Here is a 249,211-nt window from a genome sequence, read left to right on the forward strand (position 1 = left end):
TATTATCATTTATTATATACCTTCATTATGTATCCTTTATTGTATATTACCCCTTGTTTTGAATGTAACAGGAACCTAGGAAATGCATATTGGATGAATGTGTCAATGTTCAATTTCCACTGAATCTTTAGTGCTTATATATTAAATGGTGTTTTTTACTCCAAAAATAATTTTTTTTTGTTGGTTCTAACTCCATAGAATCTCTGGTATCCATCCCCTTCTCATCACTCACATAACTACCATCCCAATCCAGGCCTTCATTGCCTCTCTGATTGCAATCCATTCTCTACACAGTTGCCAAAGTGATTTTCTTTAAACGTAGGTCTAACCATTTCACTTCCCTGATCAAGAAAACTCTGGCGGATTCCTGTATCAGATATAAATGCCTGTGTTAAGCATTTAAAGTTTTTCGCTGTCTGGCTCCCCACCTACTTCTCCAGATTTGTTGAACATGACTCTCTTTATGTCTGTTCCTCATGGGTGACACTCCCTTTACAATTTCTGTGTCTCTCAGTCAATGTCCCCAGTGTATGGAATGTACTCCCTCCCTTCTTACCTCTCATGCCTCTTAGAATCTGTAGTTGTCCTTCTGGGCTTCATTCAAGCTTCATTCAAACACTGCCTTCCACATGAAGAAAGCTTTAGGTACAGGAAAAATAAAAGGCACCAGCTCCTGGTGCCTTTCCCATAAAACTGTTTTGTATCTATTTTTAATACACTTATGTATGTACACGTTGTTCCCCCTGCCCCCAAGGTAGATTGTAAGCTTCTTGAGGGCAGGAACTGTTTTTGGTTTTGTGTATCTAATGCCTAACAGTAACTGGTGCATAGAAGGTGCTTAATAAATGATGATGTAAGGATGATTTCAGAAAGGCCTGGAAAGACTTGTATGAACTGAGGTATAGTGAAGTGAGTAGAACCAAGAGAATATTGTGCACAGAGACAGCAATATTGTTCGATGAAGAATTGTGAATGACTTAACTATTCTCAACAATATAATGATCCAAGATAATCCCAAAGGACTATTGACTAAACATACTACCCACCTCCAAAGAAAGAACTGATATTGATGGAATGGAGACTGAAGGATACTATTTTTCACTTTCTTTTTTTCCCCCTTTTATTCAAGTTTTCTTGTACAAAATGACTAATATGGTAATGTTTTACATGATTGTACATGTATAACCCATATCTGCTTGCTGCCTCAGTGAGAAGGGAGAGGAGGGAGTGAAGGAGGAATAAAAATTGGAACTCAAGACTATAAATAAAAATGTTTATTACTTTAAATAAATAAATAGATGCTGTTGTATTGATAGCACACTCTAGTGGATAGAGAGCTGGCCTTAATCAGGAAGATCTGAGTTCATCTGCCACCTCTAACATACAGATTCTATGAACCTGGGAAATTACTTAACCTCTCTCTACTCCCAAGACTAAAAGTTGAAGAATTGCTTCCCATCTGCCTTGGTAGATGGAGTTCTCTCACTGGGAGCTCCTCATACCTATGGATCAAAAAATTGCATATGTACAATACAAGGTAGAATCTGATAGAGGCAAAGCACTGTTCAAGGTCCTCCAATTTCAAGTCTACTGTTCATTATATCCCAGGACCTTGATGTTACATGGACTAATCTTATCTCCCTAACTAGTTTTTAAGTTCTTTGAGGACAGGCATTGAAACTGATTGCTCTATAATCCCCCATAATACTTATCATAGGTTCTCACACATATTAGGTCCTCAAAAATCCTGTGGAGAGAAAGAAAATGTAAGATTCTAAACAATAATTGTCTTTCAGAAAATGATCCCAATACAGGCAGAGAGAGACATCCTGTAACTAATTACCTCCATATTTGATGAATGGGGAGTAGGGAAAGAATCCACTTGACTGGGAAGTTATTAGTCAGTTAGCTCCTGGCTCCCTTGAGAGAGGCAGCTAAGGGGATAGAGAACTGGGACTGGAGACAGGGAGCTTGTTGTTGTTGAGTCATTTTTCCATCATGGCTGACTCTTCCTGACTTCTTGGCAAAGATCCTCAAGTGTTTTGCCATTTCCTTCTCCAGCTCATTTTAGAGATGAGTAACAGAGGCAAACAGGGTTAAGTGACTTGTCCAGGATCACCCAGCTTTTAAGTACTTAAGGCCAGATTTGAACTCAGGAAGATCCAGAACTCTATCCACTGTACCAACTAGTTGCCCCAGGGTCAGAAAGACCCAAGTTCAAACCTGGCCTCAGACACTTAGTAGCTGGGTGACACTAAGCAAGCCACTTAATCTATTTGCCTCAGTTTCCTCAACTGTGAAGTGGGGATAGTAATAGCACCTACCTCCCAGGATTGTGGTGAAGATCAAGTGAGATTATAGTTGTATAGGGTTTAGCACAGTGCCTGGTGCTTAGCAAATGCTTATTTCCTTCCTTCATGAGACAAGAGAAAACCTCATTTCCTTCTGAGCCAGCCAGTTCCTCTTTAGGGCATCTCTAATTATTAAGAAGTTTTTCCTGATATCAAACCTAAATCTCCATCCATCTCTGCAACTTCCACAAATTAAACCTAGTTCTACTCTCTGGAGCCAAAGAGAATAGATCTAACCCTTCTTCAACTATTTGATAACAGCTATCATGCCCCACCTCCACTCCCAATCTACACCCCACCATCGTGTCTTTTATTCAGGCTTTTGCCTGGTATTGCCTGGAACCAGGCCCCTACATCCGCCGTTTTCAAGCCATGCCACAATGTGTACCCCTCTCCAGCTTCTTCCCTTGCCAGCTCCCCTTTATACATTCTTCTCCCATTAGAATATAAATTCCTTGAAGGTAGAAACTGCCTTGCTTGCATGTATTTCTATTCCCAGAACTCATCACTGATCCTGACACATACTAAGAACTTAATAAATGCTCTACCTATCCATTCCTGTCTATCCACACTCCCAGTTCTTTAAGCCATCCTTGTACAGCCTCTCACTATCTTGATCACCCCTCTTCTGGATGTGCTCCAGTTCATTCGTGTTTCCTAAAACATAGCCTCCAGAACTGAACAGAGTTCTCCAGATGTTATCTGACCTTCCTCATCCTGTACTCTGTTTTCTTTTTCTTTTTCTTTTTTTTTAGTGAGGCAATTGGGGTTAAGTGACTTGCCCAGGGTCACACAGCTAGTAAGTGTCAAGTGTTTGAAGCCAGATTTGAACTCAGGTCCTCCTGAATCCAGGGCCAGTGCTTTATCCACTGTGCCACCTAGCTGCCCCAAGAATATTTATGTTTAAAAATGTAGGGCTTTATTATGCCTACGATCACTGAAAGGACTGAACAATTTCCCAAGTGCAATCTAGCCTACTGTCCTTCTAGTCCTGCTTCCAACTGCAGCACTTATCCCAGAGATATATACTAATGTACTAACTCAATAGGCTTACCCTCTAAATGCATGGCAGAGTTTGGACACTGGACAGTTTTTTTCATTCTTTTAGCTTTTCCTATCTGGATTGTTAGGTTAATTTCTTTTGGGGTTATCATAGATCTTATTGAAGAGGCCCTGTAATATTTTTAGACATAATAAACAACTCAATCTATGGAAGAGCATCTGCCAACATGGACATCTGGGAGGATATAATCAAGTATACAAAATTCCCTTCATTTGCTGCCTGTGTAGGAAGTCCTCCATGAAAATGGTGAACACAATTGATAAGTATGTATTCTCATCTTTTTTTTTTTGTTTGATATTTTTGGCAAAAGAAGAAAAGGAGGAAGAAAAATTCAACTTTTGCTGACTATTTTCTCTTTTTAAATTAAATTTTATTTCTTTTAATTATCAAACATTTATTTTTTCCCCTTCTACTTGCCAAGCCCCACTTACAAAGAAAAATCTTTTTTAACCCCTTGCCTGTGCAGTAACAATACTTTTGGTTTCGGTTTCCTTTTCTGTAAATTGAGTTAGATTTAGATAGTGTGTTCATGCGTACTTCTTACCCTGATATTCTAGGAAACCAAGATCATTTGCTCCACAAATGCCCATTGGACTGTTTTGGTTTTTCAGAGCCTTAGAGATTTTTACATCTAGGGGGAAACATCACAAAATGTTGATGGGAAACTCTGAGAGCTTCCTCTTTTAAGTAATCGTGTTCTCACACTGAGTGCTGAGATTGGTTATTCTACATTACCAAAGAACTCTAGCTTGGGAGTCAGAGGACCTGGGTTCAACAACCCCCCCCACTCCCCCACACCCCCACCCCCTCCTCTGACGACATGTGTGACATTTGGAAAGTCACTTGGCTTCTCTGAGCCTCAGTTTTTCCATTGGTAAAGCAATAAGCATTCATTAAGTACTTGCTGTAGACCAGACATACAAGCAAAAAGAAAAACAGTTTGCCTTTAAGAAGCTATTATTTTAATGCGGGAAGACAGTACAAAAAAAAAAGGAGTTAAAATCAAACATAGGCATGGAAAGAAGGAAATAAGTATTTATTGAGCCCCTACCAGGTGATAAGAAATGTATTAAGTGCTTTATAAATATTATCTCATTTGATCTTCACAACCTTTGTAAGTAGGTAGTTGTTTCTATTTTTAATTGAGGAAGTTATGGCAGACAGAAGTTAAAGTAATATGCCTTAGGTCACACAGCTAGCATCTGAAACCAGATCTTCCTGACTTCCTGTCTGGGAGTCTATCCACTGCACCACCCTGCTTCTAGATGCATAATAGAACCAGGAGGGAAATGGAGGCTTTTCCCAACGGGAGAAGGGAGGCTAAAGCTGAGGCATGGTTTCAAAGTATGATAAATCAGAATTGTGTGGAAGGGGAGGGGGTACATTAGATTCAGTGACCTCTGACATCCTTCTGGCTCTATATCTATGATCCCATGATCCTGTGGTTCCAAGGGTTGTCAGTGCTCTCTAAATTCCCAAGCTCTGGAGCAAAGCCATAGTTACTGCTTGATTTCTGGTAGATTCAGAGCTGAGTATCCCTGATGCCTTCTTTACCTGAGCAGATATAATATTCCTTTAAAACTACATGGGCGGCACAGTGGATAGAGCATCGGCCCTGGAATCAGGAGTACCTGAGTTCAAATCCAGCCTCAGACACTTAACACTTACTAGCTGTGTGACCCTGGGCAAGTCACTTAACCCCAATTGCCTCACTAAAAAAACAACAACAACAAAAAAAACCTACATGGACGGGGGCAGCTAGGTGGCACAGTGGATAGAGCACTGGCCCTGGATTCATGAGGACCTGAGTTCAAATCCTGCCTCAGTCACTAGACACTGACTAGCTGTGTGACCCTGGACAAATCACTTAACCCTCATTGCCCCACCCCACCCCTCAAAAAAACCTACATAGGGGGATACTACTGCCCTCTGTCTTTCCCCAAAGAATGGGGCCTAATAGTATAGAATGCCTATGTAAAAATCCTATACAACTTCTTTTCAAGAAACAAGGGCTTTAGCTGATATTCTGGCTTCAAATATAATCAGCTTTAGAAGTGAAGAAATCCTGGCTTTGAATCCTGTCTTAGACATGACTTGTGTGACCCTGGACAAATCATTTAACCTCCCTGGGCCTCGGTTTCCTCATCTGTAAAACGAAGTTATACTAGTCTAAAGTCTCTTCCAGTTCTAAATCTATGTTTGCCAAGTAAAGAAAGAAAAATAGGGCAGCACTCCCTCTGTGGCTAGGCTGAGTAAACTCTGCTTGTAAATCACTTCCAAGGCCCTCATTAGTTCCTTCCTGTCAGATCATAGGCTTGAATCCACAGGCAGAGGAATGTTAATATCCTTCTGCAAGTGGCCAGGTGAGCCAGTGCCAAGCCTCACCAAAATTCTCCAGCAATATTTTCTAAACTAATCAATCAGCAGGCATTTATCAAATGACTTGTATGCGTCAGACTCTGTATTAGTTGCTGGGGATTACAAAGACAAATACAAAATAACCCCGTGTCCCCAAGAAGCTTATATTCTATTTGGGAGATAAAATGTACATATGTAAGTATAATAGAATAGTTTTTCTTGGAGGGGTCAATAGCATTAGAGGGAAAGGGTGCTAAGAAGAGATTGAAAATAGAATCCAATTTATCTTTGCTGGGAAAAGATTCAACATGATGAAGGAGTAGAGAAAAGGCCGAGGAAAAGCATCTCCTGGCCAAACTGGTGAATCAGGGAAGACAGGATTGGAAGTTGATCTGTCCAATAAAGGGGCTACCCAGGGGGAGCCCCAAAGTCCCTTCCAGCTCTTAAACCCTGCGATAGGAATTATCATTTTCTTTGCATTGTCAGTCCCGCAGTGCCCTGCATAAGCCCTCTTTCTGTGGCCTGAAGAAATGGTGGCGTTTTCTTTCCCTCCGTTTGTTTCTAAAAGCTGAATTGTGCCTTTGAGGCCGACTCTATTTTCTTCCAAAGTTACCATGAAGAAAAAAGTATAAATCTCACTTTTTACTGGGGCCTGGCACTCCGGGCCGGCAGCCTGGGCAGGCACGCTCACTCACTCGCTCACACGCACTCACACACACACAAAGACCAGAGGCGACCAGGCCATAATGTAAAATAGTTAAAAGCTTATTAGAGCCCTCCAGAGCAGGACGATTTCCACTTTGTTTCAGAACACCCCGAGCCCGGCCTTTCAAGCTATTGTGCTCCCTGCAATTCAAATCTCCCTTTGTCAGTGTGAATGGGTCCTCTGAGAGCTCCTTTATGCGCGCATATTCCCCACAGGCATATATCCCTTAGCTCCATTACTGATCCACCCAAGTATTCAGCCCGCACCTTCTGCCTTCCCTTTTCACTCCCCAAAGTTCCGAGTGACGTGAACGACTCTCTCTGGCTCCCTGAAAAGTGCACCCCAGCCACTGGGGAGGGGGAAGGGGGGAAGGGGGAGCAGAGAGGCGGGGTCAGTCCTAGTCCCAGCTGGGGGAGAGCCAGGCTCACACTTTGCTGTCGCTGCTGCCCCGGTGCCGGACATGAGGGGACGTGGGACTGACTGCAGATGATTGCTTTTTTTTTTTCTCCCACTCTTTCCTGGACTGAGGCTTGTGTGAGCATGTGGACGAACGAGTGGCACGATCCCCATCACCCCCAAATCAACACATTCCCTTCACTCCCTCTTTCCTTACACCAAGAGAAAGAGTCCTCTCCTTACTCTAATGAGGACACTTTAAGGGGGGAAAGCCCCCAAACGAGGCTGCCCTCTCTCCATTGCTCTGCGGCGTGTTTGCAGAGACGTTCACATCTGTTTGCACTTTGGAAAACACCAGGGAAGGCTTTCAAGAGAAAGAATTCAGCGATTGGGAAAGAGGGGTGCGATTCGCTCCTTGTTACCTCTTTCCAACGCTTCTTTAAGCATGGCCCCCCTCTCCTCACCTTGCATAGAAACATGAGGGTGACTGTCCCTGAACTGAGGTATAAGGGTCACAGATCCAAAGGCGTCTCTTCCAATCTAAATTTAAACAATTGCTGTTAACAATACAATTTTAGGCAGAAAATCTTCTAACTAGATTAAATCCAGAGGCCACTGAAACAGGAAAAAAAACACACCCACACACACATGCATCATTGAAAGTAAACGTGAGGCCTCCTAACAGGATAGAGAGTGTGAAATCCATGCAGAGGAGAGAGAATAGCCCGTGCAGTCGCCCATTCTTTCCTTCCCACACGGCCTTGACCGTTTGACTCCCGGGCCATTGAGTTGATCAGCTGGAGTCTTTTGGGCTGTGAATGGGGATCCAGTGGAAAGACACAAGTCTAAGAGCTAACGCTTCCATTTTAAGCAGCCTGAGTTGGGGGGCTGCGATACCAGTAAACATCGCAATCAGGGTTCACTCCTTCTAAAGGCAATTCCATATCTTCTGTCACCCCACTCCACACCCCAAAATGAAGCGAGAGAAGCTTTCAGCAGACCCGAAAGGGTTGGTTTTGTTTGTGTTTGTTTTAAGGGAGAAAATTCAAAGCAAGCTTTTTGCAAACTTCCTTTGAGAGATACTTGGGAAAGGCCCTTGAAGCAAAGCCCCTTTGAAAATAACAGTGCTACCCTCAACCCCACCCGGGTCTTTAAATCACAGCCCCAGGACCCAAGGGAAAAAATATATATTAAAAGTGGTTTCCAGTTGTTGAAGATTTTGGGTGACTGGAGGAAGAGAAAGAAAGGGAATGGCTCAGGTTGCCTGCAGAAGAGAGAAGAGCAAGAGCAAAGAGTTTTCCACTTTCCGATCAATCTGCCTTGCAAGTAGTAGGTCTTAATAAATCTTTGAATTGAATTGAATGTGTTGAATTCCAACCAAAGAGGGTGACAGGAGATTTCATCTTCAGATGGATCCTCCTGGGATTTTTCATTCTTAACTCGTTGGATTTCCAGCTAGCTTCTAGGGGAAAGCTTGATTAGTATTGTGAATTTGAAACTCAACTCTCTTTCTGACATTAATAAAAAAAATACAAACTCCATTACCCAAACCCTGAGTTAGGCATGGATCTATGCTTTGTTACTCAGCTTTGAGTATTTTATGGGGCAGTACCTTATCAAAACATAAAAGGATTTGGAGTTAGAGACATAGAGATCAACTAGTCTAATCTAACTTTATTTTTAAAATCTTTTTAATATAAAATTAACAAATAGCAACAAATATGAACATTTCAATATTCAGTGCAACATAAAAGGGAATTTTATGTCCAACTCTGAACTTTATGTAGAATTTTTTTTTATTCCATTATAGGAGGCTTGGTTTTTTCTTTAATAATTCAAATACGATATAGTAGTTCCAGCATTTCCCTGCTTGCCTATTAATTTTTAAGTGATTCATTGGTTCCCCTTTTTCTTCCCCCCCCTTAATATCATTACTGGCCATTCCCCTAAACCGCCCTACCCTCATAAAATGAAATAAATACAAAAGCCACTCTTGTAATAAATAACAAATTCATATGTCGGCATTTTCTGAAAACCTATGTCATTTTGTAGACCTAAATTCACCACCTCTTTTCTAAGAGACATGGACCTCTAAGGAATCAGGTTGGTCATTTGTTCCTATAGGTTTTGATGTTTGCATTATTTTTCAATGAAATTTGATTGTATGCATAGATGGGTATGTTTTCCAGCCCTAATATGGTAAATTTTTTTTTACAAGTGCACTGTGCATTATAGTAAGCCTATATCCTTTGGAATATTGTATTCCAAACCCCCTACTTCTTCATAGTGGAAGCTGTTAAATCATATGTGAGCCTCACTGAGGCTCCTTCAATAGTTGAATTATTTCTTTCTGGATGCTTGCAGCATTTTTTCTTTGACCTGGAAGCTCTGGGTGGTGGCTGTAATGTTCCTGAGAGTTTTAATTGTGAATTTTTTCAGTGTGACCAGCAGATTCTTTCTATTTCCAATTTACTATCTGGTGCTAAAAAAATCTGGACAGTTTGCTTTATGATTTCTTGCAATGTGATGCCCAGGTTTTAATTTAATTTGCTGTGACTTTCAAGTGGTCCATAGATTTTTTTTTTGGAGGGGGGCAATGAGGGTTAAGTGACTTGCCCAGGGTCACACAGCTAGTAAGTCTCCAGTGTCTGAAGTCGGATTTGAACTCAGGTCCTCCTGAATCTAGGGTCAGTGCTTTATCCACTGTGCCACCTAGCTGCCCCCTAGTCCATTGATCCTTAAACAACCTCTCTTTGTTTTCCACATCAGTTGTTTTTGCTGTGAGATACCTTGCATTTTCTTCTATTCTTTTTCAGCCATTTGACTTTAAAGAACATTCCTGGTTGTCTCAGAGTCATTAGCTTCAATTTGGTCCATTCTAATTTTGAAGGAACCTGCTGCTTAGGTGACATTTTGTATTTCTTGTACCAGGCTATTAATTCCCTTTCCAATTATATATTCTCCATTTTTCCCCCTTAGTGCCCTCATTTCATTTATTTGAAAAAAAAAACATGCACATATTTTAAAGTTCATGCTTTATCTCTTCCAGGAATTCTAATTGTTGTGTTTAAGCTATGTTTATGTTTGAAGCTTTATTTATAGATGTTTTGCATTCTCTTCTGGGTTTATATCTTGAGTTTCCCTGTCAAAATAGTGTTTTATGGCAGGATTCTTTTTGTTTGTTTGTTTGTTTGCTCATTTTTCCAATTTACTTTCTGTCTTTAGACTTTATATTAGAGCTGGGCCCAGTGGACTTCTGGAAGGAATATTTGGGATGAGATTCTGTCCTCTAGCATTTTGCTACTACTTTCTTGGATTACTGAATATTTTGTTATTCCAAAATCTCATCTATAATTTAGGATGGGGATCTGCAAGCTTTCAGTGATTCTAAAGGGATTTGATCCAAGGAAAAGTCTTATAAATGCCATCTCCAAACCCTGTCTGATCTCTGAAAATTCCTTACCTGGATTTGGTTCTGAGCAACACACCTGTGAGCTTGCCCTTGTTTGGAATTCCAGCAAATTGTTGATGGACTTGACTACCATCTACCAGCTAGAACATTCTGCTGGTTCAGTGACAGAATTGTAGGCTTCCCTATTGTCTGGAGTACATGCCGTGGTTATTCCACTACAGATTTCACGCTATGTTATGGAATGAAACAGACACTGTCCATCCTCTCTCACTTCTTATCAACTCTTCCCCATCCATTCCTAAGGTCAGACCCACACAGCTTCTGTTTGCATCTGAACTGGTTCCTGGCTCAGTCTATAATTTAGGGTCTAAAATCATTCTTCATCCTAGAATACCATTCCTAGGTAAACGGCCCTTCCTTAATCTGCTCTGGATCTGTGTTCTAGAACTGGGTAGTGAGCAACAGAGCTTCCAGTTGGCTGTTGTTGTTGTCCATCCTTTATTTTTGTTTTCAGTTTTGAACCTTTAATGAGGAAAAAAAATGTAACAGCAATCATACCATCCCCCAGGGCCCTGTGTGGTCTGGGCACCGGAAGTAGATGGGCTGGATGATGGGGGTGGCGGGTGGGAAGCTCCAAGGCCTAGGATGTGGCCTCTTCATCACTCAGCAGCATGTTGGGGATCCCTCATTTGATGGGGAACAGGCGTCCGGATTCTGGGCACTGCAGGGTGCCCTCGACCATCTCCACCTCTAACAAGACATGGTGCACCTTCCTCAGAAAACTCTTCATCCTTCTCATAGTCATCCGCCAGCTGCCGGGGCAGCTCAGACAGGTGTCCCAGGCTCTTGGCGGCTTCCACCAGCACCGTCCACTCCCTCTTGGGGATCATGCGCGTCACGAAGTCCGGGTTGAAGTCCAGGGGCTCACGCGGATCTCGGTGGCCTGGATTCGCAGCGAGAAGCCCGGGGCCCCACCCCACGCACATGGGTGCTCAGCAAGTTGTGGGTCAGCACCTTCATCCTGGTCTGCAAGGGGGCGCACCTGCACCCACACCCAAACCGGAAACCCATCCTTTATTTTCAAGGAGGACCAATGCCCTCACAAGATGGTCCTGACTTGCACATGCTTTGGATTTAAGGGAGGCAGAGTTGCACAAAATCACCAACCTCACTCTCTCCCAGTCATTGAAGTCCAGTGGCAAGACTAAAGTCAGGACAACTGGCGATTGCCTGGGATGCAGTGGATGATGTTGGCATCTCTGATATCTAACCAAGCTTTAAGTGCTCCACAGCACCTGTTTCAGTCATTTCCTTAGCCATTAGAACAAATTGGTCTTATCTGCCCATTCCACCAGGAAAAGTCTTCACATGCTTGTGGTAGACATTCTCCAAATTTACTAACAGGTTTGAGGACTGTCAGTTACCTTCAATGTACTTCTGGTGTGAGGGCTTGACAAACTATTTTCAGGGCTGCTAGTCCTCTCTGAACCTTTAGTGTCCACCTGTCCTTCAACTCTCACCTGTAGTTTCAAGAAGCTGTAGAAATCAATAAACCCTTAGTAAGCCCCTTATATATGATATGGTGGGAAATGGGGTATGGGTTGGGGTTCTTGGGAATTCCTCTTTAAAGAATTACACCCTCTTGCACACAAAACGTAGTTAGAATAAGGTGATAGTTTATTTAGGAGCAAGGGAAGGGAAGGGTGGGGGGAGGGAAACCATGAAAGAAATCCTTAGACTTTTCATGGGGAGATTTGGCATTAAGCACATGGCTCAGAGGTACCAAATCTCCTCGAACAGGAGACCGGAAGGTACTTTTATAGAGGACTGATGGGGGTGGACCATCTTCCTGTGGAAAGTTCCTTTAGTGAGGGAGGACCATCCCCCACTGGTAGTAGCTGGGGGAATTGGGTGAGCAGTGGAGGACCATCCCCCACTGGTAGTGACTAAAGGAATTGGGTGAGGGGTGGCTACAGATCCCTCTTCAGAACACAAAGGCCGAAGCCACACCCAAACTTATCTCCCCAGGATAAGGGAGACCAGAATGAAGGGTAGGAATCCCAAGCTAGCTCAGTCCGATTTGGTTCCTCTAGGCGTTATGTGTCCTCTGGTTTAGTTTCTCAAGGAGAAGATTCCTCGGTGTGCCCCAGAGAAATTCTGGGGTGCTCTGCACCCCATGATATATACATATATATCTACACGCATACACACATATATACATATATGTATATGTATATATACACATGTATATGTATGTATATGTGTGTGTATATATGTATATATATGTATATATATATATATATATATATATACTAAGAGAGAGAAAGTGAAGTGTAGGACATTGAGAGTTGTCTTGAAACAAAGAAGAACCAGTGAAATCCTTTCCATTAATTATTCAACCTCTCAGTGCTCTGGGTAACTTTACTCTAAGACTATTTAAGCTACAGGAAAAGTGTCCATTTGCATCTGGTGGAGGATCTTTCTTCATTTAATGGTTCCTTTCACGAATACAATCTAATCCCTATCCCAGCTTCACAGTCGTTAGTACAGTAGATACAAACATGAAAATTAAACTCTCCTTGCCCTCAAGGAACTTGCATTCCAGGGTGGGGGGAAGGGTGGGAGAAGTAGATGCATTTTGCCCAATATCAACCTCAGTGTTTATTATGAGGATTATTTATTTGATTCACTTCCTTCTATCAACCTAAGCACCACGTGAAGTCTTCCTCAAACACCTGCCTCCAGCAGGGTGAGGATAACAACAGGTGCTAATATTTATAAACCTCCCTCAGGATGTCAAATACACTAGCAAATGTTATTTTTCAAATTTTATAAAAGGAGCTAGGAAAAAGGAACTTAAACTGGGAAGTGAATAAATAAAGCCAATAATAAGGAGATATTGAGAGATGACAACAAAGTCTGATGAAAGATGGTGAGAAAAAAAAATCCTTATTCCCCCCCACCCCATACCTATCACACCACCTTTATACAATACCAAACATTTGTCCTCTCAACCAGATACTCCCTTGACTTCCCAGTTTCCATTAATGGCACAAGCTTCCTTCTGTTTACTCAGGCTCATCTTTAACCCTTTGTCTGTGATTCTTCAGTCCATTACACCCCCTCTCTGCCCACTAATACTTCCCTTTAGAACATAAACTCTTTTAGGGAAGGGACTGTTTTTGCTTTTACTTTCTATCCCTAGGAGTTAGCAGTAAGCACTTAATAAATGCTGGATAAAAGATCCATTGATCTTAAATCCAATCTTACATCTAATCAGCTAATAAATAAGTCCTTTTCATTGTTCCTTTTCTAGGGCTCATCATCTGGCAGGTCAGCTACAAGTTTGGGTAAATTTTGTTGAATTTAAATTGTTTTGTTTTAATGTATTTGAAAATGTAAAAATCATTCTTAGCTTCTGGGGGCACACATAAACAAGAGCAGCCTTTAAGACACGGTTTGCCTACTTCTCCATAATTCTGAGATAATCCCTAACTATTTTCCCCCTTTAGTCTCTCTCTGCTTTTCCTCACTGCATCCTGGACTTTGATCCAAGTTATGTAGGCTGCTAGTTTAATATTTATAAAAATTCAATTCTAAAATTATCTCCTTGATCAAAAACTAATCCAAAAAAAATTTTTTTTTGAATGCTGTAAAAAGGTAGATTCTTTGTACTGCATCTGGAACCTCATTTTGCCCTGATACAGGGTTTCGGACTGTGTGTGGGAGTGGGGGGGGGGTGGAGAAGGGAAATAACTATGTTGGGGGTTTTTGCTTGTTTGTTGCATTTTCTGAACAGTGCTTGGTCTGGTGAGTTTTCTAGATCTGTGTGAAGAAGAACACTTGTTCCTGTTACTCTACCATCTTGCTTTCATGAACTTCTAAAATTTTTTTCATTGATATCTTTTGTTTTTTACAACATCCTAGTTTCCCCCAGTATGCTTTCCTCCTCTACATCCCAGAGAGCCATCCCATATAACAAATAGTGTTTTTAAAGAAAAAGAAGAGGAAAAAAAAGCCAATTAATCAGTACATTGAAAAAGTCTGAAAGCATATGCAATGTGCAACATCTGTTGGCTTCCTAGGGCTCGGTTGGAAGTGTCTTCTTTATCTCTTCTTCCAATTTGTGCTTGATCTGTATATTTCTGCAAAATTTACTTTTGATGTGTGTGTGTGTGTGTGTGTGTGTGTGTGTGTGTGTGTGTAGTTTCTCTTTCTTTCATTTACATGCTTGCAGTTTATTGGCTTTGTTTACTTCATCCTGCATCAGTTCATGCCTCACAGCCTATTGGACAAGTATATTTTTTCTTTATCATCTTTACTAATCTGATAAGTATGAAGTATGAGCCTCAGAATTTTTTTTAGTTTTCATTTTAGTACTAGTGATTTAGAGAATTTTGTTTTAATTTGACTGTTGTTGGCCTGCTTTTCTTCTTTTGAGAACTGTCAGTATTCCTTGCCTGTTTACCTATCGGAGAATAGCAGATGTTTATTTACCCACTCATTCATTCATTCATTTATTTGTTTATACCACAACAAGCATTTGTTAAACACCTACTATGTGCCAGGAATAATAGGCAGCTAGATGACTCCCTGGATAGAGCACAGGACTTGGAGTCAGTAAGGCCTCGATTCAAATCTGATCTCAGACACTTACTAGCTGTGTAACCCCGAGCAAGTCACTTCACCTGTTTGCCTTAATCCATTGGAGAAGAAAATGGCAAATCACTTTAGTATCTTTGCCAAGAAAACCCCTTATAGGATCACAAAAATTCTGGAATGACTAAACAACATGCTGAGTGCTGAGGATACAAAGAAAAACAAAAAAACAATCTCAGCTCTCAAGGAACTTTCACTGTAAAGAGGGAGGTAACATGCAAACAACTATGCACAAACAAGATGTATACCAGAAAATCTGGAGATAATTGCAGAGGGAAAATACCAGTATTAAGAGGCATCGGGAAAGATGCTCATAGAAGGTGGGATTTTAGCTGAGACTTGAAAAGTTATCATTGACTGATAACTTTAAATTAAGTTGATTAAGGACCAGAAGCAAATGTACACAGTAATCTAGTGCTTGATAACCCAAGGACTTGAAATACTGGAAGATATATTATTCAACAAAATATCCTGATAAAGATGGAAAGCCAGGGAGTTTTTCCCTTCCCTGAAGGAAATCAGGGAAGCTAGGAAATGAAGATGAGGAGGGACAGAATTCCAGGCATGAGAGACTTTGATTAAAAATGCCCAGAGTCAGGAGACAGAGTATCTTGTGTGAGGAATAGCAAAGTACCCAATGCCATTGGATCCCAGATTATGTGGTTGAAGGGGTGTGTGTGGGGGGACTGTGACAAAAGTCTAAGAAGACTGGGAAGATAGGGAAGAACCAGGTTTATAAAAGGCTTTAAAAGTTAAACAAGGGGAAGCTAGGTGGTACAGTAGATAAAGCACCAGTCCTGGATTCAGGAGGACCTGAGTTCAAATCCAGCCTCAGACACGTGACACTTACTAGCTGTGTGACCCTGGGCAAGTCACTCAACCCTCACTGCCCTGCCCCCCCCCCCCAAAAAAAAAGCTAAACAGAGGATTTTATATTTGATCCTGGAAGTGATAGGGATCCACTGTAGTTTACTGCATAGTCAGACCTGCATGCAGGGAGAAAGATTTGTGGTAGGCTGAATCACCAGTAAGGTGCTGCAATAGTCTAGGTGTCAGTTGTTGACATCCTGTATTGCACCAGGATGGTGGCAATGTCAGAGGAAAGGAGGGGACGTTGACTAGAATTGTTGTGAAGATAGAATTGACTGGACTGGGCAAATGTTTTTATATGGGAGATATGAAGGTTGAGAAAATGAGGAGTTAAAGATAACATTTAGGTTTTGAGCATTGAGTGACCCAGAATGTGATAGTACCCTTCACAACAATAAGAAAGTTAGGATGAAGGAAAAGCTTAGAGGCAAAGATAATGATTTTACTTCTGGACATGTTTACATTTCCAGAGATGTATATGGAAAGCTGAAGATGTCTAAGGCATATTGAGTTCAAGATCTTTACCAGGCAGTTGCAGATGTGAGACAGAATTGAGATTAGAGCTGGATAAGTAGATCTGAGAATCATCAACATAGAGATCATAACTGAATTTATGGGAGCTGATGAAATCATAAAGTGAAATAGTATAAAGGGAGAACAGAAGAGAAGCTAGGACAGAACCTTGGGGACATTGATATATTTGTATCACTTTCATAGATAGATGGATGGATGGATAGATTGATGGGTGGGTGGGTGGATGGATGGGTAGGTGGGTGGATGGATGGATGGATGGGTGGATGGATGGATGGATGGATGGATGGATGGATGGTCAGGCTGACCTATACACACACATATAGCTATATACAGTTATCCCTTCCACATCATAGTGGTTAGAGGTGCAGTGCTCCCTGAGATCTGGAAAATCCACGTAAGAATTTTCAGCTCTCCCTTCGTACCAGAGAAGTCTGAATTATTATGGTAATAAAAGATAAAATATGTTGATATTATACAATACTATACATATATTTTATGCATTTCTGAGTTTCTAAACTTTTCCTGTGTTGTCTGCTGGCCTTCGAGTGCTGTCTGAGGCTTCTGCCAAACTCCCTCAAAATTCCTACTTAATTTCTTAGGCTTTCCTGCATATTGAAAGTATACTGAAAGTCCTAATGTGGAATGTAATGTGTGTGTATATCTATGTATCTATCTTTGTATATATAACTGTGTACGTATGTATATGTGTGTGTATATATATATATATATGTTATGAAGCCTTTTCTGGCACCCCCAAAATGCCAGTGTACTTCTTCTGAAATTGTTTTTATTCTTCTTATATTCTGTATATACCTACATATGTACTTGTTGTCTCTCAAACATTAAGTGCCTTGTGAATGGCTTCATTCATTATATTTGTATCCCTGGTAACTAATAAAGTGCTTGGTACATAGTAGGATCTTAATAAATACTTGATGATTGATTCAGTGAAAGCAGAGCCTCAATGAATAGCATCCCAGGAGTAATTTTTAAACCTTGCCTCCAGTACACAGCCCTGTCTCAGCCCTAGATTTAAGTTATTTTACTAAAAGCAAACCTCTCTTCCAACCTACAGTGTAGTAGGAAAGGGAGAAAGAGGGTGAAGTGAACCCTTTCAGAACAGAGAAAGCCAAGCCACACAGATGGCTGGAGAAAGGGAGGGATGCCTCTCAGTTCAGGAGAATGAATGGCAGTCTAACAAGCCAACAAAATGCACACTAATTTTTCATCATTACATTTAAGACTACCTTGGAGATGAATCTGTTATGAAACCAAAACCTTGTCTGTTTTGTTGATAAGCTTATACTTAGAATTTTAAAAAATCGTTTAGATCTGGACTAGAAAGAATATCATCACTTTACAACCATTCGTGTATATCACAGAAATAATCTGGAAGCCCAGATTCTAGAATCCAGCTTTCAGATTTGCCACAATATTAGAGATGACAAGAATGGCATTGAAATTCCACTTTCTCATAATTTCATATTCATATTTATACTTTTAGTTTTATACCGCATTCATTTCTACATATATCACCACGCTCAACCCCCCCAACCCAAGCAGTTTTCCATTGTAGCATAAATTTAAAAAGAGGAAAAGAAAAACAATTTAATCAAATGGAATAGGGGAAAGAGCACTCCAGATTTCATATTTTAAGGACCTGGGTTCAAATCTGATACTGGGCAAATCACTTCATTTCTCTGGGTTTCAGTTTCCTTATGTATAAAATGAGAGGGCTGGGCAAGGTGACCTCTAAGGTCCTTTCTAGCTCTAAATCTATGAACCTATGAACACCAATCTATTCCACACCATAACCTCTGCAATGAAAGGAGGAGGTGCATTTTTCTCAACTCTTCTCTGGGGGCCACGCTTGGTCACGATAATGACTATGTTCACTTTTGTTTTGTTGTTCTTTCCATTGACATCGTTGCGGCCATTGTGCGTACTGTTTTCCTGGTTCTGCTCACTTAAGTGTGCAGTAGTTCATGTCTTACAGCTTTTCTAAAGTCTTCATAGTCATCATTTCTTATGGCTCAGTAACATTCCGTTACATTCGTGTATCACTCCTTGAGAGATGTGGAACCCCTTCGTTTGCAGGTTAAAGTTCCATTTTCAATTTTTTTCTCTTTTATTATGAAGTTAGAAATCAATAAACACAAATATATATTTTAAAATGAACAAAAAAGAAGTTGCATATAAAACTATGAACTTTTCTTCTGCAGTTTACTTTTTACAGTATACTGAACAAAACCGCCTTATTTTGTGTACCCTCTTGAATTTTTTTCTTCTGTTTATTGTAAAATTTTGGATGTTTTTTTCTTTCATTAAAAAAAAAATCTACCTTTACCCAGCCCCTAGCCCCCTCTTATAACAAATATAGTCAAGCAAACAAATTAACAGACATTTATTTCTGTTTATTTTCAAAATGAGTGCCCTGCTGCCTTTGCTGCTGCCACTAACCTCCCTCCCCCAACCCTTTTGGAGAAAGGTTTGGATTTTTTCTCTCCTTGGCCCTTTCCATCCTGTGTTCTTTGAGAACCCCCTCATGTTTGTGTTCCTCTTTCTTTCCAATACAATGGTGCTCTCCATTTCCTAGGACTCCAGTCAGACAACCCTTAGATCTTTACTGAATGAAGTTGCCGTGGCCTAAGGTCAGCTGGGGGCGCAGGGAACAGAGGCATTCCCTTCAGCTGCTAATCTAAGCCATGGTAAGAGAGTTCTGAAAGCCCATCCACTTGAGACTATCCGCAAAACACTCACACCTCATGGAGGGCTCAGAATGGTGACTGCCCTGTCACTTGATCCAGCCTCCTTCTCTAAGCCCCCAAGGTATGGGAAGCTTAGAGACATTCATTCAGAGAAATCAATCCCCTCTCTCCCATTCTCTCAGTGAAGGCAAATACCTCTCCTTTCCTCCTCACCAACCCCCAAACACAGTAAAGCAAAATGCGGGGACTGCTGCCCTCTCTACCCTATGACTGAAAATAGTTTCATTCCGTAAAGAGCTCAAGATTTATGGAGCATCTTGCTAGGCTAGAGAGCTCGGACAATTAGTCCCATCAAACAAACATCTTCTACCCTGACAGCCATCTAAGAGAGGGCCTCAGGCAGCCTGAGGAGTTTTGATTTTCCAAAAGCTTTTAAGTGGCCTTCCTAATTTCCTGCCTTCCCCTCCCCTCCAGAGTTAAACCCGACTTCATCCACTCCTCATCCCTCCTCAAGGATGACCAAGGCAGATGTGGTAAGTAAAGGAGGCAGTGACTCTCTGAAACCTTTGGTGGTTTTGTGTGTGTGTGTGTGTGTGTGTGTGTGTGTGTGCATGCTTGAGCATACGTGTGCATTCGGGTATTCCTCTGATTCCCCAAAGAACAAAATGTCCAAAGCCAAAGCTATTCCATACATTCCATTAGCAGCTGGAGCAAGAAACAGGGCAATTATTTAGGCTAGAATAGCCGTGACAGCTTCTGCACATTTTATCATATCTATTTTTTTAGTACCCTCCTGGATAATGGAGGCTTTAGATCAACAGTGCCAATCAAAGCCTCTCCATTTCAATGGGGTTTTGTGTAATGTCCTTATCAGAGCTTCATAATACACAATGTGGACCATTCTTAATATGCCCTTACATCGCACACTGTAGTAGTTCCTTTCAGCTCGAAGGGGTTAGCAAATATTGAGATGACACAAACCCGCCTCATGTTCACTTGGCACAGGCTCCCAGACAGGGTCAATGAGAATTATGAATAATGTACCAACCCCACCAAACAGGGGTAAGCTTTCCCTAGGTTACAGGCAAGCTAGGCAGTAGGAACTTTGTTCCAGAGCCTTGAAGGGCCCCCCTATGCCCCAGGCATCACTTAAGATCTAGTGGCTTTGGGTTCAAACTGTGCCCCTTTCTGGAGTTGTGCCACTGAAGGACAATAGTTTATATTGGGAAGGCTGGGAACCATAGCAGATCAGAGGTGACTGGGGCTTAGAGAACCCTGGAGGTCAAATCTTCCAAATAGGCACCTGTTGTGTTCACAACTATCTTCAAAGGAAATAATTAAAAAAAAAAAGATTCCACAGAATCCACCCCAGCCAGGGATGCATGCATGTATGCACACATGTGTGTATGCACAAATATATATGTACACGCACATATGTGCACACATACATTGTGTCTATTCATATGTATGCACACGCTATATATGCATGTGTGTGTTTATTTATGTGTGTGTAAACATATGAATGCAGAGTCAGTTCCTGGTTCTGAGGAGCTGCATTCCAGCCTAGCTCATCCATTTTACCACCAGCGTGAGTTTGGATATGTGAGTTCTCTTTTGTGTGCCTCAAATGATTCATCCTCAAAACAGGGCTTAGGACTGGGTCATTAAGATTCCTTCCAGGGGGCAGCTAGGTGGCGCAGTGGATAAAGCACTGGCCCTGGATTCAGGAGTACCTGAGTTCAAATCTGGCCTCAGACACTTGACACTTACTAGCTGTGTGACCCTGGGCAAGTCAGTCACTTAACCCTCATTGCCCCGCCCCCCCAAAATAAAAATAAATTTAATCCAGTGATTGGCTAACCTATTTACCTCCTGAACTCCCTGATTGTGCCTATAAGTAATTAAGCACATCAGGATCCAAAAATTCTTAAGACTGTTAGGACTGGAAGGGATAGTAACAGAATTTCTAATCTAAACCTTCATTTTACAGGGCAGGAAACGGAGACCCAAAGAGTGAAAGGGATTTGCCTAAGGTCACACAATTGGCAGAATCAAGTCTACGACTGTTAGGACTGGAAGGGATAGTAACAGAATTTCTAATCTAAACCTTCATTTTACAGGGCAGGAAACGGAGACCCAAAGAGTGAAAGGGATTTGCCTAAGGTCACACAATTGGCAGAATCAAGTCTACAACTCAGGCTTCCTCACTTCCACTCCAACAACTAATTATTGAATTGCGACAAGGTACCCAGTGCCATGCCAGAGTCCTCTAAAGTGAAGGTGTTATACCTAATGTGGGGCACTGATGATGCTCCTTTGGGGATGAGGGCTTAACCCCTCTTAACCTTGTGATCTCTGAGCCTCCCCCATGCCCCACCAACTGGTTCTCTGAGGAGGCCAATGAAGTAAGCACAAACACTGACCGCAAGAGACAGGCCACCTAGGAGAAGCAATGAAAGCAGCTCTCAGGCTCAGTCATGGGGAAAATGAGACCCTCTCTCAGTAGATCCCAAGCTCTCCCTCTAGGGAATCAGCCGGAGGAATGAGTTGGGGGGCACACACCCAGAGGAATCTTTCTGCAGTAAAAGAGCTCATTCGTTTCCAAACAGTCATACTTAGTCATACCTCCACCAATGAAAGGAAGGCAACTGAATTTGAGAATACACCACAACTTATTGAAATTCCTCTAAGCCTATGACCAGAGCAAGGGTTCCTTTAAGGTAAAACAAGGTTTCAAGGGTACTCTTCTAGAGAAAACCCACTTTAAATACAAATGGATCAAATGATATGCTAAGAACAAATTCTTCTTTGATGCAGGTCCTGGAAGTGTGACCCAGTTGGGAAAAACAAACAAACAAATTCTGTTTTTGGAGTCTGAAGAAGATGAGTCACTTAACTGCTCTGGGCCTCAAATTAGGGAGTTGGAATATATGGCCTCTGAGGTGCCTTCCAGCTCTGGAACTATGATCCCAAGGAGCTCTACTTCACCACAGGTTTGCGAGCTTCCTTGGAGTTGCTGGCAACTGAAAGAACAATTATGGTTTAAAAATATATTTTTTAAACTCCTACACCAAAATACTTTTTTTTTTGCAGGGCAATGGGGGTTAAGTGACTTGCCCAGGGTCACACAGCTAGTAAGTGTCAAGTGTCTGAGGCCAGATTTGAACTCAGGTACTCCTGAATCCAGGGCCGGTGCTTTATCCACTGACACCAAAATCTTCTGATGCTCAGCAAGCCAGAGTTCTCCGAGGCTGCAACAGTGTGTTCAAACTCTGGCAGGTCCTGAGGCTCCAAAGGTGTTGGGTAGAGGCACAGCAATAGGCTCCCAGGATCAGTCCAGCTAAGAGCAGAGAGGTCCATCCTTGGAATTTATTCAGTCACAGAAACTTATAAAACTTTGTACCAAACCACACATAGGTTTAGTACATCAGCAGAAGGGGGTACCCATACCACTGAAGTCGTGAAGCCTCATAGTAATATGTCTTAAAGAGACTTTTCATTAATTAATATATAATATATCTTAATATATCTTGACCACCCAATTACAGTAGTGACTAATACTTCTCTTATCTAGCAATTTTGAGTAAGCACCTGAAAGAAGTCCTGAGTTTATACAATTAAAAGTATCATAATAATTAATATCTAGCATTCATATAGTACTTTTAAGATTTACCAAAAAAATTACAAACGTTACCTTATTTGACCCTTATAACAACTGGGAAGTGGATGCTATTATTATCCTCATTTTACAGATGAGGAAACTGAGGCAGATTGAGGTTAAGTTACTTGTCCAGGATTACTCAGTGTCTGAAGCTGAATTTGAACCCAGGTCTTCCTGGTTGTGGGTCCACCACTCTATCCACTGTGTCACATAGCTATCCAATTTCCTTTTTTTATACTTGATGAAACTAGGCCGAGGGAGGTTAACTGATCAGGACAGTATTTAAGTCCAGCTCCTTTGATTCTTGATTCAGAACTCTTCCCTCTATAAGACTTTCTTCATGGTACAGGTTTCAGGCAGGTTCAGGCAGAACCTAATTCACCCTTTTTTAAGTTAAATATTTTGAAAATTTCAACAACATGCAAAATCAAATAAACACACAATATACAGAATAAAACATGTAAAATGTGACAAAACCCTAAGAAAGGAGATTCCCTTTGGGATTACCTCATTCCCATTAATTTCCCCATTGAATTCATTCTCCTTCAGTTTGTTTATCTTGAAATAATCTTCTAGAACATGTAAATTTTGAAGTTTTTTGTTCATTTTTGTTAGCAACTGTATCATCTGAAACTGAGAAGTAAAATCAAACTAACATATAACAAAAAGATTTCTCTTATGAAATATGAAATTCCATTTCCCCATACAATTTCTTTTAGCCATGACAATTAAGGAGAAATAGTAGTGCACTGGAAAAAACATTGACTTCAGAGTTTAAAGACACAGGCTCAAATCCCACTTCTGTTACTTAACAGGTATGTAACCTTGGGCTTAAGTCATTTATCCTCCTCACTGGTCCTCATCTTCTCCTATGAAATGAATGGGTTGAAAAAAATAGCCTCTAAGGTCTCTTCCAACACTAATAGCTAAATTATATCTCCTTTGGATTGTTTTCCTTCCTAAAGGTCAGCAAACAGTGATCATTGTCTGTGGGAAGGGCTATGAAGCTGGTGTTGTATGTATGTATACATACAAATAAATGAATGATTGTGGTGTCAGTGTGTGGTCTTTAGGATCTACTCATTGTGCATTACTTTGTATAAATCTTTACTTATTTTCTTGTGTGCTTCATATTTATTTCTTTATGACTCTATATTATCTTACATTCATATACTTTGGTATATGAATTCTATGGCAATTAGTTGGAGATATAGTTAATATTCAGTTTTTTATCACAAACAAAGCAAACATGAATATTTTTGTATGAATGGATCTGTTCTTGCTTTTCATGATATATTGAGCATAAGAGACCTTACAGTGAAAGTGCTAGGTCAAAAGGTTGGAGCAGTTTTGTGACATCCCATATTGCCATATGCTACCTCGGACAAGAAACCTCATATCCCAATCCCAGGGATTTTCACATACCTAGAATTCTTTCCCTCATCATCACCATCTCTTGGCTTCCCTGGCTTCTGTCAAGTACTGTCTAAAATTCCACCTTCTATCTGGTACTGGCTAAGAAAGAGAGTGGAGGATCAATGGAATAGGCTTGGCACAGGAGACACAGTAGTAAATGACACTAGTAATGTAGTGTTTGATAAACCCAAAGACTCCAGCTTCTGGGATAGGAATTCAGTATTTGACAAAAACTGCTGGGAAAACTGGAAGAGAGTATGGCAGAAACTAGGCATAGACCAACATCTTACACCTTATACTATAATAAGGTCAAAATGGGTACATGATTTAGACCTAAAAGGTGATACCATAGGTAAATTAGGAGAGCAAGGAATAGTTTACCTCTCAGATCTTTGGAAAGGAGAACAGTTTGTGACCAAACAAGAGAAAGAGAATAGTATGAAATGCAAAATGGATGATTTTGATTACATTAAATTAAAAAGGTTTTGTACAAACAGAAGCAATGCATCCAAAATTAAAAGAAAGACAAAAAACTGGGAAACAATTTTTATAGCCAGTATTTCTCTCTTTTTTTTCTGGGCAATGGGGGTTAAGTGACTTGCCCAGGGTCACACAGCTAGTAAGTCAAGTGTCTGAGGCCGGATTTGAACTCAGGTACTCCTAAATCCAAGGCCGGTGCTTTATCCACTGCGCCACCTAGCCGACCCAATATAGCCAGTATTTCTGATAAAGGCCTCATTTCTAAAATATATCGGGAACTAAAATTTATAAGAATCCAAGTCATTCCCCAACTGAGAATAGGTCAAAGGACATGAACAGGCAGTTTTCTGATGAAGAAATCAAAGCTATCTATTGCCATATGAAAAAATTCTCTAAATCACTATTGATTAGAGAGATGCAAATTAAAACAACTCTAAGGTACCACCTGACACCTATCAGATTGGCTAATATGACAAAAAAGGAAAATAATAAATGTTGGAGAAGCTGTGGAAAAATTGGAACACTAATACATTGTTGGTGGAGCTGTGAACTGATCCAACCATTCTGGAGAGCAGTTTGGAACTATGCCCAAAGGGCTACAAAGCTTGGCATACTCTTTGACCCAGCAATACCACTATTAGGACTTTTCCCCAGAGATCATAAAAAAGTGAAAAGGACCCACATGTACAAAAATATTTATAGCTGCTCTTTTTGTGGTGGCAAGGAATTGGAAATTGAATGGCTGAACAAGTTGTAGCATATGAATGTAATGGAATACTATTGTGCTGTAAGAAACGATAAGCAGGTGGATTTCAGAGAAACCTGGAAGGATTTACATGAACTTATGCTGAGTGAGATGAGCAGAACCAGAATATTGTACACAGTATCAACAACATTGTGTGTTGATCAACTGTGATAGACTTGATTCTTCTCAGCAATACACTGGTCCAAGATAGTTCCAAAGGACTCATGATGGAAAATGCTCTCCAAATCCAGAAAAAAAAAAAAAAAGAATTGTAGAATCTGCATACAGATCAAACCATACTATTTCTATTGTTTTTGTTGTTGTTGTTTTTCTTTTTTGAAGTTTTTCCTTTTTGCTCTGGTTCTTCTCTCATTACATGACTAATGCAGAAATATGTTTAATGTGATTTGCCCAGGGTCACACAGCCAGTAAGTGTCAAGTGTCTGAGGTTGGATTTGAACTCAGGTACTACTGAATCCAGGGCTGGTGCTTTATCCATTGTGCCACCTAGCTACCCCATATATATTGACTCTTAAAACTAAAGTACCCCTGACCATCTGTGGTTTGCCTCATTGATAATGTAAACTCCTTGCGGACAGGACTGTCTTTGGTTTTGTATTGGTTTTTCCTAACACTTAATAACTAAATGCTTTTTCATTCATTAAATAGCAAAGTTAGGTTCTTTTTACACTCTCTGTTTCTTTAAACAGCTTCTCCTCTCCCTCCCCTCCCCCAATCTGATCTCACAGAGAAATCACTTAAAATAGGTTTGGTTCAAGTCTAGAGTCTACCCAAAAGGGAGCTCTATGGTGCCTTCTAGGAAAGTACTCACTAAATAAGGTGTATCAGGTATATGACAGCTATTGATTTCATTTACTCCTCTGCTTAAAACACAAAAGAGTCAAATTTGCATTGACAACAACTTATGACATGATACAGGAAACCATCATTCCTAGGACATCATACTTAGAACATTAAACTTTCTATGAAAGACGGTGTGATCTGGGGGCAGCTAGGTGGTGCAGTGGATAAAACACCAGCCCTGCATTCAGGAGGGTCTGAGTTCAAATCCGGAACTTGACACTAGCTGCATGACCCTGGGCAAGTCACTTAACCCTCACTGTCCTGCAGAAAGAAAGAGAGAAAGAAAGGAAGGAAGGAAGGAAGGAAGGAAGAAAGAGTAATCACTGAATGACCGTTTTACCTTCACCTCAGCTGTGCACTGTCTGAGTAATTCCTTCAATGTCCCATCTTGTTTCAAACCAGGGCACGACATGGGCTTAAACTGCTGTGGGTGGCCAACTTCCTCCAAGAAATTTGCAGAAAGCTTCTTTGACTGCCAGCCAGCACCAAATGGAAAACAGCCAGAAGCTTTTGACTTCTTCAACTGCTACCAAGTCAATGCAAGTCAACCAGCTTGTAACCAGGCACTACTAAGTACTGAGGACACAAAGAAAGGATCGGGGGAAGCCCCTTCTTTCAAGGAGCCCCACAATCTAATGAGGAGACATGCACACAACTATGTAGAAACAAGATAATAGCTAGCATTTATATAGCATCTATGTGCCAGACACTGTGCTACGTGCTTAACAAATATGATATCATTTTTAAAGTACTACAAAAACCTTTGGAGGTGTTATTATTATCATTATTATATAGTTGAGGAAACTGAAGCAAACATTAATTAAGTGACTCTTACCCAAGGTCACACAACTAGTAAGCATCAGAGTCCAGATTTTAACTTACTTCAGGCCCCACACTACCTACTGCTCCACCTAGCCCCCTATCTATAGGATAGGTTGAACATCAGAGGGAAAGCACTAGCAAGCAGCAAGAGGTACTAGGATAGTCTTCTTGTAGAAGGAAAGATTTTAGTTGAGACTTGAAGGAAGCCAAGAGATGGGGATGAGGAGGGGGAAAATTCCAGGCAAGGGTGAAACTAGGGAAAATGCCAAGAATCAGGAGATAGAGGGGTCTTGTTTAAAGAAGATCAAAGAGGCCCGTGTCACTGGATCTTAGAGTAAGTGAAAAGGAGTTAGATATAAGACTAGAAAGGTTAGGAATGGTTAGGAATGCCCATTGCAGTTTGCTCATCCACACTCAAAGAAAAGAGACACAAAACAGAAGAGGTGGACAGAAACTAGCCTAGACCAATCAATATACTCTACATACTATGTAGAAATACTATTTCTTCCAAACTGGAAGAGGGTGCCTAGGGCCTGAACTGGGGCCCACCCTACAAGGGACCCTCAACCTTCTCTCACAGAGAGGAGTCCCAGTGAAAAAAGAGAGATAGTTCACAATTCTGGAGTGAGAGGGGAAGCTGTTTCTCCCTTTAAAATCATTCAGCCCTCTCTCCCATTCTCAGGACATGAACTGAGGTGCATTTAACACATTTTTCTGGAACACTAATTCTGGAAAGGTCATTGGGCTCTTGGGGAAATTTATACACTGTTTTTTTTTGTTTTGTTTAGTTTTTGTTTTTGTTTGTTTGTTTGTTTTTGCAGGGCAATGAGGGTTAAGTGACTTGCCCAGGATCACACAGCTAGTGTCAAGTGTCTGAGGCCAGATTTGAACTCAGGTCCTCCTGAATCCAGGGCCCCTCCATACGCTGTTCTTTTAAGGGTGTCCCCCAGTAGTTTGCACTAAAAATCTCAACAAAATCTATGTGGCAGAGTTCTTAATGGTCTTCTAAATCTCATATGAAAAATCCCAGGCAGTCCATTCAGCATAGTTCTTAGACAATCTTGAAATTAATCACCTTTAGGAAGAGCATAAACTGTTAATAGCTACCAGGCTTGGCTATTACCATCACTCTCAAATACAAAGTTATGAGAATTCAAAACACGAAATTTTGCAGTGTTTATTGTCTCTAAGGCACAATCCTCAAAGATTCAGAAAACATTTTGGTAAATCTCAATTAATTTGGCATGTTTCTTCAGTTCTTTAGTTAATCTAAGTGATTTTGGGGCATATTTTTCCAATCTATATTATCTACAATTCTATTTTTCACTGCTGTGAGTTTGACACTGGTAGTTTGTATTGATTTGTAAATTTTTTTCTATTATCTTCTCCATGTTAGTATTTTTTTTCTTTTTTAGCCTCTTTTAATCCTGGTCTGAATTCTCCCATGATTTTTGTTTTGTTTTCTATAAGCTCTTCTTTTATTTGGTTTTCTGGTTTTCTTATCCGTATAAATTCTTGCTTGATTTCTTTAAATGTGTCATTTTAAAAATTTTATTTCAGAATGATTCCAGAGGCATCTTGGTATAATGAAGCACTGGACTTGGAATCAGGAAGATCTGGGTTTGAATCCTGCCTAGGACACTTACTAGCAGTGTGACAAGTCACTTGACTTTTCTGGACCTCAATTTCTTCATATGTGAAATGAAGAAGTGGAACTTAATGACCTCGAAAATACTTTCAAGCTCTTAGTCTATGATCCTACAATTCATTACCATAGGATTTTTATTTTAGGCTTTACTTTTTGCAACTTTTTGTATCCATCTTCATGGATACAAATAAAGACACTGATTCTATTTGGCAACATTTTTTAGAGGTATTGACCAATATAAAATAATCACTCCAACAAGAAGACCAAAAAAGCCCAGAAATTACCTTAGCCAAGAAACCCTTGGCCCACTTGCCAAGTGGAGAAAAATTCCAGCAAAGTGCAACACTGGTATAAAACACAAGCTCATTTAAAAATCATCAATAGGAGGGACAGCTAGACGGTGCAGTGGATAAAGCACTGGTCCTGGATTCAGGAGAACCTGAGTTCAAATGTGACCTCAGACACTTGATACTTACTAGTTGTGTGACCCTGGGCAAGTCACTTAACCCTCATTGCCTGGCCAAAAAAAAAATCATCAATAGGGATGATAGAAGATAATAAAATGTGGCATCACAAAATAGTGAAAAGCAGAGGGAGGGTCAACAAATCTGCAGAAAGCTTGGTATAAACTACAGCTCAACCAGAGCAGTCCTAAGCAACATTCATTTATAGATGAAAGTGGAAGGAGAAAAAAAGAATAGATGTAAGACTGAATAGATCCATCAGCATTTCTACAACAATTGAATTTTATCACTAATAGAGAAGAACCACCATTTAGACTTTATGGTATGTGAAGAAATGAAAATGGTGTTCAAGAAAATGAAGTCAGGAAGACAGGTTGGACCAGATCAAACACATATAGAATAAATCCATGCTTCAGGTGGCCTAATTTTTTTTAAGTGAGGCAATTGGGGTTAAGTGACTTGCCCAGGGTCACACAGCTAGTAAGTGTTAAGTGTCTGAGGCCAGATTTGAACTCAGGTACTCCTGACTCCAGGGCCGGTGCTCTATCCACTGCGCCACCTAGCTGCCCCAAGGTGCCATAATTTTAAAGATACACAAGGCTATGTTTTCAAGGTGTCTCAAAACGGGGTGTTGTAGATGGGGCTTGATTGAAGCCTGTCTGGTGCCTCAGGTTTGGAATTTGAATAAAATTATTCATTTGTAGACCTTCTAACAGTTAACAAAAGGAAGTTTACTTATCTAGATCAGAGAAAGGATACTCAGCAAGGATACAGCATCGATTCAGTTGGATGTGGCTTCCCTATCTTTGTATTGGCCATACTGGCATTCTGGTCAGAGACTTGATCAAGAGCTCCTGACTCCTCATGGTCTTCCTTTTCTACCAAGAAACTACATTAATGACCCAAGCCCAAGTCCTCTGAGCCAATTAAGTTGAGGAGAGTTTCAATATCTTTTAAAAGCTAGCCTATCATGTATGGTGTGGGGTACTAGGAAAATTTTGCCTAGCCTATGAGCAGTTCCCTAGGACCTAGCTTCTTAAACTGTGGTTCAAGACTCCAGATGGAGTCGAGTAACTGAATGTGGGGGTCACAAAAAAAAATTGGCAACAGTAAAAGCTTATATACACCTATTTTCTATATCTATATATCTGGGGTCATGTAAAAAATTTCTCAGGTGAAAAGGGGTTCCGAATGGAAAAAGTTTAAGAAGCCCTGCCCTAGGAGATAGTGTTCTTACTACAAGGGGGAAAATGCAAAAGAACGGGATAAATCTCAGTTGGGATTACCAGTAAAATAGGGAAACCAAGAAGATAATAGTCAAGTACCAATCTATAGACACGTTTTCTCATCTCATTGTAAAATCTTTACGATAATGACTCTTTGCATACTTTGCATCCTTGATGAATATGAGAAGGGAGCAGGCAAACTTTCACAATTGAGTTACTAGAGTAAATCTCATTGGCAAGATTACACAAATGACTGCCAGGTGTCAAAAAATACATTCTCCTTCTATGTTTACTGATTACAAAAAGCATTTGACTTGATAGGAAAAAAAATAGATGCATTTAAGTTTTCCTCCAAAAAGGTGTCTTCCATGCAGTGTGGTACACTCTGGCATAGTCCCCTACAACTAGCCCTCTGGATTTTAGGGTACCCTGAGGGGTGGGGAGGAGAGGTTCTATCCATTTTCTCTGGAATCCCAGCAGTTAAAAGTATCCCTTTGTTAGGTGCCAGTGAATAGTACCTCTTAATAGTGGTTAACTTTTACAAAAGGATATTTACCTTGAAGATGTAGCAAAAACAAAACACATTTCCCCCAGTATTTAGGGGGGGTTACTTTTCTCTACACTGGGGGAAAGAGGCTTAACATTTAGTCTAGATCCTATATAATATTGATCCCACTAGATTCATATCCAGATAACTTTTGGATGAGTACTTGTTTCAGTTTCTGCTAGCCAGGTCATTCCCAAAGGTCATTCCTTGCTCTTCTGGCATTGATGGTGCATTGGCTCTTGAACCCAGATTCTGGCACATCAGGACACCAGAGTGTCCTCCTGATCTTTTGAATTCACTAGGTCAGAGGCTCCAAACTCTTTAACCTAAAAGGGAAAAGATCAAACAGAGGCCAAGGACTGTAACTGTTTCTCAGCCCCTGTGGTCTGAGAGGGGAGAAAACCCCAAGGCCTTTCCCGGTGCAGCAAGGTCTCTTGAAGCAAACAAGTCACCAGATGAAGCAGAGAGAGGTGGCTAAAGTTGACTTAGGAGCTTTTGAAGCCTCCCTCAGTTCTGGCTACACAGCTAATCAAAAAAGGCTTCTCTGAATCATGTGGTCAACAGACCCAAACCAATGACAAAATGTTTCCACATGATCTTGAAATGCAAAATCGAAAATAAACTGGGGCCACTAAACTGATTGACTTAGGCAGCCTTCTTTTAACATTCTCTATATTCTGTTGTGTTTTTATTTTTGTTGACTATTTCCCAATCACATTTTTTCTTTTTTCTTTTCTTTTCTTTTTTTTCTTTTCTTTTTTTTTTTTTTGCAGGGCAATGAGGGTTAAGTGACTTGCCCAGGGTCATACAGCTCGTAAGTGTCAAGTGTCTGAGGCTGGATTTGAACTCAGGTCCTCCTGAATCCAGAGCTGGTGCTTTATCCACTGCACCACCTAGCTGGCCCCTCCCAATCACATTTTAATCGGCTTTGGGCAGATTGTACTTGAGAGTGTTGCTGATGTATCCAGTTCAGCCTTAACTAGTTTTCCATAACTGTCAATCATGACTGTCCTGAAATAAGATCATCCCAGCTTCTCCAGTGTGGGGAAGCTGCATCAGCTGAGTAAACTGATGGCACTATTGCATATGCCGGATCTCAGATAAACACATATCACCATCCTTGATTTATGTCGTCTGTGGTTGGAGAGAATATTCACAATCTACAGAACAATAGATTTAACCACAGAAACTACTTTGTTCAATGATTTTCTGTTTATCAATATCAACTCAAAGTTAGTCCTTTCCCATAAATATTAGATTCCATCACTTTCTAGTTTTGGGGGGCAGTCATGCGCTGATCTTGGAGTGAGAAGAGCTATGAGGAAGTTAGGTGGTACAATGGATAGAGTGGTGGACTTGGAGTTGGGAAGACCCAAGTTCAAATCCTGCAGCACACATCCTGGCTGTGTGATCCTGGGAACCTCTCCTAGCCTCAGTTTCTTCATCTGTAAAATAGGAATAAGAAGAAAACCTTCACAAGGTTGTAAGAATCACATGAGGTGATATGTATAGAATGCTTTGTAAACTTTAAAACACTATATAAATATCACCTGTTGTTGTTTGTCCTTTTTTACTCTGAGAGTCCCATAACATTGGGGTGATGTCATCACTTGCAGTGAATTGGCTTTAAGTGAGGGAGGGCTTTGCAAGGTCACCAACTTCACTCTCTCATCCCTCCAGAGTCATTTGTGTTCAGTGGCATGATATATATCAAGACAATCAGAGATGGCCCTGAATGTTTAAGGCAATTGCGGTTAAGTGACTTGCCCAGAGTCACACAGCTAGTAAGTGTCTGAGGTGAAATTTGAACTTAGGTCCTCCTAACTTTAGGGCCAGTGCTCTATCCACTGCACCACCTAGCTACCATTAAATATCACCTATTATTCAACCCCCAGCCCTACTATTTCCTAGCTCTGTAGAATTTATTTTTAAAAAATAGATGGGTCAAGTGGGATGTGAAGATATTGGTGAATTTGTTTTGGACAAACACAATATGGAAGAAATTACAGATTCATTGTTGTGTCAAAGTAATTTTGCCACATATGTGATTGTAACAGATAAATGTCTCCAGGGTATATTTTCTTCTATTTACTTTCCCACTTCAAAACTAATCAATAAATACTTACCAAATGCCTTCTGGGTATAGTGCCTAGCATTAGCTGCTGTAGGGATACATAAGGAGGTGGGTAGAGACCCTGTCTCTGCCTTCAAAGAAATGACAAGTAGGTTGGGAAATAGACATTAGCACTTGAAAAAAAAATATTATTAACTACTGACTTGGCACTGAACTAAGAATACAGGGCAGGAAATTACAAAAGAATGAATATTTCCGTCTTCTTATTGTACCTATTAGGGGATGGAATGGCCCCTCCAAAGTCTTGAAGAAGGTGAAATCTGAGCTTTCTTTCTAAGGGGTTATAGAATCAGAGAATATCAGAGTTAAAGGCACCAATTTGCTTACTTAACAGGAAGGAGAAAGAACTTGGTCATCCTACAGGTCATTGGTGAAACTAGTGCTAGAGCCTGGGTTACCCAGTTTTGAGCCCAATGTACAACAAACAACACCTTTCTCACAGACTACACTGGATCAGAAGACCTGTTTATCATATCTGGGATCTGCCTTGAACAACCTGTGTGACCTTGGGCAAGTCCCTTTACCCCCTCTGGACCTCCGTTTATTTATCTATGAAATGAGGAGGTTGGACTGGATGACCTCTAAGGACCCCTCCAGCTCTAAATCTATGATCCTCTAATCCTACTTAAAGGCTAGGGGAAAGGGCTGGGTGGGAACTCCAGAACTATGAGAAGGCAACAGCTGTAAAATTCAGGTCACTGACTCCTGGCACCAGTGACCTCTTGCTGTTACCTTTGTTTACTCCAAGGGTAGCTAGGGATCTAAGCACTGAGGAAGGATGCAGAAATTGTTGCCTTGGGGAAAAGAAAAGCTTTAACATCTAACCACAGATCTGAAAGGGAAATAATAGGATTTTGTGGGATTCACATTGATCTCCATATGAGAGCAGCCTCTGTTTGCCCTTTTTTTTTTTTCAACCCATGGAAGCCGCCTTTTCAGCCCCAAGCCTGAGCTGTCCTTTCTGAACTAATTATTATCACAGGGCTTATCGAGAGGAAAGAGTAACTTACTCTCTGGCTTGGCAGAATGTTTTCAGCCACCAAGGGAGTCGTGGCAAAATTCTTGGTCATAAGAATTGCATCATCGCAAACAAATTATCTAGTCATACCACTGACTACTATTTTATACCTGCAAAAGTTGTGCTTATTTCTGCCCCAAAAGGACATTTAATTCCCTATAAAAGTGTTTCTCAAACTGTAATATAAAGAATATAGAAATGTCTCGAGTTTTTGTTAGTGAGTCATATCATTTGTTAATAGACATTCAAAACAATTATTTTAGAGGATTTTACTACAAGGGTTCTGCCAAAATTTTGTTTAAACTGAAGAGTTTTACCACTGTGAGAAAGGTGGAAAACCACTTCCCTATGACAAGAAACCAGAAAAAAAGAGTTCGACAAGGTCCTTTGGTCCACTATTCTCATTTTATACATTATAAATTTAAGGCTAAAAGGGACCTTAGATATAAAGGAAACTGAGGCTTATGGAAGTGAAGGGCCCCAGATCATAAAAAGGACAAAGGTAGAAATTGAACCCATGTCCCTTGGCTCTAAAACTAGTGACCTTTCTTTCCACTGAGCTCCATTGCCTCTCATGACAAAGAGAGAGTAAAGCTACCTAACTGAAGTTATGCTGTCAATAGCTTATTTATTTATTTATTATCAGTCTGTCTATCTATCTATCTATCTATCTATCTATCTATCTATCTATCTATCTATCTATCTATCTATCTATCTATCTATCTATCTATCTATCTATCAGCAATCAGGGTTGCTCATGGTCACACAGCTAGTACTCGTTTGAGGTTGGATTTGAAATCAGGTCCTCCTGACTTCAGGGCCAGTGCTCTTATCCTCTAGTCACCCCTGTATATAGTTCAAATATATATTTTTAATCAATACCTCTTATTTCTAAATCTTTCTCCCAGAATATATCCCTCCCCTGTATGCTCCATAAAGACCATTTCTCATAACAAAGACCAAATATACAAGAGAAAAATACTAATGAAAATGAATACAACTTTGAGATATCTCATACCTATCAGATTGTCTAAAGTGGTAGAAGAGGAAAGTGACAAATGCTGGAAGGGATGTGGAAAATTGGGACACATTGATTGTTGGTGGAACTGTGAATGATTCAACCATTTTGGAAAGCAATCTTGAATTGGGCCCAAAGAGTGATCAAACTGTATATGTCCTTTGACCCAGCAATACCACAACTACCTCTATTTCCCAAGGCGATTAGGGGAAAAGGAAAAGAACTTATGTATTCTAAAATATTCAGAGCATCTCTCTTTGTGGTAGCAAAGAACTGGAAACTATGGGAATGCTCATCAATCATGAAATGGCTAAACAAGTTGTGGTATATGATGGTGATGTAATACTACTATGCTATATGAAATGATGACCTGGTTGATTTTAGAAAAACATGGAAAGACTCGTGTGAAATATAAAGAGTGGGGAGTGGCTAGGTGGCGCAGTGGATAAAGCACAGGCCCTGGATTCAGGAGTACCTGAGTTCAAATCTGACCTCAGACACTTTACACTTACTAGCTGTGTGACCTTGGGCAAATCACTTAACCCCCATTGCCAGGAAAAACAAAATTAAAAAGAAATATAAAGAGTGAAAAGAGCAGAAACAAGAGAATGCTGTATAAACTAACAACAATATTGTTCAAAGAACAAATGTCATTTTGATTATTATAAATCCTTAAATAAGCTACAAAGGACCTATGAGGGAAGATGCTATCCACCTCCAGAGGAAAAAAGTGGCAAATGGAAGTATGTATAGTATAGTTTTACATATATAAATATGTATACATGCATATCTGTCTAATGGTGACCTTCTCTAGTGGGGGGGAGGGAGGAAAAAAATTAAAAGTGCATAGCAGATTAAAAAACTTAGAAGGAAGAACAGAAAAGCAGGGTAGCTTTGAAAGTGATGTGTAGTAGTGTTTTTTAAAAAATAAACAGTGTGAAATGGAGATTCATGGTTTCGTATTGAATCCTCTTTTTGTGTTGTACTGAGTAAATGGAAATGGGATTTTCTTTGTATTTTTTGCATTGAAATTCAAAATGAATAAAAAATTAAAACTCTGTCTCTTATTAAAAAAGATAAAAAAGCAGCTATATTAAACACAAGCTTTAATGATTACAATGCAATAACAATTTAATTCAATTATGTGATTGAAAAAATTATTAAAATTATTTTGAGACTAAATGATGGAAAAATTGGTGTATGAAAGAACAAGTCATTGAACAAATTAATAATTTCATCAAAAATAATGAATGGATAGAGTGTCAGGCTTAGAGTCTGGAAGACTCATCTTCCTGAGTTCAAATCTGGCCTCAGACACTTACAAGCTGTATGATCTTGGGCAAGTCACTTAACCCTGTTTGCCTCAGTTACTTGTCTGTAAAATGAGTTGGAGAAGAAAATGGCCAACTACTTAAGTAACTTTGCCAAGTAAACACCATATCAGGTCACGAAGAGTTGTACACAACTGAAAACAGTGAGCAACACCAAAAAACAGAGAGAGCCAAAAGAGAAAGACTACAGATCAATCTCCCTAATGAACATTGAGCTAAGTAATTTAAACAAACAAATTAAATAAACAAAGGATTTATACCAGGAATATAAAGTTAGTTTCATAATAGGAAAACTGTGAATATAATTGGCAATATTTTTAAGAACAAAAATCATCATAGGATTATATTCATAAATGTTTTAAAAAAGTTTTTACATAATACAGCACCAGTTTTTATTTAAAACTAGTAGAAAAAATAGGAACATGGTAAATAGTAAATATCCCAAAACAACCAACATTATACCTAATAGCAATAAAATAGAATACTTTCAAATATAATCAGGAGTAAAGCTGCATGACCATTGTCACCAGTATTGTCTGATATAGTGCTAGATATGATAGCTATAGTAGCAAGTCTATAATACATAATAATTATATTATATGATAATACCTATAGCAAAAAATTGAGAAAATAAGCTTAGACAAAGAAGAAACAAAATTATTGCTTTTTTTGCAGATAATGTGATAACATTTTAAAACTTCAGACAATCAACTAAAATAATTAATTGAAATAATTTCAGTAAAGTGACAGGACATGAAATAAATCCCCATAAGTTACCAGTATTTCTTCATATTACCAATAAAAGAAAGTAGGAAAGGATAGAAACAGAAATTTAAAGTAATTTAAGAATGTATAGGGGGCAGCTAGATAGCGCAGTGGTAAAGCACCGGCCCTGGATTCAGGAGTACCTGAGTTCAAATCCGGCCTCAGACACTTGACACTTACTAGCTGTGTGACCCTGGGCAAGTCACTTAACCCTCATTGCCCTACAAAAAAACAAAAACAAAAAAAAAGAATGTATAAAATACAGGCATGTCTTGTTTTATTGCACTTTGCTTTATTGAACTTCATGGATATTGTGTTTTTATATAAATTGAAGATTTGTGGCAACCCTGCACAGAGCAAGTCTGTTATTTTTTTCAACAGTATGTGCTTATATCATGTCTCTGTATCACATTTTGGTAATTCATGAAATATTTGAAACTTTTTTATTATTATTATAACTGTTATGATGACCTATGATTAATGATCTTTGGTGGTACTGTTATAATTGTTTTGAGGGCACCAAGATCCACACCCATCTAAGACAGCAAACTTAATAAATGTCATATGTGTTCTTACTGTTCCACCAATGGGCTGTTCCCCCATCTCTCTTCCTTTCCTCAGGTGTCCCTATTCTGTGAAACACAATAATATTAAATTAAGCCACTTAACAATCCTACAATGGCCTCTAAATGTCCAAATGAAGGGAAGAGTCAATTGATGTAGAAAACTTCATTGTAGTCTTCTTTTAAGAAATTGCCACAGCCACCTTAACCTCTGACAACTACCACTCTGCTCACTCAGCAGCCATCAACACCGAGGCAAGACCCTCTACCAGCAAAGGGATTACACTCACTGAAGGCTCGCTCAGGTGATGGTTAGCATTTTTAGCAATAAAGTATCTTTAATTAAGGCATGTACATTTTTTTAGTCTTAATACTACTGCACACTTAATAGACTACAATATAATGCAAACATAACTTTTATATGCACTGGTAAATAAAATTCATGTGACTTCCTTTATTGCAATATTCACTTTATTGAGGTGGTAAGGAACTGAACCCATAATATCTCAAATGTATGTCTGTAGTCAAGAGTCTAATAACTATAGGAAATACATAAATACAACTATAAAACTGTTATAAGGACAAACCTAAATAGTTGGAGAAATAGTAATTGCTCATGTGTTAGCCAAACCAATATAATTTTAAGGTATTATGGAAATTAATTTACTTATTTAGTGCTATTAAGCTACCAGAAGATTTTTTTATAGACCTAGAAAGATATAATAAAATTAATGTGGAGAAACTTTAAGGTCAAGAAACTCAAGGGAAATAATGGGGGTGGGGGGAGTAGGAAGAAAATAGATCCAGAAGTATAGATCTTAAACTATATTACAATGCAGAAATCATCAAAACAATTTGGTACTGATTAAAAAATAAAAGGGGCAATGAGTGAAACAGATCAGACATATAATATTCATAAACAAATGAACCAAAGAGCCTAGTATTTATTAAATACAAACACAACAAATAAAAAGCACAAAAAATCTTTGCTACTACAATAGACTTATTATTTGACAAAATCTGCTGAGAAAATTGGACGGTAATTTGGTAGTAGTTAGGTTTAGACCAACAGCTCACATTTACTAAGATAAACGTCAAATGGATACTTGATGTAGATATAAAAGATCACATAATAAATAAGAGGAACAAGGAAGAAATTGCCTTTCAGATCTATAACTAGGGAAAGTGTATGACTAATACAGGATATAAATCATCACAGAAGATAAAATTGACAATTTTTATTACATAAAACTGTAATGGTATTGCATAAACAAATTTAATGCAGCTAAGAATAGAGATGAAACAGTTAAATTCTCACATAGTAGAAAGAGTAGGAATTTTCTCCAATAAATACCTAATTTTCAAAATATTATAAAGAATTGATTCAGATAAGGATAACAGCTATTTCTTTTTCTTTCTTTCTTTCTTTTCTTTTTTCTTTTTTTTGGCGGGGCAATGAGGGTTAAGTGACTTGCCCAGGGTCACATAGCTAGTAAGTCTCAAGTGTCTGGGGTAGGATTTGAAGTCAGTTCCTGCTGAATCCAAAGCCAGTGTTTTATCCACGGAGCCACCTAGCTGCCCCAAGTGCTATTTCTAATTTCACAAATGGTCTAAGGATATGAACAGAAATTCAAGGGAAGAATTCTAAGCTATCAATAGGCACTTGTAAAAAATACCCCCAAATCACTAATAATTAGATATGCTAATTAAAACAAGTCTGAGGTAACCCCTTGCCAATCAATTTGATAAAACTGACCTAATAAGGATGATGACAAATATTGGAAAGGCTTTGGGAAAAGAGGTACATTGACACATTGCTGGTAAAGGATGAATTGGTCCAGCCATTCTGAAAAGCAATATGCAACAACAAATACTCTTTGACCCATCAGTATCATTACTGGGTCTATACCAATGGAAGAGGGAAAAGTAGCTGTGTGACCCTGGGCAAGTCACTTAACCCCAATTGCCTCACTTAAAAAAAAAAAAACTTCAATAGGCACTAAGGACAGATAATTAGATTGGTTCAAAATTCAGTAGAAAAAGGAAAACAGGGCAGCTAGGTGGCCCAGTGGGTAAAGCACTGGACCTGGATTCAGGAGGACCTGAGTTCAAATTTGGACTCAGGCACTTAATACTTACTAGCTGTGTGACCCTGAGCAAGTCAGTTAACCCCAATTGCCTCACCAAAAAAAAAAAAAAAAAAAAAAAAAGGAAAGCAGTCTGGATTGCCTCTGAGAAATTTTGCAGTACCTTTAATGACTCCAAGCTTCTCCCTTAAATAAAGGCCAATCTTTTACACCTCAGTATTCCTCTAATGATGGTAATACAGCACTATTTCCTTAATAATTTACATGGCTACTTTCTTAGAGTGTAATGGAGAGGCCCATGGTGGGTGTAAATATATTGCTATATATTCCCAATGAAGAACTGCACAGGGAAAGAGGCATGGAGGGCATTATGAGAGAGTTTATGAGTAGGAAAGGAGATGAACAGGTCATGTGGCCAGTAACAAATAATCAACCAATAGTCAGCTTCCATCTTCTACTGGTATCTTTCCAATATCAAAAGTTCTATTTGAAGACCCCCAGCACATTGGGTGGGTTCCAATTGGAAGGATTCAGAGGAGGTTATGGAAAGGAGTTTCAGAGGATGAGAAGGCCTGGATGGGTGAAACCTGTACTGTGAGATGGAAGTACCTACTTAGATGAGAACACAGATCCATTAAAGTATGGAAGCAAATAAATATATAAATATGTATGTGTGTGTGTGTATGTATAAAATCTCATTTTGGTTTTGCTTTATTAACTTAATCACATCTTTTCATATTTCTTTCTTTTCTTTTTTTTTTTGCAGGGCAATGAGGGTTAAGTGACTTGCCCAGGATCACACAGCTAGTAAGTGTGAAGTTTCTGAGGTCAGATTTGAACTCAGGTATTCCTGAATCCAGGCCCAGTGCTCTATCCACTGTGCCACCTAGCTGCCCCCTACTTGCTCTTTCTTATATTGCAATAATACCCCCTGGCATGCTTCTACCATAGTTTACTCAACTATTCTCTCAAATGTTGGGCACAAATTTTGTTTCCAACTTTTTGCTATTACAAATAATGCTTCTGAGAATATCGTATCTGTGTAGGTCTTTTTGTTCCTTGTTGTAATCTTCTTAAGGGATAAACCTTCTAGTAGGATCATTTAGTTGAAAGATATGAATGATTTGATTTTTTAAAAAGTTTTTATCATTTAATCCATATTGTTATCCACAGGTTAGTCTTCTTATTTTCTTTTTTGTAAGTTTTCTTTTTTATTTACTTTGCTTTTTTACAACACGCTCAGTTCTTACTGAAGCTCTCATAAATAGAACCTTATCTTATAACAAAGGAAAAGATAAGCAAAACACACTGCCATACCACTTGTGATTGACCTATGCAATAACACATTCTCATAGTGCACTATATATATATATATATATATACATATACATATTAGATTGGTTCAAAATTCATATATATATATATATATATATATATATATATTTAGTGAGGCAATTGGGGTTAAGTGACTTGCCCAGGGTCACACAGCTAGTAAGTATTAAGTGTCTGAGGCCAGATTTGAACTCAGGTACTCCTGAGTCCAGGGCCTGTGCTCTATCCACTGTGCCACCTAGCTGCCCCGCACTTTATCTTTATCAAGAGGAGGAAAATGGATTTTTAAATAAATTCTATGGAACCAAGATTAGGAAGTTTATGCAATCTGAATTTTGAAGTATTTTTAATGTTTTTATTTTTATTTGTGAAGTCATTCTGTATGGTGTTCTTCACTCCAAAAAAATATACAGTCAACCCAAACAAATTATTACTGGATGAGTCTGACAATATACTCATGATTCTGTACCTGTAGAAGTGGTAAGTACTATAAAGTGGGAAAGATAGTTTACTGATGACCTTCTGAAGTCAAGATTCCCATGATTCTCTCAACTTCTCATATATTAATACTTTCTTGGCCTGGTAGCACTCCATTGTACCCATATGGAGGGCTGTACTAGCAAATATTTAATAATCATCTCACTGGGGAAAAGAACATATGCAATACATTTTAAGTACAATCTGTATGACTAACATTTTTCTATATCTTTCTTAAGCCTCATAGACTTAAAGCAATCAACACGAGACTAAAACATTTACCAGTTTCTGATGTCTAAATGCTCACAATGAAAATTTAACACATTCTCATGAAATGGTTCAAGCTGGCTATAATACACCCCTGCCATATTCTACAATATATTCACCTGTTACTCAATTGACGGGCACCTACTTTAATTCTAGGTTTTTGCTACTAGAAAAAAAATGTGGTTACAAATATTTTGGCACATATATATTGTCTTTTCATCATCTACTACTGTATGAATATTTCAAATTAATTTCCCTAAAAGTTGGACCTATTCATAGTTCCAACAACAGCATCTTTCCACAGTTCCTCCAACACAGGCTATTTCTATCTTTGACTAACTTTAGTGTGCCTATGTTTCAATAATGCTGCTAACATTTATCTTTTCCATTTTTACCATCTCTTCCAGTTTTCTCCTCTGTACAAAGAGTGGGTCAACCTAGATGAGCCCCACTGGCAATCTGTGAGACTGACCAAGGGAGAAATCATTGTACTGTGATTAATCCCCTACTCACTTTGGGGAATTGGTCATAGGGTAGACCTACCTGTCACAGAACTTTGTATACTTTGGGTATCCAATAAATACTTAATTGAATGAATGGCTTCTGAATGGTGATTACATAGTCTCCACAGCAGCTCTGCAGTTCTGTTTTACTAAATGGATTCTGTTCCAAGAGCAAAAGCTATTGCTGAACCAAAGACCTCAAGAGTATTCCCCAAACCACCAGCAGAAAGTAGGAATACTCGTTGTCCATTTGTACACCTGCAAACCTCTTCCTGAGCAGGAGAGTTCTCAGGGACTCACTTCACTACTTTTCAGACTGTTCTAAGAATCTCACAGTAGTTCCACAACAGCCCTGGACGAAGGCAGTATCCTCTATGTAATTTCTGATTCCTTGTAACAAAGCACTATGGTTGACCCCGAAATATTAGGGAAGCAGCTGTTATTCCTGGAGAAAGGCAAGAAGCATTAAGAACGTAATGATAGAAATGTCTGTTTTCAAAAGAGCTAACCTCTCATTTTAAATGATTGACTGCAAGCCTTTGAATTTCTACAACCTGATTTGAAAGACCACATATTCCTCTTGATTTTTCCATGACCTGCTATTATTTTTATGTACTATGCTTCCAGAAATATACCAGAAATATGTCATCTTGGAAGCAACGAGTTAATATTTCTTCCAAATCAATGAACTATATTGCACACTGTTTTTTGTTTGGTTTGGTTTTTTTAAATAACAAACTAGTTACAAAATGAGCCTTTCAAAACATTTAACTAAAGGTTCTTGCTCAACCCAAACCAAATTATTATTATTACTATACTTCCCCCATTTCTCTCGTCTTCCCCTGCACATGGAATAATAGTGTTTACTGCGATCGCCTTTACTTTCATACTTTCACACAAAAGCACTTGAGATTGGCAGAGAAGGCAGTGTATATGCCTTTAAAAGTTGAGCAGTGGCCTTGAGAAGACTTGCCAATCAGTGGTAGCACAGGGAGGAAGTTGGCTGGACTGAGGGAAGGGTATGTAGCTCAGACCAAAACCCCTCATGTAAGTATTAGGAGCTCCTAACTTCCTTGCCTCCCTGGACTATAGCCTGCTTCTGCCTAGGTAAGAGCTATTCTCTCTCTTGCCCTGTCTTTCTGTCTGTCTGTTTGTCTGTCTGTCTGTATCTCTTGATTTTTTGTTAAAGTCAGCAGGACTGGGAAAGATGGGGATAATAATACCTATCTTACAAGGGGATTATGGGGATCAAACGAAATAATATATGTAATCTTTTGCAAATTTAACAGTGCCATGTAAATGTTAGTTATTATTAATGATCATTTCTTATTCTCTTCCTAACTTCTCCTCTGTTCCCCTTGATCACGGGGTATAATGGAAGGGGGCCTTAACTTGTAGATAAGAGATGTGAAGGAGTAGAGTTCTAATCCTGGCTGTAACTCAGAAACCTTAAAGTGATATAGAAGAAATGTGAATTCTTATTCCTGAGTCCTTACCTAATTGGAAATCCAAGCTGGACTAATTCATCATTTCAAAGAAACTGGGAGGAACCTCAGAGGTCATTTTATCCAAGTGCCTCATTTCAAACAGCTGGGATAACTGAGGCTTGCAGGGTTTTAGTGACCAGGCAGGGACTGTTTCATTATTTTCACACAATGCCTTTCACATAGTAGATGCTTCATAAATACTTATTGATTGATTTGCTCAAGATTACACAAGCATATATGTGTAGGCACACACACACACACACACACATAGAAAGAAGCATCGTCTGACCAGAAGTATTGAGATTCTTTAAATATGGGCTCTTGAACTCAGTCACTGGCCCCTTTGCAGGGCTCCGGAGGCATCTGTTGCCCTTAGCACTGGCTCCCTGGGGCCAGCCCTGCATTTAGAACTGATTTCTTTTTGGAAAAAGTTTGGGAGGAAGAAAGAAGGAGGCAGCAGGGACCAAGGGAAAGTGCCCGGCTGGAGCCCTGGCAGGATGCCAAGTGTAGGGGACAGAAAGAGTAGGTAGAAGGGGCAAAGGCTCGAGGAAGGCTGGAGGGATTTCAGGATGCACTGAAATTTATACTGGACACAATGAAATTATTTAATATCAACTGGACTTTTTACCTACTTTCTCATATATTTATTTAATGAATGCATCAAGCATTTATTAAGTGTTTACCATATTCCAGGTACTGTGGTGGGGATATAAAGACCAAAATGAAATAGCTCTTGTCTTTAAGGAGATTATGTTCTATTTTGGAAAGACAACATGTACAAAGAAGAATAAATACATAATCTATGCAGTGTCATTACTGAGGTCTTTGCTTCTTTTAGCCTGTTGACCATCCTTTCCTAAATGCTCTTTCCTCTCTAGGTCTTCAGGACAGTGTTGTTTCTCGGTTCTCCACCTAGCTCTTTCTCCATCTCAGTTCCTTATGTTGAATTATCATCCATGTCATATATTTAACTCTAGGTAACCTCAAAAGTCTCTCATGGACCTTTTCTTACTACATTCTTTCACTTTTTATCTCATTGTATCCCATGGGTTTGATGATCATCTTTATGTAGATGATTTTCAGATCTATATATCCAACCACAGACTCTCTAAGGTTCTAGTCTTCCATCGCCAACTGCCTATCAGATTATTTCAAACTGGATGTCTTGTAGGCATTGCAAACTCGAAATCTCTAAAAACAGAAATCTTTCCCCACAAACACGCCCCTCTTCCAAACTTCCCTATTTCTGTTGAGGGTACCACCATCTTTTCAGTTACCCAGACTCAAAATCTCAATTTTATTCTCTTTTCCTCAGTCTTATTCATTCCACACGGCCAAATAATTTTCAGATCTTGCTACTTCTACCTCCATATCTTTTGTAGACATCCCTTTGTTGACACTCATGTAGCTACAACTATATTTCATGCCTTCATTAACTCTCACCTGGTCAACTGAAATATCTTTCTTTCTTAGACTCCCCACCAGGTGTTTCCCCTCTCTAATCAATTTTCCATACCATCACAAAAGCAATTTTTCTAAAGCTCATGTGGTAACTTTCACCATTACAGGAATTCCTGGGTAAGAATAATGACGATGAAGAAAATCCCATATATTCTTAAAGCAATAAGATTTACAAAGTACTTCCTTCACCATAGTCTGACAAGGTGGATTAAATATTTTACAGATGAAGAAACTGAGTCTCAGAACAATTAAGCTATTTTCCCAATGTAACATAGATAATAAGTGTTGGTACCAGAATTTATACTCGTTTCCTATCACCAGGTCCAGTGCAATTTTCAGTATGGCACATTTTTTTTTTTTGGTGGGATGATCTAGGAAAATTCGTATCTTAAAACAGCTGACACCCTTTTAGGAACTGGTAGGGAAGAGTAGTTTCCAAAGTTTGAGGCGAAAACCTGGATACGGACTTCTTTGTCTCAGTTTAAACCCAGGACCCCTTCCCTTTAGGTCTTTGGTTTTGTCCTTTTGTTTCTCTAAATCCAAATATGACTTTACTTGAAAATTTCATGGAAGTAAATTGGGTCAAGTGACACAATGGTGGAAAGCCCAGGGATGGGGACAAAGGTTTTGTGAGGCACCATCAAGTCTCAAACAGGGAGGAAAAATTCCAACTGCAGTCAAATACTCTGCCAAGCCTGACCCTGTGGATTCAGACAATTCTACTTTGTCAAAGGAGCTGGAATAATAGAGGAGGGAGGGAGGCAAGGAGAGAGAGGCCAGGCTTATCTTCCTCCTGCCCAGGCCAACTTGCCTCTTGGTCAAACAAAGGTTATGTTCTCCTGTTCCTTTACAGGGGGTTGACTGTTTTTGTGTAAATGAAGAACAAATGGCTATAATGCTGAGCTGAATCTCAAATCATGTAATCCATGTTGGGGTGAGAGAAAGAGGGTGCTGTTTCAGAAGAAAACTTTGACAGAGCTGGAGCAGAGAGAAAAGCCTCTGCCTGTGTTAGGGACTAAACACGTGTTGTCATGTAGTTTCTCTGGTTTTAAGAACATGTGATGGGGCTTACAGTATAGCTCATTGCATTACAAGAAGATGCTGGCCCTAAGAATCTGTTACAATTAGCCAAATAAAAATTAACCCTCTTATTTATGTGATTTATTTATTATTTATATTTTATTTATTACACACACCAGAAATTTATAAAATATCCATTTATCCATAGTCTGTCATTAATTAATTGCATGGCACTGGACAAATGAGTTCTTTCAGAACCTCATTGTCTTCCTCCATAAAAAGAAGTGAATGGACCAAGATGATCTTTAGCATTCTCTGCTTCTTTCATCTGCTGTGAACAGGTCAAAGTATTCTGGAGGTTTGAACCAAATCTGAGTTTGAAGCCAGAGCCAGGGAATTTAGGCAAATGACAGAATGAAAGAATTTTAGAGATGATAGGGATGTGGCTAGGTAGCTCATTCCTGTAAAAGAAATCCCCACTATAACATACCTGACAAATGCCCACACAGCCTGTCTTTGAAGAGCCTGGAGGAGGGGAAATCTATTGCCTGCAGAGATAGCTTATTCTACTTTGGGACACCCCTAATTATTAGGAAGCTTTTTCTTAACATCAAATTTAAGTCTGCCTCTTTGCAATTTTCTCCCATTTCTCCTGGCTCTGTTTTCTGGGGTCAAATAGAATCAATCAATCAGAAAGTACTTAAATGCCAATTATATCCCAGGCACTGTGGAAGGTCCTAAGGTATACAAGAATGAAACATCCCCTACCCTCAGGGAGGTGAAGTGGAAACAACATGTAAATGTAAGACTGTTCAAAATACAGTTTTATGTCTGGAGGAGAAACTAGCAGTTAGGGAGATCTAGGGAGGATTCATCTGAGAGGTAACATTGGAGTTTAGCATTGAAGGGAACAAGGGATTCCAAGAGGTGGAGATGGGGAAGAAATATGTTCCAAACGTGGAGGAAGCAAAAGCATGAAGATGGGAGCTATTTCAGGTGATAAGAATAGCAAAAAGGCCATAGAATGTATGAAAAGGAGTAATGTATAATAAGTGTGGAAAAGTAATTAAAACCATGTTATAGGGGGCGGCTAGGTGGCACAGTAGATAAAGCACCGGCCCTGGATTCAGGAGTACCCGAGTTCAAATCCAGCCTCAGACACTTGAAACTTACTAGCTGTGTGACCCTGGGCAAGTCACTTAACCCCCATTGCCCTGCAAAAAAAACCAAAAACAAACCCAAAACAAAACCAGGTTATAAAGGGCTCTAAATACCAAACAGGAGTGTTTGTATTTGAACCTAGAAATAATAGGGAGCTATTGATTTTTATTGAGCAGGGGAGTAAGATAGTTAGACTTGTGCCTTGGAAATCTTTTTGGCAGCTATGTGAGGTTGGATTGAAACAGGGAGAGATGAAGCAGGAAGACCAATTAGAAAGCTATTGCAGTAGATCAGGTGAGAATTATGAAGGCCTGAACTAGCAGAAGAGAAGACAACCAAAAAGAGAAGGAAACCAATGAGAGAAATATGTAGGTGGAATTACAGACTGACTGTTTAGTATGAGGTCAGTGAGAATCAGAGATGACTCAGAGGTTTCTGAGTGACCAGAAGTATTGATGTTGTCTTCAACACAAATAGGGGAGCAAAACAATGAATTCTGTTTGAGGTGTCCATGGGACATTCAATTGGTTGTCAGTGATGTGGCTTGCATCTAGGAGTATTCTGGAAAGAGATGGTGACTGAATCCATGGGAGCTGATGAGGACACCAAGAGAGATTGTAGAGAAGAGAGAAGATGGACCAAGACAGAATCCTAGGGAACAACCATAATTGGGGTATGGCATGATATAGATGATGATCCAGCAAAGGAGGAGACAAAGGGGTTAGACAATTTGGAGGGGAAACAAGAAGAGTCACAACAACCCAAAAAAGAGAAATACAGGGAAATGTGGCTAACAGTGTTACCTGCTACAGAGAGATCAGGAAGCTTGAGGCTTAAGGAAAATGATATTGGTAATAGATAATTGGTAATAATTTTGGAGTATAAAGTTTTCCTTGAGAGATGAAGTCAGATTACAAGGAGCAACAAGTCTAATCCCTTTTACACATGACAGACTTATAGAGGCTGGTCAAATGTCAGCACTCTTTCAGGTCAGGTTTGGCTTTAGGATGAAATGAGGACCTTGCAAGTCACTGAAGAGTTAACAAAGGCTTGCTTGGCTCTCATATAACAAAAATATGCAACAAGTTTACAGTGACACTTATCTATCTCTCCCCCTTATGGAAGCCCATCTGGTCAGCAGGGCAGGGTATGGTGACTTAATTAGTCTTAGGAACCTACCAAATCTGAGAGGTCCAGATCTCATATGTCTTATACCTTAGGTGACCAGGAAACTAAGGAGCCTTTGTCCAATCCCGTGCTTTACAAACTCCAGACCATTTGTCTAGGTATATGGCCAGTACTAAGGAATTTACATTACCCAGTGTAAACAAATATCTTCTCTGCCTCATCTCTAAAAGCTCTTTCACATGCCATGAAACCTGGGGCTCAACCCATTGGAAGGGCTTGCTAGGATCTCTATTCCCTAGTGTTTCCCACATTACTGGAATAGTTGCTGCCAAAGTCTACCTGCATTTGCCTGTCTTGTAGCCCATGGAGCCAGATCTCAGTAGGTGTTTGCCCATTGGACTAGGGGAGGAGGTAAGGTTCCACAGCCTCAGTCTCTGGCATAGTCAACATCTATTTGTGAAGGGCACTAATACTGGAGGGCCCCAGATAAGTATGATTTTTAATGTGCCATTTCCATTTCGCAATAAAATCTTCCTGTGTTCCACCCATTTTGTTATAGGGATTCTCTTGTTTATTCGATTCCTAATAATCAACAACTATAGACAAAAAGGGATTATGTCATCTGTTCAGTAATAACTAGGGTCCAATAAGAGTCAGCAACTGCTTTTCAAAAATGGCCTAATGAATAGCTCTTTGGGAGAAATTGGAACTCCAGCAGCCTGACAATCACTTATTTTTTCTACCTCTTTTGTTGTTGTTGTTGTGGGTTTTTTTGTTTTTTGGGTTGTTTTTTTTTTTTTTTGCAGGGCAATGAGGGTTAAGTGACTTGCCCAGGATCACACAGCTAAGTGTCAAGTGTTTGAGGCTGGATTTGAACTCAGATACTCCTGAATCCAGGGCTGGTGCTTTATCCACTGCACCACCCAGCTGCCCCCTTTGTCTACCTCTTAATGCACCAAAGGATCCACTCAGCCTGGTCTTCTTGTACAGAGACCTTCAAAACATGGGCCTTTGAAGGGTCATGAAGGCCCAAGGAAAGAGACTGCTGGACAGTCTGCTTTATATTTTCCAGGGCTGTAGCCTCTTCTGGTTCCTATTTGGAAGACACAGACTTGGGGGTGACTTGGCAAAGGAGGAAGGTGGGTTCTCCAGTAGTTTATTCTGGACTATGTCTTGAATCCTCTAGGGTTTGCCCACCCACCATACTCTGCAAACCTTAATTGAGTGAGCTAAACCCTGGGTTGATTTCTTACCCCTTGTCCTTCATATGAGTCACCATTTGATCTAGAGACTCTGCCATCTGGGCTAGTCAATATTATGTTGTCCATTCCCTTAGAAAGGGAAACCTCTTTCATGTCACTAAGAAAACTACAAAACAATCTGGCAGAAACCAGGTCCAGACCACTATCCTACACTTGATACCAAATTAAATTCAAAATGGACATATGATTTGAATATCAAAGCTCATACTATTAAAAATTGTAAAAGAAGGACATCATACATATTTCACAGTAATGACCAGGGGAGAGATTCCTAGCCAAACAAGGAAGGGAGGCAACCACAAAAAGACAACATAGATAACTTCATCTACATAAGATTGAAAAGATTCTGCATGAACAGAATCAATGTAATCAGAATAAGAAAGAAAACTCTTAAAATATCAATCAAATATATCTCTAAGGATTTGGTATCCAAGATATGCAACCAACCAACACAAATATAGAACCAAAAGCCATTTCCCAACTGACAAGTGGCCAAAAGATGTGAATAAATAGCTCTTTAAAGAATTTTGAACTTTCAACATCACTAGCAAGAGAAATAGTAATCAAAACTCTGAGATTTTACCTCATACCCAACAAATTGGGAAAGATGATAAAAAATGGGAATAGTTGGTATTGATAAGACTGAGGAAAGACATCCCACCAAAACATTAAAAAATTGTCTTTTAAAAAATATCACCACAGTCCCCCCATATCCTTCCTCTTTCGCTTCCCAGAGACGCATTCCATATAACACATATGATTTTTAAAGAGAAAAACAAGAAAAAAAAGAGGAAAAATAGCCCAATTGACCAAAACTTAGAAAAAGTCTGAAAACCTATACAATGTATCTTCTACCTTTGCAAAGGTAAGGGCGTAAGAATGTCTTCTCATATCTCTTCTTCCTAGGTACAATTATTCTTTTTTTTTTTTTTTTTTTTTTTTTTTTTTTTTAGTGAGGCAATTGGGGTTAAGTGATTTGCCCAGGGTCACACAGCTAGTAAGTGTTAAGTGTCTGAGGCTGGATTTGAACTCAGGTACTCCTGAATCCAGGGCCAGTGCTCTATCCACTGTGCCACCTAGCTGCCCCTACATTTATTCTTTATAATTTTTTTTTGTTCTTTCCATTTCCATGGTTGTAGTCATTGTAAATATTGTTCTATTGGGTTTTCTTACTTCACTCAGCATTAGTGTATGTAGATTTTTTCATGCTTCTCTATATTTATCACATTTATCATTTTTGAGAGCATATTAATGTTTCAATACATTCATGTACCACAGATTGTTTAGTCATTTCCAATCAACTACTTTATTTCCTATTCTCTACATATTTTGGTTTATATGAAGACTATATCAGTGGCTTTCTTGGGATATAAACATGGTAATGGAATCTTAAAATCAAAGGGTACTGACATTTTAGTTACATTATTTGCATAATTCATAATTGCCTCACAGAACGGCTGTCTTTATTCACAGTTCCACCAAACAATGCCTATCTTTCCATAACACTTCCAACATTGACTATTCCCATCTTTTGTCACCTTTGTCAATTTATAGTGTGTGACAACCAATGCATTGTTGGTAGAACTGTGAACCAGTCCAGCAATTCTGGAAAGCAACTGTAAGTGGCTAAAATTAGCCTCGGTGCCCCAAACAGGCTGCCCCTCCCCCAGCACAACTGCTATCTCCGGAACCGCTCCAGGCACGTAAGCCTTGAACATAGGGCATGCCCTGCTCAGCAGGGATGTGTGTGCACGAAGGGCCTCAGGCACGCCCCAGCTTCCTTTACCCAGCCCCCAGCTCCGGGGTGCCTGGCAGGAAGGCTTATTGCCCAGGCCAGCCTTGAGCCTGGCCCTGGGGTGCCAACGAATTAGCTTGGGGGCATGGGCATCGGATGGTCCGTAGTTCCTGAGAGATAAGTGTTTTATATTCAGGAGCGGGGATAGTGAAAGAAGGACGTAGTGAAGATGCAGGAAAAGGAGTTGGTCAGTTGTAGGAGATGCAGGGGGATGCTCTGGAGAAAGGGGGCGGCTGACAGTGAAAAGGAAGGACTGAGAAAGAGGGGGAGGCTGACAGTGAGAGATAGTGAAGAAGTTAGTGGGCATAGCTGACAGTTGCAGAGAACTGAGAACTGAGAGTTAGTGGAGGAAGAGTGAAAGGAGCGGAAAAAGAATGGTGACCATGACAGGACTTATAAGCCAGTTATAATTTTTCAGATAGGCAGCTAATAGCCAGTCATAGCTTTACCAGCTAATAGCTTTCAGATGCTGAGCCAGCTAAGGCAGTTATAGAAATTTTAAACAACCTGGAACCATGCAAAAAACAATCAACCCAAACATTGATACCTCTTGACTCAAAAAGATTGTCTTGCTAAGGCATATACCCCAAGAAGGTTAACAACAAAAAGCTTTATATATTTCAAATACTCATTGCAGCACTTTCTATAGTCACAAAGAACTGGAAACAAAGGATTGGAATGATGCCACCTGCTGGAGACTTACTGTAGCAAAGCTCCACCATGAGGAGAAGGCATCTGAGGGCAAGCCATCGGGCTCTTTGGCGTCAGGAAGTGACGTCTGCTTGTGGGAGGAAGAGGGGGCAAGGCTGACACTCTCGCGCTTTTTTTGTTAGGACTCTGGTAAGGGGCTAAAATTCTAGCTATACTGTCTAAAATAACTAATGAGTGGTTGCCAATAAACTATAGGCTTTAGCAAGAGTTAGAATTTTAAGCATTTATTAAGGAGAATAAGAATTTGGTAAAGAGAGAGAGAAAGGCCTAGATTCATCTATCTATTAAAGGGAGAGAGCATTTCTCACTCCACTCTCAACCAGAGTCCTGACAAAAAAAGCGCGAGAGTGCCAGCCTTGCCCCCTCTTCCTCCCACAAGCAGATGTCACTTCCTGATACCAAAGAGCCGGATGTCTTGCCCTCAGACACCTTCTCCTCATGGCGGAGCTTTGCTACAGTAAGTCTACAGCAGGTGGCGTCATTCCAATCATTACAAAAGTATATGCCCATCTATTGGGGGATGGCCAAAAAAAAAAATGAGATACATAAACACAATGGGACACCAATTGTGCTGCAAGAAATCATGAATACAAAAAAAAAAAAGAAAAAAGAAAGAAATCATGAATACAGTGAACACAAACATGAGAAGGCTTCTTTGTAGAAGTGGGGTCCTACATGTGTGGAATACTGAATATAATGTAAAACCCTCTTGATATGTTGGATAGTCCTATGAATTATTCCCACCCACTTTTAAAAAATTCTTTATTAAAAGAAATTGCTCTTTGAGGGGGCTGGGGCAAGACATACATTAAGAAACATAGGGGCAACTAGGTGGCGCAGTGGATAAAGCACCGGCCCTGGATTCAGGAGGACCTGAGTTCAAATCCAGCCTCAGACACTTGACACGCACTAGCTGTGTGACCCTAGGCAAGTCACTTGACCCTCATTGCCCTGCAAAAAAAAAAAAAAAGAAAAGAAACCTGGGTGATATGAAAATCATCACTGACATTTTATTTCAATATTTTATTTTTAATTGCATGTAAAACCAATTTTAAATATTTTTTTAAATTTGTATTCCAAATTCTCCTCTTCTCTTTCCTCCAACCTACCTGAAATGGAAAGCAATTTGCTACAGGTTATGCACTTGAAATCATGCAAAACATATTTTTATATTGGTCATAATGTAAAATAAAACACAGACCAAAAAATCCTCAACCCCAAAATAAACAAATAAAAAATAAAGTGAAAAATAGTATATTTCAATCTGCATTCAGACCCCATCAGTTCTTTCTTTGGAGGTGGATAGCATTTTCACCATGAGTCCTTTGGAATTGTCTTGGATCATTGTATTGCTGAGAATAGCTAAGTCATAGCTGTTCATCACACAATACTGCTATTCTGTGTATAATGTTCTCCTGGTTCTGCTCATTTCATGCAAGTCTTTCCAGGTTTTTCTGAAATCAGTTCATTTAAGTCTGTCTAGGTTTTTCTGAAATCAACCCTCTCATCATTTCTTTTAGACCATTGTATTCCATTACAATCGTGTTACAACTTATTCAACCATTCCTCAATTAATGGATAGTCCCTAAATTTGCAATTCTTTGCCACCACAAAAAGAACTACTATAAATATTTGTGTTCAGATAAGTCCCTTTCCTTTTTTTTTTAATCTCCTTGGGATACTGACCTAGTAGTGGTATTGCTGGGCCAAAGGGTATGCACAGTTTTATAGCCCTTTGGGCATAGTTCCAAATTTTCTCCAGAATGGTTGGATCAGTTCACAACTCTACCAATAGTACATTAATGTCCTAATTTTTCTACATCCCCTCTAACATGTGTTATTTTCCTTTTCTGTCCTATTAGCCAATCTGAAAAGTATGACATGGTACCTGAATTGTTTTAATGTGCAATTCTCTAATCAATAATGAATTAGATAATTTTTTCATGTTAGTATAGATAGGTTTGATTTCTTCATCTGAAAATGGCCTATTCACATCCTTTTGATCACTTATCATTTGGAGAATGACTTGTAGTCTTATAAATTTGACTCAGTTATCTATATATTTGGGAAATTAAGCCTTTATCAGAAACATATGCTTTCAAAAAATTTCCCCAGATTTCTGCTTTCCTTTTAATCTTAGCTGCATGTTTTTTGTGCAAAAAACTTATGTGTATATATATATATATATATATATAAATACAAACACATATATAATAAAAATTATCCATTTTATATCTCTTAATGCTCTGTCTCTTGTTTGGTCATAAATTCTTCCCTTACCCATAGATCTGACATGTAAACTATTCCATGCTCTGCTAAATTTCTTATGGCATCACCCTTCAAATTTACATCACGTACCCATCTTGAGCTTATCTTGGTATACAGATATTGGTCTCTACCTAGTTTCTGCCAAACTGCTTTCCAGTTTTCACAGGAGTTTTTGTCAAATAGCAAGGTTTTATCCCCAAAGCTTAGATCTTTGGGTTTATCAAACACTAGATTACCGTGGTCATTTACTACTGTGTATTGTATACCTAATCTATTCCACTGATCCACAACTCTATTTCTTAGACAGTACCAGATTGTTTTGATGATTACCACTTTATAATACGGTTTGAGGTCTGGTATGGCTAATAATATTCTTTAAAATGTAATCATTGCTTCACATTTTCCATTTATCTCTTCTTCCTCAGTGTTTGTACTGGGAGAAAATGAGTGATTCTATTTCAAATTATAGCCTTGCACTGTAAGATTTTTCTTCTATATATAAGTGTTTCACTGAGGTAGCAAAAGAATCAAGTGTGTCAAGTTGCCCATGATGGTACATTAGCTAAATGATAGCGTGGCTAGAGCTTTTTTTATCATCAATTGGAGTTCTCAACCTCATGGCTGTTCTCTTCCTGTTTCATGGGGCTTGTCTCAGTAGCAACTGAAACTTCTGGGTCAGAGACCATATGGGTCCTGGTAGGGCCCATAAGTCTCCACTCCCATCAGGAGAGATCCCTTTACTTGGCCCCTAGCTCCATTAGCTGCCCCTCCTCTTTCATTATGCCTTTCCTGAGAGCCAAGGATTCCATCTCTATTCGCTAAATACTCTGGTCCAGTTCACTGTCAGTCTCATTATTCTGGCAGTCCAGTTTATGAGAACAACCAACATCAACAAAGGAATGTCAAACTACTCTCTCAGGAACCCCTCCCCAGCACTCACTGAGCTAAATTATACAGACCTTCAAATACTTGAACCCAGTTAACGTGCACCCCTGAATTTTCTTTTCTCCAGGTTAACCATCCATGGTTACTTCAACCTATCCTAAAATGACAAGAACTTAAGATCTTTCACCATCTTCGTTACTATCCTTTAACTCCTCCAATTTATCAATGCCATTTAAAAAATGTATTGTTTTAAAGGGTGAGTGAGATTCCCCCCCCCCGCCCAGTCCTTATATAAGTGATTTAACTATAGTAATAATCAGTATATAGACTAAATGATTCTGACTACAGATATTACGGTATTCTTCAGTAACTTAATCAAATAATAATGGAGAAAGTAAGACGGATACTAGTAGAGCAAATTCCAATGCCATATATCCATCAAGTCTAGAAACCATCTCACTGACATTCATCTATTCCTCTAGCCATCATCTGGTTCCACCTCAGTGGTCAGCAACTAAGTGGCCAGCAACCCAAGTTGGCAAATTTGAGCCACTAAGGAGGCATTTGTTTAAGTGGAAAAGGGGAAATTCAAGGGGCTAGCAAGTTCTGATGGTAAACTTATGTACATGTGCCACTTGGGGTGTATTCCATTGTTGGAGGAGTTTGTCTATAAATAGTATGGAATAATGCTCTTAAGCCTTGTATTGGTATAAAAACCTCTGGAGTTCGAAGTTTGGGGTCTTTGGGTCCTAGATCTGAGACCAGCTTTATTTTTTTTTGTTTTGGGTGAGGCAATTGGAGTTAAGTGACTTTCCCAGGGTCACACAGCTAGTAAGTGTTAAGTGTCTGATTTTGGATTTGAACTCAGGTCCTCCTGACTCCAGAGCCAGTGCTCTATCCACTGCACCACCTAGCTGCTCCTGAGACCAGCTTTATTGTGAGACAGGTACCCTCTCTCAACAAACCTATTTCCCTACAACTTGGAGTCTTCGCTGTCTCTTTCTTTCTTTCTTTCTTTTTTTGTCAGACTTAGAAATTTTCTTGACAAAAGTGAACACAATACTCCCCATGTACTGGGCAGAGTAATACAGCATTATCATCTCCTTATTCCTGAAACCTATGCCTCTCAAAGTAGCCCAAGTTTACATTAGCTTTTGGGGGCTACCACATCATCACTGCTGCAGTCCATTAAAGCCCTCACATCTTTTTCAAATTGCTGTCTAACCATGCTTGGAGGGCATTGGCCTTGCCTTGACTCTAGTGGGGAGGGATTTCCTATTGCTGAGGCATGTGGTTTAGTCCCAAGGTATAGCCCTCCTTGGGGAAGGGAGAGAGCTCTGCTCATGAAGGTGTGGCAAAGAATTTAGTCAATCCTTGGTCAATACTCATTGGTTTAGAGGGGAAGAGGAGTTCCCTTTTGTTCAAGGTTGAGGAATTGAAGTTTAAGTCCAAGTTAAGAACCTACATGACTGGAAGATGGTAATGCCCTCAACAAAATAGGGAAGCGTGAAGAAGGGAAAGGTTTTAGAGAGATGCAAGATTATGAGTTCTATATTGGATGTGTTGAATTGAAGATATCCATCATGTGTTGACTGGCTTCTTGCCTTCAGGGGATCGGAGAGACACTATTCCATTGCAGGTCAGTCTCCTAGGCTAGTCTCTTTCTGCCTCTTTCTTCAGGGAACAGAGAGTTGCTGTTTTCCTTCCTGTTCTCTCTGCCTAGTCTGCCTTCAGAGAAAGAAGAGGAATGTCATTCTATCAGCTATCTCCACTGGTCCCCTTATGTGTACCACTTAGCCCCAAGAGAATACTTCACCTTGAGGACAGACTCTTGATGCTATTAATAACTCACCTGAATTCATTTGTCGATGATAAACAAATTCTCACCCAGCTTATGCCCTCTCCATCCCAATGATTCAAAATTCTCTGCTTTCATTATTCAAACCCTGTTCTCCATCTTCCACTGCCTGCTCCCTTATTCCCAACCCCCTCAACCCAGCCTGCCTAGTATTCTACTGTAAAGCTGTCCACTCTTTCCACTATGATCTCTGGAATGCTTTCTCCATAGGTAACAAATTTGTTTTCATCTTAAATCTTTTCCCTTTCCCACTCTTTTTATCTTCTGCCTCTCCCTGAGACCTAACTCCATCTTGATGACACAGCCTCTCTAGCCACCTACTCCTATACTGGTTGCACTTTTACTCATTCCTCCCAGCTCACTGGTTGAGGTGGAGAAATAGGAATACTCCTTCCTACACAGTACCACTTCTAAGCTCTCCCTCTATCACTATTTCTCAATAATCTCTTCTTAGAGATTTAGCCTGCCTGGGACTGGATCTGTGTCAGTATGACCTTGTGACTGCCCCAGTACAGGGGTCCCCTCCTGCCAAACTTCTAATCCGATTTTTGCTGGAAAATGATCTCAGCCCATTCTTTTGTGGGTTCTGCTTCTCCAGGAATTGTCCTAGGCATTATTTGGAAGTTTTTTGGAGTGATCGTGTTGTGAGTTCTGAGAGTTTACTGCCTTTCCTCCGAATATGCATGTAAGAGCAAAGAAGGCAGAAGGTCACCCCAGGATTAGGATTTGTCAAGGTTTGAGTAACAACAGAAAAAAGGGAATGAGGGTTTTGAGAGTATAGTTGAACTGGGTAACTTTAGGCTCAAGATTGTGAAGAAAGAATAATGAGGCCAAGGTAGGAATGATGGAATGGGAAGGGGGAGAGATGTAGTGATTGGAGGTCACTGTAAGGATGAAGAATAGGTTTAGGAGGATTGAGACACAGGGAGAAAGGAAATGATTGGCAGTTGTAGTCAGATGTATTTTAGAGATCTGAATTATCGTCTTTATGTGTGACTAAGGTATAGTAAAGATCAAAGACTATGGGAATTGAGTAGGTTAGTGAATTTGGTGGCCAGAGTAGTTGAGGGGGCTTCCACATGAATTTTGAGATTTACTTTATATGAGGGCCAAATTGGGGTGGAGAGGAAAAATAGCATTCCTTGAGGAAGGAGGAAAAATGACCTAGGTACTAACTGATAACTGCTGCCAAGATCTAGATAGGGTGATTTACATGAATGGAGTAAACCTCTAGGAGGAGATAGATGGTGTTCCATGATAATAACGAGGGATGGTCTGGAAGTCTGCAACAAGGAGTATGCTGACTTCTCCTATAGAATCATATCAGCACATGAACAGTGCAAAGTGTAGTTTGGGTTTTGTTCCTATGGTAAAATAAAAGGAGTTGGACAAATTATTTACCTTTCACAAAATCAAGCCAATATTTTCCACTGAGCATAAATTAGGTGTGTAGCATAATAGAGTAAATTGTGTTATGATTCCACTAAAAAAGATGCTAGGTATTGTCCATTATTTAACCAGTAATTTTCAGGATGAATAGGAATTCTAGTCATAAACCTGTTACTAGCTCATTGTGTGGACTTAGGCAGATAAATTGCTTTGCTTTCCTGAGCCCCAGTTTCCCATCTTTAAAGTGAAAAAGTTGACATAGATAATGGTCCTTTTAACTCTAACATTTCATTGTCTAAGAAAGGAACTTTTCAGTTCTAATACCCTGTCATTACAACAGTAATCATTACAGAGTTCTTTACATTTACAAAGTGTTTTGTAACTTCTATATATTGTAACTTGTAAATTTTTATAAGTTGATATGATCCTAGCCACAGATCGCATTGGTCAATTCAGTTGACTTCCATCTAATTATAACAATAATGATAGCTAACATTTCTATAGCATACTTTTTTGGGGGGGGTGGGGCAATGAGGATCAAGTGACTTGCCCAAGGTCACACAGCTAGTAAGTATCAAGTGTCTAAGGTCAGATTTGAACTCAGGTCCTCCTGAATCCAGAGCCCGTGCTTTATCTACTGTGCCACCTAGCTGCCCCCTCTATAGCATATTTCTAAGCACTTGGTCCTCATTTGATCTCACAACAACCCCAGGAGATGGGTGCTATTATTATTTCCATTTTACAATTGACAAAACTGAGGCAGATAGAGGTTAAGTAACTTGCCCAGGATCACTCAGATGGTAATTGCCTGAGGCTAGATTTGAACTCAGGTCTTCCCATTTCCAGGGCTGGTGCTCTATCCACTGCACCACCTAGCGGCCTCCAAGTTTACAACAGTTACTGCTTTAAATAAAAACTTGTTGAGGCTTTTGTACAAAATGCTTTAAATACCTGATCTTAATTGATCCTCACAACAACTCTCTGTCATAGAAACAGCACAACATTGTCGGTGGAAAACTGATCTTGGAGCTAGAAGGACCTGAGTTCCAGTTTTGCCTCTAAGTGATACAGGCTGTGTGACTGGGAAGATTAATTAACTTCTCGGTGTCCCTTGCAGTTCTCTAAGACTATAAATGACAGAGAAGGTGAATTTATCACGTGAATTTCCTCATCAGGCAATTCAATCAATATTACAGTGAAATCACAGCTTTAGTCCCTATCTCAGACAACCCCATGAGGAGATGTTATTACTAATCCTGTTTTTACAGATGAGGAAACTGAGTTTTATAGAAGTTCAGTTACTTCCTTGCCTATATAGAATCTGGAAACTATTGTCAGAGCTGGTAATTACTACTTTTAGAAGGTCTTCAAATTCAAAGTATATCCAGTTGGGAAAGACACACTAATGGAATCATTAAGGTAAAGTCAATGACCTGGAATTATCAATCAATTAATCAAGTCAGTCTATTATTAAGTGCCTACTATGTGCCAGGCACTATGCTAACTTCTATTGATACAAAGAAAGACCAAAATGGCAGGGGTGAAACACCTAAATTCTGCCTCAGCACTAGCAAAGACCCCTGTAATCTCCTCTTGATCAAACCGCTCACCAGATTGTGAGCTTAGTTCCAGAAGATGCTGGCACTACAGCTGATTCAGAGGTTCTGGGGGGGGGGGTCTCTTTCTCCAGAGAGGCCTGCCTGGGACTGGATCTGTGTCAGTGTGACCTTGTGACTACCCCAGCATAGGGGTCCCCTCCTGCCAACCCTCTAAGCCATCTTTGGCTGGAAAATAATTTCAGCCTGTTCTTTTGTGGGTTCTGCTGCTCCAGAAATTGTCCTATGGCATTATTTGGAAGTTTTTCGGAGTGATCATGTCATGAGTTCTGAGAGCTCACTGCCTTTCCTCCACCATCTTGGCTCTACCCTGGAAATCAAGAAAGACCAAAACAGACAGTTCCTGATCTTAAAGAGTTTACAATCTAATGGGGAAGACAGCAGGCAAACAAAATTATATACAGGATAAATTTGAGATAATTTACAAAGGGAAGGCACTAGGATTAAGGAGATGGGGAAAGGCTTCTTGTAGAAAGTGAGATTTTAACTGTGACTTGAAGGAAGCCAAAGAAACCCTAAGAAAGATATGAGGAAAAATTCCAGGCATGTGGGATGGTCTGTGAAAATGCCTGGAGTTAGAAGAGGGAGTATCTGATTTAAGAACAGCAAAGAGGCCAGAATATAGGGATTGAAGGGGGTGGGTTGGTGAGTAAGGTGTAAGAAGACTGGAAAGGTAGAAAGGGCTTTGAATGCCAAACAGATGATTTTATAGTTGATCCTGGAGGTAATAGAAAACTGCCGGAATTTATTGAATAAGGTATGACAGGCTCAGATTTACACTTTAGGAGGATTAATTTGATATCTGAGTGGAGGGTGCACTGGAATAGAGAGAGTTTTGGGCAAGGACACTATTGAAATAATTCATTTCAGGGGTGAGGTGATGACGGTTTGCACCAGGATGGTGGCATTGTCAAAGAAGAGAAGGGGGCATATATGAGAGATGTTACAAGAGTATAATCTACCAGATCTGGTAGCAGATTAGAGAAGAGTGATGACTGAGAATGAATTGTTATGGATGACTGACAGCTACGTTGAGTGTCCAAGGGACTGGGAGGATGGTGGTGCTTTCTTCAGTAATAGGAAAGTTAGGAAGAGGGGTGGTCTTGGTGCAAAGATAATGGGTTCAATTTTGGACATGCTGAGTTTAAAATCTATAAGATATCCATAGATGTGTTTCAGATGTCCAGTTGGAGACAGGAGACTGGAAGTTAGTAGAGAGGTTGGGAAATCAATAAGTAGATCTAGGAATCATCAGTATAGAGATGAGAATTGAATTTTGGGGAATTCAAGGATTGCATGAAGCAAACCATTTGCACCAAGCAAAATAATATGGAGGAAGAAGAGGGCCAAGGCCTTAGGTTTCACAGACACTTGCATTTATCAAGGGTGACTTGGATGAAGATCCATCAAAGGAATTGGTCAGAAAGATAGAAGGGAGAACCATGATAAGATAGTGTCATGAAAACCTAGAGAGAAGAAAGTATTAAGGAGAAGAGGTTGGCTGACAGTGTCAAAAGCTGCAAAGAAATCAAGAAAGGTGAGAACTGAGAAAAGGCTAGTAGATTTGGTAATTAAGAGATCATTAGTAACTTTGGAAAGAGCAGTTTCTGTTGAATGGTCAGAAGCTAGAATGGAGTTAAGAGAGTGAGAGGAGAGGAAACAGAAGCAATGATTGTAGATGGTCTTCTCAGGGAATTTAGCCATGAAAGGGAAGAGAGAAAGGAGATAATAGCCATCAAAGATAGATGGACCCTGTGAAGGTTTTCATTAAAATGTCTATCATATTCCAGGCACTGGGCTAGATACTAGGAATACAAATACCCTTAGCCTACCCCCAAATGAAGCAGCCTGTGTCTTTAAGGAACTTTCACTCACACACACACAAATGTAAAAGCATATATAAAACAAATACCAAAAAAAGTGCTGGATTTTACAGGACAGATGATGGACAAATGTCACAAGTCTTGTATATAAAAAGAGTTGGTCATTATATGTTAATAGTCTAAAAGGTGATATGATATAGTCTAAAACCAAAGTTGGTGATCAATCCTCAGGAAAAGGAAACTTTCCTTCTCAGATCTGTTTTTTCCATGACAAACACACAGTCTATCCTTGGGTCTGAACCTGAAACCTTTCCCTCTTTGTAGCCCCTGCCAGAGGTTGTGTTTTGTTGGCATAGCCTCTGCAAGCCAGAGTTTAACTCCAGGAAATGATGTGGCATTAAAGGCCTTTTTCTTCCAACTTTCCCCCCAAAGTTACATTGCTTCCACAAAAGGGTACATGCTGATAAAGGACAAATAGACTACATAAGTGCTGAGAGGACACTGCATATTTTGATATAGAATGTAAGCTTTTATATAGATTGTAAGCTAAAATTAGTAAAATTGAGGGTAAGGGACTGTGATGTTTTTCATCTTTGTATTTTTAGTGGGAGGGGGACAGTGGTAGATCCTAGATCCCTTCCCGTGTAGACATTCCCTCTTCTAATACAGATCAATCAATCAACAAGTATTTATTAATGGGGTACTATGTGCCAAGCATTGTGCTAGTGCAAAGAATGAAACAGTCTACTCAAAAGGAACAAAGTCTGTGATGTGTAGTCTTAGAAGGCTGCCTGGGATGGAGAGATTAAGTGATTTTTGAAGGCTCCTACAGCTAGTATGGAAATTGGGCTTGAACTCAGGACTCCTGACTTGGAGGCCAGCTTTCTATCCACTGTGGTACCCCCTGCCAGGTTAGTCTCCTAAAAATAATAATTTTTCATCTGAACTATTCTTGTGCTAAAAACCTTTGATGTGTCTAAGACCAGCCTTCCATTCATTATGCCGCACTCCCTCTCTGCCTTAGGCATAGCTGGCACTTAATAAATGGTTTTTAATCGATTGGATTACTTCTTTATTCAGGAAAGGCATGGAATAGAGGTGCCTTCTGAGTTTTATTACCTGGGGGGAAAAGGAGCAGCTTCCTTCTCTGTCCCTGTCTTGTCACCCATCCTTCTTTCCCTTTCTCTACCCTCTGCCTCTGAAAAGCTCCTGGGGCAGATGTGGTTCAGGGAAGTTAATCAATGAGAGCTCAAATAGCAGTGCCCCCCACCCCAAGAGGCATTTATGACCAAAAAAAAAAAAGTTAGAAAAAAGAAAAGAAAAAGAAAGAAGAAAAAAGAAAAGAAGAAGAAAAAAAAGTAGTAACACCTGGAGAAAAAAAAAGTTGTCTTTTCGACAGCATGTCTGCAAAATCCTGGGAGCTGGGGGCCCTTCCTCCGCAAATTATCCCATCTGCCTGTTAGCTTCCAACTTTGTTTCTGGGCTGTGGTGCTCCCCTCCTTGCTTTATCTGGCCTCCAGTCCATGTGTAAAAGTAGCAGGAGGCTTTTATTAAAGCCGAGCCCCCTCCGCCCGACTTTCCAGCCAAACTGTTCTTGTATTACTTTTTGATGAGTTTTGAATTTAGGTCTAGCAGACAGGGGAAAGGAGGGGACTGGAGGGCGAGGGAGGGGGGAGGGAGAGTGTGCAAGCAAACTAAACGCAACAGATGGGGCCAATTGTGCTCCCTAGGCAAATTAAGGAAGACATCTGTAGCCCCCAAATACTGGTGGTCTAAAAAGCAATTAGGCCCTTGTGAAAGGGGCCCTTACACAGTCCCCCTCAGCCAATCCCCTCTGAGGCACTGCTCACGTTACAATGGCCTTGACCACAATTCACCCAGCCAAAAAAAAAAAAAGAGGCGGGGGTGGGGTGGGGGGGGTTGGGGAGGGGGTGTTGAAGAGATTAAACCAGGAGTTGCTGCAAGGCTAGGTTGAGAGTTGCTGGATTTAAAAGGAAAGGTTACTTAAGTTTCTGCTTTCTCGTCTCCCTGATCCCCCTCACCCCTTTCCTTGTATACCCAGGTTGTGCGCTGTATTGAGGAGAACTGGGGAGAGGATTTGGGGGTTGGGTCCTTGCTTGGCCTTGCCTTGTTTGGGTCGACATACATGTGAGAATGTGTGCAGACCCACATTGTAAGTGGTCGGTAATCTGCAAATTGCTCTGAGACCTCAATTTTCCACTGACTTGTTTGGAAAATAATGAATGAGGACAAGCCCCTGTGGTTGGAAGGAGCCCCCACCTCCTCCTGCCCAAGAAGAAGAAGAATAAAAAAAAGCTGTTATATGATAAGACCCCTTCTGTAAGTGATAATTATAATGATTGTTATGATGTGGGGGAGTCTCCTGACAATTGGAAATAGGAACTCTGGCTGGGCTAAGCCTGCTGTGGTGGCAGCCTCCTAATGTCATTCTCACCTAGCCATGGGGAGCCAGAATGAGAAATTCAGAGAGGATTTTTTTAGCCCCATTGGTTATGAACCCCACTGCCTCCTTTATTCATGCATATTTATGACTAGAGGATGGGGGAAAAAGGGGGGGGAAGCCCTAACAATTGAAAGAGCTGTTCCTGGGAGGTCACGGTACCTTTACATTACCCATCTCGCCTTTGTTTCCCCTCTACACACTGATGTCCAATGTGCCGGAGAGAGAAGAGAAGCTATCTGTGCCAGGCCAGACCACAATAGGCCCCAGGATGGAGATGAAAATAAAGCCAACATTGATTTGATCTCTTATTGGATTTCTGTTAACTTTCTCGTGCTATATCCTATTACTCTGGCCAACAATGGTAGGCACCCTTAGAGATCTGCCCCACACTTCCACCAGCATCCTCATTTTCATTTCCCTGCCCCACATTTATTCCAAAGGGAATGAAGCCATGAGCTCCTGGGGATGGGTGCTTTCCCTAGGCAGCAAATAAACAGCCTCTTGTCCCAAGAAAAGGAAATCTAAAGGGATGAAAGGCTGGCTCAGATCAGGTTAGGTCAGGTCTGGAGAAATGTAGCTCAGCATATTCAGAAAACATACAAATTTGGTTTGATTTGGGAGTTAGTTCACTGTAGTTCTTAAAATTTTGTGTTATTTTATTTTGATGAAGCCAGCTTGGTTCATGGTTTGGTTAAACAAGAACATATATGTAGGTTCAGTAGAATCACAAATCAGCACTTTTATTTATTTCTAATTTGGGGTTCAGAGTTCAGTACAGGGCTCTGTCCAATACCTGACAGGCAGCAAAGGCACACTGTTCCAAACCTCTATTCAAAGACATCCAATGAGCTTTCCAGTGTAACTGGAAAGGATTCTAACAATCTCTTTGCTTTTGTGGATTTGCTAATGTTTGAAATGTACAGCATAAACAACCTTTCCTTTCACATGTATCTTGTCTTCTCAGCAAATCCCTTATCATCTCCTAAAAAGAACCCAAGATTTGCTGGAATCCTCTAACAGTTCCATCTCTGTTTTTTTTTTTGTTTGTTTGTTTTTGTTTGTTTGTTTGTTTGTTTTGTTTTTAGTGAGGCAATGGGGGTTAAGTGACTTGCCCAGGGTCACACAGCTAGTAAGTGTTAAGTGTCTGAGGCCGGATTTGAACTCAGGTCCTCCTGAATCCAGGGCCAATGCTTTAACCACTGCGCCATCTAGCTGCCCCCGTGTTCCATCTCTGTTAATGTCATCATCACCATCATACTCCATGTTCCTCAAGTTTGTAACCTTAGAGGCATCGTTGCCTCTCCTCTGTCCCTCACTATATACATCCACTCAGTTGCCGTTGAATTTGGCCATAAAAATCTCTTTGGTTCTCTGTTCCTTCTTTGAAGAGAGCAGTTGCAGTTGGATGTTGAGGTTAGATTCAAGACCATACAGAGAATTAAGAAGAAATTGGTGGTTAAAGCACTGGCCCTGGATTTAGGAGGACCTGAGTTCAAATCCAGCCTCAGACATTTGACACTTACTAGCTGTGTGACCCTGGGCAAGTCGCTTAACCTTCATTGCCCCACAAAAAAAGAAGAAAAAAAAAAGAAGAGATTGGGGCAGCTAGGTGGCCAGGTCTGAAACCAGGAAGACTCATCTTTCACAGTTCAAATCTGGCCTCGGACACTTACTAGCTGTATGATCCTGGGCAAGTCACTTAACCTTGTTTGCCTCGGTTTCCTCATCTGCAAAATGAGCTGGAGAATGAAATGGCAAACCACTCTAGTAACTTTGTAAAGAAAACCCCAAATGGGGTCATGAAGAGTCAGACGTTACTGAAAAATGGTTGAACACCAAGAAGAAAAGATAGAAAGGGGGGCAGCTAGATGGCGCAGTGGATAGAGCACCGGCCCTGGGTTCAGGAGGACCTGAGTTCAAATCTGGCCTCAGACACTTAACACTTACTAGCTGTGTGACCCTGGGCAAGTCACTTAACCCCAATTGCCTTACTAAAAAAAAAAAAAAGAAAAGAAAAGATGGAAAGGAAAGGAAGCAGAGTCAGTGATTATAAATGGCCTTCTCAAGACGTTTAGCCATGAAAGCAAGGAGATATGTGGAACAATAGCTAGTGTGAGAGAAAAATAGGAATCACAATCATTTCTCAATGTCTTGACAGACTAACAAGGTAGAAATCCTTTAATTACATGGTGGCCTAGTAGTGGAAAGAAAAGAGAATTAATATATAACAAACTATGTAAAATGAATAGTCTCACCCTCCATTGTAACAACTTCTGTTTTTTGTTTTTGGATAAGAGACACCTACAGTTTTGTGTAAATGGTTACCTCAACCATACAGTGGTTGAGGACTTATTTCACAATTTTAAAAACATTTGGTCACTTTCCCCTTCTCTTGCCCTTGAAGGACAATGTCTTTTCATTCCAATAATCCAGACTGCTAGCTAAATGTCAATGATTGTAGAAGTTCCTGTTTTCTCCCTTGAATTACTGCCCTTCTCTCCATCTCTCACTCTTCTGTGAAATGCTTTCCTTATTTCTCCTCTACACTGAGTTGCCCCGGAAACCTGTAGATTGGCCATGTAGTCTGAGTGGGACTAAGAAATTATACAATCTAGATGTTTACCTTAGAAAGGTGAAGCTGTTATTTGTACTTTCCTTAAGTAGGCTAATATGTTGCTTTACTTTCAGTTTGGCCTCCTTTTGTTGACAGTCAGCAAAAAATCTCTGCTGGTGAGTTTGCTTCTCCCCAAAGGTCCCATTCATCTTGGTCCAGAGAATTCCTCAACACTATTGGTAAGGGATAGTTTGATCAAGAAATTTTTTTTTAAAGATCGGGGAGACATAGATGGGTTTGTAAAATAGGGGAGAAGTAACCAGTTTAAGGGGGAGAATGAAGACGGGTGATAGAGCAAGGATGACAGAAAACACCATCTACTAGAGAAGATGAGATGGAATGGGATTGGTTGTATATATAAAAGGGTTTGCTATGGTAAGAAAGGCCACCTCTTCTTGCGAGATAGGGGAGATGGAGAAGATAGTGGGAAAAGGCATTTAAATGATGTGAGATGATGAGGGGAGAAGAGGGAGCTCCCAGGGAGTAGCCTCAGTTTTTCGAGAAATATGAGGGCAAGGAAGGCTTGAGGAAGGATCAGAGGGTTTGGAAAAGACACTTTGGTGAGTGAGGTAGCGCATCAAGGAAGGATTGCCTTGCTTCAAAGATCCAGTTAAGATTGTGTAACTAAGTGTGTAGTGTACCCGGTCGTCATGGTTTCATGATTTTCTCCAGCTTTGTTCAGCAGCCTGTGAGTAGAAGTGAAGGCAAAGAATGGTCCAGGGCTGAGACTTCACAGGGAAAGAAATTCAATAGGAAAAAGTGGCAAGGGACTCAAGAGAACGGTAAAGAATTGAACTGGTTCACCAAGGGCCAATATGGAGAAGGGAGGTCAATATGGAGAAGGGAGCAAAGTGTAAGGAGTGAAGGGGTCATAGCCTGAGAAAGAACTGAAGGATGGTCAGATTGAAGGTTATGATGATGATGAACAGGGTTTGGGGTTGCAAGGCAGAGGGAGAGGAGAGGCAGAATGACAACAGATTGTGATCAGTTAAAGGGATTTCAGAGTTCCTGAACGTGGAAGTGGTGCATTTGTAGTTGATGGTCAGATCAAGGGTATGACTGTGTGTAGCTTAAGTGGAGTGGAGGATTGTTGTTGTTTATCTTTCATTTTCTAAGAGGCTCAAGATATCAGGTTGATGTCATGACTTGGAATGAATTGGATTTAAGTGAGGCAGGGCTCTACAAGGTCACCATCTCTTGGGATTTGTTTAAGTTGAGGAACTGGGAGATTTGGGTATTTAAGAGAGTCTCTCTCTCCCTCCCTCCTCTCCTCTTCCTCCTCCTCCTTCTTGTTCTTCTCTCTCTCTCTCTCTCTCTCTCTCTCTCTCTCTCTCTCTCTCTCTCTCTCTCTCTCTCTCTCTCTCTCCCCCTCCCTCCCTCCCTCTTTCTGTGTCTGTCTCTCTGTTTCTCTCTGTGTCTGTCTCTCTGTGTATATATATATACAGAGAGAGAGAGTGTGTATGTGTGTGTGTGTGTTGAGGTCCCCTAGAATGAGGACAAGAGTGGAGAAGGAGAGAAAGACTGATAGCTAGGCACTGAACTAATTAAGGAATATGTTTTTATGAGAAGTACCTGTTCAGGGGCAGGCTCAGGTGAGTAGAATTGCACGTGCTTCCTTCCCTGGTGGGCTCTAGTAGGCAACTGGCTAGAGCAAAGCTTCTTAAATTGTGGGTCTTGACCCCTTGTGGGTTTGGCAACAGTAAAAGATTATGTATAGCTGTTTTATATCCCTATATACCTGGGGTCATGTAAAGATTTTTTGGGCAGAAAGGGGGTTTTGAGCTGAAAAAGTTTAAGAAGTCCTGGGCTAGATGGTCTTTCCTTTTTTTCCCCTGCAGGCCAGGCAGGCAGCTAGTGATCTTTCTCTCCAAAAATTTATTGTGATCCTTTGTCTGGACCTCTCCTTACCAAACTCTCTCTGAATTTTGCCATCTGTAAAATGAGGGCATTGGGCAAGTCTTTCAAGTCCTTTCCAGCTCTGAGGTTAAATCTAGAATGCTGGCATAATTAAGATTTGATGTGATTTAATCAAGGTAAAGTAAATCTCTTGCATTTGGGTTCTAAAAAGTTACCTTCACAAGGGCAAAGTGGGGAAGGTCTTTGAGGGCAGGAACTGCCTTTTGTCTCCTTTTGAATCCCCATTGCTTAGCACAGTGCCTAAGCACATAGTAGGTGCTTTTAAAATGTTGTTGATTGATTGACTGACCTAGGCTTCATTTTATCTGTAAAGATCTAGGGGTGGGGAGAGGTTCAGTGGGCTATAAACTCTATATAAGTCAACAGTGTTTATAGCCACTATTTTAGACTGCATTATAGGGAGGTATAGCATCTAGGAACTAGGAAGCGAGGGACAACAATGTGCACCTTTCAGGTCGGATCTCATCTGGAGTACTGTTCTCCCTTCTGGCCAGCTCAGTTTAGGAAAGACAATGACAAGCACTTTCAGAGGAAAGTAATCAGAATGATGAAGACCTTTAAGTTCATATTGTACAAAGATGGGTTGAAGAAAGTAAAGATGTTTAGCCTGCCTGGAGAAGAAATAGGAGTGACAATGCTGTGGTCTAGAAAAGGATTTTGTTCTGTTTAGCTTTGGAAGGGAGAATGAAGTGGACGTTTCAAAGAGACCAATTGGGATGTGGTCAGAGAAGAAAAAAGAAGAAAAAACCTTCCTGACAATTAGGGCTACCCTAAAGTGGAATGGGCTACCTCAGGGTGCTTCCTCCTCCCTGGAGCCCTTCAAGCAAAGGTTGGGTAACTACTTGTTGAGGAAGCTTTAAAATTGCCTAGAACATCACACTTAATGGAAGAGTTCAGACTTGAACTCAGGTCTTCTGACCCCCAGACTAGCACTTTATCCATTGCTACACACACACACATACACACACAGCACGGGACTACATGACCTTGGGCAAATCAACTCTGATTATTGTCAAATTTTTTCCCTTACTTCTCCTGTTTGTCTAAGACTGGGCTCCTACAATTAGGCAGATACTGTTCCCACGACACCATCTCTTCCACATCGGTAGTTACAACCTAGAGTTCCATGGCTGGCATATCATACTTCCAGTTCTTGTTGTAAACATACAGATACTGTTCCTTCTTACTCACCAGCCTTCTGCTCCAAATAAGCAGATGATAACAGGTGTGGTCATTAACATTCCACATTCATCTATGACACCTTAGAAAGGACACCTTGGTATCCACTTTAGGATCCATCCTACTATGAGTCTCAGCTCCACCATTAACTATGTGATTGAACACAAATCAGTTTGTAGCTCTGAGCCTTCATTTCCCTCTCTGTAACTAGGAATGATAATATTAACACTAGACTTCAGAGATGTTGTGGGGAAAATGCTTTATGAACTACAAACTCCTACATAAATTTATCAGGTGTAACAAACATTTCAAAAACATGTTTAGCCATTTATTGTTATTATGAACTTAAACATTAATAAACACAAACATTTCAATATTAAAAACAAAAACAAAAAAAGAGAATTGTTCATGAAATTGTAAGCCTTTGCAATGTAAGGTTTTTTTTAAAAAAAAATTCCAATTTAACCTGGTAGTTCCAACACTCTCCTCCTTACCTCTATCCCCTGAAGAATTTCATTTTGCTTTCTTCTGTTTAATTTTTAAATGATTCAATGATATTTGGAATTTGGAATTTAGAAAGGAATTTCTTCCCTTTTTACATATCGCTTGTGGAAATTTGTTTTGATATGGGGACCCTGCCTTTGGGCTGAGATTAAAGGGCCTTAGGCCCTCAGAGTTTTTTCTGTGTGAGGGGCTGGTGCCCCTCCCCCTCCACTTCAGCTGAGCCAAAAAAGCCCCGTGGGCTTTTCAGGATGCCAGGTCAGATGGCTGGGGGGGGGGGAGAAGCCCCAGCTCCCTATGCCCTGAGGGGAGCTGCCCCCGAGATCCCAGGCTTATCCTGCCAGGCCCTAGCATAGCCCTCGGAAGGTCCCAGGCTCACAGCAGGGGGCACAGCCCCTCCAGCCCCACTGGGCACAGCCCTAGCGCAGCCGGCGGATTAGCTTGGCGTGTGTAGGGGGCGCAGAGAGCCCGAGGTTTGAGGGGAGAGAAGGAACATATATACAGAGCTAGCGAGACAGTGAAGGAGGCAGACATACGGAGGTTGGGAGAGGCTGGAAGATTAAGAAGACAGTAAGGGGGGCAGCTAGGTGGTTCAGTGGATAGAGCACCGGCCCTGGATTCAGAAGGACCTGAGTTCAAATGTGGCCTTAGACACTTAACACTAGCTGTGTGATCCTGGGCAAGTCATTTAACCCCAATTGCCTCACGAAGAAGAAGAAGAAGAAGAAGATGATGATGATGATGATGATGATGACAACAGTAAAGGAGGAACGGCAGTTTTGAGAGAGAGAGACGCAGGGGTTCAGCATGGCAGTACAGAGAGGAAAGTTAGACGGTAAGGGGGGGTCGACAAAGTGAAAGGGGCTTAGAGTTAGAAGAAAGCAGCTGAGAAGTGAAAGTGCAGGGAAGCTGGAGTGAAGGAGAAAAAGAGTGAAAGTTGGAGAAAGCTGGAGCATACCCTAAGGCAAGAGGCAGCAAAGGCCCTTATTGTATTAAAAGCAGACAGGTTGTATAATTTGCATTTCTTAACCCTTATCTCTTACATTTATTTTTATAAATAAATTCTGTTTTGATTATTTAATTAAGAGGCTTCTTAATTGTTTGCTTATCAATTTTGGGAGTGGAGGAGTGGGGGAAATTTTATAAAAGGCCCATAAGAAATTAATAGCAGTCAGATAGCCAGCCAGTCAAAAATCCCCAGATTAGTCCTCCAGTAAGATTAGCCCCCCCCCCCAGTCAGATTAGGCCCTAGTTAGCTAAAATATTCTTACATTTGAATAGTGACAATTGCAGGATTTATGGCCAAATTATAATTTTTCTAAAGCTATAATTTTTCATATAAGCACAGTTATAATTTTAGATTAGATTAAATTAAATTATTAATTTATTTTACACACTATAACTTCCATCCCTTTTCCCATAAATGAAAAATAAAAGTCCTCCCTTGCAACAAGTTAGCATAATTACACAAAACAAATTCACATATTGGCCAAGGCTGAAAATGCATGTTTCATTCTGTACCTCTAAACCAACATCTCTTTGACAACAAATGGGAAACATGATGGATTCATCAGTGGTTTTCTGGAGTCAGTTATTTATTCAACAAATATTTATTAAGGGCTTACTGTGTGCCAGATATTGTGCTGGCATACAAATGAAGACAAAAACATGTTCCTTGCTCTCAAGGAGCTTGGGTTTAAATAAGGGAGACAACATTAAAAAATTTGTACACAATAGATATCTACAGTACACAAATAGAAGGTAATCTGAGAAGGAAAGAAAGCACTAGCAGTGGAATGGTTAAGGAAAGACCTTTTGCAGCAATTGAGATTTGAGCTTAGCCTTTTTTAAAAAAAAATATTATTGATATTTAACATTAAAATATTTTAAAATTCCAAATTCTCTACAGCCTCTTCTCAACTCATTGAGGAGGCAAGCAATATAATATCAATTATACAAGTCATGCAAAACATACATCCATATTAATCATATTGAAAAAAAGGCAAGAAAAATTAAGTGAAAAAATTGTACTTTAATTTGCTTTCAGAGTTCATCAGTTCCTCTCTCTCTGAAGGGAGATAGCATTTTTCATAATGAATTCTTTGGAATTGTCTTGGACCATTGTATTGATCAGAGTAGCTAAGTCTTTCACGGTTGGTCAGTATTACAATATTGCTGTTACTATGTGTAATGTTTTTCTGGTTCTGGCCACTTCATTCTGTATCAGTTCATATAAGCATTCACAGATTTTTTCTGAAAACATCCTGGTCTTCATTTCTTCTAACTCAATAGTACTCTAGTACAATCATATACCATAACTTCTTCAGCTATTTCTCAATTGATAGGTATCCCCTTGATTTTTAAATCTTTGCCACCACAAAAACATCTGCTTTAAATAATCTTTGTAAAAATTGATCTTTTTCCTTTTTAAAAAATCTCTAGTAGTGATATTGCTGGGTCAAAGTGTTTTATAGCCCTTTGGTCATGGTTCCAAATTGTTTTCTAGAATGGTTGGATTAGTTCACAACTCCACCAACAGTATATTAATCTTCCTATTTTCCCCCATCCCTCCAGCCTTTGTCATTTTTCTTTTGTGTGACAATAGCCAATATTATAGGTGTGAGCTGGTACCTCAGAGTTGTTTTTAATTTGCATTTCCTTAATTAGTAGTTCTTTAGAGCATCTTCATGTGACTTTATAGCTTAAATGTCTTCTGAAAACTGCCTGTTCATGTCCTTTAACCACTTGTCAATTAGAGAATGGCTCTTATTTTTACAAATTTGACCCAGTTACCTATGTATTTGAGAAACAAGGCCTCTATCAGAGAAACTTGCTATAAAAATTTCCTTCCACTTACCTGCTTTTCTTCCAATTTTGGCTGCATTTGTTTTCTTTGTTTCTTTAAGAATTTAGATGCTCTGCAATTTGGTATATACATATATATGTATATATGTTTAGTTTTGATATTATTTCATTGTCTATGGTACCTTTTAGCAAAATATAATTTCCCTGATTGTCTCTTTTAATCAGATCTATTTTTGCTTTTGCTTTGTCTGCAATCGTTTTTGTTACCCCTGTCTTTTTTTTTTATCTCAATTGAAGCATAATAGATTTTGATCCAGCCCCTTATTTTAACTCTGGGTGTCTTTGTGTTTTGAGTGTGCTCCTTCTAAACAACATTATTGGCTTCTGCTTCCATTTTATGGGTGAATTAATCTCATTTATATTTACAGTTATAATTATTAACTGCATATTTTCCTCTCTCCTATTATCTTCTGTTTGTACTTATGTTGAAGGGAGCCAGACAAAGCAGGAGGTAGAGATGAGAAGGGAGAGCTTTTCAGGCATGGAGGACAGTCAATGAAGACACAGAGCTGGTAGATGTTGTGTGTTAATAACAGCAAGAAAACTACTGTCATTGAATCATGGAGACATTCAAGAGGGTAAAGTATAAGGAAGATTGTAAAGGTAGAAAGGGGCCAGGTTGTAAAAGACCTTAAGAGAAAAATAGAGAATAAGCATTTACATAGTGACTCCCATTTGCCAGGCACTGTGCTAAACACTTTACAAATATCTCATTTGATCCTCACAATGAGCCTGGGAAGTGGGTGCTATTATTATCTCTATTTTATGGATGAGGAAATTGAGGCAAGCAGGTTAAGTGATTTGTCCAAGGTCATATAGCTAATAAGTGTTTGAGGCTAGATTTGAACTCTGATCTTCGTGACTCCAGGCCCTACGCTCTATCCATTGTGCCACCTAGTCACCTTAAAAGTCAAACAGAGGATTTTTATCTTGGAGGTAATAGGAAGCCATTAGAATTTGAGTTTGGATTGGTAGGGAGAGGAAGGGACATGATCCTGTCACAGACTTATGTTTTAGGAAGTCTATTTTGGCAACTGAGTAAAGGATAGATTGGAATGAGGCAAAACTTAAAGCAAGGAGACCGACCAAGCAAAGGACCCCAACCAATGCCCCCCAAATCTTTACTGTCTTGACTTAATGACAGTGACACAGGACAAGATTTGAGAAGTATTGCCTCTTTAAAGAGACAGGAGGCACCATTCTTTAGCATGAGCTGGGACAGGGCGTGGAAAAGTCCCACAGGAGAGAGAAGGTGTGTATCATCATTCTTGAGAAACACAAATTTGGAGAACACAAGTCACAGAAATAAAAACCTAAGCAAGATGAGAACTGGGAAATTTGATACTGAAGATAGTGAGGCACTGACATTGGCTTGATCACCATCTGAGGAGTCCTCTCAGCCCCAAATACAGTTTACAATCAGACTTGGTAAGTGAGACTATATGTGCATCATTATTCCCAGTTTTATGAATGGTTCATTCACACAAGTGATTGCCTTTTTAACATAGATGGACCTTTGATAGGTGAGAGTCCCTTTATACGTAGCCTCTCACTCTTATGTGAAATTAAATAATGCATATTAAACAACACTGCATTACATTCAATAGTCACAGTGACATCTTGTAATCACCATACCTTTCCATCCATTGGGTGATTGTGAAGATGTATGCTATAACATAAGACTTGTGAAAGCCTGTTTATTCCCTTCTCAAATCTGCATCCAGGATGCCATGGATGTGTCCATAAGTTACTTTCATAAAGATGCTGTAAAGATGAAAAAAAATAGAAATTGACATATCACTGAAGACACAAAATGGACATTTGATGTCAAAAGTAGTTACTGACATTTTCTTGTTTGCCCTTTTTCGGTAAAAAAAAGTATATATAATGTTTTATTTTTTATAAGTATGTGGTATCCTCCCCCTCTTTCAAGTTATCTTGAAAAGCAGTCCTTCGCCAGTCTAAAAATTTCATCACTTCGAGCAAAGACCTGCTTTTATGTGTATTTGAATAAAGTCTACCTTTTTTTTAGTGTCATTTCTATTCTCTCATGAAGCACAACAAGGACTAGTATTTAGTTCTTGGTCAGTCATTTTCAATTCTTCCTGACCCCATTTGGGGTTTGTTTTGGCAAAGATACTGGAATGGTTAGCCATTTCCATCTCCAGCTCATTTTACAGATGAGGAAAGCAGGGCAAACAAGGGGTAAGTGGCTTGCCCAAGGTGATACAGCTAACAAGTGTCTGAGGACAGATTTGAACTCAGGAAGATGAGTCTTCCTGATTCCAAACCCAGAGCTCTAGCCACTGTGCCACTTAGCTGCCTCAGGGACTGGGATATCAGAATGCAAATGATAGGGTTCTACTGTCATTGATGTTGCCTATTTGAAGGCAGAATAGACATGGTTCTCACATTTGCACATTGTACAAAACAAAGAGGCATGGCTAACCACAAAAGATACTCAGGGTGCCAAAGGATCCTCAAAGCTGGAGAACTGAGTGAAAACTAAGAAGGTGATAAATTGATAAATCAAAGTCTTATGCTTGAATTTTTAAAAAACTTCACCAGAACAGGACGGACAACAGATTGCCTGAAAAAGATCTGGGCATTTTATTGGACCACAAGTTCAGCATGAGGCAATGATATAATATAGCAGGCAAAAATAAAATGCAACATTAGATTACATATATTAGTAACGATATAATTTCACTATCTTGCATTGGTCAGACCAAAAATAGGCTATTTATGTTCACTTTGGGGCACAAACACTGATATAATGGAAGACATCCAGAGGAAGGAGACTAGAATGGTCAGAATCGGTTAAAGGCATTTCACACGTTTAACCTAGAAAAGAGAATACTTTAGGGGACAACATAGCTGTGTTAAAGGACTGTCTTGTTACAGAGATTAGATTTGTTCTGCTTGACCTCAAAAGGAAGGACTAAAAGGAATTAGTAAAAGAGACCAATTTAGGCTTGTTACACATGAGGAAAAACTTCCCAACAATTAGAAGGTTCCCAATGTGGAAAGAGGAGCCTTAGGAGGTAGTGGGCTCAACCTAACCTGAGGTCTTCAAAGTAAACATTGATGATTCCAAGGACCATATTTTCATGAGTTCAGTTCCTGATCATATTTTCTATTCCTGGCTTCATACTAGGGGATTTCAACATACATGGTGATTCTCCCTCAAATATCCTAATTTCCCAGTTCCTCGGTCTTTTACATTCCCTTCTGCTCTACTAAGAGTAGATAGATGATCATACCCTTGACTTTGCTTTCATTCACAAGTGTTCCACTTTCTTGTACAAGAACCCTGGAATTCTTTTATACAATCATTTTGTTTTTCCATTTCTTCCTCTGCCATCTCCTCTTAAACCTATTCTTTGTCCTTACCATAACTTCCAATCCCTCTATTTCTCAGTACTTTCCCAAACCATCACCTCTGCTCTGGCTATACTTGCCTCCCTTCCCAATCTTGAACCCTTGGTGAAACCAGTTCAGTTCTACTTGAGCCTCTACTCTAAAATCCCTCAGTTTATTGCTAATCACTCTTTGCCAAACCCCAATTCTAAATTAGTCTGCCATATTTCTTATTCACTCTTAGTCATGTGATACTGAATGGAATGGGTTGAAATCATCATCTGCTATCTAATCTCAATGGGGCCCTCAATGAAGCAAGGCAATCTTTCTGACACTACTTAATCAATTCTTTATCTCACTACACTGGCTATTGGAAACTTTCTAATTTCTCCTCAAACACCCATGCTACCCCCTGCCCCCACCTTTTCAGCTTAGGGCTTTGTCTCATACTTCACACACAAAAAAACTGAGGTTATTTGTTGTGTTCCCTTTTCTCCCCTTCTTATCTCACATCTCTCTGATGCGATTTTCTATTTCCTCCTTTGATCTCTGAAGAGGTGTCCCTTCTCCCTGACAAGGCCAATCCTTCTAAATGTACCACTGATATGAACCTCCTTTCACTCTTCCTGAACAGATTGCCCCAACTATCTCCCCACTATCTCTCTCTCTGATCTCCAATCTCTCCCTAATTGTTCCTTCTATGCTACCCAGTAAGAGGTCCAATTCTTTCCAATCTTTTTTTTTGATCAGTCATAATTCATTTTTTATTCATGCAAAAATATTTATGTGCTAGGCACAGCAGCTTCCTGAGTTCTTTGGACAGACATTCAATTATGAGTCTTTACAAGATAATTGGTGAATCCAACATGACTAATGCAGAAATATGTTTAATGTGATTGTACATATGTAACCTATGTCAGATCACTTGCTGTCTTGGGGAGGGGGGAGGGAAGGAAGGGAGGGAAGGAGAAAAGTTTGGAACTAGAAATCTTATAAAAACAAATGTTGAAAACTATCTCTAAATGTAACTAGAAAATAATTAAAATATTTTTATGATTAAAAAAAAGATAATTGGTGAATCATGTATAATTGGTGTCATTTTGCCTGCATTCTCAATGCAAGGGAGAGGGGCTGGAGGGAAAGAGAATTTGGAACTCAAAAATTTTCCAACTGAATGTTAGAAGAATTAAAAATAATTTCTAAAAAGAAAAAAAGATTCTTGGTGCATTCCTGATAGAGAGCTTTAGTGAACACAATATCCTTCTTTAAGTCAAGCTCTAGGTGACTATAAAGTTTGGAGGTGGCAGCAAAGGTAGTTTTTAGGAAGGTTGCTCAGAGTATCAGTCTATCCCCTGGAAGAAGTATATCAGTCATCAGTTCTATCCACCATCAGTAGCTTCTTAGGCTAGCAGCTAAGGTAGTGCCAAGTACCTCTAAGGGCAGAGATCAGGTATGCCATGATTGATGCACAATTCCCAGTGACCTTGTAAGGCATTCTTTGGGGTTTGGCAGTCTTCCCCTGGAGCCACAGCTCACAGGAATGATGGTCAGCTTGGCTGGGGTTATAGTACTGTGAATAGCTGTAGCCACTTCCTTGCAACACTTGCCATCCAGACTAACATTGTGATTGTTGCCAATGGTCACAAAAGCCCTTAACCTCATATGCTTACCAGCTTTTAATCTGTTTCTGAATAGAAATGATATTCAAAACCTCATTTTCCATGAGAACCTTAGGAAGAAGTCTATGATCTCAGACTCCTTAATAGGAAGGGAGAAAAGATACCTCTCCTCCAAGGACTTGGTCTTCATGCCCTTGACTGTATGACCCAGCTTGGTGACAAAAACTCCCTATTTGTCTTCTGCCTTTATCACCTTGATCCTGACCTCAGCCCCAGCTGAAGAAGCCAACTTGGACTATGGATCCACAGTCCTGAGGTAGTGTTGTCTGCAATTTAGTGGAGATATACAATGGCAAAAACCAAATAGTTCCTGCCCTCAAAGAACTTATATTAAATTGGGATAATTCACATATTGGTATATCTATTTATGTATCTATGTGTCTATGTATCCATCCATCCATTCATCCATATGTCTATCCATATATCTATCTATCCTGTGCATACAATCAAGACTGGGTGGGAATTCAATTTTCATGTTAGCTTCCCCCCCACACGCCCCTTAGAGGCCATGTGGTAGGATAGATAGATTATGAGATTTGGAGTTAGATGCCAAGGTTTAAATTCTACATCCTACCTTTCCAAGCTATGTGATCATAGAGTCATTCAATCTCTCAGTTTTAGTTTCTTTATCTATAAAATGATACCTCTAGTACCTATCTCACAGGGACGTTGGAAAATTAAAATGAAATAATGTCTACAAAGTATTTTAAAACACAATTTAAATGGCAATTGTTATTATTTAAAGGCAGTTAGGCATATTGCCTAGAATTCTAGACCTGAAGTCAGAAGGCCTGGGTTCAAATCCTGATTTAGACACAGAATAGCTGTGTGGCCTGGACAACACATTTAGCCCCTCAGCCTCAGTGTATAGTGTATGTAAAATAGAGACAATATTAGCACCTACTCAAAAGGTCGTTGTAAGGCTCAAATGAAATAATGTATAGGTATGTACACCTTGAAATCTCTATCTAATGTTGGTTATTATAGAGGATTCATACCTAGCTAAGAATCATTGCACCGGTGCTTCCGGAGACAGAACATTTGCTTTACCAAAGAGTTGGCTCCATTCAAACACTAGACCTAAAAAGGTGAATAATAGAATCATACATAGAACTCAGAACATGAGAGAGAGCTGGAAAGGCCTTTGGACACCATTTAGTTCCGCTCCTTTATTTTCCAGAGGGTTTACCTGAAGCCAAGAAGGGAAAGGGGTTTGTCTAAGCTCTCACAGGGAGTTAGTGCTAATCATGAGATTTGGATCTGGGTGGGGAATGCGACATAATCTAGTTCAGTTTCCCCGTTTTCCTCAGAGAAGGAAAATGATCTGTCCAAGGTCACACACTCTAGGTTTTAGTGCTAGCAAAGGTCTTAGAGATCATGTGGTCCATTGGCCATTTTACAGATGGGAAAATAGATGCCTGGAGAGAAGGGAATTGTCCAAATTTACAGAGTGAATTGGTGTCGATCATGGGAGTTAGAACTGGAAGCTTTGGAGCTTTAAATATCTTCTAGTCCAGCCCCTTCACGCAACAGATGAAAAGGTGTACTTTGTGTTTTGTAATTTCAAAATACCCGTTTACATAATGTTTATAAAGTGCCTTACACTCAGCATTTCTTTTTCTTTTTTCAAATTTATTTTATCCTTAATTCATGGAACAAAACAAGCACTTGTACAACAAAAAAGATGATTGCACATGAAACCACAAATCCACCATGCACGACTTACTATTCTTTTAAAATATATAATAAAGTTTCATGTAAATTTGTTATTATTTTGTATATATATTTTTTTCTGTTCTAGCCCTAGAAATGGCTATCCTTAGGCACAAATAAATATATACAGGGTGGGCGAAAAATCACAGAGTTTCAATATTTAATAACTCCTTTATATTTTGTTTTTAATTTACAATACCATAGCATCATATACAGCATATATAGGAAATGAATTTACATTATGTGTGAAAAATAAAATCTCATAAATGGTGAAAAATAAAGAAAATATAATTTTTTATAATAAACATTTTTATTTATAGTTTTAAGTTCCAAATTTCATCCCTCCTTCCCTCACTCCCTTCCCCCCCTCCCCGAGGTGGTAAGCAATCAGAAATGGGTTATATGTGTGCAATTATGTAAAACATTACCATATTTGTTTTTTTTTAAATAATCTCCCAAAAGTTATTAAAACATTGTGACTTTTGGTCCACCCTGTATATGTAAAAATATTCTATTTATCAGTTCTTTCTCCAGATGGAGATAGTGTCTTTCTTCATACATCCTTTATCAGTTAATTTGGGTATTTATAATAGTTAAATTGACTTATTCCCTCCAAGTCTTTCTTAAAATAATATTGCTGTTACGCGCAGTATTTCATTTGATCCTGACAGCTCCCTCAGAGTAGGCAGTGCTGGCCTAATTATCCCCACCTTATAGATAGTCTGTCAGCAAGCATTTAAGCCCTCAACTCCGTGCCAAGCAACGTACTTGTAGTATATGAGACTGAATTGTAGATAAGGGAAGCCACTTGCCCCAAATTCCTAGCAATACAAGGCAAAGGCAGGGCTGTGTGAGGCAGGCAGGCATCCAGGGCTGGGGCAGGGGCAGGGGCAGGGGGCAACGTTTTTTCCTTTTGTTTACTCTGCAGCATTAATAGGACTTCCCTGCTGGGGATTGGAGGAACAGAGATAGTTGAGGTTACCCAGGAGACTGGGACAGCCTGTGTTAGCAAGTCTTGACCTAACCCATGCCTTCTGAGCAAATTTCCCCTCTGTGCGGGGACCATAGGTGTAAATTTAGGCCAAGATACACAAGTAAGGCATACCTCACTTGGCCTCCTTTGCTTCTTAACAAACATCCCTCGTACACAGGCAGAGAAGTAGCTCAAGCTGGGATAGGCCAGTCTTTTCCAATGGGAAAGAATTTCAAGGGTATAGTTTTAAAGGGGAGAGATGACATCAGCGTTCAGCCTTTGTCATTTAAATTTCATGAAAATCCACTATAGAGGGTGTGTAATGGAGCGCAGACCGGAGCCCAGAATATAAGCTGAAATAATGGAAGTCCTTTAATCAGGTTATATATGAAGAAAAGAAGTCAAAAGAGACGCAGCATCTCCGTGTAGAGGAGTTAACTATTGGATGAAAGGAAGGAAAGGAAGATGGAAGGATGAGAGGACAAGGAAAGAGACAGATTGGAGCAGAAGCCCCATTGGGATAGTTATGCTAGAGACAGCGTTGTGAAATGGGCCAGAGAAGGGAATTCAGGAGGGGGCTGATGAAGATCATCATCTGGCCAAATTGGACTCCTGAGAAAGGCTCTTTTACAACTAGAAACCAGCCCACAGTCCACAACCTCAGCATAACCCAAGGAACAGAGGGAGCACAGGCTGGAGGCACAAGATGGAATGGTTTCTCACTACTCAAATGGATCGGTGCTTTCATCCATTTGGGTGTTCCCCACAGGGATGTAGATTGTAACCCAGCTCTGCCTGCCCATCCGGTATGACTCCATGTCCTCTCATAAAGGGGGCCCATATACACAGAGAAGGCCTACCTCGATTTCTCCTGACATCAAGAGTATTCTAGTAGAAAAGTCATGTTGCACATCTGTCATCCTTCACCCTTGCAAGGTGAAGATTTAGCTTAAAGAAAAACAGCCTAGTCCCAACCCCCAACACACACACACACACACACACACACACACACACACCACTCTTCCTTGGAGCAACTTCTTTTATATCTAATCTTACCCAATCCCACCTGGTATTCTGGAGGCTGTGTCATATAAGTACTGGGGCACACATATTGGTGAAAGGGACTATAACAGCAAACTGGTCTAGTCTTGGGAGACTTTGGATTAGTGTGAGAGGAAGCACAGTACAGTGGAAAAGACACTGGCTTTGTGGTCAAAGGATCTGTGTTCAAATCCTGATTCTTGCTTCTAGGGTCCCTTCCAGTGCCTAATCTATGATCATAGGAATTATTCTGGCCTAGATAGCTGGGCAGTGATTAAGGGAGGCAGCAGATGAGGGGAGTCCTGAAAATAACACCAGTATTTCTAAAGGTCTGTGATTTCTTTGGAGTGGGTTCTTCCACTGGCACAAAATCTCTCTGTGTGTGTCTCTTTCTTTGTCCATCTCTCTCTCTGTCCCTGTCTGTCTCTTTCCATTTCTCTCTCTCTCCTTCCTTCCATCCATCCCTCCCACACACACACTCACTCACTCCTCAGAAAATAATCTCATTAATTTGTTTGGCCAAAAAGAAAAAAATACATCATCTTCTGGTTGATAAACTCCCCTGAGATTGGCCAGGATGTTCCTTGGAAGACAGTGATAACTGGGTTTTTCATCTTGATGAAAAATTTTTCCTTCCATTTCTACCCTCTCTCAAATTACCTAGGGTTTACTTTCTGTATATCATGCCAGTGCCTAGCCCAGTCCCTGGAATATAGTTGGCATTTAATAGCTATTTGTTAATTGATTGGGTGGGGGCATTCTATCTGCCAGATATTTGATGCTGCTTTTCAATAGAATTTGTAATAAGAATTATGATATGAGCTCTCAGTTACATAACAGGACACTTTACAAAGTATTTCTCCTACAGTTAGGGACCTAAGTTCTTTTTTGATCCCTCCATAATTCCCCACCCCAGTAAAAAGTCCATATCTCTATGCTACCCTTCAGAGTGTACTTTGGGGATTTATTTTGCTACTGCTACAACTGATAATAATAACTGTCATTTACACAGAGCTTTAAGATTTGCAGAACACTTTTAACTTACATTATATGATTCAAGCCTCACCACACCAACCCTGTGAGTTGGCATGGAAGGGATTATTTAACAGATGAGAAGGGCACAGTAGATAAAGCACTGACCCTGGATTCAGGAGGACCTGAGTTCAGGTCCGGCCTCAGACACTTGACACTTACTAGCTATGTGACCCTGGACAAGTCACTTAATCCTCATTGCCCAACAACAACAACAACAAAAAAAACCAGATGAGGAAACAGAGGAACAAAGAATTTGTCTTGATCATGGTCTCACAGCTAGCAGTGGAAGTAAGATTCTAACCTGGATCTTCTTGCCTAAAAGCCTTAATCCACAACTTCACAACAGCTCTTCGTCTTCATGAGACTCTTCTGAGTTGAAATCATGTAGTACTACTTCCTGGGGACAAAGCAGGGAAAGAAAACATCATAATAATTATATTATTCAAAATGATAATATTTAGTGCTCTAAGATGTGAAAAATGCTGCTTTCAATCAGTCCCATGAGGACAAGATGACCTCTCAAATCCCGTCAAGTTCAAATACTCTACATTCCATGGTTCCTTCCAACTTTGTTGATGATAATTGCCATAGGTATAGTGCTTTGAGCTTGTGAAACACTTTAGATAAATTGTCGAACACTTTATGTAGGCGGTCATTTAGGTGTCATGACACCCCAAGGTGGTGGATGCAACAAGTCCTATTAGTCCCATTTTATGGCTGAGGAAACTAAGGCTATGAGAATTGAAGCAGTTTTCCCATCATCACTCAGCTAAAGAGTAGCTGAGATAGTGACTTAAACCCAAGTTTTTCTGAGTCAGAATCCCAAACCGGCACTCTATCTCCTATGTCATACTGTCCCATTACGGACCCAGTCTATGGCATTACTCTGAAGTTCTTAAATGTCTTGGTAGGGCAACCTTAATACAATTTTCCCCAAATTTCATCTAGCTCCCTTGTCCTATTCTACTATGAAGCAATGAGGCTGAGCACGAGAGGTTAGGCACAGGCTTCGAGGCATCTAGAGTAATTCTAGCACTTATTGCTGTGTGTCCATATCAGAGCACACAGCTCTCTGGATGGTAGGATATGAGAAGTGCCCAGAGAGAAGAAACATGACCCTCCTGGAGAAGCTTCTTTTTTTGTTTTTTTTTTTTTGGGGGGGGAGTTGGGTTTTTTTGTGGGGCAATGGGGGTTAAGTGACTTGCCCAGGGTCACACAGCTAGTAAGTGTTAAGTGTCTGAGGTCGGATTTTAACCCAGGTACTCCTGAATCCAGGGCCTGTGCTTTATCCACTGCACCACCTAGCTGCCCCCCCTCCCTCCCCGAGAAGCTTCTTAATTTCTCTTGGTAAAGGCTCCGGAGGGGAGGACAAAGGTGACCTGTGGAGTTAGGGAGAGAGGCTACTATGTCTCGTGATGACGATTACCTATTATTGTGGACTGTAGCTGAGAAGGCAAAGCCATGTAACTTTTAGTCTACTGTTTTCTCTTCCAAAGAGGAGGACCTTTTAATTGGAAAGGACAGAACAAAATGACTACTGGTAACTGGTGGGGGAGAGGGGGGAAATTTAAGTGACTTGCCTAAGGTCACATAAATCCAAGCATCAATCAATCAATAAATTAAGCACTTACTATTTTCCAGACCTTGTGCTAAGTGTTGAGGATCTAAAGAAAAATTACAAGTAACCCCTGCCCTCTAGTGGCTTACAATCTTTGGGGGGGAGATAATATGTACATATGAAATAGAGTGGCCTTGGAGGGGAAGGAAGTAGCAGCAGCTAGGGGGCCCTGAAAAAGCCAACTGCTGAAAATGGCATTGAGGCAACTGTACCATGTTGGTGAAGGACGAAACTTGTCCCAATTTTCCAAACAGGGGATAGAACAGAGTTTGCAAATTTATAGCATCATATTAAAGGGATGGTTAGTGAAAGTCTAAAAAATGTAGTGTTGTTTAGTCATGTCTAAATCTTCATGAACCCGTTTGGATTTTTTGGGTTTTCCATTTCCTTCTTCAACTCGTTTTACAGATAAGGAAACTGAGGCAAACAGGGTTGAGTGACTTGCCCAGGATAACACAGCTAGTAAGTGTGAATTCAGGAAAATGAGTCTTCCTGACTTCAGGCCTGGTGCTCAATCCACTGCACCACCCAGCCACCCCTCAAGAACAGATTATGCTTGAGTAACTTCAATTTCTTTTCAGACAAATTACTCAGGGGAATTCCGGAGTTATGGTTTACTTAAATTTTCACAAAGCATTTGACAAAGACTCTGGTGTGATTTTTGTGGACTAGAAGGAAGAAGATGGGCAGAATTAGATGTATTCAAAAGAAGCTGAATGGGGCAGCTAGGTGGCACAAGTGGATAGAGCACTGGCCCTGGATTCAGGAGGACCTGAGTTCAAATCCAGCCTCAGACACTTAACATTTACTAGCTGTGTGACTCTGGGCAAGTCACTTAACCCCAATTGCCTCACAAAGAAAAAAAAAGGAGGCTGAATGGCCAGAGCCAAAAAGTAGACATTATAGGTTTAATAACAAGTTTGGGTCAAGTTCCCAGTGGACGGCCCTAAGTTTAATATCATGTGCTGCTTAACATTCCTACCAATGACTTGGATGAAAGCAATAGTGCTGTGGTATTCAGGCTTCCAAATAACACAAAGCTGGGAAGGAGAAAATCCATTGGTCAAGAAGGAGGATCCATAAAGGTCTTTGCTGAATCTACTAAGATGAAATGTGATAGTGATAAATGTAAGCTCTTAGAATTGGGTTTTAAAAAATCAACTTCACTAGTACAAGATTGGGAGGGAGAGAGATATAGTCAGATAGTCATTCATCTGAAAATGATCTGGGTGTTCCAGTGGATTGCAAGCTCAATAAAATGTGATATGGCAATGAAAAAAGCCAAAGTGATGTTTGACTACACTGGTGTCTAGAAACAAGGAGATGCTCTGACCATATCAGTGTATTCTTTTGAATTCCGGGCAACCCATTTGAGGAAGAACATTGACAGACCAGAGCACTTTCCTAAGAGGGTGAGCCGAATGGCCAAAGGTCATGACATATGATCCATATAAGACCTGGTTGAAAGAATTAAGGATATTAACTTAGAGAAAACTTACAGGGAACAGGGAAGTTATCTTCAAATATTTGAAAGGCTGGCTCTTGGGAGAGAGATTAGACTTATTCTGCTTGGCCCCAGAGTGAAGAACTATGAACAAGGGGTAGAAGTTGCAATGAGGCCAATTTGGCCTTGGGGTAAAGAAGAACTTTATAATTAGAACTATTTAAAGCACCATGAGCTGGCACATTGGGTTTTTCTTCTCTGAGAGTCTGAAGCCAGGGCTGGTGACCATTTGTTGGGCTTGTTCAGGTATGGATTGGTCTATCTTATCTCTGAGGTTTCTTCCAGATATGAGATTTTGTGTAATGACTTATAAAAAGAAGGGTATTGGGCCCCATGATCTAGAAGTTCCTTTCTAGCTATAAAGATTTAATTTACTTGTCTGGACTTGTAATTTCTTTTCTTTTCCTTTTTATATTTTTGCGGGGCAATGAGGGTTAAGTGACTTGCCCAGGGTCACACAGCTAGTAAGTGTCAAGTGTCTGAGGCTGGACGTGAACTCAGGTCCTCCTGAATCCAGGGCTGGTGCTTTATCCACTGTCACCTAGCTGCCCCTGGTCTTGTAATTTCACCAGTGTAGTATAGAAATTTCTACATGTTTAGAAACTTAACACAGGCATAGAGTGCTGGCTAGGCATGTTTCAGAAATAGGACTCGAACCCAGTCCTTCCTGACTTTAAGGTCAGCCCCACACTGTCTCTCAGAATTACCTACTTCAGGGAAACCCTGAGGGTAGGTTTTCAAAGTCCGCCTCTCTCCCAAGGCAGAATATTACCCTCATTTCTGTAAATTGCAGGAGTCCTGGTTGAAACTTTCTCTACACCAACAGGGTTCCCTCAAACCTGGAACTGAGAGATGCAGCAAACCCAGTCTGGACCCTGTGGACACCTTCAGGGAGCCCAAACATCTCACAGGAGAGGTTACTTTAATTGGACCAGCTGCATCACCCTCCACCCCAATTTTGCAAGTGGAGCTCCCTAAGCAAGGACAGAGCGCCACCTGCTGGTATGATCTCAGATACACAGGAGCAAGTGGAGGAAGGAGCAGGGTTACTACCTCTCTAGTTTGCCTTATCAAAAGCTGTAGAATGATTAATCATTCCACCATTACATACTAACCCAAATTTATTATCGTGACCAGGGATGAACAATTCCACAGAAGCCTGTGTATATGTTTTCTTTGTGTGTTGAGCCCTTTTCTGAGATAGAGGGAAGATAAACTATTTTCTACAGTAATAATACCTAAAAGAATCTTTCCCTCCCATGTGATACTCTTCTCTTTCTGCAGTTTTTATATTTTTGTCTATACCTACATAATTTTCTTCTGTTTTAAAATGACTTCTTTTCTAATCAAAAGGAGGACTCGAAAAGAGATACACATGTCTTTCAGATAGAGCTTTGGATAGATAAACATAGATGTCCAGTTGGAGAGGTTGCATGGAGAATGGATAGTCAGCCACCGCAGAGTGAGTAAAACCTAGCTTCATGTTCTGCCTTAGACACAAATAGCTAAATGAACCAGGGAAGTCAATCAACCAATCAGTGCCCTCAACCAGCACTCCAAAACTGCGAATTCCCGAACATTTGCCAATCTGAATTGGTAGAAGGAATCTCTTCAATGGGAATTTCTTATACCAATGAAATTAAAAGTCTAGTGAAATTTTATACACACATATAAAGCTTGCATATGGGTAAGCTATTATTTTATTATTATTTCATCTTATTAGGATATAATAAAAATAAAAGGCTTGTTTAAATTCCCCACTTAACACGCAAAGGGAAGTAATTCTCCAGGCATTTAAAACAAAGCATAAAATCAAATAAATGAAAGCATATAAATGGGGATGGACCCCAGGTCATGGCAGGAAACAGCAAGATCTAAGCATTCAACTTACTAGGGGCCACAGCTGTTTTAGTGTACTCCTCTCACTACCAGTAAAAATCAGTGAGATCTCCTCATTCACTGCAAAACTTGCCCCTTTCTATTCAGAAAGGTGACCAATTGGACATCTGTTAAACCTATCAAGGACTGTGCTATTGGGGGGGGGGTTAGACATCTCTTTATTTGATTGTTTATTTGTTTAGGCCTCTGATTTGGGCACAGAGGCTTCCAGAAGGTCATTTACATGTGTCTGATGAGCAATTGAACCCAGGTCTTTTTGACTCTGAGGATGGCCCTCAATCTACTACACCTTGCAGCCTCCATGTGCAAGGTGCAGTGCCAGATTTTAGTGAGGGAGGTGGTCATACAAAGATTAAAAACCATACAGTTCTGGAGGCAGCCAGGTGGCACAGTGGATAAAGCACCGGCCCTGGATTCAGGACCTGAGTTCAGGTCCAGCCTCAGACACTTCACACTTACTAGCTGTGTGACCCTGGGCAAGTCACTTAACCCTCATTGCCTGGCCAAAAAAACCAAACCAAAACAACAAAACAAACCATACAGTTCTTGTCCCTGGGTGATTAGGAAAATAAGATATATGCACATGTAAGTATAACACAGGGTAGAGTGCTATGGGGGCAAAAGAGAGAGCTGGATAAAAGGCACTTGGGACATTTGAGGGTGGCAAAGGTGGCAGCTGAGCTAAGCATTAGAGGGGAAGAATTTTTGTGGGTAGAGGTGAGGAATTTATGGTAGGCAGGGTGTGTGGGGTCGGGGAAGGGATGGTGGGAAACAACCTGTGTGAAGTCACTAGAACAAGAGTAAAGGAAGGAGAGCGATATGGAATAAGGCTGAAAATGTCAAAGCCAGGGGGTATAGCGATAGAGGGGGTGAAGGAACAGAGGCAGGATACCACGAAAGGCTGGCATGTCCCATGAGTGCAGGGAGAAATGCCCTACTGCAGTGGCATCAAACTCAAATAGAAACTAGAGACCACCAAACTCTACATAAGGATCTCTGCAGGGGCATATTGGCTTAGAAAATCACATATTAACATGATCTGTCTTATTTTATTTTTACTTATTCTGTTAAATATTTTTCAATTTTATTTTCATGTTTCCAGTGAGTGTTGGCCCAACGTCCCTCCAATACAGGAAATAATGTGAGAGGCTGTGGGAAGGTTGCCTGCCTAGAAATGACTACTATATTGATGTCCAATAGAAAGATCCAGAAAGGATAACCATCTGGAGATCTCAATGCCAAACTTCAGAGATCTTGCAGTTTTGCTAAGGATCAGTGCTATAGGGTATCATAGGATCTAAAATCACTTAAAAGTAAGTGAAATAATACATCTGGAGTAGAAAGAGTACTGGCCTTAGAGTAAAGAAAACTGGCTTCTAGGCTTCTAGTCCTAGCTCTTCCATGAATTAATTGTGTGACTCTGAGCATTGTCTCACCCTAGACCCACTTGCTTCTCTGTAACGTGAAAGATTAAGATTAGATAAATTTTAAGGTCCTTTCCTAATCTGCTCATTTATATGATCTTTAAAAAGTTGAATTGTTAAGATCATCCTGTGTGAGCATCCATAATTCCGTATCTGGTGTCTTGATGATGGAAACTCTCTGTTACTGAGTTGGCCCAAATCTCTTGAGTTTGGAGTAAAACCTATGAATATGCTGGATGCGAACATGTAAGAATTCAATAAATAGAAATGCTCAATATAAATAAACTAAAGACACTGATGGCTTCCCTCCCCTGTACAGTGCCAGAATGAGTACAACTGTCCTGGCTGTCCATAGAGCCATCCTAGACCAGCAAGAATCCTCCCTAATAATAACTAGTGGTGTCTAACTCAAATAGAAATGATCTTGAAGGCTGTATATTGACTTAGAAAACTACAAATTGACATTTCTCCATTTCATTTCACTCTGGTGCAAGCTGTGCTTCAGAGTTTTGTTTTGTTTTGTTTTGTTTTGTTTTGCTTTGTTTTGCTTTGTTTTGCAGGGCTATGGGGGTTAAGTGACTTGCCCAGGGTCGCACAGCTAGTAAGTGTCAAGTGTCTGAGGCCGGATTTGAACTCAGGTACTCCTGAATCCAGGGCCAGTGCTCTATCCACTGTGCCACCTAGCTGCCCCCTGCTTCAGAGTTTTGTAAGCCACATGCAGCCTGTGGGTTTTGAGTTTGACATCTCTGATATAGACGATGCTACCAGGGTGACTAGCCTGCTGGAAGTGGCCAGGTTGAATGCCATTAATAATACTGATTTTTTCCTTCTCCCCTTTCCTGGGTCTTATAAATCTATGAACTTATACTGCCACAAGACTACAAAATGATTCAATCCCTACATATCCAAAGACCTAGAAAACAGTTTCCTCAATGGAAACTTGATGGTACCACATATATCTGTGACACTTGGAGCTTTTACCACTCTTCCAAACAAATTATATAGGATGGAGTTCTAATGGAATGCTAACCTGGGAATATGAAGAATCAGTGGAGACTATACAGATCTTGCCCCACATCAAGGCAAGCTGAAGAAACAACTTCCCAATTCTCTTAATCTCCTAAATTCAGAGGTATAATTAGTAAATGTGGTACCTGGGGCAATTAGAATTAAGTGTAAAAGTGAGGAGGGGGAAGGGAGGAGGGGGAAGAAATGAAGGAAAGAAAAAAGGAAGGAAGGAAGGAGAAAGAGGAAGAAAGAAAGAGAGAAAGAAAGAAAGGAAGGAAGAAAGAAAAAAGAAAAAGAGAGATAGGAAGGAGAGAGGGAGAGAGAGAGGAGGGAGGGAGGGAGGGAGGAAGGAAGGAAGGAACGAACGAACGAAGGAACGAAGGAAGGAAGGAAGGAACAAACGAAGGAAGGAAGGAAGGAAGGAAGGAAGGAAAGAAAAGAAAGACTTATTAAGCACTTACTATGTACTAAACCCTGTGCTAAGTTCTGGGAATACAAATAGAGAATAAAGGCAACATTTATGCTCCAAGGAGCTTACATCCTAATTGAAGAAGACAGCGCAGATAAGAGGGTTCACCTACATGACAGATAGCAAAGGCCAAGATCTTATGGGTGATGTTGCAGGTCAGATGGTATGGACCAGTGGTCCACCGTCTTACTGGAAGCATTATCCACTTCAGTCAGGGACTATCTGTTGTTGTTTATCCTTTGTTTTCAAAGAGGACCAATGACATCATAATGTTGGGGTCAGGGTTCTGAACAGTCTAATAGGAGTTCTGAAGGCTTTACCACAAGTTGGGCACAAATAGTCCATTAGAACATTTGGAATGAAGATGCCTCTGGATTTGCACAGCTCCCATTACCTTTGTGCCACTGCATTTATGCTTTGCTCATAGAGCACAGCACCTTCTTTAATGTAGGCACAACATGCTGCGTGGTCCTGTGCTAGCATCTCCCATGTCTGACAATTGATACTAAAGTTCTTCAGAGAGACCTTGAGAGTGTCCTTGTACTGCTTCTTCTGACCTCTGTGGGAGTGTTTGCCTCGTTCAAGTTCCCTGTAAAATAATCTTTTAAGTTATTGTGTATTTGGCATTTAGGCTATGTGGGCAACCCATTGGAGTTGTGCTCTCTGCAGTAGAGTTTGAATGCTTAGCAGTTTAGCCTGAGAGAAGACTCCAATGTCTTTCACCTCATCTTGCCAGGTGATCTTCAGAATCTTCCTAACATAATTCAAGTGGAGCAGTTCATTTTTCTGTCATGGTGCTGATAGTCTATTCAAGTTTCACAGCCATATGACAGTTAAGTCAGCACAACAGCTGTGTAGACCTTCAGTTTGGTATGCCACCTAATACTTCTGTCTTACACTTTCATTCAGAACCTCCCAAATGCATGACTAGCTCTGGCAATGCGTACATCAACCTCATCATCAATGTGGACATCCTTGGAGAGTATCCTGCCAAGGTAAGTGAACTTATCCACAGCATTCAAAGTTTCTCCACTGATTCCACATATGGGTAGTGTGGTGCTGGCTGAGGGAGGATCTCTGTTTTCTTGATTTTGATTGTCAGGCCAAAATTACTACAAGCAGCTGAGAATTGATCCATACTCTATTGTATCTCAGCCTCAGGGGCTGCATTGAGTGCACAGTCATCCGTGAACAAAAGGCCATGCCCCAACTCTCCCTCAGCTTTGCTCTTGGCTTGTAGCCTTTTCAAGTTAAATAGTTTACCATCAGTGTGATAACTGACCTTGATTGTGTTTTCATCCTCGTTGAAGGTGTCTGGCAGTATTGAAGAAAATATCATGCTAAAAAGGATGGAAACAAGCATATAGCCCTGCTTCAGTCCATTAGTAACTGGGAAAGCATGAAAGCACTGTCTTTCATCAAGAACCCATGTGGGGGCAGCTAGGTGGTGCAGTGGATAGAGCACCGGCCTTGGATTCAGGAGGACCTGAGTTCAAATTCGGCCTCAGACACTTAACACTTACTAGTTGTGTGACCCTAGGCAAGTCACTTAACCCCAATTGCCTCACCAAAAAAAAAAAAAAAAAAAAAAAGAACCCATGTGAGCATGCCACCATGAAACTGGCATTCAATATTGATGAACTTCTCCAACCAAAATTTCCCCATGATTTTCCACAAGCCCTCACAAATGACAGTACCAAAGGCCCTGGTCAGGTCAATGAACATTATATGCAAATCTCTGTTCTGTTCCTGACATTTCTCCTAGAGTTGTTGGGTAGGAAATACCATGTTGACCATTCCTCAGACCTTTTTGAAGCCACAATAGCTCTCATGCAGATGACCATCTTCCAAGTGAAGGATCAGTTGGGTAAAGAGGACTATGGCAAGATTCTTGCCAGCAATGACTAAGAGAGAGATCACCCTGTGATTGTCACAAGAAAACCTGTTTCCTTCCCTTTATAGAGATGAACAGTGGAGGAATCCTAGAACCCTTGGGGGATAATTTTCTCTTGCCATATAATCTGTAATTTTCAGTCATGACCTCTTAATAGATTTTGTAGGTCTCTCGTGGGATGGAATCAGCACCAGGTGCTTTGCCTGATGGGATTCACTACCTCTTGTTCAGTTGGAGGTTTGTCTGATGATTTGGGCTTTTCTTGGTCCTAATGCGACACCATCTTCTCACAATCCTGCTTAGCTAAATTTTAGCAAAAATCTTTTTTTGGGAGGAGGGCAGGGCAATGAGGTTGAAGTGACTTGCCCAGGGTCATACAGCTAGTAAGTGTCAAGTGTTTGAGGCCGGATTTGAACTCAGGTCCTCCTGACTCTAGGGCTGGTGCTTTATCCACTGTGCCGCCCAGCTGCCCCTTAGCAAAGATCTTGATAAAGCATATCATACTATTCTTGTGGAAAATATAGACAATAATGCAATTGATAGCTTTAGAACTGATTGTCTGTCTGGCCTAAACAAGCAGTTGTTAATGATTTGATGCCAGTGTGGGATGGGGCTTTCTGTGAAGTATTCCAGAGATTGTTTTGCTTAGCCTTGAGCTCTTTAACATTTTTATTGATAACTTCAAAAAGAGGCATAGATAGTATGTCATCAAATTTGCAAATAACACAAATCTGTGAGGGAAAGCTAACATAGCAGATTACAGGTAGGACTCAAAAGCATCTTGACATACCAGAGCATGGACTGAATCAAATGAAATGAAACTTGGTAGAGATAAATCTAAATGTTTATTCTTAGGTACACACAAAAAAAAGAATAACTTCAGAAATATAAGATGGAGGAGACATTATTAGACAGTAGTTCTTCTTAAAAAGACCTGGGAGTTTTAATGGAGTACAACTTTAATAAGAGTCAACAGTGTGTACTAGCTGTGTGACCCTGGGCAAGTCACTTAAGCCTCTTTGCCCAGCAAAAAAAAAAAAAAAAAGTCAGCAGTGTGATATGACAGTAAAAAAGCTAATGTAATCTTTTTCTACATTAAGAGAACATACCTTTGCTGATTAGAGAAATGCAAATTAAAACATGACTGAGGTATCATGCCATACCTATCAGATTGGGCAACGTGACAGAAAAGAAAAATGACAAATATTGGAGGGGATATGGAAAAAAAATTGGAACATTAGTGCCTTGTTGGTAGAGTTGTAAACTGGTCCAGCAGATTGAGAAAGCAGATCAAAACCATGTCCAAAAGGCTATAAAACTGTGCATACCCTTAGACTTATCAATACCACCTACTATGTCTCTCTCTACCCCAAAGAGATCAAAGAAAAGGAAAAGGACCTATGTATACAAAAATGTTTATAGCGACTCTTTTTGTGGTGGCAAAGAGTTGGAAAGTGAGGGGATGTCCATCAATTGGGGAATGGCTGAACACTTTGTGGTATATGATTGTGATAGAATACTATTTTGCTATAAGAAATGACGAGCAATGTGCTTGCAGAAAAACCTGGGAAGCCTTACATAAACTGATGCAAAGTAAAATGAGCAAAACCCAGAGAACGTTGTACACAGAACAGCAATATTGATCATTATCAGCTTGGAATGACTTAGCTATTCTCATCAATACAATGGTCCAATACAATTCTGAAGGATTTATGTTGAAAAATGCTATCCCCCTCCAGAGAAAGAACTGATAAAGTCTGAATGCCAATTAAAGCATAATTTTTTACATTTAAAATTATTTTTTTATTTTGGGGTCTGTGTTTTCTTTTGCGGTATGGCTAATATGGAAATGTTTTGCATGACTACATGAGTATAATCTATATCAAATTGCTTGCCTTCTCAATGAGGGGGTAAGGGAAAGTGGGAGTGAGAGAATTTGGAACTCAAAATCTTAAAAAAAGACAAATATTAATGGGGCAGCTAGGTGGCACAGGAGATAGAGCACTGGCCCTTGATTCAAGAGGACCTGAGTTTGGGGCAGCTAGGTGGCACAGTGGATAGAGCACCGGCCCTGGAGTCAGGAGTACCTGAGTTCAAATCCGGCCTCAGACACTTAACAATTACTAGCTGTGTGACCCTGGGCAAGTCACTTAACCCCAATTACCTCACCAAAAAAAAAAAAGAGGACCTGAGTTCAAATCTGGCCTCAAATACTTGACACTTACTAGCTGTGTGACCTTGGGCAAGTCAATTAACCCTCATTGCCCCCCCCCAAAAAAACCCCACAAATGTTAACATTTGCATTTACATATAATTGAGAAAAAATAAAATGAAAATGAAATTTTTTAAAAATTTAAGAGAACATACTTTCCAAGAATTACAAGTTAATTTTGTTAAATGTTCAAAGAACAATTAATTCTAATATTATGTGAGTTCTTTGCAAAAATAGGAAAAAAGTATACTATCAAATTCTTTTGATAATTCAAATGTGATCTTTATAAAACTTAACCAGAGAGAGATAATTCAGAGAAAGAAAAGGAGACCAATATCTCTAATGGATATCAAGACAAAAATAATTAATAAAATGTTAGCCAAAAAAGTTCAAAGTATTTAAAAAGATTAACTGCTATGACATTAAGAATGTATGGGAGGGGCAGCTAGATGGCGAAGTGGATAGAGCACCAGCCCTGGAGTCAGGAGTACCTGAGTTCAAATCCGGCCTCAGACACTTAACACTTACTAGCTGTGTGACCCTGGGCAAGTCACTTAACCCCAATTGCCTCACTAAAAAACAAAACAAAAATGTATGGGAGGGGCAGCTAGGTGGTGCAGTGGGTAGAGTACCAGCCCTGGAGTCAGGAGTACCTGAGTTCAAATCTGGCCTCAGATACTTAACACTTACTAGCTGTGTGACCCTGGGCAAGTCACTTAACCCCAATTGCCTCACTTTTAAAAAAAAGAATGTATGATTGGCTGAATACAAGAAAAAAAATAAACATAAATGACCATATAAATAAGAGAAATAATTAAAAATCACATGATTATGTTAATATGTGCGGAAAAAAGTTTTGAAGCAACACAACACATTTCTGCTAAAAGTCCTAAAACATGTAGGAATAAATTAATCTTTTCATAATATTGTAAATGGTAATTATTTTAAAACAAAAGACATTATAGGCAAGGAGAAATATTAGAGGCCTTTGCAGTAAGAGCAAAGATAAAACAAGGATGTCCATTATCACCATTATTACTTGGCAACATGCTAGAAATGCTGGCTGTAGGAATAAAACAGGAATAGAGCAATTAGCATATGTAAAGAATAAACTGTCCCTCTTTGCAGACAATATGATGGTTTTATAGCGAACCCTAAGATTTCAACTGAAAGATCAATTGAATGAATGACTTCAGCAATGTAGTAAAATATAAAATAAACCCTCAAAATCATAATCTTTTCTGTCTGATACCAAAAAAAGCCAGATGCAGATGCAGATGCAGAGTGACATAAACAGAAGCGGGAGAATAGTTTGTATAGCAATTACAACATTGAAAAGGAAAACTACTTTATAAGACTTAACATTGATCAATGCAGTGTCAAGTTGATACTCCAGAGGACCAATAATAAAGCATGTTATCCAGAGGCCACTAGGTGGCACCGTGGACAGAGCTCTGGGCCTGGAGTCAGGAAGATAGCTTAAATATAGCTTCAGACACTAGTTGTGTGACCCTGGGCAAGTCAATAACCTTTGTTTGCCTCAGTTTCCTTAATTTTAAAATGGGGATAGTACCAGCACCGTCCTCACCGAAGATCAAATTAGATATGTGTAAAGCACAATGTCTGGCACATATAGTAGGTACTATATAAATACTGATTCCCTTCCACTTCCCTATCTCCCCCAACTCCTGACAGAGAAGTGATATGCCAGCCTCAAAATGAGATATACATTTTTAGATGTGGCCAGTGTGTGAGTATTTGACACAAAGGAAGGTTTATTTTATTTTTTAATTTTGGGGGAAAATTCAATAGGGAGAGGAGAGTTGGATAATATTGGTGTTTGTCAAATACAGAATAACAAAATAAAAACCATTTTAAAAATTAAAAAAATATGAGGGGGTAAACTAGATGATCTAAGGTCACATCCAACACTAAATATATGATTTTATAATTTCCTATCTGTTCGCTTATATTTATCTCATTCCTTGTGTCTGGAACAGATTCCCCTTTAAGTTTGCTGAAGTTCCCCTTTTCTTTCAAGATCCATCTCCTCCAGGAAGCCCTCATCCTTCCTCTCCTTCCCTCCCCCAACTAAAAGAGCAACCTGACTTATCAAATTTCTCCTATCACTTTTCCTGGATCCTTTTATTTTTTTTATGACATGTTAGTCTCTTTTGTATGATAGTTTTTTGCATACTTGTCTCTACCTCATTTCCATCTTTATGGACTGAAATCAAATTAATGCTACCATTGCCTCTGAAATGGCCCTGTCAGTGAATTGCTCTGTTGTTCCACCCACCATCTTTTTCTTTTTTCTTTTCTAGGCCTTAACTGTCTCTATGACCATCATTCCCCTATATGTATTGTCTCTTACATTATAATGTAAGCTTCCTGAGGTCAGGAACTCTCGATTTTGTGTTTGTCTTTCCAGGGCTTAGCATAGTGCTTTGGCATATGGTTAAGTGCCTCAATTCCTTCATACAGCACAAGATTCTTGAGATCAGGGACTTTGTTGTATCTTTCCTTATATCCTTGGTGCCTACCACTAGGGAGCACCTAATAAATGTTTATTGTGCTGAAGTAGTTTTTTTTTTTTTTACTTCATCTTGAATTATGAGATTCTGAAGCATTTTTGTCTTTGTTGTCTCCTCCACTAAACTCTTCCTCATAACAGCAAAAAGAGTTGCACCAAGTTGACCCATGCAGCAGATGTTTCTGACAGTGTATCTTAACATTCCACATCTCTGGTTACCCCAATACTCTACTTAGAAGAGGGAGATGGTGTTTCATCATTTATTCTGGAACACAGACTAGTCACTACTCTAGCCTTAAGGAACCACTATTTGATTCAGTGAACTTTGGCACTGAACCTGCTTCCATTTCCACCAAGGAGCCCCTCTACTCTGAGGCACAGAGAAGTCAAGGGACTTTCCCACAGTCACAGAGCTAATAAGTATCTAAAGAAGGATTTGAATTCAGGTCTTCCTCACTCTAGGTCCATCACAATCTACTGTGCCGCCTAGATGTCTCTAAAAAGAAGAGGACAAAGGGAAATTTAAAGGAGGGTATGTTAAGAGAAGACTTTAGTCCCAAGCAAAACAAACTCTAAGGATGCACAAAGATACTAAGTACTCTTTTTGAGGTAGCAAAGAATGAGAATCCAATGTGATACTCATCAATTGAGGGATGACTGAACAAGGAGGTGCAGAAATGCGAAGGAATACTAATATGCTTTTTATAATAAGAAACAGTGAAGGGAGGGGAAGCTAGGTGGCACAGTGGATAGAGCATCGGTCCTGGACTCAGGAGGACCTGAGTTCAAATATGGCCTCAGACCCTTGACACTTATTAGCTGTGTGACCCTGGGCAAGTCACTTAATCCCAATTGCCTCACCAAAAAAAAAAAATAGCGAAGGGGATGGTATCGAAGAAACCTAGGGAGGGTTGAATGAATTCATGTAACATGTGAAGTAAGCAGAAACAGAACAATTTATACATTGAAACAATATTTTTAAAATGTGTGACTTTAAAAGAATTAGGAACGCCAATATGCATAATGATTAATAATGATTCCAGAGGACTAGTGATGAAACTTGCTACCTACCTCTTGCCAGAGAAATAAAAGACTTAGAGCATAGAATGAGAAATATAATATAGTGTATAATATGTAATAGATATAGTCTTTTTGACGTGGTCTATGCAGAAATTTGTTTTGTTTGATGAGGAAACTTGCTTTGCTAGACAATTAAATAAAAAAAGAAAAAGAGAGCCAATAACCAGAGACAGACTATCTTGGTCCTGAACCTATATAAACATCTTGGTTGTGTATTGCATTCACATAAATTATTACTGGAGTCATGGTGATTTATTGTTCAATCAATCAATAAGAATTCATTAAGCACCTACGATGAACTAGGTGCTAGAGATAAAAAAATAAAAAGAAAAGTCTGTGCCCTACAGAAGTGAACATTTTATCAGCAGGTCCTATCACAGAATGGCTGAAAACAGTAATGCCTCCTCTATATATCTTCCAAGTCCCCCTTTCCTCACCTCATCCAATCATAGGGACTGAAAAGAAGGCAAAGCAGTATCAGGTCACACTGATGCAAATGCCTAGAAATCATTGTGCATTTCTCCCATCGGGTCTTATTGATATGATAAATCACCATTACCTAAAGCCCATCTCACCCGGTGGAGAGAATGAACTACTGGTTCTATTCTTCAACTCGCTCCTGACTCAGTGACTTAATACTCCCTAACCCTGTGTGGGAGCATGGGATAGAGATTATTATCCTCACTTAGGCCAAGAGAAATTGTCACGATATCATGAGTTTAAAGGGTTAAAAATCCATTTAAGCAATTACTAGAAAGGATATAAAGAGAGATAAGTACCTTGTGTCTCTGGAGTCAGAAGAATTGGGTTCAAATTCCATCTCTAACAATTTCCTACCATTTTGGGGAAGCCACTTGACATCCCTGGACCATTTGTAAAAAGAGAGGGTTGGACCAGATGGCCTCTGAGGTCATTTCCTATGATTCTGTGATCCATTTTTTTTCTAGTGAAGATTGTGTATGATTGTTAGGAAAAGACTACATTTCCCAGACTACTGTGGGCCCAAGGTACAAGTCAGAAAGGACCAAGTAGGAGTATCAGATTTAAAAAAAAATTATAATGAAAGAAGAAATACATGTTCTGTGAAAATGAAGAGCCTATATTAATGCAGAAATACATTTAATGTGATTGTACATATATAACCTATATCAGATTGTTTTCTGTCTTGGGGAGGGAGATGGGGAGGGAGAAAAATTTGGAACTAAACATCTTATGAAAATAAATGTTGAAAATGAAGAGCAAAGGCAGGATCTGCAGCAACCGGGCTGTAACAATGACAGCAGCAGTGGCATTGATAGCCAGTAATGCCTGAGGCTTTCTGATCTGAGGCAGGATCTACAGCAATTGTGGTGACCTGACTGGCCTGTTCAGATGAATGGGGGTTGACAGACACTGGACTAGGTGTATGGAAGAAGTCCCACTTTCACGCACATTTCACAGGCTTTTCTACTGACATTAGGGGTTTGTTCCTCGCTTCTGGACTTGAGTCCAGGTGTCATCTAACTTAACTGTTTTTATAAGAAATCTATTGTGCTTACAATGCTAATTGGTTGTCTTGCTTGTTACTATATAAGCTGATTCTAAAGATAAGGTTAGTTCAGAGTAGTGAGAGGGAGCTGGAGGTCTTTCTGTGGGGGTATGCTAGATAAAAGAAAAATTATTATCGATGTCTCATAGATTGAATCTGATTTGTCTGGGAAGGTGAGAAGGGCACATATTCACAATGAAACAGAATGGCACATTGCTTTGTGCTATTTTGGCATTCAAGACTTACCAATGTGACTTACCAGGGTTGCAGGTCTTTCAGTTTTACTTTTTGAAAAAATAGGATGGCTTATGACTCCAAGAAATTTGAAAGGCAGAGAAAGAAAATTGAAAACTGCCTCAGTAGTCCAAATGAGAAGAGGGGTGCAGTTATCCAATCAAACTGAAATCACTACAGCCTCATACATTTACTTCTGTCTGAAAGACAAGACTGTTTATAACAAACAATCCCATACCAGCTCCCATGCATGTCTGCATTTTGCAAACAGGCAGAAGTTAATAACCTGCCCAGAGTGACATGCCAGACAGTTACACTAGAGACATGATGAGGAATTTTCTTTATCTTCGTAAGAGACCCCTGATCCAAGCATCGTTCCCTCTATGTTTCCAAGTAACAACTCTACCAAACACAGTTAATGATTTATACTACATTAGGTTACATTGTCCTAAGGAGATTCTGGAAAACTACTTGGGAGATATATAGGCCAGTGATTTTTCATGTTCTCATCACATTTTGATGGTTTTGATATATTCTCCCTCCGGGGCTGAGAGGAGGAAAACACTGTTTAGATTATATTGGGGCCCATATGGAAAAGACATATTTCCCAATATATTTTGTTCAGAGTGATTGTGCACATTTGTAAAGCACATGTGAAAAATGCCGAGTACAATGGATGTGAAATCTTGGTGGTTGTGAGAACAGACGTATAATATATCACAGAGCAAGGGAGGGGCTTGCCAAAACTGAGCCTGCTAGACCTATAACACTTCTTTCACTCTGGACCAGAACTGGAGCATTGAAAATGAGTCCAGAAGCTTGGACTGGGCTTAGAAAGGCCCCTAGTCCATATCAATCCTCTTGCCCTCAAGCAGTACCACACCCGACCTGTCCCAAAGAAATTTTTAAAAAACATTATGAGCCTGTCATAGGATCATATATCTAGACCAGAAAGGGACCCTTGAGACCACCTAATCCAAACCACTCATTTTACAGATGAGGTAACTGAGACCTGGGAACGTTCAAGTCTGGGGTCTTGGGTCATATTAGAAGCATGATTTGAACCCAGGTCCTGACTCTAGAGCCAGTGCTTTCCTGAAAGATCATTAAGTCTGGTCTCCTCATTTACTGAGCTCCTAAATTGAAACGACTTGCCCTAAATCAAGCCCAGGTCATCCCCCTTCTTTTCCTACTGTGCTCTTTCTGCACACAAGGTAGAATATAATATGTACTTAGAACAGGTCTCAACAGAGAAGGGTGAGAATTGCCAGGAAAACTGCAGCACCTTATAGCTGAGTGAATCATGTAAGACCACATAGAGGAGGAGGCACCTGAGTAGGTTCTTAAAGAAAGGAAAATATTTCAACAGACTTGGTGTGTTCCAGACAGGAGGATGACCTGCTCTCCTGAGTAGTGAGTCCCTGGCTAGGGCCACCATTTCCTGAGGAGCCCCAGTCATGCTCACTCCTAAGATCAACTCACTTTCCTGACATCTCTGCCTCTTTACAAGAAGCCTCATCCCCTCTCTTCTTCCTCTTCCTCTCCTCCTCCTCCTCCTCATTCTTCTCACTCTCATTCTCCTCTTCCTTTTCCCTTTTCCAACTCCCCTTTATGTTTTATCTCCCTATATCAGAATGTAAGCCCCTTAAGAGTAGAGACTACATTGTTTTCTTATATTTGCATTCCCAGTGTTTAACACAGTTCCTGGTTCCTCATAAGCAATCATCTATCCATTTAGCTTTCTCTATCCATCTATCTACCCATCTCGATTTCTATCTCTACTCTCTACTTCTATCTTTATATTTTACCCATCTATCTATTTCTCTAACTGCAGGGAGGTGGGAGAGGGTGGAAGCTGTTAAAGTTATAATAGGGAGCCACTGGAGTTTACTGAGAAATAGAGTAACGTGGTCAAATCTGTGCTCTAGGAAAATCACTTTGGCAGCCATATGGAAAAATTGGCAAGGGAAATTAATAGGAAATTATTACAGTAGTCTAGATGAGAGGCAGTATATTCATTCATCCATCCACCAGTTCTTTCACAACATTTACAATATAGGCTTTAATCTACAGATTGGTTCCTTTCTCTGTAAAATCAGCAGTTGAAATATAAGGAGGGATTCTCATTTTTATGCCATGGACCCCATTTGGCAGTGGTTGAAGTCTATGGACCCCATCTCAGAATAAGGTTGTAAATGGACAAAATAAATACATAGGATTACAAAGGAAACCAACTCCATTGAAATAGCTGTCAAAATATTAAAAGTTCCAATTCTCTGAAGCCCCTGAAATACATCTACAGACCCAAAGGGTTCATGGAGAACCCCAGACCTAGATAACTTATAAGGTTCTTTCAGCTAGAACCTAAGTCCCACAGAGGTTAAGTGATTTGCCCAAAGTCACCCAGATACTAATTTGTAGAAACAGAATTTGAACCCACATCTTCTGAATCCAAATCTAGCACTCTTCTAACCATATCATGGCACCTCTTGAATTTATATTTGTGCTAGTTGCAGTTAAGTGCGACAGGCCAGAAGCAGGAATATAAATGCGGGTTCCAATAGGGCCCTTATTTTATCCATTATTGAGGAATTTTAGGCAGAAGAAGAAATGGGCCAGATTCAGGCATGGTTTCAAGGCACCTGATTGCCTCTCCTGTGCCTAGGGAGGACTAAAGTAGAGACCAAGGAGTGTTTTGGAGTCTGTGCACTCTGCACAGCACTGTTACAACCTATTGCAAAAAGGGCAAGATTGGATCAATCTTGGCAATCAGAAAATAATGGGAAAGAAGAGAACCTAAAAGGAAGAAGATTTATGTCTATCTGGTCTATGAAATTTGCTATATATCTATACATAAACACTGAAATGCATTCCTAGTTAATAGTTCACTTCAGACTAAGCACATCTCCAGGAAAGGGATTTGCTATAGGTGATGAAGTGGGCATAGGAGCCAAAAATAAAGTATAAGTATGATCGACAAATGCTATGGTTATTATTCTGGAAAAGTCTAATTGTTCCATTATATTTCCCTCTGGGGCATTTCCCACTCCGGAATCGGGGCAATTTCTTCTCAAGCTAACTCCACCAGTCAACAAGCATATATTCCTGGAATTGTGCTAAGCACTGGGAATACAAAGAAAGGCTAAAAACCAATCAAACAAGCAAAAAAAAAGTTCCTCTTCTAAAGGAGCTCACAGATTGGTTTTGAAGCTCCCAATTTATATTGGAAAACAGTAAGAAAGAATTAACAATAGACAATTTAACATTGTAAAATGTAGCTACAGAAACTATTAGATGGATTTTCTTCGGTTTCAGCAAAATCAATCCAGATTGCAATGCCCACTGTGCCACTGTGATTAATACTGTTTGAAGCCTCCTTTGGGATGCACGTGCATGTGCGTGCGCGCGCGCGCGCGCGCACACACACACGCACACAAGCCCGGTTGTTGTTTCTGGCACAGAGAGTCTGGTGATTTAGCAGCCTTCGTGACAAAAGTGAAAGTTCTCTTGCTATGTGCACAGTGACATCTATTCCAGATGTGCAAGACGCTCAGGATGCCCAGTTGTTTCATATACCTCGGCCTTAGGGCACTTTGGCTCCAAGCAACATTACCTGGAGTGAGTGACAGTAGAACTACTGATAAAGGAAAGACTCAGAGTATGCCCTGGCTTCTGGTGACAACAAAGAGAAAATCTTATTCTAACAGGGAAATGACTCAACTTTGGGGGAGGGGGAGTTGGGATGGAATTTGTCTTCTAGGCAAAGAGTTTTCAATTGGGCACAAATTAGAATTTCCTTTCTCCAATCTCTCTGCTCAGCTGGTTTTGGAGTACCATATTATCTACTTATGAGATCACATGCTCTTATAATTTTTGTGTGTGTGTGTGAGGCAATTGGGGTTAAGTAACTTGCCCAGGGTCACACAGCTAGTAAGTGTCAAGGGTCTGAGGTCAGATTTGAACTCAGGTCCTCCTGAATTCAGGGCCGGTGCTCTATCCACTGCACCACTTAGCTGCCCCTCTTTTAATTTTTAATTGTTTTTTCATTTAAATTTTTTCTCCCTTTCCCCTCAGACCCCATTGAGAAAACTATTTAAAAAAATGAAACCCTCATAGTAAATGTACATTTCTATACTGACCCTATTCAAAAATATATGTCTCTGGGGGCAGCTAGGTGGAGCAGTAGATAAAGCACTGGCCATGGATTCAGGAGGACCTGAGTTCAAATGTGACCTCAAACACTTGACACTAGCTGTGTTACTCTGGGCAAATCATTTAACCCTCGTTGCCCCACAACCCCCCCCCCCCCAAACAAACATTATATGTATGTATATGTATATATGTGTATATATATATGTATGTATGTGTATACATATATATATATATATACACATATACATATGTCTCATTCTACATCCATCACTTCTCCATCAGAGAGTGGGTAACATATTTCAATCACTGGTCCTCTGGAGGCTTTCAAAAGCGGTTTGTTTTTATTACTGTTGTTACTATATAAATTATTCTCCTGGTTCTGCTCACTTCGCTCTGTACCATTTCATTCAAGTCTTCCAAGGTTTCTGTGAAACCATCCCCTTCATCACTGTTTATGGCACAATAGTATTCCATTACATTCATATGCCATAATTTGTTCATCCATTACCCAATTGATGGGTGTCCCATTAGTTTTCATTTCTTTGCTACTACAAAAGAGCTGCTATAAATATTGTTGTTCATTTGGGTTCTTTGCCTCTTTCTTTGATATCTTTGGGGTGGAGGCTTAGCAATGGTATTGCCAAACCAAAGGGTATGCAGAGTTTAGTGACTTTGGGGGCATAACTACAAATTGCTTTCCAGAATGGTTGGACCAGTTCACAACTCTAACCAATAGTGCATTAATGTATCTGTTTTCCCACAACCCCTCTAACACTTGTCATTTTCCCGTTTTGCCTGCTTTGCTAATCTGATGGCTATGAATAGAACCTCAAAGTTGCTTTAGTTTGCATTTCTCCAGTTTGGAGCATTTTTTAGAGATTATTGTTGGTTTGGTTTTCTTTCTTTCAAAATTGTTTGGGGCAGCTTCGTGGCGCAGTGGATAGAACACTGGCCCTGAATTCAGGAGGGCCTGATTTCAAATCCAGCCTCAGACCCTTGACACTTACTAGCTGTGTGATCCTGGGCAAGTCACTTAACCCCACTTGTCTCACCAAAAAAAAACAAAAACAAAAAAACCTCCAAAATTGTTCATATTCTTTGAACATTTATCAATTGGTGAATGAATCTAATTCTTACAGATTAGAATCAGTTCCGTATGTCTTAGAAATGAAAGCCTTATAAAAGAAACTTGCTGCAATTTTTTTTCTTAGTTATTTGTTTCCTTTTGGGTTTGTCTACATTGGTTGTTCTATGTGTAAAAACTTTTCAAATTTTTTGTGAACAGAATTGTACATTTTATCTTCTGGGATTTTCTCTATCCTTTTTTGGTCATGAACTCTTCCCTTATTCATATATTTGAAAAATTATTTTCTTCCTTGCTCCTCTAATTTGTTTATAATATCGCCTTTAATGTCTTGGTCATCTAGCCATCTGGAGTTTATCTTGATATACAGTGTGAAATGTTTCTATACCTTGTTTCTTCCAGACTTTTCCAATTTTTCTTAGCAGCTTCTGTTAAAACAAAACAAAAAACGAACAAAAAAACCCACAAATAATTCCTTTCCCAGAAACTGGGGTCTTTGGATTTATCAGACACTAGACTACCATGTTCATTTGCTTCTGTGTGTTGGTACCTAATCTATTCCACTGGCGGACCTCTCTGATTTTTAGTTAGTATTAAATCATTTTGTAGAATTTAAGATCAGATACTTCTAGGACTTCCTTCTGATCTACTTTTTTCATTACTTCTCTTAAGATTCTTGGCCTTTTGTTCCTCTGGATTAATTTCATGATGATTTTTTTCTAGTTCTATAAAATGATGCTTTGGTAGTTTGATTGGGATAGGTTAGTTAATTTAGGAAGTATTGCCATTTTATTATATTGACTTGGCCTGCCCATGGGCAATTAATATTTCTCCAATCATGTAGATCTTTATTATGTAAAAGAGTGTTTTATAGAAGTATTCTAATAGTTCCTGTGTGTCCCAAGTGTTTTATACATCCTATAGTTATTTTAAATAATAACTTTAAAAAGAACCCACAGTGACCTCCACAATACTAAGAGATGTTAGAATTGGAATTTATTGGAAATAGTTTTACTTAGAATTAAATAGAAGGGGGATAATGGACTTGATTACCTTGAAGAAATTTGTAAGGAAATTTCTAAATTTCTAATTCCTCTAATGACCCCAAGCTTCTCCAGGAAATAAAGACTCATATTTTAGTATTAATATTTATTTAGAAAATATAGCAAGAAAATGAGTTCCAACATTTCCCTCTAATGCCTAGGAGGTGCACTCTTCCCTGTGCCACCTCAGTCCCTGATCAGAGAAGCCTCAACCTTAAAGCATTTGCTATAATGCATTTGCCCTAACATGTTCACTCCTGGGTGCTTCAGCACCCAGGACAATCTCTCCCTTACTTGTAGAACTCAGCATCTTGACTGTCTGAAAACTCCAGCACGGACTGCTGTTCACTAACATTTAGCACCTTTTGGTGCTCTCAAGGTTTCAGCCTAGTTTATTCCATTTCCAATCCTCCTTCACCTAAGACAGGAAAAAATAGAAACAACAATGAAAGAAGTTACAGCAGGGCCACAGGCTCATGACTTCATATCAACCCAAGTGGGGAGAGTTATTCTCTCCTTGGAGGCTTACAATAGTCCTTGCCTCCTCAGGCAAACATAATCAGGCAGGCAAATGAGAGGAATCCCTTTGGCTGGTTAGTGCCTTTGGAACGCACATCCATTTCTGGACCTGCTATGTTTTCACCATGCAGTAGACATATAGGAAACAGGCACAGAATAATTATGCGTGCTCTGAAATGGAGAACAAGGACCTCCATTATATGTTATTATGCAATTACAGAAGCAAATTAGTTAAGCTTCTTCATGTGGTTCGACAGCAGACACAGTACTCTTTATGTACGAGGTTTCCCTTGGTTGGGTCCCTATTATATCTATACACATATACATAAATATGGAGGTAAAAATACGTATGCATATATATACATGTTTCCATATATACATACATATATATGTATTATAGTTTGTAAAACACTTTCACACCTATTATATCATTCGATCTTCAAAACAGCTCCATGAAGGAGGCTGGGGCAGATATTAAAAACCCCATTTTATGAAGGAATACACTGAAGTTCAAAGAGGTTGCAACTTTCCCATACAACCAGAGTCCCTATCAGAGTTGGACAGGATCTCAGAAACAATCCAGTCCAACTCCAACCTGAACAAGTATTCCCCTTAGAGTAGCTCTCACAAGTGGTCATTCATACTCCGCTAGGAGCCTTCTGATGAGGGGGTGCCCACTGCACTCTAACAGTTAGGAAGTTTTTCCTTAAAATAAACCTAAATCTGTGGCAGCTAGGTGGCGCTGTGGATAAAGCACCGGCCCTGGATTCAGGAGGACCTGAGTTCAAACTCGGCCTTGGACACTTGACACTTACTAGCTGTGTGACCCTGGGCAAGTCACTTAACCCTCATTGCCCCACAAAAAAATTCTTTAAATGAACTCAAATCAATGTTTCTGCAACTTTCCCTCAGAACTCCTGGTTCCACCCTCTGGGGCCAGAGCAAATACAGTCTTTCTTCAATCCAACACCTGTTCAAATAGTCAAGGACCACTACTCAGTTTCCCCTCAATCTTTTCTTCTCCAGGTTAAACATTCACTAGTTCTCATTTTATCATTCTGGATAGCCTCTGGACCAGGACTGTTGTGGGCCACATGTTTGGCACCTCCACTCTGGCCTCTCTCAGAGCTGAGACTAGATCACAAATCTCTTCTTTCCCCTTGACCAAAGTTTCCCTGCTTCCCTGGATAGGGAGGGGAGAGGGAGGTGGAAACCAAGGCCAGGATAGGTCTGCTATAGGGAAGGATATGATGCTATGCCTCTGGATAAGGACACAGTCCATCTGTCAGTGGGATTGTGGTCCAAACTTAAGTATCCTCACCTAGTCCTGTGTGGACTGTGACATAGTTAAAGGGACCAGAATAACTCATCTTATCCTTATCCCACTAGCCTATAAATTTGAGTAGAGCATGGATCCTGTCTGACCTTTGCACAGGCTTCTTAATCATCAATTCCCATAGGTGATGTCACCTATTGTCCTATGAAAAAGGTGAGACAAACATACCCAGGACCTGGACCAGGAGGGAACCATCTGCCACCTCCACCAGTCATTGTCTGAGTCTTTCAGTTAATTTATAAAGAGCAGTAACCCCCTGGGGATTCGAAATTCAAAAAGGCACCTTGCTATTCAACCTGTTAGGTTATTCTATAAGCCTAATTCTGTCCCTTGAGTTCACTGGTTCACAGTAACACAGCCTTTCAAGCTCATAGGTTACCTTATCTAAACCTCTCATTTTGCAAATGAGAAAACTGAAACCCATCAAGGCAAAGTGATTTGACAAAGGTGACACAAGAAGAAAATAGGTAGTCAGGATTTGGACTCAAGTCCTGTGACTGCATATCCAGTGTTTTATCATTATACCACAAACATAATTATGGACTGGCATCCCCCTCACAATAACAATAATAATGACAACAATAGTGTCATTAAAACAAATAATAAAAATGATAATGCGGGGGCACCTAGGTGGCAAAGTGGATAAAGCACCAGCCCTGGATTCAGGAGGATCTGAGTTCAAATCTGGCCTCAGACACTTGACACTTACTAACTGTGTGACCCTGGGCAAGTCACTTAAACCCAATTGTCCGGCAAAAAAAAACAACCAAACAAACAAAAAACGATAATGCTATTATTCATATCAATATCAATAGATTGGATTTCTTTAGCACTTTAAGGTTTACAAAGGGCTTTTAGCACAATAACCCAACAAAGTAGGTAATGCAAGTTCATTTTATTAAGGAGGAAATAGAGGCTCTGATTGGCTAAATGTCAAAGCCAGCATTTGAACCCAGGTCTTCTGTCTCTAACTCCAGGCTTCTTCCTAGTAAAATATTTACCTCCCAACACCAAGATTTTTCATAGAGTCATATTTGATGAGAATTTCAGAGCTAGAAGGGATCTTAAATATCATTACCCTTATATTATTGATAGGGAAACTGAAGGCCACAGAAGGGCAGTGATTTGCCCAAAATGGCTCAGCAAATGAGACACTAATTAGACCCTGTAAGATAGTATTGAGGGGAACACTGATATAGTAAGGGTCCATAAATCCTTGTGCATACTATGATGCCTATCTTTTCATGGAATATTTTCTTAATGGTTACTAATAGTATAAATACTATCATGTGGGGGATCCCAAAATTGACATTAAAAACAAGTCCTTTTGCTCGGGAAAGTTTGGGGACTGCTCTAATTTATCCATTTGATAAACTTGCTTTTGTTTATTAAATGTTCTTGCAGTGAGGCCTACATGTATGTTGGCATCGTCGACTCTCCCTGTTCTACCATGCCCTTGCCTGGTTAGGGCTCTTGGTGGCACTTCAGCCTTACTCCCTGAGCTAATGGTGATAAGGCAGGAGCCGTAGTGCAGGGTGGGAAGAGAGGATATCATCTCTCTGCCTCATCCTGCCCCATTCCCAAAAACTGGCTTAGGGAATGATTCTTGTTTTGAGAAGCCAAGAGGTCAGAAAGCTCTGCTAATTACCAGGCTTAATGTCATTTGCTTATTTTGGTCTAGCCATACTGCCCACTAAAGGTACCAAGGAATGTGGGCTTTGAAAATTCCCAGCCCCCTCTCTTGCATCTCTCCAGGACCAAATCCCTTCTTTCCTGTGATTGGTCAGGAATCCTGGGCATTATGAGATTTGCAGTTAAGCAAAAGTGACAAATAGATGTTAGGAATTTAAATAGTAATCAAGTTAGGCTTAGCTATAAATACAAGAAGATTAAAAAGGCAACATTTGATTGTTTTATAAAGTCCTTGGATTTTAAGGCAGAAAAAGACCTAGAGAGGTCATTTAAGGCATCCATCTACCTCTGGGTAGGATTGTCCCATAAAGCATTCCAGTAGATGTGTATTTTTAAATATTGCAAGGATATGTAATACATCCAGGCATACCTATTATTGTAATTACTTCTAAATTTCAAGTGGTAAGATGCAGAACTTTTTTTCCATTATGATTGACAATCAACATCCAATCCTTTCATTGTACAGAGGAAAGTGGGGATCATGGTAATATCAGTTAATGGTAGAGCCCAAGTGTCCAGTCCTGTGTGCTCTGACTGACTTCCACTATATTGATTATTTTTGAATAATAATTTATTTTTCCCAATTACATGTAAAAACAATTTTTACCATTAATTTTTAAAATATTGAGTTACAAATTCTCTCCCTTCCCCTCATCTTCCCCCTCAAGCAATTTTATATAGATTATACATATGCAGTCATGCAAAATATCTCTCCATATTAGTCATTTTGTGAAAGAAGACACAGACCAAAATCACACAACATTTTTTTAAAAAGTTAATAGTATAAGGGGCAGCTAGGTGGCGCAGTGGATAAATCACTGGCCCTGGATTCAGGAGTACCTGAGTTCAAATCTGGCCTCAGACACTTGACACTTACTAGCTGTGTGACCCTGGGCAAGTCACTTAACCCCCATTGCCCCGCAAAAAAAAAAAAAAAAAAAAAAAAGTTAATAGTATGCTTTGATCTGCATTCAGACTCCATCAGTTCTTTCTCTGAAAGCAGATGGCCTTTTTCATCCTAAGCCCTTCATAATTGATTTGGATCATTGTATTTCTAAGAAGAGCTAAGTAGATCATTATAAAATATTGCTGTTCTTTGTACAATGTTCTCCTAGTTCTGTCATTTCACTTTATATCTGTTGATGTAAATATTCTCAAATTTTTCTGAAAGGATCCTGCTCTTCATTTCTTTTAGTAAGCACAATAGTACTTCATCACAATCATACACCACAACTTGTTCAGCCATTCCCCAATTGATGGGCATCCCATCAATTTCCAGGCCTTTGCCACAACAACAATAAAAAACTGCTATAAATATTGTGTACAAATAGGTCCTTTTTTCTTTTAAAAAAAATCTCTTTGGGATACAGAGACCTAAAGGGTATGCACAGTTTAATAGTCCTTTGGGCATAGTTCCAAATTGCTCTCCAGAATGGTTGGATCAGTTCACAGCTCCACCAACAGTGTACTGCATTGATTGTTACAATTATGTCTGCAGTCTCAACTTATGCCCTATGATTGATTTTCACTGAGTTGTAATGTAGATAATATAGAATTTAAAACTGGAAGGAACTTTATAATGCATATGCAGTTGGGAAAACTATGGTCCAGAGAGGGTAAAGGACTTTCCCAAGGTCACAAAAGTTGTAAGTAGAAGAACTGGCATTTTATTCCATGTCCACCAACTCCAAATCCAGCATTCTTCCCACTATATCACCGCTCCCTATGGGTACTTACTAGGCAATGAGGATTTAAACACTGGCCATTTCCCAAACTCTAGTTAAATGTGAGCATCTTTTTAGGCACAATAAGTCAAGATGGGGCAAACATCACATCTGTGATACCAAAGATCCTAAGCATGAGTCCTAAAAAGATAGTGTAAGCCCAGCTGAAAGACTTAATGATGCCTTGCCAAGGCAAGACTATCTCAAGTCAACAACTTATGACTGTCCAGGTAAAAATGCCAGAGGCAAGAAAAAGCCTGAAGATTATTTGAAGCAAACATTTCAATAGGGATATAATGCTTTACTTAGGGATTTTGTCCATCTCCAATGCCTAGGCATTTAGCACAATTGCTGTCCTCTCAATCAAAGGGATTTGATCCCTTTGGAATCCCTGAGGCCTAGAACGCTTCCTCCTTCCACACTGCCCTCTCTCCCAGACTCCCCCAAAGCCCCAGCTTTGCCAGAGCACCCATGCTGATCCTGCTGGCCTGTCCATTCTTAGATATGACCTGTGGGCTCTCTTGACTTTCTACCAAGCAGGTTTTTAGTCTGGGCAATTCTTGAACACCTGGACAATGGACCTAGAGCATGAAGAAGGATAATAAATGCTCATCCCATCTCCCCTGGAAGACCTCCCAAGCTAGTCCATTCCACACTGGGACAGCTCTAGTGATTAGGCTGTTTTTCCTTAGATTGAACAGAAATCCATCCCTCTCTAACTTTCACTAAATGCTCCAAGTTCTTCCCTCTAGATGTAAATAAAACAAGCCCAATAACTGTTCCACCTGCCCAAAGATTGGAAGACATGTATCATGAAACCCCCAAGTATGTTGTTCAAATACACTCTGGTCCTTCAGCTGACTCTTTGTTGGCATGGGAGCTGACCTTCTCACCATCCTGCTAGCCTTCCTTGGAATGTGTCAGTTTTCTTAATGTCCTTCTTCATCTGTATTTAGAACCGAGCACTACACTAGATGTGTTCTGACAAAGGCAAGGTAAAGCAGAACTAATCCCTCTTGACACTTTTATTTGATAGAAAGTAAGCTTCTTGAGGGCAAGGACTATTGTTTTTTCTGACTTTTTATCCCCATCATCTAGCACAGTGGCTGGCACATAGTTGATGCACCCGAATGTTGCTTTTGGGAGTAGGCCACCATCTTAAGGATAGAAAACAAACCAGAGGGGCAGCTAGATGGTGCAGTGGATAGAGCACCGGCCCTGGATTCAGGAGTACCTGAGTTCAAATCCAGCCTCAGACACTTAACACTTACTAGCTGTGTGACCCGGGGCAAGTCACTTAACCCCAATTGTCTCACTAAAAAAAAGATAAAAAGAAAAAGAAAACAAACCAGAGATGATTTTCTTGCTTTGCTTTTTTCAACCAGTCCAGTTCAGTGGGCAATGGGACCTTATAGTTTCTCTTGACATAGGATTATGTCTAGCTAGGTAAATGCCACAAACTTGCTGTTCAAATCATTTCTCTTCATGGGGGTAGCTAGGTGGCACAGTGAATAAAGCACCAGCCCTGGATTCAGGAGGCCCTGAGTTCAAATCTGACCTCAGACACTTGACACTTACTCGTTGTGTGACCCTGGGCAAGTCACTTAGCCCTTATCCCCCTCCCCCCAGGAAAAAAAAAAGCAAATCATTTCCCTTCTTTGGGCCTCAGTTTCTCTAGTTCTTTTCTTTTTTTCCTCTAGTTCTAAAATGAAGGTGCTAAACTAGATGATTTCCAAGGACCTTCTCAGCTCAGTGATCCTAAAGAAAGCTCTGGCAAAACTCTTGAGCAAGGAGTGCACCCTATTTGCTACCTATAGAGAAACTCCATTTTCTCCTGTTGGCTCTGAAAACTATACCATTCTCGTAGATCCACTTTCTTTGTTTTGCCGCTTCACTTTTTAACATTTCTGACTACTGAAGATTTTTTCTTTGTGTCAACCCCAAATTAACCTTATTATAAACTTTCTTTCATTCTCTTGACCTTAGTTCGCTCAATTCCCAGCTCAAGCAAATCTCCTCTCCTGATGTCTCCCTCCCCCAAACTTTCTTTATATTTACTTTGTATTTCATAACTAGCTACATCTACCCAGTTTGTTTCCCTGAGCAGAATATAAACTTGAGGTTAGGGACTATTGTGTTGGTTTTTTTCTTCGTATCACCAATGCTCAGCATGATTTGTCCTTAACAAATGCTGATTGATTGGACAACAGCTAATATTTATGGAGCATTTTAATGTTTATAAAGTGCTTTATGTAATTATCCCATTTGATCCTGACAACAAACCCGTGTGGAAGGTACCTCAGGTATTATTATCCTCAGGTATTATTAACCAAAGCTCAGAAAAGACAAGTGATGACCTTAGTCACCTAGCTAGTGTCAGTGGCAAGATTTTAACCCCATTTTTCACATCTCTAAGTCCAGTACTCTATCCACAGAAGTCTGACTCTTAGAAAAAGTACATCAGTCAGACCCAGGGCTCCTAGGTAGAGTTTAATCCGTGGTAGGAGCACAGAGGCTCTTGAGTTTCTTGGGGAAAAAGAGAAAAACAGCTCCAGTTCACCTGTCTTTTGTATAGTGAACAGGAGCAGCTTAAAGTTCTACTCCAGTTTCCCATGATTCATTGCCCCCAGGGCACGGTGGTCAGGAGCAGACCCAAATTTATAACCAGCTTGTGATCCAACCTCCCATGTAGAGTCGATATTGCCCTGTACAGGAAGCAGACCTGGAGAAACACATTTTCCAAGAACTGAATAATAAAATTGAAGAGAAAAAAAAAAAGCAAGTATAGTTTATGGAATGAGGGAGTTGGGATTAATCTCTTTGAAATAGAAATTCCCCCAATGGATGGAAGCTCTTCCCCTCCTGAATCCCCTCAAAGAGGACAGGCCTCAGCGAGATGAGTGGGCAGGGGAGAACCGGAGCACTGTGGGGCTTCTCCAGCATGTCAAGGCTGCCAATTTTGTGTCATCGCCTCAGCAGGCAAAACCTCAACAACTGCTGGTCATGCCATAAATTGTGGCAGAAAAGTAAACACACAGACACTGGAGAGCAGAGGAATGGAGAGGAGGCAAGGAGGGTGCAAAGCTGCCAGTGCTAGGCCAAGGGAGCCTGCTCTATGATTTGCTGCTGCCTCATGGGCCTGTCGCTGGACAGATCCATCACCTACCCTCATGGGCTCAGCGTTCTTCTCTCTGTTAGCAAACCTGGATGTAATAACTCAATACATGTTTCCTGGGCTCCCTTGTTGCTGTTGGAGAAAATCTCAGCCTGGGTTCCTGGAGAGCCCAGAGAGAATTTCGCCCATAGGTAGATCCTCTGACTAGGGCTCAAATAATTTGAATAGCCAAATTAAAAAGAAAAAGTTTTATTAGCACACTAAGAAAGACAACTCCCCAATGGTAGTTTCAGCTTTCTGATTTGGTTTTTATAATTTTTTGTTGTTGTTGTTGTTGGTGGTGGTGGTGAGGCAATTGGGGTTAAGTGACTTGCCCAAGGTCACACAGCTAGTAAGTGTTAAGTGTCTGAGGCCGGATTTGAACTCAGGTACTCCTGAATCCAGGGCCGGTGCTTTATCCACTGCGTCATCTAGCTGCTCCAGTTTTTATAATTTTTAAGGCCCTCTTATAGCACACATCCAATCCGCAGCATTCTGCTGCAATTTAGGATGGATAAGTCCTCCTTTCACAGGACCAGCTAGGTGGTGCAGACCATAGTGTGCCAGGCCTGGAGTCAGGAAGACCCATCTTCCTCAAGTCAAATATGACCTCAGATACTTCCTAGTTGTGTGGCCTTGGGCAAGTCATTTAACCTTATGTGCCTCAGTTTCCTCATCTCTAAAATGAGCTGGAAAAGGAAATGGCAAACCATTCCAGTATCTTTGCCAAGAAAAGCCCAAATGGGGTCATGAAGACAACTGAAAATGACTGAACAACAAATTTCCTAAAAGAGGGAGGGGTAGAAAAAAGGGCAATGAGTCAAGGGGAGTTTCTGGGGGAATGTTTGCCACGTGGCTTGCAAAAATATTTATTGGGATGAGAAAACATTCCCTGTTCAAGGACAGGAAAGAAATGAGCAAATACTTTTACAATTGTTAAAGACTCTGTTGACCTTTTGGATGGTCTCCTGCCTGTATTATTGTGGTGATGCTCTTTCATAATCGTCCTCCTACTTGTTTGACTAATACTTTTGGGTCTCCTTTGCTAGACTGTCAACCATATGCAGCTACCTTCATCTGGATGTACCACAGACCTCTGTGTTGGGCCTTCTCTTATTTCTTTCCACCCTTTCTCTTGGTGATCTCATCAGCTCCCATAAATTCAGCTATCATCTCTATGCAGATAACCCCCAAATCTACATATTCTCCTCAACTCTCTCTCTTGTGCTCATACAACAACCACCCCAGGTCATCAACTTTCACCTAGATTGCTGGTCTTGCTTCATCTAGTCTTTCTCTTCTCCAATCCATCTTTCCAAAGTAATATTCTTAAATCAAATAGAAACCCTTCCACTTGCTTCATTTAAAGTCCTTCACAATCTGGCTCCAGCCCATCTTCCAAGATGATCACACATTATTTGTCCTCATAATACCCCATGCTATAGCCACACAGGAAATCACAGGTCAGGTCCAGTTCAAAAAAGGGGGGGGGGGCTGGAAAGGTAAATTGGCTCCAGGTTGTGGACTTAAATTAGAGATATTAGAGATTAGAGATAGTAGGGAGCCACTAGGGCAGCTAGGTGGTACAGTAGATAGGGCACTGGGCCTAGAATCAGGAACACCTGGGTTCAAATTCAGCCTCAGATTCTTATGAGCTGTGTGACCCTGGGCAAGTCATTTCATTGGGTGTGCCTCAGTTTCCTCATCTGTAAAATGAGCCGGGGAAGGAAATGGCAAATCACTCTAGTATCTCTGCCAAGAAAACTCCAAATGGGATCACAATGAATCAGACATGACTAAAATGACTAAACAACAACAATAAGGGAGCCACTGGAGCTTATTGGCCACTGAGGCTCTTTCTATTTCCTAAAAGCATGAAAATATCTGTAAATAAAGAAGTGCCCATACTGATGTAAATTACCTTTTAAGATGCAGTTCTGTTGGTTTTCTAAGCATTACTTGCTAGCCTGAGATGGGGGTGGGGAGGGGTAGTAAGAGTTGACAAGGGAAAACAATTCTTGTGTCAGAGAAGCTCAGAAATAGTTCCTCATTCCTCCCTCGTTAAGAAAAGAGACACATTTTGCTTTTTCCCCTGGCAGGGCATTCATTCTTTTGCTGGGCTTTCCTTGTATAAAAGCAAAAGTCCCTATAATATAAATGGGATTGTGGGACCCTTGGATTTTGTAATGCTTCCACCTGGTGGAGACTAGAGTTATTGACACAGGCCCACAGGTCCAGTCGGATGGGAAGGAATGGAAGGCTGGGCTAAGCCTTTCCTCTGAGGGACAGCTCTGCCCCTTTATTATTTTAACATTCAGTAGATCAAAGCTCTAGGGCTGACTGGGACCTTAGAGGCCAGTTAGTCTATCCCAAACCCCTCATTTTACATATAAAGAAGCTGAGATCCAAGGACTTGCCTGAGTTTTAATGGGGTCTTTTGTTCTGACATCATAGTTATTTCTGAATGTGTGATCCCCATTCTTACCACCACCAAACACACACACACACACACACACACACACACAGAGTCAATCTCTTCTTCTTTAAAAAAAAAGGGGGGAATGGGGCGGGGGGGGGGGGGCGGGGAGGAAAGGGGGAAAAAACCAACATTTAAAACCATGGAACACCTTGGTCTCACCTCACATCACAAACAGCGTTACACATACCTAGTCCCCCACTTTTCCAACAAAAGGAAAAAGAAAAAGTTACATTCCTCATTTCTTCTAAGCATCAAGAGTGGTCATTAGAATTACTCAGAACTCAGTTTAGTTACATCACTTTTGCCCTTTGTTTTAATAGGAAAGAGGCAGCATGGATTAGTTGATAGACAACTAGCTTTAGTTGGGAAGACCTGAGTCTAGTAAGTCCTACCTTAGCCATGTGCTAGCCATCTGAGACATTATTATTAATTACCAATATCATGGGGAACTTTAGATTTCCCCTTTTTTACTAAATGCTGTAATTCAGATTCCCTGTCCTTCTCAAGACCACACCCAGATAGAAGCAAGCTTGCTGACTCAGTCTGGGCGGGGCCATATTCTTTGAATTGATTACCTTATATAGAGATATTGTCCCAAATCAAAAAGGTTCTTAGTGCTTTACCCTGATAAAATACACATTTAATTTCCTGAACTAATTAGATTTGATTGCTGCATAATAATCTACTTCTTATCAAAAAGGGATTAAAAACCTGAAAAAGTCAGGGGCCTCTTTGGACTGACAGAGGTTAAGGAGCCACTTTGTCAATCACTTACTGGTGGAGATTGACAAATTGATAATAGCTTACCCCAAAATGTGTCTCCTGTAATTATTTTAAACGTCACAGCCATATGACCCTAGGAAAATCATTTAATGTCACAAAACCTCCCCCTCCCCGTTCCCAACCAGTTAACTCTCAAATATTGCAGAAAAATCGCTGATGTGGTTTCCTAAAGGAAGTTGATTGGTAACATCAGTGGAAACAACAGGTCTATGACAAAAATATTAATGGCAGCCCTTTTTTCAGACCATCAACCTCCTTTGAATAAGTTGTAACCCATGTTTGGAACCCTGGTTGTCTTCTTACCTCAAATATTTAATCCATTAACTAGTTCTATTAGTTCTACTTCCACACTACCTCTTGAGTCTCACCACCCTAATATAGGTCCTCCTCACTACCATGGCACTATTGTTCTAACAAGTCTTCTTGTCTTTATTCTTTGTCATCTTCACACTGGCCTTCTTGTCATGCTGGATGCATTTCTATCATTCTAGATCTGGCCATGGAACTCTTTCACTCAAATCCTGGGCACTATCTAAGCTCTTCACTCAGTGCTGTATAGTGGGAAAAGTAAGAGACCTAGAGTCAGAGGACCTGGGTTCATATATTGGCTTGACACTTACTACTTGTGTGATCTCAAGTAAGTCATTGTCTATTTCCCAAACTTCCCCCCTCTGGGTTTCAGTTTCCCTGTCTGTGAAATGAAGGGACTTCTAAGATCACTTCCGACTCTAAATCTATTATCCTGTGAGTTCATGTCATTTTCCAACCTGCACCCTCTGCATTCCCTGGATGACAAGCTCTATAAGCTTTGATTAACTACTCCCCATCCCCTAGGAGTCCTCCTCATTTTCCTATCCTTTCTAATGTCCTCTCAACTCCCCAATGCTTGACTCCTTGCCAATCCTTTTAAGCCTTACTCAAATGTCACCTCCTCTGATCTTCCCTTCCCAATTAATCATGATCTTTCCTCTTGGATCTCACAGAATAATTGGTTTTCATCTCTCATACAGAGATAAGAGGAGGGACTGGACCTGGGATTTCATTAGAAAAAAAAAAAAGGAATTCCTAGATGAGGAAACCCCCTGAGTCATTGTAAGTCTTCACTTCTTAATTTATAGGTTTAGAATTTTTCCCTGAGCACCGAGAGGTTAGGTCACACAGCTGGGGTCACACACTACTGCCTGTATGTGTCAGAGGCAAGACTGCAGCCTAGGCATTCCTGGCTTCAAAGCTGGTTCTTATCCACTAAACCACACAGCCTCTTGTACACTTTCTGTGTAGGATTGAGTACTATAGTTTTTATTGTGGTATATCCTCCAGTAAGAATAAGTTTTATGAGGGCCACAGCTTATAGGGACTTTAACTCACCTAGCTCAGCACTTGCCACTGTATTACACACACCGCATATTGAATACTCTTCTCTCTCTCTCTCTCTCTCTCTCTCTCTCTCTCTCTCTCTCTCTCTCTCTCTCTCTCTCTCTCCTCCCTCCCTCCCTCTCCTCCCTCCCTCTCTCACTTCTTCCCTCCCTCCCTTTCTTTCTCCCTCCCTCTCTTTCCTTCCTGCCTCCCTTCCCCCTCCCTGTGTCTCTCCCTCTCTCTCCCTCCCCCTTTTTCTTTTCCTCTCCCTATCCTCTTTCCCCTCTCTCTCCTCTCTTTTGTCTCTATCTCTCTCTTCACTCTCTCAATGCAAGGCCAGTTATATCACCCCCTCACAGTCCTTGGGGGATTGGGTTGTCTGTTGCTATTGGCATGAAACTGCATTCTGGGCCTGTCTTCCCCCTCCCCCTCCCCCTCCCCAATTAACATAAATTAGGTTTTACAAAAGGATATTTCAGGGGCAGCTCGGTCCTGGAGTCAGGAGGACCTGAGTTCAAATCCGACCTCAGACACTTAACACTTATTAGCTGTGTGACCCTAAGCAAGTCATTTAACCCCCATTGCCCCACCAAAAAAAAGGGGGGGATACCAAGACCCACAAACACACAGGGGAGAAACCAGTGGAAGCAAAAGGGAACAATGGGACAGCAGATGAAAGGGTGTGCTAAAGCCAGCTGGCACAGGCTCAAAAGAGCCAATTGTTAAATTTTCAGTGTAAGCATTTATACCTCAGAAATCACCAGATTCTACAAATAGTTCAGAGCTTTATTTATTGTTTATTTATTGTTTTGTTGATTTCTAGATTTAATAATGCAGATTGACCTTAAAGAAGATGCTATCTGCATCCAGAGAAAGAATGGTTAAGTAGAAGTAGTTATAGAATAAATTTTACATATATATGAGTCAAATACTGGCCATCTCTGGGTGGGGGGAGGGGGGAAGAAAAGAAAAGAGACATTTACATGATAACTTTGTTGTATGTTTAAAAAGAATAGCAAGTTGTACATAGTAGATCTGCAGTTTCATGTGCGATTATCTTTTTTTATTCTACTATGTTATGGAAACGCTTGTCTTATTCCATAAATTAAAAATAAAACAAAAATTTTAAAATAGTAAGTAGCAGAGCCAACATTTGAATCCAAGTTCGCAGTCTATAAGTCTGGCACTTTTTCTCTGCTGCCACCAAACTGGGACATGAATCAAGGGTTTGGGGGCTAGAAGGATGGATCTGGTGTGCAGTTAGGGAGAGATATAGTATCGAAGATGAGATAAGCAACTTTCTTCCACAACAAGATTTTTGACTCAGATGGGAAAGAAATACACATTTGCATTTGGGCATCTCAGCTAGTACAAGGAAAGCCTCTTCTTTGTCTTTGGTATGGTGGTTCCTTATGCTTTGAGCATCATTGGACTTCCTGACTCTAGCCTCTCCCTTTACAGTCTGTCAATCTTTCAATTCATCCATTAGACCTGGCCCAATACATGACTTACTGCTTTGGCCCTTTTCCCAGAGAACACTGATTCCATATTGGCTGAGTCTGAATTGGCTTTCCCTGTCCTCTAAGAATAGAAAAATAGCCATCGCATTAACAAAATGAATTGAAGAGATTCAAGAAGGATATCATTTTTTAAAAGACATGATTCATCCAAATGGAAGTCAAACAAGATTATAAGCAAACAGCAATTAAAATGAATGCTGGGATAAGTTATTCTCCAATAGGTGTTTGCACAGATATTTTAGTTGTAAGCAGTTACCCATCTATGACAGAGCAAATTTAACTCAAGAACTGGAACAACAAATTAATAGTCCCCTTTCCACAAACCACTCATCAATCCTGCATAACTTTTTTTGAAGGGGTAAATATCTTATTGATTTTTAAAATATCATAGCTACTTCCTGGTTATAATTCCATCCCCAGCCCACCCAGGAACTATATAACAAAGGGTAACCAGCCAACATAGTAACTGTGTCTGACAGTGTATGCAATGTTCTATACCCACAGTTTTCCACTTTTATGAATGGAGGTAACCACATTTCCTCATGTCTCTTCTGAGACGAAGGTTGTGCATTATAATTACACAGCATTCAACTCTGTTTCAGAGTTCTTTTCATTTACATTATTGTAGTCATTGTTAATATTGTTTTTCTGTGACTCTACTCACTTTACTCTGTATCAGTCTATACAAGTTTCTCTGAATTCCTCATACTGTCACTTCTAATAGTACAATAATATTCCATTAGATCTGCGTAGCACAATTTGTTGTCTTGCCCCAATAAATGGGCAAACACTTTCTTTCCAATTTTTGTGTCCACAAAAAGTATAGCTATCAACATTTTTGTGTATAAGGTCTTTTCCTCTTACTTTTGATTTCTTTGGAGTTCATACCCCAGCAGTCAAATTTCTAGGTCAAAAAGGTAATAACAATTTAGTGAATTTTCTCAAATATAATTCCAAATTTTGTAGAAGGTTTGGACCAATTCACAATTTCACCAACTGTTTCCCAGTGGCCTGCCTTCCCATAGCTGCTCTACCACCAACTATCAGAATTTCTTCATGAAAAAATAGCATGCTTCTCCTTTATCATTTCAAAATTTTCTTTTCCCTATTTCAGTTCTCCTTCCTTCTTTGGAGAAAAGATTTGAGTAAGTGCTGAAAGAGCTTTGTCCCTTCCTGCAAAACTGCCCTTAGAGAGCCAAGGGCACCTGGATTGGTTCTTATTTCCTTTTTACCCTTCTTCTCATACAGTGTTTGCCGGTAGTGGGATCCAACAAAAGTAATAAAGCCAAAAGATGAGGCCTTGGTTTGGGAGTTTAGTTCCATACTCTGGACAAAATGGACTCACAGAGTTGAAGTCTAATTTTACAGGTGAAGAAGCTGAGGCCTAGAAAGATGAGTTAACTTGACCAGTGTCACACAGCAAGCATCAGAAAAAGATTTTGAACTCAGAGCCTCTGACTCCAGAGGCAAGATTCTTTCTCCTTGACTACACTAAAATACCCATTAACATCTCACTAAAATTACTGAAGGAATCTTCTTGGTGGGGTCTGGTACAATGTGCTTGGCTACTTGTGAACCTAGTTACCCCTTGTGGAGGATGTGTGATTAAGTCTCAGCATTGCCAGTCTATCAGCAAGCATTTATTAAGCCCCTACTACATAGGAAGCACTGTGCTAAGTACTCATTATATAAAGAAAGGCAAAAACCAAACAAAAACCTGTCCCTGATCTCAAGGAGGTCACAGTCTAATGGGAGTGACAATATGCAAACAATATGCAAAATGTACAAACAGGATAGCTAGATAGAGATATGGGCTAAATTGGAGATAATTAACAAAGGGAAGACACTAGCATTAAGGCGGATTAAAGGCTTTTTGCAGAAGGTCAGAATTCTTTTCATTTACATTATTGTAGTCATTGTTAATATTGTTTTTTTCCTGACTTAATATTTTTTTTTCCTGACTGGGACTTGAAGAAAACTGGAGAAACCATATGGTAAAAATGATGAAGGAGAGAATTCTAGACATGGAGGACAGCAAGGGAAAAGACATGGAGTTGAGAGATGAACTGTCTTGTCAAGGAAGGGCAAAGTAGCCAGTGTTACTGGGGAGTTGGGGGGTGGGGTGGTGCCGAGTTAGGTGTAAGGAGACTTGGAAAGGTAGATTATGAAGGGGTTTGAATGACAGGCAGGATTTTATATTTGATCCTAAGGGTGATAGGGAGCCACTGAAGTTTATTGAAAGGGGGAGTGGTCAAAGCTGCACCTTAGGAAGATCAATTGGATAGCTAATTAAAGGATTCATTGGAGAAGGGAAAGACTTGAGGCAGGCAGGACAACCAGAAGACTATTGTAGTAACCTAGCCATGAAATCATTAGGGCTTGTATCAAAGTTAGATGAGAAAAAGGGTGTGGAGGTAGAAACAACAGGTCTTGGCAACAAATTGGATATGAGGGATGGGTGAGAGTGAAGAGTAGAAGATGATGTTGAGATTTTGAGCCTGGGTGACTATGAGGGTGGTGGTGCCTTCAATAGTAATAGGGAGGGGGCAGCTAGGTGGCACAGTGGATAGAGTACTGGCCCTGGATTCAGGAGGACCTGAGTTCAAATCCAGCCTCAGACACTTAACTATCACTAGCTGTGTGACCCTAGGCAAGTCACTTAACCCCAATTACCTCACCAAAAAAAAAAATAGTAATAGGGAGGGGGCAGCTAGGTGGTGCAGTGGATAAGGCAGTCCTGGATTCTGGAGGACCTGAGTTCAGGTCCAGCCTCAGACACTTGATTCTTACTAGCTGTGTGAGCCTGAGCAAGTCACTTAACTCTCATTGCCCCGTCAAAAAAAAAATAGTAATAGGGAAGTTAGAAAGAAGGCCAGGTTTTAGGGGAAAGATAGGGAGTTCAGTTTTGTCCATGTTGAGTTTGAGATGTCTGCAGGATATTGAATTCAAGATATTTAATAAAATGATCCAAGACGATTCCAAAGGACCTATGACAAAAAATTCTATCCACCTCCAGAGATTGAAGCATACTTTTTTCACCTTATTTTCCTTGTTTTTTTTTTTCCCCCAACATGGCTAACATGAATTGCTTACCTTCTCAGTGGAGGAAGAGCTGGGGGGAGAAGAAAATTTGGAGCTCAATGTAAAAAAAAAAAAAGAGTGTTACAAATAAATAAATAGATCGATAAATATAACAAATGAATCAATGGGTAAATTTTAAAAAAAGATTTCCAATAGGCAGTGAGAGATGTGAGACTGGAGGTTAGGGTTGGATAAATAGATCTGAGACTCATTAGCACAGAGATGATAATCGAATTCATGGGAACTAAGGATAGCATTAAGTGAAATAGTATAGAGGGAGAAGAGAATAGGGCCCATGGGAGATATCCACTGTTAGTAGGTCTGGCCTCGATGAAGACCAATCAAAGGAGCATGAGGTGGTCAGACCCATCGGAGAAGAACCAGGAGAGAGTAGCATTGGGGATGGATTATAATTATGATCATAGATTTAGAGCTCAGCAGGACCTCAAGAGCCATCTAAGCCAACCACCTCATCTTACAAATGAGGAAACTGAGGCACAGAGAAATCAGCTATCTCATCCAAAGCCATACAATTAGTAAATGACAGTACCAGGACAGTACCAAGGGCCCTGGTCTTCTGGCCTCTTTTCACTGTACTATCCTCTATAATTTGATTGGCTCAGACTATACTAGATCAGTCACACCTTTGTACAGGATCCATACAAAAGGACAGACATCTGGACACAAGGAATAGCCACTGTAGAAGACTGTTGTTACTGAACCCTCATGGGCCCAGCTGCTGACCTCACTTGAATCATGTGATTTGCCATCCTCTTCTTGGGCTAACGCAGGGACCAAGGTCCACTCTTATCTCTGCTCTACTGCTCTCCCACCATCCTTGGCAGACCAACTGCCCTTGGCATGACTTTCTGACTTCTTTTAAATGCCTAATACAAAAGTATTACCTGAGCAACAATAATCCTATTTAGTCAAATCATCCCCAAGTCTAAGACTTAATCTTGGACTTGTAGAATGGGTCTATAAAGATCCAGACCCCCATCAAGGCAAGGTCTTCAGTCATCTCAATGAAATGTTAATGAGCATGTCCAAACCTAATAATACATGAAGATATAATTAAAGTCCTCAACAAAGTTCTCATCTTTTTGCCTTTTTATATTCCTAGGAGATAAGCCTGGGTCAAACTGTTAGAAGGGATCTCAGAGACCAGACCTAGTTCAACCTTCCCCCTTTATTACTATCCCCCCCACCAATTTCACATATGGAAAAACTGGGGCACAGGCAAGTTAGATGACTTGGCTAAAGTAAAACACCCAGGAGAGGAAGGACTAGCCCTCAGATCTCTGGACTTCTAGCCCTGAGTACTTTATACTGAGTATGGCTCATCTTTTCCTTCCTCAGGATGTCCTCATGGAAGGATCTGTAGAGTAGGAATCAAGCTCTAGGTTCAAGTCCTGACTGCCACGTTGTTTTATTTTGAAAGTCATGTTTCCTCTTGGGACCTCATGCTCTTCATCTGTACAATCAAGCTATTAGACTAGATTAGGTTCATTCTACCTCTGATTACACTGTCTCAACTGAGGTCAGCTAAGTGGTATAGTGGATATGGTATCCACGTCTGGAGGCAGGAAGACTTGAGTTCAGATGCAGCTCACTTATCAGCTTAGTGACCATGGGCAAGTCACTTAACCTTTGTTTGCCTCAGTTTTCTCATCTGCAAAATGAGGATTGTACTTGCACCTACCTCCCAGGATTGTTGTGAGAATCAAGTGAGATCATAATTATAAAGCACTTACGTAGCACAATGCCTGGTACCTAGTAAGTTCTATATAAATGTTAGCTATTATTATTGTTGTTGTTATTATTATTATTATTAATTGTTCCTCAAGATTTCCTTTTTATGGCTTCTTATTTAACCTTTCCCCAGTTGCAGACTTGACTACACACAGAGATTATTCATTCTGTAGCATGCCCAAGAGCATGCATGCCAATCACAGTGATAAGACTTACTTGATCCTGCTTAATCACAGAGTCTTGCCAATAGCAACTACCCTCAGGGGTCCCAGGGTCTGCTAATTGAGGAGGCAATGGAAATATAGCTTCTTTCTTATCTGCTTTTATAAACTAGGTCACTGGGCCCCCAATTTTGGCTATGATACTGCCACTGCGCAAAGCTAGCCACCCAATTTTGGAATGACTTCTGGGCTCCACTTAATTGGCAAGTAAATCTTCCCTAACCTCTCTTAATTCCAGGGCTTTCCCTCTTTTCATTATTTTCTGTTTATCCTGTATATTGTTTGCTTTGTATATTTTTCTTTGCATGTTTTTTCCCCTTTAGATTGTAAACTGCTTGAGAGCAGGAATTGTCTTTTGCCTCTTTTTGCATCCCCAGCACAGTGCGTAGTACATAGTAGTGCTAAAGAAATGTTTATTAATTGATCAATCATCTTATGGCTTTCTTTCCTCTACCCATCATTGTACTGAGCACAGAACCGACTGATCTTAGCAGTCTCTGCTTCCCCCGTCCTAGTTCTCTGCAAACACAATTGGACTCTGGGTCATTGAAAGAAACTCTATGATTCATCTTTCAAACTATGTATGTGTCTAGCAAACTAGACTTCTCTCAGGGGCTTGGCTGGTGTATACATTTCAGGAATCCAAAACCCTGAGAGCTGGATCAAAAGAAGCCTTTTGTGAGCTCTTGAGAATAGTTTTTGTTTGTAGCCTAGGTCATTTCCAAAATAAAATGGGGTCCCACTATCTAGCCCTTGACCACTTCCAAAGGGTAGGTGATTCAACCAAGCTTCTGGTGACTCAGACAACCTCAGAAAAGAACTATCTATGTCATTTAGAAGTAAGAACATGGGTAGATGGGGCAGAGGGTGAGTGGAAGGCCAGATTGATGAAAGTCATGCCCTTTTGGAAGTGGATGAATTCCAGGCTATGTAGGCATGGGGAGATGAGTCTGAACAAAAAAATCTCTGCCTCACAAGGTTTACAACGTGAACTTCATTTTGGGGGGTTCAGGCTGGCGTCTCTGACTGGGTCATCCTCCTTATAAGTTTTGTGCCTCTCATCAAAGAAGGGGCTGAGACCTGGATGGGACCTCTGACCCAGAACAAACTGGGGCTTAGGTAGTTAAAAAAAATCAGAAGCTAATGACCCATCCTTACCCTTGGGCCATCAAGAACAGGTTTCCTGGGCCTACCTCCTCTGTGCTCCAAGGTTGTCAGATCTAACTTGCTCCCAAATCAACAGTTCCTGAGTATGCCTTAGAGGCAGTCAGGTGGGATGGAAAGGCAGGCAGTTTTGTGAGGCTGAGGAATGTGCACTGATTAGGAAAGAAGTAAAATATTCTTCCAGATCTGTTGTCAGGAGGCTGGATCTTGGCTGATGCTCAGCTGATTCAAAGCAACAAGTCTTTCCTGAATGATTGCTGCGGGCCCAGCCCTGTGTTTGGCTAGGCTGTGGGACAAACAGAGGAAGGGGCAAAGTCCTTGTCCTTGTGGGAGCTCTTAGTCTGGGAGAAGACAGAGGAAGAGCAGTTGCAGGCCCTGTCCCTGGGGAAGTTCAGAGTCTGGGCTTGAAACAGTGCAGAGACTGACTCAGCCCCTCAACTCAGGGACCTCACAGCAGAGGGCAAACAGAAAAGCCAGTCCAACAAGCTTCTGGGGTGAAGCTCCAGTATCAATTTGCATCTGTGTCTGACTCGTCAGTAACACAGTATACATCTGGCTAGTTCTCATGACTGTCCAGGGACAGGCCTACCTGTATACAGGCCATGCTGCCTCAAAGGAGTTCAGAGGAGAGGAAGATCAGCAGGGGCTGGCACAGTCAGGGGGCTTAAAGTAAGGGCTGTGGATCATGGGACTTATGGACAATGAAAAACTGACCCCAGATCTTTCCCATGTGTCAACTACAGGCCTGAAATAGACAAATAGAATTATTCCTTTAAGAATACTGTTCCCAGGGGTGGCTAGGTGATGCTGTGGATAGAGCACTGGCCCTGGATTCAGGAGTACCTGGGTTCAAATCCAGCCTCAGACACTTGACACTTACTAGCTGTGTGACCCTGGGCAAGTCACTTAACCCCCATTGCCTGCAAAAAAAAAACAAAAAAACCCAACCCACACACACACACACACAAAAACAATTTAAAAAAAAATTTTAAAATAACAATTAAAAAAAAAAAGAATACCGTTCCCAGAAGAGCAGTTAGGTGGAACAGTGGGATAGAGTGCTGGGCCTAGAGTTGGGAAGATCTGAGTTCAGATCTGACCTCAGACTCTTAGTAGCTGTGCTACCCTGGAGCAGTCCCTTAACTTCTGTTTGCCTCAGTTTCCTCATTTGTAAAATGGGTTGTACCTAATCTACCTCTCAGGATTGTGGTGAGGAACAGATGAAATAATAGTTGTAAAGCACTTAGCACAATGCCTGGCATATTGTAAGTGCTATATAAATGTTAGCTTTATTATTATAATTATTATTATTATTACTGTTGTTGTTGTTGTTGTTTCAGAGGCCACTATCAAAACATACATTACTCAAGAAGGGCATTGACTGATTTTTATATTAGTTGTGATCAGTGAACTAAGGCAATAGGACACAGAATGGGTATATGTTGGAAGGGAGAAAAGGGATTAGGCCAGAACATAGGGGATGCTGTCCAAAATAAGGATAACTGAGGGAGGAAGCTACAAAAACAAACCTTTTGTTTACTTTACAACTTGGATCCATTTTCTGAAGTTCTTTCCCCAATTCTCTAGGCCTTTAGAGATGAAGCAGTCAAGATATGGACAGTGCTAGCCACATAAAGAAATATCCCTCCATGGCACTGCCAAACTTTCAAATCTAGGGACCAGCTGAAACAGCAGATTTGATACCCTTCTATGAAGTCCTTGCAGGAATTTCCCAATCTTACCAAAAATATAGTTGCACTTCTGCAAAGGATGGGAGGGGAGGTTAATTTAAACTCTCTTTCCTCAAGGGAAACTAGAAGAGAGCAGTGAGTGAGAGACTCTGCTCAATGAGTTTCAAGGGCCCAGGAAGCCAAAGACAACAGAGACCAGAGATCAACTCCTGCTTCTAGTCAGGGACTTTGAAGTCCTAGATGTGGCTTTGACAGTAAGGTAAGCTAAGTCAATGCACTGGCCTGGGACCAGGTTCTAGAAAGATAGGTAGCATCTAATCTGAAAGACCTGTTTTTAACTCAGATGTGTGTTTCTTTATTTGCTGAAACACATTTAGAAACAGAGATCTCAACATTGTGTCTTCTTGTCTTAATGAGACTCCCAGATGTTTGTTTGAAAAAAAATTGGAGTATGAGTGTGTGCATGGGGGGGGGTATGACTGAGCTGCAGGCTAAATATGAAGCAATATGATGTTTCAGTGGCCAAAAACGTGGGGAAGAAGGGTGACATTGGCTGGCTTATGTAATGCTAGGAAAGTAAGGGGTCCCTGTCCTCTACCTTGGTCTGGTCACATCTGGGGTATTGTGTTCAGTTCTAGGAACTACAGTTTATGAAGGACATTCATTGATGGGTTGCAGTTGTCCAGAGGTGACTGACCTAGGTGGTGACAGATTAGCTATGTCTCATAATAACTCACACACGTCATACTAGCAATAACTTAATCAGGCTTACCTCACAGAGATGTTGCAAAGGCAAAATGAAGCATGGATAAGACGATGCTTTGAAAATTGTAAGATGCTTGATATATATGAGGGGTTATTATCATTCCAATTATTATTTTTAAAAGGAAATCTTGATGTAATATATTTTGTCCACTAATTAGTGAAGGCGGGGCTACAGAGTTAAGCAGATCCGTTCCAGTCCAGTCTCTGCCTCAGTGGCCAAAGTGGTTTTATTAAAGTGCAGAACTGGGGGCAGCCAGGTGGTGCAGTGGATAAAGCACCGGCCCTGGATTCAGGAGGACCTGAGTGTAAATCCGGCCTCAGACACTTGACACTTGTGTGACCCTGGGCAAGTCACTTAACTCTCATTGCCCTGCCCCCCCCCAAAAAAAAAGGGCAGAAAAAAACCACAAGAAGAATAAAGTGCAGATCTGATCACATCCTCCTCCTATCAATAGACTCTAGTGGCTCCCAATTACCTCCAGCATTGACTATGAAATCCTTGGTCTGGCATTCAAACTCTTCACAACCTGTCTCCTACTTTTTCAGTCTTCTCACACTTTGGCCCACCTGCTATTCCTTGCACAGGATCTCCTGTCTCTGACTATTCCCCATTCCTGGGATGTTCTCCCTCCTCAACTCTGCCCCGAAGTTTTTCTCACTTCCTTCAAGACTCAGCTACAATCCCACCTTCTGTCAGAGGCCTTTCCTGGTCCCCTAGCTACTAGTGACTTTTACTCTGAGACTATCTTGTATCCATTTTTATGTACCTTTTTATGTATTTATTGTCTCTCCATTAAAATGTGAGCTTCTTGAGGGCAGTGAATGTTTTTGACTTTCCTTGTATCCTCACAGTAAATACTGAATAAATGTCTGTTTACTGTCCGACTGAAGCCATACCCAAATAATAATTTCTTCTAAACAAGTATAGTTAGTAATCTGTAATTTTAATTAATTAATCATTTTGATAAAGGCCAGTAATCTGACCTTTGCTTGAAAACCTCCAGGAAGGAGAAACATGCTACCTATTCAGGCAGTACAGTCTACTTTGGGAATGCTCTGATTTTTAGGAAGTATTTTCCTTATGCCAGGATTAAATTTGACTCTGGGCATCTTCCATCCCTTACTTCTACTTTTGCCCTTTGTGGCCAGGAACAATTAATTTGCTCCCTCTTCCACAAGTCCAGTGACTTTAAAAATATTTAAAAACAAATGTGTCCCCCCAAGACTTTCTTCTCTAACCAATTCCTTTAACCAATCTTCATGTGGCCTAAACTAAAGGCTCTTCACCTTCCTATTTGCCTATATCTGGACACTATCTAAAACTTATCAGTATAGGATCATAGATTTAGAGCTGGAAAAGAGGCCACCTAATTCAAGCCCTTCCTTTTACAGATGAGGAAATAAGGGCCTCTGATCCTGGCAGCACTGGAAATTGAACACTGGCCATCTGCTGTCAAACCCAGGGCTCTTTCCATCATACCAAGCTTCCTCCTACTTGTTCAGTTGACTTTTTCAACCCAAATTGTGGACTTTTGCATTCATGCCCTATTGACTTTCTTTTTTTTTTTTCCAGTTTAACCCACTGTTCTAGCCTGTCATAATCTTTTTGAATCCTCTCTGCATTGTCTAATGTATTTGCCTTCCCAGGTTTATCATCATTATGCTCAGATAATTCGTTTTATTCATGTACTGTTCTTTGAAGAGACTGGGCCAAAGTGCAAGGAAGCAGATTGATATTAACTAGTTTTTTGTTTGTTTTAAAAAAGAAATCTGAGGGTTAGTATATCTAGGAACACTGGATATGAGTTAGAGGAGCTGGGTTCATATCTTGCCTCTACAACTTATTTCTTGTATATCCTTACACAAGTCACTGAACTTCTGGATCTCCTGCTTCCTCATTTGTCAAGTAAAGGAGTTGGACCAAATTATCTCTATTTCTTTTGTTTTTTCCTTTTATTTCTTTTTTGCCTAGGGTCACACAGTAGTAAGTGTCAAATGTCTGAGGTTGGATTTGAACTTAGGTCCTCCTGAATCCAGGGCTGGTGCTTTTATCTAATGTGCCACCTATCTGCCCCCCCAAATTATCTCTAAAGTCCTTTCCAACTCTTCCTAGAAATACACTTTCTACAAAGGAACATAAGAGCAGAGATCATCACCTGTATCCTTCTGAGCATGAAAAAAGGTCTGTACACATCAGCAAACTTCATCAACTAAAGTAAGAAAAGGGGACTTAGATTTTAGAAAGATCTTCAGACAATAGCATTGAAACAAAGAGATCTTTTTGCTAGCTCACTAAATATAGCCAAGTCAACAAGCATTTATTCAGTACTTACTACAGGCCGGGCAGGCACTGTGCTAAACACCAAGAATATAAAGGCAAAACCAGTCCCTACCCATCTCTCATCAAGAAGCTCACATTTTATTTTTAATTTTTAAAATTTTTATTTATTTATTTATTTATTTATTTATTCATTCATTCATTCATTCACTTATTTATTTATCTATCTATTGATTTATTTATTTGGTGAGGTGACTGGGGTTAAGTGACTTGCCCAGGGTCACACAGCTAGTAAGTGTCTGAGGCCGGATTTGAACTCAGGTCCTCCTGACTCCAGGGCCGGTGCTCTATCCATTGTATCACCTAGCTGCCCCAAGGAGCTCACATTTTAAAGGAGGGAAAATGGGCAAATAGGAGCAAGCGGAGGTGATCTCAGGGGCAAGCCAGTAGCACTGATGGGGACAAGGAAATGCCTCTAGAAAAAGGTAGGGTTTGCACTGAGACTTGAAAGAAGCCATGAAAGTCTGTTGTAGCTGAGAATAGAGAGCATTCAAGGCTAAGTAGCTGGGACAGCTAGGTGGTGCAGTGGATAGAGCACCAGCCCTGGATTCAGGAGGACCTGAGTTCAAATTCGACCTCAGACACTTGACATTTACTAGCTGTGTGACCCTGGGCAAGTCACTTAACCCTCATTGCCTTGCAAAAAAAAAAAAAAAAAGGTTGGGGGAGAAAGAAAAAAAAGAAAAAGAAAGGCTAAGTAGCTGATGAGAAAGAGCATTTCAGGCATGAAGCACTTCCAATGAAAGGCCAGATGATACAGTGTCATGTTCAAGGAACAACAGGGAAGCCACTGTTACTGGATCATAGAGTATGGGGAAGGGAATAAAATCTAAGAAGACTGGAAAGATAGGAACAGGTTATGAACAAAAGTCAAACAGCAAACTTTATGTCCAATCCTAGAAGTAATAGGAAACTTTTGAGGTTTGCTCAGTAGAAACGAAAAGTTGTCCGATCTTTGCTTTGGGAAGATCACTTGGGCAGCTGGAGTGAGCAGATACTCAAGGCAGGGAGACCAACCAGAAGACAATTGAAATGATCCAGACACAAAATTCTAACAGCTTGTGTTTTAGAGGGGAGAAGGGGACGTATATGAGACATGGTATAGATTAAAATTATAGGACTTGGCCACAGATTAGATATGGGGGTAAAAATGAGGAGTTGAAGATGACACTGAAATTTTGAGCATGGATGACTAGGAATATGGTGGTGCCATCAATGGTAATAGAAAACCTAGAAAGAGGGGAAGGTTTTAGGGAGAAAGATAATGACTTCAGTTTTGGATGTGTTGAGTTTGGGATGTCTACAAGCTATCCAGTTTGGTAGGTCCAGTAGCAGTTGGAGATGTGAAACTAGAGGTTAGAAGAGAGGTTAAGGCTGGATAAGTAGATCTGAGAATCTTAGCATAGTGATAATTGAGCCTATGGGAGCTAATGATAGCACTAAGTGGAATAGAATAGAGGAAGAAGAAAAGAGGGCCAAGAACAGGGACTTTGGGGATGCCCATGGTTAATGGGGAAGATCCAGCAAAGGAGTCTAGGAAGGAGCAATCAGACAGGTAGGAGGAAAACCAGGAAAGAGCTATATCACAGAAGCCTAGAGATGAGAGAAGATGGAAACTAATTGTCAGAGGAGGCAGAGTGGTCAAGAATGAAGAGGATTGAGAAAAGACAATTGGGTTTGGAGATTAAGAGATGACTGGGAGTTTTAGAGAGAGCAGTTTCAATTGAATGATGAGGTAAGAAAAACTGAAAAGAGTTAAAAAGAGAGGAAAAGGAGAGGAATTTAATGTAGATAACTTCCTCAAAGAGTTTAACCATGAAGGGGAGGAGAATTATTGGGCAATAGCTAGCAGGGATATTTAGGTCAAATGAGGTTTTATTTATTTATTTGTTTGTTTGTTTGTTTGTTTTGGCGAGGCAACTGGGGTTAAGTGACTTGCCCAGGGTCACACAGCTTGTAAGTGTTAAGTGTCTGAGGCCGGATTTGAACTCAGGTCCTCCTGAATCCAGGGCCGGTGTTCTAAGCATAAACCTAGCTGCCTGTCAAATGAGGTTTTTGTAAGGGTGTGGGAGACATGGGCATGTTTGTAGTCAACTGGGAAACATCAGTATACAGAGAGAGACTCAAGATTAATGAGAGAGTGGAGAATGATAGAGGGGGCAACCTATTGGAGAATTCAAGATAGAATAAGATTAAGGGTACATGTAGAGAGGTTTGTCTTAATAATAATAGCATTTATACATCGCTTTAAGGTTTGCAAAGCACTTTAAAAATATCAATTCACTTTATCCTCTCAACATCCCTGTCTCTCCATTTTATAGTTGAAGAAACTGAGGCAAATAAAGACTTGCCCAGAAACATGCATCTGATAAGTGATATCAGATTCGAACTCAAGTCTTCCAGACCTCAGGTCTATCATTCTCTCCACTGTACCACCCAGCTTCCTAGAGCTTGCTTGTCTTAACAAAGCAAAAGGCCACCTCTTTATGTGAGATAGTAGGGGAAGACATCTGAGTGATATGAGATAAGGCCCATTGGTCTCCACCAGCCATGTTTTCCTTTTTACCACACCCAGCACAGCCAGGTGCTTAAGAAATGTTTGTGGAGTTGAACCAGATTTTCATCAGAAAATTCAATCACTTAAACAAACTTCAGACTACTTGAGTTTAGGGAGGAGTAAGCACTGCTCACATCTGGAATGTAAAAAATACCATGAGCAATAGCACCATGGCAGGAAAGCAGGAGACAAGTTTAGGGTCATCTATGAAGTACCACTTTCACTGAAGTGTTGGAAGGAAGGAAACAAGTATTTATTAAGCACCTACTAGGTGCAAATATATCACGTGATTCTCACAACGACCCTATTTTACCGCTGAGGAAACTAAAGGAAACAGAAGTTAAGTGACTTGTCCAGGATCACACAGCTAGTAAAAGTCTGAGGCAAGATTTGAACTGAAGTTTTCCTGATTCCAGGCCCAGTGAACTACCCAGATGCCTCTACTGGTGAAAAAAAAAACTAAGACCCTGAAAGGTTTAGTGACATACAGCCAACAAGTAGCAGTACTGAAATTGGAACCTTTATCTCTTGATTGGAAATCTAGTATTTTTTCCACCATTCAAGATTGCCTGTTTAATAATTAATTCACTAATTACTTCTACAAACATTTATTAGTCTCCCATGTGTAGAGCCCAGGGAATACAAAGATCTGTCTTTAGAGAGTTTAACTTCTATCGGGGGAGAGAAGGTGCAAATACTGAAAATATGCAAATAATATAATACATTAATGGTATTATTAATGATGAATACTGATAACTGATATATTATTAGCAAAATATTATAGCACACTAGTAATGCAAATACATTATAATAAATAATATATTATAAATGGTACAATATAACACATATGCAAATAATGATAACATAAGGCAGGATGAGAGAAGACTAGACATAGGAATATGGAAGTTTAGATGGAGATAGATACCTGTAGGTGTTAGGGAAGATTTCATGGGAGAGGTGACATTAGAACTCAGGTTATAAGAATGAGTAGAATTTCAACAAGTAGAGATGAACATTAGGGGGAATATAAGCATAGTGAACACAAGGGAGTGAATAAATAGAAGCCTGATAATGAACCTGGAATATGACCCTGTTTGTCTCAGTTTCCTCATCTGGGAAATGAGCTGGAGAAGGAATTGTCAAACCACTCCAGTATCTTTGTCAAGAAAACCCCAAATGAGTCAGAGAGTCTGACACAACCGAACAGTAACAACCAATCGTGGCCAGCCTCTCCCTTCCTCTAATAGCTTCATCCTTAGCTACAGAAAGAGAGATGAGAAAGGAAGCTTTAGGCTTGTAACTGAATCAGGAACATGGAGGAAGCCATGTCTGCTATTTGTAGGGCTCATTGGTCTCATTAGTTCACTCATTCATTCATTCATTTTTATGAAGCCTCTGACATGAATATGGATGAATGTAGAAATATCTAACAACACCTGGTGTCTCCCACCAGTAGCAGCAAGCTTCAAGAGTTCTAGGTTTGGGATTGGAGATCTGGGGCAATCACTTCATCTCTTTGTTTCCTCACCTATAAAATGAGCAGGTCAGACGAGATGATTCCTAATGTCCCTTCTAGCTTTAGAGATGAGATCCTAGTATCCTGTGACCTTCTGAGAGGCAGCCAATTTAAGCCTTGAGGTTTCATCTAGAGGAAGAAAGTATGGTTAACCTTTGGGGTCATCTATTCTAACCCCTCATTTTACAGGTAAGGAAAGTGAGGTCCAAGAGGTTAGGTGACTTCCTCAGAGTCACAGAGGTAGGGGATATCTGAGGCAGGATTTGGACCAAAAATTCTTCCATTTTCTGTCCCTGTATCATTTCTGGAAACAGTGCCCAGGGCAGGTATCAGTGGAAATCACGAAAGTCCCATACTCTTCTCCCCATGTGACCCATTCCTAGGATGACCAGGAGGAAAAGGCCTGATGGAGCCTACACCCTAGGCTTGTCACAGAAAGAGACTTGGGGATCTGGTGGCCAGGAAAGAAAAAGAAAACTGTGAATCAGAAAGAGAAGTAGTTAGGTGTTAGGGGCAGGAGAACCTTATGTCTTTTTTTTTCTTTCTTTCTTTCTTTCTTTCTTTCTTTCTTTCTTTCTTTCTTTCTTTCTTTCTTTCTTTCTTTCTTTTTTTTTGTGAGGCAATTGGGGTTAAGTGACTTGCCCAGGGTCACACAGCTAGTAAGTGTTAAGTGTCTGAGGCCAGATTTGAACTCAGGCCTTCCTGACTCCAGGGCAGGTACTCTATCCACTGTGCCACCTAGCTACCCCGGAACCTTATGTCTTGAGGGAAACCTTTTCTTATGCTGACAACACTTTTGGCAATCTAGAGATCAAAGAAGACTCAGAGAGGTCAAAGGGCAACTGGTCAATGGAGATTGCCCTGGAATTAAGAAAGATCTAGAGACCCAGCTTCCAGCTTTTCTGTTACTAGCAAGTCTCATGTTCTAGGGCTTATAGAAATCAGTGCTTTCCAAGGCACCTTAGAGCCTTATCAACATATAGTTTTACCAGTGATTTTGGTTGAAGCTAGTGTGATTATCAAACCTGTGGGTGAAAGAAAGTTGGAAGGGAAATATGCTGGATGACAAAGTCTAGATGCAAAAAGATCTTGATGGGCTAAAGTCCTGGACTGAATCTAATAAGATATAGGGATGAATGTCCCACACTTACGTTTCATCTTTGCCATCAATGGCACAGATACAGGATTAGAGAAGGCATGGCTAGACAACAACTCTTGTGAAAGTAGGCTGGGGATTCTAGCAAACTATTGAAATAGTAATCTGGCAGCCAGAAAAGCTCATATGATGTTGAGCCAAAGGAGATGATAGTTTTGCTATTCTCTGCTCCAGCCAGACCACATCTGCAGTTCAATTCTTGGGCACCATATTTTAGGAAGGGCGTGACCAAGCTTGAGTATCTCTGAAAGAGGGTCATCACGATACTAAGAAGGCTGGAAATCATAGAACATTGTCAAAATAACTAGGAATGGTTAGCTAGAGAAGAGGGATCTTAGGGGGGATGTAATCTGTCTTCAAGCATTCAAAGGGATATAATATGAAAGATTAGCCTTGTTTCACCTTCTCTTAGAGGATAGAACTAGAAGCAACAAGTAGACATTTCAAACAAAGGCAGATGTTAGTTCAGTTTCCCAGAGCTATCCTAACTGGAATGGGCTACCCTGGAGGGACTAAGCTCCTTCTCAGTGAAGATGTACACGAGGAAGTTAAATGACCTTGAGGTCCTTTGTAATACTAAAATCATGTGAATATTGAAGACCTCAAACATCTTCTAGAATAGATGGTTTTGCTCAGTCTCAGTGTAACTATTGGAATGACGCCACCTGCTGGAGACTTACTGTAGCAAAGCTCCGCCATGAGGAGCCACAGGGCAAGCCATGTGGTCAAGGTCCTTAGCGTCAGGAAATGACGTTTGCTCGTGGGTACTGTCTATCAAGGCTACCAACCAATCAACTTGAGGAGCCTCCCATTTCTGGGAGGAGGACGAGAAGTAAGAAGCGGACGCTAGGGGAGGGGTGCTGGCTCTTTTGGTTCCTGACCTTGCCATGGTGGGTCGGATGATAGGGTCTCTTAGTAATAGTTAGATTTTTACCTTTCTCTCTGATCCTAATGCTCTTTAACTTAAACATTTAAATACTCTTGCTAAAGCTTATAATTTATTGGCGACCACTCATTAGATTTTAGATAGTTTAGCTAGAATTTTAGCCCCTTACATCAGCATCACATCATTCTCAGTGAAAGTTACTGAAACTTGAAACGTCTGGCTGACAATATTGTAAATCAAGAACACAGTAAGACTCTTCACCTTCTTTACCATCACTCTATGGGCTGGAAAGTTTTCAACTTGTGACTTCAACTAAAGACCCATGAAAGAAGAAAGGGAATAAGCATTTATTAAACACCTACTCTGTGCCAGGAACCATACTAAGTGCTTTACAAATATTAGATCATTTGATCCTATGATACTCCTGGGACATACATGCTATTATTAACTCCATTTTCAGTCGAGGAAACTGAGGCAAGTAGAAGTAAATTGACTTGCCCAGGATCACACAGCTAGTATGTGTCTAAGGCTATATTTGAACTCAGATCTTCCTGACTCCAAATCCAGTGCTCTATCTATTGTGTCACCTGGTTGCCTATAGGTAGGGCAGAAGAACAATACATCTGAAAACTTATCTAAGTCTAAAAAGCAAAATATACCATCACCTAGCCTGAGGGGTCTTCTTCTTCAGCTTTTTTGTCATTGAGCCAATCATTCTATCTTAGCAGCCCTAAGAAGTTAGGCCAGCAGGGATAAGAGTTCAGTGATTTGCCCAAAGTCACCAGGTAACTTAATAGCACAACAGGGATTAGAGCTGAGGGGTCCTTTGCCTTTCCTTGGTACCCCAAGGCCAGCGTGAAAGCTTTTGGTCTTACTAAAAGATCTGAAGTTTGAGAACCTGGTTTTACTTTCTGGGCCTGAGTTTTCTCACCTGTAAAATGAAGGTGTTGAACCAGTGATCTCTAACTTTATTACTGACTCTAAGTCCTATAAGCCTATGTACTAGCTTCTGTTCTAACATTGACTTGGTCTTAGAGAATCCCTGGTTTTATTCAAAGCACAGCTCAAGTGCCAAGTCTTTTCTGACGACTACTGCCATTTATTTACACCTTCCTCTTTACCTTTATTACTGTACATGTTGCATTTTCACTAGTAGAATATAATCTTAGTGAGGGCAGGCACTGAATCATATTTTTTTTCTTTTTCTCTCAACAACTGAATCAGTGCGTGGCACATAGTGGGAGCCTAATAATTATTTGTTGAATTGACTGTGTGAACTTGGGCAAGTCACTTAACACTCACTGCCCCACAAAATAAACAAACAAATAAATAATAAAAATTTTTTAATGAATTGAATTAAATTAAGCAGGCTTATGTTGTTTGTGGACAATGAAATAGTTCAGTTGAATTATTATTGTTTATTATTATTATTATTATTATTATTATTAGCGGGGCAATGAGAGTTAAGTGACTTTCCCAGGGTCATACAGCTGGTAAGTGTCAAGTGTCTGAGGTTAAATTTGAACTCAGCTTCTCCTGAATCTAGGGCCAGTGCTTTATCCACTGAGCCACCAAGCTCCCCCCACCACCTAGCTGCCTCCTAGTTCAGTTGAATTTTGTTTGATGACACTTGAAGCAGTTATAGGAGACCACTTCAAGAACATCTGAAGTGTATAGGCCTATGTATTTCTTCCTAAAACATACACACATATACATACATACATACACACACACACACACACACACACACACACACACACAAGCAAGTCTGGGGGACAAGAATGCATCAATCCACTTACTCAAATCCATATTCCTATGTCCTTTCAGGCTCATTCCAGGGTCTCAGCTTCTTCTGTACGTACATGGAGAGATCAATGACTGTGCTTCAGATATTCCTCTATCACCCTAACCAAGACAAAGGGATCTTTGGAGACATCCCTCATCACCTGGAGCACGACACTACCCATCTAGTCATCGGGAGAGGCCAGAATGCCCATCTCAAATTTGGGCTTCCTGGCATCTCTCGCCACCATATATCCCTGGAGCCCTATCTGGAGAAGGGAAATGGCTGCCTGACATTCTGTCTGAAGATCCTGAGCAGAAGTGGCAGTGTGTGGGTGAATGGACAGACCTTGAAATACCTGGAGCAAGTCCCACTGATGGTAGTTAGCAAGGTCATATTTTCTGGAGTCCAGATGGTTATTCATATTGAGGGCGGTGCTTCTCTAGAGAAGTTTGCCTGCTGTATCCATTTCAGTGGCTCACCCCTGATTTACAGGGCAAAGGCAGAAGAGACGGATGAGTTTGAAGCCATCCAAGAGGACCCAGAGCTCCCACAGGAGACCAGGGAGTTGAATTAATTCCAGTATTTGTGGAGTTTTGACTTGAATCTTTAGTATCTCAAGACAACCTTTCCCCCAGTAGAGCTGGACAAGGAGGAGAAACAGAAATATAGCCCACAAGGGAGTTTTAGGACAGTAAGTTTCACTAGCCCACTGGGTGAAAAGAACTCCCTTGCTGATTAAAAGAACTTAAGATATTAAAACGAGTTCCCTAGAGTCTAACACGGCATGGCCTGCTGGCCCAGCTCTAATAATGAGCTAATTCTAGAAGGAATAAAATGTCTTAAATGGTTACATCTATGGAAGGTAACTGTATAACCTCATATATTTTTAAAGGCCCTGTGGGGCCTCCAAGATGGGGGAAACTATGTGTAAGCATGTCTTCATATATGGTGTTTGATTTTTCCCCCCTATATCACCCTCTTGCTTAAATGTGGGTTATTTTATGTTGTTAATTTTGTGTTCTGTCTCCAGTGTGGTAGATTTAAGTTACTGAAGGAATGTACCAACATATGTAGCAATTATGTTTGTGGTGATATGAAGTTACCTATGACTTTTAAATCCTCATACGCACTTAAGGCTTATGAAAGTCTGTATTTAATAAAAATATATGTATTTCATTAAGTAGGCATATTTAATAGAATTTTCTGCTCTTCAACTGCATCAAATGTACCTCTGTGTTATCATCCAGAGAAAGGGAAATGAAATAAAAAAGGCATTAAGTGTAATGGAAGAGACTGATTCTAGCGTAGTAGACAGAACCCTGCACAAGGAATCAGGGGACCTGACCTCTCTAGTTCTTATTGCAGCCAACTCCCTCTGACCTTGGGTATGACCCCTCAGTTCTTTCATCTAAATGAGGGAGTTAGACTAAATCTTCTCCCTCTTAGTTTCAGTAATAGATGACTTTTCATATCTATATTTCTCCCTTTGAAAAGCCAGAGACAGAAATCAAAGGTTCATGATTCTGGAGCTAGAAGACAAATCAAAAGTCATGTCTTCTAACTCGTTCATTTTACAGATGAGGAAACTAAGGTCTGAAAGGGCTAATGACCTGCCCAAGGTCACCTTAAACAAGACAGTGAGTGATCTCAATTAGAAACAAAATCAAGGAATCTTAAAGTCCAAGTGGACTTCAGAAGCCATTTAGCTCAACCTTTCCATCATTTATATGATAAGTATTTATTAAGCATCTCTATGCAAACGTGGTTTACTTTTTTGTTTTGTTTTGTTTTGGTTTTTTGTGGGGCAATGAGGGTTAAGTGACTTGCCCAGGGTCACACAGCTAGTAAGTGTCAAGTGTCTGAGGCCGGATTTGAACTCAGGTCCTCCTGAATCCAGGGCCGGTATTCTATCCACTGCGCCACCTAGCTGCCCCAAGTGGTTTACTTTTACTGAGCTCCCTGAAGAGCAGGGACTGGCTTTTGAATTTTTTGTGCTTAACACAGTGTCTGATACATAATAGGTGCTTAATAAATGCTTATTTACTATTTACTATAGACTAGGACTTAAGGACAGAAAGGCAAAACCAAGTCCCACCCTTCAAGACCTTACATTGTACTGGGGAAAACAATATAAGATATATGCAAAATGAATACAGAGTAATTTTCATGCATGGAAGAAACTAATAGACAATTTTATAAGTTGCTGTGGCCCAAAAAGTTTATCGTGCTATGTATGGTCAGGCTTCTTTCTGTGAGTCTTTCTAAACTGAGCTAGGTTGGATCTTGAATGACAATCATCCAGTTCAACCTGAAGCCCATCCTGAAGTGTTTCCAGCTCGGGAGGACTTGTGAGAGTACACCATCCACTTGTTAAGGGCTAAAATTCTAGCTAGTCTGTCTAAAATATCTAATGAGTGGTCGCCAATCAATTACAAGCTTTAGCAAGAGTTAGACTTTTAAGCATTTATTAAGGAGAATAAGAATTTGGTAAAGAGAGAGAGAAAGGCCTAGATTCCTATCTATTAAAGGGAGAGCACATTTCTAGCTCCCTTCTCCGCCAGCGTCCTCAGGCAAGAGCCCCAGAGTCAGCGCCAGTCTCTTCCTTCCTCCTCCCACTAGTCCGCGTCACTTCCTCCCGCCAAAGAAAAGACTCCTGGTCTTGCCCTCAAAGACCTTCGCTTCATGGGCAGAACTCTTCTACAGTAAGTATCCAGCAGGTGGCATCATTCCAATCATTACACACTGACATGGTCTTTAGGAACACAGGACTTGTCTCCATCCTACAATGTGGCAACAGAGAAATTCTTAGAGGAATAGAAGAACTGCTTAATGTGGAATGTGAAGCATGAAAACCTTGGTGAAATGTTCAAGTAATGAACCTGACATTTAAATGCAGCAAACTTCAACTAGAGTCCTAGGCTAAAGGAACCCTTTGCCAACTGCAAAAGTTTTGACAGACATGGCTCTTGCGGACGGTAATACCATCTCAGGGAGATAAGAAAAGGCATATAAAAGGTTGGATATATCATGTCCTCTGTTCAGGGCTTGTTTATATCTCACACAGACCAGGTTTGGAGACTGGACCCATATACAGAACTCCCAGGTGAAGAAACTCTATCTACCAATGGAGGTCAGCACTTTCTCTGCATCTAATAGCCTTAGCTATAGGCTAACATTGAGAGGTTGTGTCTTACACATTCATTATGTATGAAAGGAAGGTCTTCAACCCAGGTCCTCCTGGCTTCCAGGGTGGTTCTCTAGTTACTACCCCATGCTGGATCCCACTTAATATGCAAATTCTAAATTCAGTAATGGAAGCCACTCTAGACCCAAACATTCTCCATAATATATTAAAGAGCCACTGGTTACACACAGAGCAAGAAAGCCACAGCTTGGTGATTCAACCTGAAAATAAGATGGTATTTTTAAAAAGTTGACTGCTGGATCAATTGTTTTCAAGGCCAAGAATCTGCTTTCATGTGCCAAACAACCCTCACCAGACCAAACAAACCCCACCCCACCCCACCCTGCTATGGCACCTGCCCTCTGACCCAAGCAAAGAAACGGATGAAAGTTTTAAGATAATTTTGTTGTATATATCAAAGGAATAGCAAGTGGTGCAATAGTAGATTTGCAGTTTTATGTGCAATCATCTTTTTTATTGTACTGTTATGGAAATACTCGGTTTATTCCATAGATTAAAAATAAAGTTAAAAAAAGAAGAGGTGGCCTTTATTCACCACCCTGCCTATGTAACCCACATTCCATGTCCTAAAGCCCTCGATTATTTATAACCTACGTGGTTTCCTCTCCTACATGGAAATAAAAGATTGACGATTATCTTGGTTTTAGGAGACAGGCTCATGACTTTCGTGTTTTTTGTGGATTCTGTATCCCAGAATCCACATATAAATATAACCAAGCCAGATGGGACTGTCAGTGAGGCATTCTGGATACTTTGGGATAAAATACACAACCAGAGAAAGGGATGAAGGGCAAGGCATAGAAAGAAGGAGCAGCTTTTCCTCCTTCCTGTCTTTTCTCTTTTGGGTCTCTAGAGATATATGAATTCTCCCTGACAATCCCAATCCTCTCCTCATACTTAGCTTCAAAACTACTTTGACCCTATAGGCGGAAGGAAGCATAGAATCGGGGCAATTTATGATAAGAACCAGGTCTTGGAATCGAAAGGTTCCAGCTCAGCACCTTGGGCAAGTCACTTCATGTTTGAGTTGCAGTTTCCTCCTCTGTAAAATGGAGATGATAATTAATACCTGCACAAAAACGACCTTGTAGGATTAAAGTGTAACACAATGCAGCTTTTACAAAGGAATGCACCTTTCTGATACGATCCATCTTCAGGAGGCATATCACCAATAGACAAAACACTCTCTATAACATGTGGGAGGAACAATCCCCCTTCTCCTCCTGCATCACTTCAGTCTCAGGGAAGGGGAGGAGATTTGGTTCATAGCTGATATCAGTTCCCATAGAGCACAGTCTCGGGTCTAAATCCAACCTCCCCCTCCCCGCCGCCGAGGCTCAAGTCCAGGAACCCCTCCTGCAATCCTGGCTCCGACTCTGTGTCTGGTGAGGATCACCTCTGGCACCTGAAGCTGAGGACAAACAGAACAGAAACAACCCCAGGCTCATTTCTCAGAGCCAGGGTGAAAGAAGTGAGCAAGGGAAGAGAAGTACCTCCCCTCTTACTAGTTCAGTTCACTGGGGAAACAGGCACTCCTTTTAAAGATGCAGGCTGCCAATTGCAGAGGCTACCCCCACCCAGGTAGTAGGGATGGAATGTGCTCTTAGGCAAACTTTTGTGGTTGTTGTGGACCAACATTTCAGTTGTATCTTGACTCTTCATGACTCCATTTGGGGGGTTTCTTGGCAAAGATACTGGGTTGCCATTTCTTTCTTCAGCTCATTTTACAGATGAGGAAACTGAAGCACACAGGGTGAAGTGACTTTCCCAGGGTCACACAACTAGTAAGTATCTGAAGTCAGATTTGACTAAGCATGCTCAAAAGTTGGTTTACATTAAGTCAGGTACTTTGTACACTTTAACATCATTTGAACTCAAAGCTTAGGCCAAAAAAATACCCCAAAACTTTACACTGTAGGAAAAATAGATCTTTTGCTCTGGATTTTTTAACTGAAACCAGTTAGTTTACTGTCTCCTCAATTCTTCGCAACTGTGCACCCCACTTTTCCTCTATATGAGTGAAGGTTCCCAATAATATCCCATTCAAAGTTCTCCCAGTAACCTAAAGTGAATACACAAATCCCATTGGCATTGACCCACTGGAAGTTCAGATAACTGAGTCCCATCTCATTGGGTCTGTAAAGCCTCATACATACAGAATGACTAATTCTCACAGATACACCAACTTTTCTTTCCTCCTTGAGGAACTTTGTAATTTTGCATGTTTGTACCCCAAGGGCTCTGAAGTCATTTTTGGAAAATATGGAATCCTTCCCCCAATACCTCTAAGCCAATCCATTTGAATCCTCCTGTTTTGGCAGACCACTTAAAAAAAAAACCCAACAACCCCAAACCTGAGCATTACAGCATGTCTAAGCAGGAAGTTCCATTCTCTCATGTTGAGGCATGGAGGGAGACAATAATATATCAAAAGAAACATGAAAATAACCTATTGCATTACACAAATTCCAAGAAGAGACAGCAAATACATTTAATTTAGTAGGAGGAAATAGACTTACTTAATAACAATAGGGAAAAGTAGGGACAGAAGGTTATAGAAGGAAAGAGACCTTCTGGATGGAAGGGCCAGTGATTAAGAGGTCATCATCTGAGGGACTACTTACAGGTAGTTCACAGTCCTCTTAGAGGGGTGTTGAATGAGAGATGGTTGGTGAAAGAAGTATGGGAAGATTCATTAGGCCCCCAAATTTTAATTTCAACATTTCTAGCAATAGCCCAGAATGTTCCAAAGCAGATATCTGGGAATGGATTTCCCTTTTAGTCATTCACCCCCAACCATCTCTTCCCCCAGCCCTTGGTGATGACGATGATTTCATTATTATTGTGACCAATATTTCACATATATAGAGCAATTTAAGTTTCTTCAGAAGAAGCCTGTAAGGTAGGTACAGTGCAAATGTTTTTACTCTAACAGAAGGAATTCACTCCATTTTTAGGGTTGAACTCCAGGAAAATAAGAGGAGGATGGGGTTTGGGGCATGACTTTATACCCATCTTACAAATCCTAAGTGTAAGACAGCAAAGAGTTACATAGGTTGCTATTTTCTGAAAGGAAACCCCAAATTCCTCATCCCTTGTACCCACCCTTCCAGTTTAGGAGAAAGTATCTTGAATAGTTTTGCGATTGTGGTGTGAAAAATCCTGGCTGCCTTTTCTACCATTGCAGCCTCTTCCTGGCAGATCCTTGGATTTATAGGGCTCATCTGGGATGGCTGCTGACAGCAAAAGAGATTGATTTTCTCCTCAATGGTTCTGGGAGGCTTGTGTTGGCAAGCCAAAGTAGTGGGAGTAAGCCCCAGGCTGGAGTTATGTTGCTAGTGCTGATAAAGAGCATCCAACACCATGTATACACAGCAGCTCAGGGTAGGGCAAAGGATACCCTTTTCCCATTTTTAGAAAGATACTCAATGTACAAAATGGGTCAGGTATAGGACTACTACTCATTTCCTCCACCACTAAAAGAAGTGCTTAAAACACAAAGGATTTATTAATAGACACTGTCAACTATGAGATAGCCACCCAAAATTCCTATTGTATTCCGTAAGAAGATTGATACTTAAAACATTAAAATGTGAAACACTTTGAAAGACTGCTGAACAAATATTTCTCTTACACTCCTGACCTGCATTGTCTACATAACTCACTAATTATGATCTCCTGACAAATCATACTCTGGCTTGGGTTTTCTTAGTCTTAACATCTTTCTGGCAGTGGTCATCTTCTATTAAAGAGATCTCTTGCTGGCCAACTAGCACCCAGATCCAGGAGCTTTTGATCTCTTGAATTCACAAGGTTGCCAACAAAGTTAGGAACATTCATCCCAGGATTACTGTTCAGTCACCAATACTCAGGAGAATACCAGAAAGCAGAGGAGGTAAGGGGGGCTTTGATATCTAGCCTCAGACTCATCTAGAAAAGCACATGCTGTTCAATGATCAGCCATGTGAGCTGCTGGGAAGAAGAGAGATAGTCTGTCTTTTCCTTCTCTGGAAGTCAGAGAGAGTGAAGACCCCCAATAAGGCCAACAGTCAGAAAAAAAAGAAAGAAAATGAGAGCAAAATTCATTCTTTTTAAAAGACTGCTTATTCTTCCTGACTCAGTGACTGAGGCACAGCCACAATATGGTGATGATGATGATATTTTATAGTGTTGTAAGGTTTGCAAAGTGCTTTACAGATCTTCTTTTTAAAAAATAATAAACACTTTTATTTAAAATTTTGAGTTCCACATTTTATCCCTCCTTCACTCTTTCCCCTTTCCCCTCATGAGATGGTAAGCAATCAGATATAGGTTATACAAATGCAATTATGTAAAACATTTCCATATTAGTCATTTTGTATAAGAAAACTTGATTAAAAGAAAAAATGAAAGAAAGTGAAAAATAGCATGCTTCAGTCTGTGCTCAATCAATGTCACTTCTTTGTTTGGAGGCAGATAGCATGCTTCATTATTAGTCCTTTGGGATTGTCTTGGATCATTGTATTGCTGAAAAGTTAAGTCATTCACAGTTCTTCATTAAACAATATTGCTGTCACTGTACACAACATTCTATTGGTTCTGTTCACTTCACTATACATCAATTCATCCAAGGTTTTCCAGGTCTTTGTGAAATCATCCTGATTGTCATGTCTTATAGCACAATAATATTCCATCACCATCATATACCACAGCTTGTTTAGCCATTCCCCAATTGATGGGCATTCCTTTGATTTCCAGTTCTTAGCCACTACAAAAAGAGCTGCTATAGGGGTGCTAAGTGGTACAGTGGATAAAGCACCGGCCTTGGATTCAGGAGGACCTGAGTTCAAATCCGACCTCAGAGACTTGACACTTGCTAGCTGTGTGACCCTGGGCAAGTGACAACCCCATTGACTCACCCCCCCCCAAATTAAAAGAGCTGCTATAAATATTTTTGTACAAATAAGTCTATTTCTCTTTTGGGGGATATCTTTGGAATATAAACCTAGCAGTGGTATTACTGGATTAAAGGGTGTGCCCAGTTCTATAGCCCTTTGGTCATAGTTCCAAATTGCTCTCCAGAATAGTTGAATCTTTTCACAACTCCACCAAGTGGATTAGCATCCTAACTTTCCCACATCCCTTCCAACATCCAATCTTTTCCTTTTTGTTATATTTGCCACTCTAATAGATGTGAGGTGATGCCTCAGAGTTGTTGTAATTGGCATTTCTTTGATCAATAGTGATCTAGAGCATTTTTTCATATGATTATAGATAGCTATGATTTCTTTTTATGAGAACTGCCTATTCATATCCTTTGACGATTTATCAATTGGGGAATGACTTGTATTTTTATACATTTGACCCAGTTCTCTATATAATTGAAAAATGAGGCCTTTATCAGAGATACTTATTTCAAAAATCCTTCCCCAGCTTTCTGCTTCCCTTACAATGTGACTAGTGGTTACATTAATTTTATTTCTACAAAAACTTTTTAATTTTATATAATCAAAATGATCTATTTTATATATCTTCTTTGAGACTTATAACAACCTTGTAAGATAGGTGCTATTGTCATCCCCATTTTGCAGAAGAAACTGAGGCTGAGAGAATTTAAGTGAGTTGCCCAGGGATACAACAGCTAGTAAATGTATGAGACAGGATTCAGACAGGTCTTCAGACAACTCCAACACTATCCTCTGGGCCATCTAGCTGTCTAATGAGACATTCTTCAAGCAAACCACCAGACCAACTTCCCAGCACAGGTATCAACATCTAACCTATTGTTTTCCTCTTCTCCCTACCAGGAAGTCACCTGCTGATGTATACCTCCAGAGACCATGTTCCCCCTCAACCCCCTCACATTGGGGTAGTTAATCCACTCAGTTTTGTAACCTTGGGGCTAAACTTTCCGGATTAGCGGGTGAGTGAATGAAAACTGACCTGACCCACTATAGTGAGTTATACATATAGTGGGTTCACTATATGTAGCATGATTGACATCCCCTCCAGCCATTAGGAAACCAGGGCCCTACCTAACCGGCCATCTGCCCTGGGGAAGCACAGGAAATTCCCCCCACAACTTTGCTATGATATTAGAAACATTAAAAATGATCAATGCCATCTTTGTTTAGGGTGTGATAATTAATTTACTTATGGCTCCATTCACAAGCTTTATGATTTCCCAGGCCAAAGCTTTCTTTTTTGGTCTCCACTCTTTTATAGATGTGATCTCATCTATTAGAAACTCTTGGGAGAAGGGACTGTTTCACTTGTGTTTTTGAATCCCCAGTTTCCTTCCTTCCTTCCTTCCTTCCTTCCTTCCTTCCTTTCTTCCTTCCTTCCTTCCTTCCTTCCTTCCTTCCTTCCTTCCTTCCTTCCTTCCTTCCTTCCTTCCTTCCTTCCTTCCTTCCTTCCTTTTCTTCCTTTCCTTCCCTTGTCCCTCCCTTCTCTCTTCCCTTCCTTCCTCTTTCCCTTCCTTCTTTTCCTCCCTCCCTTCTTTCCTCCTTCCCTTTCCCAATTTCTCTTTCCCTTCTTTCCATCTTTCCTTCCATCTTCCCTTCTGCTCTTCCTTCCATCTTCTCTTCCTTCCTCCTTCCTTCCTTTCTTCCATTTTCCTTCCTTCCATCTTCCCCTCCTTCTTTCCTTGCTCTTTTCCTTTCTCCCTCCCTTCCTCTCCTCCCTGCTTTCCTCTCTCTCTCTCTTCCTTCCTTCCTTCCTCCCTCCTCTATCCTTTTGATGGTAAGTCCCCTAACACTTAAAAAGACTGCTCTCTCACTAAGACCTTCCTGTTTGGTGGGACCTGCTAGACAGACCTCGTATTTCATTGGCATAGCCTTTGAAAGTCAAGATCCCCTCTGCACCACAAGGAGCCAAGGAGGGAGAATCTTTATGGAAGATGAAGGTCCCTGTGTAGGGGTGGAGGTGGGGTGAGGGACAAGGTTTTAGGCTAAGGCCTGAGGCCCCCATACAAACTCTCTCTTTGACAATCTTTGGTAAACCTCTCTTTAAAACAGGGATTCTTAACCTTTTTGTGTCTTATTTCCTTTGGGCAATCTAGTGAAGTCTATGAATAATGTTTCTTACCTGCATTCACAATGGAAGGAAAGGCTAAATTTCAATTAAAAGGCTAATTGGAAAAAAGATACAGTTTTCTTTATTTTTTTCCTATCCAAGTTCACAGATTCCAGGTTAAGCTAGAGAGGCTTCCTGACTCGCCTCACACTTCCTGACCTTTGACTCCTCACACAGAGGATATTAGGATATCACACTGTGGGATATTAGAGAAGGAAGGGGAAAATGGAGTCAGAAACTCTTAGCAGAACCTGGACAGAAGTGAAAGTGGAGGGTAGGCTTGGCTGGGGCTGAGAAGCAAAACCAAGCAAAAGAAATGAGCTCAAGGGTCTGAGGTTCTCATTTACTGTATTCAGATCCAAAATAATTTAGGGTTCTGAGTACAATCTTCACTGCTTCTGGGAAAGAAGTTAACAGTGGTTTGCTAAGTTTTAGCCTTTAGGTTTCAAAGCTTACCTAGAATGCCAGCACCAGTAAACTGCAAAATTAGAGTAACCAATATTTGTTTTCAGTATCTTCCCCTTTCCCATCAGAGCTCTAGTCCTGACTTCCTCTGGGGAGGGTGAAGAATGAAAGTGGTGTTTCTTTCAGGATTTGGTTGGAGGTTGAGATGTATTTTTTATTTATAAATATTTGGACAATTAGCTTATTATAATTTGATGATCAACATATATGCAAAGAGAAAAGCCCCTAAGAATCAACATGAAATCTGAATTATAAAGAGCAAAATACTTTAAGTATAACTATAAGTTACTGAATAAACTTCTGTACTTTGAGGATTATGAAGATGTGGTTGTATCTCATAGCACTTTCAAATATTTGCTGGCATAATCTCCTTGATAAAGGACACTTTGAAGGCATTCAGCAAAGTTTATTGGAGTCAGGAAGAATATAATTTCAATTCCTACCTGAGACACTTAGTTCTGTCACCTTGGGAAAGTCACTTAACCTCCCACAAAAATTTCTTCATCTCAAAAAATGGGGTTCGATGGTCTTTAAGTTTGTTTTCAATTCTAAAATTATACTTGTGATCCATGGTGATTTCTGGTTTTCTCACTATATCTTAGACTAATTATTAAATAATACCCATTTTCAGGGTGTCCACAAGGGCAATCCAATCAAATATTCATTTTTAAAGTTTTCTGGTTATTTTACTTAGGCACAACCTCAATTATTATGATATATTTAACACTCCAAGTCTTTATAAGCCATTTTAGTCTTGACAGTTGTTTAAACTTATTGAATGCTTCAGATTATCATTAAAAAAGGAAAATTATACTTCTATGAATGTTTTAATGAAAATATAACATATGTAGAACTTGTATTCAATTGCTTGCCTTCGTAAAGGGGGTAGGTGGGGAGGGAGGAAGAGAATTTGGAACACATAGTTTTTAAAAACGGACATTAAAATTTGTTTTTACATGTAATTAGGGAAAATAAAATTCTAAATAAATTTTTTAAAAATTTTAAAAATAGATAACATTGTATATCATCATAACACCTAAACTTTTTTGTAAGCATTTATAGTCAAATTAATTTCAATGAATAGAATACTTATAATAAATACAAATAGTCAGATGAAACAAATCAATGCATGAGCCATTTCTGGGAAGCATGTTTTGCTCAGTACCTTTAGTCTATCAGTTTTCTTTTTTTCTTTATTTTTAACATTTTTTTAAAATGTTAAGTTCCAAATTTTCTCCTTCCCTGAAGCTCCTCCTCCACCCACTCAGAATGCAAGCAATATAATATCAATTATACATGTGAAATTATGCAAAATATATTTCCATATTAGTCATGTCACAAAAGAAAAAAACAAGCAAAAAAAGTGAGAAGATTATACTTCAGTTAGTACTCAGTTTTCTCTCTGGAGGTGGTAGCATTTTTGATCCTTCAAAAAACCTTCAGAATTATCTCAGTTTATTGTATTGATCAGAGTAGCTAAGTCTTTCAGAGTTGATGATCATTACAATATTGCTGTTACTCTGCATAGAGATTTCTTGGTTCTACTCACTTCACTTTGCATTAGTTCATACAGATCTTCCCAGGAAACCATACTGTTTGTCATTTCTTATAGCACAAAAAGAGATGCTATAAATATTTTTTTTACATATAGCCCCTTTTCCTTTTCTTTTGATTTCTTTAGAATACAGACCTAGTAGTGGTGTTGTTGGATCAAAGGAGATACACAGTTTGATTGCCCTTTGGCCATAGTTTCAAATTGTTCTCCATACTGGTTACATCAATTCACTCCAACAACAATGCATCAGTGTACTTATTTTTCCACATCCCCTCTAACATTTGTCATTTCCCTTTTCTGTAATATTAGCCAGTCTGATAGATGTGAGATGGTACCTCAGGGTCATTTTAATTTGCATTTCTCTAATTAATAGTTATTGAGAACATTTTTGTATGACTATAGATAGCTTTTATTTCTTCTCCTGAAAACTGCCAGTTCATACTTTTACCATTTATCAATTGGAGAATGATTCATATTTTTATAAATTTACTCAGTGCTCTATATATTTGAGAAATGAGACCCTTATCAGAGAAACTTGCTGTAAATTTTTTTATATTACTTTGTGTCTATAGTACCTTTTAGCAAAATGTAGTTTCCTTGATTATCTCTTTTAATTAGGTCTATTTTTACCTTTGCTTTGTCTGAGATCATGATTGCTACTCCTGCCTTTTTACTTCATCTGAAGCATAATAGATTTGGCTGGAGCCCCTGTTTTGACTCTGTGTGTGTGTGTGTGTGTGTGTGTGTGTGTTTCTGTTTCGTGTGTCTCTTGTTAAACAACATATGTTGAATTCTGGTTTCTAATCCATTGATTATTCATCTAATCTAATCTAATTCACTTCTGTTTTATGGATGAGGTTATCCCATTCACATTTACAGTTATGATTACTATGTATTTCCCTAGATTCTATTTTCTTCTATTTATCCTTCTCTCTTTTTACCCTATACCTCTTCAAAAGTCTATTTTGCTTCTGACCACTGTGTCCCTTAATCTCCTCTCCTTTTTATCACCCCCCCAAATTTCTCTTATCTTCTTCTTATCCTACTTCCCTATTGAATAAGACATATTTCTATACTCAGTCGAGTGTGTGTTTATATATATATATATATATTTTTTTTTTCCTCTTTAAAACAGTTCTGATGAGAATGAAATTCAAGTGTTACCTGCTTCCCCTCCTCCAGCATTTTCCCCTTCACTGTAAAAACTCTTCCTTGTATACCTCTTTCATATGAGGTACTTTTCCTCATTCTTCCTCTCTCTTCCACCTTTTACCAGTGCATTGCTCTTTTTCAGTCCTTCATTTTTTTTAGATTAATCCAATATAATCAATTCATACCTGTGCCTTCTTTCTTTGTAGATGCCTTTCTAACTGCCTTAATAATGATAAAAAAAATTTTAGGAGCTACATGTATCTTTTTCCCATATAGGAAAGTAAGTAATTTAATCTTATTGAATCCCTTATGATTCCTTTTTCATGTTTACATTTTTGTGCTTCTTGAGTCTTGTGTTTGAATGTCAATTTTTTGATTCAGCTCTGATCTTTTCATCAGAAATGATTTGTTATGGAAGCTGTTAAATCTTGTGTAATCTTTTTTTTTATTATTTTTTTTTTAGTGAGGCAATTGGGTTTAAGTGACTTGCCCAGGTTCACACAGCTAGTAAGTGTTAAGTGTCTGAAGCCGGATTTGAACTCAGGTACTCCTGAATCCAGGGCCAGTGCTCTATCCCCTGTGCCACCTAGCTGCCCCAATCTTGTGTAATCTTGACTGTGACACCATGGTATTTGAATGGTTTCTTTCTGGCTGTTGGCAATATTTTCTCCTTGACCTGGGAGCTCTAGAATTTGGCTATAATATTCCTAGTATTCATTTTGAGGCCTCTTTCAGGAGGTGACCGGTAGATTCTCTCAATTTCTATTTTACCCTCTGGATCTAAGATATCAAGGCAGTTTTCCTTGATAATTTATTAAAAGATGATGTCTAGACATTTTTGATCTTGGCTTTGAGGTAGTCCAATAATTCTAAAATTATCTCTCCTTGATATATTTTCTAAAGCAGTTGTTTTTCCAATGAGATATTTCTTTTTTTCCTATTTTTCATTCCTTAGACTTTGTTTTATTGTTTCCTGATGTTTCAGAGTCATTAGCTTTTACTTGCCCAATTCTAATTTTTAAGAAATTATTTTCTCAAGTGAGATTTTATACCTCTTTTCCCATTTGGTCAATTCTGCTTTTTAAGTTCTTTTCTCCAGTGAATTTTGAACTGCCTTTTCTATTTGGCCTATTCTGCTTTTTAAAGCTATTAATGTATTTAGTATTTTTGTGCCTCTTTTACAAGCTGTCAAATTTTTTTTTTCATAATTTTCTTTTATCAGTCTCATCTATTCCCCCCTCCAAGTTTTCTTCTACTATGCTTATGGCTTTCTTTAACTCTTCCAGGAATTCTTGTTGGCCTTGTGTCCAATTTGCAGTTTTTCCCTTTGTGGCTTTGCTTGTAACTGTTTTCATGTTGTTGCCTTCTTCTGAGTTTGTGTCTTGGTCTTTCCTGCCACTGTAGTAGCTTTTTTATGTTCAAGTTCTTTTTTAAAATGGTTTCCTCATTTTCCCAAACTATTTGTTTTGTTTTGTTTTGTTTTTTGTGGGGCATTGGGGGTTAAGTGACTTGCCCAGGGTCACACAGCTAGTAAGTGTTAAGTGTCTGAAGCCGGATTTGAACTCAGATATTCCTGAATCCAGGGCTGGTGCTCTATCCACTGAGCCACCTAGCTTCCCTAATTTTTTTTGCAGGGCAATGAGGGTTAAGTGACTTGCTCAGAGTCACACAGCTAATAAGTGTCAAGTGTCTGAGGCCGGATTTAAACTCAGGTCCTCCTGAATCCAGGGCCTGTGCTTTATCCACTGTGCCACCTAGCTGCCCTCCCAAACTATTTCTTGACTTTGAACTTAATGTTAAAGTTGGGCTCTGCTCACCTTAGGGTAGAGAGGTATTGTCTCAAGTTTCAGGCTTTTTTATGCTGCTATTTTCAGAGCTAGTTCTGGGGCTCTATAAGTTTTTGTTGCTTCCAAGGTGATCTTGTGAGAGGTATAGTCATTCTCTCCTGGTCTGAGCTCTAACCTTTACCAAGAAAGAGCCTTTGTTACCCTGTAGCCACAAGTGCTAAGATTCCTCTCTGCCTTGCAACTGTGACCATGGTCCCTGCTCCCTTGTGAAAGACAACAAGAGCTCTTATGACCCAGAACTGTATATGGGCAATAGAATTGCTAAATAGTGCCAAGTCCTACACCCAGTGCCAGCTCAGGGTCCTCTGTAATCTCTTTCTGCCCAATTGTTTGAGTCTCCCACCATCTCTGGGCTGATACCTCCTGAAGTTGCTACTGCCACTAGCCCACTGCTGGTGTTAGCACTGTGAGCATTCCAGCCTGGCCCCTATGTTGGTGTCACAGATCTCTCCTACCAACCTCCTGAGTTGTTGTAGGCTGGAAAAAATATCTCATCCTGACTTTTTGTTGGCTCTGCTGCTCCAGAATTTGATCTGAGGTATTATTTTAAAGTTGTTAGGAGGGGAATGTTGGAAGAGTTTGGCTAGGTTGCTGATTCTATCTTGCCATTTTGGCTTAGTCTCAAGGGAGTTGTATTTTAAGATTACTCTAAAAAGACCAAGCTAAACCTAGATGGATGTATGCTAATGGTGACATTTAAGAAAGACTGAAGGATAGAATTTATGGGGTGGGGAGAGGATTTGGGAGCACAGACTTTTTCAAAGTCTGTCAAACTATACTACGTAGGTGACCACCTAGTCTGCCTCTGGTGAAGCCTGCTCTGCTACCTAGTGAACATCTCCAAGATACAGACTGGAAATCTAAAGCCACTGGACTAGACACAGAGACAGAGCAGAAGAAAATGAATACAAAACCAAGCACAGAAGCATAGGAGGAAAAAGATTCCTTCTCAAACATCATCCACCATGTTGTATAACACTCTTGATTCATGTCAAGAAATAATCAAAAGGAAAAAAAATAATCAAAAGGTTTAAGTACGTGAAAAAAAACTGGTTTCCAGTCAAATGCCAAGCACTTGGCACTGGGGTGCATTTTTGTTTTCATGAGGGCTAGTCACAGGTCGGTAATGGCCTCATCCTCATGGATAGCACTGCATCTCTCCTCCTCCCCTTGGACTTGATTTTCTCTCTCATCAGGTCCTTTGACCCTGCCCCTTGGATGAGGTTTGGTTTTGCCTTTCAAGATGAAAAGAAAACATACTGATCAAAGCTTTCACCAAATATGGGCTGATGTTTAGAACACAATATAATCCAGGCACCCACGCGATATCCAAGACCCTTTCAAGGGGTCTGGGGGATTAAAACTATTTTCATAACAATACTAAGCTGTTTTAATTTTGAATACAGTAACCAATTTTTTTTTAGTGAGGCAATTGGGGTTAAGTGACTTGCCCAGGGTCACACAGCTAGTAAGTGTTAAGTGTCTGAGGCCGGATTTGAACTCAGGTACTCCTGACTCCAGGGCTGGTGCTCTATCCGCTGTGCCACCTAGCTGCCCCTACAGTAACTACTGATTCTGTAAAGAATTAATTGTTATTTGAGGTTTTTATGCCTCCATGCACACTGGCCTGGGGCTCTGCAAACTGCACAGTGCTCCACCCACTGGTTGTAGCCATTGCCAGAGTGCTGGCACCTCACGTCATCACCACTCGCCGATGCCTACATGGGCCTGGCAAAATTATAATGATTGGAAGCCTAGTGAGGGCAGTCATGTGACTGTAAAAGCGGCCATCCCATTGGCTGGGGCTGTGTGGGGTTTTTCTGGGATTGGGGGAGGAAAATTAGGCATTCTAGCTGGATGCTGGAAGGCAACAGGAGTTCTGCTGTGTATTCTCAGTTGATTCCTGGGTGGTGGTATCTTTTAAGGTTGTATAGTTTCCCTTTACCCATTTTATTTCCTTTCCCTTGATCCTACTGATCCTGTTTGTGTTTTATTTTTAAGTTCGTTCTTGTTAAAATAAATCCTGTTCTGTTTTGAGGGAGGCTGCCAGTCTCCTTCCTTGCCCCAATATTGCAGCAAGCCGCTTAGCTAACACTCCCCAATTAAAAATTGGTCCCCACAATTCATATAACCCACATAAATAAAAACTCTTTGGGGGATCCTCAATAATTTTTAAGCATTTAAAAGGGTCTTGAGATCAAAAAGGTTGAGAATCACTGGTCTAGATCTTGACGCACATTTTTTTCTCCCTGTTCTGAGAAGTTCCAAAAAATTGAATCAATAATTCTATTTTGTTGTTGTTGTTGTTATTCAACTGAAGCCCCTAGTCAGGAAAAGTTACCCTAGCAAATTTGAATAATGAAACATATAGAAAAACAATGCAATATCTGAGCTCATTTAGCTTAGAAAATCGGCTTTAAAAAAAAAAGAAACAGAAAGCAAAGTCTTAAGAAATGGGGATTTAAAAGAACAGACCTAAAAGTCCTCCCAAGATGAACCAGGAAAGCAGGAGAATGTGAAGATTCACCAGCCTTTACCAAACAGTTTCAGCAAACCAGATTTTGTTCTATGGCTCTGTTTCACAACTCCATCATTCAGTCTTTGTCTTGTAGCCCAAAATCCAATCCTCAGCACAACTGCCAGCAGTGGGTGCTGTCTTTCCCTGTTTCCTACATTCTGGAGTCATACCTACAATCATATGTGTCTGCTATGCATATCTCCCATGCACCTACACTGGAAGCGTAGCTTCTGCCCTTCCTTTCCCACAGAATCATAGGGCTAATTTATCAGTTACCATCCTGCCACAATCCATCACAAAGTTAGGGCAGTTTCCAAAGTGGTTGAGTAGGAGACAATAATGCGGATAATTGTTTGCCATAGGACACTCTCCAGATTACTGTTCCAAATGGATAGAAACTTCCTTCTAAAGGCAAAGAAATAATTTACAAACATTGTCTTGATCATCAACATTCATGCAAGTCCTTTTATCATCTGCTATTTCTCATAAGCAGAAGCCTACAGAAGGTAAGTGATTAATATAAGAGAATTGGGGGAAGGTGATGGGGGGAAGGGCAGAAATCAATCCCTCTCACTAAGAAACCTTGACTCTGGAGGCCTAGGCAGACAGTCCTGGGAGAAACTTGACCTTTAAAAGAGGGTATCACAATTTTTTTTTCAAAGCCTCTGGCTCATTATGACCTACCCTAGGGCCCCAGGGAAAATATCTTAAATAAAACTTATGTTTGGCTCACATCTAGGGTCTCCCTAAAAGAGATGAATAGGGTCCCTCTTAGAATGGTATTCAGTGTGTAAAGTAGATAATATATAAACCATCTATTTATTTTCTCTACCACAAAAGAAATGCATAAAGCATAAAAGCCTTCCACCTTGACAAATATATAAAACATAACCTATATTTCCTAATGAATACAGGAAAAAAGCAAGAATACCCACTCTCATATTATTTGATAGAGTTCTAGAAATTCTAGCAATTAACCATAAAACAAGAGAAAGAAATTAAATGTGTAAAGGTAGTATGGGAGATTAAACTATACTTTTTTGCTAATCACATGATGGTTTACTTAGAAAATTCTAGGGAATTAGTAAAGGTAATAATTGAGATAGTTAATAGTTTCAGTAAAGAGACAGTAATAAAAATGGAAATAACATTCAAAATAACTACAAAATGCACCAGCATTCTTAGGGATCAACATTCTTCATATCAAATTTCAGATAATTATTTGATATTCAAGATATATAAACAATTTACACATATATCATATGTTAGATGGTATGTGTGTAGATATATATGATATAGACAAATATATATAACACCATGTGCCAGGCACTATGCTAAGTGCTTTTTAATTTGATATTCACAACAACCCTAGGAGGAAGGTGCTATAATTATCCCCATTTTACAGATAAGGAACTAAGGCAAACAGGGTTAGACACACTTGTCCAGGATCACACAGCTAGTGTCTGAGGCTGGATTTGAACTCAGGGCTTCCTGACTCCAGGTGTAGTGTTTTATATAGTTATAATGCTTTATGGCAGAGGTGACAAACTTACTGTAAGTGGGAAGACAAAGCTCCCAAGTGGTACCTAAATTTGATTAAAAATATAATTGCAGGGCAGCTAGGTGGCACAGTAGATAGAGCACTGGCCCTGGAGTCAGGAGGACCTGAGTTCAAATGTGAACTCAGACACTTAACACTTACTAGCTGTGTGACCATAGGCAAGTCACTTAACCCCAATTGCCTCACCAAAACAAAAAAAATATATATATATATATACATATATATATATATAATTGTGAAATGTTTAACAAAAAAAAATAAAAATACAATGCAGTGGATAGACTACTGGTCTTAGAATCAGAAAGATTCATTTCCATGAGTTCAAATCCATCCTCAGACACTTACTAGCTGTGTGACCCTAGGCGAGTCACTTAACCCTGTTTACCTCAGTTCCTCATCTGTAAAATGATCTGGAGAAGGAAATGGCAAACTACTACAATATCCTTGCCAAGAAAACCCCAAATGGAGTCTCGAAGAGAAAGACAGCACTGAAACTACCCCAAAACAACCACAAACAATACAACAGAGACAATGTTAATTTGTGATTTTCTAAATCAAAATACTGCCCAGAGGAATCTTTTCCTATTTGAGTTTAACACCAGTGCTTTACAACTTGCATACCACCTTCTTAACAAGAGCCATGTGAGATAGGTATAGTAGTAAATCATTACCCTCACATTACAGATAAAGAAAGGCGAAATGACTTGCCTGTGCTCTAATATACCTAGTAAAAGAAACAGCCAGGACTCAAACACAGATCTTTCTAAGTCAAAGTCCAGTGCCCTTTCCATGATACCATGTTGTCTGTACAAAGGCATGTACAGGTAATGTATGGTTCTGGCTCAGCGGGCCCATCTGAGACTCAGCAGGAGAAAATGAAGCCCCAAGTCTTAAAGAAGAAATGGAAAATTTAATTAACTTTGCCCTGTTTGTGGGACTGTGATCCCCTTTACCTTTCACCTTAACTCAAAGATGGATTAAAGTGAAATTCAACCTACAGCTTGGGTCCCATTCAGAGCTGATTAGAAACATGCGTTCCACCCCCCCCCCCCCCATCTTTGATTGACTAGTTAGTGAAGAGGGAAGCGGTTATCTCTCTTTAGAGCTGGTAAATGGTTCATCGCTGGGGCAGTTTTCATTCTATGGAGGTGAAAAACTGATCTGAAGTAATAGCTCCCCTTTCTTTTGTTTTACAATCACTTGTTGGTTCAATAAGGAACAAACACCGCACATATGGTTGTGCTGGAATATACAAAACACCACAGCTCTGGATGTGAAGTAGAAAAAGTCATTGGAGGAACTGCTGACAAGCCAGAAGGACACAGCAGGGTGATTTCCTGCAGAGAAATGTTTGCCTCCTATGAGTCACACAGGGAGAATCTGGAACTTTTACACTGTGACTAAGTGCCCAAGGAAACCATTTCTGAGAGAGAATGAAAGAGAAAGACACAGAGAGACAGAGAAAGGAGAGAGAAGGAAAGGGTGTGGGGTGGGGAATGGAGAGATAGACAGAGAATGCAGAATGCACCCAAACTGTTTAATTAAGGCTTTGGATCAAACACAGCACGAATCCTCAAACACTTTAGGGCTTTTAAGGTGTTGTAAGGAGACCAAAGAAGCCTGAGCTACAGGCTCAGAGTCGGAGATAGCTGGTTTGTGGGGGCAGCTGCAGCCAACACTAGAATATCCAAGTGGATTCCTTCTGCCTTCCAGGCCCTCAAGGGCTCCCACATTCCTGACCTCCATTGCTCAACTTCTGCCAAGTCAAGAGACATACAAACTATAGGAATGATCATTTGACAATGATGAATGAGAAAAGAAGAGGTCTCCTCTAATTAAACAACAACAAATTTTTAAAAAAGGACTTGAAAGCCAAAGAGATTAACACGGTGGCTAAAACTTGGAGTTAGGAAGATCTAGGTTCAAATCCAGCTTTGACACTTAGTAGTTGTGTGACCATAGAAGTCACTTAAATTCTCTGAGATTAAGTTTCTTTATCTGTAAAGAAAGGAGATTGGATGGGATGACCACAAAGGTCCCTTCCAATCCTATGAGGACTGGGCCCCTTCCATGGCCAGATGTGCTATCCCTGGAGCTAGGCCCCATCTGGTAACACATTTGCCCTGACCCTCTTCAGTTTATCAATGGATAAAAGACATGCATCACCCCAGGCTTCTGATTGGTCCCTGTGTTTCACCTCCCTCCAACCCACCCCAGAAAGGGGGCTGTGGCACAGAGGAATTACAACTGAGCACCAAGACTTGCCCACTCAGTAGATTCTAAAGGGAGAGACAACTTTTGCTCTCACTTTCTTATCCTTTTCTTTTGAACGTGTGGTTTGGAACTCAAACTTTTCTCAGACTTTCTTTGAAGGAGGGAATTCTCCCTCTTTCCCCCTGCCTAGAAAGCTGTTACAGCTGCTCTCAGATGGCAGTGAGAGAATGTGCTTGTCTTGGTGAGCCTATGACTCTATCTCAAAGTGTTGGCTGCCTCTCCTGTTTTGCATTTCTTTCTCTGAATCCAGGTGACCAAACAATGATCCTGATTTGTATGTTTCCTGATTTGGTGACTAGCTACCTCATGGGTTCAAGAGATCTGAAAGCAGTGAGAGTTCCAGATGACTGGCAGCAGGCACTGTGGTTAAGTGCTCTGCAAATATTATCTCATTGGATCCTTACAACAACCCTGAGAGGTAGGTGCTATTATTAACTCCATTTTACATTGAGGACACTGAGGCAAAAGGAGGTGAAGGAACTTGTCCAGATTTGAACTCTTCTCCAGTCTCCCTGACTCCAGGCCCAGCGCTATCCACTGCACTACCTAGCTTCCTTGATACACATCATAGTACAGCATGTGTAATAGAACACATTAAATAAGAAAGCAAAACAAAAACTGTCCTCAAACTGGAGAGACAAACAAAAGCTCAGATATATCTGCAGAAAAAGAGTTAAGCAGGTAACCAGTACTGGGCATTGCCTTAATTCTATAACTCCTGAATAATAATAATAATAATAATATTAATTTCTTTTTTTTTGGTGAGGCAATTGGGGTTAAGTGACTTGCCCAGGGTCACGCAGCTAGTAAGTGTCAAGTGTCTGAGGCCAGATTTGAATTCAGGTCCTCTTGAATCCAGGGCTGGTGCTCTATCCACTGTGCCACCTATGTTAATATTTTATATTTACATAGTGCTTTAAGAAAAGCACTTTATATATGTTATCTCATTGGGTCTTCATAGCCCTGTGAGATAAGCACCAATATCATCCCTATTTATGAGGAAACATGCTGAGAGACAACCAGTTATAAGATTCACCTCCAGAGCCATAACTAGTAACTTAGGACTTGAGCAAAGACTGGAATATCTTATCTTGCCTGCACTTTCCTGGTAGTTACTTTGAAAATATACTTTGAGGTATATTTTCTAAGCCATTTACTTTTTTTTTTTTTTTTTTTTTTTTAGGCAATGGGGGTTAAGTGACTTGCCCAGAGTCACACAGCTAGTAAGTGTCAAGTGTCTGAGGCCGGATTTGAACTCAGGTACTCCTGAATCCAGGGCCGGTGCTTTAACCACTGCGCCATCTAGCTGCCCCCTAGCCATTTACTTTTGCTGTCCTAGGCAAGTGTGACAGTTTCCTTGTCCTTGTTATGCCTTTATGCAATTCAATTCAACTTAATTTATTAAATGTACACCATGAACCTGATGTGGTATGGAATTCAGGGTCAAATTGATCATGAGTTGTTCCAAAAGAATTATGAGACTCAGTGACTCAGTTTTCCAAGTTTTATTGCAATACTGTGAGTGAACATAGGGAGAGAACCAGAAAAGTGGAAAGGTATCTCTCAAATAGGGAAAGAAAAGATAGTTATATTTATAGTATGGATAAATTGATTATCAGTCTCATTATAATAATCTCCACCTTAGGGATGTACAAGGGAGGGCTTATCCTAATTTGGAATTCCTGGGGGTTTGAGCCAACCCCTGAGGCTTCTGTGGAGATGTGTTTTGGGGGTTTACAGGTCATAAGGTGAATCTGGGGACAAATTTGGCCTTTTCTGCGCATGTTATGTTTTGATTTCCATGTCTAGTTTCCAAATATTTTCATTTAAAAGTTTGAATTTCAGTACCCTGTCAGTGCATCATTGTTATAGTTAAAGTTTCTATGATCTGCCTCTTTATGTTCTTGTTATGGGTGCTGATTATTGTGGGTAACAAGAGCCTAGGCCCTGACTTGTATTAATGAAGATTTAAGTCTTAAATTATCCATTAACTGAAGTCTCAATCCCTTTCAGAACTGGGGCCTGTAAATTATAGCCCCTCTTGGATCTCAGATCTAAATTAGAGCTTGGGTCTTAGGTTTTTCTGTTAACCCCTTTTTTGCCTCTTACATCAAACCCAAGGCCTTGGACTAGGTGGCATGGTAGATAGAGCCCTGGACTTGGAATCAGGAAAACTTAAGTTCCAAACCTGCTTTAGATATTAGATACTAACGGTGTGATCTTGGTTAAATCATTTAACCTCTCACAGCCTGTTTCCTCATGTGTAAAATGAAGATGGTATTAGCACTTACCTTATAGGGGTGTTCTACAGTTCAAATGAAATAATACATGTAAAGTTCTTTTCAAGCCTTAAAGCACTATATAAATGTGAGCTGTTATTATCATTGCTGTTGTTTCTCTTAATTTTATTTAATGTTTTAGGTGCTAAGGAGTAGAGAAAGGAGAGGCCAGAAGTGAGGGAGCTATTAAGGCAGAGATGGACCTTGATAAATTCCTTGACTGTAGGGACATTTATTTCTTTTGTGTTTTTTTTTTCTGGAAAGATATATTTTATCCATCCCCTAAATGCTTTTGCAATGTTCTGTATGCATAAAGTGTTGAATAAATGTTGACCTACTAAATATGTTTAGAAATTAGTCAGCCGAGCTGGCGAAAGTGACCTGAGGCTATAGACAAAACAATCTAATCAGATGAAGGAATCATTGCTATTATACCTCTTAAAAATTCCTCGATGGGGGAGGTGATACAAAACAACACAAAACATGTATTATTTCTTTCTCTTTTTTCTTTTCTTTTTTTTGGTGGGGCAATGAGGGTTAAGTGAACATGTATTATTTCTTTTGTGCCTCACAACAATCTAGTGAGGTAGGTTTTATTATAATCTTCATTTTACAGAAGAGGAAATGGAGGCCGTGAGAGGCTGAGTGAACTGTCCAAGATCATATGCTTGCTTAGTGTCTGAGGTAGTATTGGAACCTAAGTCTTTCCTGACTGCAAGTCCAGGGCTCCATTCACCATGCCACCCAGTACAAGGCCTTGTGCACACAGTGTATGTTTACTGGAAGAAGGTTAAAACAGCTATTGTTGGAGCTCTGAACTATCATTTCATGAACTTGCTATAATCACTCCTTTCTCTGGGACTTTCAAAAAGTCACAACTTTTTAAGCTGTCAGGGAAAATGGATGTACTTTAACCCGAAATATATCCTAGGAAGTTTTCACAGTTCAGTTTCCTTTCTTTCAGCCCTTTGAATAACATGCAGAACAAGAGGGTTACCATGGAAGCTCCTTAAAAACCTCTTCCTCCACCCACTGTTTTCTCCTCATTGAGGTAGACATTCCCCTACCTCACTGATGTGTTTGAGGCCTATCAGTCTCAGTTACTCTCTACTCTGGTTACACCCACACACACACACTTTTTCCTTTTTGATCAGGGTTTGGCTGCTGTAACATGCTATGTTTCTTAGAGCCATAGGTGAGAATTAAGGGACAGGTGGACACCAAAGATGGATGAGCAGCCCTGAAAAGGGCTCACCAAGCCCTCATATCTGGTGAAATGGGTGGATGAGAACAGTTTGTTCCAACAGCCGTCAAGCAGGCATTGTGGAGTGCTTAGAGCTTGATCAGACATAGAAGGTGTCAAGGTCGTCCACTGCATCTGGGGCCATCACCAGTCATCCTGACTTTTGTCTTGCCACTGAGAGAATGAGGCTGACACCTTTGTGCCACTCGGCCTCACTTAAATCCATTTCAAGTGCAAGCCAAGGTATCACCTTGTGAGGTCATTGGTCCTCTTCAAAACAAAGAATGAACAATACATACATATACATATATGTACTTGTATGTGTGTGTATGTATATATATATATACATACACACACACATACAAGTATATGTATATATTGTTCATTCTTTGTTATATATATATATATATTTGTGAATAGCTGGATAACTGGATAGATGATAGATAGATGGATAGATAGATTAGATAGATTAGATAGATAGATGATAGATTAAACTTACTCAAATCCACATTCTTTCTTTATTCTACTCCCCCCACCCCAACTCTGATTCAAAGTTTTTCAATGGTTTCTCAGTGCATAAAGTTCATTCAAGACCTTCATTATACATAATTTGACCTCAATCTACCTTTTCAACTTTATCTTTCACCATTTCTCTCCACAATCAATCTACTTCAGCCCAACTGGTCAAATGATTCTCATGGAGCACATTTTACAATTTCTTACTGCCATATTTTTTCCTGAATTTTTCTCTTCAACTAAAATACCCTTCCTCTTGGCTGCCTATCAAAATATAACCCATTTTTCAAGACTGATCTTAAGCTACCTCCTCCTCCATTAAGTCTTCTTTGAGCCCCCATTGGAATTTCTTGTATATCTGTTTAACACTTATGAAAAATCATTTTATCTCCTAGTATTTTTGTATACATGTCTTCTTTTCTCTTCTGGATTTTGAGTTCACTGAGAACAGGGATTATGTCTCCTCTGCCTTTCATCAGTACCTATTGGAGTGTGCTTCACATAAGACTTCCCATTTAAAGTTTACAAAATGCTCTTCTCTCAGTAACCCTGTGAATTAGGTAGGCCTCCCATCCCATCTTGCAGATCAGGAGTCATAAATTGAAAGAATGGGTTAAGTGACTGGCCAAGGCCACACAGGCAAAACTTTGAGATTACAATCATCTTATTATTTTGCACAGAAGCAAACTGAGCCCCAGTGAGGTGAAAGGACTTGCCCAGGATGATCCAGATAGTAAAGAAAAAGTCTGGGGTTTGAACTCAGCTCCTCTGACTCTACATTCAGCACTCATTTCACTTTATGACAGTCTTCCTCATGAATTCAAAGGCTGAGTTGGGTGAAAAGTTAACAATTCCCTCTAGTCAAGCAAAGTCTTTCCTTTTACACCTTTTATTCAGGTATTCAAAGGCTCATAGATTTGGAACTGGAAGGGATGTTAGAGATAATCTAGTTCAGAGATTCTTAAACTTTTTCCATTTGTTACCTCTTTTCACCTGAGGAATTTTTACATGACCCCAGGTATATAGGTATATGAAATAGGTAAGCATAACTTTTTGCTGTTGCCAAATTTTTCACGACTTCTCACATTCAGTTATGCAACCCCATGGGATCATGACCCACAGGTTAAGAAACTTTGATCCAGTCCAACACTCACATCTCATAGATTTGGGACCCAAAGATTTTAAGTCATTTGTCCAAAGTCATGCAGACAATAGAGCTGGGGTTTGTACCTGGGTCCTCTGATTTCAAATCCACCTCTTTTTGTATTCCACCTGAAGTTATCTCTTAGCCCAAGCTAATTCCTACTTGTTGCTTCCACATTTAATCATATCCAATAGGCCAAGAAGTGATATTTGTTGCTTTTGAGTCACCATCAGACCATGTTGCCAGAGGTAGTCCTTTCTCTGTCACTGGGAGGTAGAGAAGTAGCAATCAAACCCAAGCAACCATGGAGAAAAAGAAAGGCAGAAAGGGGCAGCAACATCAGAAACAGATGAACTGCTTTTTTCTGTTTGCATCTCTTCTTATGAAAAGAGCTATTTCTTCCTAATGACCAGTGTACCTGCACAGAATGAAGAAGAAGGTGCAGGCAAGATTTGGTGGCTGCCTAGGGAATAAAAGATCAGGAAGAACAGGAATTAGTAAGATCAGCTATGTGTGACTTTGGTAGGGTTATAGTTCTTGTACACATTTCATTGTATAAATGTTTCATCATTGCTTAACTTGCCTTGCCTTACCTGGACTCCATGGATTGGGACACACAATGGGTTTGGTCAACAACCCCAAGAAAAAGGTTAGTTAAAAAAAACCACAAAGTGATTAGGAACTAATAGTTTTACACTCTAGTTAAAATGCAAAAGAAGGGAAGAGTAACTCCCAACATCAGATTTCCAGCAGCTTTTCCAAGCCAGGAAGAAGGGTTTAATTTAAGAGGGAAAAAATATCATGAACATTCCCTACTTGTTCCAAAACAGTTCATGAGCCCCCATTTATGTGTGTAACTTTAATAGTCAGCCAGAGGGTACAATTAATTCAAACCAAAGGTTATTTGTGAAGTAAGAAGAGTAGAATAAGGATAAGATACTAAGAAAAGCAGCAACAAAACAACCCTAGGTCACAGACCCCTACAAAAACACACACCATCACTAAGGAGTAAAAAGACAGAGGGAACTTATGTAGACAGGACACGAATGCAGGAAACTCATGAGTTCAGAGCATCTCATGCCTCCAGTGTGGCAGGATCACTAATGTCCTCTGGCAGCATCACAGTGCAACAGAACCTGCTTCCAAATCGTCTCCTCTAAACATTTTTGTCTCCACCAGAGACTGCTCAGCTGGTTATGTTATATCCACAAGATACATAGGTATCTCAGGGAGAATTGGCCTTGCTAAGCTCTCAGTTTTCTGGAAAAGGCAAGGTCCCCAAATCACAATAAATTTCCACAGTTTGGGTCATAGGGCTTCTTCATTTTATAAACAGCTTTTAGAGAAAGCCCTTATCTCAACTACACTACTTGGGAACAAGGTAGGGGAAGCTACTAAACTGTTTTTTTTCTCCAATAAACAGCCTAGCTATTATTTTCAGCAAAATATGCTACATTGTCTTTCCTTTCTATGAGCTAGTTTTACCTAGGAGCCAAATTCTTTAGGACTTAGAAGACATTCTTCTTAAGTAACCTGTACCCCAGGCTTCTATTTTTTCTTTGTACTAAACTGCCTCTCCCAGGGCTTCTGTCTCCCTGTCAGAGACATTCTATGAACATTCCCCAAAGCCTCCTACTTTTAATTTAGGAAGTCTACACTATACCGAGTTATCAAATATAGGGACAATTCACTTAACAAGTGTGGAGTTTGGGGGTCATTCAGTTTCTCTATTCCAAAAATTTCTTCCACTCTCCCATGTAGATGTTGTTGTTCATCCTTCATTTTTCTTTCTTTCTTTCTTTCTTTCTTTTTTGGCAGGGCAATGAGGGTTAAGTGATTCACCCAGGGTCACACAGCTAGTAACTGTCAAGTGTCTGAGGCGGGATTTGAACTCAGGTCCTCCTTGAATCCAGGGCCAGTGTTTAATCCACTGAGCCACCTAGCTGCTCCCCCCCCCACTCATCCTTCATTTTTAAGAGGACCAATGACATCATAGAGTGATGTCTTAACTAGCACTTGAATTGGATTTAAATGAGGCAGAGTTGTACAAAGCTGTCAGTCCCAAGCTCTCTTCCAGAGTCATCAAATTCCAGTGGCAAGACAAATGTCAGTGTAACTATCCATGGCCCAGCATGTACTGGATGAACTTGGCATCTTCAATGTCTGACCAAGCTTGAAGTACTTCACAGTGCTTGCTAACTGTATGGCCATTGGAACAAATTTTTCTCATCTACCCATTCCACAGGAGAAATCTTCACATGCTTGGGGTAGACATTCCCCTAATTCATGATGGATTTGAGCCCTGTTGGTTACCCACAACCTGATTTAGCATTTCTGTCCAGACATTGGCCACTGCACATGATACAGCTTCTTGGAGCCACAGGTGAGAATTGGATGACAGGTGGGCACCAAAGGTGGATGAGCAGCTGTGAAAGGGGCTTGACAAGCCCTCACACCAGAGGTGGTAGAACTACCTGAACACCCCATATATACCATGGAAAAGGGGAAAGGCACAGAGACAATATAGGCCCATGAAGCAAGTTCACTATATCTCCTACTTGCCTACCCACATTCTTGACCTTTAATATACATACACAGCCAGTCAAAGCTGAAAGATGATTAGAGCTCACTCTTACTTTAGGAAAAACTCTATAACAATGAGAACTATCCAGAAGCAGTGGGCTGCCTTGAAAAATATAGGGTTGCCACTTACCAGTGCTCTTTAAGAAAGCTGTAACAACACTTTTTTTTTTTTTTGGTGAGGCAATTGGGGTTAAGTGACTTGCCCAGGGTCACACAGCTAGGAAGTGTCAAGTGTCTGAGACCAGATTTGAACTCAGGTCCTCCTGAATCCAGGGCTGGTACTCTATCCACTGTGCCACCTAGCTGTCCCCAACACTTTTAATAGAAGGAGTTCATGTACAACTATGGCTTGGACTACAGAAGATGACTTCTGAGGTCCCTTCCAGGAAAGCCCTGCTGGGTACTATGTATACAGAGATGAAGAATTATAGTTTCTGTTTTCAATATGCTTAAAGTTTCTGTCATTCTGACATCACTGAAATCTCTCTGGGCATTGATCTGCCCACAATAGGATTCCAGTCTGCCACTCTCTTCCAAGGGTTTCATGGGGATTAAAAAAAATAATAGTTGTGAATATCAAGATATATGAAGGTATTTCCTGCAGAAACTTGAAATCATTCTTATGATTTATTTATTTAGAGCTGGAAGTAGCCTATGCAATCATCTAGTACAATCACAGTTGAAGAAACTGAGACTCAGAAAAGTTAAATATAAGGTCATATAAATACAGCAAAGCATAGATTTGGCTGCCAGTCCTTTCTACTCTAAATCCAGTCTTCTTTCCATTATATACCACACTGTTGATTGAGTTGAAGGAAGTAATTTTCCAAATGCTGATCTCTGAGCGAGCATCAAGCTTGGGATATATTTGGGGAGTAAACATCGCAGTATAATAGCAGTTTAGAAGAAAAAGATGCACAAATTTGGTAGAATAGCTTTACCACTGGAGTGTTTGTGTTAAGCAACCAATATCACAATATGTGGGATCTTCAAGCTGATCAATGGAGGAAGAAGCATGTCTAAAACAGGAACAAAAGCCTCCTCTTTTACCAGGAAGAGTTTCACTCTTAAGAGCAGGAAATGGTGGCTGAAACTGGCTAGAATCCAAGACTTTTGTCTTCATGCAATAAAAGCACAAGTCATCATGGTTTAGTGGGATATACTGGAAAGAACATTGCAGTCAAAGTCAGAAGATTAGGGTTTGAGTACCACTTCTGCTTTTAACTACCCATAGGATCTTCCTTCTTTTGGTCCTTAATTTCTTCATTTGTAAAACAATTGAATTGAACTAGATAAGGTGATGAATTTCAAGCTAATAGATGTGTTGGAGGTTTAGCCCAACACCTTCATGAAGAAATAAAGGCCCAGGGAGATGAAGTAATTTATCAAAGGTCATATTAATAGTGGCAGAGGCACTTAGAACCCAAATCCTCTTAACCCCAAACAGAGTACTTTCTAAAGTTCTAGTTCTAAATTATAGGATTTTCTATGATATCTAGGTCAACCAACTCATCATCTTAAGGGCCTAACCTCTAGTCAAGAGATTAAAAAAGGCCAGTTATCTGTCCTCTTTCCTGACTTTTCAGAAGCCCTTCTGTTCATCCTATGGTAAGTTGATGGTCCTTGAGCAAACTTTAAAACTCAATTTCCAATAAAATGTCATGATCATGGCCAAAGTACAAGGAACATGTGATATTTGGAACTTGTATAAGACCCAGATTACCATATAGTTGACATTAGCTCTTACAGACAATAATTGACACCAATTTACCCAAAACATGGGGAAATTCTAAGAGGTCACAGAGACATGGTTGGAAATGGGATGTCTAGATGGGCCCAAAGCAGATGCAAGGGTTGTTATTGCTTTTAGCTAGGAAACTAATACATTTGGTTCAGAATCAGCTTGTGCAAATTTCTTATAAGCGAAACTAGAACATTACTCCTGGTCTTCTGAGAACAAAAGTAGAGAAAGGAAACTACCACTATAGCTCCAAGGGAGAGAAGAAGTCCAGAGCTGATTGTCTCTCCTGTTTATCCCAAGTAGATTATTTACATTGTAACTCACAATTTCCTTTTTGTAGTTTCTAGTTCTTTTTTGTTTGTGCAAAACCTTTTTAATTTTATATGATCAAAATTATCTATTTTACATTTTGTTTTGCTCTGTATATCTTCTTTGTTCCTAAATTCTTCCTCTGCCCAGAAATATGACAGATACATGATTGCATACTCTCTTAATTTATTTTCTAGTTTTTTAATGCGTGGGTTGGTGGAACTTGGAAATAATACTTCAGAACAACTTGACAGACAGTGCTTGAGATCATAGAATCATAGGCTCATGGGTGGCTGGATGGCAGAATATTGGCTACAGAAGCAGAGATGCTGGATTTAGATCCAACTCTGATCATTATTCTGTTTATGACCTTGGGTAAGACACCTAACCACCTTGGGTCTCATTTTTTCTCATCTATAAAATAAGACAGTTGGACTAAAAGGCCTCTGAGGATACAACCAGCTCTAGATCTATGATCCTATGTAATTTTACTCATAATTCTCTTTCCAACCACTTATTTGGAATGGAATATAAAACATATGTAGATCCTCATTTATACATTTATTTATTTTAATGAAAAGGTTTAATATCAGGAAGCATGCTCTGCTCTAAGATCAGGAAAGCATCTCAGAAAAGTAAGCCTTTTCAAGTAAGAAGGAATCATATTTATAATAAATAAAATAAGATAATTAAAACAACAAAGTAAAATTTAAAAATAAGATAAAGAATCCTATTTATTTATCTTAAGTCAGTCTTAAAACTCTATGTCTTTAAGTCTTAAAAAAAAAAAAGCTTTCTTAATAAGCTATAAAATAGCCAAGGAGGAAGGGGGAGAAATTATATGACAAGAGTCCAAAGTAGAAATCGGACCTAAGAGAGAATGGAAAAACCAATCTGGTAAAGAAACTCTTGGGATACAAAACACTTCCTCCAAACTGCCATCACTGATGCTGTCTTCCCCCAAAACCTGGAGAAATTTTGCTTCACAAGCTTGAAGTAGCTTCTGCAGAGTTGATCATATGATCCCAGAATCCCCCAGAGTCTCAGAAATCTCAATGGTCCAACTCATCCCTGAACAAGAATCCCTTCTGCCTCATCCCTGGCAAATGGTGATCCTGCCTTTGACTGAAGACCTCCAGTAAAGGGGAGACAACTTCTTCCTCAAGCTGTGTCTATATATGTATGTATACAATTGTGTGTTACCTGAGTCCCAAAGTCTATTGGTATAGGACTCTCTGATCATTTGTGAAGATAATGCCCTATACCTGTGTGAGGAGCAGGAAAGAGTTGTTGAGAGGGAGAGAGAGGAGAGCTCTACTCTCTTCAACTCTTTGGAACTGCTTTGAGTCTCTTCAGGTCTCTCCAAATCACTTGAGTCTCTTCAAGTGATACAGTCACTTCTAAGCTTCCAGCTTCAAGAGAAAAAGCAGACAATGCCAACCCCATTTCAGGGTGCTGAAGGAAAAGACTCTGGTAAGAATTGGACATGAAAGGAACTTGCAGTCTCTATCATGTCCCCATCCTTAACTTGCTACCCTAAAGTCTTGGAGGAATATCCTTTTGGGTGAGAACTAGGACTCTCTCTCGGTTGAGCTTAGTTACCTCACTTCCAACAGGAGAGCTCCTTCATTCTGTAGTTTCTGGTACATAGTCTCCTTTGCACACTTTCTTTAATCTCTGTTTTTGCTATTTGATCTGGGTGTCTATTATACGTACTCATTATGGGATTGGTATTTGGTGGGAAAGGAATCAAACCTTGGATATGAAAGTTGAGGTCCTGCTTCCTGCTCCCCTCTCCACCAATAATGAACAGTAATCAGAAGTTTGGCTGAGACTGAAAACCACATCCCCTAGACTAGTCATTTAAGGAAGCACATAAGTATAATTCTATCCTGGAAACCCCCTCTCTTTGAGGAGAGCAGAATGGCCAAGCTTCTGTCTCGAATTTTCAGCTCCCTCTCCTGGCAGGAAATAAGATAGCTTTTGGAGAACAGTGGGGGGAGATGTCTACTCTATCTCCCTTTGAGCTGATACTCCTATGCCATGTGAGATAGGGGGTGGGGGGAGGAGAGATTTCACTACAAATAATTAAATTTTTTATTAAAAATTTTTATTAAAAATTTAATACTGAATGAACATCAATATAAACAAACTTGCCCAGTGACTATATTGAAATGTATTAATTTCAACATGTAAAGTATAATATCTGGGGGCAGCTAGGTGGTGCAGTGGATAAAGCACCGGCCCTAGAGTCAGGAGGACCTGAGTTCAAATCTGGCCTCAGACACTTGACACTAACTGTGTGACCCTGGGCAAGTCACTTAACCCTCATTTTCCCCACCAAAAATTTTTTTTAGTCACTTCCTCTAAATCCTCATAGGATTCTTTGTCTATATTCATTCACTTTGCCATAGGAAGAATACTGAAAATGGATGGTTGGCTGAACAATGTTAGAAGGGATTTTCCTGACATTAAGTTGAAATCTGGTGACAATGGTAACAACTTATTGATGCTGTTATTACAAAGCAACATTGGGTCCAGGCAACTTTGTGTGGAGTTTGACTGTGTGTATTATAAAATTTTAAATGTGAGTTCTAATCTGTCCCCCCCCCCCAGTTTTGGGGGGAAACTGCCTAAAAACACTGATAAATTCACCAAGAGTTTAGGCTTTAAGGGTTTATTAAAAGATATAAGACAGGGGGCAGCTAGGTGGCGCAGTAAATAGAGCACCGGCCCTGGAGTCAGGAGTACCTGAGTTCAAATCTGGCCTCAGACACTTAACACTTACTAGCTGTGTGACCCTGGGCAAGTCACTTAACCCCAATTGCCTCACTAAAAAAAAAAAAAAAAAAGATATAAGATAGTAAATAGAGAGAAAGATTGAGATCAGATTCCTTATAGCATGGAAATCCTAGCCTTCCTAATCACACACTTGAAGTCCTGCCACCAAACTGATATCTCTAACTCAAGAGCAAGAAGTACTCCGCCAGCGTCAACTTTCTCCTTCATGTTCTCCTCCCAGAAATGGGAGGTTCTTCAAGCTGATTGGCTAGCATCATTCAAATCTATTGGTTCACTGGACTTGAAGGTGGTCTCAAGTTAAGTTCAAAGTTTTTAGCTTCTGAGAACAATACTTTCTTAAGGGCTATCTGGATGTGCTTACAATCTAGTTAACTAATCAGCAGTCAATCACTCTCACTTAATACAATCAATTTAGATTAATCTCCAGTGGGCCTTTGAGCATCTGTTAAATCCCCTTATCTACCACATTCCATTATCTTGACACACCTGAACATGCAATCAAATTCATTCGTTCATTTATTCATTCAACAGTCATTTATTAAGAGCCTGTAACATGCAAAAGCATGGTGTTTTATAATAACTCTGCTACCAACACACTGGAGATTTTATTCTACAGATTCACACTCAGTTAATTCAGGTCTAGATGACCAGCTAGTGAAAACCTGATCTTGGATGGATTGGTTTACTAAACAATGGCCCACAAGCAAACACATTTTGTCAACAGTTGAATGCAACTCACTCCTAATGGGTACCAAGAGCTTGTATGTGTTTGGCTTGCTATGGGCCTGACTATGCTGCCTGGATTCCAAAGGTTAAGGTCTAAGTATATTTAAGACCTTAGCTATAGCCCCTATACATCTCCAGGAAATTATCTGCTCAAGGAGCCCTCACCAGCCAGATTCTCTCTACTTGACAGAATGTGGAGCCTATTTCTTATGGAGATCTAGTCAACATCCCAAATTTTCCAATATTTCTTGGTAAATGCTTACTCAAGTAATACAAGTTCAACTCTATCTGACCCATCCCACTTAATCGGTAACATCCATGCTCCTTTCAGAGGAGACTGGAATGAAAGTACTTCCATGTGGCCCTTTGACTTTCTGCAGTGACAGATGACTTCAAATTACATTTCCATGTGTCTGGTGAGGGTAGAATGCAATTACTGGGTATTGTGTACAGACTGCTCTGTCGACACACCCCAATACCCTGTAGGAGCAGAGAGGGAGGTTGCCATAGATATTTTTAGACTGTTTTTATATTTTTCCATCAAGTCTGGGAGCTCTATGATTCTCACTGAGATGTTGTTATTGGAAGCTCCATTCCTGCTATCTAGAAAACCCACTTACCCCAGTAAGAAGGATAATTAGAGCCAGATTTTCCAGTATTTGCAAGAAAATTTCTTAGCAAACTACAAAGTACTATAAAAATATCAACTTATATTTTTGAAAAGTACTAATGGAGAAGGAGGAAGAGGGTAGAGTAGAAAGGAAACAGCCTCTGAGAGTTAGGAAGACCTGGGTTCAAATCACACATAAGGGCATTTAATCTCTCAGCACCTCAAGCAATTCTCTAAAACTATAATAGCAGCAGAATATTTGCTGATCTGTATTTCTAGGGGGAGTTTCCTCACTGGGGAGTTTCCTACTTCAAAAAAAAATCAGTGGTCTAGACCAAAAAAAAAAAAAACCCACACAAAAATATGAAACCACTATGGAAACACACCCTGATCTTTAAGTTAGGAGGCCTGCATTCAAGTCCTGCTTTTTATACTTGCTAGTTGTATGATAGGGGCCAACTCATTTAATCTTGGTCAAACACAGATTAGAGGGGCCTTGCTGGGCTGCAAGAAGAGTCCAACCCCGCAATCATGCCAACACAGACTCCAGGCACACTGCACCAGGGAACTTACCCCCGAACCTCCGAGTCAGCTGTAACACTAGTGTCTTCTGGAACTAAGCTTACAGTTGGGTGAGAGGGCTGAATGGCTGGCCTGGGGTGGGGAAGGGGGGCAGAAATACAGGGGTGTCTGTGGGACCTAAGGAGGAATTCAGCTATCCCAGCCCAGCAGGGAACCAGGAAGAAATCTTGAGTGGCAAGAGGCCCAGTTGGGGGAGGGGTGCAGGCTCGTCAGAGCTAAGAACCACAACAGCACACAAAGTTCTGCTGGCTGGCTAATTAGCAAGTTAGCTTGAGGTTATCTTCAGACCAGAGAACAGGCTAGGCAAGAGAAAACCCTGCCCTCCCTCAAACTTAAACACCTGGGACCCTCTGAAGCTTGGGACAGTATAGCTTGGAAGTAGGGCCCCACTGTAAGAGGGAGTTAAAAGTCAAGTAAAAGACAGCAAGATGAGCAAGCAAAGAAAGTTGAGAACTATAGGAAGTTTCTTTTGGCAACAAGGAAGATTGAGGTGCACCCTTATAAGAGGATAACAACCTCAGGGTTCCTACATCCAAAGCTACCAAGAAAAATATGAATTAGTCTCAGGCCATGGAAGTGCTCAAAAGGGACTTTGAAGAGAAAGTAGGAGAGATAGAAGGAAGATTTAGAGAGATAAAGGAAAGAATGGATAGAGAAATGATAGCGATGCAGGAGAGTCATGAGAAAAGAGTCAATAGCTTGAAAAGCCAAATGGGAAAGGAGATATAAATGCTTTCTGAAGAAAATAATTGCCTAAGAATTAGGATTGAACAAATGGAAGCTAGTGACTTTATGAGAAACCAAGACACAGTAAAGCAAATCCAAATTAATAAAAAAAATTAGAGGGCAATATGAAATATCTCCTTGGAAAAACAGCTGACCTGGAAAATAGATCTAAGAGAGATAATTTGAAAATCATTGGACTACGTGAAAACCATGGCCAAATGAAGAGTTGAGACAGCATCTTCCAAGAAATTGTCAGTGAAAATTGTCCTGATATTCTAGAAGCAGAAGGTAAAATAGAAATTGAAAGGATCCACCAATCACCTCCTGAAAGAGGTCCCAAAAGAAAAACTTCCAGGAATAGTGTAGCCAAATCCCAGAACTCCCAAGTCAAGGAGAAAATATTGCAAGCACCTGGAAAAAAGGGAATTCAAATACTGTGGAGCTAAAATAAGGTAAAAACAAGATCTAGCAGCATCTACTTTAAAGGACCAGAGCATGGAATATGATATTCCAGAGGGTAAAGGAATTGGGACTACAGCCAAGAATCAAGTACCCAGCAAAACAGTATAATCTTTCAGAGGAAAAAATGAGACTTCAATGAAAAAGAGGACGTTCAGGCATGATGAAAAGACCTGAACTGAATAGAAAATTTGACTTTCAAATACAAGACCCTAGAGAAGCATAGGAAAGTAAACAGGAAAAAGAAATCATGAGGGATATTAAAAGATTAAACTTTTTACATTCTTACATGGGAAGATATTACTTCTAACTTATAAGAACTTTCTCAGTATGAGAGTAGCTGAAAAGAATACATTTAGACAGAGGACATGTCTGAACTGATTATGAAGGGATGATATTTGTAAAGCATTTATTTTTTGTTTATCCTTGTTTTTTTGTGGGGCAGGCAGGGTGGGATGGCTTATGTCTGGGGCTGGATGTGGGCTCGGGGCCTCCTGGGTCCAGGGCTGGTGCTTTATCCACTGTACCACATAGCTAACCCATGATGACATCTTTCAAACAGGGTTGAGTGGTAGGAGGAATGCACTGGGGGAGGGGAAAGGGGACAGGTGGACTGGGGAGAGGTAGCTCACATGAAGGAAACAAGAAAAAAGCTTATGGAGGGGAGGGGAAGAGGGGGGAGGAGTGGGGGAGTGAATCTTACTATCATCAGAATTGGCTTAAAGAGGGAATAACATACATACTCAAGTGGGTATAGTAATAAATTTTTCCCTCAGGGAAAGTGGGAGGGGAAGAAGATAAGGGGCAGGGGAGAATAGGGGAAGGAAGGAAGGACAGATTGGGGGAGGGAGCAGTAAAAAGCAAAACACTTTTGAGGAAGGTGAAGGTGTTCTGCATAACTGTACATGTATGACATATTGAATTGCTTGATTTTATAGGGAGAGTTGAGGAGGGAGGGAGGAAGAAAAATTTAGAACCCAGAATTAGTTCAAAGACCTTAATCTCATTAGAGTGTGCTCAAGGAGCCCAATTGGGAGGAGTAATCTATTTAACCCTACAGGAAAGTAGGAGGGAAAGAGGATAAGGGGGAAAGGGTGAAAAAAGGGAGGGCAAAGCAGAGGAGGGGCAGTCAGAAGCAAAACACTTTTGAGAAGGAATAGGGTAAAAGAAGATAGAAAATAGAGTAAATATCATGGGAAGGGAATAGGGTGGAGGGAAATAGTTATGATGATTGATTATAATGACGAAATGTATGATACCCATTTTGCTAGGCTATTGTGAATAAAATTCTTTGTCAAGTTTAAGGGACTATATAAAAGTTATGATGAACAGGATGCTATCAGAAAAACCTGGAAAGACCTACATGAACTGAAGCAGAGTGAAATGTACTGTATACAAAATAGCAGCAATAGTGCAAGATGATCTGCTGTGAAGGATGTGGTTATTTTCAGCAAGGCAATGATTCAATATAACTCTGAAGGACTTATGAAAGTTGCAGTCCATCTAGAGGAAAGCACTGATGGTGTCTGAAAACAGATTGAAGCATATATATTTTTTTGACAGTTCCTTAACCTGAAGTTTTGTTTTTATCTGTTTTCTTTCACAACTTAGCTAATGTGAAGATGTTTTCCATGACTACTTATGTATAACTTATATTGAATTGCTTGAGTTCTTGGCGGGGGCGGGGGTGGGGGGGTGGGTTGGAAAGGGAAGGGGGAAGAGAAGTTGGAACACAAAGTTTTAAAGAATTGATGTACCTGAGCTAATTCTGTGTTCTAAATTTATCTTCCTTCCTCCCTCCTCAACCCTCCCTATGAGATCAAGCAATTCAATTTAGAACACAGAATTAACTCAGGGACCTTGATCTCATTGGAGTTGGCTCATGGAGGGAATAACATTCATACCCAATTGGGAGGAGTAATCTATTGAACCCTGCAGGAAAGTAGGAGGGGAGGAGGATAAGGAAGGAAGGGTGAAAAAAGGGAGTGTAGAGTGAGGGAGAGGATAGTCAGAAGTAAAACACTTTTTTGTTTTATTTATTTATTTATTTATTTATTTATTTATTTATTTATTTATTTTTAGTGAGGCAATTGGGGTTAAGTGACTTGCCCAGGGTCACACAGCTGGTAAGTGTTAAGTGTCTGAGACCGGATTTGAACTCAGGTCCTCCTGACTCCAGGGCCAATGCTCTATCCATTGCGCCACTGAGCTGCTCCTAGAAGTAAAACACTTTTGAGGAGGAATAGGTAAAAAGAAGATAGAGTAAATGTCATGGAAAATGAGTGGGATGGAGGGAAATAGTTATGATGATTGATTATAATGGTAAAATGTATGGTACCTACTTTGCTGGGCTTTTATGAAGAAAATTCTCTGTCAAGCTTAAGGTACTATATACAGGTTGTGATGAACAGGATACTATCAGGAAAACCTGGAAAGACCTACATGAACTGAAGCAGAGTGAAATGTACTGTATACAAAATAATAGCAATAGTGGGGGATGATCTGCTGGGAAGTGTTTAAAGGCTAAAATTCTAGCTAGTCTGTCTAAAATATCGAAAGAGTGGTCACCAATAAATTATAAGCTTTAGCAAGAGTTAGGCTTTTAAGCATTTATCAAGGAGAATAAGAATTTGGAAAAGAGAGAGAGAAAGGTCTACATTCATCTGTCTATTAAAGGGAGAGCACATTTCTAGCTCCACTCTCCACCAGAGTCCAAAGGAAAGAGAGAGAGAGACAGAGCGCCCGGCTCCCCCTTCCTCCTCCCACCAGCAAACGTCACTTCCTGATGCCAAAGAAAAGATGCATGGTCTTGCCCTCAAAGACCTTCCTTTCATGGTGGAACTTTTCTACAGTAAGTCTCCAGCAGGTGGCGTCATTCCAATCATTACAGTCCCCACTTTGTTTCTTCAAGAAACGGGGTGTTTCCTTGATGAAACAGTAAAAAATAACAGACTATAATAACCTATGCTAACTAACAATATGTTAATAACAATATAGAAAAGGGAGAGTGGAAAATTTTGTCCAGAGGGGTGGTTTTTTGTCCTCATGAACTGGCACTTTGACATTAGTCTTGCAAAGAGAGGGCCTCTGCAGAGAGTACATGTTACAGATGGGGTATATTATAACAGAAAGAGAAAAAGAAAAAAACAACAACAACAAAACAAAACTGTTCATTTAAAGTCTTTGAAAGTCTTTTCTCAGATGTCCTCTAGATGTAGTCATGTAATAGAAGTCTTTTCAGGGGTTGATGTGTGGACACTGGTAATCAGCCAGGGAAATTTCCTACAAAATTGAGCTTGACACAACTTTAAAATAACTTTGTCAATAATCAAATCAAACAATGAAAGTTCTCAAAAACATGTCTAAGGGAATTCAGAATCTTAGTTGTTACACATGAAACATATAATAAAACAAAAATTAAGAAGGCAATTGCTGCGATATTAATTTTTTTAAATAATTTTTATCTTTGTTTCATCACTTTTTGCATCACCTGCCTAATTATCCTCATGCCATTATGAGAAATTTAAAAATCTAATATAATTGGTAACAGGTGTCAAGGCCAAATTCAACACTCTATTTATCATGACACCTGAGATAATTATGGGGGTTACCATAAAAGAACAGAGAAATGATGGGATATGAGCATCCCCACACTTGAGCAATATATACTGCCCATGCAATATGCCAGGCTTAAAATAGGTGGATGGAATATAAATCCATGCCACCAAACATATTGGAGGAAAATGAGTCAGACTTAATCAGATGCATGGGATTGACATGTCCGTGGCATCAGGCATATAGCAGGGGGCATAGAAGCCAGGTGAAGAATGAGATGGGTTGGATCAAAACTTCTAGCCATCTGTACGATATTGTGGGGAAAAAGAGAATAAAATATTAAACCAAGAGAATCCAACCTCAACATTTGTCAAAAGCCGTTCCCTCGGCCATACCTTGACTTCATGCATGTCTCCTCTCATGTGACAGTTCAATGTCTGCTCTTGCATGTATTCCTCTTGTGATTGGATGGCATCTTGGCCAACTGGCATCTGATAACTCAGAATAAAGGCAATTAATGTCTTAAATGATAAATTCTCATAATCCAAGTCTCACATGGATTTTAAAAATTGAGGATAATAAATGATTGCAAAAAATGTGAATGTACCTTGACTCAGAATATAATATACAATTATGCAACAATTTCAAATAATACCTTTTTAAAAAAATTAAGTATACAATTACTTTTGTGAAAAATCAGAACATATTTAAATATAAGTTAAAGCACAACACAATCTCAAAGAAAACTTTTACAAATGTTCCCTGTTTTTTTTTTTGGAACATGCTTATCAAAAATAATACTTCTAGAATCAATTTACACTTGCCATGGCAACCAATTTGCCAGGGAAATGCTTTAAAGAGTTTGATCAAATAATCAGTTGAGAGAAAAAAAATAACAAAAACAAACAACTCAGAATATGGGAGCACAATACTGCCAGAATTAACATTGTATTATGAAATCAAAACCATCTTGCAATGTTTCAAAATTAGATAGATGAATGAATAGAAGAAAATACACATGGAACAATAAAAGACAATGAAATTCAAACTAGGGAAATCTAAATGAATATGAACTTAATATTAATAAGAGTATTATAAAATATAAACTTGATCACATGACTATAAAAAGCTTTTACAAATATTCTCAAAAGCAAGAAAATCTCTGAAAATAAACCCATACCATTAATTTCAAAATATAGATGTAATAGCATGTAATAGCATAGAAATCCTATGTAACCTCTGAACTGATACTATTACTCTGAGTGAATTTAGAACACTTTTGATTCCGGTATCTAAAATCTCCAATACTCATATCAATACCTTGCTGCTTACTTCTACATTTCTGTAAAATATTTACCCTTCCATGGCAAAAGAAGCAGAGTCTTGAACTATGATTGTCATTCTTATTCAGCTTAAGTTTTTCTTCTTTAACCCCTCTATATTGTCTGTCGGTCCTTTCATAATACAAATGCTTTAGAAGGTTACTAATTAAAGACAAAATCAGATTAGCAAAATTATGAACAAAACGAGCATATCTGGAATTTAAAGGGTTTTCTAAGGTCGAGTCAGAAACACAGCCAGGCTGAGGAAAGACTGAGCCTGAAGCTGCAAATGTAGGTAGAGAAAGCTGTGCATGCGCATTAGATCTCTGGACTTCCCTGGCAGGGGAATCAAGGGACTTGGCCATGGGAGGAGTAGAAGATGGGGTCTGGAGAGGAGGGGAGGGACCAGAGCAATTTGAATCAGACTTGATTTTGAACTCAGGCCTGGGTTCCCCTCCCCCCACTGCTTCTAGAGGTTGGGTCGTTGTCTCCAAGCATGCAAAATTAGAGAATTTCTCAGCATTAGAATTTGAAAAAAAATGCAGGAGTGCAAGGTTTCTCTGAAAAAGCAAGGCTGGGAGAGAGGGGGATATTTGTATTCCCTTGTGTGAGCACCTTGCTGGCTCTTCTAACAAAAATAAAAATAAAAATAGAAAATCCACAAAAACAAAACATTAAAATGATCTCATCTCCCATTTTTCTGGTTAAGCAGTCGAAACTCAAAAATAGGGTAATTAGGGAGTTTAAAAGGTCCATTTGAAAAAATTTAAAGGGAAAACACCTGGCAATTCAGCAGTACTTCAGATTTAAAGGGACAGGGTAGGGGAAATTTCTTACCCAACCAGAAGATTAGAAGAGTAAGGTTCAGCTTTCCTCTTCATGGTCAGCCATCTGTTAAAGGCTAAAATTCTAGCTAAACTGTCTAAAATATCGAATGAGTGGTCACCAATAAATTATAAGCTTTAGCAAGAGTTAGGCTTTTAAGCATTTATTAAGGAGAATAAGAATTTGGTAAAGAGAGAGAGAAAGGCCTACATTCATCTATTAAAGGGAGAGCACATTTCTAGCTCTGCTCTCCACCAGAGTCCAAAGGAAAGAGAGAGAGACAGAGCACCCGGCTTCCCCTTCCTCCTCCCACCAGCAAATGTCACTTCCTGACACCAAAGAAAAGACGCATGGTCTTGCCCTCAAAGACCTTCTTTTCATGGCGGAACTTTTCTACAGTAAGTCTTCAGCAGGTGGCATCATTCCAATCGTTATAGAAGCATGTGGTTATTTTCAGCAAGGCAATGATCCAATATAACCCTGAAGGGCTTATGAATATTGCAGCCCATCTGCAGAGAAAGAACTGATAGTATCTGAAAACAGATGGAAACACATTTAAATTTTTTTTTTTATTTTCTTCTTTGACAATTCCTTAATCTGAAGTTTTGGGTTTTTTTGACTGTTTTCTCTCACAACTAGCTAATATGGGAATTTTTCCATGACTATTCATGTATAACTTATTTTGAATTGCTTGAGTTCTTGTGGGCGGGGGGTGGGAATGGAGGGAGGAAGAGAAGTTGGAACACAAAGTTTTTTAAAAATTGATGTTAAAATTTGTTTTTACATATATTTTGGAAAATAAATTTCTATTCAAAGCAAATAAATTTTAAAAAATTAATGATGTCAAAATTTGTTTTTACATGTAATTTAGAAAATAAGATTCCAAACAGAAAAAAACCCAAATCATTTAATCTGTTTGTGCCTCTTTTTCCTCATCTTTAAAGTGGGCATAATAATACTTGCAATCTATGTTGTGATAATTACAGAGTTTTCACGAGGAAAGTGTTCCCATAAACCGTAAATGATGATTTGAACCCTTCTCTCTAATAAGAGCTTGTTTGGAGAAAGAGATAAATGAGATGACAAATCTGCGTGCCTTCAACCAGTGTCATAACATGGTCTTACCTACTAGAAAGAATGTGGATGACCGCAAAGGGGTGGAGAGACTAAGGGAAGAAGCCAATATGTTTCTGTCCTTCAATTCTCACTGTGGAGAGAGAAGAGGAACAAAAATGCAGGAAATGTGGCTTCTTTTACAACTGCTTTCTTTACTTAATACCATTTTTATTATTCTTAATACAGTAGTCATAAAGAAATAAGAACATTTCCATATACAAAGGATGGGAAATGAAGATTGCATATGAAACTGAAAGTACTGATTGTTATATTTTAAGTATGCATCAACTTTAACATAGTAGGACCCACACTGTCCTTGTCTGTGTTTCCTTCTGAAGTTCTTTCTACTTTCTTCTCTGTATTTTTTTTTCTGTATTTCATTGGCATTCTTTTCTTCCTTTTTTGTATCCCTTTTTCGAAACTCCACCAGGGTCCCCTGTGACACTAACCCTTTCCCAATAAAAACCCTGTCTTCTAACAAATAAGTATCATTAAGTGTAATAAATGTGTGTATATCCACTATTTTCAATCCATGACTGAATTTGATTTAACAAGCTTTTATGGACCACTTCCTTTGTTTCTGCCCTTGGGCAAATGCTAAAAGGGAGACTAGGAAGAGGAAACACCTCCCTAGCTCATAAGAAAGCAATACATGTTCTAACTGGAGAGACCAGGCTAATATACACAAAATCCAAACAATCCACAATATAACCTAGCAATAAATTATGTGGTAAGAATAAACACCAAGGGAATTCATAGAAATGAGGAAGAAAAGGTTTCCTTGAAAAGGAGTGACTGGAATTGAGCTCTGGGAGGGGAAGTTAGAATCAAAGATGAACCTGAAAAGAACCTTACAGATCACCTCATTTAACTTCCTCATTTTGTGGACCATAGGATAATAAATTTAGAAGTGAAGGGGACAGCCAGGTGGCACAGTGGATAAAGCACTGACCCTGGATTCAGGAAGACCTGAGTTCAAAGCTGGACTCAGACACTTGGCACGTAGTAGCTGTGTGACCCTGGGCAAGTCACTTAACCCTCATTGCCCCACAGGAAAAAAAAAAAAGTGAAAGGGACCTTTAAGGTTAATTGGTTCAATTCCTTCATTTTACAGTGTAAGAAACTGGGGTACTAATGAAATTATGTGATGTCTCAGGTCAGTCACATAGGGAGGAAGAAATAGAGATGGGATTCACTTCCCAATCCTGTAATTACAAAGCTACAGTTCTTTCCACTGTACTGGGTTGAATTTGGCTAGCTAAAGAAAAGGGAAATCTCTATCTTATGTCCTTAAAATACCTACACACACACACACACACACACACACACACACACACACATACACACATATAGTGAATTTGTGTGTGCATATTCTTTTTTTGGTTAACATTTTATTGTTGTGTCCGACTCTATGTGACCCCACTTGGAGTTTTCTTGGCAAAGATACTGGAATGGTTTGCCCTTTCCTTCTCCAGCTCATTTTTACAGTTGAGAAAACTGAGGCAAACAGGGTTAAGTGACTTGCTCAGGGTCACATAGCCAGTAAGTGTCTGAGGCAGGATATGAACACAGGAAGATGAGTGTTTCATGAGTTCGGGTCCAGTGCTATCCACTATGTGTCCTAGCTGCCCAAGATAGTGAACATGAGAGGTGCGATTTGAACAAGGTCTTCTATATCTCCCATGAGTCTAGAGCCTGAAGTCTTTCTCTATGATGGCAACAATATCAAGCAGAAGCTATTTATCTATTTGACATAAGTTTAGTTACATTGAAGAATCAACCTTTTCCCATTCCTTATTGGCACCAAGTTTCATGGTTCGTGGGTTAACATAATTCTCAACAAACATTTCTTTTTTTAAATTAATTTTTATTACTTTTAGTTTTTATGCTAACCATATTTCCCATAATATTCTCCCATTCCTCTCCCAGAGAATAACCCTGTATAATAATGCATTTTTTTTTTTTGGCGGGGCAATGGAGGTTAAGTGACTTGCCCAGGGTCACACAGCTAGTAAGTGTCAAGTGTCTGAGGCCAGATTTGAACTGAGGTACTCCTGAATCCAGGGCCGGTGCTTTATCCACTGCGCCACCTAGCCGCCCCCATAATAATGCATTTTTAAGAGGAAGAAAAAAATTCAGCAAAATAAATTAAGAATAGGGATAGAGACAGAGCCTATGATTTTTTCAATACAGAGAAATCCACAATGAGAAAGAAACTCCTTATAGTGATGCTGGTCAGTTGCATATATCAGAAAATTTCTAAAATATAGTGTTCTAAACCCATTGTCCCTCACCTCTGCAAAGAAGGGTGGTCATATATCTTTGCTAGGACCAAGCCTGGGCAGTATAATTTCGAATCATTCAAGGTCAATTGTTTTGCTGTTGTTTCTATTCTTTCCATTTACACTGTTGTAATCTCTAAACACAAACATTATAAGATACAAAGAACAGCAGGATTATCTAAATTTCTGTCTTGCTCCCTACCTAGGGTGGAGGGAGGGTTTTGTGAGCTTTTCTTTTGACCAAAAGAGGATGCCAGTGATCATTGGTCTTCATACCACTCACTGAATTGAAGGAGGATTAGAGATCTGCCTGTTTTTTTGTTTGTTTGTTTGTTTTGGTTTGGTTTTTTTTTGCGGGGCAATGGGGGTTAAGTGACTTGCCCAGGGTCACACAGCTAGTAAGTGTTAAGTGTCTGAGGCCCGATTTGAACTCAGGTCCTCCTGAATCCAGGGCCAGTGCTCTATCCACTGTGCCATCTAGCTGCCCCCGATCTGCTTGCTTTTTAATTTATCAGAGAGCACTCTGAAATAGTCACAGATGTAGGAATTGAGAGCTGGATGCAACTGCAAAGATAATCTTGTCCAAATCATTAATTATCCAAAAGAGAAAATAAATCTTAGAAAGAGGAAATAAATGGTCCTGGCTTACCCAGTGAATAAACAGAAAAGCTGGGACTAAAACCCACGATGGCTTGACATCTCATCAGTATGTATATAGTCTCTGGCACATAGTAAATATTTAATAAATGCTTGTTGGTGGATTGACTTACTGAGTCTCAGTTTTCCCTTTCAGGTAATTTTTGTATTTCAACAGGAACCCGGTTATTAACAAATTTCAAACATGAAATTTGGGGCGAATGAGGAATGAGAAGGTTGATTTTTCATGTCACTAAACTTATGTCAAGTAGGTAGATAGCCTCTGCTTGGTATTGTTGCCACCAAAGACTTCAGGCTCTGGACTCAGAGCAGCTGGGGTACCTTGTTCAAATCTTACCTCTAATGTTCATTATTTGTGTGACTTTGGGCAAATCATTTAACTTCCCTTGGCCTCAGTTTCCTCATCTGTAAAATGAGGGGGTTGAATTAGAAGACCTCTCATGCTCATTTATCCAATTCCTTTTGGGGGAGCAGGGCAATGAAGTGACTTGCCCAGGTCACACAGCTAGTAAGTGTCAAGTGTCTGAGGCTGGATTTGAACTCAGGTCCTCCTGAATCTAGGGCTGATGCTTTATCCATTGCACCACCTAGCTGCCCCCGTATCCAATTCCTTTTCCAGGTTCAGATCGGAACCTATGATCCTTTGAAAATGCTGAGATTGTGAAGTTTGTCCTTTGAAATTGGAGCCCTGAAAGGAATATGAGTGGAGGGGAAAGCTAACTTTTAGGAGGGTTTAACTGCAGATTACTAACCCAACCTTTCTGTTCTGTTCATCTCATAGAGGAATGGATGTGTTACCTCTGGCCTGGGTGGATGGCACATCTAGTCTTGTATGACTCTGGCATCTTCAGTAACAGCCAATTAAATCAGGCTCCTCTTCTAAACAACAGCCTTTAATATTGTTAATCACTTTAATCACCTCTATTGGATACTCTCTTCTCTCGAGGTTTTTGTGACTCTGCTCTGACTTGACTGGGAGAACCTGTCTGACTGTTCCTTCTAAGTCTCCTTTGCTGGATCATTATCCCAGTCACTCCTACTGACTGTGGGTGATCTTGAGCCTAAGTCTTGAGCCTTTTCTTTTTCTCCCTCTACACTATTTGGTGATTTTATCAGCTCCAATGGATTCAAATGTTATCTCAATGTAGAATAGCCTCACATCTTTTTGTCCAGTCCTGACCTCCAGTTTTGTATCTCAACTGCCTAATAGACATTTCAAACTGCATTGTCCTATAGACATCTTAAGCTTAACCTGTTCAGAACTGAACTCATAATCTTCCCCCCTTTTCAATCCCTCCCCTCTTCCTAATTTCTCTATTATTGTCAAGGGTACCACCATTCTTTCAGTTACTCAAGTTCTTAATGTTGGTGCCATCCTCAATTCCTCTTGCTCACTCACCCTCCATATTCAATCACAACCCAAGTCCTGTGGATTCTACCTTCACATCATCTCTTATATATGGCCCTTTATTACTTCTGAAATGCCATTACACTTGTGAGGCCTTAATCTCTCATGTCTAGACCACTGCCACAGCCTTCTGGTTGGTTTCTTTACCTTCAGTCTTTCTCCATTCCAGTCCATCATCCAATTAGTTACCAGAATGAGTTGATTTTTTTGTAGGTCTGACCATTTCGCTCCCCTATTCAATAAACTCCAGTGGCTCTCTGTTCCCTCTTTTTGTCAATCAGTAGTGTCCAACTTTTCCTGACCCCATTTGGTGTTTTCTTGGCAAAGCTAATGAAGGGGTTTTCCATTTCCTTCTTTAACTCATTTTACAGATAAGGAAACTGAGGCAAACAGAATTAAGTGACTTGCCCAGAGTATCTGAGACAAGATGATTCTTCCTGAATCCCAAACTGGTGCTCTATCTACTTTGCCACCTAGGTACCATAGGTGCCTGTATGCTTTAATAAATGTTTAATGCACAAAGACTGGTGCTAATGCTTCTAATTTAAGGCGATCACACGATTTAGATTTTAAACATCACATATAAAATTTTCTATTTGACTTTTTAGTAAATATAATTTTTATTGATATCTTTTTTTACTTCACCAGAATTTCTCCTAGTATCTCTCCACCCTCTCAGAGAGTCATTCTATATAACAAATTATATATATATATATATATATATTTGGTGAGGCAATTAGGGTTAAGTGACTTACCCAGGGTCACACAGCTAGTAAGTGTTAAGTATCTGAGGCCGGAACAAATAATATTTTCAAAGAGAGAAAAGAAAAAGAGGAAGAAGAAAAACATCAGCAAAAGTAATGAATACATGGAAAAGGACTGAAAAATATGCAATGTACCATACTCATTGGCTCTGCAAAGGAGGTTAGGGATTTATTCTCATTTCTCTTCTTTGGGCCCTTGATTGTTCTATACTATTTTTACATTTACTTCTGATTGTTTTGTGGTTATTTTTTCCATTTATATTATTGTAGTCATTGTATATATTGTTTTCTTGGCTCAGCTTACTTTACTCTATATCTATAATCTTTCCATTCTTCTCCGTATACACCATCTTCATAATTACTTACAGTCAATTGACTAGCATTTTCAAGCACCTACTATGTGCCAGGCATTGTACTAAATGCTGGGGATGCAAAGAAAGACAAAAACCAGTTATGCTCTCAAGGAGCTCACAGTCTAAGGGAGGCAACGATGTGCAAAAAACTATGTACAAACAAAATTGAGGCAGGATAAATGGGGATAAATCTTAGAGGGAAAGCATTAAGATTAAGTAGGCCTGTTTGTCTCAGTTTCCTTATCTGTAAAATAAGCTAGAGAAGGAAATGGCAAACCACTCCAGTATCTTTGCCAAGAAAACTCCAAAAGGGCTCACAAAGAGTTAGACATGACTGAAAAAGACTAAACAACACAAAAGGATACTGGGAAGATAGGAAGAAAAGATGAGGAGAGACAGCATTCCAGACATGGAGGACAGTTCCAAAGCCGGGTGTCTTGTGTTTGAGAAATAGCATAAAGGCTATTGTCATCAGATCACAGAGTACATGAAGGAATTTAAGGTATAAGAAGACTGGAAAGGTAGGAAGGAGCCAGATTAGGCTTGAAAAATCAAACAGAACATTGTATATGTGATTCTCAAGTTAATAGGGAGCCACTGGAGTTTATTGAATAGGGGTGTGATATAGTCAGGCCTGTGTTTTGGAAGATCAGTTTGATAGATGAATGGAATATGGAACAGAGTGGAGAGAGGATTGAGGTCCAGGCCTGGGATGAATAGTATCGGAACTAGGGTGGAGAGTGTCAGATGTGATAAGGGGGCATACACACACACAAGGGGGGGGGGGGAGAGAGGGGGGGGAGAGAGAGAGAGAGAGAGAGAGAGAGAGAGAGAGAGAGAGAGAGAGAGAGAGAGAGAGATCTTATGAAGACAGAAGATAGAAGCAACAAGTTCTGATTGGCACAGCAATATTTCATTCTATTCATCTATCTCAATTTATTCAGCCATTCCCAAATTGGGTGGCCATCTATCTACTTTGTTTCCAATTCTTTACTTCTATAAATACTCTTCTGTCTATGGAAATTTTCTTCTTAGTAATGGCTTTTTTTTTTTTTTTTTGGTGAGGCAATTGGGGTTAAGTGACTTGCCCAGGGTCACACAGCTAGTGTCAAGTGTCTGAGGCCAGATTTTAACTCAGGTCCTCCAGACTCCAGAGCCAGTGCTCTATCCACTGCACCACCTTACTGCCCCTTAGTAATGACTTTTTAAAGGATATAAGCCTATTATTAGTGGAAACTGTGGATCAAAGGATATGGACATTTTAGTTGGTTCCTTAGCACAATTCCAAATTGCTTTCCTAATGTAAGCTCCTATCTGCCTCGCCAGTCTGTAAACTGGCTGGCTGGAGCTTCCAATCTGTAAGGGGGTTTTAAAAGATTCCCCCAGGTTCGTTAAGCCCTGTTGTGGGCCAATCTGTGAGGGCCTGCCCCCTCCCCAACTGCTTCTCCCAGACTAACAAGAAATGAGATTAAAAAGCCTCCTTTCAAATAAATGCAAAAACAAAACAAAACAAAACAAAACAAAACAGGGTTTATTGATGTGGAACAAATTTAGAAATAAGGACAAAGAAAAGTAGGATATATGACTTGTAACCTCGGCCAACAAACTCAGCTGTTTCCTATCCCCCTACACATCTCTCACCTGTGGATTTGGCTAGCCACTGTCACCACCGCCTGTACTTCCCCTCATCTTCTCTCTATTCGTCTCCTTTCTTGGTCACTCTGTCACTCGTCTACACTTCTTCCTTCTACCGACCCCCATCTCTCCTTCTCTACCTCCCTCCTTTACTACCGCCGCTCCTTTCAAAAACCCTTCTCTCAGAAATATCGTGCCGACCACCCACACAACCCAAGCTAATTCGTTGGCACCTCTAGGGGCTGCACCCAAGGCCAGCTGGGGCACAGGATTCCTTGTGTACCCTTGCTTGGCGTAGTGAGCCGGTGCTCAGGTTTTCCGTACATACCCCCGGCTGGGCAGAGGGACCCGGGGTGTGCCTGGGTTTTCTGTGCATACCCCCACTGGGCAGAGGAAGCCGGAGTGTGACACCTGAGGTTTGCATGCCCAGGGTGGAGGGAGCTGTGCAGAGTGCCCCCGAGGCTTTCTAATTTTAGCCAAAGATAGGGTCCCAAACCACAATAAATTCTTACACCAAAGAATTGGTTATTCTGAGTCACAGCTTTGCCAACAATGCAATGCAGGGTGCCTATCTTCTAATAGCTCATCCAACATGACTTTACCATTCTTTTGTCATATTTGACAATTTATCATCAATGAGGTGAAACCTCAGGCTTGTGATTTGCATTTCTCTTATTAGTGATTTCGAACATTCTCTCATATAGTTATTAATAATTTTTAATTCCTTTGAGAACTACTTGTTTATATCTTTTGACCACTTATCTATTGGGGAATGGCCTTTGAATGTGTGTGTATATAAATATATATATATATAAATATATATATATATGAACACACACACACATATAGATATAGACACATATAGACATATATAGACATATAGATAGACACACATATATACAGATATATGTCTGTCCATTGGTTATCTCTCTATATATACACAAAATTGTCGTATGAGAAATTTGATACAAAGATATTTTTCCCATTTCCTTTCTTACCCTAGGTACACTAAATTTATTTTATACAGAAGCTTTTTAGTTTTATGTAATCAAAATTATCTCTTCTATCTTTTGTAATTGTCTCTATCTCTTGTTTAATTAAGAATTCTTCTCCTACCTATAAGTGGTGAAAGGTATATGATCTACTTCTCTTCTTTTATCTTTAATAGTCTTAGTTTTAATATTACTGACACATACCAATTTAGATTTTATTGTGGGATATGGCATAAGATGTTAGTATAAGCCTATTTCAGCCAGACTCCTTTTCGGTTTTCCCAGCAGTTTTAAAAATCAAATAAGGAGATCTTCTCTAAACAATTTATGTTTTCCTGTTTATCAAACACTGGGTTATTGAATTCCATTGTTTCTGATTTACCTTTGGCTAATCTTTTCCATTGGCCTACTTCTCTATTTTTGAAACCAGCACCAAATGGTTTTGATGCCTGCTGCATCATAATATAGTTTGAGGCCTGGAAGTGCTATTTTCCCTTTGTCCCTAACACTTTTTCATTATTTCCTTTGATATTTTAGATCTTTTGGTTTCTCCAAACAAATTTTGTTATAATTTTATTGAGTTGTTTGGCTTTTAGAGCCCTTCATAGTCCCTGGGGCCCTTCTTACATTTTAGATTTTCTTCCACTTTACTCCCTTCAAGGACTCTAGGATGCAGTGAAATTGGCCTCCTTATTGCTCCTGGCACAAAACACTCCACCTCCTGACTGCATTTTCCCTGGTTGTCTCCTTGCCTGAATGCTCACTCTTTCTTTATCTCTGCCTCCTGTTTTCCCTTTCTTTCTTCAAGCCTCACAATAAATTCCCTTCCTTTGCAAGAAGCTCTCCTGCTCTCCCTTAATACTAGTGCCTTCTCTCTGAGATTGCCTCTAATCTATCCCGTATATGTCTTGTTCCTATGTAGCATTTTGCATGTTATCTCCCCCATCAGAATGTGACTTCTTTCAGGACAAGAACACCTTTTGCTTTTCTTTGTATTCCCAGCACTTAGCCCAATTCCTGGCACATAGGGAGCATTTAACAAATGCTTGTTGGTTTCTTACTTGGGTCCTTGAAATAAAACAGTGAAAGTCTCCCTTCTAGTCAAGCCAGCCATATTTTAGATTTTACTTTGCCCCTTCCCTCTCTCCCTTTTAACTGGCCAACCAGCTTTTCAGCTGCTGGGACCCATGAGGACGGGTTACTGAGCCCTAAGCCATCATTTAGATTGCCAAACTCCTCACCAGACTCCTACCTTTCCCCACTAACCCAGCTCCTCCTGGGTTAACCAGAAACACCTGCCTACATGGAATTTCCTGCTGCAACTCAGTCTTCATTTCCTTAGATAGTAAAAACCCAAGGCATGCAAAGGTGAAAGAAACCAGCAGGTCAATCATGTTCATGACCAACCACCAGCACCAGAGCAGAAGACTTTCGAAATTAAATTTTAATTCCCACCCGATGGTGTGGCTGGGAGGGAGGGTGATTCAGACCTTCCAGATGACCCACCTCTGCATTTCAGGCCCCAGGCTGGGATCTTGGATGATATTAGCACCATCCCCAAGGCCAGGAGGGCTGTTTATGCCTTTGTCACTAGATTATAGGAGACTTGAAGAATGAAAGGAATCCTTACCAGCCCCCCTCTTCCCCCACCAAGCTTTTCCTTCTGCAGCTGCATTTGCTGCCCTGGTGGATCAAGTGGTCATTCCCGTGGGGCTGTCTGAATTATTAGCTGTCATTAGAGATCAGAGCTAAGCAGGCAATTGGGGTACTTGGGCTAAGGAAACATCAAAGTGTAAAAGGTTACCCAGGTTTATAGGGCTGCTTAGTTAGGGCACAAGGTTCTGCGTTCTGCCCTTAAGAGACGTGAGTGAGTGTAATGAGGAGCAATGCCCTGAAGTCTCGTGGAGGGAAAAGAATGTTGGGGCTGGAATCAAAATCTGGGTTTAAGGGCGGCTAGGTGGCGCAGTGGATAGAGCACCAGCCCTGGATTGAGGAGGACCTGAGTTCAAATCCGGCCTCAGACACTTAACACTTACTAGCTATGTGACCCTGGGCAAGTCACTTAACCCCAATTGCCTCACTAAAAAAACAAAAACAAAATCTGGGTTCGACTCAAAGCTCTATTGCTAAATAGCTGTGCAAACTTGAGGATAGTACTCAACTTCTCTGGGTATCAAAACAAAAGGTTTGAACTAGTCACAAAGTTTCCTTTGATCTCTAAAATGTGTACTATTTGTACTTGCAGAATACCTCATGAAGACTCGGCATCTCTATGAAACAGAGTTGAGCATTTTAGGATGATAGAGGAGGAAGGCGTGTTATTCTCCCCCAGTCCTTAGATTAACAAATTGAGGCACCATAAGGGCAAATGACACTCCCAATTCCACAGTCTTTAAACATGGTCACTACATTATCCTCAGTTCACTGTGTTCACTACATGATGCTGCCCCAATTGCAAACCAGACTGGTAAGAAGATTGTCAGAACTGGAGAGACTTTAGACATGCTTGGTCCAGTCTTCTAATTTTATAGATGGGGAAACCAAAAACCAGAGAGGGGAAATGACTTTCCCAGGGAAGATCATGTCCCAGTAGTTCAAGTCCCTTCACCTCCAACCCAAAATGAGAATGCATAGGATTTACAATAGAAAGCAACCTTGTATGTCATCTGGTTCATCACCCTCATTTTACACATAAGGGAACTAAGGTCCACATAGTGGAAGTGACTGACTCAAGGCTGTACAGGTATGAAAGAGCCAAACTGAAATTTGAAACCAGGACTTCTGACTCTAAATCCTGTATTCTTGCTTTAAAAGATCCAGATACCTTCAGATGTGGGCACGAAACACTTGTAGAACCTAGCACAACTCATCACAATCATTTATACGAATCACATATAACAGATCCATTTCTCCCCCCGCCCCCAACATAACACAACAAAAGTCTCATAGAAGTGGCTTCTTGTGTTACACTGATTAAAGCCCATGGGCAATGCCCCATGATTCTTTCCTCTTTGGCTTAGAGAGTTTATTTTAGATGAAATGTTATGAGCTCAATCATAATCACACTGAAGCCCCTGTTAGGAAAATTCCCAATATTTAAATGGAGGGGGGCAGCTAGGTGGCACAGTAGATAAAGCCCTGGGTTCAGGAGGACTTGAGTTCAAATCTGACCTCAGACACTTGACACTTACTAGCTGTGTGACCCTGGGCAAGTCACTTAACCCTCATTGCTCTGCCCCCCCCAAAATTAAGTGAAGGATAGGCTCTCTGACTAACTTTACCTAGAAATGTAAAAATGAAGAGATAGATAGAGGGGAAAGAGATATATCCACAAATACATGTGTATATATGTGCACATGTATATATGTGTGAATGTTTGTGGCACAATGGATAAAGCACTAGGCCCAGAGAAAGAAAGACCAGAATTCAAATCTGATCTCAAACACTATTAGCCATGTGACCCTGTCATTTAACCCCTACCTCCATAAAACTGGAAGAGGAAATAGCAAACCATTCCAATATCTCTGCCGAGAAAACCCTAGGGACAGTTGGTCTACAGGGTCACAAAGAGTTAGACATAACTGAACAAGGAATTCAGAATAGACATCTCTAGCCTCATGTCCCTCCAACCTTCTACAAGGAAGACTTTAATTCCTGCCAGGAGGAGAAGCAGGAATTTGGGGCTGGAGACTATTCTGTTCTCCTGGGGGAAGAGAGGGAGAAAAGGGATCAGGGAAAGATACCGGATAGGATTATTTCTGTTTGCTTCCTTAAATATTATCGGTCTAGGGGATGGGGTTTTCAGTTGCAAGCTAACTTCTGGTTGCTGTTCATATTGGCAAGTGAGGGAAAAGGAAGACTCCAAGTTCTACTTCCAAGGCTTGAATGCTTTTCCCACCAAATACTAGTTCCATGATGAACAATAGTAGCACTTAGCCAAGAAAACCTATGTATCTAAATGGGTAGCAAAACAGAAATCAGAGAAGGTATATGTAGGAGAATATACAGAAGACAATTCAGAGCGAAGGAGCTCTCCCATTGGTAGAGAGGTAACTAAATTCAACCAAGAGAGAACACCCAAGTGAAGTTGCCCTGAGTCTCTTGTGTAACAAATTGGGGATAGGAACCTGATGAAGACTGCCAATTCCACTCATGTCTTCTTTCCCAGAGTCTTCTTTTAGCACCAGAAGTGGGGTTAGTCTCCTCTATCCAGCTTGCAAAGTGGAAGCCAGAAGAACATGGAAGAAGACTCAAAGAACCCTGAAGAGACTGAAGTTCTCTCCCCCATTCTCACCAACACCACCCTGTCCTTCCTACAGGGACAGGACACTGATCTTCACTAATGAAGAAAGAGTCCCATCCTGATGGGCTTTGGAACTAGAGTAACTTGTGTGTGAGTTGTGGATTTAAGGTAACTGATTAACTCTGTGATCCAGGCAAAATTCAATTTACTATAAATGTTTGATCACTGAAACAACAGATGATATTATAGCGCCTGTGGATTGACTGGCACCAGGAGGGGAAGCTGGGGAAGAGAAAACTTTTCCTTGGGACCTTTCAACTCCCAGTCTTCTGCTCTGAGATGCCTATAGACCTAATAACACTCCATGATACCTCCTTTCTCTGCCACAGCTCAGTCCTACCTTTGCACCTTAGGGGTGTATTGTTAAGGCACTAGTTTTCTCCAACCTTTCTCTAGCTTGATAATTTGTAGATGACAATGGGATATGCTCAAGTTTCCTGAACCTCTCTGAACATGATTCTTGTGAAACACATTAAAGTTTAAAGGCCTTTTCCACATTTAGTCTAAGTCCTATGAAATTGATTCAGCATTTTATCACTTAATTCAAGTGGGGAATTGATTGAGTAAATGAATCAACCCACCCTTATATGTGTTTAACAAGATGTTGGGGTATTAACACACATGAGCCTTGTGAAGAAGAGCCCTACAGAACCTTGGCATAATCATGCTTGTTCAGTCTATCTTTTCATATCCTGTGATTTATGAAAACATGAAATGTGGAAAGATAGCAGCATCCTTAGACTTGGAGAAGCACGTATTGTTCACAAACCCAATAAAACCTTAAAATTCACTATTTACTGACAAAATATAGAGAATCACCTGTAAATTCCTCTACCTAGTCCAGAGATGAACAGAAGCGTCATAGAATCCTGCAGAAACCCCAAAGTAGACAAGCTGAGGTAGGTCAAATACCCAAAGCAGCTCCAGGGTAACTAGAGGAGTGGTCCGGGAATGATCGAGAGCCCAGGAACCCCAGAAAATGAGGGGATCACCATGAGCTCAGTGGTAGGAGAAGGGTCCTATGCAAAGACAATCCTAAGCCATCTAAAACCCCATGAAGGGAGTCCAGTAAAGGAGCAGTCACAGTAAAGTCTGAGCCCAGCAAAAAGTGGGGAAGAAGAGTCCCAGGAAAAGCCCATCAGAGAAACAGGAACAGGGACATAAGGATTCACATCCTTACCTGTGGGTACTCTGCCCAAAGGAATATAAATTTTGATTGCTAAAACCTCACAAGATATTTTGGGGTTTGTGAGCTAGATTTTGTTTTTACTTTTCCCTACTTATTTATTTGACCATTAAAAAAAAAAATAAGCAAACCCTGGGATACAGCTCTTTTTTTCTTCTTATCAAAGAGTCAAGACCTTTCATCTTTTTCATTCATTCATTCATTCATTCATCTATTATTTATTTATTTACTTATTTATTCATTCACTCATTTATACATTTATTTATTCCTTCATTCATTTATTTGTTTGTTTATTTCTAATTTTCTCACAAATTGTAACATCAATTTTTATAACTTAGTATTCCAAATTCTCTTCCTCCCTTAAGAACTCAAGCAATTTAACATAAGCTATACATGTGCAGTCATGCAAAACATGAGACAAAAAACTTTATAAATAAGAACTAATTAACAACAACAAAATATACTTCCATTTGTTTTCAGATACCATCAGTCCTTTCTCTGTAGATGAATTGCATTTTTTTCATAAGTCCTTCAGAGTTGCCTTGGATCATGGCACTGCTGAGAAAAACTAAATCACTCACAGCAGATTATCCTATAACATTGCTGTTATTTTGTATACAGTACATTTCATTTTGCTTTAGCTCATGTAAGTCTTTCTCATTTTTTTTCTGATAGCATCCTGCTCATCTTTTAAAAAAACATTTTATTATTTTCCAGTTACATTTGTTTTCATAGGATTTTAGTTCCAAATTTTTCCCACCCTCCCTCCCTTCCCACCTCACCAAGACAGAAAGCAATCTAATATAGGTTATATATGTGCAATCACATTAAACATGTTTCTGCATTAGTCATATTGTGAAAGAAGAGTCAGAACAGAAAGGAAAAAAAACAAAAAAGAAGGAAAAAAACAGCCAAAAGTTGAAACAGTATGGTTCAATTTGCATTCATAAACCATAGTTCATTTTTTCTGAATGTTGAGAACATTTTCTATCATGAAGTTCTTTGAAATTGTTTTGAACCATTGCATTGATAAAAAGAGCCAAGTCTATCACCATTGTTCATCACACAATGTTGCTGTTACTGTGTATAGTGTTCTACTGGTTCTACTCTTCTCAGTAAGCATCAATTCATGTAAGTCCTTCCAGGTTTCTCTGAAAAACTCCTGCTCATCATTACTTCTCACATTGATTTTTTAAAACTTTGTGTTCTAAATTTTCTTCTTCCCTCCCACCTTGTCCCTCCTATGAAATCCAGCAATTCAATATGTCATACATGTGCAGTCATGCAAAACATCTTCTCATCTGTCAGGTTGTGAAAGAAAATAGACAAAATACCTTTAGAAAGAGAAGCTAACAAATAAAATTATACTTCAATCTGTATTCAGATACCATCAGTTCTTTTTCTGTTGATGGTTTACATTTTTCATACATCCTTCTGATATCATCCAGCTCATCATTTCTTTCATAGTTACTATTGCTAACTGTATTACCCTCTATCTTATCCCCTCCCCTTGATATTTATTCTATTTTCTATCTTCCTTCACACTATCCTTCCTCAAAAGTGTTTTGCTTTTTGCTTCCCCCTCCCCCAATCTGCCCTTCCCCTCTCCCCCCATATATCCTTCCCCTCCCATTTTCCCTCAGGGCACAATATATTACTATAACCACTTGAGTGTGCATGTTATTCCCTCATTAAACCAATTCTGATGAGAGTAAGGTTCACTCACTCCCTTGCTCCTTCCCCATCTTCCCCTCTACCCCATAAGCTTTTTCTTGTTTCTTTTATGTGAGCTACTTTTCCCCAGTCCACCTCTCCCTTTCCCTTTCTGCCAGTGCATTCCCCTTACCCCTTAACTTTATTTTGAAGATGTCAGCATTCGTCAGCTAGGTGCCAAAGTAGACAAAGCACCAGCCCTGGACCCAGTAGGCCCTGAGCCCACATGCAGCCCCAGACATAAGCCACCGCACTCTACCTACCCCACAAAAAACAAAGATAAACAAAAAATAAATGCTTTATAGATATCAGCCCTTCATATTCAATTCACACCTGTGCCCTCTGTCTAAGTATATTCCTTTCAGCTGCCCTAATACTGAGAAAGTTCTTATGAGTTAGAAGTATTATTTTCCCATATTGGAAGGTAAAAAGTTTAATCTTTTAATATCCCTCATGATTTCTTTTTCCTGTTTACCTTTTTATGCTTCTCCAGGGTCTTGTATTTGAAAGTCAAATTTTCTATTCAGTTCAGGTCTTTTCATCATGCCTGAAAGTCCTCTTTTTCATTGAAGTCTCATTTTTTTCTCTGAAAGAATATACTGTTTTGCTGGGTACATGATTCTTGACTGTCGTCCCAGCTCCTTTGCCCTCTGGAATATCATATTCCATGTCCTCTGGTCCTTTAATGTAGATACTGTTAGATCTTGTGTTACCCTTACTGTAGCTCCACAGTATTTGAATTCCATTTTTTCTAGGTGCTTGCAATATTTTCTCCTTGACCTGGGAGTTCTGGAATTTGTCTATACTATTCCTGGAAGTTTTCCTTTTGGGATCTCTTTCAGGAGGTGATTGGTAGATTCTTTCAATTTCTATTTTACCTTCTGCTTCTAGAATATCAGGACAATTTTCACTGACAATTTTTTGGAAGATGATGTCTAAACTTTTATTTTGGTCATAGTTTTCAGGTAGTCCAATGATTTTCAAATTATCTCTCCTGGATCTATTTTACAGGACAGCTGTTTTTCCAAGGAGATATTTCATATTGCCCTCTATTTTTTTATTAATTTGGATTTGCTTTACTGTGTCTTGGTTTCTCATAAAGTCACTAGCTTCCATTTGTTCAATCCTGATTCTTAGGCAATTATTTTCTTCAGAGAGCATTTGTATCTCCTTTCCCATTTGGCTTTTCAAGCTGTTGACTTTTTTCTCATGACTCTTCTGCATCGCTCTCATTTCTCTTTCCATTCTTTCCTTTATCTCTCTAAATCTTCCTTCTATCTCTACTACTTTCTCTTCAAAGTCCCTTTTGAGCACTTCCATGACCTGAGACCAATTCATATTTTTCTTGGAAGCTTTGGATGTTGGAGCTTTGACTTTGTTATTATCTTCTTGTGAGGGTATATTCTGGTCTACTTCGCACCCAAGAAAGCTGTCGATCGTCCGCTGTCTTTTTTGCCTACTCATCTCATCCCAGAAGCAGATGTCTGATTGAAATCTGATTCTCTGGGGGCAGCTAGGTGGCACAGTGGATAAAGCAATGGCCCTGGATTCAGGAGGATCTGAGTTCAAATATGGCATCAGACACTTGACACTAGGTGTGTGACCCTGGCCAAGTCACTTAACCTTCATTGCCCCTCAAAAAAAAAAAAAAAGAAAAGAAAAGAAATCTGATTCTCTATGGTCAGAAGCTTGGTGTTCCTGTGCCCCTCCCCCACTGAGCCACCACACTTGATTCAGCCCACTGGTTCAGAACCAGGGTGCTTCACCCCAACTCCAGCATAGACTGCAGCTACTTCACCCCAGCCAACCACCCAACCCCCTCACTTGTCTGCAAGCTGAGCCTCCGAATAATCTGCTGGTGCTGAAGACTCTGAGACACTGGAGGCTCAGTCTGTCTGGACCGTGTGCTGAGCTCCTCTCTCAGCCTGATTAGCAGGTTATCCAGTTGCTGTCTTTGGCTGGAAAATAGTCTCACTCTGTCCTTATGTGAGTTAGGCTGCTCTGGAGGGTTTTAAAAAATTTTTTTTAATTTTTAGTGAGGCAATTGAGGTTAAGTGACTTGCCCAGGGTCACACAGCTAGTAAGTGTTAAGTGTCTGAAGTCGGATTTGAACTCAGGTCCTCCTGACTCCAGGGCCGGTGCTCTATCCACTGCACCATCTAGCTGCCCCTGGAGGGTTTTTTATAGCATTATTTGGGAGTGAGTGGACAGGTTTATTGGGAGCTTACGGGAATCACAGCCTCTCCTCCACCATCTTGGCTCTGCCCCTCTTCACTTCAGCATTCTGTTCATCTTATTTTTTTTTTAACTAGTAGACTACATTTATATAGTACTTTAAAGGGGATTTCCTTACAAAACACCCATGAGGTTGATTATTGCAACAATTACAGCCAACATCTATATAGTACCTTATAACTGACAAAGAATTTTCTTTACAATAGCCCAGCAAAGTAAGTACCATCATCATCATCTTCATCATCATCCTTTTATGTTGCTCTTGCCTCTGCTTCAAATTTTTCCTGTTACAATTGCTGTGTTTCCCTCCATCCTATTTGCTCCCCATGATATTCACTCCATTTTCTATCTTCTTTTACCCTACCCTTCCTCAAGCGTTTTGCTTTTGATTGTCCCTCTCCCAATCTGCCCTCTCATCCTTCACCCCTCCCCCACATTCTCTTCCCCCCCCCCCACTTTCCCATAGGGCAAGATAAGTTGCTATACACACTTGAGTGTGTATGTTACTCCCTCTTTGAGCCAATTCTGAAGAGTGTAAGGCTCATTCACTCCCCTGCTCCTCCCCCAAATTTCCCCCCACTCCATAATCTTTTTCTTGCTTGTTTTGTGTTTACCGCATTTCACCTCTCCCTTTCCCTCTCTCCCAGTGTCATACTCTCACCCCTTATTTTTATTTTGAAGATGTCATCATGGGGCAGCTAGGTGACACAGTAGACAAAGCATCCTCCCTGGACCCAGGAAAACCTGAGCCCAAATCTGGCCTCAGATACAAGACACTCACCAGCTGTGTGACCCTGGGTATGCCACCCACATCTGACTGCCCAACAAAAACAGATAAACCAAAGATAAGTGCTTTACATATATCATCCCTTTATAATCAGTTCCCACCTGTACCCTCTGTCTAAATGTATTCCTATCATCTGCCCTAATACTGAGAAAGTTCTTATGTGTTAGACATATCATCTTCCCATGTAGGAATGTAAACAGTTTAACCTTTTAACATCCCTCATGATTTCTTTTCCCTGTTTACATTTTTATGCTTCTCTAGGGTCTTGTGTTTGAAAGTCAAATTTTCTATTCAGTTCAGGTCTTTTCATCACAAATACTTGAAAGTCCTCTTTTTCATTGAAGTCCCATTTTTTCCCCAGAAAAGTTGAGAGCTCCTGCAAGCCCTCGCTCTCCCCCAACTGGGCTGCTGCCACCACTCAATACTGCTTCCTGTTTCCCTGCACTGGTAAGCACCAGCAGAGACCCCTGCAATCTCACCCTGGCAAACCTCTCAGCCCTCTCACCAGAGAATGAGCTTATTTCCAGAAGATCCTGGCACTGCAGCTGATTCAGAGGCTTCAGGGGTCTCTTTCTCTGGTGCAGTCTGGATCTGTGTCAGTGTGGCTGGGTCTGGGTGACCAGTCTCAGGCTGGATTTATGCAGTGTGGCCTGGGTCTGGATCTGTGTTGGTGTGACCATGGGGTTGGGCTCCACTCCTGCCCTGGCACAGCAGCCCCCTCTTGCTGACCTTCTAAGCCATCTTTGCCTGGAAAATACTCTCACCCCATTCTTTTTTTTGAGTTCTGCTGCACCAGGAATTATCGTATGGCATTATTTGAAGGTCTTTGGTTTGATCATGTGGAGAGGTAGGTTACTGCCTTTCCTCCACCATCTTGGCCAACAAAACTCTTTCAATGATTTGGCTAACAATAGGTCCCAGCTCAAGCCTCACTTGGTCATTGTTTGTGTTTTGATGGCTCAGAGTGAGTGTAAATAGCAATTGTTTCTGTTTTGGCCAGAAACCCTGAGTGTCTTCCCCTCCCAGATTGATTTTTTTTTTGATTAGGTAAAAGAGGCCATTTTTCCTCATTTCTTACCCAGCCTTAATCACTGAATGGGTGTTGCCTCAGACAAATTGTAAAGACCTTAGTTTGAAAAGGCCAATGTTTCCCAATACATCTGGAGCCATCTCTAGTCGTTCTGATCTATATCTTGCCACTGGATCCAAATGGCTCTGGAAGAGAGAGTAAGACTAGGGACTTTGCACAGAACCTCCCTCACTTAAATCCTATTCACTTGCAAGTCAAGACATCACCCCCAATGTCATGGTTCTCTTCAAGAATGGAAAAACAACAACAATCTGAGGAATAGGAACCAAATGACCTATTGTTGTCAGACAAATATCTTAGGTATAGCCCAGTGCGGGAATAGTCTCAGAGACCCCTTAAGAATGGATCTACTTTAGTGCCAGGCTACCACACACAGGACCAGGCAAGGTTAGCTCGCTCCTTTCATAAATGCTCGATTAGTGTTAGGATACTTTTACCTAGACACTGAGGCTGCTGAAATGAGCAAACCAAAGAAAATGCCAAATATTTTATGAGGAGATACTGGTACTGAGAGACATTCAATAAGTAAACCTTGTGAAAGAGAGTTACCTCACATGCCCAATTAAAACCTCAAAGGGAAGAATGTTCTGGCCATAAAGCACTGTACAAGTACCTGGAAGAAATAAAACAACATGTACAAAATGGAATAGCTGGGGGCGGCTAGGTGGCACAGTGGATAAAGCACCGTCCCTAGATTCAGGAGTACCTGAGTTCAAATCTGGCCTCAGACACTTGACATTTACTAGCTGTGTGACCTTGGGCAAGTCACTTGACCCCCATTGCCCTGCAAAAAAAAAAATGGAATAGCTAGGGATAAAAGAAGGGCAAGGTAAATTGATATATTAGAACAGATAGGGGAAGACCTTACCTAAGAACTGAACGCACTGAAAATTAGAATGAGCTAGACAAGAATGACAAGATAAAAAACATTAAAACAAAATTGCAATTAAAAAAAATGTATGAAATATACTCTCAAAAGCAAATGGCCCACAGAACAAGTCAAGGAAAGATAATCTTTGTAATTGAATTTTTATGAGTCTTCTGTGGGCTTTGGTAGTCGATTCCCATTTTTTTATGCATTTTGTAGTGATTTGGAATCTATCATTATTTCTTGTGTTTTGTAATTATATAGAAATGCTATTGATTTTTGAAATATATTTTGTAGCCTTCAACTTTGTAGAAGCTATTGTCTCAAGTATTATCTTCTTGATTGTTTAGGATTTTCAGAGTATTCCTTCATGTCACCAGCAAATAGAGATAGTTTTACTCCTTTTTAATCTATCTCTATAATTTTAACTTCTTTAATTTTATTGTTGTTGCTAGTATTTTCAGAACAATATCAACTATTAGTGGAGAGATTTTATATACTTGCTTCACTCCTGTATTTGCTTGCATATGATGCTTACTTTTGGTTTTAGAGAGATGTATTACATATGTTTTTAAAAGCTCCCTCTATATCTATGCTTTGTACAATTTTTAGCATTAAAAAGGTGTTGTACTTTGTCAGATGCTTTTTTTTTTTTTAGTATTTATTGAGATGACCATGTATCTTTGGATGTTTTGGTTTTTAATATGGCTAATTTTATTGATTGTTTGCCTAATGTCTTATGATTTCTTGGAAAAATCTCTGTGTTCTGTTTGACTGTATTTTGTTTAAAAATTTTAAATCAATACCCATTAATCATATTGGCCCATAGGTTTCTTCTGTATTTTTTCTCTCCCTGGTTTAGGTATTAAGACTAAATTTATTACATAAAAGGAAGTACCCTACCAAAAGGTAGGGTGTATTCTTTTTGTTTGTTTGTTTGTTTGTTTGATGAGGCAACTGGGGTCAAGTGACTTGCCCAAGGTCACACAGCTGGTAAGTGTTAAGTGTCTGAGGCTGGATTTGAACTCAGGTCCTCCTGACTCCAGGGTCAGTGCTCTATCCACTGCACCACCTAGCTGCCCCTTAGGGTGTTTTCTTGATCAGTTTTTAAGAATAACTTGTGAAATATGGTTATTGATTGTTCTTGAAAGGTTTGATATAATTTTTATCAGGACCAGGACAGAGTTTTGTTTTGTTTTGTTTTTTGCTAGCTCCTTTACAGCTAGATTATTTCCTCTTCTAAAACTGGGTTATTTAAGATCTCTGTCTAATCTTCTAAAAGTTTGAATATTTTATATTATTGGAAGTATTCCTCTATTTCTTTTGTGTATAGTTTTGTAAGCATATAACTGCATAATATGTTCTGATTATTCCTTTTATTTCTTCTGGATTTGCTATAATTTCATTTAGCTTATTTTATTGATTTAATTTTTTTGCTCTCTTCTTTTTAATCAAGTTGGCTAAAGGTTTATCCATTTCATTAGTCTTTTAAAAGAACCAGCCTTTAGTTTTCTTTATTATCATCATGGGTTGTTTTTTTTTTGTTTTCAGTTAATCTATTTCTCCTCTAATTTTAATATTTTTGTGGGTTTTTTTTTCCGTTTATTTGTTGGCTTTCTAGTCTTTTTTTTTTTTTTTTTTTTTTTTTTAGTGAGGCAATTGGGGTTAAGTGACTTGCCCAGGGTCACACAGCTAGTAAGTGTTAAGTGTCTGAGGCCGGATTTGAACTCAGGTACTCCTGACTCCAGGGCCGGTGCTCTATCTACTGTGCCACCTAGCTGCCCCTCTAGTCTTTTTTAAATGGATATTTAGTTCGTTTATCCTCTCTTTTTCTTATTTTGTTAATGCATGTTTGTAGGCATATGAGTTTTCTCCTGAAAAGTGCTTTAGTTCTATCACATGAATGCTGGTATATTGTTTCATTATTATCATTTTTCAAAGTTATTAATTGTTTATATGACCCATTCATTACTTAAGATTTCATTGTCAAGTCTCCATTTGGATCTGTATCTTTTGTTTGTGGTCCTGAACCAATAACTACTTTTATTGCATTATGGGTTGTTAAGGATGTATTAACTATTTCTGCCTTTTTACATTTATTCACAGTATCTCTGTACCAAACTACATGGTCAATTTTTGTAAAAGTTCCATGTGGTGCCTAATAAATATGTCTATTCTTTTGTTGTCCCATTTAGAACTTTTAACTCATTTCTCTAGCAATTTGTTTAGTTCCGTATTTTCTCTTTTGTTTATTTTTCTCTTAGACTTACCTAAAACTGAGAGAGGGATATTGAAGTCTCTTGTCACTATTATTATTGTCTATCTTTTTGTAGCTCAAGCATATAACCTTATTACTACTATTGGCTTGTGGTCTATGGTTCTTTTCAGCATAAAATACTTTCCTTGTTTATATCTTTTTATTCTTTTTAATGTTTCTTTTTACTTTGTCAGATAGCATTATTGAATTTCTTGCTTTTTTGGATTCACTTGATGCATAGTTTAAAAAAAAGAAATCTATCCCCTCAGTTTTATTTTGTATATGTCTTTGTTTATTTAAATGGTGTTTCTTGTAAACAACAGATTTTAGGGTTTTGTTTTCTTATCCAATCTGTCACTTTTTTATTTTATTGAATTGTTTAATCCCTTCACATTTAAGTTATGAGAGTTAGGTTTATATTTTCCTCCATCTGTCTCTAATATTTTTTCAAGTTATTTTTCCCTCTTCTGCTATAAACATAATACCATGGTCCTTTAGTTATTTCATTTTATTTTTTATGGCCCTATTTCCACTGGTTCTCTTTTCTTTACCCCTAATTTCCTCTTGTTTGTTATTCCTTTAACTTTAGAGTATTGCTTATTAGTTCCTTTTTAACCCCTGCTTTTTTCTCTATATATAATTCTCCCTATCCACCTTTTTTCCCCTTTCAGATAGGTAGATTCTCCCTTCCTCTCATCCCTTTCAATTAGTCCTGTTTATTAGTTTTTAAAATTTCATTTTTGTGTACTTTTCCAAAGAGGATTTATCTTACTCTCCTCATTATTTATTCTCTTTCTGTGTACTCTAGACTTTTTGATTCATGACCCCTATAATTATCTAGTCTCTCTCTATTCTCTATTCCTCATGCAATTAAAATTTACATTCTAGATATACTAAAAGGTATCCATTCTAGGTTCTCCACTGTAGGCAATGTCTGGCACTGCCCCATCGAGCTTGCCCCTTGGATTTCCCTTTTTCTATTGTGTTTTTCTCCAGAAAAATCCCAATTATTGTGGGTGTCAGTCTTACCACGTTGTAAAATGCCTCCCTCATCACTTTCCTAATTATGAAGTCCACCACTAATCTATATCCTCCTCCAGTCCCCATTTGTTTCAAAATGTCCTCCCTGGGTCCATGCTTTTCTACTCCTTCAGGTTCTCAAACTCCCCTCACTCCTGAGGTAGAAAGAGTAGCAAAATCACTGGTAAAGCCATGATGATGGAATGAGAGCAGCAGGACTCTCCCAACACATCCCTCTACAACTTAAAAAAAACATACCAAACCAAATTCTGTGCAGAAAAGTCCCCCCAAAAAATCACAGTGATTCATTTTCCCACCCAGTGTAACTTAGGAAGACAGAAAAAGGGCTCTGCAGACACTAAGATAAGGGTTAGTTATAATGATAGTGGTACCAGGTGGTGGTGGTGGTGGATAGGCAGGTGTTAGTGGCAGCAGCATCACCAGCACCTAGGAATGTAAGAGTTCAGAATACCTGGTCACAATGTGATCCCCAGCCAACCTTTTATACCAGAATTGGGTGTAAGACTGGGTGCCATTTGGGAGATCTATATATAAATTCTGGGTCATGGTTTTGGGAAGAAAAGAATTGGTCGTGGTCATGAGGGATTGGGGGCCTTACCAGGGAAAGTAGGGCAGAGACCAGGAAAACAATGAATAGAACTTTCCCTAAATCATATCACTTTGAGAGCCCTCAAGACTTGGACCAGGTCCCCGGACTGATCAGTGAAAGTAGCAAAAGGAAATAAAAGACAGAAGCTCAGGAAAGACATCCTCCCCAGGTACAGAGGTTAGCAGAGCCTAACACTAATATAGAGTCCAAAGTAAATATATATATATATATATATATATATATATATACTACAAAAAGTAGTATACAAAAACCAAAAAAGAACCTGACTATTAAAAGCTGCTATGGTAGCAGGGAAGATCAAGATGCAAACTCAGAAGAAGATGATGATTTGAAAACATCTACAAGCAATGCCTCAAAGAAAAATGCAGATTGCACTAAAGCTCAACAAGAATTTCTAGAAAAAGTTAAATAAAGTTGTCGTTGATTTTTTAAAGAGAACAAAAATTATTTTAAAAATGAAATGAGAGCCTTGGAGTAAAAATTGGGGGCAGGATAATGAGAGCTGTGCAAGAAAATTATGAAGAAAAGAATTAACACTTGGTAAAAGAGGCATTCAAAAATGCTGAAGAAAATAATTCCTTAAAACTCATAACTGGCCAATTGGTAAAAGAGATACAAAACTTCACTGAAGAAAATAACTCCTTAAAAATCTGAATCAGTCAAAAAGACACTAATGACTTCTTGAAACATTAAGAAAAATAAAACAAAGCAAAAAAAATGAAAAATAAAGAAAATATAAAATAGCTGATAGAAAAATAACTGACCTGAAAAATAGATAAAGGAGAGATAATTTAGGAATTATTGCATTACCTGAAAGTCATGATTTTTTAAAATCCTAGACATCATATTATGAGAAATTATAAAGGAAAACTGCCCAGATATTTTGGAACCAGAGAAAAAGTAGAAATTGAAAGAATCCTCATCTTCTGAGGGAAATCTCAAAATGAAAATTTCCTGGAATATTATAACCAAAATCCAGAGCTTTCAGGTCAGAGAAAAATAATGCAAGCAGCCACAAAGAAATAATTCAAAAACCCCAAAGCCACAGTCAGGATCACACAGGATTTAGCTGTTACCTCTATAAAAGAGCAGAGAACTTAGAATATGATATTTGAGAAAGCAAAAAACAAAACAAAACAAAACAAAAAACTAGGAATACAACCACAAATAGCCAAGCAAGAAAAACTGAGTGTAATCCTATAGAGGGGGGGAAATGGATATTTCATAAAATAAAGGACTTTCAAGCATTCTGGATCAAAAGACTAGAGCTGAATAGAAAACTTGACATTCAAACACAAGACTTAAGAAAAGCATAAAAAGGTAAATATGAAAAAGAGATCATAAGAAATTTAACAAGGTTAAACTGTTTACGTTCTTATATGAGAAGATGATATACCTAACCCCTAAGAACGTTATCATCAATTGAGCCTTTTTAGACAGAGGGGATAGGTGTTAGGATGATCTCAAAAGAAGCAAAGGAAGGCTAAGAAAGAGGGATGTACTGGGAGAAGGGTGAAAGGAGAGGAAGAATGGGGGAAATTATCTCACATGAAAGAGGCTTGCAAGAAGTCCAGCACTCTCCTTCCTGAGCCTGGGGGAAGCAGCAGCTGCAGAAAGGTTTGGCTATCAGCTCTCTCTTTTTCCTCTTCTGTGGGCCCTCCTGCAATCATCCATCTCCACCCAGGATCTTTTCCTGGGAGGACACGACAAAACCAGCCCTGGCTAGGTTGCAAAGTCACTTCAGTGGAAAACTGGGCAGGGAACAAGAGATCAGTCTAATGTTCTTGAAGGAGAGGAGTGCTAGCTGTAGTCAAATGCCAGGCACTAGTTAAAATACTGGCAGCACTGTTGTCTAGGCTGCAATGTCAGATACTAGCCAGGAGGCAAAACACAAGGTTCTCATAGCAACAACTCATCCATGTTGCAATACATGGAATTATATACTTCAAAATGTTCTTACTTTTTTTTTTTAATTCTGTGTCACATTCCTCAAGTTTCTGTGAAAGCTTCAAGTTTAGTGGAGGGTTTGTGAAGGTGGCATTTTCAACTTAAGTGGTAAAAAGCAAAAGAAAAAAGGCATAGCTAATAAACATTCTCTCCCCTTGAAGGAGAAGGAAGAACTTTTACAATGGAGGGGAAAATAGAAGAGGAGAGTAAGTAACACTTGAATCTCACTCTCATCTAAACTGGTTCAAGGAAGGAAGTATGTGTAGGCCTCCATCAGTCACAGACAACCATGGATCAGCACCTTGAAGAGCCACAGGCCACAGTGTAGCTGTGCAGTCTGATACAGGAGCTGCAGCTCCTGAGTGACTTATAACCGGTAACTGCCGCATCCCATATTGTATCTAACCCATGAGGAATAGCTGGAGTGTCCTCTCCAGGGTGCTGGCCTGGGCGGATCAATTGGAAAAGAAGCTATTGCCCATGCAACAGGTTTTCCCTCTCCACGACACTGGTGGATCCAAAGGAGAGGCAGAGCCAGTACAGTTTGGCACCAGTGCCACCGCAGGAGTTCCCAGAGGGATGTGATGTCCAACATCCAACTGCCTAAGGGACTCTAACTCCTGATTTTTCCTTGGGGTTAACTCCCGAAGCCTTTCCCATATATGGGTATAGCCACAAGGCAGTGGAGGTTTAAAATCAGGGTTTCCTTCCCCTAGGTGGGTTGCGTGCCAAGGCTTACAAGCCCAACCTGCCCAAAGCGACTGGTTTTAAGGCACCAGTGACTTGCCTTCACCCCTTTTCCTGTTACTGGAAACAGTTCTGCCATGAGAAGGCCAGGAGTTGGGCTTCAGTTGTCAGAGGCTATTTGAGACAGTTGAGGACTCAGCTCTGTGTGTGTGTGAGTGTGTCTGTGTGTCTGTGTCTGTGTCTGTGTCTGTGTCTGTGTCTGTGTCTGTGTCTGTACCCAACAGGGAATTAGGAGGAGAATGGGCTAAAAGAAGTCTGGGAAAGCAATTAAAAGGAGAGTAAATTTGGGGAAATAGTGATCAGAAGCAGAACAGACTTTTGGGGAGACAACAGACCAAAAACAAAAAGAATAAATAAGAGAGAATAGGAATAACTGTGAATGTGAATGGGATGAACTCACCCATAAAACAAACAGGATAGCAGAATGGATTAGAAACCAGAATTCAGCAATGTGTTGTTTACCAGAAACATCCTAGTAACAGAAAGATACTCCCAAAATTCAAATAAGGGACAGGAGCAAAATCTATCTTGCTTTAGCTGAAGTAAAGAAGGCAGGGGTAGGAATCATGATCTCAAGGAGAGCAAAAGCAAAAAGAGGCCTAATTCAATTAATCAGGGAAACTACTTTATTTTTTTAAGTCTACGTATATGGTAGACAATGGATTTAAATCAATACTTAACTTATATGGACCAAATGGAATAGCATTTAAGTTCTTAAAGGAAAAGTTAAATATGTTACTGGAGGAGGGGGCAGAGCCAAGATGGTGGAGAGTAGTCAGCAAATTGCTTAAGCTCTCTTTCTGTTCCCTCAAAAAGAACATTAAATCAAGCCTCTAGCTGGATTCTGAAACTACAGAACCTGCAAAGAGATGGAGAGACACAGTCTTCCAACCAGAGATAATTTAGAAGACTTCAGGAAATGTCAGTCTGACTAGGGCAAAAGGCAGGCACAGCACAGGGTGGCAGTGCAGTGCTGAGAGGGTCAGGCAAGTCAGCAGGAAGCTGTGGGCCTCAGCCAAGCAACTGAGGCCCCTGGATCCTGGCTGAAAAATCTGGTGGTGCAGCAGGATGGTGGTGAAACCCACCTACACCAGCTGAGAGGGCAGGCTGCCAGCTGGAGGGCCACGCACAGGTCAGGCACAACCAGACCCACTGATCTCAGTGCACTCTGACAGGAAGTCCAGGGCAGGGAAAAATCCACAAGCCATAGACTCCTCAGAGTAGAAAGCTGGTGACACAGCCCCTATAGTCCAGCACAGGAAGCTTGAAACAGGGACCCTGGTGCCCCCAGAGCAGACCTCAACTTAAAAAAAATAATAAATGAATAAGCTGCAGTAGGAGTAAGAAACAAAAAAGAGCTCTCACCATTGAGAGCTTCTGTATCAACAGGGAAGAGGCAAACACAAACTCAGATGAGGACAATACTCTCAAATTGCCTGCATGTGAAGCCTCAAGAGGGAAGATGAATTGGTCTCAAGAACAAAAAGCTTTCTTGGAAGAGCTCTAAAGGGATTTAAAAAAAAAACTATTGAGAGAGGTAAAAGAAAAAATGGGAAGAGAGCTCAAAAAGATTTCCAAAGTTAAGTGAGAGAGGTAGAAGAAAAATGGGGAGAGAAATGAAACCAAAACAAGAAAATTATGAAAAAAGAATCAGCAGCTTGGAAAAGGAAGCATAAAGATTGACTGAAGAAAAAAGTCATCTGGCCAAATGGAAAAAAGGTGCATAATCTTACTGAAGAAAACAATGCATTAAAAATTAAAATTGGACAGTTGGAAGATAATGTCTCCATGAGACACAAAGAATTAGTCAAACAGAATTAAAAAAATGAAAAAATAGAAGAAAATGTGAAACCCCTCACTGGAAAGACAACTGACCTGGAAAACAGATCCAGGAGAGAAAATTTGAAAATTATTGGACTGCCTGAAAGCCATGATCAGAAAAAGAATCTAGACACCATATTCCAGGAAATTATTAAGGAGAACTGCCCTGATATTATAGAATCAGAGGATAAAATTGTCATTGAAAGAATCCACTGATCACCTCCTGAAAGAGACCCCAAAAAGGAAAACTCCAAGGAATATTGTAGCCAAATTCCAGAATTATCAGGTGAAGGAGAAAAATTCTAAAAAGCCAGAAATAAGCAATTTAAATATCATGGAGCCATGGTCAGGATTTCTCAGGACCTGGCAGCTTCAACATTAAAGGATTGCAAAGCTTGGAATATGATATTCTGGAAGGCAAAAGAGCTTGGATTGCAGCCAAGAATCTATTATCCAGCAAAACTGAGCATTCTCTTTCAGGGGAAAAGATGAACATTCAATGACATTGAGAACTTTCAAGGTTTCCTGATGAAAAGACCAGAACTGAATAGAAAATTTGTTCTTAACATACAAGACTCAAGAGAATTCTAAAAAGGTAAATAGGCGGGGGGAAAAGTTACTCAATTAGGTTAAACTGTTTATATCCCTACATGGGAAGATAATACTTATAACTCTCGAGAACTGTATATGTATTTGGGCAGACAGAAGGATTATACACAGAGGGTATAAATATAAATTGTCTTTGATGTGATGATATAAAGAAAATTAAGGGCTTAAAAGGGATTCTATGGGGAGAAGAGGAAAGGGGAGGTGGAATAGGGTCAATTACATCATATGAAGAGGTGAAAAAAACTTATTACAATAGAGGGAAAGAAGGGAGGGGTGAACATTGTTTCAACCCTACTCTCATTAGATTTGATTCAAAGAGAGAATAACATATACATTCATTTGGATAGAGAAACTTAGCTTATTCTTTAGGGAAGTAAAAGGGGAAGGGGGCACCAATAGAAGGGAGGGCAAAAGCAAGGGAGAAAAGGGTAAAGAAAAGGGAGGGGGTGATAAAAATGGAGGGCAGATTGGGGGAGGCAGGGGTAAGAAGCAAAACATTGGTGAGGAGGAATAGGGTGAAAGAATGGGGGGAAAGTACAAAGCAGGTAAATAAAATGGAGGGGAATAGACAGTAATAATAACTGTGAATGTGAATAGGATGAACTCTGATATAAAACGGAAGTGAATTGCAGAGTGGATTAAAAACCAGAATCCTACAATATGCTGTTTACAAGAAACACATTTGAAGCAGAGAAATACACACAGAGTAAAGGTAAAAGGCTGGAGCAGAATATATTATGCTTCAGCTAAAGTAAAAAAAAAGCAGGGGTAGCAATCCTTATCTCAGACAAAGCACAGGCAAAAATAGATCTCATTAAATGAGACAAGGAAGGAAGCTACATCTTGCTAAAAGGTACTATAGATAATGAAGTAATATCAATATTAAATATGTATGAGCCAAGTGGTATAGCATCCAAATTCTTAGAGGAGAAGTTAAATGAGTTAGAAGAGGAATTAGATAGCAATACTATGCTAGTGGGGGATCTGAATCTTCCCCTCTCAGAACTAGATAAATCTAGCCACAAAATAAATAAGAAAGAAGTGAAAGAGGTGAATAGATTACTAGAAAAGTTAGACATGATAGATGTCTGGAGAAAATTGAATGGGGATAGAAAGGAATATACCTTTTTCTCAGCAGTACATGGCACATTTTCAAAAATTGACCATGTATTAGGGGACAAAAACAACACAGTCAAATGTAGAAAGGCAGAAATAGTAAATGCATCCTTCTCAGATCATGATGCAATAAAAATTACATGTAAGAAAGAGCCATGGAAAAGTAGACTGAAAATCAATTGGAAACTAAATAATTTCATTCTAAAGAATGAATGGGGGGGGGCGGAGGTTAGGTGGCATAGTGGATAGAGCACCGGCCCTGGAGTCAGGACTACCTGAGTTCAAATCTGGCCTCAGACACTTAACACTTACTAGCTGTGTAACCCTGGGCAAGTCACTTAACCCCAATTGCCTCACAAAAAAAAAAAAGAATGAATGGGGGGGCAGCTAGGTGGCATAGTGGATAAAGTAGTATCAGTCCTGGATTCAGGAGTACCTGAGTTCAAATCCAGCCTCAGAAACTTGACACTTACTAGCTGTGTGACCCTGGGCAAGTCACTTAACCCCCATTGTCCTCCAAAACAAAAACCAAACAAACAAACAAAAAAGAATGAATGGGTCAAACAACAAATCATAAAAACAATCAATAACTTTATCCAAGAGAATGACAATAATGAGACAACATATCAAAATCTATGGGATGTAGCCAAAGCAGTGCTTAGGGGAAAATTTATAGCTCTAACTGCTTACATGAATAAAAAAGAGAAAGAGATCAATGAATTGGGCATGAAACTTAAAAATCTAGAAAAAGAACAAGTTAGAAATCCCCAATTAGATACTAAACTAGAAATCCTGGGAATTAAAGGACAAATTAATAAAATTGAAAGCAAGAAAACTATAGAATTAATCAATAAAACTAAGAGCTGGTTTTAGGAAAAAACCAATAAAATAATTAAAATATTGGTTAATTTGATTTTTAAAAAAAGAAAGAAGAAAATCAAATTGCCAGTATCAAAAATGAAAGGGGTGATGTTATCACCAATGAAGTAGAAATTAAATCAATAATTAGGAATTATTTTGCTCAACTGTATGCCAATAAATTTGACAATCTAATTGAAATGGATAAATATTTACAAAAATACAAATTGCCCAGGTTAACTAAAGAGGAAATAAGCCCATATTAGAAAGAGAAATTGAACAAGCCATTAATGAACTCCTAAGAAAAAATCCCCAGGGCCAGATGTGTTTACAGGTGAATTCTACCAACCATTTAAAGAACAATTAATTCCCAATATTATACAAATTATTTGGGAAAATAGGTGAAGGAGTTCTATCAAATTCATTTTATGACACAAATTTGGTGGTGATACCAAAACCAGGCAGAGCAAAATCAGAGAAGGAAAATTATGGACCAATTTCCCTAATGAATATTGATGCTAAAATCTTAAATAAGATATTAGCAAGGAGATTACAGCAAGTGATAACCAGGATAATACACTATGACCAGGTGGGATTTATACCAGGAATGCAGGGTTGGTTCAACATTAGGAAAACTATTAACATAATCAACCACATCAATAAGTAAACTAACCAAAATCATATGATTATCTCAATAGATGCAGAGAAAGCTTTTGACAAAATACAGCACCCATTCCTAATAAAAACACTAGAGAGCTTAGGAATAGGTGCTTTCCTTAAAATAACAAGCAGTATCTACCTAAAACCATCAGCAAGCATTATATGTAATGGAGATAAGTTAGAGGCCTTCCCAATAAGATCAGGGGTGAAACAGGGATATCCATTATCACCTCTATTATTTAATATTGTACTAGAAATGTTAGCATTAGCAATCAGAGAAGAAACAGGAATTAAAGGAATTAGAAGAGGCAAGGAGGGAACAAAACTATCATTCTTTGCAGATGATATGATGGTATACTTAGAGAATCAACTCAAAAATTACTTGAAACAATTAACAACTTTAGCAAAGTAGCAGGCTATAAAATAAATCCACATAAATCATCAGCATTTCTATACATGACAAACAAAGTACAGCAGCAAAAGATAGAGAAATTCCATTTAAAGTAACGGTAGACAATATAAAATACTTTGGAATCTACCTGCCAAGACAAACCCAAGAACTCTATGAACACAATTACTAAACACTTTTCACACAAATCAAATCAGATCTAAATAATTGGAAAGATATCAATTGCTCATGGATAGGCAGAGCTAATATAGTAAAAATGATTATTCTAACTAAATTAATTTACTTATTCAGCACCATACCAATCAGACTACCTAAAAATTATTTTATAGAGCTAGAAAAAATAATAACAAAATTCATCTGGAAAAACAAAAAGTCAAGAATATCAAGGGAAATAATGAAAAAAATGGACAGGAAGGTGGGTTAGCTGTAAAAGTGGCAGTCATCAAAACTATCTGGTACTGGCTAAGAAATAGAGTGGAGGATCGATGGAATAGACTAGGCATAGGAGACACAGTAGTTGATGACATTAGTAATGTAGTGTTTAATAAACCCATCTAGTTTCTGGGATAGAAACTTAGTGTTTGACAAAAACTGCTGGGAAAACTAGAAGATAGTATGGCAGAAATTAGCCATAGACCAACATCTTATACCTTATACTAAAATGAGGTCAGAATGGGTATATGATTTAGACATAAGAGGTGATACCATAGGTAAATTAGGAGAGGAAGTAATAGTCTATCTTTCAGATCTTTGGAAAGGAGAACAGTTTATGACCAAACAAGAGATAGAGAATATTATGAAATGCAAAATGGATGATTTTGATTACATTAAATTAAAAAGGTTTTATACAAACAGAAGCAATGCATCCAAAATTAGAAGGGATGCAGAAAGCTGGGAAACAATTTTTATGGCCAGTACTTCTGATAAAGGACTCATTTCTAAAATATATAGGGAAGTAAATCAAATTTATAAGACTCCAAGTCATTTCCCAATTGAGAAATGGTCAAAGGATATGAATAGGCAGTTTTCTGATGAAGAAATCAAAGCTATCTATTCCCATATGAAAAAATGCTCTAAATCACTATTGATTAGAGAGATGCAAATTAAAACAACTCTGAGGTACCACCTGATGCCTATCAGATTGGCTAAAATGACAAAAAAGGAAAATAATAAATGTTGGAGAAGCTGTGAAAAAATTAGAACACTAATGCATTTTTGGTGGAGCTGTGAACTGATCCAACCATTCTGGAGAGCAATTTGGAATTATGCTCAAAGGGCTATAAAGCTGTGCATACCCTTTGACCCAGCAATACCACTTTTGGGTCTTTTTCCCAAGGAGACCATAGAAAAGGGAAAAGAACCCACATTCAAAAATATTTATAGCTGCTCTTTTTGTGGTGGCAAGAAATTGGAAATCGAGGGGTTGCCCATCAGTTGGGGAATGATTGAACAAGTTGTGGTATATGAATGTAATGGAATTCTATTGTGCTGTAAGAAACAATCAGCAGGAGTTCAGAGAAACCTGGAAGGACTTGCATGAACTGATGATGAGTGAGATGAGCAGAACCAGAAGAACATTATACACAGTATCATCAACATTATGTATTGATCAACTGTGATAGACTGGATTCTTCTCACCAATCCAATGGTACAAGAAAGTTCCAGGGGACTCATGATGGAAAAGATTCTCAAAATCCAGAAAACAAAAGAACTGTGGAATATGGATGTTGATTGGACCATACTATTTCTTTCGTTTTTGGTGCTGTTTTTCTATTTTGAGGTTTTTTCTTATTGCTCTGATTCTTCTCTTATCGCATGACTGATGCAGAAATATGTTCAATGTTGTTATGAATATGTAGTTGTACTTGTGTGTGTGTGTGTGTGTGTGTGTGTGTGTGTGTGTGTGTGTGTGTATAACTTATATCGGATTGCCTGCTGTGGAGGGGAGGGAGGGAGGGGAGGGATGGAGAAAAATTTGAAATTGGAAATCTTATATAAACAAATGCTGAAAACTATCTCTACATGTAACTGGAAAATAATAAAATACTTTTATTTTTAAAATATGTTACTAGAGGAAATAGTAAAATAATACAAGCAGGGGACTTTAATTTTTCTCTCTCAGACCTAGATAAATATAACCACAAAATAAACAAGAAGGGAGTTAAGGAGATTGTGGTGAATAAAATTATATGTGGTCGCCCTATAATTGTCCCAAGTGTTAGGGCATTTAGCTGGAATTTATAATGTATTTGTTACTTAGAAATTAGAGACTACTGAACCAGTTTTGGGACATTAAGCATTTATTAAAGCATATTAAGTATTAGTAAAGAGACCACACATGGCTCAGAAAGTTAAGAAGCCCTACATACCTAGGATAGAGAGGAAAGAGAGAACGGCGTGGGAAAAGGGTGCCAGGAGAGAGCGAGAGACCTTTCTCCAGGGCTTTTTAACTTGTCTCAGGTAGAGGTGGGTCACTCCACCTTGATCCAAGCTAATTGGCTGGTAACATTCAAGTCTATTGATTGACATGACTTGAAAGTGATTTTAAGTTAGTTATCTTCCTTTAGTTAGTTAGGAAGGTGGATCTACATTTCCTTTGGAATTCTCCTGACTCTGGGTTGGCCATACGAAACCAGCCAGAGTTCCTCTGTGTGTGTGTGTGTGTGTGTGTGTGTGTGTGTGTGTGTGTTGGGGGAGGGGGGTGTCTCTGAGTCCCCTAAACCCCATTATTTTCATTGTTGGGTTTTTTTTTATTTCTTTTTTGTTTTTTGGTGAGACAATTGGGGTTAAGTGACTTGCCCAGGGTCACACAGCTAGTAAGTGTTAAGTGTCTAAGGTCAGATTTGAATTCAGGTCCTCCTGAATCCAGGGCCAGTACTTTATCTACTGTGCCACCTAGCTGGCCCCAACATTATTCATTTTAAAAGTAATTGCTGAAGTTGTCCTCTCTTATATTTATTATAAGAACATGACACATGAAAGTGAGACTATTGAAGGACACTGAGTAGCTTTAGCCAACTTTAACACAGGTGAATTTGGGGAAATAAAGTTGGAAAGGATAAATTCTTTTTGTCAAGGCATTTCCCTCTCTGGGCTCAAGAAGACATAATACTCCTGGGAGGGATCCCACAAGTTTCACAAAGGCAAATGAAAGAAAGAGTGTTAGAAGTTTTTCTATCTGAGAGGAAAAAATCAAAGCCAGTGTCAAAACACTGCACTTTAGAAACTGAAAAGGTAGTGACTAAATATTAGAAGACTCCCTGTTTTCCAGAGCTAAGGCCCAGCAGGCAATCTGTGCCCTGAGCTTGGCAAGACAATACTCCTTTACAATCACCCTCTGGATGATTTCACCCTCTGGCAAAATCACATAATTCACCAAGTGTTCTCTGAGCTGGACAAGTACTGGACAAACTCAGAAAGTCCTGCAATGAATCAAACTTGTCACATTCTTGCTGTTACCCCCTCATGGTCAGGGCTACAACTCACTGTGCAGCTACTAGTATTAATGTATTATAGTAGAAGTAGAAGTACACACTGCCTCAGGCTTCCTCACTAGAGGAGGGACTCCGGAATATGTCTCCTTGTTGCAAACCATTTTCCTCACTTTGAAAATTAAACTTCTCTTTGATTCCTGATTCTCCTGTCTCTAGCCTGCTCTGTTCAGCTTCTGTCATTCACAGGTTAGAGGCTGGTTCTGGTCTGTTGACATTAGAGAACAGAAGTAGATTGGGAAAAGGAGACTTTGCCTTTATTCTCATCCATAAGGAATCACACACACACACACACACACACACACACACACATTTTGGAAAGAAAGCCCTAATTTAGATGCTGTCCTAGTAGAAAGTGCTTGTAAAGTTAAAGCAGTTTAGAAATGGAGATATTGAGGAATAGGAAGTATTCAAGCACTAACATGAAAGAGGAAATTTTATTATCTGGTCCTATATCTGAGGATATCACCACAAGGATACACAAAGAATTCATGTTCCTCTAATATGGGTCCAGGACTTCTCATCAGAAAGAAGTGTCCTCCTCACAGCTTACTCTAGCCTTTGAGTTGAGAGAACTGATTATTAATAACCAGTGATTTGGGGAGATCCAGAGTTTCCACCCTTTTTCTAAAGTCCTCCTTTCAAGGCTCAGCTTCTGAAGGACAGAATTGAAGATAGTAGATAGGATTAATGTTCTCCTCAATTTAGGTATTGCTACCCCACCTAATCTTACAAGGTATTTAATCTAAATCCATTGTGTTGTGCTAAGGTTTGGATGGGGAACATAGATCTTTTGTCTAGATTTCCCCAGGCTGAGGGAGATTTGGAAGTAAATGATGTGAACAAAGTCATGTCATCAATAGAATAGGTCCACCTCTTATTAAAATATTCATTCTCTCTCATTAACTATTAACCAATCAGAGTTGATTGTCACCCTCAGGAACACCCACTCTTCCAAGGGCATATAAACTGTGAGCCCATTGCCATGATTCATCTTTGGTTCAAGAGATACAGCCAAATGGCCGTTCCTTTTATTAATAATATGCTAGTGTTATTAATAAAATGATTAATTACCCAGAAACTATGTTTCTCAGACTTTTATATGTCACAAAGTTATAGCTAAAAAAAAAATTCCTCTTTACCAATTCTCCATGGTATCTGAAATCAGGGCATTTGAAGTTATCTGAAGGCTAAATGTTTCTACTTTGCTAAGATCCTTATTGTTTTCCTGGTTCACTAAGAAGGATGATAATAAGGCAGATAATACATCTTATTTTTAAAGTACTTATTATCAACATACCTTATTATTGGGGAAAAAGACTTTTAAGGCTTTTTTTTTTCAGGGCAATGAGGGTTAAGTGATTTGCCCAGGGTCACATAGCTAGTCAAGCGTCTGAGGCCAGATTTGAACTCAGGTTCTCCTGAATCCAGGCCCAGTGCTTTATCCACTGCTCCACCTAGCTGCCACAAGGCTTTTTTCTTAAATATGAAACTTACTTTCTACTTATGGTTTCATAGATAATGATGAGAATCAAACACTTCTTTGAGATAAAACTCACCCCTTTTATATTCATATGTTCTCTCTTGGAGATTCATTGTTGCTTTATAATCTTTCTGAGGTTGGTTAGAAAAGTTGATAGTTTGTATTATTATTAGGCTTCCTAAAGTTAGCCAGTAAATTATCAACGTGGTTTCTCGGAGGGGTTCACACAGTCCTAGAAGGATAGGACAGTTTAAAAAAAAAACCTTTGAGATAAAGGAACCCCATATCCAACTTCCTAAGAGAAGAAAGGTTCTATCATCATTATTGAAATAACTACAGAATCTCATCATCTGTCTGAGGAGCAGATAGGGCCCTATATGGCCTTCTGATGAACTAAGAGTTACCCCCCAAAATAAATTTTTAACTCAATCTCTTTGGATTAGGAACCAGTACAGCTCATGGCCTTTGTAGTTATGGTAGGATGAGAATCTGTAATGTAGCTGAGCATTCATTGTTCCCTTAAAACAAAGCATTTTTCCTTATAAGGAAATTGTTTAAATGATTTCTCCAAATCTATTTTGGGTTTAGTTTAATTTGTGAGAAGATTCACATGAGAGTTATTTGGCATTTTTTAAGTGAAAAAAGAAAAGGTTTGCAATTCTCTCATCCTTCAATGCATTTAATAATGTTGAATAAAGTTTTTGATAAAGTGGAGATTGTTCAGATTACAGCAACCAGGATAGGAAGGGAATAGAAGGCTGTCAAGGAGGATTCTTTGAAGAAGGGAATTCTCAGCCTGGAGAAGGAGGATCATTGTCTTTCAATATTCAGAGGACTGTCATGTTCTGCTTGGCCCCAGTGGACAATACTAGAACAATGGATGGAATTGTTGAAGGGACCGATTTAGCAGGGTCATAGTTCCTAAGATGTAGGAAGTCAGGAGATCATAAAATTTGGAGCTTCATCATATCTCAGATGTGATTAAGCCCAATCCTTCCACTTTACAGATAAAGAAAACAACTTGTCCAAAGTTGCATGTAGGTAGAACAAGGCAGGGCTAGGATTCAAAATCAGAACCTCTGACTCCAAATCCTATATTATTTCCATCACAACATGTCAGCTCAATGTAAATAAAACTTTATTATTAGAGTTATCCAAAAATGGAACGGGCTTCCTAAAGAGATAGTGAAATGTCCTGTCATTTAACCGTATTCAGATGGAGGCTAGATGACCACTTTCAGAAATGTTATGGAGGGTATTCTTATTCAGATACAAAATCACAGAAGACTAGAATTTCAGAGCAGGAAAGGACCTTAAAGGCCCCACATCTGATTCTGTACACCATCAATGCACTGAGTTAAAGAGACATGATTATAATCTATACTGCAACTGCTTTAAAAAAAATACAATGAATATAATAGGAAAAAAGAGAGGACAACTCCAGCAATTACTTTTAAAATGAATAATGTCGGGGGGGGGGGGTGCAGCTAGGTGGCACAGTGGATAGAGCACCAGCCCTGGAGTCAGGAGTACCTGAGTTCAATCCGGCCTCAGACACTTAACACTTACTATCTGTGTGACCCTGGGCAAGTCACTTAACCCCAATTGCCTCACTAAAAAAAAAAAAAATGAATAATGTCGGGGGCAGCTAGGTGGCACAGTGGATTAAGCACCGGACCTACATTCAGGAAGACCTGAGTTCAAATCCATCCTCAGACACTTGACACTTACTAGCTGTGTGACCCTGGGCAAGTCACTAAACCCTCACTGCCCCAGAAAATAAAAAGCAAAAGTAAAATGAATAGTGTTTATATATAACCAAGATTGAGGATGGGGTGGGGGCAGGGCAAGGAGAAACAACATGTCTTTGCACATAGGAGTACTCCATTAAAAATTGTTGAAAATATTAATTTTTGATACTGGATTTTTTTGGGGTTATTTTTGTTGTTGTTGTTGATTTTTGCAGGGCAATGAGGGTTAAGTGACTTGCCTGAGGTCACACAGCTAGTAAGTGTCAAGTGTCTGAGGCCGGATTTGAACTCAGGTCCTCCTGAATCCAGGGCCAGTGCTTTGTCCACTGCACTACCTAGCTGCCCCAATACTGGATATTTTGTTTTCTTCCTTCTTTTTTTAAAAAGTCAAATTAACTAATGGCTTATCTATCTTATTGTTGGTTTTTTTTTTTTTCATAAAACCAGCTCCTAGGTTTATTTATTAACTCAATAGTGGGTTTTTTTTTTTTAACTTTTAGTCTTATTAATCTCACCTTTGATTTCCAGGATTTCTAATTTAGTACTCAATTAGGGATTTTTTTGGGGGGGGGAATGGGGTAATGAGCATTAAGTGACTTGCCCAGGGTCACACAGCTAGTAATTGTCAAGTGTCTGAGCCTGAATTTGAATTTAGGTCCTCCTGAATCTAGAGCTAGTGCTTTATCCACTGTGCCACTTCCTCCCAACCTACCCAACACCACCCAGACCTAGGGTGAAGCCTCCCAGATGAAACTACAATAAAAGAGAAATAAATATTTCCACACAATACAGAAATGCATGGTAAAAAGAAGAGCAGAATCCACCAGTGGCTCAGAAAGGGGATTATGACACAAATTTGGTTTTGAGATATAAACCAGGGAAAGTCAAAACAGAAAAAGAAAACTATAATCCAATTTCTCTATTCAATATTGATTCAAAAATATTAAATAAAATGCTAGAAAAGAGATTATAGTAATATTATACCACAGAGATCTTATACTATAACCAGGCTGGATTTATATCAGGAATGCAGGGCTAGTTCAATATTAGGAAAACAGCAAACATGATTGACCATATCAACAACAAATACAAAAACAAAAGCCATATGATTATTTCAAAGATACAGAAAATGCTTTTAATAAAACACAATACCTATTCCTATTAGAAACTCTAGAAAATCTAAGGATAAATGGAGCTTTTCTTAAAATGAGCTTCTAGCATCTAATTGAAACCAAAAGCAACATTATGTTTAGTGGGAACAAGCTAGAAGCCTTTTCAATAAGACCAGGAGTAAAGTAAGGTATGTCCCTTATCACTATTACTATTCAATATTTTACTAGCAATGCCAGGTGTAGCAATAAGACAAGAAAAGGAAATTGAAGGAATAAGAAGAAGCAAGGAGGAAACAAAATGATCACTTTTTTATGTGATATGATAGCTAAAATAGATAGTCCACTGAAAAACTAATTGAAACAATAACTTCAGCAAAGTTGTAGGATATAAAATAAACCCATACAAATCATCGGTATTTCTCTACACTATCAACAAAATCCAGCAGGAAAAGGCAGATATAAATTACTGTAGAATTATTAATTGCTCATGAATAGGCTGAGTCAATATAATAAGAATGACAATACTAGGGGCATCTAGGTGGTGCAATGGATAGAGCACCAGCCCTGAAGTCAGGAGTACCTGAGTTCAAATCCGGCCTCAGACACTTAACACTTACTAGCTGTGTGACCCTGGGCAAGTCACTTAACCCTCATTGCCCTGCAAAACAAAACAAAACAAAACAAAAAAGAATGACAACACTACCTAAATTAATCTACTTATTCAGTGCCATTCTAATCAAACTACCAAAAGACTACTTTATGTAGTTAGAAAAAAAATAACAAATTTCATCTAGAGAAACAAAACGTCAAAAATAATAAAGGAGTCAGTTGAGGGAAAATGGAAGGAAAAGAGCCTTAGCAGTACCACATCTCTAACAATATTACAAAATGACAATTGTCAAAATAATTTGTACTGGCTAAGAAATAGAGAAGTTGATAAGTGGGATAGATTCGATACATAATGTACAGAAGAAAATCAGCTTAATAACTTAGTTTTGGTTAAACCCAATAATTCCACATATTGGGGTAAGAACTCACTATTTAACAAAAACTTGAGAAAAATGGAAAGTAGTCTGGCAGAAACTAGTCCTAGACCAACAGCTCATGCTGTATACTAAGATAAACTCATAATTGGTGCTTGATTTAGACATAAAAGGTGACATCTTAAGCTAATTAGTGGATCAGGGAAGCAATTACCTGTCACGTCTATTGGATAGGGAAAGAGTTCATGACCAAAGAATGGAAAGGTTCACAGGAGGTAAAATGAACAATTTTTATTATATAAGATTTGAAAGCTTTTGCACAAATAAAACAATGCAGCTAAAATTGAAAGTCTGTACAGCAAGTTTCTCTGAGAAAGGTCTTCTTCTTTCTTTCTTTTTCTTTTTTTTGGTGAGGCAATTGGGGTTAAGTGACTTGCCCAGGGTCACACAGCTAGTAAGTGTTAAGTGTCTAAGGCCAGATTTGAATTCAGGTCCTCCTGAATCTAGGGCCGGTGCTCTATCCACTGTGCCACCTAGCTGCCCCTAAAGGTCTTATTTCTAAGATTTATAAGGAACTAAGTCAAATTTACAAGAATAAAATCCATTTACCAATTGGTGAATTGCCAAAGGATATAAACAGGCAATTTTCAGAAGAAGAAATCCAAGTTATCAATAGTTATATGAAAACAAAAATTCCCTAAATCACTAATAATAAAGAAATTAAAATTAATAAAACTCTGAGGTACCACGTCACACCCATCAGATTGACTAAGATATCAGAAAAGGAAAATGATCCATGCTGGAGGTACACTAATGCACTATTGGTAGAGTTATGAACTAATCCAACCATTCTGGAAAACAATTTGAAACCCTACCTGAAGGACTATAAAACTGTACATACCCTTTGACCTGGCAATATCACCGCTAGGTGAAAAAAAGGAAATTGACCCATATATACAAAAATATTTACATCAACTCATTTTTGTGCTGGCAAAGAATTGGAACCTTAGGGGATGCCTAAGGAATGGATGATTATGGCATATGAATGGGATGGAATAGTATTGTGCTATGAGGTGAGGAAGGGAATGGTTTCAGAAATACCTGATGCGGTATTTCTTATATAGCTTCTTTTACTCTGTGTAAGAAAAATGATGTATTACGTTGTTTAGGGGGAAAAAAATTATACTGTTTAAATCCTATGTGATTAAAGGTTGTCCACACCCTGAATGTCCCCAGATGCCTTGAGTGGCCATGAAAGTAGGTGTATCAGGGTAAAGGTGGATGTATTAGAGCAAAAGACTACTCTCTCAATGCAGAGGTCTCAAGCCAAGTCCTGATCCAGAGGTGGCCGCAGAAGCAGCAGCAGCATGTCCTTTCTTTTGTTTTCACTTGGAGGGTTTATTTTTAGTTTATTTATTTATTTTGTTTTTTCTTAGTGAGGGTGTGGAGCACCAAGCTGAGGAACCGGAGTGGAAAGACAGAGAGAGAGAGAGAGAGAGAGAGAGAGAGAGCTTAAAGTTAACCTAAGTGGTTTTTTGGAATGCAGATTTCTTTTAGAATTCTTTAGGTAAAGTTTGTGCAATGAGAATTTACTGAAAGAGAATTGTCTGTGTTGTACTGTAAACCTTTCAGAGCCTGGACTAGAAGGAGCCACACCTCCTTTCCTACTCTCTCTCCTCTACCAAATGATCTAATAAATTTCTTTCTAAAAATATTTCAGATTTTGGGGTGTTTTCTCATGAATTATACCACATAAAGCTTTCTCTCCTTTAGAGCGGGAAGACTAGGTAATGCAGGCTGAGGCTGAGTGTTATGGGGCTATCAGCTTTGCCATTGCTTTTTTCTCTATTTTTGTGGCTGAAACTAAATGGGAGCAGTTTGATTTCATCTGGGAACTAGTCCAGTATATCTTCACTGTTCTTCCTCATGGCTTCCTCAAGTCTTCTTCCTACTGACACATTATGGGGAGCAGAAACCTTAAAGAGGCCTCCTCCTTTCCTCAGGGCACTGGGTGTACACCACTATGTTGATGACATAATGTTTGGTTGTTTTTTTAAAAAATAAAAGTATTTTATTATTTTCCAGTTACATGTAAGGATGGTTTTCAACATTTGTTTTCATAGGATTTTTTGTTACAAATTTTTCTCCCTCCCTCCCTTCCCTCTATTCCCTCCCTCCTCCCCAAGACAGAAAGCAATCTGATATAGTTTATGTATGTACAATCACATTAAACATATTTCTGCATTAGTCATATTGTGAAAGAAGAATCAGAGCACAAGGGAAAGGGGAAAAAATGGTCCAAAAGTAGAAACAGTATGGTTCAATCTGCATTCATAATCCACAATTCTTTTTTCTGCATGTTGAGAACATTTTCTATCATGAGTTCTTTGAAATTGTTTTGGATCATTGTACTGCTGAGAAGAGCCAAGTCTATCATCATTGTTCATCACACAATGTTGCTGTTGATGACATAATGTTGACTGGGCCAGTTGAGGACGCAGTGGCAATGGCCCTGGATCAAATGGTAGATGATATAAGAAACAAATCAACTCTAAGAAAACTGAGGGTCCAGCCTACTTCAGTCAAGTTTTGGGAAAGAAAATGGAAGGAGAAAGCTCAAAGGATTGCAGGCTCAGTCCAGACACTTGCTTTGCCATTTGTTTGCTGGGATGTCAACATCTGTCAGAGACATAGGCTAAAAAAACAGGTTGGAGCTGTTACAAGAGTATCAGTGGTCAGGGAGTGGGTTGGACGTTCAGATGGTGATACCATGCTGTGCTATGCACAAAACTATGTAATCCCTCTCACAAAGTACAAGACCAAGTGATCCTGAACCTGTCCCCAAATGGCAAAATAAAACCCTCTCATCTCAGGGTGAGAGGGCTTGTCCCTAATGATGAACAGTTGCATCATTATGTATCTGACTGCCCATGTCAGGTTTGAACCTCCCACAAGTCATGTCTATGACAAATCAATGCTTCCTTGGAAAAGGAAAAGGGCTCCCTTATCTCTGGTCTCCAGTCCCAGTCTCCAGAAAGCCTTACCTGATGAGAATGAACTGTTTTGGGACATATTTTTGTTTGGTCTTCTCTGGCCCTTCCTCAGTTTCAAAGTATTTTCCCTCTCTCATGTCCCCATATCCCCTGGAGAAGTAGCTCATTAAAGGTTAATTGACAGGCTTCTTTTCCTTTGGGGTTGTTCTGGGAACTCCTTTCCAAAAAAAAGATTTAGGGGATCAAGAGGTGTTATTTGGAGGAATCTTATTTTCTGTGTTGTTGGGAGGCATCTTGTTTTCTAGTAGCATGGGTGAAATGGAATTATTGGAATTAATTCTGATGGGCATGTATTTACCTGGAAGAAAGGAGATCCTTTAATTGACTTAGTAGTAATTCTGAGTCACTAGATGAGGGTAAAGAAGAGTCCTTATTTTGCCACTTTGGAAGAAGGCGGCAGCCAGAGGGCTCTAAAGGGGCGAAGATTTTGTATCTTCACCCCAATAAAGCATTCAAGGAGGGCAGGGTTTGGGAAATTAGAATAAGAAATACTGACTGGGTAGTGATACAGCAAGAGCCTCAGTATCAACTCAGATCCCAAGATATTTGGCATGCAAGAGGCTTATGACCTCTTAACCACTTTACTACAGATACCTCTGATGCCGAGTGAAGAATTGTTGACTGTGTCAAAAGTGTCTGTGCAGAATCTCTGATATTCCTGCAACTGTTCCTGCTCATCATCACCACTTCATAGCAGAAGAAGAAATCTATGCCCCCTGGGATGTTATTATCTGTGCTATGGCTCTAATGTTCTTATTGCTGCTTTGGTTCATCATCCCCACTTTGCATTAGGTGAACCACTATAAACCTGAAAGATGTGGCATCATCTATACATCAACCAAGACTGTGAAACTTTGAGACTTAGTCTTTCTAGAAAAGGAAGGAAAGCCTTGGGGCTTTTGAATTCCTCCACATTTTTGTTTTGTTTTCCCCTTTATCCCTTTTTCCTACTGTGTAATTTAAATTTCTAAATGTAGGTTCTAATCTGTCCCCCCAGTTTTGGGGGAAACTGACTAAAATCACTGATAAACGAGTTTAGGTTTTTAAGGGTTTATTGAAAGATTGCAAAAGAAAGAAAAAGATTGAGAACAGAATTCCTACAACCTGGCAATCCTATCTTTCCTCAACTCCTTTGTGAAGTCCCCTGCTGCCACCACAATGTCAGGAACCAAATAAGAGCGAGCTTCCTGCGCAGGCTCAGCTTCCTCCTTCCTGTCCCCTCCCAGAAATGGGAGGTTCTTCAAGCTGATTGGTTGACTGGGCCAGAAGGCGGTCAAAGTTCAAAATTCTTAGCTTCTGAGAACCATGCTTTCTTAAGTACCAGCCAGATGTGCTTACAATCTAGTTAACTAGGAGTCAATAATCCAGTCAGCTGCCTTATCCAATTCAATCAGTTTAAATCTCCAGGTGGGTCCCTGAGTATCTGCTAAATCCATTATCTTAACACACTACTTTAGAATTGCTCATGACACGAGGACTGTCTAGTTATTTAAATGGTGTAAGGTCCTTTAGAAGGCCATTAGAACTTTGCCATGAAGGGTTGGTATGTGATAGAACAGCAATTTTCTGATGCAGTTCACTTTACCCTAACACAGATTTCTCATCCTTCCTCTAGGTAATTTCCTAGTGTTCAGTCTTAGTATCTTATATTTATATTACACAGGCAATTGACTTTCTTTATTAAACATAACAAAAACTATAAATAAAATTGTTATTCACTCCCCTTCACAGAGGACTTTATCCAATAGTTTAATAGAACTTTTCCTGATATCTAGTTTCATTGCATCAGAGGAATAGTTCCAAAACACTCAACACAGTCTGTATCCAACTTAGGATCAACTCTACAAATGAAGACCAAAAAACAAAACAAAACAAAACAAAAAAACTATCACAAGCAGCAATGAGTTGGTCCATACTTTGTTGCATCTCAGTTTCAGAGGCTTCATTGAGTGCATAATCATCTGCAAACAAAAAATCATGCACAAACACTCTCTCCACTTTAGTCTTGGCTTGTAGCCTTTTCAAGTTGAAGAATTTACCATCAGTGTGGTAGCTGACCTTGATGCCATGCTTGTCCTCATTGAAGGTGTTTGATAATATGGCTGAAAACATCATGCTAAAAAGCATGGGAGCAAGCACACAACCTTTTTTCACTCTATTGGTGACTGGAAAAGTGGGAGAGCATTGTCCATCATCTAGAACCCAGGAAAGCATGACGTACAAGCAGTGAAATTGATGTACAATACTAATGAACTTCTCTGGGCAAACAAATTTTGACATAATTTTCCATAAGCCCTCATGACTGGCAGTATCAAAGGCCTTGGTCAGGTCTACAAATGTTCTATACACACCTCTGTTCTGCTCCTGGCATTTCTCCTGGAGTTGTCAGGCAGTAAACACAATGTCAACCATTCCTCAACCCTTTCTGAAGCCACACCGGCTCTCAGGTAGCTGACCATCTTCTAGGTGAAATATCAACCTATTAAGAAGTAATCTAGGGGCAGCTAGGTGGTGCAGTGGATAGAGCACTGGCCCTGGATTCAGGAGTACCTGAGTTCAGATCGGGCCTCAGACACTTGACACTTACTGGCTGTGTGACCCCGGGCAAGTCACTTAACTCCCATTGCCCTGCCAAAAAAACAAACAAACAAACAAACCAGAAAAAAAAAAAAAGAATAATCTAGGGGCAACTAGGTGATGTAGTGGGTAAAGTACCGGTCCTGGATTCAAGAGGACCTGAGTTCAAATCTGGCCTCAGACACTTGATACTTACTAGCTGTGTAACCCTACACAAATCACGTCACTTAACCCTCATTGCTCTGGGGGGGGGGGGCGGGCGGGCAGAGAAGAAGTACTCTGCCAAGAATCTTTCCAGCAATGACTAAGAGAGAGACCCCCTGTGATTGTCACAGGAAAATTTCCTTTACATATATAGAGATGAACAATGGAGGCATCCTTGAACTTCTAGGGGATAACCTCCTCTCGCCATATTAATATCAAGAAAACACAGGTGCTCCATCAGTCAGCACCACACCATCCATAGGTGGAAACATCACAACAAATGGAGAAGTTTTGAATGCTGTGGATAAGTTCACTTACTTTGGCAGTATATTTTCCAAGTACCTACACATTGATGATGAGATTGATATACACATTGCTAGCTCAGCATTTAGGAGGTTGTGAAGGAAAGTACGGGAGAGAAGAAGTATTAGACTGACTACCAAACTGAAAGTCTACAAAGCCATTGTGCTGACTTTATTGTATGCCTGTGAATACTGGACAGTATACCAGCACCATGCCCAGAAAACTGATTGCTTCCATTTGAATTTTCTTAGGAAGATTCTGAAGCTCACCTGGCAGCATAAAATACCAGACACTCAGTTTCTCTCCCAATCTAAACTGCCAAGCATTCAAATTCTACTGCAGAGAGTACAACTCTAAAGGGCCTGCCACATTGTTTGATTGCCAAATGTATGCTTGCCTAAAAGACTATTTTATGGAGAATTCAAAGAAGGCAAGCATTCACATAGTGGTTAAAAAATGCAATATAAAGACATTTTCAAGGTCTTTCTTAAGAATTTTGGAATTGATTGCATGACATGGGGGACACTGGCACAGGACCACCCAGCCTGGCATGCCCACATTAAAGAAGGTGCTGTGCTCTATAAGCAAAGTAGAATTGAAGTAGTTCAAAAGAAACATGAGATGTGCAGATTTAGAGAATCTAACCCAAATGTTCAGGTGGATGTTTTTTGCCCAATCTCTGGCAGAGCATTCCAAGTTCATGTTGGTCTGATCAGCCACAGTTGGACACACTATAATTTGACCCCAATATAATGATGTCATTTTGGTCTTCTTTGAGAATAAAGGACAACAACCAACCAATAAATGAAGGAAAAACAAAGGAGGAGCAAAGAGGTATATTACTTTCCTTATCTTCCAATAGCCCAGCAGGAGGTATAGCAACCACCAGTCTTACCACTATCCTATCAGCTGCTTGAATGCCTAACCCCAAGATCAGTATGATATTTTTATTACAACATTAGTCTTGGAATATCTTATATCTTTAGCAGATAACATTGTGGGCATCATTATGACAGTAATTGCCAGCATTTGAAAACATTCAAAACATTGAGTAATTTTCCAAATATAATCCAACCCATTCTCTTTTTCCTATTCAATTCTAGGACTTACAATTACACCAACTCATTTCAGACCCTAGGCAACATGAATTCATCATAGAATTACACAGTTGGAAGGTCTCTTAATGACCATCTACTCCAATCACTATCTGAAAAAAATCTCTCCACATCGCTCTGAACAAGGCTAGACTGCCTTTGAACCTTGAAGTGAGCAAGGAGATGAGCCTTGGGGTTGGGAGAGGAGGTGTTTGTATCTCCAGATATATCTTTTCCTATGGAGAAGTGTATCTATCTTGTCAAAGAAAAAGGCTACCTTATTCTCAGTGACTAGAACAAAGAAAGAAAGGTTTGAGGAGGGAGGGAATAAGCAAGCATTTATATAGTGCCTTCTATTTATATAGTACACAAAGCACTTTACAAATATTATCTCATTTGATCCTCACAACAAACCTATGAAATAGATGTTATTATCTCCATTTTGTTGTTGTTGTTATTCATCTTTTGTTCTTGAAGAGGACCAATGATATCATGAGGGTGATGTCTTGACTTGTACATGAATTGAATATGAGTGGAACAGTGCTGCACAAAGTCATCAGCCTCACTCTCTCTTCCAGAGTCCTCAAAGTCCAGCAGCAAGACAAAAGTCAAGATGACTGGCAATGACCTGGGATGGGCAGATAGAAGTTAAGTGACTTGCCTAGGGTCACACAGTCAATTATTGTCTGATGTCAGATTTGAACTAAAGTCTTCCTGACTCCAGGTCCAGTGCTTTACCTACTGCACTACCTAACTGCCTTGGGTGAAGAAATACATATGTTGTAGAAGTACAAACAAATAAAGAATTAAAAAGTTTCACACAGATATTCTTAATCTCAGTAAAGTAGTGGTTAAGGTAGCAGCATTCTTATTTCTGATATTTAAAAATGAATTTATTTAATTGCTAGACTAGAGTTCTTAATGAAGAGGTTTTCTTTAAAGCAATTTCCCATTCCTGGAGGACTGGATACTTTCTTCTGTAACATGGGGAGACTAGTCTGTGAATGCCAGTCTTTGAAGCAACTACAGATTGTCCTTGCCTAGTTTCAGCCCAGGCAATCAGGTGGAAGCTTGAGATGAATTCATTTCCAGTTCAGCAAAGATGGAACAGGAAATAACTCATCATAAGAAGAGTATCATAGAAAAAAAAACAGCTTAGTGTGTAAAGGCTACAAGGAAATTGAACATTTTTCAATGAAATAGAAAGTATTATAATAAATTCTGGGAATTCTCCACCCATGCAATTAGAGTTCTAAAAGAAAAACTCAAAAAAATGAACCAGAGATTAGAGAAAATAAAAGCAAATGATGGAAAATGTCTTCTAAACAATACAGTCTTTGATAAAGAAAATAGCAAATTTAAAACTCTATAATGCTGAGATAGATTCAAATTCATGAAATAAAATAAAAATAAAGACTGAATGAACACATGCCAAGAAAACTGAGCTGATGACAGAATGGGAAGATATAATATAAAGATTATTCCAGAAAAACACAATAAAATAGCCTAATTTTAATACCTCAGAAATCCATAGAAGAAAAATTGACATATAAAAAGGTGAAGAATTGTAGTGAACCATTCCATTTAAGTTAAATTATTTTTTTGCTGTTAGCTAATGGTCTCCATTTAAAAAAGTATAGCAGGCCTCAATGGATTATTGGGTAAAGACTAGAAGTGTACCCAAATAAATGTTGAAAAAGATATTTATAAGGAATCTCACTTAGATCCAATACACTTTGATTAGGAAATTAGTAAGTCATTCAATAGGTCATGATTCTGAAATAATAAACAAAGATGTTCAAGATATCTATATTATTGACAACTGTGAAAAAGAGTAAATATAATAAAGAATACATTAGGGGCAGCTAGGTGGTGCAGTGGATAGAGCATTGGCCCTGGATTCAGGAGGACCTGAGTTCAAATCCGGCCTCAGACACTTAACGCTTACTTGCTATGTGACCCTGGGCAAGTCACTTAACCCCAATTGCCTCACCCCCCCAAAAAAAGAATATATTAAATTGTTTTTTCATTCCATGGAGATAATGAACATCCATGACAGCAATTTATAATTTGTTAAATTCTTGCAGATAGCAACTTAAAACCTTCTCTTTTACCTTGACATTCACAATTGAAACATGAAAAGAAATGTTTATAACATAATCCTGGACTTCACACATTAGAAGTGCTCTCTGTTCCTACAGTCTCTCTCTCTGATTGATTAGTATTTCCCAGAATCTGAGAAAACAGAAGGCTGAGTCTTCATTCCACTTCTGGCTGCACTTCTCTTAGAGTTTTTCTACAATGCCCCTGTGTCAGGTACCTTCATCTTTCCCTTTTCCCTTTGGCTTTTCAGGTCCCTTTTATGTATTTTCTACCATTAGACTCTAAGTTCCTTGTCGACAGGGTAGTCTTTCAGTGGTTAGCACAATACCTGACATATAATTACTTAATGAGTTATTAATAATAATTAAGTAAATATTAAGTAAATGCTTGATAGATGCTTGTTGACTTAATATGCTTGCTTAATTTCTAAGTGGAAAGAATGAGATTTGAAAACACACAACGTTGATTCATTTATTTCTGTGAATAAACAATGAAGTAGAAAAGTGATTGAAGCTTCATATTTAGTAAGTTATCAAATTGCAAAAAAAATAGAGAATCTCACCCTATTGCAGAAAATTAATTTTGCTATGTGTGAAAGCAATTGTCAAGTGTATGTTTGGAGATGATTTCACTTAGAAGTTAAAGATAGTGACCATTTCTAACAATACAGTGTCTTTTAGGACACGACATATAAAATGATGTTGAATCAGTTATTATAGAAAAATTTTTAAAAGGGACAGTTAGCTTTGCAATAAATAAGACAATTAATTGATATTTATAATTTAGCAAATATAGTTTTAATTGCATTTTAAGATATGTCCATGGTGGTAAAAATGATTTTTTGTTGTTGTCAGTTAACAAGACATACAAACATTTTAAATCTAATTAATTCATAGTTCAGGAGAAAAGAAATCAGTTGGTGCTCTTGTAGAATTTGCACAGATGATGCAAAATTAATGAGTGGCAAATTAGATACATTGGCATATTGTTTCACATATTAAAAAAATTAATGTGACTATAATATGAACAAACTGCAACATACACAAATGTTTTGGCGTCAAAGAGAATACCACAACAATATAAAAGTGTGTTAGATGCTGTCAAAATCATTCATTTAAAAAAATCAAGACCTGCTAACTCTCAATTGTTTACCTTTTGTGCAGACATAGGCAGTGAGCATGTTATACTTCTAATACACACGGATATGTAGCTTTCCCATGGCAAATAGAAGAGTTATTACTCACTTATTAAAATTGAGAAATGAATTTTCTTTCTTCTTTAGTAACAATCCTTTTTAACCTGAGTAAGTTTACAAGAGATATGACATGGCTACAAAGTTTAGCATATTTAGAATTATTAACAATTTAGAAATGAACTTAGCCCAGAATACAAATACAAGCATATTCAGTGTTTAAGGCAAAGTAAAAAGTATAGCTCAGAAACTAAAATTTAGACCCACAAAATTGAGAGCTATACTTAGTGCTTTGTGATATAACAATTTCTTATTAGATAACGACCTATCTTTGGCTCAAACTATCAAGAAAGACATCAGTGATCATCTGAAATTTTTTGAAGTGACTTTCAATGAATATTTTCCTGAAATTTCCAATAAATTCAATTGAATTTGTAGCCCATTTGGTATGTATTTTACATCTCTGGTTGATGAATAATAGATAAAAAAGAAAATTTAATTGACATGCCAACAGATTTTGGACTAGAAATATCATTCAAAAGTGAAATCCTTATAATTTTTTTTACTAGAAATTTAAGAATTAATTTCCATCTCTCAATAAGAAAGCTTGAAAAATTGTCCTACCATTTTGCACTCCATATTTGGGGATCATTTTTACTTTATTCTTTTTAAAAATTAAAATATAGAAATAAAATCTACTTGGATTCAAGACTATGATTGTCTGGTGTTGAATCAAACATTGTAAACTCTATGTAGAAAAAAAGTCCAACATCAAAATTAATTTTATATGTGATTATTAAAGTATGTTAAACATTTTCCAAGTTTTAACTTGTTTTATTTTAAAATGCTATTTAACTATTACAGAAAACAAAAAGAAAATCTATGGGCTATCATAAAGGCTAAAATTGCCAAATGGACTGTTATTAAAAAAACACTTAATATTCAATGAGTTATTTGGTTTCACAATGAAGAATTAAAGAAGATGTGTCAAAAAAAGAAACATACAATTTCAAGCATGACCAATGTGGGAATTTGTTTTGCTGGATTATAAATGTTCATGATAAGGGTGTTTCTTTTCTTGCTTTAATGGGGGAAGGTAGCAGAAGGAACAGACTATAAATGCATGTAAAAATAAGTTAATTAATATTTGTTTCTAAAGTAAAAAATGTAAAATAAAATGTTATTTATTTTAAACAAAATTTATAAAAGAAATAAATTAAATATGAAGTCTTATAGATAATAGTAAGCATGTTGTTGGATTACTTCTTTTAATTCTTACATAATTTGCCACATAAAATATTTGTAATATCTTTATATTTGAGGTTTTATAATCTTATATTTAGAGTTTTCATAATTTTAGGTAGAAAACAATTTTGTTTTATAATTAATATAAATTTTAATTTGGAGCTTTTGGGGGGGGGAAAGTTATGTTGTAAGCATTTAATGAATAAATCTTGAAGAGTGTTATGAGTAGTATATTAAATTGCCCAAGAGTTCACAGCATTTTTTGTTGTTGTTAAAAGGGGTTCATAGAACAAATTATGTTAGGAACCATTATTATATGTAATAAAACACTATTCTTTAATTCACACAAGGCAAGAATTAACTTGAGACATACAAAAGTATGAAAAGGAGGGAGTGCAGGTATTAGGTGATATGATCTTGAGGACACAACAGGAGGAGGAAGGGAATCAGTGACCCAGAGAGAGCCAACCTTATCAATCCTACACTCAGGTTACTTCAGGCTTTCTGCTCCAGGATTTGGAAGAGGACCAGGAGTTTCACAGGAAGCAGCAGGGTCTCATTAACATCAGAAACAGGGAGGGAGAAAGGGAAAGAAAGAACAATCATTTATTAAGTGCCTACTATGTGTCAGTCACTAGGCTAATCAATTTACAAATATTATCTCATTCAATCCTCACAACAAATGTACGTGCTATTATTATCTCCATTTTACAAATGAAGAAGCTAAGGCAGACAGAGGTTAAGCAACTCATCTAAGGTTAAAAAGCTAGTAAGAATCTGAGGACAGATTTGAATTCAGGTCTTCTTGACTCCTGGCCCAGTGTTCTATCTGCTAAGCCACATATACGTCAATTAGTGAGGTTCCATAGGGAACATAAGTTTCTAGTAAATATGGGGAGGTGTCCAGAAAAGGAGCAAGGCAAGGGTACAATGCAGGAGGGAAAGAACTCTCTAGAGCAGAGACAAACCTAATGAAAGAAAGACTAAGAACAATAAAGAAGATGGTTGTTTTGCTTCTCATGTACAGTTAGTAATCAAGGACTATGTAACTGAAATTCACACCTTCACTTAGAGTACTTCTTGCTGGAGCTCTCTCTCTAACAAAAGCAGGTGAACTATTAAGTTCTTTGCTTGTGTTAGTGTAAACCTTGGCTCAAAAGGACCGATTATATGGGACTCTATCATTTTTGGAGTTTGAGTACTTAATGCCCTGTGCTAGCAGTGTGAAGGGCATGGTGGAGAAGAGCATTGGGGCAAGCAGGAGAGGAGGCATCACTGCTTTTCTGGTTTCCAATATCAAGAGAGAAGACAGATGATTACAACCTTTCTTCAGGTCCATGAAGGGAGAAAAATTCTGGGAAGAAACTGATATGTAGAGAAGCTGGCAAAAGTTTGATCATGTCACTATTCCCAGCTTGCCACTTTAGAGACTTTGGGAAATTTCCCATGGGTGAGACCTGAGATCCTCTCTCTTGGTTGAGCTGAACGAATGTTTGATATTGTTTGGTATGTATGTAGATAGATAGATAGATAGATAGATAGATAGATAGATAGATAGATAGATAGATAGATAGATAGATAGATAGATAGATTGTTTTTGTTTGCAGGGCAATGAGAGTTAAGTGACTTGCCCAGGTTCACACAGCTAGTAAGTGTCAAGTGTCTGAGGCCAAATTTGAACTCAGGTTCTTCTGAATCCAAAGCTAGTGCTTTATCCACTGTGCCACCTAGCTGTCCTGGTATATATTTTTCTCCGTATGCTTTCACTGGTTTCTAATTTGCTAGTAACTTGAATAAATGGGCTTCTTTGCAATTTGCTATGTGTGTTCATTGTAGAATTGGCAAGTGATCTGAAGGGAGCCATGTCTTGAATATATAGCTTGGGATGCTCCTTTCCCTATTAAGGAATCATGATCAAGAACTGTAGCTTGAACCTGAAAACTAGTTCCCTTACACTAATAATATTTAAAGGAGTAAATATATATAATTCTTGTCTGGTACCCTCTCTCTCTCTCTCTGAGGAGTACAGAGTGGATAGCCTTTGGCTCCAACCCCTTGCTTCCAATCCTGCAGGAAGGAGATGCTAGGAATGCCTATTCTTGCCTCCCTGTGAGACACATCTAGATAGACTTTGACAGTATACATTACCAACACTGACCAAAACAAAACAGCCTTATATAGTACACCTCTTATCTTATCTTAGTGATAATTTTATCCTTCAAAAAGTGGACAAACCAATAATAGAAAACTCTATTTTGGATCTGATATTCACTAACAAGGAGGAACTGGTTGCTGGATGGAAATTATAGGAAATTTAGGGGTAAGTCCACTATTCCATATTAGATTTTGTGATAGAGAAGGATAGGAAATATGGGCATAGTCTGACATGTAGCCTAGATTTTGACAAAAATTTCAAAGGGTCCAGAGGAGAGATAATAGGATCCTCAGACTAAAATGCTTTAAGGGAAGTACGTCCAGGAGGGATGAGAGAATCTTAATAAGGAAATTCTAAAGACATTAAAGGAAAATAATTCCAAAGAGGAAGAAAAAATGGGATGGGTCTAAAGAGGCCAAGATGAATGCACAAGAAACTCACCAAACATCTAATAGCTTAAAATGAAATGTACAGAAGATAGACGCAAGTGTGGCATGATTTTATGAAAAGATTAAGGCTAAAGTTCAAAAAGATATGAGGCTTCTGAGGAAGTAAAGGGCAAAAAAGAAAAAGGTTAACAAATATATTGGGGGGCAGCTAGGTGGCACAGTGGATAAAGCACCAGCCCTGTATTCAGGAGGACTTTAGTTCAAATCCAGTCTCAGACACTTGACACTTACTAGCTGTGTGACCCTGGGTAAGTCACTTAACCCTCATTGCCCAGCAAAAACAAAAAAACAAAAAGTATATTGGAAGAAAAATGAGGATCAAAGAAAAAACAAGACCTTTGCCTGGTATGGATGGTATGTAGAAGGCTGACAACAAAAAGAAGGTTGAAATGCTCAGCTATCATTTTGTCTCTGAAAAGGGGAATGACCTCTAAATTGGAAAACTAAGAGGATTCCTATCAATTGGGAAATGGATGAATTTTGCCATCAGAAATGACTTGAAATGGCTTCAGAGAAATTTTTATGAACTGATGCAGAGTAAAGTGAAATGAACCAGGAGAATGACATTGTTAAAATGAACAGCTTTGAAAAACTTGAGAATTCTGATCAATATAATGACCAGCCACAGTTCCAGAGTACTGATGATGAAAAATACTGTCTTACTGACAGAGAGGTAATAGGGTCAATCTGCAATATGAAACACATAGTTTTTGACATGTCCAATGTCATAATTTGATTTTGCTTGCCTATGCATATTTATTACAAATCTTTGCTTTATTTTCTTTTCAATGGTGTGGGGGTGATAAGCAGGAGGAAAATAAATGCTTATTAATTTTGGAAAAATTATTTTAAAAAGAGAAATAATGCCCTTAACACTGAAACTTATAGAACAAAACGACTACCAGGGAGTTAATAACCAAGATAATTAAGGAAATATGAGTTCAAGTCTTGAAAGAACTGACAAATGTGCTTGCTGTGCCACTGTGAGTGATATTTGAAAGAAATAAAGAAATAAGAAATAAAAGTTGTACTATGAGATTGGAAAACAGTTAATGGTGTCCCAGTTTTTTTAAAAGGGAAGAGAATCGAGTCTAAAAACTATAGGCCAATGAACCTGATGTTAACTCCAGGAACAATTTTAGAATGGATCATTAAAGAGTTGGTTGAGAGCAGCTAGGTGGTGAAGTGGATAAAGCACTGGTCCTAGTTTCAGGAGGACCCGAGTTCAAATCTGGTCTCAGACACTTGACACTAGCTGTGTGACTGTGGGCAAGTCACTTAACTCTCACTGCCCCACCCCCCCAAAAAAAAAGAGTTGGTTGGTAAACATCTAGAAAAGGATACAGTGATTACAAAGACAGAGTGACTTCATTATGAACAGGTCATGCCAGACTAATTTCATTCCCATTTTTAATATTATTATTAAACCAGTAGATGAGGAGACTTTTGTGGATATCCTTTGCCTAAACTTTTAGCAGTATTTCATGATCATCTTATGGAGATGGAAAGAGCTGGAATTAAAGAGTAATCATTAATGGTTCAATATCAGGGTAGCAGGAGGTTTCCAGTAGAAGACTCCTGGAAATATCTGCTTAGCTTTGTTCTTTTACATTTTTTTAAATTAATGAGCTGGATAAAGGTATATATTATATTGTCACCAAATTTGTAGATGATACAAAACTGGGAGAGATACCATAGTGAATGACAGAGGGTGACATAGAGAATGACATAGTGAATACAAGAGGATCTCAATAGACCAAAGCATTGAACTGAATCTAATAAGATGAAATTTAATTTGCATAAATATAAAGTCTTTCACTTAGGTATAAGCAAACAACTCCACAAGTATAAGAAGGGAGAAGCATAGTTAGATAGCAATTTTTCTGAAAATGATCTACGAGTTTTAGGGGACTGCAAGCTGAGTCAGCAGTGTGAGGTGATTTCCAAAAAGCTAATCTGAACTCTTAAGAGGGTACTAATTTCTAGCAATAAGGAGGTACAAGCTGGCTCCAGCACACCACTGGAGATGGGACACAGTTGCCATGTGGAAGAGAGATTGATTTGTTATTTTGGGATCCCAGAGGATGGGACCTAGACTAATGGATGGAAATTACAAAGAGGGTTGATTTAGGCTTGATGTTGGAAAAAACTTCTTAATAATTAGTGATGTCTAAAAGTGGAATGTATTACCTCTACAGGTGAGGGTTTACCCTTCCTTGTACACCTTCAAACAAAGGCTAATCAATCATTTGCCAGGCATAGAGTTTGAATTCCTTTTTGTGTATGAGTTGGACTAGATGGTTGCTTTGGTTCCTTCCAACTCTCAGATTCTGTGATTCTATGTTACTTGAGCTAAAGAAGGCTGTTTTTGTCTTTTTTAAAAATACATTCTCCTAGGGGCAGTAAGAAAACAACAAAGTATCTATGGGCAAAATTCAAAGTGGGTATGTCAAAGGAATGGAGAAAAAAATTGAATTAGTATTTTTTGCACTAGAATAATGTACCCTCAATATGAATTCAATATATTTGAGGTGGGAAAAGTACAGCTGATCTTTGGAATGGATTAAGAAGAGAAGAGACACAAAGGGTGAATCTGGAGAAGCATATTTACCAAGTCTAGGCTTTAAAGGAGAGGAGTGTGTCTTTTTGTATCTGACTCTTGACCTGCCTGGGGTCTTTGGGAGATCTAGAAAAGAGCACTGAAGTGGTGCATTCCCTCCCTAGGGTGTAGTGGGAAGAGGAGTGATTTTGACCTTGCCATAAGTTTAATTCAGGAATAGGCACTTCTCCAGATAAGGGTAATCTTACGAAGGACTGCTTCCTACCCCAAGAAAGAAGTAGGTTGGAATGGCTGCATCTGAAATGGAAGATGGGCAAATGGGTGCTATATAATTCAGAGGGAAGGATGAGGTAGTATTCTTAGGTGGTGAGTGAAAGGGCTTGGAATTAGACTAGGTCTTTTGACTATGGATGCAGAACTCTTTTCATTATGTTACATTGCCTCCATCGTTAATTAATATGGCTCCTTGTAAAAATGTATGAGAAAGAGAGGGAAGGGAAACGCAGGGAAAAAAACATGGGAGAGAAGGAAGGCTTGAGAGATCTGAAATTGCATTGATTTGGGCTAAATAGAGTACGGGACAAGGCTTTTGTTTTCCAGGAGCTTCACTCTGTATGAGTCATAAAAAGAATAAAGAAAGAATGCTTGAGCACAAAACTCATGAATTAGAAATTTGAGTTTAAGATATCCTAGGAGGAGAAAGGAGTGAAGAAGAGAATTAAATTAGCATTTTTTAAAAAGGGGCACTACAAATGAATATTATTCAAACCAAGAAACTACATAGTTTCTTAGGGGGCAGGGAAGATTCTGTAACACATTTTCTGGGTAGAAAAGCATAAGACAAAAAACATGGGCTGGGAGCAGATGCAATAATTGTCATATATATATATATATATATAAAAGAAACAAATTGAAGTGCCTCAATATAACAGAATTTAATGGAGTAAAGTGCAAATTATTATAACCTTACATTATTATTTTATGAAAAACAAATGGGAATGGTGGAACTGATAAGGAAATAAAACCCAATAACAATTTTCTGTACCCAACATTTTTAAAACATGGAGACATGTACAAAATGAAAATGAAGTACCAGAACAAAATTTATTATGCATCATAAAATTATAAAAAATTTATTATGCTTCATAAAATTACAACAATAATAATTGATAATATCAAGAGAGAAAAGCAGGAAAACTACATTATGCTTGGAATTACCATAGACTGAAAAAATAACATTATTAAATATGTGTGTATATATGTATATATATATATATATATATGCTCTAAATTACAAAGCATCTAAGTTCTTAAAGGAAAGGCTAATGGAATTGCAAAAAGATATTGATAGTAATAATAACTATAGGACACTTTAATATTCTTCTTTAGAACTGGAAAAATCTAACAAAGAAAAATATAGCACTGGAGAGATTCTTGGAAAAATTAGATTTGAAAGATTGCAGGTGGTTTTGGAATATGGAATTAAAGAATATACATAATTCTCAGTATTACATTATTTACAAAAATTGATTGTGACCTAGGGCAAAACAAAAAAATGCAAAAACACTAAATACATCATTTACAGATCACAATTCAATAAAAACTAGTAATCAATAAAGGAAACATGTGCAAAAGATATAGTCCTAAATGGAAGCTAAGTAATGACATGCTAAATAATTAATATATCAACAAGAGAGAAAAGACAGAAACAGAAAAACAAAATTGCCACAATAAAAAATTAAGATGATACATTCTCAATTAATAGGAAATAAGATGGGAGTTCATTAGTCCATCCATCCCTCCATTCATTCATTTAATAAGCATTAAGTGTCTACTAGGTGCTGGAGATTTAAAAAAAAAGATAAATAAGACACCCTAAAAAGAGCTTAAAATCTAGTAGAGGAGATACTATGTGGACAGAAATAACCACATAGTTGTTTTTTGTTTTGTTTGTTTGTTTTTGTTTTTGCATGTAGGCTGAAGTTTTATTTGCCAGCATCATCGACTCTTCTGATGATAGTGATCTGACTGGCCATCAGGTCCAGCTCATAGTATAGTACAAGGAAGAGAAAGGAGAGATGGGGCATAGCTAGCCCAACTCCATTCAAAACATATGTTACTGTCCAATCATAGCTTTCATTATTTGGGTCTTCTCCTTGTCCCAATTTGCTTAACTTTCCTTGAATTCCTATTTGAAGATCCAATCTTTGATTGTCAATATTGCAAATATTCCTGGAATACTTTTCCCTCATTATCTTACTCTGGGCAGGGAATTGTCACCACTCACATATCACCTTTGATTACCTTGAGTAAGGCTCCATATCATTGTAATATAAAATGGAACATAGGGAGTCCATAGGAGAGATCCAAACAAAAGTTAGTTAGTTTAGAGGAGTGAGAGATCATTCTAGTTAGGAAAGAACAGGTAAAGCCTCCTAGACAAGGCTGGATCTTGAAGAATGGGTAGGATTTCAACATTTAGAAATGGGGGAAGAAATAATAATTACCCTATCTACCTCACAGGGTCATTGTAATGTAAAAGCATGTAGATGTAAAAGCACTTTCACAGAATGTATAAGTTAGACAGAGGTTACCACTTAGTCCAATACATTTCTATATATCCCTATTTTTTTTTCTACTACATCTCTGACAAATGGTTATGTATCATTTCTTTGGAGATATCCAGAGAAGGGAAACTACTGCCACATCTCATGCCTCATGAGTCTTTTTTATTTCCTCCCATAAATCCTCAACCTGGGGAACCAACCAATATGCCAAGGATTTCTTCACATTGTCTCAGCTCTCCATAAAATCATTCCTTACTCATTCTCAGCCCTCCTCCTTTTCTAGTCATATTTCTATCTGTTGTTATTTCTGCAACTTTTGCTGAGCAATTTGACACCAGTAATGTTATAGCCTATTTATTCACTTCTACCAAGTACTTCTCCATTATTCTTGAGGTGACCTGAAATTTTAAGTCTTCAGAAACTGTAATAGTCCATGACCAAATGCCATAGATAATCATGTAAAGATCAGTGTTTGGTTCCTGGAAAATGTTCAGGTCGTTAAAAATGTGGCACAATTCCAAAAGGCTACTGAGCCTGCTCCCCTCCCTCTATACAGTTTTAAGGCTGTTTGTTGTCCAATCGTAGTTACAGTCCAAGACATATATACTGATGGATCAATTCTATGAATTGCCTAACATACTTCATATCATACTTGATATTCTTCATCTATTTGTTTTTTCCTGTGGGAAGTTAGGCCAAATTCTTTTGAGTGATTATGTATCTCATTAGGGAACTCTGCTGTATTCCAGTGCCAGCACAATGTCACATTCAAACAGAAGCATCTGGAGGATCTTACCATCTACAGGAAGTATCTCTTTAACTGGTATTTTGTGAAGAATATATTTCTCCTCTTTTTTTTCACTTAGTAGTATTTTTTTTTCCCAATTGCATGTGAAGATAGTTTTTTGTTGTTGTTTTTTTGTTTTTTTGGGTTTTTTTGGTGAGGCAATTGGGGTTAAGTGACTTGCCTAGGGTCACACAGCTAGTTAAGTGTTAAGTGTCTGAGGCCAAATTTGAACTCAGGTCCTCCTGACTCCAGGGCTGGTGCTCTATCCACTGCGCCACCTAGCTGCCCTTGAAAATAGTTTTTAACATTCATTTTTGTAAGTTTTTGAGTTCCAATTTTTTCTCCTTCCCTCCTTTTCTTCTCCTCTCCCCAGGATACCAAGCAATCTGATATAAGCTATACATGTGCAATCATGTCAAACACATTTTCACATTAGTCATGTTGTGAAAGAAGAATCAGAACAAAAGGGGAAAACCCTGAGAAAGAAAAAATAAAAACAAGTAAAAATAGTATGCCTCTATCTGCATTCAGACTACAAAGTTCTTTCTCTGGATGTGGAGAGCATTTTCTATTATGAGTCTTTTGGAATTGTCTTGGATCGTTGTATTGCTGAGAAGAGCTAAGTTGGTCATAGCTAATCATTGCACAATGTTGCTATTACTGGGTATAATGTTCTTCTGGTTCTGTTCACTTCACTCAGCATGAGTTCGTGTAAGTCTTTCCAGGTTTTCCTGAAATCTGCCTGCTCATCATTCCTTTAAAACAGTAGTATTGCATTACATTCACATACCACAACTTGTTCAGCCATTCCCCAATTGATGGGCATCCCCTCAACTTCCAATTCTTTGCTACCACAGAAAGATCTGCTATAAATATTTTTGTACATGTGGGTCCTTTTCCTGAAGGATATATTTCATGATAGTAGGAAGCATCTTTTTCAAATCTACATCTCCCTGTTTTATGCTTCCCTTGATAATAATAATCAGAATGGAAAACAAAGTTATCTGTTACATCTTTCAAGCAGTCTTATATGATTTTTTTTAGTATTTTTAAAAATTATGTTTTTTGTTTGTTTTGGGTTTTTTGGTGGGGCAATGGGGGTTAAGTGACTTGCCCAGGGTCACACAGCCAATAAGTGTCAAGTGTCTGAGGCCGGATTTGTACTCAGGTACTCCTGAATCCAGGGCCAGCGCTTTAACCGCTGTGCCATCTAGCTGCCCTAGTCTTATATGATTTTAACACATGAAAGGGAAATACTTTGTTGGAAGAGAGCCTTTAAGGTGATATATTGTTGTACTAAATCAAATACTTTTTATAGTCAATAAAAAATAAACACATTAGGATCTTGTATACTTTGTGCCCTCCAGTCAATTATGTGCCTGTAAAGATGTGTTTTGTTGTGGAATATCTATAGTGAAAGTGTGTTTTCCTCTTATTTCTTTATAATCACATAAATCACATAAAGATTTTGTAGAGATGAAAAAGGCATTTAGGTCAGGAGTTATTGACATTTTCTGTGATGCCCTTTAGGGGGTGATGAGAGGCAGAGAAGGCTAGATGAGAGGTGGCCATCTAGACAAGAAGACATGGGTTAAATCTAACATATTGGCTACATGACACCAAGGCAACTTTCTTAAACTTTAAAAGCACCAGGCATCTCTGAGCCAATAAACTGCTGCATTCATAGAAAGAATCTCTTCATCCCAAGTTCCTTAATCAGGGAATTCAGTGGTCTGAGGACACACACACACACACACACACACACACACACACACACAGGCTTTTTCTTCAAGTATATGATGTCTTCTCTCATACTTCTTGAGAGTTTATTCCTCAGTGGCCTTTTTGTACATTATGAATCTGTAAATCACAAGGAAGAGTGATTTCTTCCACTTCCTTTTTCCATTTCTAAACCAACCTGAGAGATGGGCAATCTGTGCCCCCCTTAAGGAAGACTTCCATAATCATCCTCAATGAATGCTCTACTGTGGTGTAGTGGAAGAAGCACTGAATTTGGAATGAGAAGACCTGGGTTTGAATGCTGACTCTGCTACTACATGCTAGCTGTGTGACCTTCAGCAAATACTTTCTTCTCCTCTGTGTTTGTGTTCCCTCATCTACAAAACGAAGGGTTTGGACTAGATGCAATCATGTCCCTTCCAGTTCTAAATCCTCTTGTCCAGCTGGGTTAGAGAGAGTTGATGATTGGGTAGTCCAGTTATTTTTAAGTCTTTCTCTTGCTTTGGTCCTCCTTCCTATGGATAGGAGCACAGTGAAATGCTTTACTTCCAAGCAAGGCTCAAGATAGATGACCTGTGTTTTGAACTTCGCTCCACCAAATCTCCACAGTCCCCCGACTTTTCTCAAAAGGCTTTTGCCAAAATAGCAGCCACATTACAGGCTGAGAAATTATCCGGGAGAAGCCCTGAGAAGGGCCTGAATAGGGACGACTGCTTCTACCGGCTAAGAGAAAGGCATCGGAATGACTCTGAGCCTCACAACAAGCAAAGCAAAAGTAGCAAGGTGATTATCTTCAGCAAACCCAGGACAGGCCAACCCCACCTCGCAGAATGCAAGCTCCTCGTGGGTAGAGACTGTTTTCTGTTTGCATCTTTTGTTTCCCGAAAGCGTTACCACTTAGGTGCCTAGCCAACTAAGCATTTAATAATGCTTTTCGAACTGAACTGGGAAGTAGCAACCCGACTGGCAGTCGGAGAAAGAGAAGGCCCTCTAAGCTGCAGGACCGGAGCTCGAGCCTGCACAGGACAAGGAGCCAGACTCTCCTGCAGAGGGCTCCG

General features: G+C 39.5%; 1 protein-coding gene and 1 pseudogene across 3 annotated transcripts; one reads left to right on the forward strand and one right to left on the reverse strand.

Annotated features, from left to right (window-relative positions):
- Positions 1 to 10,926: 10,926 nt before the first annotated feature.
- Positions 10,927 to 11,306, reverse strand: LOC122738486 (annotated as a pseudogene).
- Positions 11,307 to 43,413: 32,107 nt separating this feature from the next.
- On the forward strand, positions 43,414 to 143,257 carry TIFAB (TIFA inhibitor). Of its 3 annotated transcripts, XM_043986555.1 has the most exons (4): positions 43,414 to 43,532; positions 87,579 to 87,754; positions 92,462 to 92,547; positions 140,830 to 143,257. In XM_043986555.1, exon 4 carries the CDS (start codon positions 140,865 to 140,867, stop codon positions 141,360 to 141,362), a length of 498 nt encoding a protein of 165 aa, XP_043842490.1. In that variant the 5' UTR covers positions 43,414 to 43,532; positions 87,579 to 87,754; positions 92,462 to 92,547; positions 140,830 to 140,864; the 3' UTR covers positions 141,363 to 143,257. The 3 variants fall into 3 exon arrangements, with proteins under 3 accessions (XP_043842490.1, XP_043842489.1, XP_043842491.1); XM_043986554.1 differs by lacking the exon at positions 87,579 to 87,754; XM_043986556.1 differs by lacking the exons at positions 43,414 to 43,532; positions 87,579 to 87,754; positions 92,462 to 92,547 and adding an exon at positions 129,932 to 130,043.
- The last annotated feature ends 105,954 nt before the right edge of the window (positions 143,258 to 249,211 follow it).

The sequence above is a fragment of the Dromiciops gliroides genome, chromosome 2 (genome assembly GCF_019393635.1).
Source record: "Dromiciops gliroides isolate mDroGli1 chromosome 2, mDroGli1.pri, whole genome shotgun sequence".
NCBI classification, from domain to species: Eukaryota; Metazoa; Chordata; class Mammalia; order Microbiotheria; family Microbiotheriidae; genus Dromiciops; species Dromiciops gliroides.

What these genes read in the sequence shown, in the direction of transcription:
- TIFAB (XM_043986555.1), top strand. Translation starts at nt 140,865, where the DNA reads ATGGAGAGATCAATGACTGTGCTTCAGATATTCCTCTATCACCCTAAC.